Raw genomic sequence first — 288,358 nt, 5'->3', positions numbered from 1 at the left:
TGACCGTGATCATAGTCTTCTCCATGATCATGATTGTCCTCAGCAAATTTTTCTACAGAAGTGGTTTGCCATTTCCTTCTCCTGGGCAGTGTCTTTACAGGAGGCCTATTATCAATACTCCTCAGAGATTGTCTGCCTGGCATCAGTGGTCGCATAACCAGGATTTGAGATATGCACTGGCTGCTTGTACAACCTCCTCCCATGGCTCCATGTGATCCTGTTTGGAGGTGGGGGGGTGGTTAAGCAGGTGTTACACCTTACCCAAACACCTCCTTTTGTGGAGACGTATCTCCACCCTGCCACCCAAAAGATATGGTAGCACACCAATAAAAGAGCAGGAACAGAGATCTCAGAGTGCATGAACTCTAATCTCAGAAGGTAACAGTATAAGTAGATGAAGCAGTTTAGAGGATGTTACAAACAGTGGATGAAAATATAAAACACTGAAATCAGCTGTAGGCTGATTCTGCGACAGAATCCAAAGAGCTAAGTGATCGCCGGGCTTACAGAGTGGTGCAATGTTCATTCCACGTAAGGAATCACGCATTTGCTGAGGAAACCCTCAGTAATATTTCTTAGCTGTACTTTTTTGTGGAGGGTGTGTGTGTGTGCCTTTGTTCTCTTTGAAGAGACTCTTTGAATAGTGATTTCAAAGGGACACTACAGGTAGTGTGGACTGGATGTTGACAGGTTCTATGAGTAAAATGTATGCTGGGTACCAGTACAATTACGATCCCAAATTGGCAAGTTCTCTGAAGTACAAGAGTTACATTATGTTCCATAATGCATTTGATTATCAGAGTATGATTCTTCTTCAAAACCTGCAATTCTACTTGTTTTTCATCCAGTTTCTTATTAGAAATAAAAGGTTCAATCAACAATGAATTAATTATTTTTTTCAGAGAGAATGCTTCAACAGATCATTATTCCCAGGAATGAAAAATATTGAGTCTCATTTGAGGCTTTTTGTTTGTATTCATATCCTCCAGTTATGTGGTCAGAGTTCAAGAATAGTTTTACCAATTAAATCTGCCTTGTACCACCCACAAATTTAGAAATCGATATTGTATCTATTCATATAAATGAAAACTATTTACCCCTCTTCTGCTTTTTCCTGCTGTCGTCTCTGTAAAAAGCTATTTCTTTCAGATTTACTAAGTATTTAAAATATGAGCCATTTATTAAATCAAATAATTTAGAATTTGATATCAATATTTCAATATTTAATTAGTCTTTCTCTGAGTGGGTTTTGTTGTTGTTCCTCATCACGCCTTGCGGCACATCAGGTGACAACCTTGCCTTTTCTTTAGCATTTGTCTGTTTTTTTTTTAATGACGCCGAGTTGCTAGCTGAACGTTCAACCTAGCATGGATGGAAAGTGTGCAAGGAGCTGGTCAGACTCGAACCCGGGACCACTTGCCTCGAAGTCTGGTGCGAATGCCGCCACACTAAAGCTGGCGGCTGACTGAGTAGGTGAAGTGAAATTAGGCATTTATTTCCATTTGGCATGAACCTTTCGAATTGTTTAGGCCTATCAGACAGTGAGATTAGGTAGCCAAGGCTCATTTAAGTTTAGACTCTTTCAAGTAACACAACCTATCAACTCTGCTCTTAAATGCATCTCCCCCATTTCACATACATCTGCTCTCACTCCATCCTCCCGCCACCCCACTAGGAATAGGGTTTCCCTGGTCCTCACCTACCACCCCACCAGCCTCCAGGTCCAACATATTATTCTCCGTAACTTCCGCCACCTCCAACGGGATCCCACCACTAAGCACATCTTTCCCTCCCCTCCTCTCTCTGCTTTCCGCAGGGATCGCTCCCTACACAACTCCCTTGTCCATTTGTCCCCCCCATCCCTCCCCACTGATCTCCCTCCTGGCACTTATCCGTGTAAGTGGAACAAGTGCTAAACATGCCCTTACACTTCCTCCCTTATCACCATTCAGGGCCCCAGACAGTCCTTCCAGGTGAGGCGACACTTCACCTGTGAGACGGCTGGGGTGATATACTGCGTCCGGTGCTCCCGATGTCGCCTTTTATATATTGGCGAGACCCGACGCAGACTGGGAGACCGCTTTGCTGAACACCTACGCTCTGTCCGCCAGAAAAAGCAGGATCTCCCAGTGGCCACACATTTTAATTCCACATCCCATTCCCATTCTGATATGTCTATCCACGGCCTCCTCTACTGTAAAGATGAAGCCACACTCAGGTTGGAGGAACAACACCTTATATTCCGTCTGGGTAGCCTCCAACCTTATGGCATGAACATCGACTTCTCTAACTTCCGCTAATGTCCCACCTCCCCCTCGTACCCCATCTGTTACTTATTTTTATACACACATTCTTTCTCTCACTCTCCTTTTTCTCCCTCTGTCCCTCTGAATATACCCCTTGCCCATCCTCTGGGTTCCACCCCCCCTTGTCTTTCTTCCCGGACCTCCTGTCCCATGATCCTCTCACATCCGTTTTGCCAATCAACTGTCCAGCTCTTGGCTCCATCCCTCCCCCTCCTGTCTTCTCCTATCATTTTGGATCTCCCCCTTCCCCTCCAACTTTCAAATCTCTTACTCACTCTTCCTTCTGTTGGTCCTGACGAAGGGTCTCGGCCTGAAACGTCGACTGCACCTCTTCCTAGAGATGCTGCCTGGCCTGCTGCGTTCACCAGCAACTTTGATGTGTGTTGCTTGAATTTCCAGCATCTGCAGAATTCCTGTTGTATATGTTTTTTTCAGCCCGGCATTCTGTTGTGTATTTGAAACTGCAACCTCAATATTAGACTATTCACTTGTTCAGGTGGACGCCAAATCTCCATAAGATATTAAATTTAAATTAAAGGCACCCGTTAGTCTTGCGAGACCATGGATCTGCACCTGGAAAGTCTTCACTCTCCAGGGCGCAGGCCTGGGCAAGGTTGTATGGAAGACCAGCAGTTGCCCATGCTGCAAGTCTCCCCTCTCCACTACACTGATGTTGTCCAAGAGAAGGGCATTAGGACCCATACAGCTTGGCTCTGTCGTCGCAGAGCAATGTGTGATTAAGTGCCTTGCTCAAGGACACAACACATTGCCTCAGCTGGGGCTCAAACTCACAACCTTCAGGTTGCTAGTCCAATGCCTTAACCACTTGGCCGCGTGCCCACATAAGATATATTGCTGACAATACAGACTCATCCTCTCTTACACACATGAACTACGCCTTTCTACATTATGCACTAATCATTCTATATAACAAACAAGCATTATACAATCAAACAATTTCCTCTCCTAACAAGTACAGCAGAAATATGATACAAAACTTGTATATCACTAGCAAGTAACAGTACAAAGTAATGATCTGTTTTGACTCAAATAAACACAAATGAAATAATATCTTGACTAAAATTTAATCTAGCATCATTATTTTTTCAAGTACTTACATCGTTAACTTAAAATTTGAATCTTCTAAATACATATTGAAAAGCTGGTTGGCAAAAATGGACACTAGACCACTGGAAAATTACACTGAGGTAATAATGGGGGACAAGGAAATGGCCAACACACTGGATAAGAATTTTACATCAGTTTTCATTATGGAAGACACCAGCAGCATTCCAGGAACTGAAGTGTGTCAGAGGTCAGTAATGAATGTAGTCACTATTACTAAGGAGAAAGTGCTTGGGATGTTGAAAGGTCTGAAGGCAGATAAAGCATATGGACCAAACGGACTGCAACCCAGGATTCTGAAAGAGGTAGCTGAAGAGATCATAGAGGCACCATTTGTGACCTTTCAAGAGTCACTACATTCTGCAATGTTTCTGGAGGACTGGAAAATCGCAAATGTTACTCGACTCTTTAAGAAGGGAGCGAGGCAAAAGACAGGAAATTATAAGCCAGTTAGCCTGACTTTCGTGGTTCGCAAGCTATTAGAATTCATTAGTAAGGATGAGTTTTTGGAGGCACCTGAAAAAATGTATCAAAGTCAGCATGGTTTCATTAAGGGACAATCTTGCCTGGCAAATTTGTTGGAATTTTTGTGAGGAAATAACAGGCAGAATAAACAAAGTATAGTCAGTGGATGTTGATTTTCAGAAGGCCTTTGAAAAGGTGCCGCACATGAAGCTGCTAAACAAGCTAAGAGCTCATGGTACTACAGGAAAGATACCGGCATGAACAGAAGATTGGTTAACAGGCAGAAGACAACAGTGGGAATAAAGGGGACCTTTTCCATTCAGCTGCCAGTGACTAGTAGTGTTCCACAGAGTTTGGTGTTGGGTCTACTGCTTTTCACATTATATGTTAATGTTCTGAATGTTGAAATTGATGGCTTTGTGGCCAAGTTTATGAAAGATACAAAGGTAGGTAGAGGGGCAGGCCATGTTGAGGAGGCAGGGAGTTTGCAGAAGGACTTGGACAGATTAGGAAAATTAATAGTATAGGGAGGTGTATGATCATGCATTTTGGTAGAAGGAATAAAGGCATAGACTACTTTCTAAACAGGGAGAAAATTCCAAATTAAGAGGTGCAAAGGGACTTGAAAGTCCTAGTTGAGGACTCTCTCAAGGTTAACTTGCAGATTGAGTTGGTAGTAAGGAAGGCAAATACAATGTTAGGAATTATTTGAAGGGGACTAGCATATAGAAACTGAAGACAATGGTCAAATGACATTTGGAGTATTTTGAGTAGTTTTGGGCCCCATACCTAAGCAAGAATGTACTGACATTGGAGAAGGTCCAGAGGAGTTTTACGAGAATGATCCCAGGAATGAAAGGCTTAACGTATAATGAGCATTTGATGTTCTGGGCCAATACTCACTGGGGTTTTGAAGGTGAGGAGGAAGTCATTGAAACCAACCAAACATTGAAAGGCCTAGACAGAGTGGACTTCAAGAGGATGTTTCCGTTAATGGAAGAGCTTAGGATCAGAGAACTCAGCCACAGAATAGTAGGATGTTCCTTTAGAACAGGGATAAGGAGAAATCACTTTAGCCAGAGAGTGAAATTCTATGGAATTTATTACCACAGAAAGCTGTGGAGGCCAGGTCATTGGGTATGTTTAAAGCAGAGATTGCTAGGTGCTTGATTAGTAACAACTTCAAAGGATACAGGGAGAAGACAGAAAAGTGCGGTTGCGAAGGGAGATAAATCAGCCATGAATGCATGGTGGAGCAGGTTTGATGGGCTGAATGGCCTAATTTTGCTCCTATGTCTTATGGTCTTGGCTTACAAGATGCAATCAATGGGTGTCTAAAGAGCATAGAAGAATGATCAGCATCATTTTAGATTCAGTGGTCATTAAATTATAACAATGGGTAATTGCTGTCATTACAAGGATGGGACTTGTGATTTTCTCCATTCTGTCTATGTTAACATCACAGGATGTGAGAAATCTGGAAAGACAGTTTCAAATACTTTTGAATAGCTTTCATTCTAGAAGCGACTGAAGCATTAATATTTTAAAATGCTTTTGGGATGAATCTAAACACGGTAGATTCATCATTCAAGTGGCCAGCACACGACAGGGGTTCAGGAGAGGAAGCAGTTCATTTCCTTTAGCTCTCAGCCTGTTTTAGGATGTTCATTTAAAAGCCTGCTTGTCCCTTGCACTTTTTTTTCAGAATGTCAAGTTTGGCCAATTTTAATTACCATTGACTTCCCATGACTTAAGTGTGTTCTTCATGCAGCTATGGTTACAATTTGTCCCACTTCTTTATGAACAAGGCTCAAGGTCAAGTCCTTACATAGATTGGGGTAGATGCTCAAGTAGGTAACTCTGCTAGCCCAGCTAGGAATGCGGGTCTTCAGTTCCACAGATGGGATGTTGTCTGGTCTCATGGCATCTGTCATTATCTGTGCTTTCAGCCGTTTTCTCTAGTGTTGCGAGGAGTGGCCTGAATTCGCTTAGGTTTCTGATAGGAGAGTTGCAGAATCTGCTTAGCACTTGCAGCTAGACATGACAACAAATGTTTCAACTTTGTGTTGGCCACTCAAGTGTTTGAACTGCCCTCAAGAAAGATTGGGATATTCTTGAAGCCCTATTTTCTCATTAGCTCCCGGATTATCCACCACCATTGATGACCCAGTGCAATGAACTGCAGAACTTCACTTTGATCCATTGATGTCACGATCACTGTGCTTTCTCTCCTGGGTTTTTACTGCTCACAACAGCCAAATTTTACTAATGCCACAGCAATGAGATTGTGTCATTTAAAGGCTACAACTCAAACAGTAATGGGATCTGGGATCTCTTGCACCCTCAGCAACATCCTCACAAGTACATCTGGATTGTTTTCCAGTGGAAATCAGGGTCACACTGGGGTTCTTAAGCTCATTGTATTGTGATATGTATCTTTAAAATCTGGTTGCAGTGATCACAGCTTCCAACCTAAATCCTGGTAACCATGAGGAGCATGTAACAGAGTATAGCATATTGAAATTGACATAGTTGGATTTTACAAAGGGAAACCAGACAACACTGCTCAGCAGCCATTGCAATAGAAGATCCTAATCTTTATGGGACATTCACAAGCAGTATTAACATGAACCACAATGACATTATAATACCATTAAAAAGCTGTACAGCAATATCTATGCCAATAGTTCAAAGACCACAGCCAAATCTGAACATAACAGTTTTGAGCATTTGAATTCATTCAGTTGGAAATAAAGAATTAGTATCATTAAAAGGGACAGTTGTGAAGTTGTCAATGTGATTAAAGCTAAAATGGTTTACATATATCCTTTGTGAAGGGGGGCTGTTGATCTTACCTGATGTGTCTTATTTGTGACATCAATTCTCATCGGTGTGGTAGGCTCCAAACTAACTTTTGACACCATTCAGTCATATTACAGCGAAGAAGGGCAGTTATGGACAGGCAATTATATCCGACCTTCAGAAATGCATCCTGACAGAGAATTACAAAAAAAAAATCAAGCCAGCTATTAGAGCAGGTGCAGCAAGAGCATCAAGGCTGATTGCTTGACTTGTTGCCCCCAAGTTGTGAAGAAAAAATTGCAGAATGAAACTTGTTTTTATTGAAGAAAGAAAGATAAAGAATGAAAAGCTGAAAGGCATCAATAAATGAGATGTAAAGAAACTGTTTCCCTTCAAGTTTGATTAAAGAAAAACAACAGAGTAATATAAAATTAAGAGGCCTCGAGCAAAAGTAAAAATTTGAAAACAAGGCTTATATTAAAAAGCTTGATCCCTTCGAATTGCTATCTGTTTTAGAGGAAGATCTACAATATCCATAGTTTCCAAAAAATTCTCTAGAACGACTTCATGAAATAAAAGTCTCTGTTCCCCTGTGCGCATGTGACATTGACACTTCTTCGGTTGTCCATCGAAATCCGATGACGATGTCCACTCCTTTAACGGTGTGATCTTTGATTACTATACAGTCCTATCCCGGACCCACAAGCTCTACTGCAGGTGGGATATGTATATGTGGTAGTGGTGGTAGTGGTGGCAACCATGGCTGCATTTCTCCTGGCTCTTTTCTGCTGTCTTCTGGTTGTTCTTTCCAACTCCAGAATACAAAGCCCATCCTTACACAGCTGTCGCCAAGTGGTACGGTCAGCAGCAACATCCTCCAGGTCCTCGGGTCTGATCTTGCACTTCCTTAAAGCATTCTTCATCTGATCCTTATAGCGCTTCTTTGGCCCTCCAGCTGAGCGTCCACTATGATGTAGCTGGCCGTATAACACTCTGCAGGGTAGCCGACATGGGGGCATTGACACACACACACACACACACACACACACACACACCTGCCTAACCTCCAGTCCTCACTGTCCACTCCTTGTGCTTCAATCCACCATCAGTTGAAATATGAATCATACAAGACAATGGCTCTTAAACAGCTTCGTAAAACCCTGGGTGAAGAACTACTTTTGCCTCTCATGCAATTACATAAGCTGTTCAACTTTACGCCTGCTTTGATGTATTCCACCCAGGATCCAAGGTACAAGGGGTTGCTTCCTGTACATAAGCACAAAGCCCCCATGAAATTGGATTTGGCAGGACATGTGACATCTTATGTCATTTCAACAGGTTTCTTATCTTCTATAGCTTGTGAAATTAACAGTTTCTCAAATCCCTATCTTTTTTGATGCCTTGTCCACTGGAGTAATAGATCCCTAAACAGCTTTAAACACTGTTTTCCTATCTTCAAGACTTTCAAATCTTCCAAAGCACTTCTTGTCAACAGCTGGCAGGCTATCAAACTCCATCCCACCCATTTGCTGCAATGAGGTAATCCAGAATTTTCAGGTCTCAATGCAACAATATATTCAATCATGCTTCTGTAGGACATCAAGTGTATTTAGATTTACAGGGCTTTTCTATTAAACCTAGAAGTGTATGATATATTTGCTTCTAGGCCTATTACTTTCAAATATTTCATCCTTTTTACTTAAGAATATACTGGACGTGATTGAGTTGGCTACCATGATATACTCTGAAAGATTTCCCTTTCAATTGAATGTATTATATATGCAGGACTATATTTCTGGAGCAGGTAATAAAAACACAAAATGGTGAAAATATTCAGCGGGTCAGGCAGCATCTGAAGAAAGAGTTGATATATCAGGTGAAGAATTTTCATCGCAGCAGGGAAAGTGAGAAAAAGAATTAGTGTTAAGTTCCAGACAGGATTGGATGGGATGGGTGGAACAAAGTGAAAATCTCAAATTGGTTTTGGTTTATTATTGCCACGTGTACCGAGATACAGTGAAAAGCTTGTCTTGCATACTGTTCATGCAGATCAGATCATTACACAGTGCAATAAGCTAGAATAAGGTAAAACAATAACAATTCAGCATGAAGTGTAAAGGTGTAGTGCAGGTAAAGAATACCTGCTTTTCTGGGGCAGCAAGAAGTATAGACAGAATCCATAGAGAGGAGGCTTGTGGTGTTGACTGCTGATAGGTTATCAATCCTTACAGAATCATCCAGTTGATAGGTTAGTGGGATGCTACATCTCCTGAAGTTTCATGAAAGAGAGCCCTGAGAAGGGGAGTAGGAGCTGAAAGGGTCGCAAAAGGAATATAATGCAGAAAGGGGAAAATGTGTCTGCATTTGAAGATGGTCAAAATTGTGAAGGAAGATCGAAAGTTGAATGTGGAAGATGAGGAAAGGGGGAGCCCTATCTTTAATTTGTATCTGAGTGTAAAAGGAACAGAGCTGTAGAAATAAAAGTGACAAGGTCAAAGTCTCAGTCAGCTGTAGTAGTGAGGAAGCCATAGTTAAGGAAAAAGGATGACAATCCTGATGCATCTACGTGGAAAATCTCAATCAGAGCAGATAGAGGAACTGAAAAAATGGAATGGAGTCCTTATAGGAAACAGAGTGTAAGTATAGCTGAACAAGCTGGGGGATTCTGTAGGTTTGTTACAGGTAACATCTCCTGAGATAGAGCCAGAGAAATCCAGAAAGCTAAGGGAAATGTCAAAATGGACCTTGTGAAACTACGGGTAGAATGGGAGGGGGGGGAGAGATGATGGCGGCCACTTCGGTGAATGATATCCGTAATCTGTCAAGTAGGGGACCGTGCACAATTCTGATTTGATGGAGACAGACGTGAGAGTACGGAGGAACATCTGGAAAACTTCTGAAATGCCCGCTTCGCTGCCGCTGCTACTGTGTGGTAACCGGAATCTCCGGAGCTGAAGGCCCCTAAATCCTTGGCTTTGCGTGTTTCAGCAGCCGGGGAGAGGTCGAAGGTGCTCGGCAGAGGATGGCGCTCGGGAGGCTGTAACGGAGAAGCTGGTCGGAAGCTTGAAGTTTTTGGACAGATGGACTCAGGGTCGGCTGTGGTCGGCTGCTTCCAAAGGTATTGGCAAGTTGCCGGTGCCTGGAGGTTTATGGCAGGGAGTTTCTCGCTTTTGCCGCCTGCTATCGGGGACTCGGGAGTCGATCGATTTGGGACTTTTGAGACTTTTTTTTACTGTGCCCATGGTCTGTTCTTCATCAAATTATGGTATTGCTTTGCACTGCTGTAACTATATGTTATATTTATGTGGTTCTGTCAGTGTTAGTCTTTGGTCTGTCCTGTTTTCTGTGATATCACTCCGGAGAAACATTGTATCATTTCTTAATGCATGTATGCATTTCTAAATGACAATGAAAGTGGACTGAGTGTTCTTATAATCCAAAAAAAAATCAATAATAAAAGTGATGAAGATTTTGAGTTCTGTATGAATGCAATAAGAAGCACCAATATAGGCAGAGATATGTCAAAATAAGTGTTGGGGGAGGGTCCTGAGTTGGACTAAAGCAGGGTCTATTTCATGCATTCCACAAAAACATTGGTAAATCCCCATTGCTCGACATTCAATCTACAGGAAGTGAGTGGAAATAAAGGAGAAGCTGAGAAAAAGTTCAGCTAGTGGAATGAGTGTGTTGATGGAGTGGGACTAGTTCAAGGAAGAAGCAGCTGGTCTTAGACAATTCCTCATATGAGAGACAGGGAGATGCAGGGAAATGAATGCCTGTGGTGAAGAAGAACCTATTGTTGATAAAAATATTTAACTTTTATTTCCAAAGATAACTGTTATTTTTCCTGGAATCATGATTGAACATTGTGTGGCTCAGTAAAGGCATATATATTCAAGACATCTGCAGAAACTGGAATTGGAATTGGTTTATTATCACATTTACCGAAATACAATGAAAAGCTTGTCTTGCATACTGTTCATACAGATGAAATCATTACACAGTGCATCGAGGTAGAACAAAGCAGAACAATAACAGAATGTAGAATAAAGAGGAACAGCCCCAGAGAAAGTTCAGGGCAGGTAAATAATAAGGTGAAAGATCATAACGAGGTACACCGTGAGATTAAGATTTCATCTAAAATAAGAATATAAATTTTCATTTGCTTGCTCTGGCTGACTTTTTGAAGACAAAATGGATGAGGACACATGGGTCCTTTTTGCTCTTTTTTTCATTTCAATATTGTTTCTAGTGATTTCATAATGGCATTGGAATATCTGTAGTTGGTATGAAAATGGAATGAAAGACAGTGAAAGACACCATCTTGTGGGCTGCCCCAGCATATCCTTGGGTGCATTGGTTATTAATACAAATTATGCATTTCACTGTAACTCTTAGTCTTCTGTAAACCACCATCTTGCTATAGCCTGTCTCAAGGTTCGACGTATTATGCATTCAGAGATGCTCTTCTGCTCACCACTGTTATAACACGTAGATATTTGAACTGCTGTCACCTTCCTGTCAGCTTGACCATTCTCCTTTGACCTCTTCATTAATAAGGAATTTTTGTCCACAGAACTGATGTTCCTTTTGTTTGTTTTTTTTCACCATTCTCTGTAATTTCTAGAGACTGTTGTGCATGAAATTCAGAGAAGGTCAGCTATATCTAAAATACTCAAACAGCCCAGTCTTGCACCAAGAATCATTCCATTGTCAAAGTCACTTATATCATATTTCTTCACCATTCTGATGTTTAGTCTGAACAATAACTGAACCTCTTGACCATGTTTGCATGCTTTTATGCATTGAGTCACTGCCACGTGATTGGCTGATTAGATATTTGCATTAATGAGCAGGTGTGCAAGTGCACCTAATAAAGTGGCCACTAAGTGTACATGTGATAATAAATCTGAATCAGGCCATCTCTACTCATGTTTGGCCTTAGGTTTTTGGAAGCCTAACTGCAGTTATCCCTGGATTGAATGAACCTAAGATTCTATAACCAGCTCTCTGAGATTCAAGTGTTAATAGGAAGAAGGATGAAAATTGACTGGAAATTAAGATCTTGAATTGGGGAAGGCTAATTTCAATATAAGATATAGCCTGGCAAAAGTTACCCAGGAGAAGGTAACTACAGATAGAAAGTTTATAGGCGTCCAATACGGAGTAGTCAAAAATTAACTACTGTAACTTTCAGGTCAACATATTTCTGTAATGGTGAAGGGTAAGGTCAAAAAAGGCCAAGATCTCAAATGATAAATACAGAAAGAAAAATATATGGACTGCAAATGAGAAAGTTCATTGGTATAGAAAATATTCTTCTTCTTCTTAAGCCCTTCCCTCCTATTGGGGCATGGGCCACTGACAGCTGTTCATCGGCATCCCCTGTCCTGGGCCAGACTATCTAGTAGTCCCCAGGTGCAGGGCATTTTCTGTCTTCCAGGTGAGGATCTTTCCTCTCCCAGGGATGAGGTCTTTGCAGCTTCTGTTGGTGCTTCAGTAGCTCAGAGTTTTTACATGATGGGGTTTCTAGCCCCAAACCCAACCTTCCTCCTTTCACAGCTGTGCATTCATCACAGAGTTATAGAAAATATACAATCGGTATTCAAAAATACAACTAACTGGGAGGGAAAAGATACAAGATGGCACTGGTGGGCAAGATGAAGGAAAATTTCAAAGCAAAAAAAATGGAAAAAGGCATATTAGAGATCAAAGTAGCAATTTTTGGCAATGACTTAAATAGGTGATTCACATCTGCATTTGCGAATGAGAGGGACATTGTAATTTGAGAATATAGCATGGGGAGTGATGGAGGAAGTATTCAGTGTCTTAGCAGGAGTGAAAGTGGATAAATCCTCAGGGCTTAATTTTTACGTACTGCACTTTTCAAATCTCACAACATAAGACACGAAAGACCCAATTCTGATTCTGCAAAGAGGAAGATTCTTCTGGGGGGGACTCTCTAGAGTGGGGACATTTCTACAATACTGAAATCAAAGAAGTTCTTCTCCTAATGGAAGCTGTGTTGTTAATTGTATTCAGGCTATAATGGAAAGACTTTGGGAGATAGAAAGATAATGGAAGATGGAGTAAAATCGCAAAATGCTGAAAGTACTCATCAGGTCTGGTAACATCTATGAAAGAGAAGCAGATTTAACCCTTTAGGTCAAGGACTTATTGTCAGAACTGGAACACTGTTTGCCTTTCCACAGACTCTGAGTATTTCCAGCAATTATTAAATTTTATTTCCGGTTTCCAGCATTCATAAATTTTGATGCTCAGCACCTCCAAAGCATGTGAACTCTGTCACTTAAAAAAGTATAGGAGGTACCCAAAAATTTCCCACCACAGAACACGGAACAATATGGCAAAATACAGGCCCTTCGGCCCATGATGTTATGCCAAACTCCTCAAGGTTTAAGGTTCAAGGTTCAAGGTACATTTATTATCAAGTATGTATGCAGTATCCAACTCTGAGATTTGAATCTACTCTAAGATCAGTTTAACTCTTCCCTCCAACATAGCCCTTGATTTTTCTATCATACATTTTCTATCTAAGAGTTTCTTAAATATCCTTAATGTATCTGCTGCATACAATCAGGTCACGCATTATCCTGATTTAGAAACGTATTGGTATTCCTTCATTGTAACTAAGTCAGAATACTGGATCTCCCTATACAAGAGCAATGTGCATACATTGTTCTCCTCAAAGACTGTTCGCAATATCTTAAGGGCAATTGGATATGGGCAATAAATTCTCACTTTGCCTACAGCACTAACGTCCTATAAAAAGTCATTCAAGAAACAGAAGCAATAGGTTGTAGGGTCATTATCACTTTGCCCTTTGTTGGACATGCTGTGTGCAAATTGGCTATTCTATTTTCTGCAGTTTACTGATGACTTCTCTTCATAAAACACTTCAACACTTCATTGAGTGTGGAACACTTGGCAGCATCGTGTGTGTGTGTGTGTGTGTGTGTGTGTGTGTGTGTGTGTGTGTGTGTGTGTGTGCATTTCAAAAAAACATGTTCTGTATTTTCTTGTCCACTCAGTAATAATTTAAAAATGATGCACGTGCTGACCTTGAGGTCTTCTTTTTTTAACTCGCAGTTTCACATTACTGGCGAAGGTAGCATTTCCCAAACAATTAAAATGACAGCTCTTGGAGAAGTGTTTGAAATTACCGTGGTGCACTAGTGACCTGGGCAGTGGTGGTAGATGCAGGCACCTCAATGAGTAAGGATACAAAATGGCAGTGATCAAATGGGCTGCCCATGCTGAACCCCATCGACATCACAGACTTTGCAGCATTGTCCAAAGTTAAGACGACCAACCTCGATCCTAGCTTAATGACTTGATTCAGTTTCTGTTCTAGTTTTGCCTTGGAATGGGTAAGGGTATAATAAAAAGAAAAAGCCAGTGCATGGAAGAGAGCAAGCCATTCATGAACATCTCCCCGTGAGTTAGACACAGCAGTCTGTGAAAGGTGACTTCCATTTTCTAAGCTTGGTAGAGAAAGTTGCATACAAAATGGGAGCACATAACCAGTCTTAAAACAGGTGAAGAATTCTTGGAAAAAAACCTGTGAGGCTACTTTGTTATATGGTTCTGCTATACAGACACAAATAACCTTTCATATATTATTTATGCCAGGATAAAAATATCTTGAGCAAAGAACCAAAACTAATGCCTGTGTATACTTTTCTCTGAAGCAACTTAGCCAAAATCTTCAAAGTACATCTGGTTAGAGAAGCCTACTCTACAGCATTATTTCCCAAATCTGTGTTCTATTGAAATCCAAAGCACTATGATGCTGATCCCGATCGTTGTTATTTCTTTCAGCATAACTTCTTTTGACATCAGTGAAATAGATTACTCTAAGATTGTCACCACTGTAAAGACTGTCAATTGACTAACAGATCTCCAGATCATGACAATGATTTGCGGAATGATTCAGGGAGCATGCACTTAAGGTGAGATAGGGAAAAGTTAAAGGAGATGTGCAGGCAAGTTGATTTGCACAGTGAATTGTATCTGCTTAGAACAGGATGCCAAGGGTGATGGCAGAAGCAAATATGATGGTTAGTTAAGAGGCTTTTAGACTGGCACAAGAATAATGGGGGGATATGGATCATAAGCAGGAAGAAGAGTCTTAACTAGATCTGGCATTATGTTTGCATAAACACTGTGGACAGAGTGGTTTGTTTTTCCACTGTCCTAGCCGAGTGGTCCGTTCCTCTATTCTACTGTCTGAGCCAAGTGATCCGTTCCTCTACTCTACCGTCTGAGCCGAGCGGTCCGTTTCTCCACTCTACCGTCTGACCCAAGCGGTCCTTCTCTCCGTTCTACTGTCTGAGCCAAGTGGTCCGTTTCTCCACTCTACTGTCTGAGCCGAACGGTCCGTTTCTCTATTCTACTGTCTGAGCCGAGCGGTCCGTTTCTGTATTCTACCGTCTGAGCCGAGCGGTCTGTTTCTCTAATTCTATAGTCTGAGCCGAGCGGTCCGTCTGTCCGTTCTACCGTCTGACCCAAGTGGTCCGTCTCTCCATTCTACCGTCTGACCCGAGTGGTCCGTTTCTCTATTCTACCATCTGAGCCGAGTGGTCCGTTTCTCTATTCTACCATCTGAGCCGAGCGGTCCGTCTCTCCGTTCTACTGTCTGAGCCAAGTGGTCCGTTCCTCTACTCTACCGTCTGAGCCGAGTGGTCCGTTTCTCCACTCTACCGTCTGACCCGAGCGGTCCGTCTCTCCGTTCTACTGTCTGAGCCAAGTGGTCCGTTTCTCCACTCTACTGTCTGAGCCGAACGGTCCGTTTCTCCGTTCTACCGTCTGAGCCGAGCGGTCCCTTTCTCTATTCTACTGTCTGATCCGAGCAGTCCGTTTCTCTATTCCACTGTCTGAGCCGAGCGGTCCATTTCTCTATTCTACTGTCTGAGCCGAGCGGTCCATTTCTCTATTCTACTGTCTGATCCGAGCAGTCCGTTTCTCTATTCTGCTGTCTGAGCCGAGCGGTCCGTTTCTCTATTCTACTGTCTGAGCCGAGCAGTCCGTTTCTCTATTCTACTGTCTGAGTCGAGCGGTCCGTTTCTCCATTCTGCCGTCTGAGCCGAGCAGTTCGTTTCTCTAATCTACTGTCCGATCCGAGCGGTCCGTTTCTCTATTCTACTGTCCCAGCCGAGTGGTCAGTCCCTCTATTCTACTGTCTGAGCCGAGCGGTCCGTTTCTCTATTCTACCGTCCAAGTCGAGCCGTCCGTCTCTCCATTCTACCATCCGAGCCAAGGGGTTCGTTTCTCCGTTCTACCATCTGAGCCAAGCGGTCCATTTCTCTACTCTACCGTCTGAGCCGAGCGGTCTGTCTCTCTATTCTACCATCCGAGCCGAGCGGTCCGTTTCTCTATTCTGCCATCCGAGCCGAGCGGTCCGTTTCTCTATTCTGCCGTCTGAGCCGAGCGGTCCGTTCCTCTACTCTACTGTCTGAGCCGAGCGGTCCATTTCTCTATTCTACTGTCTGAGCCGAGCGGTCCGTTTCTCTATTCTACTGTCTGAGCCGAGCGGTCCGTTTCTCTATTCTACTGTCTGATCTGAGCGGTCCGTTTCTCTATTCTGCTGTCTGAGCTGAGCGGTCCGTTTCTCTATTCTACTGTCTGAGCCGAGCAGTCCGTTTCTCTATTCTACTGTCTGAGCCGAGCGGTCCGTTTCTCCATTCTGCCGTCTGAGCCGAGCGGTTCGTTTCTCTACTCTACTGTCCGATCCGAGCGGTCCGTTTCTCTATTCTACTGTCCGAGCCGAGCAGTCCGTCTCTCTATTCTACTGTCTGAGCCGAGCGGTCCGTTTCTCTATTCTACCGTCCAAGTCGAGCGGTCCGTCTCTCCATTCTACCATCCGAGCCAAGGGGTTCGTTTCTCCGTTCTACCATCTGAGCCAAACGGTCCATTTCTCTACTCTACCGTCTGAGCCGAGCGGTCTGTCTCTCTATTCTACCATCCGAGCCGAGCGGTCCGTTTCTCTATTCTGCCATCCGAGCCAAGCGGTCCGTTTCTCTATTCTGCCGTCTGAGCCGAGCGGTCCGTTTCTCTATTCTACTGTCTGAGCCGAGCGGTCCGTTTCTCTATTCTACTGTCTGAGCCGTGCGGTCCGTTTCTCTATTCTACTGTCTGAGCCGAGCGGTCCGTTTCTCTATTCTACTGTCTGAGCCGTGCGGTCCGTTTCTCTATTCTACTGTCTGAGCCGAGCGGTCCGTCTCTCCATTCTACCATCCGAGCCAAGGGGTTCGTTTCTCCGTTCTACCATCTGAGCCAAGCGGTCCATTTCTCTACTCTACCGTCTGAGCCAAGCGGTCTGTCTCTCTATTCTACCATCCGAGCCGAGCGGTCCGTTTCTCTATTCTGCCATCCGAGCCGAGCGGTCCGTTTCTCTATTCTGCCGTCTGAGCCGAGCGGTCCGTTCCTCTACTCTACTGTCTGAGCCGAGCGGTCCGTTTCTCTATTCTACTGTCTGAGCCGAGCGGTCCGTTTCTCTATTCTACTGTCTGAGCCGAGCGGTCCATTTCTCTATTCTACTGTCTGATCCGAGCAGTCCGTTTCTCTATTCTGCTGTCTGAGCCGAGCGGTCCGTTTCTCTATTCTACTGTCTGAGCCGAGCAGTCCGTTTCTCTATTCTACTGTCTGAGTCGAGCGGTCCGTTTCTCCATTCTGCCGTCTGAGCCGAGCAGTTCGTTTCTCTAATCTACTGTCCGATCCGAGCGGTCCGTTTCTCTATTCTACTGTCCCAGCCGAGTGGTCAGTCCCTCTATTCTACTGTCTGAGCCGAGCGGTCCGTTTCTCTATTCTACCGTCCAAGTCGAGCCGTCCGTCTCTCCATTCTACCATCCGAGCCAAGGGGTTCGTTTCTCCGTTCTACCATCTGAGCCAAGCGGTCCATTTCTCTACTCTACCGTCTGAGCCGAGCGGTCTGTCTCTCTATTCTACCATCCGAGCCGAGCGGTCCGTTTCTCTATTCTGCCATCCGAGCCGAGCGGTCCGTTTCTCTATTCTGCCGTCTGAGCCGAGCGGTCCGTTCCTCTACTCTACTGTCTGAGCCGAGCGGTCCATTTCTCTATTCTACTGTCTGAGCCGAGCGGTCCGTTTCTCTATTCTACTGTCTGAGCCGAGCGGTCCGTTTCTCTATTCTACTGTCTGATCTGAGCGGTCCGTTTCTCTATTCTGCTGTCTGAGCTGAGCGGTCCGTTTCTCTATTCTACTGTCTGAGCCGAGCAGTCCGTTTCTCTATTCTACTGTCTGAGCCGAGCGGTCCGTTTCTCCATTCTGCCGTCTGAGCCGAGCGGTTCGTTTCTCTACTCTACTGTCCGATCCGAGCGGTCCGTTTCTCTATTCTACTGTCCGAGCCGAGCAGTCCGTCTCTCTATTCTACTGTCTGAGCCGAGCGGTCCGTTTCTCTATTCTACCGTCCAAGTCGAGCGGTCCGTCTCTCCATTCTACCATCCGAGCCAAGGGGTTCGTTTCTCCGTTCTACCATCTGAGCCAAACGGTCCATTTCTCTACTCTACCGTCTGAGCCGAGCGGTCTGTCTCTCTATTCTACCATCCGAGCCGAGCGGTCCGTTTCTCTATTCTGCCATCCGAGCCAAGCGGTCCGTTTCTCTATTCTGCCGTCTGAGCCGAGCGGTCCGTTTCTCTATTCTACTGTCTGAGCCGAGCGGTCCGTTTCTCTATTCTACTGTCTGAGCCGTGCGGTCCGTTTCTCTATTCTACTGTCTGAGCCGAGCGGTCCGTTTCTCTATTCTACTGTCTGAGCCGTGCGGTCCGTTTCTCTATTCTACTGTCTGAGCCGAGCGGTCCGTCTCTCCATTCTACCATCCGAGCCAAGGGGTTCGTTTCTCCGTTCTACCATCTGAGCCAAGCGGTCCATTTCTCTACTCTACCGTCTGAGCCAAGCGGTCTGTCTCTCTATTCTACCATCCGAGCCGAGCGGTCCGTTTCTCTATTCTGCCATCCGAGCCGAGCGGTCCGTTTCTCTATTCTGCCGTCTGAGCCGAGCGGTCCGTTCCTCTACTCTACTGTCTGAGCCGAGCGGTCCGTTTCTCTATTCTACTGTCTGAGCCGAGCGGTCCGTTTCTCTATTCTACTGTCTGAGCCGTGCGGTCCGTTTCTCTATCTACTGTCTGATCCGAGTGGTCCGTTTCTCTATTCTGCTGTCTGAGCCGAGCGGTCCGTTTCTGTATTCTACCGTCTGAGCCGAGCGGTCTGTTTCTCTAATTCTACAGTCTGAGCCGAGCGGTCCGTCTGTCCGTTCTACCGTCTGACCCAAGTGGTCCGTCTCTCCATTCTACCGTCTGACCCGAGCGGTCCGTTTCTCTATTCTACCATCTGAGCCGAGCGGTCCGTTTCTCTATTCTACCATCTGAGCCGAGCGGTCCGTCTCTCCGTTCTACTGTCTGAGCCAAGTGGTCCGTTCCTCTACTCTACCGTCTGAGCCGAGCGGTCCGTTTCTCCACTCTACCGTCTGACCCGAGCGGTCCGTCTCTCCGTTCTACTGTCTGAGCCAAGTGGTCTGTTTCTCCACTCTACTGTCTGAGCCGAACGGTCCGTTTCTCCGTTCTACCATCTGAGCCGAGCGGTCCCTTTCTCTATTCTACCGTCTGAGCCGAGCGGTCCGTCTCTCTATTCTACTGTCTGATCCGAGTGGTCCGTTTCTCTATTCTACCGTCTGATCCGAGCGGTCCGTTTCTCTATTCCACCGTCTGAGCCGAGCGGTCCATTTCTCTATTCCACCGTCTGAGCCGAGCGGTCCGTTTCTCTATTCCACTGTCTGAGCCGAGCGGTCCGTTTCTCCATTCTGCCGTCTGAGCCGAGCGGTCCATTTCTCTATTCTACTGTCTGAGCCGAGCGGTCCGTTTCTCTATTCTACTGTCTGAGCCGAGCGGTCCGTTTCTCTATTCTACCGTCTGATCCGAGCGGTCCGTTTCTCTAATTCTACTGTCTGATCCGAGCGGTCCGTTTCTCTATTCTACCGTCTGAGCCGAGCGGTCCGTTTCTCTATTCCACTGTCTGAGCCGAGCAGTCCATTTCTCCATTCTGCCATCTGAGCCGAGCGGTCCGTTTCTCCATTCTACTGTCTGATCTGAGCGGTCCGTTTCTCTAATTCTACTGTCTGAGCCAAGCGGTCCGTTTCTCTATTCTACTGTCTGAGCCGAGCGGTCCATTTCTCTATTCTACCGTCTGATCCGAGCGGTCCGTTTTTCTATTCTACCGTCTGATCCGAGTAGTCCGTTTCTCTAATTCTACTGTCTGATCCGAGCGGTCCGTTTCTCTTTTCTACCGTCTGATCCGAGCGGTCCGTTTCTCTAATTCTACTGTCTGATCTGAGAGGTCCGTTTCTCTATTCTACTGTCTGAGCCGAGCGGTCCGTCTCTCTATTCTACTGTCTGAGCCGAGCGGTCCGTTTCTCTATTCCACTGTCTGAGCCAAGCGGTCCGTTTCTCTATTCTACTGTCTGAGCCGAGCGGTCCGTTTCTCTATTCTCCTGTCTGACCCGAGCAGTCCGTTTCTCTATTCTACTGTCTGATCCGAGCGGTCCGTTTTTCTACTCTACTGTCTGAGCCGAGCGGTCCGTTTCTCTATTCTACTGTCTGAGCCGAGCGGTCCGTTTCTCTATTCCACCGTCTGAGCCGAGCGGTCCGTTTCTCTATTCTACTGTCTGAGCCGAGCGGTCTGTTTCTCCATTCTGCCGTCTGAGCCGAGCGGTCCGTCTCTCTATTCCACCGTCTGAGCCGAGTGGTCCGTTTCTCTACTCTACTGTCTGAGCCAAGCGGTCCGTTTCTCTATTCTACTGTCTGACCCGAGCGGTCCGTCTCTCTATTCTACTGTCTGAGCTGAGCGGTCCGTTTCTCTATTCCACTGTCTGAGCCAAGCGGTCCGTTTCTCTATTCTACTGTCTGAGCCGAGCGGTCCGTTTCTCTATTCTCCTGTCTGACCCGAGCAGTCCGTTTCTCTATTCTACTGTCTGATCCGAGCGGTCCGTTTTTCTACTCTACTGTCTGAGCCGAGCGGTCCGTTTCTCTATTCTACTGTCTGAGCCGAGCGGTCCGTTTCTCTATTCCACCGTCTGAGCCGAGCGGTCCGTTTCTCTATTCTACTGTCTGAGCCGAGCGGTCTGTTTCTCCATTCTGCCGTCTGAGCCGAGCGGTCCGTCTCTCTATTCCACCGTCTGAGCCGAGTGGTCCGTTTCTCTACTCTACTGTCTGAGCCAAGCGGTCCGTTTCTCTATTCTACTGTCTGACCCGAGCGGTCCGTTTCTCTATTCTACTGTCTGAGCCGAGCGGTCCATTTCTCTATTCCACTGTCTGAGCCAAGCGGTCCGTTTCTCTATTCCACCGTCTGAGCCGAGCGGTCCATTTCTCTACTCTACTGTCTGAGCCAAGCGGTCCGTTTCTCTATTCTACTGTCTGAGCCGAGTGGTCCATTTCTCTATTCTGCTGTCTGAACCGAGCGGTCCGTTTCTCTATTCTATTGTCTGAGCCGAGCGGTCCATCTGTCCGTTCTACTGTCTGAGCCGAGCGGTCCGTTTCTCTATTCTACTGTCTGAGCTAAGTGATCCATTTCTCTACTATCCTGTCTCTGCTTAATGGCTGTTTCTCTATGCAACTGTGTGAACCAAGTGGTCTGTTTCTCTATTCTACTGTTGAGCTGAATGGTCTGTTTCTGTTCTACTGTTGTGAAGAGTTGTGAAGAGACCTTTAAGAAGCACACATTTTGAGCTTCTTCTGTCTTATGTATACTGTACAAGTTTGTACATTCTGCAATTGAATTTGCGAGAGCTCAAGAACACACTGGTTTTACATACTAAAAAACTGCCATTAATTTTGCATTGTTTATTTTAATTGAATTGAACTCTAACCCTGAAGCATTGGCTTTCAACAGCTCACAGAAGACCAGGTCTGCTGCTGACTTGTGAACAGAGCCAAGCACAATAGTTAATGGAGTGATGTTGATTTTAGAGCACGGAGCAGCATTGTTCCTGAGATTTACCAGGACCTCTCCAGTTTTTGAATCTTCAAAACTTTTGACACTTGAAAAAGGTGATGGTGGAGTCAGCCATCCAGGACTGGATGTAACATGAATCAAACTCTCTGAGCTTAATAATATCAAAATAATATTCAATTTCTAGGCTTTCTGAAACAAGAGTTTTTTTTTCTTTTTATTCTGCATTATTTAACTTTGCGCTCTAAAATTGAGAGATTGGAGCAGTTGCTGTGGTGATCCAATGCTTGGACATCTGAAGGTATTTTATTTGGGAAAAGCAGCTCAGGCTCATCGTAGCGGTGTCATGGAAAACACGATAAATAAAGCTGGGGATGCCCACTGCCATCTATTTCTTCAGACATCTGGCAGATGTTGCTTTTCCCAACGACCAGCGGGTACTGTTTTTTCTTTCTAACAACATCTCAAACAACTGTGCTTTCAGTTTGCACAGGTAAAACTCTTGCTAATTCCTTGGTGGAAGTAGATTCCTTTGAAGAGCTGATTTTTTGAATAAACTCTTCTTCTGAGGTTTGAGCAGAATGCCACTAAGCTTTGAGCCCCAGCTGCTCTCCCTGGTAACTGGCACACTGAGATTATTTTATACTTCCTGAGAAAGCCAGGAGATGACAACAATAAGAGCTAAAATTTGTGGAACACCTTTAGTGTTGCAAAGCATCCCATGGCACTCCGTAAAGTAACGCTGAGCCAAATGCGGATGTACTAGTGCAGATAGCTACAAACATACTTAAAGAACTACTTTTTAAAGAACAGCTGAGAAGAGGAAAGAATGTCAATGCAGTTCAGTGAAGGAACTTCAGAACTTCGAGCCTGGGTAACTGTAGTCACAGCTGTCTACGGTAGAATACTTCATTTTTGGACCGACCAAGGCCAGACAGATGAACAGAGATATAGACCCAACGTAAATTGGGACACTGCTTCACCGAGCACCTACGGTCCATCCACCAGAAAAGGTGGGATCTCCCAGCGACCACCCATTTTAATTCCACTTCCCATTCTGACATGTCAATCCTCTACTGTTGCAATGAGACCGCACTCAGATTGGAGGAGCAATACCTTATATTCCGTCTGGGTAGCTGATGGCATGAACATCATTTTATTGATGGTATGAACATCAACTTCTCAAACTTCCAGTAATGCCCCCCACCCCCTTCATGATTCCCCATTCTGTTTTCCCTCTCTCACCTTATCTCCTTACCCGCCCATCATCTCCCTCTGGTGCTCTTCCCCCTTTTCTTTCTTCCATGGTCTTCTGTCCTCTCCTATCAGATTTCCCCTTCTCCAGCCCTGTATCTCTTTCACCAATCAACATCCCAGCCCTTTATATCATCCCTCTTCTCCTCCCGGTTTCACCTATCACCTTATGTTTCTTCCTCTCCTCACCTCAGCTTCTAACTCTGACTCCTCATCTTTTTTTCTCCAGTCCTGTGAAGGTCTCAGCCCGAATTGTTGACTGTACTCTTTTCCTTAGATGCTGCCTGGCCTGCTGAGTTCCTGCAGCATTTTGTGTGTGTTACTTGGATTTCCACCATCTGCAGATTTTCTCTTGTTTGTGAACAGAGATGCCTTGGCAGGTTATAGGAGATGGAGGAAGCAGAGACCATGGAGAGATTGATAAATGGGTTAAGAATTGAATAGAAATTGAGGTATTGTTGGAATAGAAGCCAAAAATGGGTCAGCAGGCACAGCAGGAATCAGGACGCCAGTGGATGATTTTATAGCAATACACAAAAAATAATGGAGGAACTCAGCAGTTCAGTCAGTATTTACGGAAATAAATAAACAGTCCATGTTTCAGGCTGAGACACTTCATCAGCAATGGAAAGGAAAGGGTAAGAATCCAGAATAAGAAGGTGGAGAAGGAGGAAAAGTACAAGCTGGCAGGTGTTAGGTGAAGCCAGGTGAGGGGGAAGGTGGGTCGTTGGGGGAAGTGGGTGATGAAGTGAGAAGCTGGGAGGTGATAGGAGATAAAGGTAAAGGGCTGAAGATAGGAGAGAGAATGGACTGTGGAAGAAAGGGAAGGAGGAGGGGGGCACCAGAGTGAGGTGATAGGTTTATGAGGAGACAAAAAGGAGTAAGAGAGGAGCCAGACAGGGGAATGGAAAAAGAGAAAAAGGGGGGGGGATGTTTCTTTTATGTATGTGATTTGACATAACATCTAAAACTTTGACAAATTTATTTAGATGTGTGGTGGAGAGTATATTGACTGGTTGCATCACAGATTGATATGGAAACACCAATACCCTTGAATGGAAAATCGTACAAAAAGCAGCAGCCTCCTTGAGCACATTTACACAGAGTACTGTAGCAGGAAACAAGTATTTGTCATCAGGGGCACCCACCACCCAGGTCATTCTCTCTTTTCGCTGCTGCCATCAGGAAGAAGGTACAGGAGCCTCAATACTCACACCACCAAGTTCAGGAACAGTTATTACTCCTTAACCATCAGGCTCTTGAACCAGTGGAGGTAACTTCACTCAACTTCACTTGCTCCATCACTGAGCTATTTCTATAACTTATGAGCTCACTTTCAAGGACTCTTGACCTCATGTTCTCAATATTAATTTCTTATTATTATTTCTTTTTTTATTTTTGTACTTGCACAGTTTGTTGTCTTCTGCACATTGGTTGTTTGTCCATCCTGTAGGGTGTGGCCTCTTACTGATTCTATTATGGTTCTTGGATTTACTGAGTATGCCCACTATAAAACAAATCTCAGGATTGTGTATGGTGACATATATGTACTTTAATAATAAGTTTACTTTGAACTTTGAGCTATGAAGAGCAGAGCATGCAATCTGGCCAGGAAATGGTCAAGTCTCAAAGGAATAAAAACATGGGTGAATTATAGTAATGGATGCGGAGATGCGCAGGCGGGTACTGTTATGGCGGTGAAGATTAACAGGTCAAGAAAGAGTGCAGCAGAATGCAAGATGAGAAACAGTTTTGTTTTCCCTTTGTATAGTGGTTATGCATATTATATGGGTGCAAATCCAAGGAAAACAGATGGACAGACCCATTAACGGAGGTGCTTGCCACCTTAATGCTTCACTTGCACATTCAAGAAGCTCCCCAGGAACCTTTGCACTGGAACAGATAGAAACATTTAAATACAATGCTCATGAGACAGAGGTGACATCAACATGCCTTCATCTCATTTCTCTGGGCCTTGTCTTGGCAGGAGCCCAACCTCCCCAGCAAGTCAAGACATAGCAATCAATGTCAATCTAAACACACACCATTTACTCCAGAGCCTGCGCAGGGTTTGTACAATAAAGTGGGTTTTGAAATGAATGCCATACACAAAAAGACTTTAAAGGGGTAGAAACACTCCTATTTTTTCTAGTCACTTCACTATTATTGGTAGCTCATTCAGTTATGACATTCTCTGCTATTTATCCAGTATAAACTGAAAGCAATGTTAATGAGAATCAATTATTTCTACCCATTATTTACAGTTTAATTGTTTGAATACATAAGTAAGGATAAAATTAACCAATTGGGAAATAGGAGATAAACAAAGCATTGACAAATATTCAAGGAGTGTCTTGATGGGCCAAATGGCCAAATGCCATTCCTGTGTCTTGTGGTCAAGGGAAGAAAGGGAAAGAAAAAAAGGAACAGTCACAACAAATAGCTCTTAAACAATGATTGCTCTCATCCAAATACAGAGTGTTCTGCCAATTGGCAGTAGATTTTCTAATTGATGGTAAGGGTTTATTAATAAAGACAAAGATTAATTCTAAAAGTACTTGGTGCATGGTTCTGTGGCTAAAGTAGCGTAAAATGATGCAGGATGTCTCGAGGGATGTGCAGGCACCTAAGCCAGACTCCTGTAGCTCTGTCACCAGTGACATAAGCAGGGAATTTGCCCGAGAACAGCATGCTGTTGCCTTCATGAGAAAAGGGCACCCAAAGTCAATGAAATAGGCAGAGCAGTACTAATTGCAAACAATAATTGCCATTACCTTTAACTTGCATAAATTGTGCCTTTCCAGATTAACATAAGGATTAAATGCACCATTGACTCATTTTCTGATCAAACTGGAGACTTGCATATTGATTGGTGAGATCAGTAATTTTATTTTCTTTCCACATGACTAACTAAAACAATGAATGTGCATAGAAAACTAATCAGATCACAGCACTAAAATTTCCTAAAATAGTGCAACTGTTAAATTTATCCATAGGGGTAGTAGGTTCCAAGATCTCTTCATGTGCATGGTGACTCACCTAGTGTTTTAATAAGATGATGGAGCCAAGACTTTTACGTCTTAGCTGAAAGTTTGATAAGAGTCCTGAAGGATTATGCATGGTCAGCAATCAAAGGGAAGTAATTTCAAGGTTTTGCATTTTTTTGTGTCCAATATTCAATGCTTTGTGATGTATATTTGAAGCATTTACTTGTTAATGGACCAGCGGGTTGTATCACTTTTGGCAGACTCTTCGCAGCTGTCAGATTAACTCAGCAGACCAGCACACCTTGTCACCTTGGTGACATTGTTGTCCCCAGATGAGAATCAACACTAAGCGTCATAGGAAGTCATTCCTGCCTGTGGCCATCACACTTTACAACTCCTCCCTTGCAGGGTCAGACACCCTGAGCCAATAGGCTGGTCCTGGACTTACTTCCTGGTATAATTTACATGTTACTATTTAATTATTTATGGTTTTATATCGATATATTTATACCCTATTCATGGTTGGGGCAACAGTAACAAAAATCAATTTCCCTCAGGATCAATAAAGTATGTCTATGACTATGACTAAGATTCAAGTTTATTTGTCACATGCACATTGAAACATACAGTGAGATGCAACACTTGTGTTAGCACCCCAAAAAACCCAAGGGTGTGGTGGAGCAGCCCACAAGTTTTGATACCAAATGGTATCATGACCACAATGCTCAACAGAACAACACAGAAAACAACCAGCAACAAAACACCAACAGCAAAAGCAAACCCCATTCATCTCCCCACCCACACATATTAATTCCTTTAACTCAGCCTCGAGCAGCCTTAGGTCTGCAGACAATGTGCCTCGTCCTCCCAGCATTCTTGCAGAAATTCACAGACTCAGCTCTGCCCAACTGGTCTCAGTTTCCAAGCAGATTTCCGCCGACTTGCTCCCTCAGGCCATGATACTTGATTTTGATCCCAGGACATGACAATCACCGAACCCTGGCCTCGCCGATGACGGGAGCCCAAATACTAGGCTTCAAGATGAGGGTGCACTGAAGTACCAAAATAATCATTTTCCCCAGCCCATTTATCCACATTTCTCCAGCCATCAGGTGGGGATTTCAAGGTTATGCAGCTCCACTACTGAGTGTTTCTATCCTTTGTATTTATTTTATTGGTTGCTGCTTTTTTTTAGAAAACAACGTTACAATTTACAAAATTTACGTGTTTCCTAAACCAGCACCAACCCACTCATTCTACCAACTTTCTCCCTCTTAGTAACACAAATTTACGCAGCAGCTGCAGCCTTACAGTTGCATTCCTTATTGCAAGCAAGTGTAATGGCATTGGGTTTGTTGACCAGAAATTTCTAAACACAAACAAAGACTTTAAGTCCTATTGAATATAAATAGACACCAGTACTCTCACAAAAGGCAAATTATATTGTAACTACCCAGTCTTCAAAGACTTGTTTATTTCCTTGTTTATTCTCCATGGTGAGCTTAGCTGCCAATACCCACTATTCAAGTGGTGTGTCCTCTCTCCTTACCAAGGAGAATATACTAGCAGCTAACAAAGTAGTTTAAAACACAGCACATTTGCTTTCAGAAATACACAATTAAATCCACACAAAACTCTTGAAACATATTTAAAACTCACAGAGGATTTCTATCTTAAACATTTCCAAATTACAAACTATCCCTAAAACACAAAGCTTTTCCTAAGCATAAGGCATTTCTTAAAATGGGGATTTTTAAAACATAAGTACAATTCCTGTCAAGACATACCATGATGCAGAAGAATAAAATTGTCCATCACAGAAACTGAAGCTGGAGGAATGGATTCTAGTTCACCCCGTGTTTCTTCTTGATGGTCCTTTACCCCATCCCTAATAAGCCTCAATTGTTCTCTACATTTATGCCCTTTTTCCCCCACTTGGGTGACTTCATGAACATGACATTTCCTCAGATATCCTATTAACATAAGCGGTCTAAACACTTCTTTGGAGACATAAATCTCAACTCTTACAATCAATGCTATGAAGCTAACTTCCTTGAGTGCATAAACCTTCCAATTATAAACACATCAGTTATTGACATGCTAAATGATATTATCCATCTGTTCTGCAAGCTCCCTTGAACTAATCAACTAAAAAGTCAGCGTGTCTGTTTGAAACAACTCGTTGTCTTATACTCTATTCTTGAGCTGTCAGACATGAATCTGTGACCTAGCATCTGACTTCTGTACAGCACATCTGCAAAACTGCTGTGGAGACAATACTTTGTTTTAACTACACACTGATAACTGCTTGCCAATTACATTTCAAGAACTGAAGACTGACTTCCATTTATGACCCAAAGTATAACAAGCAATATTATTACTTACATCTGTTTCTGATCTTACAAGTAGCAGATGGAGTGCTTAGAAAGCCGAGATCAGCAAACAACCAAGCGGCCCACTGGTCAAGGAGCGAATACCCATTACTCAAGGAATAGGACTTCACCAAGATGATGCTCAGCTGTGGTCTCCATTGAGGTCATGGTTCAGAATAAGTTCATACCAATTGTTTTGGGGTTGGAGACGGGAGTAAGAGATTAGGTAGGGGTTTAGAGACAAGGGTGTGGGCACATGGCCAAATGGTTAAGGCATTGGACTAGCTACCTGGAGGTCGTGAGTTCGAGCCCCAGCCGAGGGAACGTGTTGTGTCCTTGAGCAAGGTACTTAATCACACATTGCTCTGCGACGACACTTGTGCCAGGCTGTATGGGTCCTAATGCCCTTCTCTTGGACAACACTGGTGTCGTGGAGAGGGGGAGACTTGCAGCATGGGCAACTGCTGGTCTTCCATACAACCTTGCCCAGGCCTGCGCCCTGGAGAGTGAAGACTTTCCAGGCGCAGATCCATGGTCTCGCAAGACTAACGGATGGCTTTATAGAGACAGGGATGAAGGAGAGTTTGAGATTATAGATTTTAGGTACAGGGAAGTGGAGGAGTTAGAGGTCCATAAGTTGAAGCCCAGTGTCCAAAGCTCTAGATCTATGAGACTGAGAATCCACTGGGGAAGTCCTAGTATGTCCCATTGACTGCGAGTTGATAAGTTCACTGGAGTCTGGAAGCCCGGAAGCCAACCCTAGAGTAGGAAGACTGCTTGGGTGGGAGGGAGGAAAGGAGCTTGTTTTGCAGTTGTTGTTTTGTTGCTTGTTGTGTTCTGTGTGTTCTGCTGAGCACTGTGGGTGTGCTAAGTTGGCAGCGGAATGTGAGGCATTACTTGCAGACTGTTTCTATCACATCCTTAGGTTAGAAACATAGAAAACCTACAGCATAATATAGGCCCTTCGGCCACAATGCTGTGCCAACATGTACTGACTTTAGAAATTACATAGGGGTACCCATAGCCCTCTATTTTCCTAACCTCCATGTACCTATCTAGGAGTCTCTTAAAAGATCCTATCGTATCCGCCTCCACCACCGACGCCGGCAGCCCATTCCACACACTCACCACGCTCTGCGTAAAAAAACTTTGGCCTGACATCTCCTCTGTACCTACTTCCAAGCACCTTAAAACTGTGCCCTCTCGTATTAGCCATTTCAGCTTTGGGGAAAAAGCCTGTAACTATCCACACAATCAATGCCTCTCATCATCTTATACACCTCTAACAGGTCACCACACATCCTCACCTCTCATCCAAAGGTTGTGTTGGATTTTAATTCAAATGATGCATTTCACTGTATGTTTCAATGCACATGTGACAAATAAATGAATCTGGATCTGAATCCAGCAAATTATGGAGATTGATGTGATTCTGAAATTAGTGTTTCGTTCATTGTGATTTGAGTCTCATTATTTAGTGTCAGCAATGAGAACGTTGCTATTATATCTTCAAAAATGGAATATAAATCTTCCATTTAATTCATTTGCAGAATGACTGGATTTAAATGATGTAAGACAAAGCATAACCAGTCCAAGTCCAGCCAAAACATATGATTATTCTGCCAGCTGTCAGCTATCACACTGGTCATCAAACTTTCTGTTAGTAGTATCTTTCAACAATGATGTATGTTTTTAAAAAGTTTTCTGCAACTCATTTAACTTTAGAGACAGCTAGCACATTAACATCTGGTGAATGTTATAAATGAGCTGAAACACTTAATGATAATTGGAATCTTTAACAGAAACAGCTTCACCAATCATTTTTTTTTCTCTGACCCTTTTCAGAATTTGCTCTTTAACATTTAATTCCTAATAAGGCAATTTCCACTTGTAATTATGAGATTTTCTCAGTGATAATGAAACATAGTAAGAATCTTGAAAGGATCTTTTTAATGATTTTTCTAAACCAAAAGTAAGTTCCATTCATGAAAGATGCAATGAGATTGGCCTGATCATTGTTTGTAAGCATTGATTTTCGTGTTCTTAAAAACATCTTTTTTGCACCTCAGCAGGTATGTTAACCTCTTTGTTCTAAATTATTTTTATTAAAGTGGCAGTTTTGTTATATGTTAACTGCTACAGTGAAAGTAGATTGCAATGCAGCATAAGTAATTTTTCTAACTAAGATTTTAAAATGGGGGAGCTTGGGCTCAAAATAACAAACCTCGTAAGTTCAGAAGAGTGAAAGATCTATTAAAATTTTAATGCCTTCAGTAAGAATGAGATATGTCAAAGGGAGTTCCAATGGGGACTAATTTTCTTCATGTGAAAGATTTGTTTTGAAGCTTGAAAACTGGTCCAATTATTGTTTTTCCTGCCAACTTTTCACCTTTTTGAAGGATTTTACTACTTAAACTAATTAGTTAATTCATAGATAAATATACAGTACAACATCAAAGTTTGAGGGTGAAGGCAGCAGGACAGTGCATGATCCTCTTGTAACCTTGAACCACTTTGACTTAGAAATATATCACTGTTGTTTCTGCATCACTCAGTCAAAATCTTGGATTTTTCCACCAGGCAGGACTGTAGGGGTTCCTTTCTCACACAGGCTGCAATGGTTCAGAAGGTAGCTTCCCTTTACTTTCTTGAGAAAGGGCAACAATTGCTGATCATCCACACATCCCAACAAAGAATCCTTTTAAAAACATATGCAAGTGAATATAACACCGTGAGCCTGATAATATAACAGGTAAATTTAAGGGCAGCACCATATAGAATAAATATTTGCTTTTAACTCTGTAATATTTTTGGTTGTTCTGAATGTATCATGTCATTGATGTGATAGTCTGGCAACTAGACATCTGGACTCTTCTTATTATGAATGAAGCAAAATGATGGCCAAAGTATCTGTATCGTGGATAATAGGATCAATTAGCCAAGGGGTCCCGACTACTATCTATTTCTTCAGACATCTGCCAGATGCTCCTTTCATCAACTACTGTTAGGTAGTGTCACGTTTCTTTTCATATTTTACTGTTTGTTCCCATTCCCTTAGGGTCAATCCGAATCTGAAACCTGAATTAATCCAAGTGCACAGCACTAAAGTGAGTGGATTACATTCAAAATGCTCTTTCTGGAAAAGGGCACAAACTAGGGATCAGGGGGTGGTTTGATGTACAGTAGTTTTTTCCCCCCACTATTTTCTGAGTTTCTGAAATCTTGAGGTGCAGGCCTATTAGAGGTCCCACACAGAGTTTGTTTTGTGAGACACATAGATCTATTTCTTGTAATTTTGATGATATGACTTTATTTGTACCTTAGAGTCAAATAGTTCAAGGATGGGGGAAATGAACACATTAGGCCCAGTGACATTTTCCCAACAGAGCTGAGAGAGAATTTCTCATGGGACTTAACAGGGCCAATCTTATGGGAAGTGGCATATTTGCAAATTACTAGTATCGATGGGGTGAATTCTATATTACGACTAATCGGTAAGTCCCCACAGAGATGCATGTTTGTCCCCAGTGTTAGATTTCAGGCTCAAGGCATCAGAGTCTGCTAAAAGTTGAAGTTCTTCAGAGAGCTGGCTAAAAAGAGTGAACCAGCCATGAGTCTTGATCTCTGAATTCTTCACTCATTTGAGAGAGAGATTAAGAGATTAGCTTTATTTGCGACATGCACATTGAAACATGCAGTGAAATACGTCATTTGCATCAATGATTAACACAGTCCAAGGATATGCTGCAGGCAGCCCACAAGTGTTGGCCTGCTTCCAGAGTCAGCACAGCAGGCCCTCAATTTACTGACCCTTATCCGTACACCTTCTTTTGAAATGTGGGAGGAAACCAAAGTGCCCAGAGAACATGGTGAAGGAAAAACTCCTTGCAGACAGCTACAGGAATGGAATCCAATCGCTGGGACTGTAAAGTGTTAAAGCTAAACGCTAGGCCCCTGTGCCACCAAATCTATTCATTGATGTGAACAGAAATGTAAACCAGGAGAGAAATTCAACTGGCAAGTTGGGTCAATACCATTTGTCAATTACAAGCATCCCAACAACTGCAAATTGTGTTAACTTAATGGTGAACTTCCTATTGTCTGTCTTTTTAATTCTCAAAATTGGATACAATGTCCAGTTCAACTTTGGGCATCATCAGTGATTCCAGTGCTAAATGTACCAATTTTCCCTCAAACTCATTTACACACAAATACAAAGTATGACCTAACCCTACGCACTCTGAGATCATTTTACAAAACAGAAGGTTAGCTATAAAAGATTTACTTCCAAATTAACTGGTGCAGTTTAACTACAATAGCTGGAAAACTGCTTTCACTAAGAAAATAATAATTTTAGTCATCAAATTGCCAACTGTGAGCAGATCAGTTTTCAATTGCTGAGATTCACTTTTATAGGTATACAAAATAGTTTTCCAATTGAAGGATACATTGGTTAATTTGTCTGTAAATTATAAAGCAAATTGATAACTTTATAAAAATCATTTGTTAAGGTCCTTCCTCCAAGATGAATGCATTTACTTTTTAAAGCCTCTCTGAAGAGATGTTTTTTTCCAAAGGAAGGGGAGCCAGAAGCTAAAGGGCGCAAATTTACGGTGAGGGAGAAAAGGTGAAAAGGGACCCAAGGGATGCCATCTTGTCACATATGGAATGAGTGGCCAGGGAAAGTGGTTAAGGCATGTGAAATAATGATAATTGAAAGGCATTTGGATAAATATATGGATTGGACAGGTTTAGTCAGGTGCTAGTCAAATGCAGGCACATTGGACGAGCTTAGACAGATACATTGGTTGGACTAAAGGGCCTATTTCCATTCTGTATTAGTTTTTGAGCAAACGTTTACAATGGTGATTAATTTACCCCCGGGGGTGGAGCCAGCTGTAGAGCTGGGACTTGCAGCAGGCCCACAGTTCAGCAAGGTTCCATAATCCTTTGCAACACACACAAAATGGTGGAGGAACTCTGCCAGTCAAGCAGTATCTACGGAAATGAATAAACAAGCGACCTTTCAGGCCAACGCTCTTCTTCAGAAGTCAAGTCCCGAAATATCAACTGTTTATTAATTTCCATAGATGCTGCCTTACCTGCTGAGTTCCTCCTGTATTTTGTGTGTACTGCTTAGGATATTCAGCATCTGCAGAATTTATGTGTCCATAATCCTTTGCTCTGTTTACACCAACCTTGGCTGAACTACCCCAGTGTATCAACAAGTAATATTTTCTGCAGTACACCATGATATCTATTCTGCTATCAGCTCCTCAAGTTGATGCCGCACCATATGCCTGGCTTAGACGCATAACTGGCCATGATAGTCTTGTGTTAATAGGTGCAAAATGGCAGGAGCAGTTACAAATATCTTTTCTATGCCAACAGTTTGCACTTAACATTGAGTTTGTGCCTGTTTATGTAAGTGGTATCAGCTCAGTCGAAGACCAATCAACACTGTCAAGATTGGGAAGTTTCAAACACAAATGACATACACTAAAACTTGTTCGCTTTAAAATGTTCCACAATCTCTCATCTCAGTTGAAGATTATTTTTGCATGGATCAAGCTCCACCAACAAAGCTGGCCATTTTACCCCACCCCATCTCCTGAATTTGGCTGTGAGAATTTCTACCTATCCAACTCGTCTTCTAAGGCTTCTCCCATCACAGTTGCTTCCTTCAATGCAGAGGCAGCAACTGGGACCTGCAAAAGATTTCTGATACCTGAATTGACAAGAAACTAGCTAATTTAGACCGGCTACACAAGTAAATATTTTAAAAAGTGATATTCTCATTTCCACGGCACTGCACTGTGGTGTCACTATCATATTTTGTGTTCACAGCTCGGGAGTGGAAATTGAACTTTCTGACTCAGACAGAAGAGTACTACCAGCTGAGCCACATCTGACATTACAGAACACTGGGTCTTATTAGGTATTATTGTATCAACCTACAATTAAAAACATTTCTCCCAGCAATTGCTTTCACTGTAACTGAAAAAAAAACATTAAAAGAAGCAAAAAGTAATAAACTTCTACTGGCATATAAGGTGTGGATTTAAATTAAACTGTGAAAGCTAAAGTGTCTTCAATTTTAGCAAAGGAGCATTCATTGTTCATTTGCACTATTGATTCTAGATGTGAAGTTTTGCACATTAGGAGCCAACGTGTCTAGGATTTGAGACAAAAAAAAATTGGTCATTGAGTGCAAGTTTACTGGAAGGAAGAGGAGGTTGTTGATTGTTGAAGAGAACAGGCACCTCACAAGTGGGACCGTAAATGGTGAGGTCTACATTACCACTGATATTGAAGCTTGGATCTTGGTATAATGGAGCCAATGTACTGTAATAGATGACCATAGAACATTGAACATTACACCATAGTACAGACATTTAGGCCCACAATTTAGTGCTGGCCTTTTAACCTACTCTAAAGTCAATCTAACCCTCCCTCCTACAGACTGTAGCTCTCCATTTTTCTATTATTCATGTGACTGTCTAAGGCTTTCTTAAATACCCCTAATGCATCTGTCTCTAACACTATATTTGACAAGGCATTGCACTCACACATCGTGCTTTGTAATAAGAACTTACCTCTGATATCTCCCTTAACTTTCCTTCAATCACGTTAAAATTATGCCCCCTTGTATTAGCCACTTCCACCCTGGGAAAACAAACTCTGGCTATCCGCTCTACCTATGGCTCCCTTTTTTATCTTGTACATCTCTGTCAAATCACTTCTCATCCTCCTTCACTCCAAAGAGAAAAATTTGCAGCAAAGACGAGAGAGAAGAGCAGAAGAATACTAGGTTGCTAGCCAAAAAAATTGGGTGCTTCAGGAGACTAAGTCCAGAAATGGGGAAGTTAGAGTCCACTGGACAGCAGGAAATTACAGTGTGGAGTGAGAATTACAGGAGAGGCCATGGAGTTTCAAGAATGAAAGTCAGGTCAGTGAGGGAGTTTGCAAATCCAGAAGTATGGTGATTATCTTCAAGAGAGAAGATAGAGTTGGGGAAATAAGTGATTCATTTTCAAATCAAAAGGAACATTCCTGCTCACGGTGTTAGATTCAGAACATTATCCATCATCTTTTCTGCAGAAAAGATATTTCAAGTCAAGATAAGATCGCATCGCACTTGCTATTTAGATTAGATTATGAGGACACGCAGTCCTCTTTTATTGTCATTCAATAATGCATGCATTAAAAATAATGCAATATGTTCCTCCAGAATGATATCACAGAAACACAAAACAAACCAAGACTTTAAAAAACTGACAAAAACCTCATAATTATAACTTTTAGTTACAACAGTGCAAAGCGATACCGTAATTTGATGAAGAACAAACCATGGCCACAGTAAAAAAAAGTCTCAAAGTCTCTTGAAAGTCCCATCATCTCACGCAGACGGTTGAAGGGAGAAACTCTCCCTGCCATGAGCTTCCAGCGCCGCAAACTTGCCGATGCAGCATCCTGGAAGCACCTGACCACAGTCCGACTCTGAGTCCGTCCGAAAACTTCAAGCCTCCAACCAGCCCTCTGACACCGAGCACCGAGCATCATCTCTACCGAACACTTCGACCCCGGCCCCGGCAACAGGCAATAGGCAAAGCCGAGGATTTGGGGCCTTCCCCTCCGGAGATTCTCGATCACACAATAGCAGCAGCAGCGAAACAGGCATTTCAGAAGTTTCTCCAGATGTTCCTCTGTGCTCCTCACATCCGTCTCCATCAAATCAGGATTGTGCACAGCCCCTATTTAACAAATACGATATCAATTCGGAGCAGCCATGCGCGCTGCATCACGCCACCATCTTCTCCTCCTCATCTTCTCCTCATTTAATTTCTAAATGAATGAAACTTCTGGGTAGTTTTTTTTGTGTGAAAGTGAAGGTTCTATGTTAACTCGTAAAGTCATTGCTGTTTGCATGGTTTGTATTCAGTGCTATGTTTGAGTTGCTAGTTTTCTGAAGGCTTTGTTAGCTCTTGTCAAGCTGTTGACCAGCTTTTTGCTAATTCTCTGGGTTGGCAAGTATGAATATTCAAATACTGGGGGAGACAAAATAGTAATTAAAAATGCATCTGTGTTTTTTTTTACAAACACACTAGGCTCATTGAAGCTGATGGCGAATGAGGAACAGATACTTTGCTTGTCACAGAACATCTGTTCCACTTGTTGCATGAAGATGTAGATGACTACAGAGAAGAAAGCAGTTTTTCATAAACTGGCACATTTCAGATGACAGAGAATGGAATTGCCATTTGAACTACACATATTCCAGGATAACACACAGAAAATGCTGGAGGAACTCAGCAGCTCAGGCAGCATCTATGGAAATGAATAAATAGTAAACATTTTGGGCCGAGAACCTTCTTCAGGACTAGAAAGGAAGGGGGAAGATGCCAGAATAAAAAGGTGGGGTGAAGGAAGGAGCTAGAAGATGATAGGTGAAACTAGTGTAGCCCTCTCACTGGGCTCGTATGCAAACTTGGCTCATTAACCTACTCTACTAACAGCCACATGACTCATCGGTGAAAAAGCCACCTTTCATAAACAGTAGGTGTCTATAAGACCACAAGACCATAAGACATAGGAGCAAAATTAGGACTTTTGGCTCATTAAGTCTGCTCCACCATTTAATCAGAATCAGAATCAGATTTATTATCACCAGCACATGACGTGAAATTTGTTAACTCAGCAGCAGCAGTTCAATGCAATACATAATCTAGAAGAGAAAAAAAAATAAAATAAAAGTGATAATAATATAAACAAGTAAATCAATTACAGTATATGTATGTTGAATAGATTTTTTTAAATGTGCAAAACAGAAATACTGTATATTAAAAAAAGTGAGGAAGTGTCCAAGGATTCAATGTCCATTTAGGAATTGGATCGCAGAGGGGAAGGAGCTGTTCCTGAATCGCTGAGTGTGTGCCTTCAGGCTTCTGTACCTCCTACCTGATGGTAACAGTGAGAAAAGGGCATTCCCTAGATGCTGGAGGTCCTTTATAATGGATGCTGCCTTTCTGAGACACCACTCCCTGAAGATGTCCTGGGCACTTTGTAGGCTAGTACCCTAGATGGAGCTGACTAGATTTACAACTCTCTGCAGCTTCTTTCAGTCCTGTGCAGTAGGCCCCCATCCCCCCTCCCCAATATCAGACAGTGATGCAGCCTGTCAGATTGCTCTCCGCAGTACAAATGTGGAAGTTTTTGAGTGTATTTGTTGACATGCCAAATCCCTTCAAACTCCTAATAAAGTATAGCCACTGTCTTGCCTTCTTTATAACTACATCAATATGTTGGGACCAGGTTAGACCCTCGGAGATCTTGACACCCAGTAACTTAAAACTGTTCACTGTCTCCACATCTGATCCCTCTATGAGGATCGGTATGTGTTCCCTCATCTTACCCTTCCTGAAGACCACAATCAGCTCTTTTGTCTTACTGACGTTGAGTGCCAGGTTGTTGCTGCAGCACCATTCCACTAGTTGGCATATCTCACTCCTGTACGCCCTCTCGTCACCATCTGATATTCTACCAACAATGATTGTATCATCAGCAAAATTATAGATGGTATTTGAGCTATCCCTAGCCATACAGTCATGTGTATATATGGAGTAGAGCAGTGGGCTAAGCACACACCCCTGAGGTGCGCCAGTGTTGATCGTCAGTGAGGAGGATATGTTGTCATCAATCCACACAGATTGTGGTCTTCCAGTTAGGAAGTTGAGTATCCAATTGCAGAGGGAGGTACAGAGGCCCAGGTTCTGCAACTTCTCAGTCAGGATTGTGGGAATGATAGTATTAAATGCTGAGCTCTCGTTGATGAACAGCATCCTGACATAGGTCTTTGTGTTGTCCAGGTGGTCTAAAGCCATGTGGAGAGCCATTGAGATTGCATCTGCCAGTGACCTACTGTGGTAATAGGTAAACTGCAATGTGTCCAGGTCCTTGTTGAGGCAGGAGTTCAGTCTAGTCACGACCAACCTCTCAAAGCATTTCATCACTGTCAATGTGAGCGCTACTGAGTGATAGTCATTAAGGCAACCCACATTATTCTTCTTAGGCACTGGTATAATTGTTGCCTATTTGAAGCAAGAGGGAACTTCTGCCCATAGCAGTGAGAGATTGAAAATGTCCTTGAATATTCCCGCTAGTTGGTTGGCACAGGTTTTCAGAACCTTACCAGGTACTCCATCGGGACCTTCCGCCTTGCGAGGGTTCACTCTCTTTAAAGACAGTCTAACATCAGCCTCTGAGACGGAGATCACAGGGTCATCAGGTGTAACAGGGATCTTCACAGCTGTAGTTGTTTTCTCCTTGTCAAAGCACACATAGAAGGCGTTGAGTTCATTTGGTAGTGAAGCATCGCTGCCATTCATGCTATTGGGTTTCACTTTGTAGGAAGTAATGTCTTGCAGACCCTGACAGAGTTGCCGTGCATCCAATATCGCCTCCAACCTCATTTGAAATTGTCTCTTCGCCCTTGAAATAGCTCTCCTCAAATCATCTCTGCTTTTCTGCTACAGGCCTGGGTCGCCAGACCTGAATGCCACAGATCTAGCCTTCAGCAGACAATGTATCTTCTGGTTCATCCACGGTTTTTGATTTGGGAATGTACAGTAATTTAATAATGGCTGATCCTTTTCTCTCCTCCACAGCCCCACTTACCAGCCTTCTCCCCATAACCTTTGGTGCCATGTCCAATCAAGAACCTATCAAGCTCTGCCTTAAATTCCCCCAAAGACCTGGCCTCCACAGCTGCCTGTGGTAATAAATTCCACAAATTCACCACCATCTGGCTAAAGAAATTTCTCTGCATCTCTGTTTTAAATGGATGCCCCTCTATCCTGAGGCTGTGCCCTCTTGTCCTCGACTCTCCCACCATGGGAAATATCCTTTCCACATCTACTCTGTCTAGGCCTTTCAACATTCTAAAGGACGCGATGACATCCCCTCTCATCCTTTTAAATTCCAGCAAGGACAGACTCAGAGCTATTAAACATTCCTTGTATGATAAACCTTCTGTATTCTCTCCAATGCCAGCACATTTTTTTCTTGGATGAGGAGCCCAAAACTGTTCATATTTCTCAAGGTGAGGCTTCACCAGTGCCTTATAAAGCATCAGCATCACATCCCTGCTCTTGTATTCTAGACCTCTTGAAATGAATGCTAACATTACATTTGCCTTCCTCGCCACCTGCATTAACCTTTAGGGTGTTCTGCACAAGGACTCACAAGTCCCTTTGTATCTCAGATTTTTGGATTTTCTCCCCACTTAGAAACTATTCTTCCACATTTATTTCTGCTGCCAAAATGCATGACCATGCATTTTCCAGCATCATATTTCATTTGCCACTTTCTTGCCCATTCGCCTAATCTGTCTAAGTCCTTCAGCATCTTACCTGTTTCCTCAACACTACCTGTCCCTCCACCAGTCTTCATTGCTCTGCAAACTTGGCAACAAAGCCATCTATTCCATCATCTAAATCACTGATATACAGCACAAAAAGCAGTCCCAACACCAACACCTGCAGAGCACCATTGGTCACTGGCAGCCAATCAGAAAAGAATCCTTTTATTCCTAATCGCTGCCTCCTACCAATCAGCCAATGCTCTAACCATGCTAGTAACTTTCCTGTAATAGCACAGGCTCTTAACTTGGTAAGAAGTCTCATGTGTGGCACCTTATCAAAGGCCTTCTGAAATTACAAATATACATCTACTACATCCTCTTTATCTATCCTACGTGTAATCTCCTCAAAGAATCCCAACAAGTTTGTCAGGCAAGATTTTCCCTTCAGGAAACCATAATGACTTTGTCATATCTTGTCCTGTGTCACCAAGTACTCCATAACCTCATTCTTAACAATAGACTCCAACATTTTCCCAACCACTGATGTCAGGTTAACTGATCTATAATTTCCTTCCTGCTGTCTCCCTCCTTTCTTAAAGAGTGGAGTGACATTTGTAATTTTCCAGTCCTCTGGCACTATGCCAGAGTCCAATGATTTTTGAAAGATCATTACTAATGGCTCCACAATATGTACCGTTACCTCCTTCAGAACCCTACAGCACAGTTCATCTGGTCTGGGTGACTTGTGTACCCTTAGGACTTTCAGATTGTTGAGCATCTTCTCCCTTGTAACAGTAACTGCACTCACTTCTCTTCCCTCACACCCTTCAACATCTGGCACACTGATTGTATCTTCCACAGTGAATACAGATGTAAAATACACATTTAGTTCATCTGCTATCTCTTCATCCCCCATTATTGTTTCTCTGGTCTCATTTTCTGATGGCCTTATATCAATTCTCATCTCTCTTTTATTTTTTACATATTTGAAAATGCTTTTACTGTTCATTTTGATATTGTTTCCAAGCTTGCTTTCATATTTCATCTTACACCTCATAATGATTCTTTTAGTTGTTTTGTGTGGGGTTTCAAACACCTCCCAATCCTCTGTCTTCCCACTAATTTTTGCTTTGTTGTAGGCCCTCCCTTTTGCTTTTACAGTAGCTTTGCCATCCATTATCACTATTTTGCCATTTGAGTATTTCTTTGTTTTTGGAATACATCTACCCTACGCCTTCCTCATTTTTCCCAGAAACACAGGCCGTTTCTACTCTACTGTCATCCCTGCCAGCATCTCCTTCCAATTTACTTTGGTCAACTCATTTCTCATACCACTGTAATTTCCTTTACTCCATTGAAATACTGCTACATCAGAGTTTATTTTCTCCCTATTCAATCATATTCTGATCACTGCCTCCTAAGAGTTCTTTTACCTTAAGCTCCCTAATTACTTCTGGTTCATTACATAACACCCAATCTAGTATAGCTGATCCCCAAGTAGGCTCAATGACAAACTGTTTTAAAAAGCTATCTCATAGGCATTGAACAAACTCACTCTCTTGGGATCCATTTCCAACCTGATTTTCCCAATCGACCTGCATGCTGAAGTGTCCTATGACTATCATAACATTGTCCATTTGACATACCTTTTCTATTTCCTGTTGAAATCTGTGGTCCACATTCCAGTTACTGTTCGGAGGCCTGTATATAACTGCCATCAGGGTCCTTTTACTCTCACAGTTTCTTTACTCAACCCATAAGGATTTCAATATCTTCCAATCCTATCTCACATCTTCCTGCTGATTTGATGCCATTCTTCATCAGCAGAGCCTCTTCTGCTGATCTTTCTATCCCTCCGATACAACGTGTAACCTTGGGCATTCAGTTCCCAACTACAACCCTCCTTCCGCCACGATTCAGTGATGGCCACAACATCTTACTCAACAAGATCATCAACGTTATTTCTTATATTCTGTACATTGAGATTTAACATTTTGAGTGCTGCATTTGCTGCCCTCTTTGATTCTGCATCCCTAACGTACTGATACTCACCCTGCTGGCTGCAATTATGTCCTATCATCTGCCTGCCCTTCCTGCAGTCTGACTGCATGCTATCTTTGCTTTTTCACCATCCGTCCTATCCTGAGTCCCTTCACTCCGGTTTCCACTCCCCTGCCAAATTAGTTTAAACCCTCCCCAACAACTCCAACAAACCTGCCCGTGAGAATATTGGTCCCCCTCGGGTTCAGGTGCAACTCATCACTTTTGAACAGGTCATACCTTCCCCAAAAGAGATCCAAGAACCTGAAGCCCTGCCCCTTGCACCAGCTTCTTAGCCATGCATTAATTTGCCAGATCATCCTGTTTCTACCCTCACTGGCTACAAGTGGCACAGGCAGCAACCCAGAAATTACTTCCCAAGAAGTCCTGCTTCTCAGCTTTCTACCTAGCTCTCTAAATTCTCTTTTCAGGACCTCTTTGCTTTTCCTTCTTCTGTCATTGGAGCCACTATGTACCAAGATGTCCAGCTGCTCCCCCTCCCTCTCCAAAATGCTGTGGATGCAATCCAAGACATCCGTGACACTGGCACCTGGGAGGAAATGTACCATCCGGGTGTCCCACTCACATATACAGAATCTCCTGTCTGTTCCCAGGGTCGGTATCATTTGAGGTTCGACCAAACAGGAACGTCATGATGTTCTGATTAAAGGAAACTCGATCTGAGCGAATACTGCCCATACACAATTGTCAGTCGGCAAGAAATAATGGACTGTACACTGCATAAAAATTTTAAGTTTCAGCTTAATTGAGCAGTTAGTAGGAAAGAGGAAAGAAAAAATAAAAGGACCCATTAGAATTAAACCAGAACAAATGTGCACATAACATTGAAGTTCATCCTGTCTTGGTACTCATGTGCTGGTCCCGTGGTCTGTGTGAAAGCACACGCCACATTCCAAACTTCGCTCGAAGTCCATCTCGAACAAGAAGTTCTTTCTCAGGAGTATTGGCCCTTCCTCCTTGAAGCCGTTCATCTGCACAAAGCACTTCGTGCAACAGGGATGCTCCTTCCCATGGCATTCTCGGCCACTTTCCCTCCTGTCTGCTCCACAGCTCCCGTCGAAAAGACCCTGAACCAGACTACTGTCCATCATAAATCTCTCTCCGCCCCACCCTCTTGAACTTTCTCCCCATTCCACCACCTCTATTGGATGACACAACATCCCTAAGTTGAGCAGCAAGGCTTCTTATCTCGAACCGAAACCAAAGGATTCTACCAGCAGGATATGCTGCTTTTTGCAGAAACTGTGAAAATGAAGTATCTATAGCATGGCAGCAGAAACAGGGTATTACACCAGGTAGGTGGGGAAGGTAAAGGGTCGGAGAAGAAAGAATCTGAGAGGGAAGGAGACGGGATCATGAGAGAAAGGAAAGTAATGGGGGACATCAAGGTATATGATAGGCAGGTGAGGAGAAGAGGTAAAAGGCCAGGCTGGGGAATATAAGAAGAGAAAAAGGGGAGGGAAAGATTATTTTTTCCCAGAAGGAGAAATCAATGTTCATGCCATCAAATTGGAGACAACCGAAGTGGAATATGAGGTGTTGCTCCTGCACCCTCAGCGTCCCCTCATCATGCCAAAAGAGGAAGCCATGGACCAACATATCAGATTTGGAATTGAAGTGGTTGGCCACCGGGAAATTTCACTTTTGGCAAATGGTGCAGAGGTGCTCAACAAAGCGGTCCCCCATTTTCTCAACCTTCCAGAATGCCCTTATGCCTTAATTATACACAAAGCTAAAAGTAGTCTTTGAAAGAGATAAAATGGAATAGTAAATAATGCGAAAGCTTTGTGTATGTTTTGCCATTTTTTAAAATCTGCTGAGCCTGGAAATGCATGCATCCAAGATCTTGCAGCTTTCCATGGGTAAGCATTGGCTTGCATTTTGCATTTGGAGTAGTGGTGTTCTAGATGATGGAATCAGATAACTGCCACCATCCGTCCAATTAATTGGGGAAACCCTGATGCTGCAGACCAGGTTAACTTGTTCCTTTATAAACTTACAAGATACCAATATCCTATCAGAGAAAAGCCTTGAATTCTATGGGTGTGAGTAACACCACAGTACTAATTCACCACTGACACATAACTGTTCCCTTCCACACCTTGTGGTGCATCTGGCAGCATCCTTGCTGATTGTCCAGCACTTTTTTGTCTGTTTTTTTTTTGTGAGGCCAAATTACTAGCTCTACGGTTAACCCAGCACGATTGGAAAGCATGCAAGGAGCCACCTGGAGTACTCGTATCAAAGTCCAGTGCAGATGCCACTATGCCACTGGCTGGCCACTGACACATAATTAGGACTGGAAAATTAATAATGAGAATAGTGTTTCTTTTTAATTATTTTGAAGTCCCAATGAATATCATGCACCCAACCTAACAGTGAAATTTCACTTTAGGTGTACAGAAACTCGTTTTCCCAGAGTAAGATCAATGTCAGAAATGATTTTATACATATATAAAAATGTTTATCTTCATTTATTCATTTATTTCCCCCTGATTCCCATTCCCTTTTTCTCTCACTTTATTTTGCTTTCTACATGTGATTAAAATCTAATTTATATTTCACATTGGACCTCGCAAGGCTCTGATGATTCTTCAGTGTAATTGGTTGAAGAGCAATGCTGTTTCTTGCTCTTCTCATATGTGGCACCAAAATCGATTAGATGACCAATAGCAGCAAACCTTGCTCGAAAGCCTGTGAAAACTTTATAAAATTACTCTATGTGTCAGTTCCTGCACAGTGTCTGCAAAATCTGTGATTTTGTGCGTGATTTGTAGCTAGGAAGAAATTTTACCCTTGGAAACAATACCCAAAACAATTCACAAATTAATTCAGCACTGGCACATCTAAACAAAATTGGACATTTCAAACAAATTGAGCATTTAAAACAATTTTTTAAGAACGTGGGATTGAAATAACTAAATTATTTCACAATGTCAGTTTGTCAGAGGTAGCAATCTGTGTTCGGCACAAAACTCCAGCTGGCTAACTTGCTTACCATTGATCATGTAAGTAATCATTTTGCTGTCTCGCCATGGCCTGCTCTATTGCTGTCCAGGGCCTAATATCTGTTTCCTATGTCAAGGCAGTCACATTTCATAACATGGTGACAAGGTTCAGCAAACAGCCACAGGTTAGTACATTTTGTATTTTAGCAGAATAAGCAGCACCACTAGATGAACTGTGCAGCTGATACATAACACTTGCCTTCCTTTGCCTACGCATTAAACAGATCTCGTGCCCTTATTGCCCCAAATCTTCATTAAGAATCTTTTATATTAAGGTTCCATTATGGCGAGTGTTGATCTGTGAAGACCCCTTGGCCAGTGGTCTTTTGTACAGAATTAATTAATTTGTTCTGAATTATATAAGACAACAAAGCATTTTTCAACCCTACAATGTGGTCTGCAGCATTACTGAGCTGACTGCATTATTTCAGAGTAAAATGCATGATGCATGACACTGAACCCTGTTGTATACTGAAATGACCAGAAAGAGTGAATACCAGAGATATCCTTATAACTACCTACTGCCAATTCAAAATACAGGCTTTATTAATTGATTGTTCAGTGCTGGTGTTTAATCATTTCACTGCCATGGATTGAACTTAAACAGCTATGAAAAAGACATCAGAATGATTTCAGAAGAAACCAGTGCTCCAAATTTGATCTCAAAAGGAGTTTGTGATATTTGTTTTCTGGTCATCTGAAAGCCTTTGTTTCTTGAACAAGATTCTTATTGCTGGGAAGGAAGCTGTCCAAGATTAGAGCTGGTAATCTGGGCCGAATTCCAGTGTATTATTGAGGGAGCAGTACATTTTTAGATGCATTGCTTATGGAGGAAATGTTAAACTCATTTGGAGTATAAAAGATCCCAGGGCAATTTCTTAATGGCAAACAAAGCAGTTCTCTTTGATTATCCTGGTTATTTTTAATCCCGATCCAACATTGCTAAAATTGAATCTTATTGATGCTCATGAGATCTTGCTGCTCACCCTTGGCCTGCCTTTGTCCTGTCTTTGTCCCTGCAAAAATTTCGGAGGTGTATCATCAGTTGCCATGTGATGTCATAAAAAGATCAAGAAGTCCTTCTTGCCATCTAGGGTGCTGTAAAAAAAAGAAGACAAGAGGTTCTATGTTTTGAAAAGTGTTGGATAATTTCATTGAAGAGCAGAGGAAAAACTACAAAAAAAAATGCAGAAAGTACTGGAAATACCCAATCAGTTGGGCAGTATCTGTGCAGAGGGAAACAAAGTTTGGCGTGTGACTTCGGGCAGTGGAGCACGGAAGATTTAAAAGGACAGAAATCCTGCTTCAGGTTTAATTCGGAGAAGGAAGTCTGAGAATCGGAGTGGGAGTGCGGAGGAGGCCATTTTTGAATTTTTCTTTTTTTTTCCCCATTGGTGTTCAGAGAGGCGGGACTGCACAGGCGTATGACGTCGGACAGTGAAGCGCGGAAGATTTAAAAGGAACAGAGCCTTACACGGTGGGCAGTGTAGTGTGTGGGCTGCGGAGTGAGCCGGGAGCAGAGTGAAGGCTTAAGGGCTTCGGCTCAATGGGCTTAGGCGGAAATGGACGAGGCGTAGAGGGTTTGGTATTCATTTTTTGTTGTTATTTGAGGAGAGCGGCGAGGGCAGCTTGTTGTTCTCTGTGTCGGATGTGGGAGGTCATGGAGTCTTCAAGCATCCTGGACGTCCACATCTGTGCCAGGTGCGCCGAGATGCAACTCCTAAGGGACCGCATTAGGGAAATGGAGCTGCAACTCGATGACCTTCATCTGGTCAGGGAGAGTGACGAGCTGATAGAGAGGAGTTACAGGCAGGTGGTCACACCGGGGCCACGATTAGGAAGGGGAAGAGGAAGGGTTAGGTACTAGAGAGTACCCCATTGGCTGTGCCCCTTGACAATAGGTACTCCTGTTTGAGTACTGTTGGGGGGGACAGCTTACCCGGGGGAAGCGACAGTGGCCGTGCCTCTGGCACAGAGTCCGTCCCTGTAGCTCAGAAGGGTAGGGCAAGGAAGAGGAGGGCAGTAGTAATAGGGGACTCAATAGTAAGGGGGTCAGATAGGCGATTCTGTGGTCGCAGTCCGGAGGCCCGGATGCTAGTTTGCCTCCCTGGTGCCAGGGTCCAGGATATTTCTGATCACGTCCAAGATATCCTGCAGTGAGAGGGTGAGGAGCCAGAGGTCGTGGTACATATAGGTACCAATGACATAGGTAGGAAAAGGGAAGAGGTCCTGAAGGGAGAATATAGGGAGTTAGGAAGGGAGTTGAGAAAAAGGACTGCAAAGGTAATAATCTCAGGATTACTGCCTGTGCCACGCAACAGTGAGAGTAGGAATGCAATGAGGTGGAGGATAAATGCATGGCTGAGGGATTGGAGCAGGGGGCAGGGATTCAAGTTTTTGGATCATTGGGACCTCTTTTGGCGCAGGCGTGACCTGTACAAAAAGGACGGGTTACACTTGAATCCTAGGGGGACCAATATCCTGGCAGGGACATTTGCGAGGGCTACTGAGGTGACTTTAAACTAGAACGGTTGGGGGGTGGGAATCAAATTAAAGAGACTAGGAGAGAGGAGGTTAGTTCACAACAGGGGGATGGGAACAAATGCAGAGAGACAGAGGGGTGTAAAATGAGGGTAGAAGCAAAAAGTAGTAAAGTGAAAAGTAAAAGTGGCAGGCCGGCAAATCCAGGGCAAAAATCAAAAAGGGCCACTTTTCAACATAATTGTATAAGGGCTAAGAGTGTTGTAAAAGCAAGCCTGAAGGCTTTGTGTGTCAATGCAAGGAGCATTCGTAACAAGGTGGATGAATTAAAAGTGCAGATTGTTATTAATGAATATGATATAGTTGGGATCACAGAGACATGGCTCCAGGGTGACAAAGGATGGGAGCTCAACATTCAGGGATAGTCAATATTCAGGTGGGATAGACATGAAAGAAAAGGAGGTGGGGTAGCATTGCTGGTTAGAGAGGAGATTAACACAATAGAAAGGAAGGACATTAGCTGGGAGGATGTGGAATCGATATGGGTAGAGCTGCATAACACTAAGGGGCAGAAGATGCTGGTGGGAGTTGTGTACAGGCCAGCTAACTGTAGTAGTGAGGTTGGGGATGCCATTAAACAGGAAAATAGAAATGCGTGCAATAAAGGAACAGCAGTTATAATGGGTGACTTCAATCTACATATGGATTGGGTGAACCAAATTGGTAAGGGTGCTGAGGAAGAGGATTTCTTGGAATGTATGCGGGATGGTTTTTTGAACCAACATGTCGAGGAACCAACTAGGGAGCAGGCCGTTCTAGACTGGGTATTGAGCAATGAGGAAGGGTTAATTAGCAATCTTGTCATGAGAGGCCCCTTGGGTAAGAGTGACCATAATATAGTGGAATTCTTCATTAAGATGGAGAGTGACATAGTTAATTCAAAACAAAGGTTCTGAACTTAAAGAAGGGTAACTTTGAAGGTATGAGACATGAATTAGCTAAGATAGACTGGCAAATGATACTTAAAAGGTTGACGGTGGATATGCAATGGCAAGCATTTAAAGATCGCATGGATGAACTATAACAATTGTTCATCCCAGTTTGGCAAAAGAATAAATCAGGGAAGGTAGCGCACCCATGGCTGACAAGGGAAATAAGGGATAGTATCAATTCCAAAGAAGAAGCATACAAATTAGCCAGAAAAAGCGGCTCACCTGAGGACTGGGAGAAATTCAGAGTCCAGCAGAGGAGGGCAAAGGGCTTAATTAGGAAAGGGAAAAAAGATTATGAGAGAAAACTGGCAGGGAACATAAAAACTGACTGTAAAAGCTTTTATAAATATGTGAAAAGAAAAAGATTGGTTAAGACAAATGTAGGTCCCCTACAGACAGAAACAGGTGAAATGATTATGGGGAACAAGGACATGGCAGACCAATTGAATAACTACTTTGGTTCTGTATTCACTAAGGAGGATGTAAATAATCTTCCAGAAATAGTAGGGAACTGAGGGTCTAGTGAGAAGGAGGAACTGAGGGAAATACTTGTTAGTAGGGAAGTGGTGTTAGGTAAATTGAAGGGATTAAAGGCAGATAAATCCCTTGGGCCAGATGGTCTGCATCCCAGAGTGCTTCAGGAAGTAGCCCAAGAAATAGTGGATGCATTAGTGATAATTTTTCAAAAATCTTTAGATTCTGGACTAGTTCCTGAGGATTGGAGGGTTGCTAATGTAAACCTGCTTTTTAAAAAAGGAGGGAGAGAGAAAATGGGGACTTATAGACCGCTTAGCCTAACGTCGGTGGTGGGGAAAATGCCAGAGTCAGTTATCAAAGATGTGATAACAGCACATTTGGAAAGCGGTGAAGTCATCGGACAAAGTCAGCATGGATTTATGAAAGGAAAATCTTGTCTGTCGAATCTCATAGAATTTTTTGAGGATGTAACTAGTAGAGTGGATAGGGGAGAACCAGTGGATCTGGTATATTTGGATTTCCAAAAGGCTTTTGACAAGGTCCTACACAGGAGATTAGTGTGCAAACTTAAAGCACACAGTATTGGGGGTAAGGTATTGAGGTGGATAGAGAATTGGTTGAAAAACAGGAAGCAAAGAGTGGGAATAAACGGGACCTTTTCAGAATGGCAGGCAGTGACTAGTGGGGTACCGCAAGGCTCAGTGCTGGGACCCCAGTTGTTTACAATATATATTAATGACTTAGATGAGGGAATTAAATGCAGCATTTCCAAGTTTGCAGATGACACGAAACTGGGCGGCAGTGTTAGCTGTGAGGAGGATGCTAAGAGGATGCAGGATGACTTGGATAGGTTAGGTGAGTGGGCAAATTCATGGCAGATGCAATTTAATGTGGATAAATGTGAGGTTATCCACTTTGGTGGCAAAAACAGGAAAACAGATTATTATCTGAATGGTGGCCGTTTAGGAAAAGGGGAGGTGCAACGAGACCTGGGTGTCATTATACACCAGTCATTGAAAGTGGGCATGCAGGTACAGCAGGCGGTGAAAAAGGCGAATGGTATGCTGGCATTCATAGCAAGAGGATTCGAGTACAGGAGCAGGGAGGTACTACTGCAGTTGTACAAGGCCTTGGTGAGACCACACCTGGAGTATTGTGTGCAGTTTTGGTCCCCTAATCAGAGGAAAGACATTCTTGCCATAGAGGGAGTACAAAGAAGGTTCACCAGATTGATTCCTGGGATGGCAGGACTTTCATATGATGAAAGATTGGATCAACTAAGCTTATAGTCTCTGGAATTTAGAAGATTGAGGAGGATCTTATTGAAACATATAAAATCCTAAAGGGATTGGACAGGCTAGATGCAGGAAGATTGTTCCCGATGTTGGGGAAGTCCAGAATGGGGGGTCACAGTTTGAGGATAAAGGGGAAGCCTTTTAGGACCAAGATTAGGAAAAACTTCTTCACACAGGGAGTGGTGAATCTGTGGAATTCTTTGCCACAGGAAACAGTTGAGGCCAGTTCATTGACTATATTTAAGAGGGAGTTAGATGTGGCCCCTGTGGCTAAAGGGATCAGGGGGTATGGCGGGAAGGCTGGTAGAGGGTTCTGAGTTGGATGATCAGCCATGATCATAATAAATGGCGGTGCAGGCTCAAAGGGCCGAATGGCCTACTCCTGCACCTATTTTCTATGTTTCTATGAAGTTAACTTTTCAGATCAAAGAAAAGGCAGAAAGCAAGGCGGTCTTAAGGTGAGTTTGAGTCAAGTCCAGAATACTATAAGAACCCAGGAGGAAGATGGAATGCTGTTTCTCAAGCTTACATTGGGCTTCCTAATCTATTTTAAAGAAGTCCAACTCAAGGCCCAGTATCCCATCTGACCAGCATGTTCCAGTCCGTGGAACTCATTGAATTCTACAATTTCAGATAACAAATCTTCCCAGTTTATGCTAAAACTGGCCAATTCTGACTGAGGATCACCATTCTGAAAGTTTAACACTCCATTTTAATTTATACACCTACATTGACTTAACTACTGGGTATATCAACCAAATCTTTTCCTTCATATTTCCAATTATTGCTGCATTCTGTACCTCCCAGTTTTAACTTTGTTCGTTTTTTTCTCTCCTGTATTCTTGGTCTAAATTTACTCCTGCTACATACAGATCAGCTGCATGTAACAACCCTTTCCTACTCTTTATCTGCCAACATCACTGTCCCTTTAGTTGTTCAGTTTCTCTCGGTCTCCACCCTACCACAGCCTTTTTGATCACCCAACTCTTCCACTCTCCTGAAACTTAAGACCTGTTTGATTTCTAAAGCTTCCATTTCTGAAAAAAAGTCATTGCTTTGAAGCATTCCTGGTATATCTCACCAGAGATGCTGCCACCCTGTTGGTATGTTCAGCATTTTCTGTTATTAGTGTAATCATTTGTTTCTCAGTCACCAAAGTACCTACTTTAAACCTTACTGAAGTCAATAGCAAAACTTAAGCTATAGATTAGATTTTACTGTTGACTTCAGTATAAGTTAATATTACTCATTAGTTTTCATGAAATTCTACATAGCACTGATACCGAAGATCTTTTATGCAAAGGTAAGATAACAAACCTAAATTAACCTCAGCCCACCTTGGCCTTCTCCTCCACAATTTCCATCAGCACAGGCACATCACAGGCTGGGTGCTTAGCCCCCTGCTCGACTCGCTTTACACTTACTACTGTGTGGCTACGCATAGCTCCAATGCCATTTTTCAAGCTTGCTGATGACACAACTGTCGTCGGCTGAATCAAAGGTGGTAACGAATCAGCAAATAGGAGGGAGATTGAAAATCTGGCTGAGAGGTGCCACAACAACAACCTCTTGCTCAATGTCAGCAAGACCAAGGAGCAGATTATTGACGTCAGGAGGAAGAAACCAGTCCATGAGCCAGTCCACATTGGAGGATCAGAGATGGAGAGGTTCAGCAACTTTAAATTCCTCAGTTTTATCTTTTCAGAGAATCTGTCCTGGGCCCAGCAAGTACATGCAATTATGAAGAAAGCAAGGCAGCACCTCTACTTCCTTTGGAGTTTGAAAAGATTCAGTGTGACTTCTAAAACTTTGACAAACTTCTATAGATGTGTAATGAAGAGTATATTGACTGCCTGCATCAGAACCTGGTATGGAAAAACCAATGCCCCTGAATAGAAAATCCTTCAAGAAGTGCTGGATACAACCCAGTGCATCACGAGTAAAGCCTTACTCACTATTGAGCACATCTACACAAAGCATTGTCGCAGGAAAGCAGCATCCATTATCAGGGACCCCCGCCATCCACTTCATGCTCCCTTCTTACAGCTGCCATCACAAAGAAGGAGCAGAAGCCTCACGACTCACACCACCAGGTTCAGGAGCAGTTATTACCCCTCAACCATCAGGTTCTTGAACCAAAGGATATACTACTACTACTACTACGTCAACTCAGGCCTAGGGGGCTGGCGTCGGGCATGATGACGGACTCTCCAGTTCTCCCTCTCCCTCATCAGTGTGTTCAGTTCATCTACATTAGCCGCGCTGCTGTCTTCTAGGAGCGTGTTGACCATTGTCTTGGGAGGGTGCCCAGGGTTCATCCTCCCGTGCTTGAGCTCCCATATGATGACTAGGCTGGCAGGTAGCTCAGGGTGGCATAGACAGTGCCCCGCTAGTTGCAGTCTTCTCGCCTCGATTTTAGTGGAGAGCATCGGTAGGTTGTTATAGAGCTCAACGTTCGTCATGTGCTATTGCCAACTCACGTCAAGAGCCATCCGGAGCATTCGTGTATAGCAATCATCTAGAGACTTCCGCATCGTCTTGGTGAGTGTCCACATCTCGCATCCGTATGTGAGAATGGACTCCATGACTGCTATGAAAATCCTCTTTTTAAGCCGTCTGGTCAGGTTTGACTTCCAGATTTCCTTCATGTCGTTAAGGATATAGCTTCATTCAACTTCACTTGCCCCATCATTGAAATGTTCCCACAACCTATGGAATCATTTTCAAGGATTCTATCTCATGGTCTCGATATTTATTGTTTATTTATTTATTATTATTATTTCTTTCTTTTTGTATTTGCACAGATTGTTGTCTTTTGCATGCTGGTTGAACATCTAGTTGGTGTGGTCTTTGTCTGGTTCTATTATGGTTATTATTCTATTATGGATTATTGAGTATGCACACAAGAAAATTAATTTCAGGGTTGTATTTAGTGCCATATATGTACTTTGATAATAAATTTGCTTTGAACTTTGAATTTTGAATGTATGTTTATACTAATAAAAATGTTGCACATCTGCAGCCTATTATCAGAAGCAAAACATTTCACAGAAATGTTTTGCCCTCTTTCACTCTTACATTGATCATTTTTTATTCTTTCACACTGGTTATTTAATTGTTCTTCACTATCCCAGGATGTTGTTTATCTACTTAGCCATTCTGATCGATAAAGAAATTCAGAAATGCATATTCAGAAATATATCACTGCTCAGAAGTAGAACTATAGTACTATATTCTTGTTATGTAAGATAGATCAGAGTTCTTAATTAACACCAGTGTGTGCAAGAGCTTGCCAAACAGGCACCTTTTGGGTCTGTTCTTACTGGTCAATTACAAGTTTCCTAATGACTACAGTCACGCATGACTGAATTATCCATGGTCCAAAGTTTTCAAAGGTAACGGTTGAGAGCAATCATAAACATAACTCAAAAATAATTTTATTCATTGTATCCAAGGGAACAGTCAGTGAAAACTAGCTTAATGATTATGTCAGTGGACTAGTAATCAGAAGGTCAGGGCTAGAGGAGACATAAGTTTAAATCCCATTATGGCAGCTGGGGAATTAAAATTTATTAAATAATCTGAGATACAAAGCTAGTATGAGCAATGAAAAACACTTGATTCTCATAGAATGTTACCTGCACTTTTATGTCCCTTAATTGAGGGAATTCTGTTGTCCCTGGTTCATCTTGCATATTATCCAATCCTGCAACATTGTGCTCAATTAAGATTCAAGATCATGGAACAGTACAGCACAGGAACATACTCTTTATCCCACCACGTCTGTAGCAACTATGATACCAATATAATTAATCCCATCTGCCTGCAAATGTTCTATATCTCTCTTCACTGCCTGTTCATACGTCTGTCCAAATGCCTCTTAAACATTGCCATTATATCTATTTCTACTACTCCAGTGGCAGCACATTCCCGTTACCCGTCACTCTCTGTGTCAAAAAAATTTGCCTCACACGTCTCCCTTAAACTGTCAAACACATAAAAGCTAGAGGAACCCAGCACCAGGCAGCATCTATGGAAAAGAATAAGCACTTGACGTTTCAGGTCGAGACCTTTCTTCAGGACTAAGATACCAGAATAAAAGGATGGGGTGAGTGGAAAGAGGCTAGTTGGAAGGTGATAGGTGAACTTGAAGAGCAGGAGAGGAGAATGAACCATAGAACGAGGGGACCCATAAAAATGTGCTAGGGTGGACAAATCCACCCTGGGAAAGGAGTGTGTCCTCCTAATCCATATCCCACATAATTGTATATACTTCTATCAGTTTGTCCCTTAGCCTTTCATGCTCTATTGAAAACAATCCAAATTTGTCCAACCTTACAGCCAATACTCTCCAATCCAGGCAGCATCCTGGTGAATCTCCTCGGCACGCTCTCCTCGTCCTACTGTAATGTGGTGACCAAAGCTGCATGCAATACTCCCAAACTGGCCTCAATAAAGTTTTATGTAGCTGCCACAGATCTTCCCAAATTTTATCATCTGTCCCAACTGACGGAGTCAAGTTCACCACAGGCCTTCTTTAGCACACCATCCACATATGTTGCTACTTTCAGGAAACTATGGGCTTGCATGTCAAGATCCACCGGTGCACCCACACTGCTGGGGGTCCTGCCGTATTCTCTTGGACTTGACCTCCCAAACTTGACACTTGCCTGATGAAACTTCATCTGCCATTTCTCCGCAAACAAGAGAAAATCTGCAGATGCTGGAAATCCAAGCAACACACACAAAACACTGGAGGAACTCAGCCGGCCAGGCAGCATTCATGGAAAAAAAGTACAGTCGGCATTTCAGGCCAAGACCATTTGGCAGGAATGGAGAAAAAGAGGCTGGGGAGTAGATTTAAAAGGCAGGGGGAAGGGAGAGAGAACCACCCAGGTGATAGGTGAAACCTGGAAGGATTTCTCCACCCATATTTCCAACTAATTTAAATTCCATTCTATCCTTTCACAACCTCCCACACTATGCACATCTTCACCAACTCTCTTGTCCTCTGTAAACTTACTAATCAGACCTCCTATATTTTCATAAAGATTATTTGTATAAAACAATCGAGGTCCCAGCACTGATCCTCGTGGAAAAATGTTGATCACTGACCCCCAGTCAGAGGAACACCATTCCACCACTACTCACTGTCTTCCAAAACCAAGCCGGTTTTGTATCCAATCTAAAATGTACCATGGATCCCACGTGACTAAATCTTATGGACCAGCAAGGGACCTTGTCCAGTGTTGATTTCTAAAGTCCACTTAGATAACATTCTATCTACACTCTTATCTACCCTTGCCTTTAAAGAGAAAGGAAAATAAAGAGATGCCTAGTGGGTAGCCATTTATCCTCATTCAGCTTCTGGGGGGAGTCCAGGACTAGAGGGCACAATCTCAGAAACAAAAGAATTCCCTTAAAAGCAGTGATGAGGAGGAATTTCTTAGCCAGAGGTTGGTGAATCTGTGGAATTCATTGCTACCGATGGCCGTGGAGCCCAAGTCATCGGGTACATTTAAAACATAGGTGATAGGTTCTTAAATAGTAAGGGTGTCAAAAGTAATGGGGAAAAGGCAAGAGAATGGGATTGAGGGAAATAATAAATCTAACATGATGGAATAGCAGAGTAGACTCAATGGGCCGAATAGCCTAATTCTGCTCCTATGGCTTATGATCATCAATCATCTTCATTTCCTGGAATAAAACCATGCAAGTTTCTGAGACAGGACACCCATCCCACTCTCCTCTCTCCTGTGCAAATACATATTGACTGAGACGCCCATATTTATCCAAATATGAGATCTGAAGCCACTTTAGATTAACCACATTCTACAAAAATGGTTCATCACCATCTACTCAAAGATAGACAGGGATGAATATGAAATTCTGACCTTGCAGGTGACATCTACATCTGAATAAAAAACAAATCAACCTCAGACAAGCTAACCTATAAGTGTTCAACTGTCTTCATTCCAGATGAGAAAGGAAGCTGCCACTCATATCCCTCATTGTTTGCTAACAAATTGGCTTGAGATCAACTGGCAGATGATATGATTCAAATCTGTAAAATCATATGCTCATGATTCAAGCAGCCTTGGATTTTAGAGAAGAGGACATGGTTCAATATGATTATTCCAAATTCTTCCAGCAATTTCAAAGACGTTGTACAAAATAAGAAGCCGTGGATATTCAAAAACTGAAACTCAAGTTGTTGGAAGTAACCTGTGGAGGGGGAAAACCAAGCTAATACTCCTGGTCAATCACCTTTCAGCAGATTATCAAAGAATTTGTTAGTAAATGGGATATAGTCACAGCTAGTTCCCTCTTCCAGATAATACTCTGCACTTGCATTTTCGCAGTTAGTTATCTTATCTGAAGAACATACTGCGTGCACCAATTTCTTTCACTTTTCATTGTATATTTGCAAGCTAATTGCAAATAACTACTTATTCAATGGGGTTTACATTGTGCAGCAAATACAGGGTGCCAAAGATAATGAGTCTGTATGCTACAGATTTATTACAATATACTTCGGGCAAAATCTAAAAAAGGGAATTCTAGCAATGTAAGAAAGGCTCATAGGATGGATTACTGGGATTTGAGGATTGTACTATGAAGAGTATGGGATAGTGTAGCATTTACTGTATATGGAGAAATGTTTTCATATAAAATATTAAATTTTGATAACTGGGAATAGATGCTGAGAAATTCTTTTTGTTGGCTGGAATATTTAAATCGAGGGGATCAGGTAACTGATTTATATCTAAAATACAGAGAAAATACTTTACTCAGATAGTTTTTTATCGTTAGAATTTCATAACCTAGAGAGGTCCAGAAATTCAGTTGTTCGGTGAACTTAAGGCTGAACCCAAAATATACTTTGTAGAAAGCAATGAAAGATGGAATGATGAGGCAAGAATGTGAACTAAGGATCTGTGATGTTATTCTTATCACAGAGAATGGTGCTTCTCCACTATTCTCCATCTTAGTGGGATATAGAAGCTAGAAAGTTGAAGGCACTTAAAGAGGGGGTCAAGGCGAAAGATCGAGAAACAAAGAAGTAGAGTGACCCGATGCAGATCAGCCCTGATCATGCTGAATGGCAGGGCAAGTTTGTAGGACCAGGTGACTTATTCCAGCTCCTATTTTGTTTTTGTTGTGTTCTTCTGTTGTATTTCTCATATTCATTATATTTCATACATTCTTCATAAAATAACAAAATAACATAGTCAGTGTATTATTGAATATCGTTACATGTTCTTGTATTCTCTGCTTTCACTGCAAAGCATCTTTGAAGGTACTTGAGAAAATGTAAATATTTAAAGATGACATACATTGGAAAGTGGCATAATTGTCTCAAGAGACAACTAGAAAGTGCTTCACAATGGTTAAGCTTAAATTTATATATCATTCAACAAAAGGGATTAAGGTTTCAAATCTTCCATCATACAGCTAGCTTAGGTTAATTATGCAGAAAAGAAGGTTTAGCCGGAGCTGCAGAGCTGTGTGGGAAATGATGAATGCCATTCTGTGCAGTACTATGTATGATATATATTTTAACATAGACACCTTTCCAGTACAAATTCTAACACCCTGCTTATTACATTCTATATACCAGATATGGCAGCATTGAACTGTAACTATTGCCAGTCTTTCTTGCAATCTTCAAAAGAAAAGGTTATCTCTCAGTGAAGCATTATGCAAGGGATTTGGGTATCCCTGTACACACATCACTGAAGTCTAATGCCCAGGGACAAGAAGTAATCTAAACAGAAAATAGAACATTGACCTTTATCTCAATTTTACTGGAATCTAGAGGGGAGGGCCTGATGGTTGAGTTGTTTAAAGCTTTAGTCCAATCTTCCCTGGGACATTATGTTCAGTTCTGGGTAATACGCTTTAGAAACAAGAGAAGCTGGGAAATTCACCTCCTACAAATATCACACATGGTAGAGGCAGCACATTGTTCTTTCTGTTTAGCTAGAGATGGAAGTCTAGGCAAGAATTGCTCTGGGAAGGTGAAAAGGGTGACATTACGATGTCATGTCCCATGGGTGAGGCTAGATTTTCCCTACCTATACAAGATGATTAGGTTTAAATTAAAGAAAATAATGCTTTGCATCTAGCCCAGGGGCTTCCAGCCATTTTTATGCCATGGACCAATACCATTAAGCAAGGGGCCGTGGACCGCAGGTTGGGAACCCCTGATCTCACCTATTTCCTCTTGCAGGAAGGATGAGAACAAAGGGGGATGTTCAACCTACTCAGCAGTGCTATTGGGAAATACTTTTTCCATAAACATATGGATGAGCATATGTGAATGAATACTGAGACCAATTATGGGTCTGACCAGCTTCAGTCTGATCTCATATCCTAGTCATAAGAAGATGTAGAGATTCAACATCATCTAAACAGGCTTGGAGGCCTAAAATATGAAAGCAGGTGGAATGAAGTTGACCTGCACTTCTTTGGGTTTACATAGCTGAAGGGGATCTAACTGAAATCCTTGTAACAATAAGGCTTTGGCTCAAAGGAGACCAGCTCAAAAGAGGCATTGGTTCTGGCTAAGATTCTGTTAAGGTTTCCTTTTTTTCTCTGACAATATCTAGTGCCATCAATAGCCATTGTGTGCTCTTCATGTCGGACATTGGAGTCCTGGGAGACCTTGGGTCTCCCAGGGAACTACATCAGCATGAAGTGCGTCCAGCTACAGCTCCTTGAAGAATATCCTTAGACATCTGGAGCAGCAGCAGATGACCTTCAGCTTGTACGGGACAGTGAGGAGATCATTGATCTGAGTTACAAGGAAGTAGTCACCCCTAAGTTGCGGAGGGGTGAGCAACTGGGTGACTGTCAGGAGAAATGGAAATGTGAATTTGCAGTTAGTGCAGAGCACCCCGTGTCCATTCCCCTTAATAATAAATATACAGTTTTGGACACTGTTGTGGGGGATGACCTCCCAGGGGAATGCCATGGAGACCTGGTTACTGGCACTGAACATGGGTCTGTGGTGCAGAAGGAAAAGAGGGAGAGGAGGGGAGCAGTAGTGACAGGGGACTCAGTAGTGAGGGGAACAGAGAGGAGATTCTGTGGATGAGAATGGGACACCCGGATGGTATGTTATCTCCCAGGTGCCAGGGTCAAGGACGTCTCAGATCACGTCCACAGCATTTGGAGGGGCAGGGAGAGCTGCCAGATGACTAGGTACATATTGGTACCAATGACACAGGAAGGAAAAGTAAAGAAGTCAGAGCTAGGCAGAAAGCTAAGAAATAGGACCTCCCAGGTAGAAATTTCTGGATTGCCTCCTGTGCCACATGCCACTGAAGGTAGAAACAGGATGGTTTATCAGATGTATACATGGCTGAGAAGCTGGTGCAGGAGGCGGGGTTTCATGTTCTTGGATCATTGGGATCTCTTCTGGGGGAGGTATGACCTGTGCAAAAGTGACCCTGAACCCAAGTAGACTAACATTCTCGCGGGTAGGTTTGTTAGAGCAGTTGGGAAGGGTTTAATCTAATTTGGCAGCGGGGTGGGAATCAGAGTGAAGGGACTCAGGATAGGACGAATGGTAAAAAAGGAAAGATAGTGTGCAGTCAGACTGTCAGGAAAGGCAGGCAGATGATAGGACAAAATTGCAGCCAGCAGGGTGAGTACCAGCACATTAGGGATGCAGAATCAAAAAGGGTAGCGAATACGGTATGTAATGTGTTATATCTTAGTACGGAGAGTATAAGAAATAAGGTGGATGATCTTGTTGCACTATTACAGATTGTCAGGTATGACGTCACTGAATCATGATTAAGGATAGCTCTGTCCACCAGAGAAAGCAGGATCTCCCAGTGGCCACACATTTTAATTCCACGTCCCATTCCCATTCTGACATGTCTATCCACGGCCTCCTCTACTGTTAAGTTGAAGCCACACTCAGGTTGGAGGATCAACACCTTATATTCTGCAAACAACAGGAATTCTGCAGATGCTGAAAATTCAAGCAACACACATAAAAGTTGCTGGTGAATGCAGCAGGCCAGGCAGCATCTTTAGGAAGAGGTGCTGCCTGGCCTGCTGCATTCACCAGCAACTTTTATGTGTGTTACCTTATATTCCGTCTGGGTAGCCTCCAACCTGATAGCATGAACATTGACTTCTCTAACTTCAGTTAATGGCCCCCCTCCCCTTCATACCCCATCCGTTATTTAATTATTTCTCTCTCCCTCCCCCCCCCCTTTCTCTCTCTCTCTTTGTCTCTCCCTCTGTCCCTCTCATTATACTCCTTGCCCAACCTCTGGGCTGCCCGCCTCCTCCTTTCTTTCTCCCTAGGCCTCCTGTCCCATGATCCTCTCATATCCCTTTTCTCAATCAACTTTCCAGCTCTTGGCTCCATCCCTCTCCCTCCTGTCTTCTCCTATCATTTCGGATCTCCGCCTCCCCTTCCCACTTTCAAATCTCTTACTAGCTCTTCTTTCAGTTAGCTCAACCCACAAGGATTCAACATCTTCCAGTCCTATGTCACATCTCTCTAATGATTTGATGACATTCTTTACCAGCAGAGCCATGTCACCCCCTCTACATATGTTCCTATCCCTCCAATAGAACATGTAAACTTGGATATTCAGCTCCCATCTACAACTATCCTTACGCAAACACGAGGAAATCTTCAGATGCTGGAATTTCAAGCAACACACATAAAAATTGCTAGTGAATGCAGCAGGCCAGGCAGCATCTATAGGAAGAGGTACAGTCGATGTTTCGGGCCAAGACCCTTGATGACATAGGACTGGAAGATGTTGAATCCTTGTGGGTTGAGCTAAGAAACTACAAGGGTAAGAGGACCCTGATGGCAGTTATATACAGGCCTCCTAACAGTAGTTGGGATGTCGACCACAGATTACAATGGTAATAGAAAAGGTGAGTCAAAAGGGGAATGTTATGATAGCCATGGGAAATTTTAACATGCAGGTCGATTGGAAAAATGAGGTTGGTAATGGATCTCAAGAGAGTGGGTTTATTGAAAGTCTCAGAGATGGGTTGCTAGAGAAGTTTGTCATTGAGCCTACTTGACTATACTGCTTTGGGTGTTTGTAATGAACTGGAGGTGATTAGGGAGCTTAAGGTAAAAGAACCCTTAAGGCTGATTTATACTTGTGCGTCAAATCGACGCTGTAGGTACAGCGTAGCCGCAAACCCTATGCAGTGCCTACGCGGATCCCTACGCCATAGCCTGATGTGCACCACTCCCAAAATGTAACTACGTGTTGCGGCAACGCAGACCGCAACAACTGTGATTGGTCCGCTTGGTAGCATCGCATTTCCTCCAACGCTGCAAAAGCTTCCCATTGGGTGACTGAAGGGCAGGGAAGGAATTCTGACTGCAATGCTTTCCATAAAGCTTTACAGACCTCCGTAATTATGGAGGACACATTTCGCTTTTACAAAAAAAGACGCTTGCTTTAAACTTGTTTACCCCTCAAAAGACTACCATGACCATAAAGCCTTGCACGGGCAGGTGTGTGCGCATGCGTGATGTGCGCGAATTGCAGAGGGATGCAGACACACCAATGCACACATATAAATGTTCACAACGGCGTAGCTGGTACGCACAAGTATAGATCAGCCTTTTGGAGGCAGGGATCACAATATGATTGAGTTCAACTTGAAATTTGATGGGGAGAAAGTAAAGCCGGATGTAGTAGTATTTCAGTCGAGTGAAGGAAATTACAGTGGTATGAGAGATGAGTTGGCTAAAATAAATTGAAAGGAGATGATGGCAGGGATGACAGCAGAGCAGCAATGCCATAGGTTTCTGGGAAAAATGAGGAAGGTGCATGATAGATATATTCCAAAAATAAAGAAATATTCAAATACAAAATGGTACAACCATGGCTGACAGGGGAAGTCAAAACTAATGTAAAAGCAAAAGAGAGGGTATACAACAAAGCAAAAATTAGTGGGAAGACAAAGGATTGGGAAGGTTTTAAAAAGCTGCAGAGTGCAACTAAAAGAATCATTAGGAGGGAAAAGATGAAATATGAAAGCAAGCTAGCAAACAATATCAAAGTGGATAGCGAAAGCATTTTCAAGTATGTAAAAAATAAAACAATGAAATGGATATAGGACCACTTGAAAATGAGTATTTTGTATCAGTTTTCACTGTGGAAGACACTAGCAGAATGTTGGAAATCTTTGAAGAGATTACAAGTGGGATAGATAGAGGGGTTGCAATGGATATTGCATATTTAGACTTTCAGAAGGCCTTCGACAAGGTGCCACACAATGTTGTTTACAATGTTAGGAGCCCGTGGTATTACAGGAAAGTTACTAGCATGATTAGAGCATTGGCTGATTGGTAGGAGGCAGTGACTGGGAATAAGAGGATCCTGTTCTGGTTGGCTGCCAGTGACAGGTGGTGTTTCACAGCGGCCAGTGTTAGTACCGCTTCTTTTTATGTTGTACTGTATATCAATGATTTGAGTAATGGAATAGATGGCCCTGTTGCCAGGTTTGGAGATGATACAAAGATTGATGGAGGGACAAGTAGTGTTGAGGAAACAGGAAGGCTGCAGAAGGACTTAAAACAGATTAGGAGAATGGGCAAGAAAGTGGCAAATGAAATACAATGTTGGAAAATTCATGGTCATGCTCTTTGGCAGAAGAAATGAATGTGCAGATTATTTTCTAAATGGGGAGAAAATCCAAAAATCTGAGATGTAAAAGGACTTGAGAGTTCTTGTGCAGAACAGCTTAAAGGTTAACTTGCAAGTTGAGTCAGTGGTGAGGAAGGCAAATGCAATGCTATCATTCATTTCAAGAGGTCTGGAATACGAGAGCAGGGATGTAATGCTGAGGCTTTATACGACACTGGTGAGGCCTCACCTTGAGTATTATGAACAGTTTTGGGCTCCTCATCTAAGAAAAGATGTGCTGGCATTTGGGAGAATACAGAGGAGGTTCACAAGGATGATTCCGGGAATGAAAAGGTCATCTTATGAGGAATGTTTGATGGCTCTGGGTCTGTATACACTGGAATTTAGAAGAATAAGGATAGTACCTCATTGAAATCTTTCGAATGTTGAAAGGCCTAGGCAGAGTAGATTTGGACAGAATGTTTCCCATGGTGGGAGAGCCTAGGACAAGAGGGCACAGCCTCAGGATAGAGGGGCATCCATTTAAAACAGGGATGCGGAGAAATTTCTTTAGCCAGCGGGTGGTGAATTTGTGGAATTTGTTGCTGCAGATGGCTGTGGAGGCCAGGTCATTAGGTGTATTTAAGACAGAGCTTGATAGGTTCTTGATTGGACACGGCATCAAAGGTTACAGAGAGAAGGCCGGGGAGTGGGGCTGAGGAGGGGAGAAAAAGATCACCCATAATTGAATGGTGGATCAGACTCGATGAGCCAAATGGGCTGATTCTGCTCCTGTGTCTTATGGTCTAATAACCTGGAAAAGATGTTTTCAAGTTTAATAGATCATTGAGTGAATGAAAGCATTGCACCTATAGAAACAATTTTCTAACCGGGGGTTTCAGACCTGGTCAATTGGGCAGCATAATTTTTATTTTCCTTGTAGTTCAACTTTCTTGTACTTGTTTGTATATTTATATAATCATCTATGTACAAGTGATTGTTCAGTGAGCTTTTTGGTGGTTACAGCTGCCTTGGTATATTTTTGGACACGTTTTGGTTTCAGTTGAGGAGTGCCATATTACCTGAATGGGGCTATCTTGTTGATTACTTTAAGCAATAGAATTTCAATGTGCTATCAGTGGTCCAGTATAAGAAGACCAGTACCTTTGTTCATTCTCTTTTTCTCTCTTCTCTGCTCGCTCTTTCTCTGCACTTTTCTTTATCCTTCTTCATCTCTCACCATGCTTCTCCCCTTGTTTCCTTTGTACTTGAAACACTTAGTGAACCGATTGTAAGCAACAAGTTTATGCCTCATTCTTAACTTCCAGAGAAACTTTGGATCACAAAAGCATAAGGATCCAACTTTGGCATGCTGCACCAATCAGGAAATAGAAGAAGCTCCGTGATCAAAACCTCTAGCCTTCAGCAGTGTATATTAAAAAAAAAATTCTCTCCGCACTCCTTGAACATTAACCAATTTGAGGTCCATTTGAAAACTGAGATGGAATCCTTAACACATGTCATCAGGAATGACTGAAGCATTTTGCCTGTTCTGATTAAACACATGAATTAGCACGTTTATTTTCTAAAATCCCATTCATTCTGCTTTTCTGGTATGGTGAAACAATTCTTGCGTGTCTGACCTTCTATTTTGGGATTGGTGCCTGCACTTGATAAACTAGTTATTCACTCGTGTAGTTACTTCAGTGCCAAACGTTTCAATTTATTTTTTAAGAGACAGTGCCCAGTTGTAATGCATGGAAGATGTTTGGATTGCTTCCTGCTCTCTGATGTAGCTGACCTCCACTTGACAGTCATGAATGGAGCTGTAGTGGGAGTTTGTCAGAGTTCCCACTCCTAATTGCCATCCACCTATCTCAAGTTGATAAGTGCGTGCATATAGATATGGTTGGGTACAAGTTCGAACTTGGATGCCTTTTGTGGTTGAGTAGTGTGACAACAGTTGCAAATTTTGTCGTGCCTGTTACTCAGAATTTCCAGCATCTTCAGAATATTTTGTGTTTATGATTATACTGTTGTGAATAACTACCTGACTGAATCTGGCCACCATGGTAGCATAGTGGTTAGCATGAGGCTATTACAGCTCGGGGCATTCCAGAGTTCAGAGTTCAATTCCGGCGCCATCTGAAAAGAGTTTGTATGTTCTCCCCTTGAACTGTGTCAGTTTCATTTGGGTGCTCTGATTTCCTTTCGCAGTCGGTTAGTAGGTTAATTGGTCATTGTAAATTGCCCTGTGATTAGGCTAATGTTAAATAGGTGGATTGCTGTTCTGTGCTGTATCACTCAATAAAATAAATGGAAGTCTCGGAAGCCGTTTCATCTCTATGGACGTAAACACGAGGAATTCTGCAGATGCTGGAAATACAAGCAGCACATATCAAAGTTGCTGGTGAATGCAGCAGGCCAGGCAGCATCTCTAGGAGGAGGTACAGTCGACGTTTCGGGCAGAGACCCATTTGAGTCCTGACGAAGGGTCTCGGCCCAAAACGTCGACTGTACCTCTTCCTAGAGATGCTGCCTGGCCTGCTGTCATCTCTATGGATGCATTTTCCCAAAGGAATCATTTCCAAAAAGGGTAAACGCATGGGGCCAAAGAATATGAACCCTGTTGAGTGTTAGCTTCCCATTCCAAACATATTGAGTACTATCTTTCTAATTCATATCACACACCAAGCAAAGCAATGAAATAGCCAACCGGAAGGAAATCAATCAGATTTTTATTTAAAAAATGTTCTTTTAGTCAAAAGTCCCATAAGTATTTCAGAAGAGCATCATTAAACAACTTTCACCATCAAGTCGCAGCAGGCTTGCTGACCAAAAGCTGGTCAAAGGGAGAGAGAAGCTGAAGCCAAGAAAGGAATTCCAGGCATGAAGGAAGAGGCAACCAAGACACCTTGCCTTAGGTGGAAGGACTAAAATTGGTGACATGGAACACAGTAAGTCACAGAGGGATATAAAGCTAAAGGTTAGTGGACATGGAAATTTGAATCATAATCAGAGAGCAAAAATGTTTTTTTTAAGAGTTTTAGTTTGAGATTATTCTGAATCACTTTACAAGGCTCATCAACTCTGTTAAGACCACGATATACAAGTTAGAAATGAAGCTTAAACATTGCTCATTCACTTTAAATGCATTGAACTCACAGTTGATTGTAGCACAGTTCTTAGCCATTCAAATTTTCTCCCTTGAGTATAGATAATTTTGTCATGTAAGCAGCCCATTATCCCAAATATACAGTCATTTAGGATTCCACATCACAGAGTAGCTAGTATTTTTTTAACAACTTTATTATGTAGCATGCAGAATAGAATGTAACTTCAGTTCTAATATACTGTTGGGTCATTTAAATTTAGTCAGAGGTATTCCAACATGTAAACTGTTTCATATTGTTATGCTCCAGTGCATTCTTCTAAGTAATAGGAGCATGTATGAAGAAATTATACTAAACATCTGTTGAACATATAACCAGTGCAGTAACATTGAATAAAGAGCAATGCTTGTGCTTTTAATGTTTATTGCTGATAGGAGCTGCACAATCAGAAGTCAATAAAAATCAATGAAATGGATGGACAGAAAAATACCAGCTGGCCTGTCACATCTTCTCACAGTATAATGGTCAAGCCAGATGATCATAATTAAAAGCTCTTCTACCTTATTGCTACTGCACTTCTCGCCTCTTACCTGTTCTTGCAGATTGAAATGCCACCGAAAGATACAGGAGTGAGAGAAATTAACCAGGAATAGCAAGGGAAAAAACCTAAAAATGCATCCTTAAGCCTGCTTCAGCAGATCGTATTTAACAAGAGCAACTAATAAAGGCACTTGCCTACTATACGTTCATTGAAATAGTGAATGTTGGCTAACAGTGTGGAGATGCCACATACCACCAAAGCAGTAATCTCATCTCCATTGGTACCATCAACACATGCACTTTATTAGATCCACCTGTATACCTGTTCATTAATGCAAATATCTAAATAGCCAATCATGTGGCAGCAAGTCAATTCATAAAAGCATGCAGACATGGTCCAGAGGTTCAGTTGTTGTTCAGACCAAACATCAGAATGCGGAAGAAATGTGCTCTAAGTGACTTTGACTATGGAATGACTGTTACTACCATATGGGTGGTTTGAGTATCTCAGAAACTGCTGATCTCCTGGGATTTTCATACATAGCAGTCTCTAGAGCTTACAGAGAACGGTCCAAAAAACAAAAATAAAAATGAGTGGCAGTTCTGTGGATGAAAATGCCTTGCTAATGAGAGAGGTCGGTGGAGAATGACCAGACTGGTTCAAGCTGCCAGGAAGGTGACACTAACTCAAATAACCACGCATTATGACAGTGGTGCGCAAAAGAGCAACTATGAACACACAACACATTGAACCTTGAAGTGGATGGTCTACAGCAGCAGACTACCACGATCTTACACTCAGTGGCTACTTTATTTAGTGCAGGAGGTAGCTAATAACGTGGCCACTGAGTGTGGATGGCTTGAGGTTGAAGTTAGCCATGGTGTGTGTTGGCATGTGAGTAAATGGATCCCTCATTCCCCAGCCCACCCACTGCATTATTCATTTCTATTTTGGTCCAGTCTCTCTTCAGGAGATATCAGTAAAGTACAGGCTCCATTCTAAAGTTACTTGCCTATTACACATTTTGAAAATCCAGGCAGATGCTGCGAAGTGGAATTGCCTTGCAGTGGATAGAAGTAGGCGGGCCGTTCCTAATGGAAGAATATCTCAGGGAGGGGGTCCGTCCAATGAAACTGCAGCTTAAAACGTAAGAGTTTAATAACAGAAGTGACTCCAATTAAATACTGCAGAATGGTTTTGGATTATCATCAGCCATTCAGCTAATAGGAATATTCTCTTAAGTGCTGTGAACTGTGCCAATCATCTAGCACCAGTATAATGCTGCATGTGCTATTAAGCAGAGTGACCTTTCAATTAGTTCCATTTTTTCATGCTAAAGTTAGCTCTTCCACTGAGAGCATTTGTGGAAGCATCGTAACAACTTCTGTATCAACCAACAGTCTGATTTTTCCCAAAAAAAAACATGTTCAGAACAAACTGGAGGAGCAAGACCTCATATACCATTAGGATAGCTTCAAACCTGATAGCATGAACATCGATTTCTCTTTCTGGTAAATTTTTTCTTTTCCCTTCCCCCTTCCCTCTGGCCTCCCATCTCTTCTCTACACCTGTCTATCACTTACCCCTCCTGTCCCTCTTTCTTCCTTTTCTCCCATGGCCCGCTCTCCTCTCCCATCAGATTCCTTCTTCTCCAGCCCTTTACTTTCCCACAACACCTGGCTTCACCTATCGCCTTCTAAATCGTCCTAATTCCCTTCCCCCACCTTTTTATTCCGGCATCTTCCTCCTTGCTTTCCAGTCCTGATGAGGGGCCTCAGCCTGAAATGTCGAGTGTTTATTCATTTTCATGGATGCTGCCTGACCTGCTGAATTCCTCCAGCAAGCATTTTGTGCGTGTTGTTCTGTTTTTCCCCTCTCTTTCACTGATGTTGGCTCTTGCCTATTCCTTTCTGTGAATTCTAGCCAGGAAAGTAAAATGTCATAGAACCGTACAGCACTGCAGCACAGATGCTCACCCTTCGGCCCATCTAGCCTATGACAAACTCTTAATCTGCCTAGTCCAATCGACATGCACCTGGACCATAGTCCTCGATACCCCTCCCATCCATGGACTTACCCAAATTACTCTTAAGCGTTGAAATTGCACTTGAATCCATCACTTCCACTGGCAGCTTATTCCACATACTCCCCAACCCTGAGTGAAAATGTTTCCCCTCATGTTCCCCTTAAACATTTTACCCTTCACCCTTAACCTTGGACCTCTAGTTCTAGTCTTACCCAACCTCAATTGAAAAAGACTGCTTGCATTTACCTTATCTACACCTCTAATAATTCTGTGTACCTCTGTCAAATCTCCCCTCATTCTCCAATCTCGAGCATTCAATGGCACAAACAAATATTGAGGCTTACAGAAAAATCATGAAAATATCCAGCAGCCTTTGAAAAGCAAGGCAGTTGTTCCAAGAAAGCATGCCCTTGGAGCATCAGTTAGATTTAGAGTCTCCTGACATGAAGTGTCCTGGGAATTAAAAGTGGAAATTCAGAAAACGCAGGGGATTCATTCAGATACAGAGAGAAAAAGGCATTTGGTTCCACAGAGGGTTAACCACTAGAAGCATGTTGCGCAGGATTACTTTACAGCTAAATATTTATATGCCAGGCAATTGAAATAAGTCATTTAGTGCAAAACTATTTTCTTGGTAAGATTCTATGAATATATTAGTTCTTTAGCCACAGATTTCTATGAATAAAGAAATAACATATTCCCAAAATAATTGAATGTTTTCCCATTTAAATGTTATTCCCTTATTCTGTGTGTTTTTGCATATTAGATTTGCCCCACATGAATAAAAAGAATACACATACTGCAAGTGCATGCTGCAAATTCCAGCTGTTGTTGGGTCCGTGCTTTGATCAACAGTCTGCCGGGTTCTGGTCGGATTCGGAGTAAGTGGGAGAAGCAAAGATCACTTCATCTGAGTGGGGCGAAGATGCCTGATCTGAAAATGATTTACAATTCGTGGGCAGCTTCGCCGTTTATTATCGGCAATTCATGAAAGAACGCTGATTAGAAAGTAGCGGGGGATGGGGCCAAGGAAGAATGCAATTGCTTCAGACTTCAAAAGGGGGGAGTTCAATCCATCACTGTGTATGCATGTGTGTGTGTATGTGTGTCTTGGAGGGGTGGGGGAGGACGCAGAGGGAGGCTCTTAGAACAGAGAGCTCTTCACTGTAACACTCCCACTGAATTCACTTGCAAATTCCTCAGCCCTGAAAGACACAGGATTCCCACTGCCCCCTCGTCCGTGCAGAGCGCAGACTGCACAGCAAGCATACAGCCTTGTCAGTCCTTCAGGCGGATGTTATTATTAATAATAATCAGAGAACCGAATGGTCACCAATCAGCAAGCTGACGGGCAGAGAGAATCTACCCCCCCCCCCCACTCCACCACCTCTCCCTCCCTCTCTCTCTCTCTCTCTATCTCTCTCGGCTGCGGGTCGCTGCTTCCAAGTGCCAAATAAAGGAGTGATGCTACGACCAGATGCCTGAACTAGACAGAACAAGAAGTCAGCCTTGCTATCTCAACATCCTAAAAGCAACCGCAGCGCTGAACAGCGGCGCCTTACTTTAGCGGTACTCTCGCCAGCCACATCAACCTACCTGATGGGCAATGCGCGTTAGAGGTAAGTGCTTTCACTCTGGCATCGAGGCAGCGCTTTCTGTTGAATGTTGTCTGCTGGTTAACAAAGATCACCCGGAGGGCATTTTGTTTTTGCCCCCTCTCCATCGTTTGTCGCCGTGTGAAAACAGCGCCCGTGTTTGCCGCGGCTGTTGCGCTATGTATCTTGAATGTGCCTTCACTCCAGCTGCCTCGGGCAGCTCTCAAATGCAGGGGAGGCTCGCATGGGAACACTTGTCGGCGGGGACAGGATTCAGGGGAGCGGGGCTAGAGTTAGCTGAGCAATTTTGTCTTGCTCCAAAGTGGCTCGATTGTGCGGCGCCAAGTGGAAGCGAGAAATGCGTGTGGTTTGTGCGTGTTCCGGCTCAACTTTAATACAGTAGTTTGTGTTAATTCTCTGCACCTTGTGGCGAGGGGCGTGGGCCGACAGCGTTGTAACATCTCTCAGTAAGCTCCGTGTTATTGAGGGGAGTGGGTGTTCGAGTCTGCTAAATTGCACCCCCTCCCTCCCCACTATACACACAGACTAGACACACCAAAATAAAAGGAATCGGCGGGATGCTGGTACTGAGGCAAAGCAGGGCGAAAGGCGCGGTGGGCTAGAGACAGAAGACTGGGTGGGGGGGGTGATGATGTTGTGGGAGGGGTGGCTGCCACTTCGGTGTCTATGTCTCTGCCCAAGGTCAACCCTGCAATTGGAGAACAGCATGCAATGAAGATGGAAGATAAAACGTAACCTGAGTTACCCCCGCTATAGACCCGACCCCGAAATGAGCAGAGTTTAGCATGGACCGGCTTTGTCGGAGCCAACTGCTGGCTTCATCACTTCCCACACCGCCTCTCAATATTTACCACTGAGCAGTTTTAACCCATTCGGTGTACAGGTGCACTCGCGTGCAACACATCATTGAGTGTACAGGTGCCCGTGTGTGTGCTGTGTGTACGCAGTGTATAATATATGCAGTGTTGTATTATACAGGATATCCAATATTTTGTGAGGGTGCGTGTCTGTCCACTTCCTCACTAACGGTTTACAGAAAGACTGGTTCTCGTGTATTATGCAGGCACGCCACCCCGCGCCCCCGACAAAACCGGTTTACTTTCTGTAATTGTTTTTTTTTCTGAACGCTAAAACCCTTTATATTTTCACCGAAGTTTGAGCTCGCCTGCTTCTGTCGCGCTAGAAACCACAGGCGGGTGTCGTCTTGCGATTTGGCTGGGCTGTCAGGTACTGTAAGTAACCCAAGTACTGGTCGGAAATCCCAGTGAATGTCAAGCCCCAGGGGAGAGAGTCACTAACAGGCTTGATTTAACTTGCCAGCGAGTTAACCCTCTGGAGACCGTATGCCCTTGGTTCGCCCTGCGACCGCAGAGTGGCCAAATTCCCCCGAGGTATTTGCAGAACGGTTGCTCAGGATAAGGCCATTCGGCCCATTTTACCCTTACCAGCTCTTTAAAAGAGAAGTCCATTGTACTGCATTTATTCATCCAATGGAAAAAGATAAATTCCTCAACAGGATTATGATACGGGAATAAACGGGGCGCACTAAGTAGAGGGCTTTAAGATTTGTACAAGGGATAAGTGTGTGTATTCAGTGCTACTCTCGTGCATCGGTTGTTGGTGAACCTGACATGATGTGTGTTTGTTAAGGGGCTGAGCGCTCTACGTTCCTCGGTGTAATAAATGCAACCTTATTTGGGGGAAAAAAGTGACAAATATCTACAGTCTCCGTGAGGAAAAGATTAGGATGTTTCAAGCGTCTAGGGCTTTCTAAATCAGCCGCGCTAATTTCAGTCGTTGGTTGGGAGTGGAACGATGTTTAGTTCTAAGGCGCAATTTGAATAATATAAAATGAGCCCACAGTGTAAACACACTGCAAGTGTTTTAACCCATTCTGCCGCTGCGTGATGAGCTCCGGTACCCCAACTACAGAAACATTCTCACAAACCTCCCGTGCTGCGCTCTGCTGTCGTTTCAGCTCGATTCCAAAAGTGTGACAAAAATCGCACCGCCCAACACACACACACACACACACACACACACATACATACACATACACATACACACACACACACTTCTTTGCTTCCTTGCATCCCTTCACAGACGCTTAACTATCAGGGTTCCTCGCCCAAAATTAACTTTTTAATATCTGAGGTTCGAGCTTTGACGGTTGAGATAGATTGAATCCATGTTTTATTTTTTTAACCATGGTTCTGTTGATCTATTTAGCCCCATTCCGTCCATCGACTTTGAGAGCACTGATTATCGATAAAGTAATTTCGAACTTTTTTTAAGGCTCTTGGTTGTTTAAATGAATCCTTCTGACTCTTTTGTGTCTGCGTTGTATGGACTCTGAAAAACAGACGCTTAATTATAGCTCAGACGAGACTTGATAGATTAAATAAATCAAGATTGATGTGTACGACAATAATGCAATTCCCATTATCTAAACAAGTCGCTCTTCCTCCTTCCCCGCTGAGACTGGGAGTGATTGAAGAAGGTTAGGCGCACAAGTCACAGACGCTAAACGGCAGGTGCTTAGATCCGGGTTGATACTACAGCCATGGGATTGCGAAGGCCAAGTCATGCTTCCAGTAATGCAATAATTCGCCTGCGAGATCTTTGTTCGACAGTAAATCTAGAAACGCATTGTCAAATATTTCATGTAAGCATGTTTAAATTTATAATTATCTAGTGAGGGTTTGTTTTAAAATTATGGTACACTTGGGAATCTTCCTGACAAATTAGGCCTCCAATATGCGTCTGGTGCTGATACTGCTCGGGAAGTCTGGCAGAGATTTTGACTTGTTGCCTTGAGTCTTCATGAAGTCTCAATCTGGGCAGCAGTGTATGAAACACTGGAAGGAATTGGCTGGCGATGTATATTTATTTTCTTCCGTATGATTTACTCCTTGTTGAACTAATGGTGCAATAATTTAATTTATATTAAATGATCAGCAAAACTAAATTTCATTTTGTGCAAGTATTGATATGCCTGAGATGCTTTACCCCTACACATTATATGGCATCGTGTTTTTAAAGTGTTTTGATTAAGATTTGTCTGTTATTATATTGGATGCATTTGATTTTATTGTATTGTATATGTGAGCACTTTTGAATGTAATTTCTGTGTTATATTGCAATGGATTTTAGATATATAGAGAGAAAGCAGCAACTTCATTACTACTGCCCCTGTAAACTCATTGGTTTCCATTCTGGGCAAACGGGGTGATTTACAGCTCACTGTTGACATGACATTGAAAAGGCTCCCTCATATGTCATGGAAAAAGGGGGAAAACGATTCTATGAGATTAACTATGCACTGCTAGACTCATAAGATACAAGAGTCAATTTTACACTCAGAACCATGAATTGAGAAGAGTTTATGTAATATATTCAAAGCAACTTTAAAAGTCATATAGACACCTTTAGCATTAGAAATACATCATGGTGACCATACCAATCACATTTATCCTTATGTTACTGCATTTTTATTTTAACACAGTGTGTAAAGGATTTTTGACAAAATGCATATGGACTTTACATAAGTATGTCTGTATAAAATCACATTAGGTGTGAAGGTGCCTTTTTGGCAAAAAATCAAAAACCTTTTTGGGGAATAACATTGTCTTCCTTTTACTCTTATCGGTTGGAAAGATTTAATATTTGCCTAAGTCTCTGGACTTTTGAAGGAAACATTCTGATCCCGGCACTAATGGAGACATGAAAGTATCATAACTTAAACTTGCTTCAACGAACAGAATTTTGGACTGCATACTATTCTGACAGCTCTAATGGAAGCAGCAATTCTAATCTGCAAGCCTTGCTATAGGTACAGTAATTGAAAGAGTCCTGACAAAATAATACTGATCTTACGAAGGTTGATATTAATGATTATTGAGCTGCTATTTATTGAAAATTGTGGATCAGTTGGGCATTTGCCTTTGCTTGCAGCAATCGACTGGAGAAATTACAATTTTAGGCAGACAGTTTTAAGTTCAGTTCAGAATCTTATAGTGGCTACCATGCAAGACACTTAGTTGAAGTTGGAAAGGAAACTTGTCTACTAACCAGGGAGGATGAAGAGAAAAAGTGATTTGCTGGGAAAGGGAGAAAAACAAAATTGAGCCAAGATCCATTTGAAGCTGGTGAGTAGTTCAGGCTAATTGTCCTCTCCGTTCAGAACTTCCTCCCCCATTTAGTACTGAAAGCTTTTTTTTCTGTTTTTGTTTCAGATCGCTAGCATCTGTAGTATTTAACTGTATACTTTCTTTTTGAGAAAGACATTTTCGTATTGTAATTAAAGCTGACTGACCTGACGTGTTTCTAATTAATATTATCTAAACACAAACTGAAATGAAGTACTTGCTACCTACTTCAGTTTTCAAATCGAAAAGGGCGTTTACAGTACTAAGAAGCTGCCTAATATCTTTGGTGTAATTTATGGAGGTTATTGAAGTTTAACATAGCAAACTGGAATCAAATGAAAAGTTTTATTTGAAATGTATGAACATGTGAATGGGGCTCTGTGTGATAATCACGTTCGCAGTATTCCTTTTTTTATGTGCGGCAAGGTAACATCAGATGGTGAATTAACTCCACAGGTCAGCTAGCATATATAGGAAAATACAAACGGTTCCCAACAGTTTCGGTGGTGGTAGTTGTTAGGGTCTACATTACCTTGCTGGTTGCATTAAAAATAGGATTGGCTGCAGGTCAATTGTCCCTTCTTGATTCCTTATCCCCTTAAACGGTAAGTGATTAAGTTAGCTTTTGTTGTGGAGTTCGTTGGTGTATTGCCTGGTGGCTGCAGCATTAGTGTATTAAGTATTCCAAGACATTAGGACCCCCATTTCTACTGAGAGCCATACAAGTCCTCAATTCCCAGCTATCCCGTTAGCTTTTCCCCATCAATCCTAATATTCCCAAATGCTTAGTCATTGAACATTCCCATTCCCATTCTTCAACAATTGAGGAATCGTCAGAGGGATTTATTTAGCCACTAGTGTCCAGCCTCACCCCAACTCAACCATAAAGGAAATTAATCACAAGGAAAATGACCAGATGGCATTCATCTTGCTCCATTTCATCTACCAATAAACATCCTTTGAAAAGGGTAAGCGTTCTCTGTGAAACTAGACGAATGGTATAAACGGCTGGGGACTTCTTTCAAGGTTCGATCAATGCGGAGCGACACAATATTAGCATGACAGCGCCGCAGTGCCATAATACAATTGCCCAGAGTTTCAATGAAAGGCAAAGGAAAGCAGGCGAGTTGGCAGTGCAGTTTTCGTCCGTTTGGATCTAGCCTGGCCAATTTAGGTAGGGGAGAGTGTTATTGAACTCCTGATCCTATCTGTTCCAAGCATTCGGCATGGATAGTGTCTTTTCGGTCCGTACCCTCATTAACCCCTTGCCTTCTCTATTACCATTCCCTTCCTCTAGCCTCCCTGCCAATACCAGGGCACAGCCCTCCCAGCTAGTGCGGCAGCGCGCAATGAACAGCAGGGAGTGGAATATAGATGAAAGGTATGGACTCCTCTGAGGCAGGTTATCCCATCGGTCCTCGCTACACTTCCCACTCTCCGCCGAGCGGCTCGGGGAGAGACAGGTCTATTATGAATTAACTCGCCAGCCCAGTATGTCTTCGCAATATGGGTTGCCTCCATTTCCAGGGGAATGCATGTGGACAGTTAGTCTCTCCGCATGGAAGTCTGCCCAGTTAAACCCTCAACTCCTGCGAAGTGCTATGCTGTAAAAGCAGGGAAGTGAGACAAACAAAGAGATGGCATTGACACGAATGTCCTGCGTCCGCCGTGTGAAATCATTAGGACGTCAGCCTTGTCCCGGTGAGAATTGGAAGTTTGGTGTGCGGGGGGTGGGGGCGGGGGCGGTGGGGTGAGGAAGTACTCCGCCCTGGAAGAGACCGAGAGCTGGATAAAACCCAACTGTTGCCAACCCGATAATATCCAGCTAATTTTATTTGCAAAATCAACTCAGGCTCCCAATTTAGTTTTGCATTGACTTCAAAGTGCACAGTACTAGTCTTTCCTGATCAAAACCATGGTCGTTGGGAGCGAGTCTTAAAAACACGCATCTTTTATTTTAATCTTAACCTAGACACTCTTGCCCCATCTCTCCTCCTTTCTGCCGTGCCTTTGTTCCTATTAATATGTGCGTGACTATAAACATTTTCTCCATCCGTTTCCAAATGCGACTTGTTTCAATTGCTCACTGACATCACCTTGGAGGCTTTGGTTCGGGATTGAAATTGACAGGATGCTAATCAGCCAGCTAAGCTTCTGTCTGGAAAGAGCGAAGCGGCAGTTTGCCTCTTGGAACACCCTTCACCCACACAGCCGGATTATGAAAGCAAATGACAACTACAACGGAGTGCAAACAAAAAAAAAACACTGCCCCCTCTCCGCACACACGTCACGGTGGTGCTGAGAAAATATAGAGATTTAAAAGTATCTTTATATCGTGGAGGGCAGAAGCAAGGCAACTGTAAACTGTGGCTCGCCTGACTCTGCTCCGGTGCGCCGGTATTCAACCCTCTCTCATTCTTAGCCAACGCGGGAAATCCGGAGATCCAACCGCTTCTAATTTGTCATAAACAAAACAATGCAAAGTCTTGTTCAGACGTTCATAAACCTTATCAGAACAAAAGTTCTTCACTTTATCAAGTATAGCTCTTATCCATTGCCTTCAAAGATATATATATTGCAGTGTTTGCCAGTCAGTTAACAGAAACCCTTTGGGTTGTTTATATCTTAGTACAGTGACGGCAGATTGGCCAGTAAAGCGCCATGATTCATGACCATATTGAGATTCATAGTTTTGGGTAGTCTTTATTCAGTGGTGTAACGTGACAAGGCGGGAAGGAGATGCGTGTGACAGCAAAGGCCCGTTTTAATGGAGCAAAAAAAAACTGTTCGAGGAAGTCAACGGGTCAGGCAGTATCTGCAGAGGGATGCTCGGGTCGAGATCCTTCATCAGCAATCTCTAGGAACGAGTATAAGAGGAGCGAATAAAAGAGAAGGAAACAATTTATTGGTATCCAGAGAGAGGTTTTGCCTGAGGTTCACAATGCCAGTGCGTGCCCTGATGTTTCAGGAACATCTGTTGCCACGGCTCAGCATTCAGTTCAGTGACGGGAACATATTTTCAGGAATAATTCGGGATATTCTCCGGCAATCTGAGCCGTGCAGCGTGAATTAAAATTTCAAGTGTGAAGTGAGAAAGCAACTCTACCAAAATAAATCTTCTGAAGTTTGTAACAAAATAAAAGCACTTGTAAGAGAAACCCCAAATTTTGATCTGGGTTGTACTCTAGCAAACCTGATTGGATTTAAAAGCCAATGCAGACGTGTGAGTCACACCTGACCCTATGCTCCATCACGTCCCCCACCCCAAGGTCAAATAATATAAACTGGGAAAGATCGGAGTTATTAGCAGTTTGGCATAAAGTGTTTAGCATTTTGCACAAACTTACACTTGAGAGACATCACGATTTCTGTTTCATTTCCACTTTTAGTTTAAACATTTGAAGCAAAAAGTGTTCATGCTCTCCTAAAGGCGAAACGATGTTGATGCTACATTGCATTGATAAAGGGTGTCTTTAAACGGAGTCTGGCTCCCCCCTGTGGTTGAATCAGCTAGTTCTTTCAATGCAAAATTAACAGTCAAATTTATTGCTTTAAGGTAATTTTTGAAAATTTTTTTTCAGTCACTAATACGTTCTCAGTGACGCGGAAGCGGTACAAAGAGGACTACATCAAAGAGTAACTTTTTTTTTTCTCCAGAAGGTCCATTGAATTATAGATTGGGAAGATTTGGAATTGGTTAATTATTGGTACATGTCCCGAGGTACAGTGACATGGCTGGTCTCTATACTGTCCATACAGTGCATTGTGGTAGTACAAAATCAAACTAACGGTTATGGAGTAACAGCTGCAGAGAAAGTGCACTGAAGTTTATGATAAGTTTCCAGATCATAATAAAGTAGACCATGAGGACAAGAGTCCATCTTGAGACAAGAGATAAATAGCACAAAGGCAACCTACTTGATCAAAATGCACAGTGAGGTCAGAAGCTAAATTTCGCTGTGTTTGTGGAGCTGAAACAGTTGAGGTTAGGAGCAAGGGCCAATCCCAAATACTCATCATTTGCCCATCCACCAATCCCTTTCATGAGATAGAATAACTTTCTGGGATGTGCACAATACATTGAGTACTGAGACCAGAAAGCCTTGCCCATGTGACTGGGCACATGGTGTTCTACTGTCAAGTGCTTAGTGCCCACAATGCAAGGCAGTGGAGCAGCTTTACCAATGGAGCTTGCGAGGAAGAACTCGTTCCTTCAGCTTTTGCTAACATTAGTTTTCTGACTGAAGATTTCACCGGAGCATTCAGCTGAAGCACTATACAAATGCAATCCAGTGATGTTGATTCTGATTATTCTGTGGTATTGTACATACATAAGGCACAGGAAGTGAGGAGATTCTATTGACTGCAGATTTTAAAGGAGATGCCTAAATTCTTTAATAAAATAAATAAGATCTCTAATAAAAAAGATGGTTAAATAAAAAAGAAATGGCTAAAAGATTTAGATAAATTAAACAATTACTGTAAACAAAAAGTAATGAAAGCAAAATTTGCAGGGCGTCAGTCAGCGTCTGTGGAGGGAGAAACAGAATTAATGGTCAATGCCAATGAATGCTTGGTGCAAAGGAAAAAGGAAAAACAAGTGTGTATTGCAGTTGCAGGAGGAGGGGAGGTGTTGGAAAGAACCAAGGAACACTTTTGTGATAAGGTGAAGGTCAAGGTTGTCCTGGTGACAGGATGTTTTTGTAGCCATCCGGTTAATAGATGAATGAGAGCATTTAGAGAGAAGGGGAGAGAAATAAACATTTGTGTTGGAACTGAAAAATATGGAAACAAGTTGTTGGAAATCTGAGGCAAAAGATAATGTAAAAATTATTCAACCGATCAGGCACCAACTGTGGAAAGGAAAATAACGTGCTTGGAGTCATTACATAGCTTTGGTTATTGATAATGTCTTCATAGTTCACTATATTTATGCCCCTGAGCTGGATGCTAGTTTATTATCCTTTCAAATACCACTGGGTATTCTCGACTTGTATTTGTTTCACCAGAAATTTATCATTTGACATGCTGAAAAATGTGATTTGGATGGAGGACTTGGCTGGGCTGGCAGAAATTCTGTCCCCACAATGTCATGCCAACATTTAATAAGGTCTCAATTTTGCTAAATATTTCATGAAGTACATGTAGGATCCTGCCTCAATCAATAGATCCTGCTTTGAATACCAGCCCCATCTTTTGTGATGGTGGCAAGGTTCATATTGATGAAGATAAGATTTGTCTTCAGATTCAGCTTGTTCTGTGTACACAGACATCATTCAGGTTGCAAGGTTATCAATCAGCCAGCTTTTGCAATGTGTGAGAAGTTAGAAAATTGCAGACCACTTAGTTATTAATTCCCAGGATAGGCTTATTAATAGTGACACTTGACTCTCTGTTATTGGAGTTGCCTAGGTATTGCTTTTGGGTTTGTTTCAACTTGCTGATTTCAAGATGCTTGTAATAAAGTTTGTTTAATGGTGCACTGTAAGTGTTTTATTAATCTTGCAATCTATTATTTTTTGGTTTCACAGTTTATTTAAACTGTTAATTAATGTTAACTTTAAGAGGTTTGTCATTCTGAAGAGTTGAGCTATAAGAAGAGCAAATTGTGAAACTTTATCAATGTTCTGTTTTGAATCTTAGCATCGCTGTTTTCTTTGGGTAATTCAGTTTCAGATAGTATATTCCTGATGTGATAATTGCTCACAAAGTAATATCTCCAGTAAACATTCGGTGACAAATGAAAGTGGGTTATAGTTACAAAACAAAGTTGGATAAGGTAAGGATAGATGCTAAAGCACTGTCTAAATTAAGAGCTGATTTGCCTAAGGATTTCTCTGCACTTCTCCGTTTAAGGATTTCTGACAGTGATTATCAGTTCTGTCCATTCTATGAGCTGCAAGAATGGGTAAATCAGAAGGTAAATTGCAAGCCTTAAATGGACTGCTGCAAGATACATAATCCCATATTTTATACATTATTTAAGTGCCATGTGATGTGAAGGCAGCAGATCAGATAGATTTGCCATTTCTAGTGATGACTGCCTAATTACAGACGTGGCAAATTAACTAAAACAGTAGTAGAAGTTGAATGCTATTCCTAAATTTTAACATTGCCTTCAATTCAAGTGAAGTTTAAGAAGAAACGTACCTTAATTGTCTGTTGAAAGCTGAGAATGTTCATAAATAAAACCACGTAATAATAAAATAACTGAGATCAGAAATGCCCACTGATGCATCTCAATATATGAGAATCAATGCTGCTACGATGGTGTTGCTGAGCTAGCTGCCCACTATCCATCAGTTATTCTGAAATCCTAACGATATCAAGTCAAACTGAACCTAGCTTTCTACAGGTTATAGCCTTTCATTAATGGTCTTATTAGAGCAATTTAATGTGAAAGGGACATGTGTTAGAATATACTGACCTCTTTTTGGAAGTTCCACAGCAGGGAATAAAGCAACCTGGCCATTTCAATGCTTTACCAAGTGCCCTGATTGCTCAGTACTGATAAATAAATGATAACTAATGTATTATTCTTTAGGAAGGTTAAATTGGTGCTGTCTTTTTTTCCTTTTGAATGGAAGTTTTCAATGTTATGGAAGATTTTGTTAAAGCAGACAAAAAGAGACAGCAGCATATTTGTGAAGCAAGCAGTCCTGGTCAAGGCAGAGAGATACAAACAGTCTGAAGCTTCGTCTCACACTGATATCTCAGCTCTTGTAGTTTGAGGACAGGGTTTGTGAAACCTTTGCTGCATTTGTTTTGAGGACGCTATGTCATTCCTGTTACCAAAAGAAATGATGTAAACAGCACGCTGCCTGCTTTTGGATGCATGGAAAATGAAGATATGAACTTGAAAGTAAAGCTAAGCCTTTCTTGCAAAAGATTTATTTCATGCATATCATATAAAAATCAAGGAAAATGCTTCAAAGGGCTATCTTTCTATTAGAATCACTCAACAGCTGATGGATTTGCCCAGAATAGCATAAGGTACCTCCATCTGATGGATGAACATAGGAGCATACTAATCACATAATATATAAGGCCACTACACTAATGGATTGAGCAGAGGCTTTCCTTTCAGGGAATTTAGACAAATGCCAGGAGAGTACAAATGAAATTCTAAATGGACCTTAGAAGGTAAAATTTTGAGGATGTTTCTCCCGTGGAGTCTGGAATGAAGGTTAAATGAAGGTTATATTGTCAGAATAGCAACACAACTATTTATAGGACTAAAAGATGGAGAATTATTTTTACCTTAATGGTTCTGAATCCTTTTGAAATTCTCTATCCCATGGTGTTGTGGAAGGTCAGTCATTGAATATGCTCCTGACTCATATCAATAAAATTTTGCGTACTGGTGAGATAAAGGGATATGGGATGGTGTGAGGTATATTTCTGAGAAATATCAAGATAATTGTATTGAATAATCAACTTCTGATCATATGATCTTGCTGGTACAGTGCCTGTGATAAAGCAGTTCTCTAAGAAGGAAGTATGGGCAGGAAGCATTGATTTTAATTGGAGTTGTATTTCAACTGCTTTTAAATATTGCCCTACCATGTATTCAAAGTATTGCTCACAGGGGAATACTAGCATGGTTAAAACTTAGCATTGGATGTCTTCATAAGGATAACTTTAAATGAATTGTAAACATGTGATTTGGCACCTGGACTTATTAAATTGAAATGGGGTGGTACAGCTGGTAGATTTGCAACATCACAGTTCTATTGACCTGGGTTCAGTTCTGACCTTGAGTGCTGTCTGCTCAGGGTCTTCACATTCTTCCTGTGAGCTTTCTTCTGTTGCTTGGATTTCTCCCCCATCCCAAAGATGTGCACATTGGTCGGTTAATTAACCACTGTAAATTGCCCCTGGTGTGGAGGTGAGTAGAAACTAGGGGAACATTGATCAAAATGTGTTGAGGATAAAGCAAGAGTGATGTAGATGAATGCTGGCTGTGTTGTGTAGACTTGATGAGTTTCTATGCTGTGTGACTCTGTGTAGTCAGAGAGCTGGCAAAGATCAAATCTTGGACATACCTGATGGTTTCTGTGACAATATTAATTTGCTTTGTGACACAAGTGTAGTTTTTCCCTATTACCATTTGGTGTGAAAGATAAAAGGAAAAGAAATGACAAAACAATGGCTAGGAAAGCATAGACACACACATTCTGTAAACTCTTACTACACTGTTCTGTTTTGCTTGCATGCAAGTACTTCATAAATCTCCAGGGTAAACTTGGACTGTCTTGTGGAAAAAATGTAAGGCCATCCACTTTGGCAGAAAAGTGGAGCATTTTATCATGCTGAGAGATTGAAAGTTGTTGATTTTCAAAGAGACCCATGTGTCCTCCTTCATGAATGACTGAAAGTTAATGTGTAGGTATGCAGTATTGAGCAATTATAATGAGAAGCAGTGTGCGGGCCTTTATTGCAAGTGGAAATAAGAACAAGAGTAAGGTCACCTTCCAGCAATTTTGCAGGACCCTGGTGAGACTACATTAGGAATGCTATGTATAGGTCTGATATACTGCTAAAGAAAACATACCCCTCAACCATCAGGCCCTTGAACAAATGGGGTAATGTCGCTTAATTTTATTTCCCCCATCAGTGAAATGTTCCCACAACCTATGGACTCACTTTCAAGGACTCTTTATGTCTGTTCTTGATAATTTTTGCTTATTTATTTATTTATTTATTTATTTGTTTATTTATTTATATTATTATTATTATTATTATTATTTCTCTTTGTATTTGCACAGTCTGTCGTCTTTTGTACGCTGGTAGAACACTGAAGTTGCGGTTTTTCATTGATTCTATTATGGTTATTATTCTATTATGGATTTATTGAGTATGCCTGCAAGAAAATGAATCTCAGGGTTGTATCTCGTGGAGGTGACACATATGTACTTTGAACATTTGTGACAGAGGAATACATGAAAGATTTTCTAGACATTTTCCTTGGACGTGGGGATTCTTCTCCAAGAAGAGTTTAAGTACACGGAGCTATGCATTATTGATTTAGAAGAAAGAGTTTGAGTAGATGTTTGAATCTATTCAAACATGCAAACTTTTACAGGGCAGGTAAAAAGGAATATCTCCAGCAATTGTGGCATTTAGAACTACGAATTGTTATCTTAAAATTAAGGATTAGCCATTCAGAACAGAACTGAGAGAAATTTCTTCATTTGGTGATATTGAATCTTTCAAAGTCTTAAGCAACTGACTCAGTTTCAAGACAGAGTTTGATACATTTTTGGATACTGAGAAAATCAAGCACTATGGCATTGGGGTAGAAGTTGCATAGAGGTTGATGTTCTGAAGATCTTATTAAATTTGATGTTTTTCAAAGGTTTCAAAGGTACTTTTAATGTCAGAGAAATGTATACAATATACATCCTAAAATTCTTTTTCTTTGCAACGATGCATGAAAACAGAAGAATGATTGGCAGTTAAACGTTAGAAACCCAAAGCCTGTCCCAGCTCCCCCCCGCCACGTGTAAGCAGCAGCAAAGCAACAATCACCCCCTCCCTCACCTGCAAAAAAAAGCATCTGCACTTTCCACCGAGCACTCAAGCGTGCAGCAAAGCATCAATAAAGACGCAGACTTGCAGTACCACAAAGACTACTCGTTCACCCAGTAATTCGACATACCACAGGCTCTCTCTCTCTCTCTCTAACAAGGGAAAAAGAAGTGTCCCAGTTTCGGAAGTATCATCTTTCTAGATGAAATTTTAAGTGTTACTTTTTGTATAGAATGACCCCTCAATCTATCTCAGATGTGACATCAGGAGAGTCCTACATATTGGAAGAATCAGAGGTAAAATCACTAAAGTGTTCAATACTTTTGAGGCTTGACAGGATGGATGGTGAGTTGATGCTTCCCTTGGTGTAGAACCAGATTCCATAGCCTTAAAAAAGAATAGGTTAGTCATTTAGAATGAAGAAGAAATGTTTTTATTCACAGGTTGGTGAATCTTTGAAGTCATCTTTCCAACAAGGCTGTGGTGACTTCGTTGTTGAGTGCATTCAGCAGGGACTGATAGAATTGTTGAGTACTAAAAAAAATCAAAGGATATAGGAGGAGTGTAAGAACATGGTGTGAGGTGAACTGCCGAGGGCTTATGGAATGCCACAGAAACACAAGGGCTGAAAGGCCAACTTTTCCTGTTTCTTATGTTCCGCATTTCGGTGGTAACCTGAAAAGATCTTTATTGGCTGCAAAGCGTTTAGGGATAACCTAGGATCCTGAACAGTGCACCGTAATTCTGTTTTTTTTTTCCTGGTACTTTTCATTTCATGCAAACAGATTCCAAGAATTAAAGAGCAAAGGGAGTATTAAAAAAAAAACAGAAAAGACTGGAAATATGTCATGCATTTGGATGCATCTATGGAGCGAAGAACTTTAATATTCAGAAGAATCATTCCAATGAAAACTCTGACATGACTAGAATTGTAAACTTTTTTTTCTTGCATCTGACCTGCTGAACATTTTAATCTTACACAGCCTGAGAACACATATTTTTGGATATTAGTTTTGGAAGACAATTTTTTTAAATTCTCAGGAATGAAATAAATCTAGGATAAGTGGAATCAAAGTAAATAATCTGTCAGGGATAGATGACATACAAAATGCATGGAATATACTGACAGTTTCATGCTATTTGGTTGGATCAGATATCAGCCATGTAGAGTAACATTTCTATGTCCTGACAGAGCAACTTAAGTGACAAAATATATGTAAAATAACTTTTTAAAAAATATTATACAATGTATAAAAGAAGGTGGTGATAAGCAATCTTCTTGAACTGTTGACCTAATAGTACAGTTAGGAAGAGGTACAAGAATTTATTGCCAGCAATAACAAAGAGATGGTGAGATATTTCGAAGTCACAATACAGTAATTCTCGGGAGAAATTTGCAGATTATTTTGTACCTGTCACCTTTGTTCAAATGCACTCAGTTTTCCAACAATGTACTTGGTGATTTAAAAAAAAAATAATGACAAGCACATCTCTTCACTCAGGATTAGAAGCTTTGACTTTTCAGGGAAAGAAATGGGAATGGAAAATTATACATATTTACAAAGCTTCAGTTGATTGTGTCCTGTTTGACTTCAAAATGATTGGTGTAGGTTATTCAGTCTGAAAGCTCAAGGGTAAAACTGATTTGGGCCAACTACAGAAACTATTCAAATCTTTATGTATATTGAGTCAAATCGTTCATTGCTTCTTCTGTTTGCCTTTAATGTCTGTTCACCGAGAATTTGTACATGCTCATCTCTTTCACTTCACCCCTTCCTCTTGAGAGTTAAAGCTGTTGAGAAAGCATTAATGATTGCACATTAATGTTTTAATATAATGCATTGCTCTGCATTTTCCAGAGGCTGACCACAAAGACCATTTAATGAACTTTCTTTTATAGTAGTTGATATCTTCAGCTAAGTACATGACAGCAAATAATGTAACATGCCCTTTACTTCTATTGCAGCCTTAAAATTGTTTCGCATGGAAATTAAAATTAAACTTCATTATCAAGTAGAAACAAATTAGTCCCATATATTCATATTAGTTAGAATTCTGCATCCTTTCTCCATTTTTCAGGGATAAAGAAAAGGCTTTGAAGTATTTAACATGTTTTACATGTGAACATATTTAATCATATGTACATATTAAGCACTACTTATTTCATTTAATTTTATACATATTTCTTATTGCAATTTATAGTATATTCATGTATTGCACTGTACTACTGTTGCAAATCAAATTTTGTGACAAATAAGCCTAATTCTGATTGTAGGAGGAGTAGGTTATTTGTTTGCTCCAGCTTCCTCAGCACTTAACAAGGTCTTGACCGATATGATTGTAACCACGTTCTGGTTTATCCTTGGTAACCACTTATTCTTTCACTTACCAAGTATCAATCTACCTCTGTCTTCAAGATATTCAAGGACTGGGGTATCTTAGCGGCAGAGCCAATAGAGTTGATGCCACACAGCTCCAGTTACCCTAGAGTATTTGTGGTGTCTGCACGGTCTTTGTGTGGGCTTGTTCTGGTGCTCTGGTTTCCTTCCTATTCCAAAGACATGTGTGATGGAGGTAAATTGATTTAGATCTGTAAACTGTCCCTATAGTGTAGATGAATGGAGAAATCCAGTAGTGGTGGTGGTGGGGTGGGGGGGGGGTGGTGGAATCGATGGGAATGTTGCATGAATAAAATGAGTTAAATTGGGATTAGTGTTAAACCAGGTGCTTGATGATTGGGGCAGAACCTGATGGGCCAAATGTCCTGTTTATGACACTGATTCATCTGCCTCTACCACCTAGCTCAACCACCTCACTGTTCCTAGATGAAGAGAGTTCTAAAGACTCACAATCCTCTGAGACAGAAAAAAACTGCCTGGTCTTTTTCTCAAATGTAAGCTCATTGATTTTAAACAATTCTAAATTCTCTTTTGTCCTTTTCCTTTTCATCTGTTTGCATCTAGCTACTTTACACAGAAAAGTCTGTGGCCTAGTGTTGCATTGAATTTCTTTGGACAAAAGAGGTGCCAAACATATAGAATAACTGCTGCTGTGTGAGTGTTAATAACGTTTCAGAGATGGGTTACTTGTTTTTTTTTACTGAAGGAGAGAAAGGGACATAAAGGGATAGTACCTGAAAATGGCATTTACTCATTTTGCAAATGAAAGTAAGGAGCAAGCACAGTTTAGTGTTGCGATCTCGCTACTTCCCAAACAGCAAAGCAGCTTTCATTACACGAACCCAGTATCCCAATATGACAGCAGTGTGAGTTGTTGCCTATGTGTCCCATTCTGGGAAAACCTCATAAAATGTGATAAGTGTGAAAAAATTACAACTATTTCACTTGACATTTAGTGTACTATAAGAACTTTTCACAGTCAGGTTTGAAGTGGTTCAGCGAAACGTTACCCAACCTGCACAGAGCCGTCAGTGTTTTGTTTATGTCGGCTGACCAGCATTTGGAGAAGCTAAATCATATCTGTTTAGCAGCACTTCCCAGAAGAGCAATATCTATCAGATGATGACAGCAGGTGCAAAGGAATTAGTCATTGTGAATGGGAAATATATTGACCTTTCTTATTGGTCACTGCATCTAATCTTGGAACTTTTCGACTAACCGTATTCTGAGAGTACTTTCAAAACCAGGGCTGGAGTAGTTCAAGACGTGCCTCACCTCCAATTTAGAGCAAAGAGCAATGGCCAGAAGATATTGGCTGCTGGCTCCAGCAGCAAAATTCATTTCTCAGAGACAACCCCCTATGGGCACTTGATGTAATGCTGTTTACATTGTAAATAACGCTGGTATTCATGTATTTTTAAACACTTTTAATCCATATCTGTACCTTTAACCTCTTAACTTTACTTTTATACAATTCTTTATTCTTATTGTTGTATGTTCCTGTTTTTATTACATGTCAAGCCAACGCACAACTGCAAATTCCTAATACATGTAAATGTACCGTATATAGTGAACAAAGTTGGTTCTTGACCCTTGGACAGTAGCTTTGCCATCACTGATGCACAAAGCACTGAAAAATGACCGCAAATTCAAAATTCACAATGAAGGTGATTTGAAATGGTGCATACTTTTTGTCGTTATCTGAGGACAGTGGCTTGGTGGGCAAATAGTGAGGCTTGGGGTTTTCAAACATGGGAAAAAAATTACGCTTCTATCTCACCTTTCTCATCCCTTTCAGGATTTACAATTACAGCATATGAAGCACTTTTAAAATGTGGTCACTATTGAGATGTTGGAAATGCAGCTACCCATGTGTAGGTGTCCAATTTCCACAAACCGAAATCATCTGTTTTAACAGTGCCAGGGAGGGACCAGTTAAGGACTTGGATTAGTACTGAAATGTCGGACATCAGTCAGTGGAAGCCCTCCTCTTCAGCCTAGCTTTTGATTATCTGTTGCTCTGTGGATTTAAAGTTACAACTTTCTGATTCAGCGATGGAGAATCATAGCTATACTAAAATACAATTATCAGTGAGAAGAGACGAACAATTTTAATAAAGTAACAGTGATTTATGCTGCATTTTATATTTGTAATTTTAAAAAATCCAAGAACTTGTTTGAAAGTCAATTCTATTTCTTTTCTTTCCCTTTAGAAATTGTCTGAAACTAAGCGTTTGAAAATTGATTGAGGATCTTGCCGTTTAGCAATGGAGCAAAAAGGTTAGTTGGAGGAACACCGCCTGGTGACAGATACCTGGAGCCCAGCCAACCCACCCAGTTAGATTCTGCAGTCTTCAACGCAGGGAGAAGAATGGCGACATCGAGCTGCTGCTGGCTGCTAATGTTGCTCTGGATCTGCCTTCCCGAGCCCAGCCAGCCGAGTCCTCTATCAGAAAGGACTACTGAAGTGATGCAGGATGGCATACCAGAGGAATCTTCGGGTAGCAAGTTCGCCATGCTGCACCGCTCTAAACGAGGCTGGATGTGGAATCAGTTCTTTTTACTGGAGGAATACACTGGGTCAGAGCCACAATACGTCGGCAAGGTAAGCAACACAAAGTCGACTTAGAAAGTTGTCTATGTATCTGTACTTTGCTTTGCCATGATGGTTTGCTCTTTTCTGTTTCAAAACAGGATAAGTCCCTTTGATTGAGTTAATTGGGTCTTCATAATCACTGACAGATATAACACGAATGGATTAAGTGGTTACTTGCCAATGTTGGCATAAGTAGTTTCAAAGCTAAGGCATTTAAAATCAGAATTTTTAATTCCAGTAGTTGTTGCAAAAATGACTAACTATCTATTTCTTTAGCCAAAGGGGAGTGAATCTGTGGAATTCATTACCACAAATGAATGTGAAGGCCAAGTTGTGGGTATATTTAAAGCAGAGTTTGGTAGGTTCTTCATTCGTAAGGGTGTCAAAGGTTATGGAGAGAAGGCAGGAGAACGGGGTTGAGAGGGATAATAACTCAACCATGATTTAGTGGCGGAGTAGACTCAATGGGTCGAATGGTGTAATTCAGCTCCTATGACTTATGGTCTTATGTCTAGATCAGAGTTATTTGAACATGACCTCTTATAACCTAAAGTTAGTCAGAACCAAACCACCTTTTATACCCGGATATGTAGTGGAAGTGAAATAAGTATCTGGTGACAGGAAAATTAATATAAGAAGGGTTACTTTCAAGCCTCTCTAATTCTGTTAAACATCATCAAAATTCCAATTCGTACTTAATCAGCAATCACCTCCTTTGGTAATCTCCAGACCCTGCAGCAATTTGCAAATGCAAACCTTACATTTAACTGTAAATCTATTTATCTAATCAGGATTACCATCGATGTGATAGTTGTCTCCATCTTTCTGCTATCTAGTCGCTTTGCTATGATTTCCACTTCACTGAGCACTCTCCCAGATTTCGAGCTTTTCAGTTGCGTGTATCATTTCATAGAAAGAATGGTTAGAACACAAACAACATTCCCCAAGACATAGATTTAAGAAATATTTTGAAATTTCATTCAACAAGGAAGATTTGCTTTGGTTTGTTTGGTAATCCTACATACTATTAATTCTTTTGATTTTCCACTGACATACTTGTCAGCAGTTATTGTGATAAAAAAGATTTAATCTGCAGCCATTCTAAGAAGTTATGTAATAAAATACACAAGGGAATGCGTTAAAATTAAATGTGACTGCTTCTCAAAGGACTCATTAAGTGCATGTTATACAAGAACGTAAGCAGGCACATCCCACACATGATGCATGATTATTGGATAGGAGGTGGGGAGAATGAAATTGCCATGATCCACACCTTCCTGACACCATTTAGCTCCTCTAGCCTATAGCTCCCACCAGTGACTTATGATTTAAATCTACACGCTTGCCTTTTGCTCCTATGCTTTGATATCTTTAGTCCAGAAAGTATTTTCAAAATGGATATGTCAGGCACAATTATCAGTTTTGGCAATGGAGTTTGAACAACAGTATGTGTCAGGGTACACCCCCCTCCCTTTTTTACCACTTCTGGCTCCCTTCTTTTCCTTTCCCCCATTCTGTTTACCATCTCACCCCTTCTCTTCTCTTCCCATCTTCATGACCTGCCCATCAGTTCCCTGTGGTTCCCCTCCTTCTGTCTTTTATTTCGTGGTACACCGCCCTCTCTTACTAGATTCCTCCTTATTCAGCACTTTACTTGTTCCGCCCGTTATTTCCTTGTTCAATGGTTCAATTTAATAACAGTGAATGTATACAGTATACAACTGAAATTCTTACTCTTCACAAACCTTCACGAAACAGATGAAAGCCCTAAAGAATGCATGACAAAAAAATGTTAGAACCCCCAAAGCCTCCAATGCAGCAAAGCATCAACCTTCCCTCTCCCCACACTTGTTCTAGCAAGAAGCATCAGCACCCAACACCCACCAACCAAGCAATAGCAAAGAAAGCCCCCCAAAAAACCCTGTTTCCTATAAAACATCCCTTCCCTCTCACCCAACTTTCCTCCGCACCTGGTCTCACCCATCACCTTCCAGCTTGTTCAGTTCCCTAATGCTCCGTGCCTCCCCCCCACCCCCAAAACCTTCTTATTCTGGCTCGGCCCCTTCTGTCCTACTCCTGATGAAGAATCTTGGCCTGAAATATCAACTGTTTATTCCCCTCCATGGATGCTGTATGACCTTCTGAGTTCATCCAGCACTTTGTGTGTGTTGCTCACGGTTTCCAGCATCTGCAGAGTCTCTTGTGAATATAGATTAGGTTGCTCATTATACTTCATCATGTGTTCTCTGATTATCTGTCCACTGGTTATGATGAGAAGGCTGGACATAAATCAGTCGGTATAATATTTCCCTTTTTCACGCCTCTGCAAAAATGGAGATGTGAGATATAACATTGAGCGACTTCCTTGCTGCACTTACATGGATTTGTTACAAACGTAGTGCAATCATCTATGACTGTTACGGAGGGATATCTTTGTGAAATTTCTGGTTTATTTCATTTAACCCTTCTTGCGGATGATACCCTTTGTTTAAAGAGGTCATCTAGGAGAAAAGGTCAGGGTGTCGCGACCGGAGGCGAGGCGACGGCCGGTTTTGCTCGCTGATCCGCAAAGTTTCCTCAGCTCTACGCTGAACTGCAATGCCGGCTGAAGTGATGCCGGGTTCACGTCTGCGCCTTGCAGCGTTTACTCGGCTTTGTAATGAACTGTAGCTGTTGCCTGCTCCGGCTGCGTTGTCTGTCTTTGCGTCTTTCATAAATCGCCAATTCTGAAGCTATTTGCTTACTTTTATTGCTTGCACAATTTTTTTTTCTCTCTCTTCACCTTGGTGTTGATAATCGTTTTTTTAATAGGTTCTTTTAGGGTTTCTTTGTTTTGTGGCTGCCTGTAAGGAGATGAATTTCAATGTATAATGTATACATACTTTGATAATAAATTTACTTTTATCTTTTGAACTTTGAACCCAATTTGTGGCATTAAGAACAGGTACTTCTTCCATGTCCTAGTTATAATGTGAGGGCAGTAAAGTTGACAGGGCTCGTAGGAAGATACTTGGAAATATACACTTTATCAAAAAGGGAGGGGGGAAATGGATAGTGTGTCAAATAGATCTCTCGGGCAGTATTATCCTTATTCCAGCTGATGTAAACTTGTGATCAACAAAAATCGGTTTTCTGTATCCTAATCATTCAAAGCCAAGTTACTCAGTTTACTGCCGCTGCTGGTATTCACTGGCTCCAGGTCATGCAACAGCTCAGTTGTAAAATTCTCAGTCCTGTAGTCAATATTTTCATGGTCTTAACCTTCAGCCCTATTTCTGTAATCAACTCATAAATACAAGAGACTCTGCAGATGCTGGAAATCCACAGCAACACACAAAATGCTGAAGGTCAGACTCTAGCATTTTGTCGATTGCTCTATAATAATTTTTTTCCCTCTAACCCTCTCAGATACCTACATTCCTCCATTCTATTCTCTTGATATTCCCAAGATAAAATCCTTTCAAAGCTAGTGGTTTTGCTTTCATCAGACAAACACCAAAACCCTATAGTTTTATTCCCTCAACATTTCTGCATCTCCCTTTCTCATTTCTTTAATCCTACCTCACTGACCAAACTTTTAGGTGATCCAATCAGATATATCTTTATATGTCTCAGCATTATCTATCATAGAGTTCCATGGGAATGATATCAGAAGCTGAGGAGGGTCACAGTAGGATTGGAATAGGGGGCTGGACTTAATGAGTGCAACAGTATGAGTTGTTTACTTTAAGGCTGATTTATACTTCTGTGTCAACTCGACGCCGTACCTACGGCGTCGCCGTGAACTTTACGCAGAGCCTACGTGGACCCCTATGCCGTAGCCTGATGTGCACCTCTCCCAAAATGTAACTACGCGTCACGGCAACGCAGACCACAACAACTGTGATTGTTCCGCTTGGTAGCATCGCATTTCCTCCTATGCTACAATAGCTTCCCACTGGGCGACTGAAGGGCAGGGAAGAAACTCTGGCTGCAATGCTTTCCATAAAGCTTTACAAACCTCCGAAATTATGGAGGGCACATTTCACTTTCACGAGAAAAGACGCTCGCTTTAAACTTGTTTACCCTGAGGAAGACTACCATGACCACGAAGCCTTTCATGGGCAGGTGTGTGCGCATGCGCGATGTGCCCGAATTGCAGAGTGACGCAGACACACCAACGCACAAGTATAAATGCTCACAACATGCGTAGGCCACTTGCGTAGGTTACAGCGTCCATTTGACACACAAGTATAATTCAGCCTTTAGTCTCTTTGGTGTCAAACTTACTTCTTGATTCATTCTTGAGGGGAAATCCAGTGTTATTAACATAACAATTAGAAAGAGGAGTAGACCAACTTTCCCTTTAAGCTAGCTTCACCATTCGAAAAGTTCATGGGTTACCTTCTACCTCAGCATCGTTTTCCAACAGTATCCTTGTATGAATGGGTCCCCTTCATATCCAGAATTTATTGATCTCTGTTTTCAATTAATGCAATGGCTGACTTCTACAGCCCAACGGGATAGAAAAACTATACATAAAACTCGATGTGGAGTTTCACCAAGGCCTTATGTAAGACTTCCTTTCTCTTAATAAAGTTGAACATGTCATTTACTTTCCTAACTGCTTGGTGTAGCCATGTGTCAGCTTGTAGTGACTTTTATAGAAGAGTATTAATATCAGAACTTATTCTGATGTTCAACCAATCCCTCACCATTAAAAAAAAACATACTCTGCTTTTCTTTTTGTACACCAACAATCTTGTACATGATATTCTATTCTACAATGTGCTTGCTCAATCATTCAGTTTGTCCCTCATTCAAATCATTGTTGCATTTTGGGAATAGGAGGGGCCCAATTAATGATGCCTGCAATACTGCACAGGTCATAGTCTGCCAACATTATGGAGATGTTTTTATTCCTGCTCTTTGTTTTCTGTCAATCGACCAATTCTCAATCCTTGTCAGTATATTGCCCATAATTCCAGCTCCTATAACCTTCAAATCCAAACTAATCAAATGCATTCTGAAAGTTTAGATACACCACATGCACTATTCCCCCCCCCCAATCTATTGTATCAGTTGCATCCACAGGGAATTCCATGGGTTAGTCAAACATTATCTCCTTCTGATAAATCCATTCTGATTCTGCTCAATTCTACTAGCTCCTTCTGTTATTATGTTCTTTATTACTAGTGCCAGTATTTCCCTGACATTTGTATTAAAACAGTAAATACTAGGAAAATTCAACAGGTTGGACAGCATCTATGAAAGTGCAACAGTTGACATTCATCGGAACAGATTAGTAGTTCTCTCTCTTATCTAACAACCCCACCCACACATCACCGCCTTTCTTAAATGGTAGGGTCATGTTTCCTGCCACCAATCATCTGGAACCAATCTACATGAAACATTGTCATAGAAGAGCAGCACCCATCATCAAAAATCCTCACCCCCCCAGGCTATGCTCTGTGCTCGCCGGTACCATCAGCTAGAAGGTATAAGAGCCTCAGGACTCGCACCACCAGATTCAAGAACAGTTACTACCCCTCAACCATCACGCCCATGAACAAAAGAGGGTAACTACATTTATTCTATTTCTGGTGTTCCCACAACCAATTATCTTACTTTAAGGACTCTTCATCTTGTTTTTTTTCATGTTTTCCTTATTTTTTGCTATTTATTTATATTTGCATGTCAACAGTTTATTGTTCATTGATCCGGTTTACAGTTACCGATCTATAGATTTGCCGAGTACATCCACAGGAAAAAGAATCTCAGGATTGTACGTGGGGACATAAGACCGTAAGACAAAGGAGCAGTACATTTATGTACACTGATAATAAATTTTACTTTGAACTTCAACATTTTACAAAATGATAACTTTTGCATCCTTTACCTCAAGATCAATCTCTGTGATTGCCGGGTCCCAAGTATTTACTGGCTTTCAAGCTCACAAACCACTTTTTCACTTTTTTAGTTATTATGTATCTCCTTTAGTTCCTGATTCTTGCCAGACATCAAGCTTTATGTAAGCTTTTTTTTTCTTCTTTCCTGAAGACAGACTCAAAATCTGTGCCATTTCATAAGTTTTCAATATAAATGTTCCAATCTCTCTCTGTAAGGAAGCTCTTCTCTCGTAATGATGCCGAAAATGTGTTTAGCATAAGAATTCAAGAGTTTTTCAACAGATACCTAGCCTGTGAGTAGCTTAATTTAAAAGGACACTGAATTATTTTTAGAAAATTTACACTGGGCCAATTATTACTTCCATTGGCATTAGTTTCATAGTAAAATACATATCCCATGAGATAAAAAAAATCTTTCCAAACCAGTGATAATCACATGCACTCCAAGGAAAATCAGCACACTTTCAAAAACCTGTGCAAGTCAAACTCGTCAACTTGGAATCCACACAGGATTAAAGGCCATTAAAACAAAGTACAGCAAAATTCAGACAAGAGAAAATCTGCAGATGCTGGAAATCTAAGCAACACACACAAAATGCTGGAGGAACTCAGCAGGCCTGGCAGCATCTATGGAAAAAAAGTCCAGTCGACGTCTTGGCCCGAAACGTCGACAGTACTTTTTTCCATAGATGCTGCCTGCCCTGCCGAGTTCCTCCAGCATTTTGTGTGTGTGCAGCAGAAGTGGTCATTCTTTATAGGAAAGGAGGGGACAAAGCATGGTAATAGGAATAAATAAACAGAACGTATAGGTTAGCGCCTTATATTGCTATGTCTGAGTTTCAGGGGAAATAATAACCCACATTTCCTGGGAGAGCAATCAGATGGGTGGCCTTTGAAAGAAAAAATCTGCTGGTCATTATTTTAACTATAAATTTAACTTGATAATAAATTCATAAATTAATAATAAATTTTGTAATTTGATAATAAATTTGCTTTCAACTTGAACTATCACTTCTGTGCTGGCTGAGGTGCCTACTAGAGATAAAGCTCCATTTCATTAACCATACATGGACAGGTTATGAACTTCGGCTCTTGTGGTAGGTGAAGACAAAGTTGATGCCCTTCATCCAGCCAAAGCCCAAGTCAACATTGTTTTGTTGAATAACAAATCATAGGGATATTCTTCCAGATCGAACATGGAAAGTCAAGTCTATTTGGCCTGAGATACACAGGTGACATCCGATCCCAATCTGATACAAGTTTTCAGGACCCACCTCCTGGTCGGGCAAACCTTTCTTTGCTAACAGCCAAACAAACTATTCAATACTGTGTCGCCAATGGTCAGTCAGCTACTGCTTTGCCTTGATTTGTACAAGTGTGAGCATACGTTTGAAGTTATGATTAAAAATCTGTTTGCTATTGATCCCACAACCAGCTGTCTAACCTTTATTGTGGACGCATCTTTTTGACTTTTGTTGAGAATTTTTAATCGGTCGTGATTACTCTTGAATTCCTCCATGATTCATTCTCCACAGGAGATCAAACCAAAATGTTGTTTAAAGGATATTTGATTCAGTGTTTTCTGCTTTACTTGTAACAAAAGACTATATTACCATTCATTTTGACACACTGGTATCTGAAATATGCCCAAGGAAGATTTTAGTGGCCAGTTAAAAGCCAGAGTTTGCATCTGACTAACTGATGGTTCTGATTTTCAGATCCAGATCTTCAAAAACCTTTCACTGAGCTGAATGATTTCATGGTGCTAGAAATCTTAGTAGTTTGGAGTTTCTCTAACACATACACACTCCCTCAGAAACTGACAGTAACCTATAATTTAAAATATGAAGTAAGATACTTTATTAATGAAGCAGCTCACGCTGCCAGCCAGCACAGTTATGCTGGCTTTTTTTTCCAAACAGACTGCCTTTGAAGCCTGCTTGACATCATACTGTAGCAGCACTAGAGAGCATTTTGTCACATCATGCAATCCTTAAAGGCACGACAGTAATGAAACACCAATGAATCAACAGTATAAATAATTGCACTTGTTATATCCCTCCTTTAAAATAAGAAAAACAATCAAAATATCTAAATCACTGTGCTTAACTAACATCTTTTACTCTGGCACAAAGTCTTCAAGATACGTAGATCAGCGTTAAATTGCTTGCAGTTCACCAGGTGACTGTTAATGAGTTGTATTGTCCTTATTTCAAAGGACTGGATGTGTATTCTCCAATATATCTGCTTCAGTTAATCAAGTTTCAGATCTTGTGCTTATACCTGCAGAATGAGATAAGCTTCTTTATCGTTAGCAGTATACGTGAGATGTGGTGTATGTCAAGTCATTACAGTTCGGGCTTTATCCTCAAATTTTTACTGGGTCTTAGGGGCAGATGGTTGACACTTCTGTATCAGAATTAAACCCATCATATTTTGACAGACTGCACTATTCACTTATACTTTTTTAATCCATCTGGCTCAAGCAACCAACCTGTTGATGGGAGTAGGTGTTCAAGCCTATGGGATATTATGGAAGACTCGTATTCTCAAGATAGGGTCTGACTGTGATGATATATCTTCCTTCATTAGCTCTTTGGCCAGCTTTGCAGTGTTTTCTCCCTTTCTATTACTTTGCAGAAGGGGAGGTGATGTTGTCTGCTGATCAAAATGCCAATCCTCAGAGAATCTCAAAACTGCCTGCTCTGAGGCTTTGCAAAGCATTGGCCAGACCACACAAAGTATTGTAAGCAGTTTTGGGCCCCTTATCTAAAAAAATAGATGTGCTGGCATTGGAGATGTTCCAGAGGATGAGCATGAGAACGATTCTGGGAAGGAAAGGGTTAACATGTCAGAAGATCTTGCGGGGAGGGTGGTTTGATGGCTCTGGGCCTGTACCCACTGGAGTTTGGAGGAATGTGAGCTGGGGTGATCTCACTGAAACCTGTTGAATATTGAAAGGCCTGGATAGTGTGGGTGTTGAGGGTGTGTTTCCTATAGTGGGGGAGTCTAGGACCAGATGACACAGCCTCAGAAAACATTGACATCCCTTCAGAACAGGGATGAAAAGGAATATCTTTGGTCGGATAGTGGTGAATCTGTAGAACTCATGACCAAGGATGACTGTGGAGGCCAGCTCATTCGGTATATTTAAAGCAGAGGTTGATAGGTTCTTGATTAGTAAGGGTGTCAAAGGTTATGGGACGAAGCCAGGAGATTGGGATTGAGAGGGATAATAACTCAGCAATAATTTAATGGTGGAGCAGTCTCAATGGATCAAATGGCCTAATTCTTCTCCTATCTCTTAAGGTTTTATGAACTGTAGCTCAATATCTGTGACTAGTACCTTAGTTGTGCCAAGTCTGGCTAAAAGGTCATTTGAGCTTGTGAATGATGATCAATGAGTGAGTTCAGAAGCGTGACTGCAGATACTTTAGATCTGGAGCAGCACACACAAAATGCTGGAGGAACACAGCAAATTAGGCAGCATCTATGGAACGCAATGAACAGTCAACGTTTTGGGCCAAGTCCCTTCATTAGAACTGAAAGAAAAGAGGTCGGAAGCCAAAATAAAGGGGCGGAAATGCCAACTGTTCATTTCCTTCCATACATGCTGCCTGACTTGTTGAATTCCTCCAGTATTTTGTGTATGTTGATCAATGAGTGAATGTCTTCTGGAAGGAGTACCCTCCAGAAGTTGAATTATAAATGTCAGACATCCCACCTCTCCCGGAAGTTCTGGGGGTCTCCCGCATATTAATAGTGGCTCCCTGATGCCCACAAATTATATACAATATCACGGAAATCAATTTTTTTGAGAGAGAATGCGCGAGAGAGAGCGCAAGAGCAAGAAAGCAAGCGCGAGAGCGAGCGCGAGTGAGAGAGAGAGGGTGAGAGCGAGAAAGCAAGCACGAGAGAGAGAGAGCGAGAGCAAGAGCGAGAAAGCAAGTGCGAGAGAGAGAGCGAGAGCAAGAGCGAGAAAGCAAGTGCGAGAGAGCGAGAGCAAGAGCGAGAAAGCAAGTGCGAGAGAGAGAGAGAGAGCGAGAGCAAGAGCGAGAAAGCAAGTGCGAGAGAGCGAGAGCAAGAGCGAGAAAGCAAGTGCGAGAGAGAGAGAGAGAGCGAGAGCAAGAGCGAGAAAGCAAGTGCGAGAGCGAGAGCAAGAGCGAGAAAGCAAGTGCGAGAGAGAGAGCGAGAGCAAGAGCGAGAAAGCAAGTGCGAGAGAGAGAGAGCGAGAGCAAGAGCGAGAAAGCAAGTGCGAGAGAGAGAGAGAGCGAGAGCAAGAGCGAGAAAGCAAGTGCGAGAGAGAGAGAGAGCGAGAGCAAGAGCGAGAAAGCAAGCACAAGAGAGAGAGAGAGCGAGAGCAAGAGCGAGAAAGCAAGTGCGAGAGAGAGAGAGCGAGAGCAAGAGCGAGAAAGCAAGCGCGAGAGCGAGCGCGAGTGAGAGAGAGAGGGTGAGAGCGAGAAAGCAAGCGCAAGAGAGAGAGCGAGAGCAAGAGCGAGAAAGCAAGCACGAGAGAGAGAGAGCGAGAGCAAGAGCGAGAAAGCAAGTGCGAGAGAGAGAGCGAGAGCAAGAGCGAGAAAGCAAGTGCGAGAGAGAGAGCGAGAGCAAGAGCGAGAAAGCAAGTGCGAGAGAGCGAGAGCAAGAGCGAGAAAGCAAGTGCGAGAGAGAGAGAGAGAGCGAGAGCAAGAGCGAGAAAGCAAGTGCGAGAGAGAGAGCGAGAGCAAGAGCGAGAAAGCAAGTGCGAGAGAGAGAGCGAGAGCAAGAGCGAGAAAGCAAGTGCGAGAGAGAGAGAGCGAGAGCAAGAGCGAGAAAGCAAGTGCGAGAGAGAGAGAGCGAGAGCAAGAGCGAGAAAGCAAGCACAAGAGAGAGAGAGAGCGAGAGCAAGAGCGAGAAAGCAAGCACAAGAGAGAGAGAGAGCGAGAGCAAGAGCGAGAAAGCAAGTGCGAGAGAGAGAGAGCGAGAGCAAGAGCGAGAAAGCAAGTGCGAGAGAGAGAGAGCGAGAGCAAGAGCGAGAAAGCAAGTGCGAGAGAGAGAGAGAGCGAGAGCAAGAGCGAGAAAGCAAGTGCGAGAGAGAGAGAGAGCGAGAGCAAGAGCGAGAAAGCAAGTGCGAGAGAGAGAGCAACCAGGAGCGAGAGAGAGCGAGAGTGAGAGAGTTCCAGAAAAAGTCAGAGTGGCAGAGTGTTCCAAAAAAAGAAAATATAAAACGTACTTCATCCCAGCCTACACTAAAGTGTACCCCTACCTAATAGGGGTCAAAAATAATGACAGTGTTGCTCGCTGCACTGTTTGCAACAGTGACTTTTCTGTTGTCCATGGTGGGTTAAGACTGTAAAAGACATGTTGAGGTGAGTTTAACAGGTGTCATTCGTTCATTAGCATAGCTAACATTATTTAAACTAGCTGGCTAGCTGCTAAGGAGCTACTCTATTGCAGACATCCCGCCTCTCCCGGAAGTTCCGGGAGTCTCCCACAAATTGATGGTGCTACCTCTCTGAAATGAGTTTTTGCAGGGTAGGATGTCTGAAATGTATATCATTCATCTGTGACAACTTTTGCCCTATTTCTGCTTGAGATTTGATGACAATTAAAATTTCCCTTTGTGGGTACTGGCAGTCTTGCATTTTCATAATCTATCCAGTCATTACTGGTTGGAAGATACCCTCTTCTCCTCTGTAGAGGCAACTATTTGGTCTCAGGGACTGATCTAATTTTATCATGTTCCAATGTAGCTTGGGAACAAGTGCCTTTGGCCTCTGACAATCAGATCGTCTCTCACATTAAAATAGGTCCAGCATTATGCTGAGCCTCTTTCCATCCTGTCCAAATTATTTGCTGATCATATCATCTTATCTGGCAGAATCCTCAGTCTCTTTCATTAACCACTGAGAGATTGGAATATGTGTCATCACGTTGACTGTCTCAGTCTCAAATCCTTGGCATCTCTTGTGTCCTTGAGATTGGCTCAGCTGAATATATCAGCCACATCCCTGACTTTGCTCATGCTTTGCAAATCTTTGCATTATATACCTTTACCTTCATATATATTCTTTACAATCTCTTTGGTGCCCTATGAGGGGCTTTGCAGGAATTATCTCGATGTTTTTCAAACACCATGCACGTGTATAATTCTGCACTATGTGTAATGGTGAAACTTTTCCTGTCCAATGATCACAAGTTACTCATTCTCAATTTGTGCTTCACCCATGTCAGCATCCACTAAAACTCCTTGTGTGTAGTTCTGAACCCCCAGCACCAACACCATGCTCCAAGGTTCTTTCCTTAGGCATATTCCTGAAGTATTAGCTCCTTCTTATCATCAAAGCATCACAACACTGGCTCAACTGTGACTGCCTCCTTGATTCATTTGACTGTTTGCTGCTGGATGTGCAACAAGATCCTGTTCCAACAGAACATCGTCTATCTTTTTCATAGAGTATTGACTCCTCTACGCACCTCTTTCTGTTAATGCCTCTTGGTTCTAGGCAAATTCTCAGCTACGCATTTTATTTTTCTATACACACCAACTTGGATATGCAGGAGTTGGTATGCCCACCAGGGTTGCAATCTTTGCATTATTAGTTTTTCCTCTATTACTTTATTTTTCTTCTTGAAAATCACTGGAAGATATTTTGGGGTCTGTGTATTAGCAGCTATTTCCTTTTATCCAAGGCTCATGTTAAGTCTTCTATTTCCTTGTTCCATGAAAAATGTCTCCATATTCACCCGAGTTACACAGTTGAAATGAATGCTTGCATTGTATCAATATTCCTACTCCTGTCAAGATCTATCTACCTTTTACCATCTCGTTTGCTATACTTCCAAGAATAGGTGTAATGTCCTTCTGATTTGCCATAATGAAATCCATCTCATCGCCATCTTGATTGTTTGGGTTCAGCACCTCCAGAGATCATCTCCCACCAAGCTTCAGTGTACCATTGCACATTGATTCATTGGTTTTGTCTGCAGTTCTTCAAGACTGGTGGATTGCTTTGGGAGGACACTGGGATTTGGTATGTCATCTAAAACCTTGACAAACTTCTGCAGATGTACAATGGAGACTATCCTGACTGGTTGCATCATGGCCTGGTATGGAGACACCAACACCCAAAACTGGAAAAAAAACATGCAGAAAGTGACAGATACAGCGTATTCCATCAAGGAAAAGCCCTCCCCACCATTAAGCATATCTACAAGAGGCACTGCAACAAGAAAACAGCATTCATCACCAAGAACCCCCACCCTCCCCTGGCTATTCTCCTTTTACTGCTGCTATCAGTTAAGAGGTACAGGAGCCTTAGATCCCATAGAACCATGTTGAGGAACAGTTATTACCCTTCAACCATTAGACTTCTAAATCAACGTGGATAAACTCACTCTTCTCAACACTGAACTGATTCCACAACCTATGGACTCACTTTCAAGGACTTGACAACTCATGTTTTTTTTTTTGTGTTTCTCTGTCTACTGTAAATGCCTGCAAGAAATTGTATCTCAAGGTAGTGTATGGTGGCATATATCTACGTTGATGATAAAATTTGTAGCCGTTGGATCAGTTTTGATGGAGATATGTCTTCTGAGTGTTTCTCTCACAATCTGGCTTCAGATATATTGTACTCCACTGGCTATCCCTGCATACAGCAGTTCTTCTGACCTGTGCTATTCCCTCTCATGCTATCAGCACTGTTCACTCCTTCACACTCTTCTCCATCTTACCGCCCATAACCAGCATCTTGGTTATTCACTTACTACCCATAACACTTAAACCACTTAAGCGATGTTGCCATAGCTCCTTTATCTTGCATTTCACTGCATGCATTTCCTTCCATTGGCCTTTCAGTATTCCTTTCCTTGGAACGAATAGTTCTGCACATTTTGTGTACACTTTTGTAAAACCAGCAGTGCCTCAGGAAGTCATCTGCCCAAATTCTACAAGCAATCCAATCTCCAATGAGCAAGGCTTTCACATCAGTGCTCCTAAAACTGTTAGCTCCTTTAAGAAAATAGCAATGGATTCTCCACATACCTGGTGTGTACAAAGAAGCAAAAGCAGTCAACTGCTTCATTTCTAGATGAGTCATTATGTGTGTGTATTATATAGAACACATTCTGTAAGATTACAGCCAATATTTTATGGTGTGGTCCATGGCCTCCTCTTGGTGCCAAGATGAGACCACCCTCAAGGTGGAGGAGCAATACCTTATATTCTGTCTGAGTAGCCTCCACCCTGATGGCATGAATATCAATTTATCCTTCCGGTAAAAGAAGTCCTCCACTTCCTCATTCCCCACTCTGACCTTTAACCTCGTCAGACCTGCCTATCACTTTTCCCTGGGTCCTCTCCTTCCCTTTGTTTTATGGCCCACTTTCCTCTCCTATCAGATTCCTTCTTCTCCTGTTCTTGACCTTTTCCATCCACCTGGCCTCATTTGTCATCTTCCAGCTCCTTCCCACCACCTTTTTATTCTGGCATCTTCCCGCTTCCTTCTCAGTCCTGGAAAAGGTCCTCAGCCCGAAATGCTGACTGTTTATTCAATGCTGCCTGACCTGCTAAGTTCCCCCGGCATTTTATGCGTGTTGGTGTGGTACAGTTTCCCTCTTTGTGACCAGTAAGGTAGAGGATTTGTGTGTTCTGCTTTGCCATCACAGAGGATTTATGCTTCTCTACATTAGTTCAAATATTCACTTGGAATTCCAGTGACCCAGGTGACTTTATTTCATTTAGAGTCACAACTGAACCAAACAGCTTGTTATCAATGCATATCCATGAACTATCTCAGTAGGGGGTATCACACCCAGTCTTCAAATTCCAATTCAGATGTGTCATCCAATTTTCATAATTTTATCAACCAGCCTCTCTGACACCAGGTCTCCCTTATTCACTCCCTTAAAAACTGTAAAAAAAATAAAAAATAAAAAAAAATCTGCATTTTTAAATAGAGAAATGGTACTTTGAAAGCACAGCTTACATTGCCAGCTGGCATGCTTACCCTGGCTTTCTTATAAGCAGGAAGGATCTGGAATTTTCTGCTGTAATCACTATAGCAACACAGAGAAAAGGTAATTAAATGGTGCAATCCTCTAAAGGGTTAACAGCATTAATTTGACAATTATTGTCCAGTGACGTATTAATGTAAACATCTATTACAAGCTCAACATCTGCACCATTGCTTCAGCACTGCATGGGAGCATCTGATTCAAATTCAGATTCATTTATTTATCACAGAGAAATGCACGAGCGCTGCCACACATTCCGGGGTCAATACAGCTTTCCCACAATGCTCAGCAGAGCAACAAGCAATAGAAATGCTGCAAAACAAGGCTTTTTCCTCCCTGCCACTCTCCCACACACTGGACAGTCCTTCAGCCCCAGGCCTCCAGGTCTCTAGGCTTCGGCCATTGGGTTTTGACTTCCAGACTTCTGATTGACCTTCAGCAATCAATCTTCAGCGTCGACCCCTAGACTAGCAGATGATGGCACCCCGAACTCCAGACCTGCTGATTTACTGGCCTTCATGTTTCCTGCTCGCACAGGACCCACTGACCTTGGACAGCTCAAAACCAACAGGGTATTCGTCATCAAGTGTTCATATCGCTCACTTTCATGCGTGAAATGGAGGCCTAGATTCCAGATGTCCTTCGTCAGGCTGGATTAATGTCTGAAATCTCAAAGCTCTCAAGTGTGACTCGAATCCACAATCCGCTGAGTCAGGGTGGCTGAAGGCCTACCAATTGAACGGGAGCTGATGTAGCACCAAAGCCGTGACTGGACTCCAAAGAAACCTTGCAGGCAATAGAGCAATTTGGGATGGTCCAAGACTGTCAAAGGCACATTATGTATTCATTTCATAGACTCCAGTCTTCTGCAGTTGAGAGCTTCATAATAGTATTCACAGATTAAGTCATAAGTGAAGTTTGATTGTTTATTTAGGGAGGTATCATACTTACTCAATATCGGATCTAGGCCACTGACTTAATGAGGAGATGGATGAACAGACCTTAACTAATTTACAGATTTTATTTGAATATTCTAAATGCCAAGGATGCTTAATGGTCTGGCTGCAGTGCAGAAATAGGTGCTTATGTTTCTGGTGCAGAGTATGGGTGCAACGCTGAGGATGACTTCAATGCCAAACTCGGTGGGATAATTAGGATAGCTCTGCATTTAGCTGTGATTCAGGGATATCGATTTAAACACGGTTTCTGCATTTCTTTATAAATGCAGATGCTGTTCAGGATGCCACTGAAATCAATGCCAGGGACCACAACATCCATATTTCATGATTACAGACACAGCAGCTTGAAATTACATCACAGACTTGAGCAGAATGACATGACTTTGTAATAATTTCTGTACCGCAAGTTGAAACGGATTATTTTCGAGTGCTTTATCTTACACAGTGAAACGTGATAGTGTTGATTTAGACCATGGAATTTATAGCAATGCTACTAAACTTTGAATGTGCTCAAGTCTTCAAATGTAGAAACAAAAAGCACGGAGGGTCAAACTGAGAGGACAAAACACTCCACTGGTGACAATGCTGCCTTCTCTCCTGATAGTAAATGTTACAAGGAAATTATATTTGGGACAGCACAGTGGCGTAGTAGTTAGTGTAAGCACCAGCGACTCGCATTCAATTTTGCCGCTGCCCGTAGGGACTTTTCCTATTCGACCTCCCCATGACTACGTGGACTTCCTGTGGGTGTTCTGGTTTCCTCCCACATTCTATAGTCTTACGGGTTTACAGATTAATTGGTCACATGGGTTTAATGGGGTGTCACGGGCTCGTTGAACTGGAAGGGCCTGTTATATCTCTAAATAAACTAAATCTGTAAATTGCAGATGGACATGGGGTTTTTGTTTGATACACTTCAGTAATTAACTAAATAGAAAATTAAATAGATTAGCCATGCAGTGTGTGGACATGCAGAGTGCAGATGACTGTGTTTGTGTAAAACTGGATGGCAGCAGAAGATGGAAGCCCAGTAAGAGGAGTGTTCGAACCTGCAGGTGACAAGGTCACATGCAAATTTAGCAATGATAAAAAATCTGAGGAAGGAGAAGAGCTGGCTGATGTTGCGAAGTTTCCAGATGGAGAGGAGATGGGTTCTTAAGCACAGGAAAGACTGAAGAGTTATCAAAGATGTGAACGCTCCCATTTACTTGAGAAATTGTCTCGGGTGAAGGATGGACTCGGTTGTCTGCGAGCAGAATTCACAATCAGGACAAAAGTTCAATTTCGGTCTCCTAATGGCACCTTCTGCTTTGCAGTAAACCAGAGTTACGACGGATCCTGAAGATACGATCAGTCACACCATAACTGCAGCTTTAAGCACGGTTAAAGAATGCTGCTTGTTGGTCTGGATTACATTTGCAATATTATTTTGGATAATTATAGCAATCTGTACGTCACCATATAAATTGGATTGTTGCCACAAGTTTATTATTGTTAATTGTAACACTCCACATTCTTCACTGTCAACTGGATTTCATCTACAATGATATTATAGTTAATTATGACACTGTACATCTTTCACTGTGATCATTATTTAGAATTTTTGCATCTAATTTTTGAAATCAAATTCAGACTTTTGCAAATCTGCAAGGAAATTCATTTTGCATTTAGCGAGGGAGCTATTGCAACAAGAGAAAACTCACAATTCCAATGGAACATTTTAAATTATTTGACGAAAGAGTCTCATGTCATGCGATTTATAAAGTAACACAATTTACAAAAAAAGGCATGTAATGAAATAGCTTAGAAATTAGTCCATTTCTTTTTTTAATACAGATGATACATAAATAACACTAATGTAGGAATTCAAGGAAAGCATCAAATTTAATAGAAATAACATTCATAATGAAATTGGACCCAGCATTTCATTTATTATATAGCTTTGTGCAGAAAATGATTTCAGCCATAATATATCCAGCTCATGGCATGACTCACTGCATGACTTTCTTTTCTGATTTAAAATTCTAAATCACTTGGATGTGACTTACCACTTGTGATATTGTTGAACCGTCACCCACACCAACATTTACCAGCAGTAGGAAGGATAAGGGCAATCCCTCATAAATAAACACTTCTCATAGCCAATCTGCATGGTCAGGTGTCCAGATCATCAAAGCTTCACTCAAAGCAATGACACTCCGTGGCCACTTTATTAGATATGTCTGTACATCCACCAGTTAATGCAAATATCTAATCAGCCAATGATGTGGCAGCAACTCAGTGCATTAAAGCATGCCGATAAGGTCAAGAGGTTCAGTTGTTTTTCCAGATTAGGAAAGAAATGTGACTTATGTGAATTTCACTGTGGGATGATTGTCGATGCCAAGTGGAGAGGGTTGAGTATTCTAGAAACTGCTGATCTTCACACACAACGATCTCTAGAGTTTGCAGAGAATTGTGTGCAAAATAGAAAACATCCAGTGAGCGGTTCTGTGGGCGAAAGAGCCTTGTTAATTAAAAGGTCAGAGGGGAATGGCTAGATTGCTTCAAGCTGACAGAAAGGCAGCAGTAGCCCAAATAACCACACATTACTACAGGACTGTGCAGGAGAGCATCTCTGAAAGCACAACATGTTAATTCTTGAAGTGGACGGGCTACAGCAGGAGAAGACTATGAACACACACTTGGTGGCCACTTTATTAGGTACAGGAGGTAGGTAATTCTCCATTACTTGTCTGGAAAATAATGAAGTATGAACATTCATCTCTCCCTTCCACCTTTGCTTGTTTTCAGTTTACTTCGAAGTAGTAATGTATCATACACCTACTGCGTTAGCTGACTGCCAGTTTTGTGTTACCTACAGACTGCTGCCTCCTAAACAGAACTGTATTCTGAAAGCAAAATCCCTTTCTCCTTGCAGGTGTAAGCACAGCTTCAGCATTTGATCCGTTTGAATTGCTAATCAGTATACATAGCTGGTAGAATAAGCGCAGAAGCTGGACCTGTACGTGACAGCAGTGTAGCTTGGCTACCTTTCATTTGTATGTCATGAGATAATGAGAGTGGTTAAAACATCAGGAATCAATGCAATCTTACGAGTCCCCGATTGAGGATCACCTAAATCCATTGGAGAAGTAAATCTTTTCATGGTGGGGGTGGGAATGAAAAGGGGGCACAAGTGTGCAACATCTGATTTTAATTAAAGGAAGCTCTTTGTTCGCATGGTACAATTACCTGATGAATCGGATACACAATCAGTCAGTTCTCATTGCATTTCTTTCAATTTAGTATGATGGTTTAATACCCTCCCGCCCACATCACCTCAAGACCGGGGTCCGCAACAGAAGGGGTTTGCAGAAGAAATTCAATCTCTGCGGGGAGGGGGGAGGGGGTTCTTGCACTCTATCACTTCCGTACAGATTTCTATCTCAGAAATGACCCCAAAATTCAAAGTGAGTGCAGAACCAGCTGGGGAGGAACATCATGAAGAGGGCCATAACATGTCATTGGGATCAGGTGCAATCAATAGCAGACCAGATTCAATAACCAATGACACTTGTAGACAACTCTCACAGTGAAGAGAGCTGCTACCATTCGGCTGCAAACATGAGGAATTCTGCGGATGCTGAAAATTCAAGTAACACACATCAAAGTTGCTGGTGAACGCAGCAGGCCAGGCAGCATCTCTAGGAAGAGGTACAGTCAACATTTCGGGCCGAGACCCTTCGTCAGGACTAACTGAAGGAAGAGCTAGTAAGAGATTTGAAAGTGGGAGGGGGAGGGGGAGATCCAAAATGATAGGAGAAGACAGGAGGGGGAGGGATGGAGCCAAGAGCTGGACAGGTGATTGGCAAAAGGGATAAGAGAGGATCATGGGACAGGAGGCCCAGGGAGAAGGAAAAGGGGGAGGGGTGGAAAAAAACCCAGAAGATGGGCAAGGGGTATAGTCAGAGGGACAGAGGCTGTAATCCTCAGTGGGAAGACATCACACAGATGAGGAATAGTCTGGTGCCATCACACCCAGTTCACAAACTTCCTAGCTTGAGTCACACCAGCTACCATGACTCTACCAACATGAACCCGAACAGCATCTGTTACACCCAGCTGGTAATGGGAGCACAAACAAAAAGATAACACGCACTAAGTGCTGGGGGGCTCAACAATTCAGGAAGCATCTATAGGGGTCCAGCATTCTGTGTGTATTGCTGAAGATTTCCAGCATCTGCAGAATCTCTTGTGTTCATTATGCACTCTTTGTACATGGTTGTGCTTTATGGAAATTTATACCAAAGACAATGAATTTAAACAGGAAAATAAATATTGTTTTAAGATGAACACCCCATTGCCCTTGTTCTGCTTCCATGCACCGGGTTTACATTTCCTTAGAATCTGTCACAGTGTCTGTTAGGCTTTGAAGGCTGCTCCTGTTAACCAGGAGTGTGAAGAGATGGCCTCTAAGGCAATTTGAGGGGCCGTCTTCAGATCAATCAAAGTCGCGTTTATCATCATGTGCAGAATACATATACACACACAGATGTAATAAAAAGCACAGCTAGTTGGTGGAACAGTGGAAAGGTGGTGAAGCTGGTATGTTAACCACTCTCAGGACCTCTATAACTTTTGAATATCAATCAGATTCTATTAGATTGATAAGTACAGTACCCTCAGCTTCTGCAGTTGTCTACTTCCTGTCAGCCTGCAATTCAAAGGGATCAAATGTTGCTCCACTATAACGTCACCCTCCGGGTGTATTCAATGATGCACCCAAACACCGATTAGAGCAGATGGCAGCAAATGCGGAAAATCTGAAATGCAAACAGGGAGGCCGGAAGTACTCGACATCTGAGCAAGATTGGGCGGGATGACTCTATACTGCACAGATGGGAGCTCCCTGTTGGGAAAATCAAGGGGAAGTGGAGTTTGGTGCATAGACTCTTTTGTAGTGGGCTGTCACTGTTCTGCTCTGTGACAATTGAACATCTTACAATTAAATGCCAGTCACATTATCTACTCAGGGAGTTTTACATCACCACAGTCTACAATACCCCCCCCCCCAAGAGCATGAACACAAAGGGAGAGCTTTAAAGTATCATCAGCTCTCTACAAAACAAGCATCTGAACAACTCTTCATAATTGCATGACTCCTTGATCATATTATTATGTTTTTTTTTGTTTTTGTTTTCCTTATGCTTTTTGGAGTTTTTTCTATGCTGCATCAGATCCAGAGTCAAAATAATTTTGTTCTTCTTTACACTCGCTCCTTGTTGACTTGCCGCTGTTCAGTTAGAGCATGAAAATGAACTCATGGGGCAGCGATCACTTGGCCAACTGGATCAGGTCAGGACTGCACGAATGTATTCAGACTTTGTCCATCTGCTGCAGCTGACACCTATTCCATTAAGCACTGCGTCGGCAAATGCTCGACAGGCATATTATGGCTTCCTCATATCATACCACCTAACTGGGCAGGAGAAAAGAGGTGGTTCCTGTTCTCCTTGTCATCTCTTACAACAGATCAGATAGGTCAGTCAGCGCAGTCACCAATGCTTGGGCGTTTTCATCAGGAAGACACCACATCTGTGGCTCTGAGCTGATTCCTGTGCTTGGCACACCTCTTAAGCTCCACACCTGATTCTCTCTCTCCTGCCTGACTGTACGCTGTTGCCTCTAAGTCCATCAAATGTTAGATATGGAGGTGCTGTGAGGTAATGTCACAGTATTTCACATGCAAAAGTGCAATATGCAAATCTTCCTTGTTCTTTTCATCTTTCCCCTTGCTTTCCAGTCTTGTCTTCTCAAGCTCCTCACTGCCCTTTACTTTCCTTTCACTCTCCCCCATCTAAAAGTGCTTCTCAGTCTCCATCACTCCCCTACAAGTCACCCGCACCCTGCCTGCACCCTTCAGGGTCCTTTCTGCTTCACTCTATCCAGTGTCCCTTTCATTTGCTCTCTTCCCTCAGTATTGTGCCCGCCTCTTCCTCTCACCCAAATACACTTCTTGTTCATGCCTCCCTATTTCATTCATACCTCGTTTTCCACCTCAGATCTCCAACGTGAAGACACAACAAAGATAATAGAAGCTAAAGGAAGAATAAGGAGTGATCTTATTCAAACATATAAGATCCTAAGGTGGCTTGACCATGTAGTTGATTAGATGCTTTCACAAATGGGAGAGTCACATATAATGAAACATATTTGCCAAATTAGGAGCTAGTGATTTACAATTGAGGAACGTAGTTTTTTTTTCCTCAAAAGGTATTCTCTGCCATAGAGGGTGATGAGAACAGATTACCGGATAAAGTTGAGGTGAAGGGGCGCCACAGTAGCATGGCAGTTAGCACGATGCTATTCCAGCTCTGAATGTCAGAGTTCAGAGTTGAATTCTGGTGTCTTCTGCAAGACGTTTGTACGTCCTTCCCATAAGTGCGTGGGTTTCCTCCCACAGTCCAAAGCCTTGCCGGTTAGTGGGTTAATTGATCATTGTAAATTGTCCCTTGATTAGGCTAGGGTTAAATAGATGGGTTGCTGGGTGATACAGCTCATTGTGTTGGAAGGACTGATACTACACTGAAGCTCTAAATAGAAAAAAAGTAACTAAGATTGATAACCACAAAAAAATTTGCAAAAATTGAAAATCCAGAGCAATGCACGAAAAATGATGGGGGAACTCAGCAGGTTAGGCAGCATCTATGAAAATGACTGAACAATTGAGATTTCAGGCCAAGACCCTTCTTCAGGACTGGAAAGGAAGGGGAAGGATCCCAGAAGAAAAAAGGTGTGGGAAGGAAAGGAGAATAGCTAGTGGGTGATAGGGAAGCCAGGTGGGTGGGAAAGGTAAACACCTGGAATAGAAGGAATCTGATAGAGGACAATGGACCATAGGAGAAAGGGAAGAAAGAGAGGCACTGGAGGGAGGTGACAGGCAGCTGAGGAGAAGAATTAAGAGGTAAGAAGGAAGAAGAGGGAAGTGGGGGAGAAAAGATTACTGGTGTAGAGTTAGTCACCACAGCCATGTACTATCCCAGCCTCATCTGCCTTATTTCAAATGGCAACCATGCTGGATCTCCAGGGTTCCTGTAGCTTAAGGACATCCTTTACTTGCAAGTTGCTCTGTGGCTCTAAAGTCGCCCTGGATGAGCCTCAGGCTCTGTCCTTCAGCCCTGCAGCCTCTGTCCTGCCGCCATTATGTAATTTGCTGGAATCAATGCTTAATGCAGGGAGACTTTGAGGGATACTGCATCTGGGCTGTGTGCTTCACAAACTCACACCGCTCTGGGGGAGTGGGGGGGAGCACATCAGTGTTCTTTCTGAAAAAGGCTTTCTGCCAATTGTGTGTGTTTATTTTTGTTCCTAGGAGAATACTCATGAGAAGTAGCAGTACATGCAGCACCTAGTTAGGGTACAAAAAAAAATCCCCAACGTCCAATTTCTAGACAAGGACAAAATCTCTAAATATTCACTTGAGATGATAATTCTGCTATTTTTTATATTCAGTTATACTGAAATCTGAAAGCATATTTTTTTTAAAAATCACTCTGGTTAACCCTGGCTCAGATCATCTTCCTTGCTCTAAAGTATGGTCTTGACATGCCATTATATTATGTATGTAGAAGAAATGCCAGAAGCAGTGGTACCCTGACATTTTATTCCTATGGCCTTCATACGCGCACAGTAATGAATCTGATCACCTTTTGCTCTCAGGTATAATTTCTCCTAGTCTCAAAACTTTACAAAGGTCTACAAAATGGTAATGAGCTTTACCCTTAGTGTCCGTACAGATGCAAAACATTCAACCCACATTCTCTCTTCTAAATGTAAGTTTACCAGTTTGGAAGAAAATAAATGTGCATTTTTAAATGAGCTTTCCTCCTTTCACCATTAACGCTGCCCTCAACTGCATCTTTTCCATTTCACACACATCTGCTCTCACCCCCATCCTCCCGCCACCCTACCAGGGATTGGGTTCCTCTTGTCCTCACCTACCATCCCACCAGCCTCCACATCCAGCACATGATTCTCTGCAACTTCTGCCATCTCCAATGGGAACCCACCACAAAGCACATCTTTCCCTCCCCACCTCAACTTCCTGCTTTCCACAGGGATAGCTTCCTGCGTGACTCCCTTGTCTATTCGTCCTTCTCCACTGATCTCCCTCCTGGCACTTACCCTTACTAGCGGAACAAGTACTACACCTGCCCCGAGACCACATCCCTCACTACTATTCAGGGCCTCAAACAATCATTCCAGATGAGGTGACACTTCATCTGTGAGTCTGTGGTGTCATGTATTCTGCCCAGTAATCCCGGTGTGGTCTCCTGTATATCTGACATAGACTGGGAGACTGCTTTGTTTAACAGCTACGCTCCATCTGCCAGGCAAAGTGGGATCTTCCAGTGGCCTGCCATTTTAATTCCACTTCCCATTCCCATTCCAATATGTCCATCCATGGCCTCCTCTATTGTTGCGATGAGGCTGCGATCAGGTTGGAGGAACAATACCTTATATTCCATCTGGTTAGCCTCCAATCTGATAGCATGAACTTAGATTTCTTGAATTTCCGGTAATGTCCCCCCTCACCATCCACCATCTTGTTTTCTCTCTCTCACCTTATCTCCTTGCCCGTCCATCTCTGATGCCCCTCCCCCCCTTTTCTTTCTTCCATGGCTTCTGTCCTCTCCTGCTAGATTCCCTCTTCTCCAGCCCTGTATCTCTTTCACCAATCAACTTCCAAGCTCGTTACTTCACCCCTCCCCCTCCCATTTTCACCTATCACCTTGTGTTTCTCCCTCCCCTCCCCTCACCTTTTAACTCTGCTCATCTTTCTCTCCTCCATTCTTGCTGAAGGGTCTCGGCCCGAAATGTCGACTGTACTCTTTTCCATAACTTGCTGTCTGGCCTGCTGAATTCCTCCAGCATTTTGTGTGTTGCGTGCATTTTTATACTGTTCTTCATGAACATAAGTAATCAAAAAAAAAGTTCTTGCTTTTAGAAGTTACACTTTTGATGTGTATTCATGGTGGCTACGTTAAAGGCCAATTACACCAGTGCAAGCTGTTGTAAACAGCACTGTGGCTATGACCAAACAACTTGTTTCTGATTATATTGTCTGAGGGGTGGACTTCAGCCAGACATAGGAAATAACTGCAGCTCTCTTCTTCATAATAATACCTACAATGCTACACATTGATGTGTCAGGGCTGGGGCCCTAGTATGGGGGATGACCCGGTGTCTGGACAATTTAAACACAAGGTCAGATGGACTGGAAAGGCAGGGTGTCAGGACCAGAGGCAAGGACTGAGCTGGTTCTGCTCACTACTCTGCAATGTTTACTCCAATCTCCTCGGTGCCGAGCCTGAGGCTGTGTCTTGCTCCACCTGTCCCAGACTTCGTGTCTGCGGGTTTTGCAACAATTTTTCCCGCTGAGGCTGAGGCCATGAGCTGGGTGCTCTGGGCTTCAGGTCTATGGACACACTTTCTTTCTGAATGCTGTTGCTTGTTTTTGTTGTTTGCATGATTTGTTGTTTTTTTGTCTCTCTGCACATTGGGAGTTGGTCCTTTTCTTAATTGAGTTTTTTTTTGGTTTCTTGTTTTGTGGCTGCCTGTAAGCAGACAAATCTCAAGTGTGTATTATTTATACATACATTGATAATAAATGTACTTTGAACTTGGGGGCAGAAGGATATCAATCTCATATTTCTGCAAAATGCAATATTTCTACAAAGGTGGGAGGAGAAGATGGCCGCGCGACGCAGCTCGCAGCGGCCACTCCTGTGGTGATGCCTGTTATCTGTGAAGTCGGGTGCCGTGCACAATCCTGATTTGATGGAGACAGACGTGAGAGCATGGAGGAACATCTGGAGAAACTTCTGAAATGCCTGCTTCGCTGCTGCTGCTACTGTGTGGTTCAGAATCTGTGGAAGGGAAGGCCCCGAGTCCTCTGCTTTGCTTGTCGCTCGGCGGCCGGGGCGGGGTCGAAGTGCTCGGCAGAGGATGGTGCTCGGTGTCGGAGGCCTGGTCAGAGGCTTGAAGTTTTCGGACGGACTCTGAGTCCACTGCGGTCGGGTGCTTCCAATGTGCTGCATTGGCAAATTTGCGGCGCTTGGAGGTTCATGGCAGGGAGAGTTTCTCCCTTCTACTGTCTGCGTGAGATGATGGGCTATTGGGACTTGAGACTTTTTTTTTACCATGCCCATGGTCTGCTCTTTATCAAATTACGGTACTGCTTTGCACTGTTGTAACTATATGTTATAATTATGCGGTTTTTGTCAGTTTTAGTCTTGGTCTGTCTTGTGTTTCTGTGATATCATTCTGGAGGAACGTTGTATCATTTTTAATGCATGCATTTCTAAATGGCAATAAATGAGAACTGAGTGTCCTCATAATCTAAAAATGTAACCCTTTCAAGAGGAAGACATTTTTTTCCACTGCACAGTCAGTGAGAGACCTGATTTTGGTGCTTCTCCTTTAGGAGAGAACTCAATCTACAACTTTTGGATTGAAATTGAGAGTGCTACTCACTGGACGGAAGCTGTACTGGGACTGTCTGTGCATGTCAGCTTTGATCACAGGCTCCACAGGCACCTCTTGCCCTCCTCACCCCTCTCCACTTTCTGCAGGAATCACTCTTCTTATTCACTCATTCCTACCCGCTTAGACTCCTCCCTCGCAGGCATTTGCCCTTGTAACCACACGAAGCATTACACCTGTCCCTGTACTTCCTCCCTCAAGACCATCCAGCGTCCTAAACAGTCCTTCCAGGTACAGTAGTCTTTCACATGCTATTTATTGCATCCAGTGCTCCTGTAAGGCTTCCTCTGTATTAATGAGACAGGATGCAAATTTGGTGACTGTTTCACTAAGCTCCTTCGCTCCATCCAGGATCTCCTGGTGGCCAAACATTTTAATTCCTCTTCTCATTCCCACACCAACATGTCTGTCCATGTTCTCTACTGCCAAGTCAAAGTCAAAACATAAATTAAAGGAATAGCACCTCGTGCACTGCCTTAGTTCCTAACCTGATAGCAGGAATATTGAGCTCATAAACTGTGGTAACTGCTCTCCCTCTATCATTTTTCTCTCCTCTTTATTTTACTGGGAGATAGAGTGTAGAATGTGCCCTTCCAGACCAACAAGCCACACCACCCAGAAACCCATTTATTTAACCCAAGCCTGATCACGGGGCAATTTATAATGACCAATTAACCTACTAACTGGTACGCCGTCGGACCATGAGAGGAAACAAAAGGACCCGGAGGAAACCCAGGCGCTCATGGGAAGGATGTACAAACATCTTACAGACGACGTCGGAACTGAACACCGAATTCCGATGCCCCGAGCTGTAATTGCATCTCACTAACAGCTATGCAACCGTGGCATCTTCATCCTTCTGACCCCCAAAACCCTATCTCTTCCCCCCCCACCCTTTCGATCTGCCCATTGCCTACTTGTTATCCTCCCCTCCTCCCTTCACTTATTTCTTGCTCGACCTTCCTCTCCTATCAAATTCCACCATCTTCAGCCCTTTTCCACTTTCACCTGTCACCTCCCAGCTTCTCCTACCATTGCCATTCTCCTCCATCCCTCATCTGCCATTCACCTCCTCCATCTGGATCCACCTATCCTCTGCCAGCACTTGCCCAACTCCCCCCATTCTTTATACTAGCTATCTGCTCCCCTTCTTTCAGCCCTGATAAAAGGTCTCGATCGGAAACTTTGACTGTCCTTTTCCTTCCATAGATGGCTACCTGACCTTCTGAGTTCCACTAGTGCTCTATATAGAGTCATACAGCACAGAAACATGCCCTTCAGCCCATCTAGACCATGTTGAACTATCATTCTGCCTTGTTCCATCAGCCTGCATTTGGGTCACAGTCCTCCATCCTCCTCACATCCATGTACTTATCCAAACTTCTCTTAAATGTTGCAATCGATTGCAAATATTGCTCCAGGTTCCAGCATCTGCAGTCATTGTACACACTTTGCATTAGCTGTGATAGTTAGGACGATGCTCACAGCCATGTGACTTCCCTGTCTTCCTTTCCAACCTAAATGCTTTGCAGGTCCAGAGTTCTTGATTTGATGAGAATCCCATGCCAAACCTAACCTTAAATATAACTGGGGTAATTACTAAGTTGGCGCGTCGCCAAGTGGTTAAGGCATCGGTCTGGTGATCTGAAGGTCGCTAGTTCGAGCCTCAGCTGAGGCAGCGTGTTGTGTCCTTGAGCAAGGCATTTAACCACATATTGCTCTGCAACGACACCGGTGCCAAGTTGTATCGGCCCTAGTGCCCTTCCCTTGGACAACAGGAGACTTGCAGCATGGGTAACTGCCGGTCTTCCATACAACCTTGCCCAGGCCTGCGCCCTGGAAACCTTCGGAGGCACAAATCCACGGTCTCATAGACTAACAGATGCCTATTACTATTATTAATTATTAAGTAGGTTTGCATTTTTACATCAAGCATAAACATCACCATGTTCAATTTTATTGTCATAGGCAAACATACGCAGAGTATAAATGCCATGAAAATTAGCTTTTTGCAGCAGTAGCACCAAATATTACAGACATGAAGAACTTAAACTATGCAGGCTGAAATTAACCTAAGTTGTACATAACTTGCACAATCAAATAAGCAAAAATAAACGTAACTACGTTAGTACAAGTTAAGGGAATGTAGTCCGATGTAGAATTAGTGTTTTTCAGGTCAGTTTAGGAAGCTGATGGCGGTAGGGAAGAAGCTGCTGGTGAACCTTGAAGTGTGGGTCTTCGGGTTCCTGTATATCCTATCTGATGCCAGTAATGAGAGGAGGGAATGGCTCAGATAGTTTGATCCTTAAGGGTGGATGTCCTACCTGAGACATTGTCTCTTATAGATGTCCTTGATAGTGGTAAGAACTGTACCTGTGATGGAACTGGCTGTCATGATGGAGCATTCCATTGTTGGAGAGCACCACAATCATTCAAAAATTGACTACCTTTCATGTTTTAAAACCAATTAACTGAAATGGAAGATCTCTATTCAGCACTAGAGTTTGACTTATGAATACCAGCTTTACTTAATGGAAGTACTTACACATACAGTGTATCTGCATATTACCACAGAATTTGCCCTTATGGAATTTGCAAAGAGTTTGAGGTATGGAATTAAGTTTAACTCTCACAAACTTCATGCGAGCAAAAAAAATGAACACAAAATTTGAAATGAAATGACACATCTTGTGAATTTTTGTCATGTTTTTTTTACGGAAAATCTCAATCTGGACAGTTTCTAGGAAGGCAGCTGTTCTGTAATGTAGGGGTGTACAGTATTCCAATAACATGGTGTTTTGGTACCTTACGATTTGATCTATGCTCACTTAAGTCCTTATGGATCATGACACATGAAGTCTACGATAGTGCTCGAGCCAGTCAATAAGTATGCTGAAACAGGGTGTGGCTTTCCTTGTGCCTACTTGGGTAATCTTATGGCAACATCCAATGTGGCTGTCAATACTGAATAAATCAACTAGGCAATACGATTGCAATTTTTGCTGAGATACATCTAGAAGAAGCCACAACAGTCATCAAGTGTGATTTTTTACCCTTATTCCTCAATGGAATATTGCCCCTTTTAAATGCAGAAGCATCACATTGCATTAATAGGATTCAAATAACCACTGGCACTGTAGTGTCGACTCTTATTAAGTCTAGGCTTGCTGAAATACCTGGTTGTATATTTTCAAAAAAGTTCCACTGATCTGATTCTAAAACCTTTCACCTGAAAATCTTGAACAGGAATGTAATTTCTCCAAGGAAAAGAAGCTGTTCCTTAAAAGCTAGTTATTTAAATTTTAAAACTCCGATGGGTGTACTTTTGACTTTGTGTGAAATGGGTGTTTGTGAAATGACAACCCATTCCATTAGTGACAACAGAGGTGGAGAGCAAGAGAGAAGGAATTTAGATTGATGATTGGAAATCCCAGTAACTGAATCACTCCCTATGGTTTTTAATTAACAACCCCATTTTCTTGAGAGTTCAGACATGCTAATTGACTTGGATTTAAATTGCGCCTTTCATACCATCCCAAAGTGTTCCACAAAAAAATTCTTTTGAAGTGTAATCATCATTAAATGTAGGATATATGGTGCAAAGCAAGCTTTCCTAACAGTGAAGTGGCAAAGACAAGATTACTGTTATGGTTTGTAACTCCAAGACATAAAACTAATTGAAAGAAAGGCATGGAGCCTGGAGATACTCATCTACTTTGTTTTCAGTTTAGTGAGGTACGGGCATATGACATGGTGGTGCAATGACGTATGCCATTCACATACTTTTACATATACACCCTATCCTCGTTATATGCGTCTTCAGACAATGAGGATTCACGGTTATGTGAGGAACCTATTTCTACCAACATCTCGTTATATGCGTCCAAAACTCACAGTTATGCGAGGAGCACAAACCTCCCACCAATACAAGTCCCGTGCGCCCGCCTCACGGTCTCACTGTTGGGACAAGAAGCACCACTTTCCCGCCAATACAAGTCGGGTGCGCGCCTCACAATATCACTTCCGCCACTCTCGCATTGGTTTTGGCAAGGTGTGGATGCGCAATCTTAAACTTCTGTTGGTTTTGCCTGCGGTGCAGTGATTTTGCACTTGAAATATTAACTATGTCTCCTAAGCGTTCGTTGTCATGTCTTGGGCCGTCAGCCGAGCGGCAGAGAACTGCTTTAACGCTTGAAAAAAAAGTTGGAAATTATAAACAGCACGGCATCAGCTGAAGGTAACACAGATCTGGGACGCTACTACCGGGAACAGAATCTTGCCTTTAGTCTTTGCCTCTTTTAATCTTTGCCTCGAGTCGTATCCCTTTTGCCTATCACCTGTCCAGCTCTTGGCTCCATCCCTCCCCCTCCTGTCTTCTCCTATCATTTTGGATCTCCCCCTCCCCCTCCAACTTTCAAATCCCTTACTCACTCTTCCTTCAGTTAGTCCTGACGAAGGGTCTCGACCTGAAACGTCGACTGCACCTCTTCATAGAGATGCTGCCAGGCCTGCTGCTTAACATAACATCGCTGATTCAACCACTCGACCGGTGTAATCCACATTCAAGGCGTACGTATTTTTTTTACCGCGAACTATCTCTCAGATGCCGCAAGCAACAAACAATCTTGAAAATCCTGGGAGTTTACCAACGGTGAGGGAATGGTGGAAGTCGGAACACTTGGCACAAATGACGATGGACATGGACCCACGTTTAGAACGGAGTCAGCATTTCAGTCGTTCCCTGCCGTCAACTCTTCTTCCCTACAAGCAAATTTAAAACAAAATGCTGCCAAGCAAACAACCCTCACCACTTTATTCAAATCGGTAACACCTTCTGCCGGCAGTTCTAAGAGTTCTGTGAGTCTTCCTTCACCCCTTGCTGTGCTTGATATGATCCTGATGACCACAACCATCCACCTTATCTATGTAAAGCTGCCCGACACCACAACAACCACTCACCTCTCGGAGCGAACACTCCTGCCACTGTTGGTGAGTACTGTACACCCTCGGATGTTAACTTCCTGTGATTTATTACATTGAATATTACCTTAAATTGATGAAATATAATAGAAACGTTGTCTTGTAGTACTGCTTTTGTGTCGTATTGGTATGAAAATGTGAATAAATTACAGATAAAAGATATTTAGGAAGTCCGCTTGAACACATCCCTATTTTCTCCATTTAAATAATTATTCACATTATGCAATTTCACATTATGCGTCAACTTTGAGGAACGTATCCCCCGCATGTAACGAGGATAGGGTGTAACTCAAAATGAATTATGTAAACAACAAAGAATGCTAAATCAAACAATATATTTACAATATTACTCAAGTATTACCGAAATATTAAATACACAACAATTATCTCTTTTGGTAATATTGGCAGAGGCATCAGAAAGAGCTCATCTTTTAAATGGTGTAATTGAATCTATTATGCACATTGGAAATGGAAGGCATAAATCATATATATCATCAATTGACATATTTTTTGTGATCCTGAACAATGTATTAAAAGCATTTTTTAACGTTTTTAACAAATAATATCTCAAGACATTTCACTGGAGTGTATGGAATAAAAATGGACACAGCAAATATTAGAGAAGACAAGTTTGGACAATAACAATAGGAGAGTGAGGTAGAGTGATTTGGGGAAAGATGTGGAGTTTACGGATTTGGCAACCACCGTTTAGCAATTAAGTTTGGGGGTGATTCAGTTGGCGACATTAGAGGAGAGCAGGTACTTGAAGGTCAGGACATGCCAGAAAGGGGTGGACAAGGTCATGGAGGGATTTAAATGTTCAGCAATAGGTTAATTGGGAGCCAGTATAGGTCAGCCAGAGGAAATCCCTGATCATTGTGCTTTACAAGTGTACACTGTTGTTCCTCATTCACTGAGTAGTGCAGGCCAGAAATTTACCAGTTTATTCGATTTGTTAAATAATATCGCATTAAGCTGGTAGGGAAATTTCAAACAACAGGATTAAAGTAGGAGGAGCTGAAGACAGAGAGTGCTTAAACCTTTTTACAGAAACCAAGGGCATCAACTGCTTACATTACTGCACTTTGCTTCTCTTAACCAAATTTATTGTCAAATCATGTCAGGCCTACTCTATCAGCTGTCATATTTAGTCATTTTAACTATGGTGCTGCTTCAGCAGTCAGGCCTAATGTGCTTTGGTGATAAAAGTGTTCACGCAGGGCAAGATAGACAGAAGATTGCTTTTAAAAGAACAACCTTTCGATTTATTTTTGTTGATAAAGTGTTGCTTGGAACTGGAAAGGTTTAATTTGGTTTGTATCCATTCCTGAGTGAATTATAATTTAATTTTGTTTTCATTAAGTCCATAGGTTTAATGTCTTGAAGTGAATAAATTGCTCGTAATGTCCTGATCCACATATATTTTTACAGTTCTAGTTCTGTCCTTTACGCAATTAGCATGCTTCAGAAGTGGTGTAATCTAGTTACATGCCAGTTGTGAATTGTGCATTTTTTTTTGTCTGGATGCCTTGCAAGTAAGGTTTGACTACAAGTAGTGTGACCTTTTCAGATACTGAATATTAATAGAGATATTAATAGATTTTAAATATTTTTGACATTGTCAGCAATGAGTTGAGCCATCACAAGTGATTGATGATTACAACATTTATGAAGATGTTTTTATTTTAAGTGTGCATAAGGAAAGCAGAGATGCATAGATTCTGTTAAATGCTTTAGTTTATGTCCAAACAATCAGCATGCTTAGGTGTCCAGAATCTTGTCCTCAGGCAAAATGAATGACTTTAACTTCCGTGGGATGAAGTTCAAAGGAAGAATACAGAATTATGACATAATTATATAACACATTGTTCTTTAGCAACTGGGATGAATTTTTCAGTCTTTCCAAAATTGTTCAACCGTGATATGATATTGAAGTTAAAATGGACGAAATAATGAGGTGTGGCTCCTGGATTGGTCTTATATTTTAGAGGACTCTGCAGTTTATGTTACGTGCACATCTGGTTACTCTTTTTTTTAATTGCTACTCTGTGTGATTTTGCTTGGGGCATTTTGACTTACACAGGCTCTGCGGCCTACAGTCAACAAACGTTACAGCACTAAGTTGAATTTAGCTGAAAATTCCTAGACCATTTCAAGGATTCTGTGGTTTGATATTTAATATTCTCTGTGTTATTTGTTCATTTTTTGCTGTTTGAACAATTTGTTCTTATTTTTTTTTGCGCTTTGGGTGTTTGATGTTTTCTTTGAACAGGTTCCATGGTGTTTCTTTGCTTTGTGGCTGCCTGCGCAAAGACGAATCTCAGAATTGTGTTCTCCCGACATACTTTGATAATAAATGTACTTTGAATCTTTGAATCCTGAAACATGGTCACATTTATTCCATGACAAGAAGAAGCAGTGAATCCATATCAGGCAAAATGGTCTAGAAAACAGAGAAGGAAAATATCACAGCATTATAGGGGGGAAAAATCTTTACAGCGTTAAAGTATGGAACTAATTGGCCAGTGCTTTAAAACAGTCAGCGTAAATAAAAGTTGAATGTTTTTCTTCCATTGAAAGATTCAATGGAATTTTCTCCTCCCTCAGCTTTGAGCCTCCGAAGCTGCACATCTGCAGCACAAATCTTAGTTTATTACCTTACCACGTTTTGCTATCAAAAAAGGTCGTCTCCACTCGTGTTTGAATCTTGCTAATAATATTGTCTTTTTAATGAAGTAGAAGAGCTGATTCTGCCCTCTGACCGACACATAGCTATCACAAAGGCTATTGATCTGTAATTTAGCAAATACATTGAGTGTTTCCACCCCACTTTGTCACATTGTGGGACACTTGAAGTCAGTTGTGCATCCCTCCCAAATCCCCCTGTCACCCAAGAGCAGGGAGGGAGGGAACATCGATTCAGACCATGAAAGGCCTGCGTCAGGCATTTTCATGCCTTACAAGGCGCAGATTGGAAGTCTGTGTGGGGTGTCACTCCTCGCACAGATACTAGAGCAATGTGTGATTAAGTGCGTTGCTCAAAGACATAAACGCGCTACCACAACTGAGGCTCGAACTAGCGACCTTCAGATCACTAGACGAATGCCTTAACCATTTGGCCACGTGCCCAACACCCAAGAACAATTGCTTGATTAATTAGCCAACCTAAGTGCTTAATTCTTAATGATTTATGCTTTCTTTTGCATAAAGATGAAGGATTCAGCATGGACTAGATAAGGCTGCTTCTATGCTGAAGACCTCTATGACTCCTAAAAGTTTCTTAGACTCTGTGTCAAGGAACATGCAGATGTTTGAAATTACAGTCTGCTCCTTTCAATTCAAAATCAAGTCAGTTCAAAAATGAAAACCAAATTAAATTTGGATGAAATCAGGTAACTTTTTTTTTCAGCTTTCCATGGTTTCTCTGCTGGTTCTTTTTCTGTCTTCCATTCCTAAAGGACTTTGGCCTTTGTGTGCTAAATTTCTATAAATACTAGGTGCTTTACCAGAGTGACATGTTTGAGCCTTGCTAATAATATTAAGAGGCTCTTTAATAAAGCTGAAGAGCTGATCCTGCCCTCTGACTGACACACAGCTATCACAGAGTTTGCTGATGTAACAAATACACTGAGTGCTTCCACAACCTCCCCCCACCCCTCCTTTGCCAGATTCCAGGACACTTGAAATCAGTTGAGCATCCCTCCCGAATCTCTCTGCCACCCAAGAACATTTGCTAGATTAATTAACCATTGATATTGGCACCTATCAACAACTATTCATTTATGCTGCACCTTTAACCTGGCAAAAAATTTCAAACCACCTTATAGGAATTTGAAACTTCAGGGCAACAGGAGGTATTAGGCTAGCTAGACATGGGTCTTAAGGCATGAAAAATGGGAGAAGGTTAGAGACGTTAAATTCCAGAACTTGGGACAGCTGGTGGTAGAGCCATTAGCTTCAAGTATGATCAAAATAACAGAATTGGAGGAGAACAGCTAGCTTGGAATGATCAAGAGCAATAGAACATTAGAGCACCGTACAGACCCTATGGCCCAGAATGTTGTTCCAACCTTTGAACTCACTCTAAGATCAATCTAACCTTCCATCTGCTGTAGCTCTCCATTTTTCTATCATCTATGTGCATTTCTGAGAGTTTCTTAAATGTCCTTAACATACCTGCCTCTATCACTCCTGGCAGCACATTCCATGCACCCACCACTCTACGTGTAAAAAAAAATTCTTCTCTCTGACATACTCCCTATATTTTCTCCAAACACTTTAAAATTGTGCCCCTTCTATTAGCCATTTCCATCCTGGGGGACAAAAAAAGTATCTGTCTGTCCACTCAATCTATGTCTCTTATTGTCTTGTGTATCTGTATCATGGCTCCTCTCATCCTCCTTCATTACAAAATGAAAAGCCCTAGCTTTGTCAACCTAGCTTCATAAAATGTGCTCTCTAATCTGGGCAGCATCCTGGTAAAGTTCCTCTGATTCCTCTCTAAAGCTCCCATATTCTTTTTATCATGAAGCACTCAGAACTGAAAGCCATATTCCAAGTGCAGTCTAACCAGGGTTTCATGGAGCTACAGCATTGCCTCATGACCATTCTTAATACCAAGAATTAGTTTGTAACTTGTCAACCATTATCCCATTTTTCTTTAATGGTCCCCAAAATTCTTAAGTAAAAACTATGTCATGGCACGGTATCTATTTTTGCTGATGATTTGTATTGCACTACACAAAATGTAATGTTACAGTTAGACTTAGCATTATTTGGCTGTGTATGGGTAATTTTCATCAAGTTCCTTCATTCCCTCTGTTATATTTTGACTTGAAAAAGTAACTCAAAGGTAAACACAAAGATTTTTGGTAACCAAAGTCATCAGGAGCTGAAGAGACCAAGGAAAGAAATTGGATGGAAATATTTTCAGATTGAGCAAGATTTTAAATGGTGGAGTGGATCTGGAGGACTATGGACCAATTTCTACTCCAGTTCTCTAACCTGTTTCATGCCTTTTTGATCATTTTTCTAATTAATAGAAGCTTCCTGCTTTAATATCCTCTTCTTGCACGCTGAATGTTATAATTCAGAGTAATCTTGGCAGTTTTTCTTTGAACCCTCTTTCATGTCCTTTGCAGGTAATATGACCAAAAGAGCCATTCACATTCTGGATTAACAAGTTTCAGAGGGTTAAAGTAATACATTCAAACTTTGAAAAAATGTGCATCCTAATGCTTGATTCAACTGGCTTTTGCTTAATGGATGATCAATAGATGCATCCATATCCATCTTCCTTTTCACCTTTGCTAATTGACACACAGTCCTTGTGTGCACATATTTTATCATTCCTGTATCAATATGCATTAGCTTGCATTGATCCACATTAGATTCCATTTGCCATTCCTCAGCTCATCCAATTAATTTCTCCCAATTCTTTAGAGTACTATCAATCTCTGTTATCACACAAAGATAGGGTTGACAATATGAAAATGGAAATGAGATTCAGGTAACAATCATTGTCTGGAAAGATTGCTTGCCACTTATTTTTATACTTAAATTGGCTATGTTATGGAAATATCTTTTTTTTTCCATTACTGAAGTCAATTTTTTGGAATAGTTGCTCTAAACTCACATGCTAAATCCTAGTGCTTAAGTTTCCTAGGAGAATTATGGCTCTTGGTTCATACTAGTCTATTGCAAAGCAAGCAAGGCAGTGAACAATGGGGGCTAAGTGGTTTCTTAGTGCACTGCTACTTTGTTCTTTGTTTATTCAAGAATACAAAGTTCAAGTCAGTATTGAAATATTAGAAGACAATGAGAATGTAACGCCCTCATAATTGACATGGGTATATGAGCAGTGACATAGCTTAAGAGTGGCTTGCAATTGGCTAACACCTTTCACACACCCAGTTTTCCCAGAAGCCATTGCACTAAATAATTTACTTTTGAAGTATAGCAACCAATGGGATTATGGATAGTCTGAAGCCAATTTGTGCCCTGGAAGCTCCATGTGACAATGACATTTCGGCTAGGGTAACCCTCTGACTGGTCTTCAAAGTAAATTCCATGAGATCTCTTGCATCCACTTGTTTTTTTTTACTTATCCAGAAGGCGACATCACAACAGTGAAGTATTCCTTCAAAGTCATACAGGTGTGCTAGATTTCATACTTGTCCTGAAGTCAATGAAGAGGTACCTGCTTCTGATTCTTAGTGGATATGAATGCTTGCAGCTGAGCTATGGCTGAAAGCACTCCTACAATAAGGTCATTATGACCAAGAGGCAAACATTTGCCTGCTTGGAGAATGACTAACATTATTGCAAATGATTATTAAGCTTTAATAATGTAACATTGCAAGATTCTTATTGGAAACGTAGTTTGTGGAAATGCTCAACTCTTGATAAATTAACTCGTGGATGAAATTATTCCTTGCAATAATGTAAATATATGGCACCTTAAATATAGCTGTGAGATTTCCATAAATTTGCAATTGCTGTTGTAAATGTAAATGCAATTTAATGAAACAAGTTTATAGGTTTGCTGGAAAATAGCATTGTATAATGTTAGTGTTCACCATGTCAGTAGCCTGAGGTAAATGCATGATTTAGTGGTGTCTGTGTGTTATGTTCTGCTTTTGAAAATCGGTTTTATTGGAGTCAACAGAACCAAATTTTGGAAGTTGTAATCAAAGCACATTGTGCATTAAATATATGCAACTAAGGACGAATGTGGATCCCAAGTGGCTAGAGGAAAGCTTGCACTTCATATTTAGACAGCTCCCAGACGTTTGTGCTAGTGTTAGTCAATATATGGTGCAGATATTTCCAAATGACTGCCTGAATAGTATAGTTTTGTGTTTTTTTTTGTTCCTATTTCCTTGCTTTATCATGTTTGGATTCTTCTGAGGGTAGCATTCCTCAGGCATACAATCACTTTCCAGTACTTAGTGCAAGTGGTCAGACTTCATGCTTGAGCTTAGATAATATGCAATGGCAAGACGTTCAGTCAGAGTGTCAGAACCTATCCTGATCATGTGTTTCACTGAGCCTCCATACTTTTGTACTTGCTCTCAGGGGACTATGGATAACAATCAGAAACAAAGAGGCTCGGCTGACTTTCTTTTTAATCTGCACGGTCCAGAAGCAGATAAATGGAGTTGTGCTCCAGCTCAATCATAATCTAACCCAGTGTCAGTACAGACACAGAGGGGTGAATTTTCATGTTCTGTTGTTGCTATGTACTTCAGTAAGTTATCATGGCAACTACTGGCCCCCTGTAGTCTGACTGGACAAGATGGACACTAGGATGCTTCGATCTTTTGAAGATAATTCTGTATCTGATTGTATATTCACATGAACACTTTATTTATTAGTGAGTAATCATAATTTACATCCATGAATATGCATTTTCCAAAAGATAATTCTGAGTTCCAGTATAGTAAAAAACATGGCATGGATATTGATTTTATTAATTTATCGTATGTGGGCATTTCTAGTAAAACCAGCACCTGTTACCTATCTCTAATTGCCATTGATCTGAATTGGTTGCCAGGTCATTACAGAGGCCATTAAGTATCAAATACAGTGTTATGGGTCTGAATTCTGCAGGCAGCTACTACAATACTGAGTGGTGCCTGCAGCATTCTGGTCTCTGCAGCTTTCACACCTCTCCGTGACTTTTGTCCAAGTTTCCAGATTAGATTCAGCTTTGTCCCTATTCTCAATCTCTCTATCTCCATCACTGGAGACAAACTGTCTGCCTATATCTTTCATAAACCCACAGCTATCTTGACTGTACCTCTTCCCACCGAGTCTCCAGTAAGAAGGCCAGTCCTCTTTCTCAGTTCCTTCATCACTGCCACATCATTCCCAGTATGTGGCTTTCCCATCCAGGACATAAGTGATGACTTCCTCCTTCAAAAAATGGGGTTTCCCATCCTCCACCTTTATATCTCTCCTTTTCCCGGACATCCGCACTCACCCTATCTTCCAAACACCTCAACGGGGATTGAGTTCCTCCGGTCTTCACCTACCACTCCATGAGCATTTGCATCCAACACACCATTCTCTGCAGCTTCTGCCATCTTCAGTGCGATCTTACCACCAAACACATCTTTACCTCCCACCCACTCTCCGCTTTCTGCAGGAATTGCTCCCTCCGTGATTCCCTTGTCCATTCATCCAACCCCACTAATCTCCCTCCCGACACTTATCCCTGCAAGCAGCAGAAGTCCTATGCCTGCCTATTCACCTCCTTCCTCTCATCCATTCAGAGCCTCAAACAGTCCTTCTAGGTGAGGCAACACTTCAGCTGCAAATCTGTTAGGGTCAGCTATGTATGCACTGCTCCAGATGTGGCCTCCTTTGCATTAGTGATACCCGATGTAGATTGTAGGACTGCCTTGTCAAGCGCCTCAGCTCCATCCACAAAAAACAGAATTCCACGGTGGCCAACCATTTCAATTGCTGTCCCCATTCCCATTCCAACAGGTCAGTCCATTTCCTCTGCTTCTGCCACTGAGGCCACTCAGAGGTTGGAGGAGCAACACCTCATATTTCATCTAGGTAAACTCCAACTTGATGGCATGAACTTCGATGACTCCACTTCTGGTAATTATGTTCCCCTCCCCCTTCCCTCAGCTTCATTTCACCACTCTGGCCTCTTACCTCTTCTCCTCATCACCTATCACCTCCCCATGGTGACCCTTCTCCTTCCCTTTCTCCCATGATCACTCTCCTCTCCTATCAGATTCCTTCACCTCCAGTCCTTTGCCTTTTCACTTATTACCACCCAACTTCTTACTTCATCCACTGCTTCTCCCACTCACCTGGCTTCACCTTCTAGCTTGTTCTCCATTCCCTCCCCCTTCTTATTCTGCCATCTTCCCCCTTCCTTTCCAGTCCAGATGAAAGGTCTTGGCCCAAAATGCCAACTGTATATTCATTTCCATAGGTGCTGCCTGACCTGCTGAGTTCCTTCAGCATTTTGTTTGTGTTGCTTTGGATTTCCAGAATCTGCAGGATCTCCTGTGTGTATGATTCACCCTGTTTTTACTTTTTTTGCTAGTTAAATTCATCGTGATTAATAAAGCAGAATTAGAGGAGCACAACATCTTGGATGAAATATGGTCAGAGAAGATTAATGATCCAGGAAAAGGAGAAATCATGGAATGACTTGAAAACACGCAATCCACTGTAAAGTTAATCTATCATAGAAAATATAAGCTATTGCAAAACTGATCAAGAATATAAACAGCTACTTATAACCAATTTGTTCTGAAGCTGCCACTTTTGTGGGGGTTTATTTTAATGTAACAAAGGATCACTTTCATAAATGCACCATATTTAGAGCAGCTGCTGTTGACAGTTGCAAGAAAGCACCACACACACGTTGACTCTATGCCTCATCTCACTTAATATTACGTGGTGAATACCAAGGCAAAGACCCTGGATTTCATAACAGCTCAGAATTCCTGAGGCCCTCAGCTTCTGTCAAAACTCATCAAAAAACATGCAGCTTAGTCTGACGACATGTTAGCAAAGCAGTTAGTGCAGTGCCTTCCAGCACCAGCTGCAAAATTCGGATTCAATTTCTGCCGCTGTCTGCAAGGAGTTTGGACAGTCTCCAAGTGACTGCATGGGTTTCCTCCAGGTGCTCCGCCTTCCTCCCACATTGTAAAGATGCACCATTAAGGTTAGTAAGTTGTGGGCCCAAAGCATGGTGACACTTGCAGGCTGCCCAGTACAATCCTCGCTGATTTAATTAAATTCGATGCCAGTGATACATTTCTCTGTGTTTCAATGTATGTGACAAATGAAGCTAATCTTCCTTTCTTTAATCTTTGTTTATCAGCTATTAGCAATTACAGTACACTTCTGGAATTTTGTCATAACTTGTAGCCAGCTTGATTTCTGAAAGGACTGTTTTACCAGGAGACCCAAGGCCTCATGACTTGCGTTGATCAGAATTACCTGGAGATCTGATGTCCTAATGACTTGGGTTGAATAATTCACACAGAAAGACTCAGCCCAATGATGAAACACAATTGAAGAAATAAGTTGTAATATTTTCTCATACTGAAGGTGTAAATGGAAGAAAAAATGTGTGAAATTAAATCGGAGTACAGTTTAATTTGAAATCTATTTTGGTCAAAAAGAAGAGTAACTGAGATCTTTATCTGAGGTCCTGTCTGGCAATTGTGGACTGTCCATGGACTTTCAGCAAAGAATTTAATTTCATTTGATTGTGCTGCATTTAATAGTTACATGAAATTTTGCTGCATGGTATTTTGGCCTTTGAAGCAAGAATGAAACATGTAGCCCAGGGGTCTGATGCACTGTGCATTACAACTACAACATAAAGATTGGCAGAAAAAGACCAAAATCAATTTTCTTCACCCTTTCTCATGCTGGTAATTATATGTTCTTACAATAATAGAGTTGCTGACTAATCCGACCCATCAATCTCCATCAATAAACTCATAGGAGCATATGGACTTTTGATTCCGTGTTTCTCAAGCACCCCAAACATCAAAGTCCAATGTTGTCTGTTGCTTCACGTGTTGGAGGAGAAATTCATTCTTGGCCACTCCTGCTGAGATACTGTAATAATAGGATCTATTGTCATCTGTGGGGCAGATTTTCAGAAGCACGTCCGCTTCTACAAGCACATATTTAGTGCAAATGACTGAAGAGAAATTTTGCCTCATCTCATTCCAAATTGATCACATAAAAACAAACCTTTGCCCTCTCTGAGGCAGCTAATGACTGTGTTAACCTGGAAAGGCATTTTTGCAGTGAGGTAGTGAAAGGAAAAATTTGATTTCATTGAAAAGTCCGAGCTGCGTGACAGGATGCTGAAGGAAGCTTGTGTTTTGCTGTAAACACTTCAATTTGTCTGTCTAATGTTCTTGTGCTGAACACTAAGTAGGTTTTGATGTTAGTGCAGAGGAATCCCATGCCAGTTTGCCTTTTCTAGGCAATTTGTAGTGTTTTTTTTCACTTCATTGCTGTAGCCCAGGGACTACAGCAGACAGCCCATAATAAATTGACTGGCAGTCAATTCATTAAACACTGTAGCTTGCTTCCTCACCCGAGCTGTAGTTAGGCTCCTCAACAGTGAAACTGAAAGGTGTACCACCTAATGATAACAGTCATATAAATCAAACTATACCAGGCTGCAAATATCTGTAAAGATTTATTGTGTCACATGATCCTGTATTGCCATGAATCCTCAGTAAAATTATTAGAAAATAACACCATTCATTTTCCAGAGAAATACCAGGTTTCTCATGTTATTTCCCTCCTTATCTGTATGCAAGCTTAAAATTTGTGCACACATATAGGTGAAAGTGTAGGTCCCTAACTTTCTTCTTATAAGCACTGGCAGTATCACAACTGCCCTCAGACATTGGACTCCTTATGCAGTCTGCCTGCAAGGAGACAAATTTCAAGGTTGTATAATGTATACATACTTTGATAATAAATGTACTTCGAACTTTGAACTTTGAAGTTTGACAATGGAGAACGTTTGAAATTCCTCCCTGATGCAAATAATTTTTTGACTCTGTTTATACATTAGTGAATGTTGGAAAAACATTAAACTCCAACCGATTAGAAAATCATGAACACCAGAGATTCTGCAGATGCTGGAAATCCATTGCAACACTCACAGAAAGTTAAGGGAACTCGACAGGTCAGGGAGCATCTGTGGGAAGGAGTGAAGAGTTAGTGTTTCAGGCTGAGATCCTTCATCAGAACTCCTGAAAGGCCTCACCTTGAAACGTTGATTGTTCATTCTTCTCCATAGATGCTGCTTGATCTGCTGAGTTCCTCCAGCATTTTGTGTGTGTTAACCAATTTGCAGGCCAGTTTAGGTCCATGGCATCAACTTTAGTTATGGATATGGTTTAAAATGCCAGTAAAATATTTCTTCCATAGGGCATGTTCTTGTTCTGACACATAAAGGGATTTCCAGAGAGAGGGCAGAATGCAATAGATGGCCACAACGATTAGCTGGTATCCAGATTTAGAGACCATGTTGACACCTGAATTCAATTTTGGAATTAATGATTATGGAAACAGTAAATATTGTTTTCTTGAGGCTTTCAGAAGTTTCCAAACTTTTGTGGAACCAATAACTGGCTATTGGCATATTTTAACTTATTATATTGTTGATATAATTTCCATCAGTGCAATGGATCAATACTACGGAGTTTCTGTGGCCCATACGAGCAAGAAAGACAAAGTGGCAGCCCCAGTAGATGGCAGATTAGCAATCCACTTCCCACTTCAAGCTAACTTGTAAGGGGACTGGGATGGGGTGCTCAAATGAGATGAAACTTAGAAAGTTCATGAGAAGGTTCAAGGTGATAGCGCAGAATATAAGTGAAAGAAGCAATATCCGGAGTATAATAAAAAGGGGGAGAACATAGAAGAAAGGGTGCACCTACGAATGGTGAGAGAGGGGTAGATGGTGAAATAAACCCAAAGTTAAATTTGTAAATCAGTTTATGAATAATTAGTTAAATATTGTTGTCTGAATCCACCCACCCTTTGTTACCAGGTGGAATGAGTGACCATAAGCAAATTTATTTATTTTTTATATGGATTATGAGGACAGGCAGTCCTCTTTTTTTATCATTTAGTAATGCATGCATTAAGAAATGATACAATGTTCCTCCAGAATGATATCACAGAAACACAAGACAAACCAAGACTAAAAAAAACTGACAAAACCCACATATTAGTGATTATGATCTCATGGACGTTACAGAGATCAGGGCTGGGATCTGCATATTCTGTCATGTTTGAGAGCTTAAAGGGAGAACAACAGGCAGAAAAGAAATGAAATTGGGGAAGCTTCACTTATAAAAGAGTGATATTGGAATAGTTGAGCAGAATAATCGTGACTCAATGGATCAAGATGTGGAATTGGTTTTCGATGGAACAAGAGCACTGTGGACCTCCCCAGAACCTCCTAATTGTAGCTACATTGTAGGGCAGGCTGTAAGCTAAGAAATAATGGAATTTTTTCAAAAGTACAGCAAATATATTGACTTAATCTTTATATGAAATAGTCAAATCAAATATGCACAAGTTGTCCAGAGGATAACTCCATGGAGTATCTTCAGGTCACTACCTTATGTGTAAATTGTGGAACTAAGCAGTGAACAGACTCTTTTGTTCTAACCAAGTATAAAAAGGCTAGATTAATTAATGATCTCATCATAAAGGAACCTGTGGGGAAGAGTAAACATAGCATGAAAAAATGTGCATTCAGTTAGCAAGTCTGAAATGTAGGAAATTGAAATAAAAGCAGAGATAGCTCATCTGGCCTGAGAAAATAGATTTCACACACGTCAAAGCATCTCTAGGAAGAGGTACAGTCGACGTTTCGGGCCGAGATCCTTCGTCCTGACTGTAACGTCGACTGTACCTCTTCCTAGAGATGCTGCCTGGCCTGCTGCGTTCATCAGCAACTTTGATGTGTGTGGCTTGAATTTCCAGCACCTGCAGATTTCCTCGTGTTTGAGAAAATAGATTAAAACTTTTAATACCTATTGTCTTAAGTTATGAAATGTTTCATAATTCTCAAGAATATTTCATAATTCTACTCTTTGTGATTTTCATAAATGACCTGGATGAGGAAGTGAAGGGATGACTTAGTAAATTTGTTGGTGACACAAAGGTTGAGGGTGTTGTGGATAGTGTGGTGGGCTGTCAGAGGTTACAACGGGACATTGATAGGATGCAAAACTGGGCTGAGAAGTGGCAGATGGAGTTCAACCCAGATAAGTGTGAGGTGGTTCATTTTGGTAGGTCAAATATGATGGCAGAATATAGTATTAATGGTAAGATGCTTGACCGTGTGGAGGATCAGAGGGATCTTGGGGTCCGAGTCCATAGGACACTCAAAGCTGCCATGCAGGTTGATTCTGTGGTTAAGAAGGCATACGGTGCATTGGCCTTCATCAATCGTGGGACTGAGTTTAAGAGCCGAGAGGTAATGTTGAAGCTATATAGGACCCTGGTCAGACCCCACTTGGGGTAATTGTGCTCAATTCTGGTCGCCTCACTACAGGAAGGACGTGGAAACCATAGAAAGAGTGCAGAGGAGATTTACAAGGATATTGCCTGGATTGGGGAACATGCCTTATGAGAGTAGATTGAGCGAACTCAGCCTTTTCTCCTTGAAGCGGTGGAGGATGAGAGGTGACCTGATAGAGGTGTACAAGATGATGACAGGCATCGATCGTGTGGATAGTCAGAGGCTTTTCCCCAGGGCTGAAATGGCTAGCTCAAGAGGGCATAGTTTTAAGGTGCTTGGAAGTAGGTACAGAGGAGATGTCAGGGGTAAGTTTTTTACACAGAGAGTGGTGAGTGCGTGGAATGGGCTGCCAGTGGTGGTGGTGGAGGGGGAAACCATAGGGTCTTCTAAGAGACTCCTGGATGGCTACATGGAGCTTAGAAAAATAAAGGGCTATGGGTAAAGCCTAGGTAGTTCTAAGGTAGGGACATGTTCAGCATAGCTTTGTGGGCTGAAGGGCCTGTATTGTTCTGCAGGTTTTCTATACTTCTAAAGATGAAGTCCACTCTGAAATACATCCAATGCTAATATGAAATCACAAATGATATCAAATTGAAAGAAAAGATGTACACTCAGGGCCCACTTTATTAGACACCTTCTGTATCTAATAGAATGGCCACTAAGTGCGTGCTCATGGTCTTCTGCTGCTGTAGCCCATCCACTTCAAGGTTTGGCGTGTTGTACTTTCAGAGATGCTTTTATCAAACAATTGTTGTGACATCTGGTTATTTGAGTTACTGTTGCCTTCCTGTCAGCTTAATCCAGTCTTGCCATTCTCCTCTGAACTATCTCATTAGCAAGGCACTTTCACCCACAGAACTACTGCTCACTGTTGCTTGCACCATTCTCTGTGAACTCCAGAGACTGTTGTGCGTGAAAATCCCAGGAGATCAGCAACTCAAATCACCCTGCCTGGCTACAGCGTCAAACTCACTTAGATCACATTTCATCCTTACTCTGACATTTGTTCTGAACAACAACTGAACCACTTGAGCACGTCTGCATATTTGAATGGATTGAGTTGCTGCCACATGATTGGGTGATTGGATATTTGTACTAACCAGCAGATGTGCAGGTGTACCTAATAAAGTGGTCACTGGGTGTATAATGTTACAATTTTCCTTTCTTATGTTGGATATTCTTTGCATTCAGATAAAGCCTTTCATGTAGTCTTTTCATTATTCTTCCACACTTTGATCCTAGGTACAGCTGCGTTCATACATTTGTCCATTCTATCACTCCTGCCATACTCTGATCAATGGTAGACTAGAAGACTGAGAACACTTCAGAAAAAAGCAAATGGTGATTAGGAAACAAGGAGAGAAAATCAAGTAAACAAGTAAGAATTTTGAGGCAAAAAAGCATTCAGTAAAAACTTATACAAGTGTCCCAGAAGGGAGAAACTACTTAAGCAAATGTCAATTCCATGGAGTATAATTAATAATGGGAAGATGTGGCAGAGGTAGAAATGTACCAGAAATTCCTTCTTAACTGGTAAATGTTGGGGACGAATTTAAAACAATGATTCTCAATAAGAGAAATCGCCAGGTCAATCTATGTGCCTAATGAGTTAGTGGCTTAAAACTTTGACTGTTTAAAAAATTGGCTGTGAAAATAGCTGATGTATTGGCCATAAGACATAGGAGCAGAATTAGGTCATTCAGTCCATCTAGTCTTCTCCAATAATCAATCATGGCCAATTTATTTTGAGTCCCAACTCCATTCTTCTGCCTCTCCCTACAACCTATGACCCCTTAAACTACTCAAGAACCTATCAACTTCTGTTTCGAGTATACCCTATGATTTGGTCTCCACAGCCATCCGTGACAATAAATTCCACAGTTTCGCCACCCTCTGGCTAAAGTAATTCCTCTTCATTTCTGTTAACAAATTTCACAACACATGCCGATGACAATAAACCTGATTCTGATTCTAAAGGGACGTACCTCTGTTCTAAGGCTCTGCCTTCTGGTCCTAGACTTTCCCAATAATGGAAGCATCCTCTCCACGTGCACTCTTTCTAGGCCTCTCAATATTCAGTGTGTTTCAGTGAGGTCCCCACTCATTCTTCTAAATATCAGCAAGCACAGGCCCAAAGCCATCAAATGGTCCTAATGCATTAACTCTTTCAATCCCAGAATCATTCTTGTAAACTTACTCTGTCAACCTCTCCAATGCCAACACATACTTTCTTAGCTATAAAGTCCATAATGTGTCTAAATAATGTCTTAAAATGCCTCATCTTTACCTCCTTGCTTTTATATTCTAGTCCTCCAAGGGGATGCTAATATTGCATTTGTATTATCACCACTGACTCAGCTTGCAAGGTAACCATTAGGGAATCCTACACAAGGCCTCCCAAGTCACTTTGTGCCTCCAATATCTAAATTTGTTCCATTTATAGAATAGTTTGTGCCTGTTTTTCCTTCTACCAAATCAGAATCAGAATCAGAATCGGGTTTATTAGGACCGGCATGTGACATGAAATTTGTTAACTTAACAGCAGCAGCAGTTCAATGTGATACATAATCTAGCAGAGAGAGAGAGAGAGAGAAAGAAAAATAATAATAAAAATAATAATAAATAAACAAGCAAATCAATTACATATATTGAATAGATTTTTTTAAATGTGCAAAAACAGAAATGCTGTATATTAAAAAAAAGTGAGGTAGTGTCCAAAGCTTCATTGTCCATTTAGGAATCAGATGGCAGAGGGGAAGAAGCTGTTCCTGAATCACTGAGTGTGTGCCTTCAGGCTGCTCTACCTCCTACCTGATGGTAACAGTGAGAAAAGAGCATTCCCTGGATGCTGGAGGTCCTTTATAATGGATGCTGCCTTTCTCAGACACGGCTCCCTAAAGATGTCCTGGGTACTTTGTAGGCTAGTGCCCAAGATGGAGCTGACTAGATTTACAACCTTCTGCAGCTTTTTTTGGTCCTGTGTAATACCCCTTCCATACCAGATAGTGGTGCAGCCTGTCAGGATGCTCTCCACGGTACAACTATAGAAGTTTTTGATTATATTTGTTGACATGCCAAATCTCTTCAAATCCCTAATAAAGTATAGCTGCTGTCTTGCCTTCTCTATGACTACATCTATATGTTGGGACTAGGTTAGATCCTCAGAGATCTTGACACCCAGGAACTTGAAGCTGCTCACTCTCTCCACTTCTGATCCCTCTATGACTATTGATATGTACTCCTTCATCTTACTTTTCCTAAAGTCCACAATCAACTCTTTCATCTTACTGATGTTGAGTGCCAGGTGGTTGCTGCAGCACCATTCCACTAGTTGGTGTATCTCACTCCTGTACGCCCTCTCCAAATAACCGTATAACAATTACAGCACAGAAACAGGCCATCTCAGCCTTTCTAGTCCATGCCTCTCATCACCACCTGAGATTCTACCAACAATGATTGTATCGTCAGCAAATTTGAAGATGATATTTGAGCTATGCCTAGCCACACAGTCATGTGTATACAGAGAGTAGAGCAATGTATGACTATACACTTCCATACATTGTATTCCACCTGCCACTTCTTTGCAGATTCTTCTAATCTGTCCAAGTCCTTCTGCAACTCACTGCTTCCTCAACACTACCTGCTCCTCCACCTATTTTAGTATCATCCACAAACTTGGCCACAAAACTATCAGTTTCATCATCCAGATCATTAACATATAACCCGAAAAGTAGTGGACCCAGCACCTTCCCTTGAGGAGCATTAAGAGTCATTAGCAAAGGCCACCTTTATTCCCTCTCATTGCCTTCAGCCAGTCAAACTTCTGTCTATGCTAGTATCATTCTTATCTTTAGCAGCCTCATGTGTGGCACACTGTCAAAGGCCTTCTGCAATTCCAAGTAAACAACATCCACTGACTTTCTTTGTCTATCCTGCCTGTTACTTCCTCAAAGATCTCATGTTCTTCCAAAAGGCCCAAAACCTCATCGTTAATAGTAAATTCTAACATCTTGCCAACCACTGAAATCAGGCTAACTGGCTATAATCTCCTACATTTTGCTTCCCTCCTTTCTTAAAGCGTTGAGTGACATTTGCAATTTTCCAGTTCTCATTTCAGAATCCAGTGATTCTTGAAAGATGCCTCCACAATCTCTTCAGCTTCCCTTTTTAGAAACCTGGTGTATAATCCATCTCCATCCCGGTGACTTACGTATCAACTTTCAGACCTTTCAGCTTCCCAAGCACCTTCTCTTTAGTAATAGCAACTACACTCCCTTCTGCCCGCCCCCCCCCCCGACACTCTAATTTCTGGCAAGCTGCTACTGTCTTCTGCAGTGAAGACTGATACAAGATGCTTAATTGGCTCATCTACTATTTCTTCATTCCTCATAACTACCTCTCCAGTGTTATTTTCCTGGGGTCTGATGTCCACTCTTATCCCTCTATTACTCTTTATATATCCAAAAAAAAACTTCTGGTATTCTCTTACATATTATTATTATTTTTTTAATTTATTAAGATGCAGCATAGAATAGACCCTCTTGGCCCTTGGAGCAGTACTGCCCAGTAATCCCCTGATTTAATCCTACCCTAATAACAGAACAATTTACAGTGACCAATTATCCTACCAACCCGTACGTCTTTGGGCTGTGGGTGGAAACTGGAACAACCAGAGGAAACCTATGTGGTCAAAGGAAGAACATATGAACTCTTTATAGGCAGTGCTGGGAATTGAACCTGGGTAACTGCTACAGTAAAACATTATGCTAACCACTACACTACAGTGCCACCCTTGGCTTCATATTTCACCTTTTCACTCCTTCTTTGGTTGCCTTCTGTTGATTTTTTAAAAGCTTCCCAATCTTCTCGTTTCTCACTAATACTTGCTATATTGGGTATTATTTTCCAAAATATCTAAATTCTGGAAAAAGACCTAGGAAATTATAAAACCAAAAATGAAACAGTTTTATTTGGGGGGGGAGGCAATCAGAAGTAGGATGCTTACATTAATTAGTTGACCATCTGGTTTTGTTAAAATGTCAGAAACTATTATCAAGGAAATCGAAACAGGACATTTAAAAAAATAATAATACAATCAAACAGTCAACATGGTTTAATGAAAGCAGTAGCATGCTTGCTGGATTTATTGCAGTTCATTGAGGATGCAATGAACAGGTTGGATAAAAGGAAATGTGTATTTGATTTCCAGAAGGCATTCAATAAGTTGTCATATAAAAGATTGCTGCAGAATGCCGGAGATAATATATTAGCATAAATAGAGATCTGGCTGTCAATCAATAACCCATAGAGATAAATGGGCTATTTCATCTTGGCATTTACTTAGGTGGCTTCTCCTTTCTTGCATTAGCTCTTACTGTCTGCTCTTTTCATATAGTCTCGCTTGTTTACCTGATTTGTCCCCCTTTGTTTCCCAGTCATCATTTGCTGGTTTCCAAAGTGTTCTGTCTTCTGACCTGCCGATGGCAGGAAGGGATAAAATGGATGAACATACTCACACAGTTGTAACTAGGATCAAAGTGAGAAAAATTAGTGAAGAGACAACATAAAAGGTTCTATCCGTATTGCATAAAATACTTATCTCAATGTTGGAGAATATTATACAATGGTATGACTTTTCTTTCAATTTGATACCATTCTTAATTTCATGATAGCCAAAGAACAATGCTATGGTCAAAATCTGTATTAATAAAGAATTGGGATATATTGCAGACAAATTTGCTAATAATACAGAAGAGTTACAAAAGCAAATTAGATGAAAGGTAAAGGAACATAGATTAAGTGAACAAAAATTGGATAGATAAAGGATAATGTGGAGATATGTTATTGCCTTTGGTAGGAAGAAGAGTAAGTTAATATCTGTACAATGCAGTGGTGCAGAGGGATTTGGCTATCTTCAAACATGAAACAAAAAAGGTCGGTGTGCAAGTAAAGCAGTTGGGAAGGCGAATTGAATTGGGACCACGATTGGAAGGACACTGGAGTTTTAAAGCAAGAAACTCTTCCTATATATGTACACAGGATTGATGGGATCACAACTGGAATACCTGCAGTTTTGATCTCCGTATCTATGGATGTACTTATATTGTAGGCAGCTTAGAGGAGGATTACTTGATTTTTTTGGCTGGAAGGGATTGTCTTACCGGGAAAGTCTGAGCAATTTACCTATGCTTATTGGAGTGCAATCCCCTTCAAATTTATTCAGCTTCTGATGGGGCTTAATGGAGCTGATGTTCCTGACTGGAACTGTTGCAGAGGATAAAATAGTGAGAGCTAATAACTGGTAAGTAGTGACGTGGATTGTGCTAATGTGGGAATAGCAGACAAAAGTAAAGACATGAAATGCAGCAACAACAACAGCAATGTTTCAATTGACCTATTTTTAAAAAAATTGAAACACAGCATGGAATTGACCTACTGGCCTTTCAAGCCATGCCACCCAGCAATCCCTCCAATTTAACCCTAGCCTAATCCAGGGACAATTAACAATCACCAATTAACCTACCAACTGGTATGTCTTTGGACTGTGGGAGGAAACCAGAGCACCCAGAGAAAACCACGCGATCACGAGGAAAATTTACAAGCTCCTTACAGGCAGTAGTGGGCGGTGAACCTGAGTTGCATGCACCCATTGTTGTAATAGAAAATTGAATTTACTGTTTGATCTGTGGATAATCATTATATTCTGTAATCAGGAACAATTCGGTTTTTCTATCGCTACCATTATGTTATCAGAATTTGCGGGTAATCGTGTCAATTGAGAATCTTTCCTTTTTAAATCTTTTTATTGAATAAGTATACAAAAAGGTAAACCATATAAACATTAATACAATGTTAAAATATAATAAAATTCCAGAAGGTATCCATACCAAAAAAAAATACTACAAACAATGTAATTTAAACATAAAAAACCAAGATAACATAATAGTATACTAAATTTTATATATATATATCAATGGAAAAAAAAAGAAAAAAAAAACCCCAAAAAAAAACCCACCGTGCAACTAACTAAAAGCAAAGCAAAGCAATGGGCTAACTTGAAACCAAACAGAGTTAAACTTAAAATCATGTCCTCAATCCCGACCTCCATTAAAAACAGTGAAAAAAAACAAGAAGGGTATATATTACATTAAATGAAAATATCGAATAAAAGGTCCCCAAATCTGTTCAAATTTAAATGAAGAATCATAAAGGTTACTTCTAATTTTCTCCAGATTCAAACATAAAATCGTCTGAGAGAACCAAAAAAAGGTAGTTGGAGCATTAAGCTCTTTCCAATGTTGTAAAATACATCAATTGAGAATCTAATAGATCTACTAAATTCATGCTCAGGAAGATCAGCTATGACTGGTCTCCTGGTGCGCACCGGTTTTTATTAAATCACCCATTATTTCCAACACCAACTCTGTTGGAACTTTCAGTTTGCCTCTGCAAAACAAACTTGGAAGTATAATTTTGAAACCAGAGGTCGCCACTTAATGTGGAGGTGAGAAGGAATTTATTGGAGGGTGGTGAATCTTTGAAGTTCTGTACTCTCCAAGAATCAGATTCATACCCAAGATGGAATGGTCCACTTCTGCTCTTACTGCTTGATTACTTGCATTCAGTTCCCAAGCAAGCATTAATCAGCATTTTTAAAATACAATTTGCTGCTTTAAAGAAGAGTCATAACTTGCATAAGCAGTGACATACCTGCTGAATCATGCTTGGAGAAAGTATTCAACCATGAGATGTGAAAGCACACGTTTCTGCTTTTGATGTGACAGAAGAAGGAGATAATAAATCAGCAGGGAAACTCCTTTCACATCTGCAAGTCTTTCAAGTTTGTGACTGTATGGTGCCAGAATTCTTCAACTCAAATGATCCAACTGTCCAAATCTCCAGAGCAAAGTCATTCTGTCAAATGGGAGCTTTTATTATTAAATATTTGCATCACCTTCAGCTCTGTCTTTATACAAATTAAGAGATTAGTCATAAGAATCTCGTATTGTGTAGAATTGCATTCAGTCTTACACTTTTTAAGTGTGTGTTACCAATGAGTGCAACATCATCTTAAATGCGCTGGAACAGCTTTTGGACGTCTCCGAACAAGAGTCTTTCATGATCGTGATGTCCGAACAGACACCAAAATGCCAGTGTACAAAGCAGTAGTCATCCCAATCTTCCTGTATGCATCAGAAACCTAGACAACATACCGACGACATCTGAGGGCACTTGAAAATTTCCATCAACGCTGTCTTCGAAACATCTTAAATATCAGCTGGGAAGATAGAAGAACCAACGTCATTGTGCTAAATGAAGCAAAAGCAACAAGCATTGAAGCCTACGTCATCAAGAACCAACTAGGATGGAGCAGTCATGTTCTTCGGATGAAAGACGAACGTCTGCCGAAACAAATCTTCTACTCCCAGCTTAAAGAAGGCAAACGTAAAAGAGGCAGACAACAGAAGAGATTCAAAGACGTCTTAAAAGCCAACATGAAGAAATGTAACATCGACATCAACAATTGGGAAACCAATGCCAAGGACAGGAAACTCTGGCAAGCCATCATCCGAGAAGGAACAGCAACTTTCGAAGCCAACAGATGTGCAGAATTAGAAGAAAAGAGAAGAAAATGGAAAGAGAGGCAGCAACAACCAAAGCCCGATCTGCCATCTGGAACTACCTGTCCTGAATGCGGAAGAACTATCAAAGCCAAGATTGGGTTCATAAGCCACTTGAGAGCCCATAAGTAGATTAACAGAATGAAGACCATCATCCTCGACCTCGAGGGATAGCCACAACGACGACCAATGAGTCAATTGGAGAAATGAGGTACAACATGTACAAAATGCTGGAGGAACTCAACGGGTCAGGCAGCATCTATGGAGGGAAATGAAAGTTCAACACTTCAGGCTAACACTCTCCATCAGGACTGGAAAAGAAGAGGATAGAAGGCAGAATAAAAGGGTGAGGAGCATAAGTTGTTAGGTGATAGGTGAATCCAGGTGAGAGGAAAGGTAGGAAGTGGTGAGAGGAGGGAAATTGGAATGATGTCAGAAGCTAAGAAGTGATAGGTGGAAGAAGCACGAGACTGACGATGAAGGAATCTGATTGGAGAGTGTAGTAGACCTCAGAACAAAAGGAACGAGATGGTGAACCAAAAGGAAGAAGGTATGGTGACAGGTAGATTGTGTGGGTGGGGGAGGTAAAAGAGAAGGAGTAAAGGAGCTACAGAAATAAGAGAAATCAGAAGGCAAGGAACAGAGAGGAGTGGATACTAGTGGTTAAAGAAAGCAATGTTGATACTGTCAGGTTTGAGATTACCAAGATAGAATATGAGGTGTTGCTCTTCCAATCTGTATCTGGCATCAATGTGTCAGTAGAGAAGGTTGTAGACAGTCATGTCAGTGTGGGAATGAGACGTGGAATTAAAATGGCTGACTACCAGGAGATCCGAGCTGCTGCACCAGATGAAGCAAAGGTACTCAATGAAGTAATCCCCCAATCTGCATCAAGCCTCAATGACATTGAGGAGGCCACACCAGGACCATCAGTTGTATCCCTCACCTGGATTCACCTATCATCTGCCAGATTGTGCTGACACCTTCCTATTTTCAAGCTTCTGCCCTCTTCTTGTCCAGTCCTGATGCCTCAGGCCAAAACATTGTCTGGTCATTTCCCTCCGTAGACGCTAGCTGACCTGCTGAGTTTCTCCGACATTTTGCATGTGTTGCTGCAGATTTCTAGCAGCTTCATTCTCTCTTTTGTCTCCAATTGGTGAAGTGAGTTCAGGGGCAAAGATTGATCTGACAGAATATGAAGGAACTGAAATAGCCAGAAGAGAACATCTTCTGGAAGGAGGGTAAGAAGGATCAAGAAGTGCCAAACCATAACTGTGTACCCTCATCCAGTTCCCAAATCTTAAGAACATACAAATGGTAGATTGGATCCCATACTGTTTAATTTTAATCACATCTGTAGGACTGACATTGTTACAGGTGCAGAGCACGGGTGGATCCAAATGCAGGACACAAACACATTTTGTAGCGTTAACAAAAATAAAGTTTATTAATAGTTACTAGGAAAGCAGGGAAGCAAGGATTGTACAGAGAGACATCAAGGAGTGAATGAAGTGGAAGCGGGAATATACGTGGCTAGAGTTGGGCTCGGACCCTGGACTTAGACTGGGACTCAGGGCCTGGCCTGGGACTTGGGACCTGGACTTGGACTTGGGCTTGGCCTGGGAACTCGGAACTCAGGACCCGGATTTGGTCTTGGGCTTGGCCTGGGAACTAGGGACCCAGACTTGGAATTGTATTGGAACTTGAATCTCGGAACATCAGAGCCTGGACTTGGAACTTGGAACATTGGAACACGGAGCTGGAACTCTTCTTGGATACAGGTCACAGAGCCGGGACTCTTTCTTGGATACAAGTCACAGAGCCAGGACTCTTCCCTGGATGCAGAACACAGGGCCAGGACTCTTTTCGGACACAGGACACAGAACACAGAACACGAAGAGACAGTTCCCCACTCAGGGTAGCGGATAACGGCCGGACCTACCCAGTGGAAACAAGGACACAAAGAGACAAAACCACACAACGATAGACAGTTCTTTTATCTTGGCACGAAGTGGCTCCAAGTAGCAGCGAGCTCTCGAATCGGCCCCAGAACTATGGACAGCAGCTCTTGACTCACTCCGGCAGGTTAACTTGATGGACCCACTCCGGCGAGGTAGTATAGCAGGCTCGCTCAGGCGCGGTAACTTAACGGGCTCGCTCCGGTGAGGAGAGGCGATTTACTGGCACTCGTTTTGGGGAGAAGACTTGGCTCGCTTTGGCAAGGTGACTTGCCCGCTCTTGCTTCGGTGACGTCAGGGGATGGTCTAGCGCTGAGCAGCTGTAAGCCGGACACTAGATACTGCTTGTTCAGCTGAGAATCAAGTGCCTTTAATTACAGAGCCCAAGAAACTCAGGGAAACAATGAATTAAAGGAAAACAAGGAGTCAACGGTCCCGATCGTGACACAAACGAAATTTAAAGGGAACCAAGGAAAAAACCGCTTAGGACCATGACAGACATTTCATTCAAATCTATGGTGGTATGGCAGGTGTAGAAATAAAAGGGTCCTTGACCTTTATTGACCTAACCTTAGACCTGTGCATGAAGAGCAGAGGATTGGTTGCTCATTAATGTTTGAGGTTAATTACTATATTCACTTGAAATCTTATGTGCCCCTAAATGTCTGATGTCTAAATGTCTGCAGCCACTTCTATTTATGTAGCATCTCGAATGTAGCATTTGCATTCCAAAGTGTTTCAAAAGAACATAAACAAAAATAGATGTCAGATAAGGAGATATTAGGCAAATTACCAGAGCTAGGTGTTGCAGACCCTTTTAAAGATTAGAAGCAAGAAGGAGGGATTCATGGACTTGTGATCTTGGCAACGAAAGGCACAGTGCAACATTAAAATCAGATCAAGGCTTGAATTGAAGGAGTGACATGATCTTGAAGGGTAATGGAACCAAATGGAATCACAGACAGGAAGGGGCCAAGACCACAGAGGGAATTGAAATCAAGGGAGTGAATTTTAAGTGGAAGTGAATGGAAGTGAACCCAGAGGGAATGGGACATGCGCTTAGGATTCAGGCAGCAGTTTTGGATGACCTCACATGTCTTGCAAGGACCAGGTGCACTAGAATTTAATTAGCTCCACATTACACTTCCGGGAAGATTAGTAGTTACTCTGGACTGGAGTTCAGAGTCAGCTTGAAGTAGGTTTCATATCAATACATAATAAAAGATCATTACAACATAATAAAGCTGGCTGGTGGTGTAATGGCATCTGAACCAGACTTCAAGGTGAGTGGTCCAGGGTTCACATCCAGCCAGCTCCTTCCCTGCTTTCCATACGTGTTGGATTGGGCATCGAGCTGGCAACTCGGCCTCATAAAAACAGACAAAAATGTTAAAGAAACGCCAAGCTTTCCAGCCAATGTGCCACAAGGCACGGTAAAAAAACAACAATCTGATAAAAGGCCCTTGAACCCATGTAGCAGAAGTCAGCATTTTAGATTCAAATTGAGTAAAACGGTCTTGAATTCAGTTACCAACACTGTTCCAATATCACTTTGAATCTGCTTCTTTCAACCACTTAAGTATTCTTATTTTTAACTTTGATAAACTTTCTATTTAAGCCATTAATCGTGGAAATGAATTTTACCACTTCACAACCCACTTCCATGATGACATTTCTAACTATCATTTGCTCTGAACCTTTTATCCCTTCAGCCCTCAAAAGAGACTTTTTCATACCATTCCATGCTTAATTTACTCTCCTATTTTTCTATCGTGTTGGTACTTAATCTGTCTTATTTTAAAAATAAAAATGAAAAATGTTGCAGATCTGTATTTCCCAATCAGGGCAGTGTATTATTGAATCTATATTGTCCCTGCTTCACTATTCTTCCTAGGAGATGCTGCCCAATGCAATACTCTTAGAGTCATAGAGTCATAGAACTAAAGAACATTATAAATACCCTTCAGTCCAACCACTCTATGCCACTATGTTGTCCATGCTAGTCCCAATATCCTTTTGGCCCCCAACCCTCCAGACCACAACATCACTGTATGATCCAAATGCTTCTTAAATAACACTATTGTACCTGCCTCAAACCCGTCCTCTGACAGTTCTTTCCATATACTCATCATTGTCTGCATGAAAAAGTTGCCCCTTGGCTCCCTTCCAAATATTTCTCCTTTCATCCTAAACCTCTTCCCCCTAGTTTTGTATTCCCCTACTCTGAGGGTTTGGGGGTGGGGAAGAATGTGTTACCATCCATCTTACCTGACTCTCATAATTTTAAGCACCTCTGTAACATCACGATTCCTTAAGGTTCCATTATTGCCCCACCTCCCCCTCGTACCCAATCCGTTATCGCCCATCCTCTGGGCTTCCCCCTTCCCCTTTCTTTCTCCCTAGGCCTCCTGTCCCATGATCCTCTCATATCCCTTTTGCCAATCAACTGTCCAGCTCTTGGCTCCATCCCTCCCCCTCCTGTCTTCTCCTATCATTTTGGATCTCCCGCTCCCACTTTCAAATCTCTTACTAGCTCTTCTTTCAGTTTGTCCTGACGAAGGATCTTGGCCCGAAACGTCGACTGTACCTCCTCCTATAGATGCTGCCTGGCTTGCTGTGTTCACTAGCAACTTTTATATGTGTTGCTTGAAATTCCAGCATCTGCAGATTTCCTCGTGTTTGCGTCCTTAAGGTTGTTATAGCCGGGGGAGTAAGTCCCAAGGAAAATTCCAGAGCTGGAGCCCCTAAGGCAGTCCTAGGTTGAATTCAACACTGACTGGCAGATCCTGTGATGCTGCTAGTATTGGCCTCAGCTGCTCCTTTGGACTCAACAGCTGTGTGGACAGGATGAGCCTGGTACATGAGGAACAGCTTGCTATCCATATCATACTACTCTGGTTTGGGTATCAAGTAGACAGCAGGCAGCAACATCCATGGTTGACCCTCGACCAATGAAGGGATTCATAATGTCACCCAACATTCTCTTACATTCCAAATCACAATGACCTGGCCTGGCCTGCCTCTCCCTTTAGCTCAGGCAACTGTAACTATACATCTCCTAGTGGCAACCCATTTTAATTCCAATTCCCATTCCCATTCCAATATGTCTATCCATGGCCTCCTCCACTGTCATGATAAGGCCATGCTCAGGTTGGAGAAACAAAACCTTATATTCCGTCTGGGTAGCCTCCAACCAGATGGCATGAACATTGATTTCTTGAACTTCTGGTATTACCAGCACCCCCTTCACAATTCCCCATTCCCTTTTCCCTCTCTCACCTTATCTCCTTGCCTGCCCATCACCTCCCTCTGGTGCCCCTCCCCCCTTTTCTTTCTTCCATGGCCTTCTGTCCTCTTCTATCGGACTCCCCATTCTCCAGCCCTGTATCCCTTCCACTAATCAACTTCCCAGTTCTTAACTTAATCCCTCCTCCTTTAAGTTTCATCTATTACCTTGTGTTTTTTCTCTGCCCTTCCCTCACCTTTTAAATCTACTCCTCAGCTTTTCCCCTCCAGTACTACGGAAGGATCTTGGCCTGAAACGTTAACTGTACTCTTTCCATGGATGCTGCCTGGCCTGCTGATTTCTCCAGCATTTTGTGTGCGTTGCATGAATAAAGATTTTATAACTCTTAACTTTTATAGCCAACATTTCTGCCTGACATGTGATCTGGAATACTGGTAGTATTTTTATAACGCTGTGCATTCCAATCAATTGAGACATATCGGGACAGTACATTTTGGCACAATTAAGTGATTAGCATAATTAGCCGAAGTTTCATGCAAATAGTTAAGTATAAGAAAGGCAAACTACCATTTAACTGAGTAACAAATTATGTATTTAATTGAAACTCAGAAAAATACAGCTAACAGTACTATAAAACTATCTATTAGTTCCTAATAGTTATCAACAGATGAATTCATTCAGTGCACACTGCTGCATTCCTTTGATTGACTGTCAGTGAACAAAATCAGTGCAGACACCTCGTGCAGATAATAGATGGCTTCATACAATGACTTTGGCAATTGCATCCTCCAAATTTTCATTTTCATTGTAACATTCAAAATGACTGTTGATACCTTAAAATTCTTCATAGCTTCTCACTTGTTGAAGTAGTGAAATAATTTCATTTTCAATCCTGAGCATTTCTGGCTTCTCCAAGCCTGAATGCTTGAAACTGTGGTGGGCAAAACAGTTCCAAATTGTTTCATTGCTTACTTCTCACCAACTATCAGTGACAAAAATAACCGTTTTCTGACCACAAGCACACACAGCTGATGCTATTTAAAATCTGTTTGCTCCAAGTATGGTGTCGTGTCTACTGGCCACCCAAGTGCACACGGCTGATGCTAGTTAGAAACTGTTAGACAATGGCCTCCTGCTCCAGTTAAGCCGTATCATGTCCCAATTAAATGAAGGAAATCGCAGCTACTTTCTCAGTTAGTTTTTGTTCTTGAAGTGTTGCCCAAGTGTTCCCCGATTAACCAATGGCCCAATTAATTGGAATCCACTGTATATTCCAACTGAGATGCAATCATTTGTATCATATGAACTTAAAACAAAACTTCTCTCTACTATCAATTGACAGCAACTTAGATTCAGAGCAGAATGAGGTTTCTATTTTAATTTACAAGGCATCACACCATGTCTATTAACTCTGCATTTCTTTTTCTTCTCATTCATTCACATTCAATCAATAACCCACTGCACCTTCATTTGTCTCACAAGGAATGAACTAAATTTTCTAATTTGATATTGTCAATATATTTGGGAACCACTTCTGTGGCTACAGCCAAATTATAAGTCTGCATAACAAAGAGTATTGGGCTCAGAATGAAACCTTTTGAAACATTTACTCATTCCCAATGGCTCTGAGAAAGCACATTAACTTGAATGCACTAAACTCTCCGTTATACCTCATGTCTAGTATCAGAAAGCATGCACTTAAGTTGAGACAGAGAAAGTTCAAAAGGGCCCTAAGATTTTTACACAGAGTGTTGGGTCCCTGAAATACACTGGCAGGGTTGGTGATAGAGGGAGATGTGATACAGCTGTTTAAGAGCCTCTTAGACAGGCACGTGAACAGTAAGACAAAAGAGGGGATTGTGGACTTCGGGAAGGGTAAGACGAAGGAACACATACCAAACTTCAGAGAGGGATCAGAAGTGGAGAGAATGAGCAGCTTCAAGTTCCTGGGTGTCAAAATCTCTGAGGATCTAACCTAGTCCCAACATATTGATGCAGTAATAAAGGAGGATGGATAATGTTTGTACTTCATTAGAAGTTTGAAGAGATTTGGTAGGTCAACAAATACACTCAAAAACTTCTATAGATGAACTGTGGAGAGCATTCTGACAGGCTGCATCTCTGTCTGGTATGGGGGTGGGGGGACTACTGCACAGGACTTAAAAAAAAAAGCTGCAGAGGGTTGTAAATTAGTCAGCTCCATCTTGGGTACTAGCCTACAAAGTACCCAGGACATCTTCAAGGAGTGATGTCTCAGAAAGGCAGCATCCATTATTTAGGACACCCAGCACCCAGGGCATGCCCTTTTCTCATTGTTACCATCAGGTAGGAGGTACAGAAGCCTGAAGGCACACACTCAGTGATTCAGGAACAACTTCTTCCCCTCTGTCATCTGATTCCTAAATGGACATTGAACCCGTGAACACTACCTCACTTTTTTAATATATATTATTTCTGCTTTTTGCACTATTTTTAATCTATTCAATATACACATACTGTAATTAATTTACTTATTATTTTTTCTTCTTCTATGATGTATTGCATTGAACTGCTGCTGCTAAGTTAACAAATTTCATGACACATGCCAGTCATAATAAACCTAATTCTGATTCTTATTCTGATTTTGAGCTTAATTAGTTCAGAAACACAAGAGATTGTGCAGATGCTAGAAATCAAGAGTAACTCACAAAAAAAATGCAGAAGGAACTCAGCAGGTTAGGCAGCATCGATGGAGAGAAATACAGAGCTAACATTCCAGACTAAAGATTCATCACCTGTGTGATGAAGTGGCTCGGTCCAAAATGTCGGATCTTTGTTCCTCACCATAGATGCTGCCTGACCTGCTGAGTTCTTTTAGCATTTTGTTCTATGTTCTCACTAATTCTTAATCCAAAACATTATCCTTCAGTTCTCATCCTCTTAAGATTCTCTAGTTATTCCCCATATGATGCTGTCTCGAAATCTTTCCTGAAGTCTTTATGTTCCGCAATTACTGTATCTCCCTCCTATTCAGTAAATATTAGTTCTTCAGAATTTTGCATGATTTGTCAAGCATGCAAGTACCTTTTGATATAGTGGCATACAAATATTTGGGCACCTCGGTCAAAGTTTCTGTTACTGTGAATAGCTAAGCGAGTAAAAGATGACCTGATTTCCAAAAGGCATAAAGTTAAAGATGACACATTTCTTTAATATTTTTAAGATTTTTTTTATTTCCATCTTTTTAGTTTAAAAATAAAAAAGGAAAAGGGCCTGAAGCAAAAGTTTGGGACCCTGCATGGTTAGTACTTAGTAACACCCCCTTTGGCAAGTATCACAGCTTGTAAACGCTTTCTGTAGCCAGCTAAGAGTCTTTCAATTCTTATTAGGGGGATTTTTTTTGCAAAAGCTTCTAGTTCTGTGAGATTCTTCGGCCATCTTGCATGCACTGCTCTTTTGAGGTTTATCCACAGATTCTCAATGATATTTAGGTTGGGGGACTGTGAGGGCCATGACAAAACCGTCAGCTTGCACCTCTTGAGGTAGTCCATTGTGGATTTTGAGGTGTGTTTAGGATAGTTACCTGTTGTAGAAGCCATCCTCTTTTCACCTTCGGCTTTTTTACAGATGGTGTGATGTTTGCTTCCAGAATTTGCTGCTATTTAATTGAACTCATTCTTTCCTCTACCAGTGAAATGTTCCCCGTGCCACTAGCTGCAACACAAGCCCAAAGCATGATTGATCCACCCCCGTGCTTAACAGTTGGAGAGGTGTTCTTTTCATGAAATTCTGCACCCTTTTTTCTCCAAACATACCTTTGCTCTTTGCAGCCAAAAAGTTCTATTATAACTTCATTTGTCCACAGGACTTGCTTCCAAAATGCATCAGCCTTGTTTAGATGTTCCTTTCCAAACTTCTGATGCTGAATTTTGTGGTGAAGACACAGGAAAGGTTTCCTTCTGATGACTCTTCCATGAAGATCATATTTGTGCAGGTGTCGCTGCAGAGTAGAACAGTGCACCACCACTCCAGAGTCTGCTAAATCTTCCTGAAGGTCTTTTGCAGTCAAACAAAGGTTCTGATTTGCCTTTCCAGCAATCCTACAAGCAGTTCTCTCGGAAACACAAAATACTCCGCAGATGGTGGGGTCAAAGCAACATGCACAACACGCTGGAGGAACTCAGTGGGTCGGCAGCATCTGTGGAAACAAACAGTCAATGTTTTAGGCTGAGGCCCTTCAACAGGATGGTCTCTCGGTAAGTTTTCTTATTGTTCCAGACCTCAACTTGACCTCCACCATTCCTGTTAATGGCCACTTATTAATTACATTACAAACTGAGGAAACAGCTACCTGAAAATGCATTGCTATCTTCTTATAGACTTCTCCTGCTTTGTGGGCATCATTTATTTTAATTTTCAGAGTGCTAGGCAGCTGCTTAGAGGACTCCATAGCTGCTGGTTGTTGGGATAAGGTTTGAGGAGTCGGTATTTATAAAGCTTTGAAATTTGCATCACCTGGCCTTTCCTAACTATGATTGTGAACAAACCATAGCCCTAACAAGCTAATTAAAGTCTGATACCTTGGTAAAAGTTATCTGAGAGCTCAAATCTCTTGGGGTGCCCAAACTTTTGCAGGGTGCTCCTTTCCTTTTTATTACTCTAAAATTGTACAAAATGAAAATAATACACTAATCTTGCTTAAAATGTTGAAAAGAATGTTTCATTTTTAACTTTATGACTTTTGGAGATCAGTTCATCTTCTACTCACTTAACTATTCACAGTAACAAAAATTTTGACCAGTGGTGCCCAAACTTTTGTATGCCACTGTATGTGCTGAATGGTCTGTACTACTTCAGTGTGCTTTCCTTTTTCCTTCTATACTTCACTTCAACTTGACAGCTTTGCTGATAACATGAAAGATGTATCACTTGCCCCCTGGACATTAGCAGAATCTTTATTCAGGTCAGGAGGTTTGAAAAGAGCTGTCCTTTGCTCCTTTGCCTTATTAGCAGATAAACATTGCATCAGAACAGCAAGATCTATTCATATCAGTAGTTTGAAATCTATAATAGGAAAAAGTATTTAAATCCCTCATGCATGCCCTGTGATGTGTACCAAAGTTACCCATGACATCCCTGAGTGTTTCTGTTTCAACACTCATTAACTTTAAATGAGACAGTAAAATTGCCAGTTGAATGTTAACAAGGGAAACAATGCCATTTCAACTCCTGTGTCTCTGTCTTGATATAATTATTTCCCTACTGCTTGAGCTTGACCTTGGAAGCTGAAAAGTTTTATGTGTGATTCCACTTCAAACTCAACTTCATATCTTTCCATGCCATAACTCTGCTGTTCCTCAATGAACTCCCCTCTTTCAGGTCATCTTCTTGAAGATCTGCCTTTTTGGTGTCAATAGTTACAGTACGTGTGCTTGCAACACTGTGTGTCCGACAGAGTGATCAGCAGCACTGGGGCTCCACAGGGGACTGTCTTGTCTCCCTTTCTCTTCACCATTTACACCTCGGACTTCAACTACTGCACAGAGTCTTGTCACCTTCAGAAGTTTTCGGATGACTCTGTCATAGTTGGATGCATCAACAAGGGAGATGAGGCTGAGTACAGGGCTACAGTAGGAAACTTTGTCACATGGTGTGAGCAGAATTATCTGCAGCTTAATGTGAAAAAGACTAAGGAGCTGGTGGTAGACCTGAGGAGAGCTAAGGTACCGGTGACCCCTGTTTCCATCCAGGGGGTCAGTGTGGACATGGTGGAGGATTACAAATACCTGGGGATACGAATTGACAATAAACTGGACTGGTCAAAGAACACTGAGGCTGTCTACAAGAAGGGTCAGAGCCGTCTCTATTTCCTGAGGAGACTGAGGTTCTCTAACAACTGCCGGACGATGCTGAGGATGTTCTACGAGTCTGTGGTGGCCAGTGCTATCATGTTTGCTGTTGTGTGCTGGGGCAGCAAGCTGAGGGTGGCAGACACCAACAGAATCAACAAACTCATTTGTAAGGCCAGTGATGTTGTGGGGATGGAACTGGACTCTCTGACGGTGGTGTCTGAAAAGAGGATGCTGTCTAAGTTGCATGCCATCTTGGTCAATGTCTCCCATCCACTACATAATGTACTGGTTGGGCACAGGAGAACATTCAGCCAGAGACTCATTCCACCGAGATACAGCACAGAGCATCATAGGAAGTCATTTCTGCCTGTGGCCATCAAACTTTACAACTCCTCCCTTGGAGGGTCAGACATCCTGAGCCAATAGGCTGGTCCTGGACTTACTTCATAATTTACTGGCATAATTTACATATTACTATTTAACTATTTATGGTTCTATTACTTTTTATTATTTATGGAGCAACTGTAACGAAAACCAATTTCCCCGGGATTAACAAAGCATGACTATGACTATGACTATGGCTAAATTTCCTTAAAACCTCTATCCAGAACCTATGCCCCATGTCAGCTACTTTTCAAATAGAGTTTTAAAGTTCTTCTTGTGAAGTGTGGATACAGTTTTCTGTCTCATCTTCACTAAGTCTCCTCGGTTTCTATTCTTTGTTAGACAGGACATCATAATATCTTATGCAAGTAGTTAGTGCTTTATAAATGCAAGATATTGTTAAAAAAAATATGCGAAAGAAATAGATTCAAATGCACCAAACCACTTGTATAAAAATAGAATGTAATTTTAATCTCTAGTTGTGAATTTAGCTCCCCTGCGCTCGTAATATCTTCTTTTAGTCATGTCCTGTGATGATCGTGACATTGTTCACTTAATAAAAATATTCTTACTGGGGAGGAAGAACAGAGTAAGAAACGAGTCAGAAAAACAGAGATGTAGCAATGGGAACAAAGAAATGGTGGACTAACTGAATAAGTATTTTATGCCATATTTCACTGTGTAAGTCATCAGCAGGATGCTAGAAATATGGGAGCATCGGGGACAAAAATGAGTATAGTCACTATTACTAAGGAGAAGGTGCTTGGGAAGCTAAAAGATCTGAAGGTAGGTAAGTCACCTGGATCAGATGGACTGCACCAAGTGTTCTGAAAGAGATAGCTGAGGAGATTGTGGAGGCATTGATAGTGATCTTTCAAGAATCTCTAGATTCTGGAATGGGTCTAGAAGACTGGAACATTGCAAATGCCACTCCAGTCTTCAGGAAGGGAAGGAGGTAAAAGATAGGAAATTCTAGGGCAGTTAGCCTGACTTCACTGTTTGGCAAGATGTTAGAGTCCATTATTAAGGACGAAGTTTAGGGATACTTGGAGGCACACAATAAAATAGACTGAAGACAGCATGATTTCCTGAATGGAAATCTTACCTGACAAACCTGTTGGAATTCTTTAAGAAGCAACAGGCTGTATAGAGAAAGGAGACTCAGCAGATGTTGTTTACTTGGATTTTCAGAAGGCCTTTGACGCGAGGATGCAGATAAGGTTGCTAAACAAGATCAGAGCTCATGGTATTACGGGAAAGATACGAGCATGGACAGAAAATTGGCTGATCGGCAGGAGTGGAAAAGTGGGAATAAAGCGAGCCATTTCTGGTTTGGGTGCCAGTGTTTCGTAGGGATCAGTGTTGTGACCACTACTTTTAAAATTATATGTTAATGATCAAAGTGACGGAATTACTGTAATGGCTTGTGGCAAGTTTGCAGATGATACAAAGAAAAGTGGAGGGGCAGATAGTGTTGAGGAGGCAGTGAGTCTGCAGAAGAGCTTAGACAGATTTGCAGAATGCACAAAAAGGAGCTGATGGAACACAGTGTAGGGAAGTACGCTTCAGTAGAAGGAATTATGGTGGAGGCTATTTTCCAAACATGGAGTGAACTCAGGATTCAGAGGTGTAGTGGGACTTGGGAGGCCGAGTGCAGGTTTCCTAAAGGTTAACTTGCAGGCTGAGTCGGCAGTATGAAAGGCAAATGCAAAGTTAGCATTCATTTTGAGAAGACAAGAATATATATGTAAGTATAAGCTGAGGCTTTATAAGGCATTTGTCAAATGATATTTGGAGTATTTTGAGCAGTTTTGGGCTCCATTATCTAAGGAAGAATATACTTGTGTAACGCTCAGCTATATTGGCTCGTATATATCTAGGGGAAATCCCGTCCGCTGCCCGCCTGGATGCTCCCGGTTGTGTCGATTGCTGTACCACTGCCACTGAAATCAGTTTCAAACGTCAATCATCAGCCAGCACACACAATACGTTTTACCAAGTACACTTTATAGATATTACTAAGTCTATGAAATTAATATAAGTCCAATACAGAAAAAAGGAATGGAAAAGGCGCCAGACTTATCAAAGTTCAATTTCTTCATGCACACGTTGGAGCTCAGGACCCTCTTCGGGACCACCCGGACCCCGTCGACTCACGGCTCAGGACCACCCAGAGTGATCAGCCTGAGCTTTCCCCACACGTCTGTCGTCCTCACGGTCTCTCCTCCAACTCCCCACCAAAAGCCCCTGGTTCCCAGCCATATGAGACAGCATATCACCCCAAGAAAGAATAACATGGACACCCAAGGGCTAACAGTACCTCTGCTATCTGTATTAACCAAAGCAAATTTCTAGCTGGAGACTTTCACAGCATTTAACATAACATAGAAGCCATTTTAATCCACATACACAGCATATTAAAAGATTAACATAACAAAGAAGCCATTTTAAATTTAACATACAAAGAAGAAACCCCATACACTTGCAATAGACAGTCCCAAGCAAGTTTATGAGAATAATACTAGCAATGAAAGGATTAGCATATGAGGAGCATTTGATGTCTTTGGGACTATAGTCACTGGAGTTTAGAAGAATGAGGTGTTGTGTGGGGGGGGGTGGTAATATCACTGAAGCCTACTGAAGATTGAAAGACCTAGATAGAGTGGACATGGAGAGGATGTTTCCTATAGTGGGAGAGTCTAGGGCCAGTGGGTACAGCCTCAAAGAACAGAACTAAGGAGGAAATTCTTTAGTCAAAGGGTAATGAATCTGTGGAATTTATTGTCACAGATGGCTGTGGAGGCCGTCATTGGCTATATTTAAAGTGGAGGTTGATAAGTTATTAATTAGTAAGGACATCAAAGGCTATGGGGAGAAACCAGGAGAATTGGGTTGAGGAGGATAATAAATTAATCATGGTCAAATGGCAGAGTAGATTTCATGGGCCAAATGGTCTAATTCTGCTCTTATGTGCTGCTCTGGTTAATATTTTTAATGCTAATATTATAGGGTAGTTGATTTAGTTGCTTCCTGTAAAACCAGGGTGTCTTGCTGATGGAATGCTTTGGTTTTGGCTAAAGATAAGGGGCTATGATGTTCAATTTAGCAATGTTGTGTCAGCCAATCAGGATGGTGAAATTGGGAGAAGGTTCTAGAGAGAGCTGTGCAGAAAGAGACTTGGAACAGACACTGGTGGAGTTCATGGTCTTTTTGGCAGGAGTTGTGGCGAGGACAGGTGTGAAGATGGATGAAAGTGCCATGGTAAGAAGTGTCTCCATTGCACAAGCTGCTTTGTGCAGATTATTGGCTCCAAGGAGGTAGGGCCAATACTCCAGAGAGAGGGCCCATTTGTTTAAGATGGATTTTGAGCGAAATTCAGAATGTATTGTGTGCTTTCACGCAGACCGTAGGTCCAGAGTGTGAGTCAAAAGGACAACTTCAAGATGAGCTCCAACTTTATGTGTACAGTTGGCTTGGGTTAATTGAAATGGGCCCTTTTATTTATTTTTTTCTTTTAGCTACTAACTGTTCCATAAAGCTGAAATTTGTAAGTATACTTTCTTCATGATTTTATGCAGTGTACAATCTGTTATTTCATCTAGATTGACAATTGTGTATGGGCAGTATTTACACAGCATTAGCTCAAATAGAGGTTTCTTTAATTGGTACATCATGACGTTCCTGTTTGGCTGAACCCCAAATCATACTCACCCTAGATGTCTACTGTTTATGAAAAGTGTTCTCACTGCTGAATCCAGTGGCTGTTAGCAGAGCTGGCTAATGAGCCAAATTTGCATATGAGCCCAGTGAAGGGGTTACACTTATAATTTACGGTTTTATAGAGACATCTAAGCAGATTTGCAACTGACTGTGGCATTGAGAAACACCTACCCAGAATCAATCAAAAATCCATTCCATGTGGCCATCTTGTAGGCAGTACACTCATCTTTGATCAGAAAGCTGCAGAGGTGTGCCTTGTCCTTAGAGAATGCTGCAATTTCAAAGATGTTTCTGACGAGTTGTTATGTTGGAATCAATTTTATAATCACTGACATATGTTGTGCAGTTTGATGTTTTACAGCAGCAGCAGTGCTGCCCAATTCATAAAATTTACTATGTTAGGATAAGAAATATAAAAATAAATATATTAGTGCAAGAAGAGAGCAAGGTAGTAAGTGGTGTCATGGGTTCATGGTTCGTGATGGCAAAGGGGAAGAAGCTGTTCCTAAAATGATGAATATGTGTCTTCAGGTTCTTGTACCTCCTGGTGGCAGTAATGAGAAGAGGGCATGTCCCAGATGGTGAGGATCCTTAATGCTGGATGCTGCCTTTTGGAGGCATCAACTTTCAAAGATGTCCTCAATGGTGGGGAGGCTAGTGCCCATGACGGAGCTAACTGAGTTTACAACCTTCTGCAGCTTTTTCTGATTCGGCGCACTGGCCCCTCCATACCAGACGGCGACGCATCCCGTCAGAATGCTCTCCATGGTACGTCTGTAGAAATTTGTCGGAATCTTTGGCAACATACCAAATCTCCTCAACCTCCTGATGAAATGTAGCCGCTAGTGTGCCTTCTTCATAATTGCACCAATAGGCTGTGCGCAAGATGGATCCTCAGAGATGTTGGTGCCCAGGAACTCAAAGCTGCTCACCCTTTTCACTGCTGACTCCTGGTGTACGTTCTCCCGATTTCCCCTTCCTAAAGTCCACAATCAATTCTTGGTCTTGCAAGATTATTGCAACACCACGCAGCCAACTGATCTATCATACTTGTGCACACCTCCTCGTCACCATCGGAGATTCTGCCAATAACAATTTGTGTCATTAACAAATCTATAGATGAGTTTGAGCTGTGCCTAGCCACATAGTCATGAGTGTAGTGAGAGTAGAACAATGGGTTAAGCACGCATCCTTAAGGTGCACCTATGCTGGTGCCCCAGGATGCTCCAGTCACCAATCTAATGTAGGATGTGGATCTACAAATCTCCAGGAATTTGGATGTAAGGACTCAGTTTAGTTCAGAAAGCTGTTGTTGCTCATTTCTATTGTTTGCATGATGTGTCTGTGTCTGTGTCTGTGTCTGTGTCTCTCTCTCTGTCTGTCTGTCTGTCTCTCTCTCTCTCTCTCTCTCTCTCTCTCTCTCGCTCTCTCTCTCTCTCTCTCTCTCTCTCTCTCTCTACGTATTGGGAGTTGGTCTTTATTTTTTTTTAATTGCGTTCTTTGTTTTGTGACTGCCTGTAAGCAAACAAATCTCAAGGCTCTATAATTTATACATTCTTGATAATAAATGTACTTTGAATGCATTGAATAGTTTTAATCCTTTGTCATCACTTTGCAAGCAGCAAGATGCCGTAAAGAGCAGCCTGATAATAATCAAAAGCTAATTTTCAGTCACATTCAAATTGCCGTGAGCCTGGATGGTTAGGCCTCAGGCTGCACAGCCTCACAGTGAGCAGCAGTAATCCGGACAAACTATCCGCCAGGGCATAGCAGGGGCACTGAAGGAGGTGGCAGTGATAGGATCACAAATGCTGTCATCCAGGAGATGTTTGATGATTTGATCTGCACGGATGAAAATCCGTTCTCCCACTGCAGAGTATCAGTATTTTGCTGACGTGCTTGCGGTGAAATGTTGTAAATAGGGCCATACAGTGTGGAGCAGACCCTCCTGTCCAACTCATCCATGCTGGCCAGGGTACCTACCTGAGATGTCCCCAGTTGCCTCTGTTAGTCTCATCTCACATTAACCCTATCCTTCCCATGTAGCTCTCCAAATGCCTTTTAGATGCTGTAATTGTACCTGCCTCTGTCACTTCCTCTGGAAACCCATTCCTTATACAAACCATCTTCTGGGTGAACATCGAACATTACAGTACAGTGTAGACCCTTTTAACCTCCTCTAAGATCAATCTAACTCTTCTCTCCTACATAACCTTCCATTTTACTATCATCCATGTGCCTATCTAAGCATTTCTTAAATGTCCCTTGTTTAACTGCCACCACCACCCTGGCAGAGCATTCCACACATGCACCATTCTCCGTGTAAAGAAAATTATCTCTGACATGCCTCCCCCCACACTTTTCTTCAATCAACTTAATGTTATGCTTTTTAATCTTTCCCTTTTCATCTTTTCCCTTTTCACCTCTGTTGTCTACCTTTGAACTTCCCTACCCTGGGAAGCAGACTATGACTATCCATCTTATCTAACCCCTCATGCTTTCATAATGCTCTTTAAGGTCACCAACTCAGCCTCCTTTATTCCAGAGAAAACAGTCGCAGCCTATTCAGTCTCTCCTTCTAGCTCAACCTCTTCACTTATGGCAACACCCTGGTGAATCTTTTTTTTTGCAACTCTCTTATGTAATCATATAGCATAGCGACTGTGTAACTAGACTATACACAGTGCCGCAAGTGCAGTTTTACCAATGTCTCGTACAGCTGTAACATAACATCCTCAGACTCGTGCTCAGTGCCCCAACCAATGAAGGCAAGCATGCTATGAATCATTTTCATCACACAATTTCAGGGAATTATATATATGGATTCTGAGGTCTCTGTTCTACAACACTCCTCAGGGATGTATTCTTCACTGTGAACGTTCATCTGGATTAACTTCCCAAAATAGATCACTTCATAAATTAATTAAGTTAAATTCCAACTGCCGTGTGTCCACTTTCCAAGTTCAGCCACTCCAGCAACTGGGTGCCGTGCGCAGACTTACGAATCGTTGGCATCTCATTCTCATCCAAATCATTAATATGTAATTAACAAAATCTGGAGATCCAGTACAGATTTCTAGAGCAGCCGGTGACTTGAGAGCAGGTCAGGCTTTAGGTCAGTTCTATGTATCAAGTGGATAAACAAGACAGTCATCCATCTGAAAAGCTGAGCAGCACCAATACAGTTGATTTATGCTGTCCTTTAACTCTTCAGTCACCCACTGGTAAGTAAAACACTTAAAGCATCGTTTTTTGGAGTGACCATTTAGTAGACTTGCTCTTGTGGATGGTCTCAGGTTTGTACAAGTTCAAAGATGAACTTTTACCATGTTCAGGGCCAATCTGCTCTACTCCTCTGATTCCTCATGCACTATAATACTCAGATTTGCTCATTACACCAGCACAATTGGTTTATAGTACATACTTGGATAGAACTTTCAGCTCGTGTAAGTATTGTTAGTTTTGAATTAAGATAGCCGGAATTCCTACAGATTAATTTTCCATGTATTTCATGAAACAAAGATTATAAATTGGTAAACAAATATAATTTTCAATACAGAGCTTAATATTCATTTAGAAACTACTATTGTCCTGACATCTGATGGATTTTAAGCGGAGACAGAAACAATTCATGGTAATTTCGCTCTTTTGATGAAAAAATCTCCAGTAGAGTTTTAAAAGCTTGATCCATCATGAAATCTGACATTTTGCAGAAGCAGATTTGTCAGATAACTGCATGCTTCTTTATTAGATTTAATATAGTTAAATGGGCAGAGTGATTCACAGTATTCCTTTTTAAGTAGTGTTCTCAGAGCTATCAGATTTGAATATTAATCAATTCTATAGGGGGCAAGTAACTGTTCTTTAATTTGTACCCAGCAGCTGAAACCTCTGAGCTGAAATAAAAGAAAGGCTTGCATTTCCATAGCACTTTTAATGACTTCAGAACATCTCAAAACACATTGCAGCCAGTGAAATATGTTAATATAGCAAGGCAGCTGTACGTGGAAGTACAGCATTTAATTTGCACAGCAAATTCCCACAGACAACAACACAATAATGAGCAGATAATGTGTTTTGTTTTGGTAATGTTGATTGAGAGGTAAATATGACTCCAAAGGGATTTCTTTTCATAGTTGTTTCTGATTTGATTGTATGTATCATAGGATGGCTGGCCTGAGACTGATTTTTGACAATGAATTGTTTCCTGAATTATATGAATATTGTTAAGTGGCCCCAGTATTTTCATCTTATGCCCTAGGAATAGAAGTGCTATGCACATACAGTATTATAATGTTTTTATATTTGAACTGTGCTTGTGGAATTTGATGAGAGACAATAGAAACTATTTTGATGGTCAACAGAGACAAATTTTGGAAGCAGAGTACAATGTACAGATACTACAATATCAAATCTTTCCTGCATTTCTCCTAAAGTTATTCTAAAAGAAAGGGCTGTAGTTATTTCAAAGCAACACACACAAAATGCTGGAGGAGCATCTATAGTAAAGAATAAACAGTTGACATTTCAGGCCAAGACCCTTCATCAGGTCTGAGAGGGAAGGGGTGAGATGCCTGAATTAAAAGGTGGGGGGAGGGGAAGAAGACTAGCTGGAAGATGATAGGTGAAGACAGATGGGTGGGAAAGGTCAAGGGCTGGAGAAGAAAGAAACTGATAGGAGAGGAGAGTGAGCAATAGGAGAAAGGGAAGAAGGATGGGACCCAGAGGGAAGTAATAGGTAGCTGAGAAGTAAAAGGTCAGAGTGGGGAAAAGAGGAGGATGGAGAGGTGAAGTTACTGTTCACTGGAGGGAGAAATAGATATTCATTTATCTTATTTCGGCTTTACTTGCTTTTTTTTTCTTTTAAACATATTTGTGCTAGGAATAAACGTGAACATCAGCTTCACATTGTGATCCGTAGGGATCAGGACACTCTGCTATGTATATTCAATAGGAATTGACCTGAAGATTAGTGTTGTCACTAAGAAGTGACTTTAGAGATGACATGTGTAAAAGAAATTGATTTGGCTGGGAGAAGGCCATTCAGCTTCCCAAAAGTGTTCTTCTATGCAGAGACATTCATTGCTGATCTATGACTGAACTCCATCTGAAGAAACTGCAGTCTTCCACCAGTACTGCCTGGATTTCAATTCAGCATAGATTCAAAGTCAGCTTTCAGTTTCTTAGAATTTCCCCCGTGAAATTGAGCAAACTTGGGGACAATTCCCAATCAGTGTACATCAAATGCACTGTCATGCAAATTAGGCCAAGTAGTCGATTTTATTCAGAAATACATCATGCAGAAGTTATCAGTCCATCTTTGTTTCCCATCATGGCATGCAAAAATATTGGCTGCTCATTCCATTCACCTCTCATGAACTTCAATGGAACCAAGCATGCAGGAGGTGATTAAAATCGGCAGCTTGCTCTTACACATCCTTGTAGTATGCTTATAACTTATAAACATGGGCTAATTTTTCCCCATTGAGTTTCAACCAGTACGGCAGAAGTCTCTGCTTTGTGCTGTATGTAAGGATAAAGGTTAACCGGAATCTTAGTCATCTTTTTAGCCATATCATATCTTTCCTGAGAATTGTTACATGCTGCCGCTAAGGTTCAATAGCGCACAAATTCTATTCCCTAACTGTGTCGGTGGCTGTGAAAACTCTCCATTCAGAGAACAGCTGAAGCAAATATTTCCACCTATTGAATTTTGAAATGGCAGCTCTTACTCGTTCTTTTCAGCCAATAGTCCTCCCATCGAACTATAGTCAAACGGATTCATTCAGACCCATCCTACATGAATAAAGCAACTGCAATCTGAAACCCAACCACACTTACTCCTTTCAAGTTAATGATCAGCTACAATGTTGACAACCATTATATTTATCCTGACCTTTATCCAAGCGCCACTCTGTAGCAGTTTTCACTTTATCAGATGCTTGATGGAAAATGTTTTCAAGGGTGTTCAGTCATCTTCTTAAAGATCTGGCATTTTGCTATAAGACGCTACTGTGAGCACTTCACCCTTGGCAAGAATATAAATATTTCAACCTGTCAATTGTCTCCAGGTTCCTGCAACATTGATTACCTCTGAGGGAATCCTAGAATTACTCAAATGTGCTTGTTTGCTGTTTTACTATTGATTCTTTGATCGGTGTTTAACTAAATTACTGACTTTCCCACTATAGCCCAGCCAAAGAAATCTTCATGTTTTAAACTTGTTACTCAGCTAAATTAATTCACAGGTCAATACATTCTATGGAAGTAATAGAACGTAGAATTTAGTAGAACAGTATGATACAGAACAGGCCCTTCGGTCCACAATGTTGTATTGACCTTTTAACCTATGCTAAGATCAAACTAGTGATTTCCTCCCACATAGCTCTCCACTTTACTTTCATCCGTGTGCCTATGAAAGAGTCTCTTAAATGTCTGCAATGTACATGCCTCTACCAGCACCCTGATAGCGCATTCTGTGCATTCACTACCCTGCAATTTCTGCACTGGCCTCTCACTGGGTCCGAGGGAACACCTTGTCCGATCCCGGGGATTTATCCACCCTAATTTGCTTCAAGACAGCAAATACCTCCTCCTCTGTAATCTGTATATGGTCCATGGTCCTGCTGATGCATTTCCTCCCAGCACTCTGTGTCCATCTCCCAAACGAACACAGATGCAAAAATTCCATTTAGCTCTCCCCCATCTCTATTGGCTCCACACAGTGACACCACTCTGCTCTTCCAGAGGACTAATTTCGTCCCTTGCTATCCTTTTGCTTTTAATATATCTGCAGAAGCCCTTCAGATTCTCCTTCACCTTGTCTGTTCGAGCAAACTCATTTGTTTTTTTAACACGTATTCTGACCAGAACATGCAGACTCTGTAGTCTGAAGATATCACTTTCGAAGGCCTCCCATTTACCAAGTACACCCTTGCAGAAAACAACCTATCCCAAACCACACTTGCCAGTCCCTTTCTTATACCATCAAAATTGGCCTTTCTCCAATTTAGTGTCTCAATCCGAGGGCCAGACCCATCCTTTTCCATAATTACCTTGAAACCTTGAAATGGTAATCATAATTACCATTATGAACATAAGCTGCTAAGTGGCCCTCTACACAAACTTCCGTCGCCTGCCCTGTCTCATTCTCTAATAGGAGAGATAGTATCACACTCTCATTAATTGGGATTTCTATGTACTGATTAAGGAAACTTTCCTGAACACACTTGACAAATTCTTTCTCTTCCAGCTCTTTTACAGTATGAGAGTTCCAGTTAATACGTGGAAAGTTAAAATCACCTACTATCACAACCTTATGTTTCTTGCAACAGTCTGCAATCTCTCTACAAATTTGCTCCTCTAAATTCCGTGAACTATTGGATGGTCTATAATATATGTAATCCCATTAACATGGTCATACCTTTCTTATTCCTCAGTTCTACCCATAAAGCCACACTAGATGAGCTCTTCAGTCTGTTGTCCTGACTGAGCCCTGCATTGACAGTTTCCCTGACTAGTAATGCCACCCCCACAATCCCTCCCACTCTGTCAAATCTAAAACAATGGAATCCCGAAACACTGTGCTGCCAGTCCTGCCCCTCCTGCATCCAAGACTCACTAATTGCTACAATGTCATAATTTCACCTGTTGATCCATGCCCTAAGCTCATCTGCCCTTTCTATAATATTCCTTGTATTGAAATATATGCAGTGCAGAACATTAGTCATACCAAGCTTAACCTTTTAATTCCTGACCTTGCAATTAGGTTTCACAATATCTTTCTCAACAACCATTCCACTATTTGTTCTGGTGCTCTGGTTCCCATCCCCCTGAAAATCAAGTTTAAACAGTGGGAAGAGAGCGAGCAGTGCTCCGCGCATGCGCAGCCCTCCGGTGAAAAATGATATCGTATCCGTTAAATAGGGGCCGTGGACAATTCTGATTTGATGGAGACGGACGTGGAAGCACAGAGGAACAGCTGGAAAAATTTCTGAAACGCTCGTTCGCTGCTGTCGTTACTACGCGGTCGGGAATCTTTCGGAGGGAAGGCCTCAAAATCCCCGGCTTTGCCTGCTGTTGGCGACCGGGATGGAGGTCGAATCGTTCGGATAGAGATGGCGCTCAGTACTCGGTGTCAGAGAGCTGATCAGAGCTCGAAGTTTTCGGATGACTCAGAGTCAGACCGTGGTTGGGTATGGCAGGGAGAGTTTTTCTTCCTTCTCTCGTCTGCGTGAAATGTGGGACATTTGAGAGACTTTGAACTTTTACTGTGCTCATGGACTTCTTCATCAAGTTATGGTATTGTTGCACTGTTGTAACTATATGTTATAATTATGTGGTTTTGTTAGTTTTTTCAGTCTTGGTCTGTCCTGTATTTTGTGATATCACACTGGAGGAAATATTGTATCATTTCTTAATGCATGCATTACTAAATGACAATAAAAGAGGACTGCGTGTCTTCATAATCTAAAGCCTCACCCTGCCCGTGCAACTCTAACAAACCTTCTCACTAGGATATTAGTCCCTCTCCAGTTGGTGCAAACTGTCCCTTCTGTACATGTCCACCTTTCCTGGAAGAGAGCCCAATGATCCAAAAATCTGAAGCCCTCCCACCTGCACCAACTCCTTAAACACTAAACTGTATGGCCTTCCTATATCTGGCCTCACTAGCATGTGGCACACGTAGAAATCCTGAGATCACAACCCTGGCATTCCCATCCTTTAACTTAGCATCTAATTCCTTGAAATCACTTTGCAGGATCTTGTCACCCATTCTACCCATGTCATTGGTACCAATATGGACCATGACCTTTGGCTGCTCACCCTCCCATTTAAGAATGCTACGGATTTGATCCAAGATGTCCCTGACCCTGGCACCCTGAAGGCAACAAGCCACCCGGAAATCTTGTTCTTGTCCACAAAACCTCCTTTCTCTTCTGCTACAGCTCGTCTCCTCTCTTCTGAGCCACAGATCCAGACTGTGGCTTCACCGTAGTAGGTCATTTTCCCCAAACGGTATCCAAAACATTATACTTATTATTGAGAGGAACAGCCACGGGGTACTCTGCATTGGATGCCTATTCCCTGTCCCTATCCTGACAGTCACCCAGGTACCTGCTTCCTACAACTTAAGGGTGATTACCTCCCTGTTGCTCCTATCTGTTGCCTCCTCATTCTCCCGTACGAGTCGAAGGTCATCGAGCTGCAGCTCCAGTTCCTTAACACAGTTTCTAAGAAGCTGCAGCTCAGTGCATTTCATGCAGACATATTTGTCAGGGAGACTGGCAGTCTCCCAAAGTTCTTAAAATTCACAGAATGAAACTACCACTAAATCTGGACCCATTCTCAGCACAAAAAAAACTTACTTAGAGCCTGCATCTGTGTTTGTCCAAGCCTGTTGAGCCAAAGCTGAACCACTAACACTGTCCACTCACACAAATTGTAGAAGCTCTATTCCTTTCTCTTTTTATCCGCATCTCATGTATTTGAAATCCCCCAAGATATTTTTACTCTTTTTACTAATTTCTCTGGCCCCCTTTCCATGGTTTGTAGTCTTCCTCTAGTATTGAAACTAATCCACTTTCAACCACATAGTCATGACTTCTACTTCTGATTGCTATCCTACCACATTTCTTTGTTCTGTTGCAATATCGAGAGACCGTGACTAAAACTTTTTCTTTTCCCTGTCTGCCTTTTCTATTCCAAAAGAAGTTATTGGCAGGGGCATGGAAAAATGGTAACGAAATTAAACTGACCTTGCAAAGAACTATCACAAGTGCAGAGTGCTGAACGGCCTGCCATGTGACATGTGATTGAATAGGGTTGGAATTTATCCTTGGTTGTATTCATTAAATGCAAATCACAGTATGGTCTGCAGTGAATGGACTGAATTTTGGAAGTCCAAATGTTACTATTTTGAGCATTTAATACGAGTACCATTCTGGTCTCATCACCTGCCTACCTGTGTTTACATTGGGCCAATAATTGGATAGCCACTGGCTGTGATTTAACAAATGACAAGAGACTATAAATACAAGTTTTGTGGTGATATATTTGTGGTTGAGAGATTGCAGTAACCTTAATGTGACAGCTGACAGTAAACTATGCTCAGCTACTTCCCATTGTCCCAGCAATCAATTCAGAGACACTCCACTGAGGCACAAAGATAGGTTGTTGTCCAGGTCAATCAGCAGGCTCTTCCTCCAGTGCAGAGCTCTCATAGTTGAGACATCTTTCTTTTAAGTTAAAGCCATTAACAACTATAATCTCTGCTACTATTTTGACTTAACACAGGGTTTATAGTGCTAGCGCTTGGTGTTCAGTTCCTGCCACTGTCTGTAAAGGATTAATATGTTCACCCTGTGACCATGTGGGTTTCCTACAGGTGATCTGGTCTCCTCCCACAATCCAAAGACGTATGGGTTAGTAAGTCGTGGGCATTCTATGTTGGCGCTGGAAGCATAGTGACACCTGTGTGCTGTCCCCAGCACATCGTTGGACTGTGTTGGTCACTAACACATTTGAACCATTTCACTATATGTATCCATGTACGTCTGACAAATAAAGGTAACTGTTAAATCTTTACAATTTTCTCCTCCACACCCAGCAAACAGAACCAAATCACTCTCCAGATGGTATCTTAATTTGTAAAATCTAGTTTTGATACATTTAACATTAATAAACAGAAGTTTATTACAATGGGGTTGCACACTAAATGGGAATTTATTTCAAGTGGGTGGTAAAAAATGCTTTCAATAAAGTTACATATGGTGTTAATACAAAGTTCAGTGTGTGGTAAACATAACCCACTTCCTAACAGACAGTCTATCTTCCAGGTGCATTGCACCTGGGAAACCTGACAGTATCAAGGATGCCCGCCACCCTGGGCACTCCCTGTTCTTTCCTCTACCTTCTAAAAGACACAGGAGCTCAGACAACCGGACTTGAGAACAGCTTTTTTCCCCACTGAATGCCAGACCAATTTCATCTTTTGCATCCCCTCCCAGTGGTGCTGACTCATTCTCGACCCCTTAATTCTACCTCTTCCATTATTGTCACTTCAACATTTCTTTTGTACTATTTCAGTTTGCACGACTATTCCCGGCACCATTGTGAGTTTATTGCTGTACTGTTTGTATTTATTATTAACATGCATACTGTTTACTCTTTGAGCTTCATGCCAGCAAGGAATTCCATTTCACCCTTGTGTATATGACAGTACAACAAATCAGAATCTCTAAGACTTCCCCACCCACATCTCTTTTGTTGAAACCAGTGACAGCATATTGATGTAAAATGCCACAGGTAAACAAGCAAGTCCTTCAAACAATGAGCAGTGTTCATCCACAGTACTCCTTTGTTTGTTTGCATAGCTGAAGTACTTTTTTCATGATGGATATTTTTCCAGCTCAAGAGCTTTTGACTACTATCATTTCCAGGGACTGTGGGTGCAGCATTTCGGCATTGCAACCTGCTTCTGGCTTCATTGTGAAAATTGTGGACTTGTAGATAAACATCACGGGTCAGAGGGAAAAAAGACACGTGAGAGGGAAAAGGACAAATATTCTGTGTGTCTCTCTCCCATGTTCTCAAACTTGGACTTCAGGGAGCCCTTGGTCTTAGTGTGTGCTGGCACATTAAATTTTTGGCTATTTTCTTGATGTGCGGACCATAGGCCCACTCAATTATACAGCCAACTGGCCATGTTAATGTAGATACAGTGAGCCAATCTTACTGAAATATTTGAGTGGGATGACTTGCGATTAGACACATTGAGGAAAGAGATATGGCAGAAGCGAGCTTCAATCAGCGCCTGGCTGAAAACTAGAAGAGAAAACAAGGAAGATCTCAAAAGGGAAACATAGAAATTCTGCCAGGGAGCAGGGCAGAACTTCTTCAAGGCTGGAAGGCTGGCATTCCTGGAAGGCAAGTGGCTGTGAAATCAACGGCAAATGAAACATTAGGAAATCTGAAATAAATGCCGTTAATTCCATCTCAGACTTCTGGACAGCTCAAGAACACTACATCATTATACATCTTTTGCACTATTTATTTATTTTGTAACTTACAGTAATTTTTATGTCTGCTACAAAACAACAAATGTCAAGATGTACATCAGTGATAATAAACCTGAAGCTGATTCAGGTGAAAACGTTCATCAGATCAGGTAGCTCTGATGAAGGGACCTGGACCTGACTGTCTTTGCACAGACATTGCCTCATCTGCTGTGTGTGCTTCCAGCATCTTATAATTTTTTTTTATTTTAGATTTCCAGCATCTTCAATATTTATTCTTTATTTATTTTTGTCCTGAAACATGAGTAACCAAATCAATAAAAGAGTTCTAATCTTATTGTATTATGAAAGACTGGAAAATTGTACAGCTTCTGCTCACAACTTAATAAAATGAAATCCTCTTTTATTTGATTACATACAATTTTATTTAGGAAAACAGAGAGCAAAGCTACATATGAGGAATCTAGATAAGCACCCAAGAGGTAAAGAAATAGAAGGTAACACACACAAAATGCTGGAGGAAAGACCAGCTCAGGTAGCATCTTTGGAGAGGAATAAAGAGTCGATGCTTCAGGCCAAAACCGTTAATCAGAAATAGAAGGTGAAGCCAAGGTGAGATGGAGAGAGGCTGATTTAAAAAATTAATGCTGACATGGTTCTCTATATATCATGACCATTTTCCATGTTGGGAGATATGCTTTATTATGCTGTAGTCCTCCACTATATAATGTTGCTCTTGCCTATCTGTTACAAGACAGCGATCTCTGTTTACCTTCAGAATTTGTAAATCCTGTTTTCTCTTTTACTTCCACAGCTGCACTCTGACGTAGACAAGGGAGATGGCACACTGAAATATATTTTGTCTGGAGACGGGGCTGGTACAGTTTTCAGTATTGACGAGAACACTGGGGATATTCACGCCTTAAAGAAAATGGACCGCGAGGAAAAATCTTTTTATACATTACGAGCCCAAGCCATTGAACGACGGACTGGCAGACCTGTGGAACCAGAATCTGAGTTTATCATTAAAATCCATGATATCAATGATAATGAACCAAAGTTTTCAAAGGAAACGTACATGGCTACTATTCCAGAAATGTCTGATGTCGGTAAGTTTTTGGAGATCTTGGTACAGAGATAACCTGATTAGCACAGAAATTTATTGAATGGAATATATCAGCTTTTCTATTTACTATTACTTGCCTTTTCTTTTTGGCTTGTGAACAGCAAGTTAGACCATAAGACATAAGCTGTGAGAGCGGAATCATGCCATTCAGCCCATCGAGTCTACTCCACCATTCCATCATGGCTGATTTATTATCCCTCTGAACCCCATTCTTCTACCTTCTTCTTGTAACCTTTGATGTTCTGACTACTCATGAACCTATCAACCTCTGCTTTAAATACACCCATTGACCTGGTGTCCACAACCGTCTAAGGCAATAAACTCCACAGGTTCACTACCCTCTGGCTAAAGAAATCCTTCCTCATCTCTTTTCTAAAGGGATGTCCTTTTCTGAGGCTGTGCCCTCTGGTCCTAGGCTGTCCTACTACTGGAAACAGTTGGAGTTATATTCCTCGATGGCTTTAGAGACAAGGATGTTTTCTCATTTCTGTTCTGTTGTTGGTAGCCGCATCTTCCCTTGCCCATTCTTAAATGGTTCAGGAAGGGCTAGATCTCTAAGGAAGTGTAAATTCTCCCACTTTCAATCAATGCTTGTTCAAGGGAGATATCGTAGAGAGTGTTAGTTTCCAATGGTAAAAATGCTTCTGTGAGAAATACTAGCACTGACAAATGGAGGAAGTTCTGACATCAATGATTAATATTGGCCATTTCCAGGTCAAATCAAGTAAAGATGCATAAAGTTTTTTTATATCCTGCCCTGAAGTTACTTTACTGCAACTCCCAGACAGGACTGTAAAATTTGTTTCGTCACTCTAGTTTGTTTTTAAATACATGGCAATCGATGAACATTATTCAGTTACACCCACAATTAGGCAAATTAGAACATTCTATGTACATCTTGAGAACAAAGAAAAAGAGGATAGACTTGTAAATATGTAGAGCCTTTCACAGTCTCAGCCTGTCCCAAAATAATTAATCAGTGAAGTACAGTACATCTGAGTTGTGGTCACTGTTGTAATATTAGGATGTGACTACAAGTCAGCAGCACACATTGGAATAGGCTTGAGGAATACAGTGGGACCAGGAATACAATACCTCATTTGTGTTGATTGTGGTTGATTTAATCTTGGCCTCAATTTCATTTCCCTGCCCAGTCCCTACAATGCCTGACTCCCCTATTGTTCAGCTGTGAATATTCAATTAGTTCACCCCACAGCTTTCTAAGATACAGAATTTCTGTGATTTGCTACTCTTTGTCCTCCACCAAGGCTTGCTCTCGAAGCAAACCTCTCCATTCTAGAAATCAACCAACCCCTGCACATGCTCCAATACAAGGAAATCACTCCTTAATAATGGAGATCGCAAAACTGTACATGCTCCTTCGAGTGTGTCCTAACCAAGGTCCCGTGCAAAGCAAGCTCCAGTGTTCAAGATGACAGTCATGTGGCATTCTGGCATAGCAATGTTGATCTGATTGATGACTATTGGTCAGGACTTTGGCATTATTACTAGTTTCTCTTCAAATTACTGGCATGGGGTTTTATACTTTCTCCAAAGAAAAAGCAGAACCTGATGTTAATCTCTCACTTGAAATGCAGCTCCTCTCACAGTGCAGCATTTCAACTGTCCCTTCTATCCCACTGTTATAAGAGTATTGGATAGACCTCCTGTATGATAAGAATGTACTGATTTGATGAATGGCATGCAGAACAAAGTTTTTCACTGTACCTTGGTACATGTGACAGTAGCAAACCAGTTTACAGTTTTCCTCAGCAATCCCCAGAAGTATTGTGATTTTTGGGCTCATGCTCTTGGGCTCTAACTCAGAGCCAAGAGTCTTCGAGGTAAGGGTTCATTGGGATTGTAGGGTTCCTGGAGTCACCTGGATTGAAAGGCCAGAGGAGGCTACTCCACAGGGTATCGCTAAATAAAAATAATGATTAAAAATAAAATCTCAGCTCCAGAACTTTGAATCATGAGGAGACTTCCTTCACATCATTTTGAGGGAGGGGAACATCGACTCAGACCATGAAAGGCCTGCGTCGGGCATTTTCATGACTTACGAGGCGCAGACTGGAAGTCTGTGTGGGGCACCACTCCTTGCACAGACACTAGAGCAATGCCTGGTTAAATGCCTTGCTCAAGGACACAAACACGCTGCCACAGCTGAGGCTCGAACTAGCGACCTTCAGATCACTAGATGAACACCTTAACCACTTGGCCACATGCCCAATCATTTTGAGATGAACTGTAAACAATTGTGCAAAGATGGAAGAAGTTTACTGAATATTGGATAGTCTCCACCTATCAATCTAAGACAATTCTGCATAATACCTAGCTCTTATGGATTATGCTCAGTTAAAAGAAATGTGTTCTAGAGAAGGGTATCATAGAATTATACAACATGGAAAAAGGCCTGTCAGCTCAACTGATCCATGTTAGGTAGCGTTTTCTGACTTTTATAAAGAATTGTGAGTCCTTCATAGCCAAATATTTCCCCCCGGCAGAGTGCAAAGCTAAAACAGAGGGACAATTCATCTACGCTCACTGGAGCTGAATGCTCGTAGGAGCATCGGCCATCTGATTCAATCATCTCCTGTATATTTGGTGCTGTTGATTTCAAACGTCAGATGACCAATGTATGCTGAGCTATTGCAGTTCAGAGCATTTCGGAGATTGGAGTTAAATTCCGGTCCCATTCTGTAAGAAGTCTCTGTACGTTCCCTCCATAGAATCTGTGGGTTTCCCCCAAGAGCTCCAGTTTCCTCCCACAGTCCAAAGACCTACCGGGTAGGTTAATCGGTCATTGTAAATTGTCCTGTGATTAGGTTGGGGTTAAACGGGGGTTATGGGGATGCTGGATCAGTGTGGCTTGAAGGGCCAGATGTGGCTACTCTGCGCTGTATTGCTAACTAAAAAGAAAAAGAAAAAGAAAAAAAGAAAAACTCACCAACAGAACGTTGGTGTATGGACTTAAGTCAACTATGAGATCAGGAGAGATTCAAATAGTAACATTAACCATTTACAGACAGACTGCCACTAGTGGACACAAACACACTACACCAATGTGCCAAAATAAAGGGAAGTCCTGTCATGATAAATTTCATGCCTGTGAACACTTTGCTTTGTTGATTTGCAGCCTTATGTCTGAGAATGTTAGTGTTAAAAATCAAACTTTATTTATAATTGATGTGTCTCTTCATCAGCTTTGGCTCTGAGTGAGCTCAGTGTTGGCAGAAGAAAATATTTGCCATTGTTGCTTTGGAAGAGGATGAAACCTCTGCCACTCTCATAAGGGACCACCCTCCAGTGGTTCAAAGTTTTGCCTCAGTCCATTATAAGTTTACTATTCACCACTTATTATCATCAGTCTAGACAGATAAATCATGCAGGCTGAAATAGAAATTACTACAGCAGAAATTACATGTCAGTGCTGTAGCTCGTGTTTCTTTTGAGGTAATAAAATCTTCTCACATTTCTTAAATTAGCAAAGTGAATTTGGCAAAACTCTGGTTCTGAGTTTCACTGCTTCAGTAATAAATGGTATATTTTCAGTATTTAGAAGATTATAGCATTAATACCAATTATTACCCTGAGGAACTTAATGATTTGGCTGGCTCTGCTATTGCACATGCATGGCCTGTGAAGTTACTGAAGATGGAGGGCATTGCATCCAAATAGTGGTATACTCATCAACTTTGGTGGACAAAGCAGTAGGAAGGTGCCACAGACTCTTAACACTGGAGGTGAGACATAGGACTGGAAATGGGACAGAAAGAATGATCAGAACATGGGAAGGCACCTTTCCACATCTTTAGGGAGTCCAAAAGATCTCTACAGTAAATTTCATCGGAAGTATGTGTACTGTAGTAATGTTTGTACTGTTTTCAAACCACAATGTAATAACAACAAAATAGCACCGTAGAAATGTACTTTTAGTAGTCCAAGTTATTTGGGAGCTCTACTCCGAAAATTGCTGTAACATCTGCACTCTGATTGGTTTAAAGTTTCATCAGATAGACATGTACAGCAGAGCAGAGCACTTTCAGTACTGATCTGGGGCTGTCAGCCCAGAATTTTATACTCAAACAGCTGGTGTGGAGCTTAAACCCACAATTCCCTGAATGGAAACACAAGGAAACACAATTCCCTGAATGGAAACACGAGGAAAGTGTTTCGGGGGAGTGGGACTAAATGGGAGAATGGATCAGCTCATGATAAAATGGCGAAGTAGACTCGATGGGCCAAATGGCCGACTTCTGCTCCTTTGTCTTATGGTCTTATGGAAACCATAACCTGAACGGACTGCTCTGGGGCGGAATGGTAATGTAGTGGATAGCGTAAGGCTTTACAGTGCCAGCGATCACACATACTTCCCATAACAGCGTGGGTTTCCTCTGGGTGTTTCGGTTTCCTCCCACATTCCAAAAAGATGTAGAGGTTGGGATTGGTAATCTGTGGGATTGCTATATTGGCACCTGAAAAATGGCGACATTTGCTGGCTGTGTGTAATACATCACAAACGATGATGCCCAATGCATTTCACTGTATATTTCAATATTTCAGTGTTTATGTAACAAAGCAAGCTCATCTCTCTTGATAATATATCTCCCTGCTGAGCCACAATTGATAACTACAGGGACATCAATAGGGAGACTTAAATGCAAGGCAAGAATTCTAATTTTATATTATAAGGGAAATAAGAGCCAATGAGGTTCAACAAAGAGAGGGATAATGAACTAATATAACTGTTAGGTTATCCAAGAAGCTGCAAAAAGTTCAAAGTACATTTATTATACTATATACAGTGCTGACATTTGTCTTCTTACATGCAGCCACAAAACAAAGAAACCCAATAGAACCCCTTAATAAAAGACCATCAAACACCCAATGTGCAGAAAGCTGAAAAAAGAATTGTGCCAACAATAAAAGTAAGCAGGTAACATTCAGAACCAAAGTTCACGAAAATGATTCCACAGCCACAAAGCCAGTCATCATTGTAGCTGGTCTAGAAGCCAATTAGTTGCAGTTTCAATTAGAAGCCTCAGTTCATCACAGAGATGAGTAAACCCCGCTGAGCAGTGAGCTGAATACTGACCTGTCCCTCGTCTCTGGCCCCGACACCCTAACCTTATCTATCTGGCCCGGCACTAAAATCGACCACTCCAGGATCCAAGCCCTTCTGCCACAACTCTGCCTTGCCTCAGATCTGCTGCTTCAAACTGGCCCCAAGCCTGCTCCAGCAAAGACCAAATATTGGCTCATTCTCCACTCTCTGGCCCGGGACCTGGCATCTTACTTTGGCCCATACACACCACACCGCACCCATCCTGCACCTTCGAAACTTCAGTTCACGCTGCAAAAATGCCAAGTTGTGTACAGGCGGTTCAAAAGCTCCACTCCAAAAGGGAGGTTACAGGCTATTGATTGCAGTGACCATTTTTGAGAAAACTTGTGATTAATAAAGTAGTTAGTAGATTTGTTTGCTTCCTGCAAGTCATCGCTGTGCTTCACCAGTGCTATCCTAAAACGGAAGTTAAAGCAGCCTAATAATGAGGTTACGTATCGGAACACAGGTCTTGAGGTCTTTGGAATAATTCACTCTAGAGCTGATTAAATATTTTGGGAGAGTGGTGGAATGACATGCTGTACTATTGAATGAAGTTGCAGAGTGGCATTTTAGTCGTTTTGCAGTACCAGAATGTTTGTAAATTCATTTTAGGGTTGAGCATGGCAGCAGGTTACAAACAGTCCCAGTTAGCTTGAGAGTATGAAAGGAACAACATTGATATGAACAATGAGCCTATGGAGGTCTGAGTGTGGGGACCTGGTGGGGGGGGGGCGGCGGTGGCTAACAGCTAAGAGTAGGATTACAATGGTCAAGTGTATGAAGTACCATACCATGCATGGGATACAAAGATGATGTCCAGGAATAAGCAGAGCAACATCATATTCTCTGCTGTTTTCACACTGATTACGTTGCCATTTTGACAATATTGTTTGTGAAAACTTGTTATGCTTTACTATGCCAAATCTGGACTAACCACCACATCTTTCAGAATATTATCTCTATTAACCTGGCCTGTAAATGGTGATGAGGGCACAGACACAGCAAATCAATATTGAAGAGCTCTTCAAGGAAAGCTCTATTCACTCAGAGCACCACATGCACTATTACAATTCCTAGTCAATAGGAACCAAGAGAGTCTGCTGCCCAGATAGTCATCACAATTAACACTTGCTGTGCGACCAATGGATAATCACCCAGAAAACACAAGAAACTGGTTTGGTGAGAACAACCAGATCCAGAAACTAGGTCATTGGAAATTCAAGGCAATCTTGATGTGAAAATATCATCATGTCTCAAGAACTAAAAGAATTTACTGGCATCTGAAAGCCAACAAAGAAAAATGTGTGACATAAAAACAGATGGTAAGACCAAGAATGCAAGAGATCTGTAAATCAGCCAATGGTTTTGACATGCATCATTTCCTCGGACCAATCTCCAAAGAACCCATCCCACTGATAGCCAGGAACAGAAGAGAGATTATCAAGCACAAAGAAATGGTCAGGGTTAGCTGGAAAAAGATCTGATCAATTAAAGCAAGATCTTTGGTCAGACTGTCCCTGAACTCATCTGCAACAAATAACCTGCTATGAATTTAGTGTCATTACAGTCTGGCAAGAAGTTGAAAATAATGACATCTCTGGAGCAATTAAAATACTGCCAAAGATGTTAAAATATGATGCAGAAATACTTCTGGAATAAAAGGCATGCCAGGCGATCTCAGATGCATTAAATCCCTGACCATCTTCAAAGAGGGTGACAAGTCCAGTTGGAGGGAGTGCAGAGATGTTTCCCTACAGTCTGCCACAAGGAAAGTTATCGTCACATTCCTCCTCCCAGTGTGTGAAGAGCTGATCCAAGATTGCCTGTACTCTCTGGAGTTCAGAAGAATGAGGGGGGATCACATTGAAACCTATTGAATATCCACCTAGATAGAGATTGAATGTTTTCTATAGCAGGGGTGGTCTAAGAGTAGAAAGCCCATCCTCTGAAAAGACTAGGACCATTTTACATTTAATATTTCAGTAATATTTGAGTAATATTGTAACTATATTGTTGATTAAGCATTCTTGTTCGTTAAAATAATTCATTATGGGTTATATATAAAAGTACGTGAAGGGCATACGTCATCATGCTACCACATCATATGCATGTGCCTCACTTGAAGCAAAAATTAGAAAAATTAAAAAAAGTTAGATGCATTATTACTGTGTTTTTATTTTGGATAGTTATTTTGTTTTGGAGTTACAAAACATAACAATGGTGATATGATATTTTTAAAATGAACCCAGGAAGACTACCTACCTGTTGAAGCACAGCAAGATGTTCAAGATTTTAAAAAAGCAGTGTAGCACGTGTCTCTTCAGAAGAGAGAGAGAAAAAGGCAAGCAAACAGACGAATTCATGGGTTCATAAACAGAGAGTACCGATTGATAATAATCATAAATTTAAAAAAATAGAAATGGCTGGCCATATTGAAAAAATAAATGCATTTATTTGGTCAAAAGTTAACTAGATGTTGTATACTGAGTAACTTAAGAACTATATTAAAGCAAGTGAAATAACCAATGAGAAATGATTGCCAGTTTTGCTGAATGCATTGGGTTTAAAGGCATACAGTTTGCTTAGAAGTTTGACTGCTCCAGCAAAACCAGCCAAAATGAGCTTTGCTGATATCATGAACATAATGCAGGAACATTTAGAAGCAAAACCATTGTTGAATGCAAAATGCTTTAGGTTTCATAAGTGGAATCAAAAGGAAGGGGAGACTATTTCATTGTGCATGGCTGAATTGAAGAGGTTGTCTGAGCATTGTCCATACATTAATGAACTTAATGATGCACTGAGACATTGTTTTGATTGAGGAATCTTACAAGTAAGCATTCAAACACACCTCCTACCTGAAACACACCTTACATTTCAAAGTACAGTTGCAATTGAAAAAGTGCAGTTGTATCAATGGGAAAAGCAGACAGTGATGCAGTTGAGTTGTAGCCAGGAATGAAAATGAGTGTGAATAAAATTGCAATGTGTAAACAGAAACCAGCCTGCCAAAATAAATTGTGTTACCATTGTGGCATGTTGGGCAGACAAAAATAACTGGACTGCACAGGGAAGAGAATAAAAATAAATGTCAAGCTGTAGTTTCAAAAAGATGTTGTTGAAAAATCTGATAATGATGAGAGTGAGGCAGGAATTGTGTAGCCTTAAGATTTACAAAGTGAAAACTAACAATGGACAAGCAATGCGGCTTACACCAGAAATGAATGGCAGATTGACTCAGCTGTTTCATTCATTCCACAAAAAGAGTTTGTACAACATTTCAGAGAAATTGAACTGAAGCCTGCAAATATCCACCTAAGAACTTATACTGGAGAAAAGATAGGACCTGTGGGAGTGCAACAACCCTCACATAAAAGTGAAATGCAACAACCAACAAGCCACATTGTATGTGGTAAAAACAAGAGGGCCAGCATTGTGGGGGTCGTGATTGGCTGAGACAACGTAGTGTCCTGCAGGCACTGCAGGAGAAGGACATGATGGACACAGTGGGGTGGTTCCCTGAGCAGACTGTCCAGTTCATCTGGCAAAATGCCTCATCGCCAGATCTAACCAACAGGCAGCAAGACCTCGCCTGGCTGGCGGTGAGAGGGGCCCTCCCAGTCAGAGCCCTCCTGTACGCCCGGAACGTCATCTCCGCACCCCACTGCCCACGGGAGGACTGCAGTGAGGAGGAGTCTATGACCCACCTCTTTGCACACTGCCAGTTCGCAAAGAGGGTGTGGAGGAGGATGGACGGGCTAGTGTCACGGTTTATCCCCAGCAGCTGCGTAACAGAGGACTCTCTGATCTACGGGCTGTTCCCGGGGACACACACGGAGACCAACGCCCGGTGCTGCTGGCAGATCATCAACTCGGTGAAAGACGCTCTTTGGTCGGCCCGAAACTTGATGATCTACCAGCACATGGAGATGTCCGTGGGAGAATGCTGCCGACTGGCACATTCTCGGTTGCAGGAGTACGTGCTGAGGGATGCACTGAAACTCGGTGCAGCCACCGCAAGGGCCCGGTGGGGAAGGACCACAGTATAGGTTTCTCCACCCGTGGGAGTGGGAGGGGTCGGTGGGCGGGGAGTATACCCCTCAACAATGATATGGTAAGCTGAACTACTGGAGTGCCACGTGGGTGGCTATAAATACGGATATGTACTGTGTATAATGCAAACGTATGTAAAGGACGAAAAGTTATTGAATGGTTTATTGTATATATTTATTTTTGAATAAAGTATATTTTGAAATTTAAAAAAACTACAACTTAATTGGAGATCGATCCACCATTTGCATACCACATCCACTGCAATAGAGTCAACTGAGAACGAATTAAGAAAGGTACTGGATGATACCGCAGCAGTGTTCAAGGATGGCACTGGAAAAGCTCAAGCATATCAAAGGTAAAATAGTGTTAATTGAAAATGCAAACCCCATCCAGATACTTATACAATGCATGGCAAAGTAGCCATTGAGCCAGATTGCACGGAGGCTGATGAATTCTTTCCAAAGTTGAGTGGAGCCCATGGGCAATGCAAGTGGTCCCAGTAACCAAGAAGAATAGGTCTGTCAGGCTCTGTAGTGATTTTAAGATCACCGTCAACCCAGTACTGAAAGTAGATCAATACCCTTTGCCCGGGATAGAGGATATCTTTGCAAACCTTTCTGGAGGAAGACACTTCAGCAAAGTAGACTCAGCTGAGGCCTATCTACAGATGGAAGATAGAGGAAAAGTCACCATCAACACTTAAGTAAGGCGTTTGTTCTTTAGTAGGTTTATTTTTGGAGTAGTATCCACACTTGCACTCTGGCCAAAAGCTATGGACCAGGCACTGCAAGCTTACCCAGGCACTCAGAGTAACCTGGATGACTTCATTGTTACTGACAAGGAGTACCTCCAAAATATGAAGACAGTGTAAAAAGATTAGAAGATTATGGACACAGAGCATGACCTAACAAGTGTGAATTCTTTAAACAAAGCATCACTTACGATGGTCACGCTACTGACGCACAAGAATTACAGAAGTGTGCTGAGAATATTCCAGCAAAGGACATGATACTGTTGGAGTCCTTTTTTAGGATTTGTCAATTACTTTAACAGTTTCCTGCTAAACTTGTCTACTGTGTTCCACCCCTTGAACTCATTACTGCAGATCCGGAAGAAATGGCAATGGACAAAGCAGTGTGACATCGCTTTCCCAAAGGTAAAGGAAATGGTGACATCCAGTACTGTGCTCACACATTATGATCCACACCATCTAGTGAAGCTTGCCTGGAACACCTCACCTTATGGTGTAGGTGCAGTCAAGTCACAGGTTATGAGTGATGGAAGTGAACACCCCACAGGTTTTGCATCACATTCCCTTACGGCTGTAGAGAAAAAGTACACACAGCTTGACAGAGAGTCTGGTTTGGGGTGTAAAACTTTTCAACCAGTACTTGTGTGGGAGAGAGTTTACCCTTGTTACCGATCATCAATCACTAGTGTCTATTTTCAAACTACAGAAGGGTGTTCCACTAACAGCAGCAACACAAATGCAGAGATGGGCTCTGTTTCTTGCAGGACATAGTTACAAGATTGATTACAACCAATCATGGAAATTACAATGGAATGTGCCATTTACTCTTGGGAAAGGAAATATTTGAAAAATTTATGAAAGAGGACAGTCCTCTTGACATGGTCTCACTAATGCAAATCAAAAGTCTCCATATTATGGCAGAGATGATCCAAAGGGAAACCAGAAAAGAACCCACACTCTAACAGATCTGCATTACAACACAAAATGGCTGTAATATGCAGCAGAATTCCCAGTTCCCCCATTTTTACCATCGCCAGGATGAACTTGCCCTTGACGGAAGTTGCCTTATGTGGGTATTGAGAGATTTTTCCATGTTCTGATTCCTTTATGGCCACAAGAACAATGTAGATATTAGCACTAATATGGTATTTATGATTTCACTACAAAATTCAACTTTTTCACCTGTAAGCAATTATGGAGAATTTTTCTTAAATTTAGTTCTCTTTAGAAATTAATAGCCATTTGACTTCTGCAGCAACATGACATGAAGATAGTGATCCTAGCCGGTAAGTGCATCATTGACCCAACCAGAGACTGGAGTGAAATGAAACTTTATCATCATACCAATCCCCTTGGCCTTCTATGCCATCATGTTGCGGCTCAACACCAGAAGCTTCTCATCAGTGACTGCAAGGGAATTGTTCAGCCTTTATCCATTTCCACTCAAGAACCAAGATTCCTCAATCTCAGACACTAGTTTATAGTATGCAGGTGAAGTCTGTGTTGAAGAAGTCAGAAGCTGTGTTTTAGGTCACTGTTGACATTCTGATTCATTTATCTACCACATGCACATTGAAACATATGGTGTCATTTGTGTTAACAATCAACACAACTTAAGGATGTGTTGGAGATAGCTTGTAAGTGTTGCCACACACTCTGGTGCTGATACAGCATGCCCACAATGTTCAGCAGAACAATGCAACAAAATCACAGCAGTAAAACAAGCCCTTTTCCTCCCTCCCATTCACCCACCCACTCACTCTGACACACATGGAGTCCTCCAACACCAGGACTCGCTGCCTCCGGGCTTCCTTCCTCCATTGCACTCACAGACATTGGACTTCCCATTTCTCACCAGGCCTTGACTTCCAGTTTTTCAGTTGGCCTTTGGGCTTGATTGAAACTTATAGGAGGATGAGATGTGCACTCAGCATCTGGAAGACAAAGGCCTTCAGCCCTCTCCACGTCCCACAATATTGTCCCCTAATAATTGATCGGTGATCACTTTCCATAACTTGAGCACCATTACCCAGCAAAGGTGGGACCTTCATGAGAAAAGCTTACCATCACCACCAGTGCACCGGTACCAACCGGTCAGGGAAATGGTTCTCAAACCCTGCAACAAGATCACAGTCACCAGTGCTCCCGCCCTCCAGTATCCTTCATAACCATGGAGAGGCTGCCGTGGGCATTTCAAAGCCCTGTAGACACACTACCAACACTGTTTCAGCAACACCCTCTAAACTGACTGGGAGGGAAGAAAGATAGATAAACCAATATTGGCATCCTATCCTGGGCTAACGTCCCCATCACTGAGGTGCTGGCCGTGCACAGGTACACTGGACCGGTTAGGTCAGCCAAGTGTTTGACATCAGATCTCCACCCCCTACCCCTGAAACAGCACTCAGTACTCTCATCAGTCACATCAAAAGATTATTAAGAGAAAGGAGAGATTCAAGACTCTTAGAGCATTGCTTAGAGGAAAGAGGGAATCTTTGGCAATTAAATGAAGAGAGTGCATTCGTAAGGCACAGCATAAATCAGTCTTTACAACAGAGATGCTTGGAGGACAAATGCAGAAGAAGAAACCCAGAGAATTAGAGAAGAACTAAACATCTTCCTCAAGCATGAGAGAAGGGAAGGAGATGTGCACAAGTTTGCTATTGTGTATCCCTACTTTACAACAGGGGTGAACTTGAAAAATTCTTCATTTTCTGTAAGGAGTGTTGGTGTAATCTGATGTCAGCAAAGTCACAAAAGAATCAACGTTTCTTACTTTCTCCAGCTGTGCACTCCTGGGGACACTTTTCCTGTTCATTGAAGTCGATGGGTAGTAAAACAGTGCAGGGTGCATAATAGGTTTTCAATTCACTACCACTCCTTTTCTGCTTGTTGATGTATTCCTGTCTGAAGACCTCATTCAGTTGAACTCTCCGCTGCCACTGAATCAATTTCAGCTGTATGGACGATGATGATATTTATCTAGAATAAAGCCAAAATGAAGAGGAAGAAAAGTTTTTCACTAAAAAAGGATCATTTATTTATAAGCAGCAGTTTGTGGTTTTCTGTCTTTTTATTGCTCTAAGATAAAATTTAAGCGGAACATACATCATTGCAGAGAAGTGAAGATCTTTCTGCGTAAAAATATTCAAAAGTCTAGGTTATGTGTGGTTTCGAATCCTTTGGAAGAAATAGATTGGAATTTATTTTTCACACAGTTATAACTTTGTTGGAGTTAGTAATGACTTATTTATTTCAAGATGTCCCTACAATTTAAAGAATGGATGTGCTGGAATAGAATATGCATATTGTTAGCAAATACAGAATTTGTACCGTATTTGATAAACTTTTGAATTTACTTAGAAGTTTATCGAATTTCTATTTCGAAGTAGAACTGTAGATAAAATAATTAATAGTTTCATCAGAGAGACACATTTGATTCATACACCTGGTTAGTTGTCCATTATTCACAAAGGTAATGATTAGCTTTATTTGTCAAATGTAAATCGGAACATAGAGTGAAATGCGTTGCTGGTATCAACAACCTACGCAGTCCGAGATGTGCTGGAGGCAGCCCGCACATGTCGCCGCTCTTCCATCATCAGCATAGCGTGCCCACAATTTGCTAACTCTGACCTGTACATTGTTGGAACGTGAGAGGAAACTGAAGCACCCAGAAGAATCCCAGATGGTGATGGGGAGAACAGACAAACTCTTTAAAGACAGTGGCAGGAATTGAACCTTGTTGCTGATGTATAAAACATTATGCTAACCCCTCTGCTACTGTACGCATTAAAAGCAAAACAAGCTTTTGCAGCAATAGAGAAGGAAGCATAATCTTCTGGAGATAATTACCTGTTAAAGCTGAGGTGGATCTAATGTGACCACTCAATTCTGGTATTTTTGGGGTGTCTTTTATTACCTGCTTCCAACAGTGTCAATGCATTAACTGAGCTGGATAAACTTCATCAAGAAATTATACAGTGTCCATCTGCAGATCATTCAGACAAAAAAGGGATCATTAAGAGAAAAGATAGAACTATTAATATGCATTCCAGGCAAATCAAAAGCAAATGGGACATGCATAAGCTCTGACCTTAGACGCAGAGAGAGATGTGAATCATCACAAGAAGCGTGGGAATGAGGGTGGTTCTGAGCCAAATTGAATTGAAAGCAATCACTGAACCATGTTGTACTGTTGTTAAAGAGCCTCTCCATACTGGCTACTAGTGGAGTAGATTACAAATTGATAAGTTATTAGCTGTCATTGCACATGAGTTTGTGCTGTTCAATGTGTCCTCCTTGTTTGATTTCTGCTCATGAATCTAGATAGCTCATTTTGAAACTGAGTGTATATTCAATAACCAGACTGATTTGCTTTCAGTAAAAAGTCAGTGGGAAATAAAGCTGGCTATCAATTCTCGGCTGCCCACTTTGCATCTTTGCTAAAGAGCTGTCACTCCCTGTACAAGCAAACATTCTAAGGCTATCATAGTATACCCATATAACCCTGACAACAGCCACATCATTTCCTGCTGGTACGATTCCTATATGAGGCATTGATCGGACTGCACTTGGAGTATTGTGAGCAGTTTTGCGCCCCTTATCTAAGAAAGGTTATGCTGGCACTGGAGAGAGTCCAGAAGGGGTTCACAGGAATGTTCCTGGGGATGAAAGGGTTAATGTATGAGGAGTATTTGGCTCTGGGTCTGTACTTGCTGGAATTCAGATGAATGGGGGCAGGGGGAATCTCATTGAAACTTATTCAATATTGAAAGACCTAGATAGAGTGGATGTGCAGAGGATGTTTCCTTTCGTGAGGATATCTACGACCTGAGGACACAGCCTCAGAGTAGAAGAATGTAACTTTAGAACAAAGGCGAGGAAGAATTTCTTTAGTTAGTGGGGTGGTAAATCTGTGGAACAAGTGACTTAGGAGGCCAAATCATTGGGTGTATTTAATACAGAGGCCGGCAGAGTCTTGATTAGTGAGGTTCTCAAAGGTTATGAGGAGAAGATAGGAGACGTAGTGTAGCAGTTAGCGCAAAGCTGTTACAGCTCGCGGCATCGGATTTTGGAGTTCAAAGACGTACCGGTTAGTGAGTTAATAAGTCAGTGTGAGTTGACCTGTGAATGAGCTGGTGTAAAACAGGTCGGTTGTTGGGAGGTGTGTCCCTTTGGGCTGGAAAGGCCTATTCTGTACTGTATCTCAATAGATAATGGGGTTGAGATTGATAATAATGGAATGGTGGAGGAGACTCAATGGGCCGAATGGCCTAATTCTGCTTCTATGCCTTATGGACAATTCTATCCACATTGAAATTGTCTGCATCTCACCACAGCAACAGCAAGATTAACTGAAAGGTAAAGCATGTAATGGTTGATTGTGTTCTCAATCTGCAAGAATCCGCTTCTGCAGTTGCAGCTGAAACCCAGCAGAGTCTGGTCAAGATAGAGTGATGTAGGAGCTTTATAGAGGGTGTGGAGGAGATTTACCAGGATGCTGCCTGGATGAGAGAGGGTGTCTTATGAGGGAATTGTAATTGGACGAGGGCTTTTCTGTTTGGAGCAAAGAAGGATGAGAGGTGACTTGAAACAGGTGGATAAGATGACAAGAGACATGGATAAGGGGACATTTAAGAGACTCTTAGATGGGCACATAGATGAAAGAAACATGCATGGCTCTGTAGGAGCGAAGATTAGATTAATCTTGGAGTAGGTTAAAAGGTCAGTTTAACACCATGGGCCGAAGGGCCAGTACTGTGCTGTATTGTTTTATCAACACACACAAAACACTAGAGGAACTCAGCAGGCCAGGCAGCATCCATGGAAGAGTTAAGAGTCAATATTTCAGGCCGCGACCCTTCATCAGGACCTGTTGTTTACTGTTTACACTTTTCCATCGATGCTGCCTGCCCTGCCGAGTTCCTCCAGCATTTTGTGTGTCTTATTTGGATTTCCAGCATCTGCAGACTTTTTCAAGTTTGTGTACTGTTTTATGAACTACGTCCTAAGAAGAACTTGTTCACAAGCCATGATTAGTGAACCGCATGAAGCATTTCCAGGAACAGTGTACCTTGATGCGGATACCTTGCTTGTGGTTGCTTGTGGTGGCTGATTTAAAGATTTGCATGGTGTTGCTCTTCACATTGTGTGGAGGGCACTGTTACAGGTTTCTACAAAAGCTTAGCAGGCTGGTGAAGGTGCCTGAGCTGCAGGTATGAGGAGCCAAGGCACTCTCCATGGGCCCTCTGATGGTCAGATACATTTAGTAAAGTTTAGAAAGGAAGTTCATTATTATGAAAATAATTTAAAATATGAAAGACTAAAATTGATAATTCAGTTTACAAACCATTGTAACTATTATGATTTGACTTTTAAAAAATCATTTATATAAGAATTTTTAAGAAGCTTTTTAAATTTCAGCTATCAGACAGGAGACTCCGATGCATAAAAACAAGAACAGTCAGGATGGGAAACAGTTTCTTCCCTCAGGCCATTAGGTTTCTGAACTCCCTGCCTCATCACATTCAAACTGTCACTGGTTAATCTGTTCTGTACCTTACAGTATTTAATTTATGCACTTTAGTTTGTATATTTATGTGTAGCCCATCTGTAGATTTCATCCTTGCTTTCATAAGTTAATGTGTGTTACGTGTGTTATGTGTACGACAGTGCTTTGCACCCTGGTTCAGAGAAACGTCTCGTTTGATCGTGTGCATGTATGTAGCTAAGTGACAATAAACTTGACTTGAGTTGACTTATTGCAGATGCTGGAAATGTTCAACAATTCAGGCAGCATCTAAGGAGAAAGTATCAGAGTTAACATTTTAGGTCAATAAAAGTTCATCAGAACTTCGAATGCAAGAAAAACAGCATGGAGAACTTCAAACATTGCATTTGTTGGGGTTTGCAGACAGATGTACGTTTAGTTGCCCGAATGAGTTCTGCATGTTGAAAATCATTCCAATCCTTAAATTCTTCTGCATGTTCCAGAGAGAACTATGCAAATATTTCATCATATATAGGTACTATTGGTTTGAGATATCAGAGTGTAAATCAGTTCTGAAATATGAATAATGAACCTATTGAAAAAAAGATCTAGTGCTTTCCGGGTGTATATGACGTATGTGCTATTGAAGTCAATCCTATGGCCATTGTGGATGCAATGTTCTGCTACTACCAATTTCTCCAGGTAACCCAAATGGATACACCTCCTGTGCTCTTTGATGCAGGTTTCCACTCTGGCCGATAAACATTGCTCTGCATTCACAGGGAATCCTGTACATGCCAGCCGTCTTGAGTCTCAGGACATCCACATAAGCTGTGACTGAGCTTCCTTACGGGTTTGTGAATGGTAATCATCTGGTATTTCTTCAGGATACTGATGATCCTTCGAGAAACCTTGAAAATATTGGGTGGTAGTGACGTTCCTCCTTGTTGTTAACTTTCCTGGTTTTTCTGTCAGCCCTTTTAATTGATTGCTTTCCTTCAACTTGTAACCATTTTGTAGGAAAGTCATGCGTCATTGTCTTATCTCCTCATGGAGAATCTCTGGGTTCAAAATGGTTTTCGCCTGGTTAATCAAAGTAGAGAGAACTGCTTTATGTTGAGAAGCATGATGGTGGCTGTTATTGTTGAGATATAAGTCCATGTGAGTGGGTTTCTGATAGACATTATGTCCAAGGCTACCGTTCAGTTTCTATCATATTAGAATATAGATAGATAGATATACTTTATTGATCCCGAGGGAAATTGGGTTTCATTACAGCCACACCAACCAAGAATAGAGCATAAATATAGCAATACAAAATCCACAAACAATCAAACAACAAAATGCAAACTATGCCAGATGGAAAATAAGTCCAGGACCAGCCTATTGGCTCAGGGTGTCTGACCCTCCACAGGAGGAGCTGCAAAGTTCGATGGCCACTGGCAGGAGCAACCTCCCGTGCCGCCCAGTGTTGTATCTCAGTGGAATATGGCCGAAGTCCAACAGCAAAAAGTTCAATATCCGGTCTACAAACACGTTCCTCGATTGTAATATGACCCGGATTGCACCATCTGTTGTTAACCAGAACAGTAAGCACCCAACTCCTTTACGCTTACCGCTCTCAGTGCACTTCTGGTCAGCCCGAATGGTCTGGAAGCCATCCATGGAAAAGTTTTGATCGGGTATGTCCTCGTGCAGCCCCGTTCCAGTGAAACACATAACACTACACTCCCGGGAACAGGAGGCAAGTACTCACATGGACTTACTCGGTTTCTGGAAGGATCACCAGGATCCTGAAGAAATACTGGATTAATACCATCCACAAACCCATAAGGGAGTTCAAATCATAGCTTATGTGTGTCAGCAATGCGACTCAGGATGGCTGGCATTCACAGCTTTCCCTGTGAATGCAGAACAGTGTGTATTGGCCAGACGGGACGCATGGCGGAAACCTGCATCAGGGAGCACAGGAGGTGTATTAGTCTGGGATTACCTGAAGAGATTGGCGGTAGCAGAACATTGCATTCGCAATGGCCATAGGATTGACTTCGACGGAACAAAATTACTGTGCCACACCGATGGATTTTGGGACCACCTAGTGAAGGAAGCCATTGAAAGAAAACTAGAGGAAAAGAATTTTAACAAAGACAAAGATCTCGTTCTAAGTAAGAACTGGAATTCAATTGTAAGTAAGGAGGGACGGTGGAAATCTGATTAGATAAGGGCTATAATCGGGAGGGATGAGCTACGGGGGCATAAATACCACCGGACTAGACATGCCGAGGCATCATCCCTGATGAAGTTGGTAGAGTTTGTCATCAAAACGTCAGTTAAAATTGATACCTGTACCTGGCTGGAAGCCCAAGAAGAGTTTGTTCATAATTACCTATATTCTTTTATCCTTTTAATCTGTAAAATAACAAAAATCACTTATCAAAGGTACCAAAGTGGTAAAAAAAAGGTCACATTACCAGAAATGGTCAGATTAAAGAAAGGAAAAATATTGTCTTTAGTCAAGTGTACTAAATATATGCAGTATAGTACAATTAATGTACTATAGTACACTCAGTGTACTAAATATACAAGGAGACATAATTTTAAGGTGACTGGAAGAAAGTATAGTGAGCATGTTAGAGGGAGGTTCTTTACACAGAGAGTAGAATGGAATGCCCTGCCAGGGGTGTGCTAGAGGCAAATCCATTAGAAGCATTTAAGAAATTCTCAGATAGGCACATTAATAATAGAAAAATAGATGGATGGTTAGATTCATCTTGGAGTAGGTTAAAAGGTTGGCACAACATCGTGGGCCGAAGTGTCTGTACTGTGCTGTAATATTCTATGTTTTGTATGTCAGAGTCACCCATTACACCCACCTTCACTCATGTTTTCATTGAAGAAGTGCAGTGTGAGTTCAGCAGGCAGCTGGCCCTCTCATGTATATTTAATAACATTTAACAGAGATGAATCTCCTGCAGTCTCCTCGTCCACTTTCCCTAGATCTTTCCATTTCCATAATGCTTGATAAAGAAAGCTAACTTAAAATGTTTACAGTTTCCAACATTGTCCACACTATCCATTAAATTATACAAATGCTTATAATTATCAACAACACTCAGAAAGCAAGTATTTGAATGTAAATGCAGAGTTTAGATGAATACTTATGGAATTTATTGGAATAAGACTTGCTGAAATGTTTTGTGATTTGATTTGTTTTTTTTACAGGTACATCTGTAATTCAAGTCATAGCTACAGATGCTGATGACCCCACTTACGGATACAGTGCCAGGGTGGTCTACAGTATTTTACAAGGCCAGCCCTATTTTTCCGTTGAGTCAGACACAGGTCAGAGACTTTTCCTTCTTGAGTTATTTTCTTAATAATTTAGCTGAGGTCACAACATATGCAGGGCTTATAACTTCATTTCCATACAGCTAAGGAGAGAGTTTCCATTGATGTGAAAAAGATTTTTATTCCCTTAGGAGGAGGAAATTTTGCAGTTACGATGGAAATGATAGCTTCTGAAAAAAAAGGACAAGCTATTTTGATGATGAAAGAAGCTGTTAGGAATTTCAGCTGGATATATAAGCCCTGTGAATGTCAAATGCTTCTGCACAAATGGCCCTGCCTTCTTGGTGGATATATCACCTCTAATACCACCACCTACGCTACATATTTGAAAAGTTGGAGCTCACAAGGTGTGCATGATCTTTGTAACTAGCAATACCTTTCAAGTATTAAGAGTGATACATGGCTGAGAATATAATATATGTGAATCTCTGTAATACAAAGCTGCAATGCCCCTTTTCGCTGTTCTAATCTTTCATTAATTCCGTGGCTTGAACTGTTCCAATACTAATGGGATTTTATGCAAAAAAAAATTACATTGGATTAGTCTAAAATGGGCAGAGAAATGGTACATTTATAGAGCTATAATGTGATTGCTTGAGGTGATTTGGGTTGTATTTAGATGAGCTGCTTTACAGCTTCATACACCATTCGCTTCAGCAAGTGTTAGTCACAAAGAGATGTATTTTCCACAGTGCTGAAGACTGCATTTTCCATATAAGCACTAATAACAGTGCAAGGCTTTATTAATTGTTATATACCAAAAATTGAAACCTAAAATGATAACTCAGTACTAACACTATATAGATAACTGGGCTTAAGATTAAAGTACCCAATCCAATCAACTGCATTTGACCGTTAGTTTACAAGTATTTGAGACCAAGGTAGCCTGATTGTCTCCTTGTGCTTGTTCTAACATTCAGTAAGATTTACCTTTACACAAAACACCGGGGGAACTCAGCAGGCCAAGCAACATCTATGGAAAAGAGTAAACAGTTGATATTTCAGGCTGAGACCCTTCATCGGGACTGAAGAGCCGAGACCCTTCATCAGGACTGATTTGAGTGCTGATTTTGTGTGTGTTTTGTGTGTGCTGCTTGTGAAAACCCTGGTTTCCCTGGGCTACGTAAGTCTAGGGAATACACACTTTGATCCCATCAAATCCGTGACATTGGGACAGCTCTCCCAACCTGAACCGTGGTTTGTGTGGATGCTATGCTACCTTGTTATAACTCAGTGCCGGGAAATACCAGACAGCACACTGCATGTGATTAAAGGGATATATTTGTGAATTTTAACTTAACTAAAGGGTTAGTAAAGAAAAGAAAGAATAAAACAAAATGAGCCCATTATAATTAAACAGTCAAATTTTCACAAGTTGGAGCTCAACTCTTCCGAAAGTCATATTCGCCACTTCTCAGTAGACCTCTGCACCTTGCTCCATCGGATCACGGTCCCCCACCAGGTCGAATATTATGACCGGTTCTCTCCAGCATCTTCTCTCTTCATGTCCCGCCGAACAAAAACCCCAGTTCACACTGGTGTCAGACACACACAAAAAAAATCACCCCTTGATTGGATGGCTCCCATACCGAAGCATCTATCATCTCTCACCATAACCCAAACACTGCTTCTACAGAAAGACCATTACGTTAGCAATGAAACTTTTCTCAGGGTGATACACGTGGATTTCCAGCATCTGCAGATTTTCTTGTGTTTGAGATTTACCTCTATGTCACTTTCCACCACTCCTGATTCCATTAATAACCAGAAGTTATCTATCTCCCTTTTGGTTGTGCTCAGAGACCAAGCCTCCACAGACCATCTAGATAGAGAATCTCAAAATGTTGGAGCCATCTGAGTGAAGTAATTTCTCTTAATTTCTGTCCAGAATGACTTACTTTTTAATTTGAGACTATCAACCCAGGTTGAGACTCACCAGAAGGAGACAACTTCAAATCCATACTATTCCTGCTAAGCCTCTTCAAAGAGATGTATGCTTCAAAGAAATCAGCTTTCTTTCTTCTGAACTCTTGCAAATGTAGACCCAGTGTGTTTACTCTCCCCTCATACAACAAGTCTGCCATTCTAGGAAACAATCCAGTGAACCTTCTCTTTACCCTCTCTTTTTCAAGTAGATCCTTTCCTAGGTAGAGAAATCAGAGCTGTGCATAGTATTCCAAATAAGGTATCACCATGGTCCTCTAGAGAAAATGTGCGCACAAAGAGTAGCTGAGATTTGCAAACAGCTGCCAGAGGAGGTGGTAACAGCAGTTAAGGGGCAGCTGGACATGTATTTGATAAAAAAATACAAGGCACTGAGGACGTGGAATTAATGCAAGCAAATGGGATGGGAATCAGAGTCAGGTTTATTGTCACTGACATATCTCGTGAAATTTGTGCTTTCGTATTGAAAAGAGATCATGTCCCAGATGGTATTGCTGGGCATGATGATTAGCACAGAGACAGTGGGACGAAAGGCTTGTTTCTCTGCTGTACATTTCTATCACTCTATACAGTTAAATCAATACATCTCTACTCTTGTACTGATTTCCTCTTGCAATAAAGGCCAATATACTTTCCTAAATTGTTGCTATGTTTGCAGATTAACTTGATGATTCCTGTACAAAGGCACCCAGATCCTCTGAACACCAATACATTTAAGTCTCTGACAGTTTGAAAAACATATAATCTTTCTATTTGTTTCTTTCAAAGTAGATGACCTCATTTTCTTCACCATATACTCTACCTGCCATTACCTTACCCATCCTCTTAATCCATCTATATTGACCTCAAGCCCTGCTGCACTCTCCTCTCAGCCCACAATTATTTTATAGCTGTGGTATATTGGATAGCAAATTTGATTTGTGTTAAAATTCACCAGTATGCAAAATTAAAATGCAATTTCCTAACTTGATAAAATCAAAATATTTTCATGCTTTGTTTAAATGTATTCTATGTGAAGTGAAAACCATGCATCCATATGTTCATTTGATTTCATGAAGCATTATTAGCTATAAAGTTGATTTTAGTAACAACATTTTGCAACTTTGCAACACTTTAGGTTAATTTAAAATGCGTTGACACATAACATTTGTCATGCACTGTCGCAATAGCACAAGTTACATTTAAAATGCACCTTTAATGCAGTAAACCAAAGCAATCCACTTCAAGTCAAGTTGAATTTATTGTCGTGTGTACAAGGAAGATGAAGTACAGGTACAATGAAAAATTTAACTTACAGTAGTATTAAAGGCATATAGGTGCAGACAACACACAAAATATAAATACATACTTCCAGTATTAGTAATAACATACACAATAATTATATTAGACAGCGAAGAGAGAAAGAAAAAAGGGACGGTATCAGAGCCCAGTCCATAGTAGTGCATGAGATGATCTATAATTTTCCCTTGCTGAGGTAGGTTTAGAGTTCTGCAAATCTGTACAAGAACTCCACCATGGATGGTCCCACACCCAGCTGCAAGAGGAGGAGGTTTGGGCATAGGACTAGCAACCCTATCTCATAAAAACCCAGAGCTGCAGGAACGCCAACTGAAGCTCCAGAGGCCTCATCCGTGGGAGAGGAAGGATACACCAAGAAGATGGGCCGCACCCCTGGAAACAACATGAAAGAATGGCCCCACAGCTAAGGGCTCTGGTGAGCTACTGTCAGCAGCCTCTGCCCCAGTAGGAGTGATGGGCTTAAGAAGAAGAAGATCTGTACAAGAATCAGATGTGTGCAGGGGAGAAGCTGTTCCTGAAGCTGTTGGTATGGGACTTCAGGCTTTAGTAACTCATGCCTGAAGGTAGCAGCAAGAAGGGGGTATAACCTAGACAGTGGAGATCTTTGACGATAGATACAGCTGTCTTGTGGCAGTGCCCCCTGTGGATTCTGTTGGTGGTGGAGAGGGCTGCTGTTTGTCTGTGGTGGACTGGGCTGTGTTCACTACTCTCCGCAGCCTCTCGTGTTCCTGTACAATGAAATTGCCGTATCAGGCCATGATACAATCAACCAGGATACTGTAGAAGTTTGTGAGCGTGTTTGAAGACATGCCAAATCTCTTTGGGTTTCGAAGAAAGTAGAAGCAGTGGTTCATCTGCTTCATGATTGCATTTATCTGCTGGGCCCAGCACAGGTCATCTGAGACGCTAACGCCCAGGAACTTGTAGTTGTTTCTGTATCCATCTCTGATCCACCAATGAAAAGGAGCACATGTTCTCCTGACTTCCCCTTCAACAATGACCTCCTTGGATTTGTTGACATTAAGTACAAGGTTGTAACTGTGGCACCAATCGACCAGATAATCTATATAACTCCTGTGTTCTGATTCATCACCGCCCATGACTCAGCCAGCAACTATAGTGTCATAAACACAGGAGATTCCGCAGATGCTGGAAATGTTGAACAATACACACAAAGTGCTGGAAGAAATCAGCAGGTCAGGTGGCATTAATGGAGAGGAATGAGCAGCTGACGTTTCAGGACCCAGTATCACCTGCAATGTGCCAGTCACACAGGTTGCGTCACCTGCAAATTTATAATGGTATTATAGCCGCACAGTAGTGGGTGTCAAGAGAATAGAGCAGTGAGCTAAGCACACATCTTTTGTGTACACCTGTATTAATGATCAGAAAGGAGGAGATGTTGTCACTTTACACTAGCATCATTGAAGACTGACACCAAACCATGAAAATTGTATTAAAGAGGTGACCACATGATTCATCTGTCAAAAAGGTTTTAAGAAGCATCTTAAGGAAGGTGAGAAAACTTAAAAACAAAGCGAAGTTGGGAGGGAGTTTCAGAACTTGGCCAAATGAATTGAAGGTACTGATAATGCACTGCTTTGAACTGATGGTAGACAAGAGCCCAGAATTGGAGGAGCTCTAGTATCTCACCAGGGCCTTATACAACTAGAGTACCTGAAATAGGTACAGACATAGCGAGAAGCAACATTTTTCCCGAGAAGATGCCCAACCATCTGCATAAGTTGGTTATATAATTGTCTACCCAATATAAACTAGTCTAATCCACATTTGTTCATAAAGCAAAGCTATTTCTTGATGTTTGACCTGTACTGTTATGGTGCAACCCAATGTTTCAATCATGTAGCAAACCTGCCATGTAAATGCATGAAAAGGTGAGCACTGAAGGAGTCGTGCAATCATAAAACTGAGAACATATTAAAAATGACAGTTGCTCTTAGTCAAATTGCCTTATTAATGCAAGCAGGGATAGAGAAATCGAATCATCACTTCATTAAAAATGATGAGAAATATTCTAAACTCTGATAATTTTTCATATAAAAATACACCCATCTATAAGGCTTGTCAGAGTTTTTATATGATGCTTGTTATGCTGAAAGAAGTATTCCGAAGGGGGAAAAACAGAAGTCATCATTGTTAGAAATGAATAATTTTTCTATTTGTGTATGTCTTTAGGGTGATCATGAGCCAGTGGAAAACCGTCAAAGCAAGATGTTGTTTTAAATTCGAGCCTGTGACCTCTTTGCACAGAAAGATGCCACAATTCCTAGAATATTCCAGTCATCTCCATGGAGATTCTAAGTAATCTTTACAAGCCAAGTAGCCTTCCCTGTGAGGTAGATCTATTTGTTGAGGTAGCCAAATCAAAACTACTTCCTAAGGTCTTGTCAAATGGAAGGAAGAAGCCTAACTTACATACGGTCTCATGGTTCCTGTGCATCATCAGATAGATCAAGAGTTTCCTTGTAAACAGGTAGCCTTTGACACCGAGTCACATCTAAGGAGTGGAGCAGTGAGGAGGGAACAATTAAAAAAGATGAGAGGGGGTGGACAACTGTAGAAAAATAGAAATGTTTTGTAGGCAAAGGGGAAAGTATGAGAAGAAGGTTTGAAGAGTGCAGTTGAAAGATTGAGGGATGGAACAATTTATAATTGGTGAGGCCGAAGGAGACAAAATCAGCGAAAGATGCTATTCCATGTAGCCTCAAAATCCAGGAAGTGAGTGACCATTAATAACAATACCAGTAATGGCTATGTTCTATTAATTATAAATTCTTTAAAAATGTAGAACAGTCTCTTTGGCTAGTTTTGTTTCCCTCTTCCCCACCTAAAATCAATCACTATATCCTGAGCAAGATCAACTAGTATGCCTATTATTGTCAAACCTGACATCCCTCCATCCAGTTTCATACCAGGTTGATTTCATGGCTAGATCACGGGAGTATTTAAAGAGATTGGAGGGCAGGTGAGCATAGTGGTTAGCAGGATGCTTTACAGTACCAGCAACCCGGGTTCATTTCCTGCCGCTGCCTGTAAGGAGTTTGTACTTTCTTTCTGTGACCGCTTGGGTTTCCTCCAAGTTCTCCAGTTTTCTCGAACTGTCCAAAGATGTACCGGTTAGTAAGTTTATTGGTCATTGTAAATTGTCCCGTGTTTAGGCTAAATCAGGGGACTGCTGGGCAGCACGGCTCGAAGGGCCAGAAGTGCTTATTCCACATTGTATGCAAACAAATAAATAAATTGATAGTTAGATAGATAGATAAATAAATAAATTTATTTTTGAAAACTCAAGGAAACGGCTCAGGGGACCAAGTGGCCTACGCCTGATCCTCTTTTCTTATGCTCTTATACTATCATGTGTATTTACCAACTAAACTTCTGACATTTAATTTCTTCCTAGCGATGTCTTTTCCTGCTGTGGGTAATTAAGAATTCTTAGCAGTTTTAAAGGCAAAGTGAGATTCTGACAGACTTCATTGATCGACCGAGCTGGGAATTGACCGTGAATATGGTGCATGCTTGCTGCTCTACTAATACCCTGATGCTCAGACTGATTTGTTTTTGTCTTTATGGATTTATCTAGGTATTATTCGAACAGCTTTACCAAACATGGACAGAGAGGCAAAGGAACAGTATCAAGTGATCATCCAGGCAAAGGATATGGGAGGCCAGATGGGGGGATTATCAGGGACAACATCTGTGAACATCACACTCACTGATGTAAATGACAATCCTCCAAGATTTCCACAAAGTAAGCAAAATTTAATGCTATATATATATGTACCTATCACATTTATGATCTGATTTGGTATTTTCAAGAGTTCACAATATGAAATAAAATAATATGTGGATATCATGTTCTCGATTAGTAGCCAGTTATGCTAACTTGAACAAAGGTAATTGCCCTTTTCAGTGCTATTTCTTTCTACAAGTGATTGACTCTTCCAATTATTTGTGTTTCACACTATAAATAACAAATAAATGGAAGACAGAAAAATAACCAAATAACTGGAATTAATTGACATCATAAAATGAAGTACATAATTTTATAATTGCATCTCTGCTCAGACCTACTTTTTTACTGAGATCTGTAAGCAGAGTCAGACAAAATAATCAAAAACCTTTCTAGGAAGAGCAATGATGCGTAAATGTGACAGTGATGTCAACCAGAGGATAATTTAGCCTCTTCAGATAAAGTTCAGCTTGAGCTTGGCACGAACCAGACTTGGTCTGCACATCCTTTCCTTCAGATCTGCTGGAGTAAGAAAATCTTTGTTCCAAGACATATTTTCTTATTGGGTTAGAGAAGTTGACCATCTGAAGAGTTTTTAGATTCTTAGTTAAAAGGGTCAGTTGTTTTCTACTGTCAAACTTCCATTGTATTCTCAAGTTGCTTTTATATTTGATTAGATTGTTTTTTTTCTCTATTAAATTAGTTATTTCATGTCAAGCCCTTGCTGATAAAAGGAGTTCTGAAGTCTTATTACACACGAATAGTCCGACACCAGCTGAGGACTTCTCTTATCTCTACAGGTGTATACCAAATGAGTGTGCAAGAGTCTTCCCAAGAAGGTGCTGCTGTTGGCAGAATCAAAGCATTTGATGCAGATATTGGGGAGAATGCGGAGGTTAATTATCGCATCATTGATGGTGACGGGATGAACATGTTTGACATCATCACAGATGAGGCTTCACAAGAGGGGGTCATTCTTGTGCGAAAGGTGGATATGAGTTCAGTGGCTTAACCTCATGCAGTGTTTCTCCATTTATTTTATTTATTTTCCATCCCGTTAATCAAGGCTTTGTTCCTCTCAATTCAGATGTTGGACTATGAGAGCAAGAAAAGCTACACCTTGAAAGTAGAAGCACAGAACAGTCACCTTGATGCTCGATTTCTCTACCTGGGTGCATACAAAGACACGGCCACAGTAAGAATTACAGTTGAGGATGTGAATGAGCCACCAGTGTTCAGCAGATCCTTTTACATGCTGGAGGTGTATGAAGACGTTGAAGTGGGGACTATCATTGGCACAGTAAATGCCCAGGATCCTGACGCGTCTCGTAACCTCATCAGGTGAGCTTTACTGCCTTGGCAGAGTGTAATAAGTCTTCGAGGTAGCGTATTATCACACCTACCAACACTTGTGTCTAATTTGTTAGCACAGAGATTACTTAAAATCCCTGTCTTATTCTGATTCTTTATCCAGAAAGTTATCAAGTATAACTTATGGTCATAGCCTCTTTATTGTGATTAGCAGTTATATCTCTTGATTCCAACTGTTAAACCACATAAATGCATGTGCAAAACAGATTCTAAAACATATCCTCTAACGCTCATAGCTTTAATATATTATGGCTCCATGCATATTATACTGTTTCATATAGATCATTCTGTTGAACGTAATGTTGCGGTTTGTGCTGGACCCAACCTACCATCCCATTTGCTGCCTGTTGTCTTTTGGCTGTCTGTAAAAATGTGAACAAGCTAAGAGGCTTCTCCAAAGTGAAGCAGGCTGTGAGTTGTTCTTGTCGCTCTACTGTCAAAGTCTTTTCAACTGTCTTTACAGGGTATTTTTTTAAACTGTTTTTATCAGGGTAATTTTAAAAACTATTTAAATAGATTTATATGATAACATCAAAAATACCTAAACTATTTTTTAAATTAATTAATTAGAACAGAGTTGCCTTCCAAACACCAACTAGTCTTTGCAGAAAGTTGGTGGGCTAGAATGGTCCAGCCTCACTCACCTGTCCATTAGTGTTGAGTCCACTCACTGAGAGGTCAACAGGTATTTAGCCTCTGGCTCACCTTAGGCTTTTGCTTTTGGCCAAGCAAGCACCGAAGATCAAAGCAAGCCAAGCCTTGAATGGCTGAGAGCCTGCAATTTGCTACAGAGCTGTTGGCAGTCTGTCAGCTTGATCTGGCACAATGAATCAAAACTTGGGAACTCGGTTAAAATGCACAGCCACTATGATACTGCGTGTTTAGCACTAATGATGGGGGACTGATTTTTCTTCAACTAGGCACTGTCTGTGTGTCGTGAAAACCAAACAGTTTTTCTGTGGTGCACAGATGTGAGATCGGGAAAGACCAGTGTTAGGGACCATGCTGCTGTGATGCTATAATCTGGTGTGGAAATGTAGATCCAGGATAGTGTTTGGCTGGTACTGTGTATTGTACATGCAATTACACAACTTCCACTGAGCCATGTCAGTTAAACCTGTCACTCATGGAGCTTTGTACATCTTCAGAGCATGTCATCTAACATAAAAATATAAATGCCTAACCCAATAAAGGTTAAAATAAGGTAAAAGGCATTAAAATAAATTATATTAGCACATATTTTCTACACAAGTAACAAGACTCTTGGAGTAACTGGAATTTGTAGGTCTTTAGGTTGTGAAATTACATAAATTCAGATTTCCAAGCCAAACTAAAGCTGGATCACCTGAAATCTGAGTTGGATCAGTAGGAACAGTGCCAAATTAAATCCTGCATTTTAAGATAGTTTCCACATCATCAGTTTTTTTTTTAGTCCCACGTTATTAAAATCCTTCTGAAAACATTATGCTATAATTGCTCAGCAATCTGAATAACTTGATGTCTGTATTCCGTGGTTCACTAATCTGCTTAAATCAACATTTCACAGCGTAGCCTGGCACATCAAATCTAGACCTACTTTATGAGCAGAAGTGCTGATGCAACCAGGAACATAAGAACATAAGATCAGCATTCCCAATGGATGGTGCAATTAGTAAAGTTAATCAGTGATTATCATCAGTTTAACTGGCAGGTCAAGTTTTGTGTGAATGCTGGAAAGTCGTTTTATATGTAATAGACTTGCAAGAATTAGAAAAGACTTCAAACTTTTAGATTCATTGAATGAATGCACACGCACACACACACACACACACACACACACACACACACACACACACAATCAAATGCAAGTTCCATTTCCACTTCCTTGTTGTTTTTCCCATTCTGGTTTCCCATTGCATTTAGATATCCTCTCCTTATTTAAGAAAGGATGAGCTGACGTTGAAGAGGGTACAGAGAAGATTCACTAGAATGATTCCGGAAATGAGAGGGTTAACATATGAGGAACGTTTGTCCACTTTTGGACTGTATTCCTTGGAGTTTAGAAGAATGAGGGGAGAACTCATAGAAACATTTCGAATGTTGAAAGGCATGGACAGAGTGGCTGTGGCAAAGTTGTTTCCCATGATGGGGGAGTCTAGTACGAGAGGGCATGACTTAGGGATTGAAGGGCACCCATTCAGAACAGAGATGCGAAGAAATTTTTTTAGCCAGTGAGTGGTGAATCTATGGAACTTGTTGCCACGGGCAGCAGTGGAGGTCATGTCATTGGGTGTATTTAAGGCAGAGATTGATAGGTATCTGAGTAGCCAGGGCATCAAAGGTTATGGTGAGAAGAGGGAGGAATGGGACTAAATGGGAGAATGGATCAGCTCATGATAAAATGGTGGAGCAGACTCGATGGGCTGAATGGCCGACTTCTGCTCCTTTGTCTTATGGTCTTTAGAAATTTTTCTTCCAGACTCTCTGTGTGGAAGGTTTTAGTTAGAGAGAACTCTTGTTAAGATTGATGACACTGTAAAAGACAATGAGAATGAGAAAGATAGTTAAAGCTGACTGAAAGTTATGCCCTGTATATTTTCCTCCTTTATCCTATATATTTCCAATTTGTTTCCTGAATTATGCTATATATTTCCATTTCTGTTTTTAATCCTAGCTTTGCTTAAAATTTTATAAATTGTTTCTTGGTTGGAAAATGCCTTGGTCACATGCCTAAATAATGATTGGGACAAAACTGAAATGAAATCCATTTTATAGAGAAGCACCTAACCCACAAACGATGCATTTCCCTTCATAAACATGCCAAGTATGAGAGTCAGGCCACAAATAATTCTAATTGTTGATCTTCAACATGCCCACAGCATTGAATATCCAGATGTAATATCTTTTCAAAATGCAGCCTCATGCCTTCCAGTTAATGTCAGACTATAAGGTGTCCCAGTTCAATAATGGAATTCAAAAATGCAGGTTACTCCTATTGATCCCCACCAGTTCACAGGAGAAAAGTGCAGGAACCCCAGAAAAAGAAGTAATTCCTCAATTAGGTGAAATGGTACTTGTGCTGGAAGAAAATCAATAGAGCGTTGGAAAACAGAATTCCCCTTATGAACCTGACTGAACTCTGTGAAAGGCCCTGAATGATGAATGTTAATTATTCAGAAACCAGGATGTGTGTTGAATTCTTATTGGGGACCACCCAGTAAACATTGCTAGGAGAACAGAGAGATTAGTGTTTTAGGGAAATATTCTTTTGTATCAAACTGTCCTGTAATGAATTTTAAACCTTTGATTGGTCAATAATGAAATCGAGTAAAATAATATAAAAACTTGGTTATGAATATTCAAACTTGTAGTCAATTACTTGGCGTGGTTTTGAATGAGAGGGAAAAAAGGGGCTAAAAATTCACCCTTAGGCACAAGAATTAGATACACAATATTCATTAGCAGTTGTGCTTTGTCTCCTTTTTCCAGAGATGATTTCTATTCAGTTCAGTGGATCTCCAAGCTGAAATGTTGTAGTCCAACAACTAAGTTGCAAATTTAGCACATGTGACTAAAAGCTTACCTTTGTATGGTGCCTTTCACAACTGCAGGATGTCCCAAAGTGTTTTACAACAAAAAAAGCTATTTTAACGCATAGTTCATATTGCAGTGCCGAAAATGTGGTCGGTCTGTACAAAGCAACATCTTCAAAGGAGCGATATCATAAGAGCAAATTTGAGCCGTCTGTTGTATTTTACTTCACATGGGGTAGCCCAATGCCATCTAGGAATCTGTTTTCTTCCAGAGTGGTAAAGGATTTAAAGTTACTGGAGTTGCTTTATGATGCCATGGTACCACAGGAACTGGAGAAGTTATTGCAAACGTTGCTTTGTTGCTTGCTTTATTAAGGCAAGCAGGAAGATGATCAATTTGGAGAACAGAGGACTAGGAGTCGGAGATTGAGTTTAAAGATATGGTGGAAAGGAGGGAGAAGACTGAGATTATAGAGAAAATGAGTAGTTGTGAAGAGATGCCAAAGGAAGAATAAAGCAAGGGGATGGTCCTACAGGCTGAGGCTTCATTGTGTGATTTAGTGAAGCGAGGGGGGGGGTTGTGTGCCACCGTTGGGTGAGACAGATGACGGTTGTGTGATGCAGCAGCATGGTTGCCACCTATTGGTCAGGTTCAAGACCCAGCCAAGATGTCAGTAGAATCATCTAAACCCATGACCTCTACCACTGAGAAGGACAGAGTAGCATTATCAAACAATAATGACCAAGCCTGAAGAGCCCTGTTGCTTAAAGGAGTCCTGATAAAGGGTCTCAGGCCAAAACATCAACTGTTTACTCTTTTCTATAGATGCTGTCTGGCCTGTTGAGTTTCTTTGGCATTTTGTGTGTGTTGCTTGGATTTGCAGCACCAGCAGATTTTCTCTTGTTTGATGTTGCTTAAAGAGATGCATTTTAAGGATCAGATTAAAGGTGGAATTAAAGCCCAAGGACTGAAGAGGATATGGGGGAAAATTGCACAGCCTCAAGGCTTGACAGCCTAGAGCATGGCCACCAGTGGTGGAGTTTTCCTATTCAGAACTTTCTCAAAGCCGCAGGCAGAAAAATGAAGACTCTGGAGAATTTCAGAGCTGGGAGAGATGGAACAAAGCAATATTAAAGAAGAATATGAAAATAACATGATTCAGTCACATACAGACACTCTGTATCTTGTTCTCTCTCCTTCTTTTCTCTCTCTCCCTCCCTCTTTCCCTCTCTCTCCCGTTCTCTCTCCCCTCAAATGTTATGTAAGGTATTGACAGTTATAGTTTACATTTTAAGCACATATTCCTTCTTCCACTTTTATAGACAACACCCAAGAGCCACAGAATGTTAGCACAAGCCCACAGAGCAATGCGTCATATGTACCATCTGTTGCAAGCACTGCCTTAGCTATAATAGTCCCAAGGAATCAGAAAGTAGGCTTAAGGAATCAGCATTGAGAGAGGGCTTCAATGGTGTTTATAAATCAGGTCCCACACAGATCCATAAATGATTCACCCTGTGGGAGATTCCAGCATCAGTCCTGATCCAATGTGGGACACTGAAAGCCTTTCCATCTCTCAATGGCACATCCACTCCTTCCCAGGGAAAACAACGGTAGAAGTAGCAGGAAATAAAGAGGACTCGCCAGCTGCCACAGGAGAGGGTGGAAACTGTTTAATATTAAATTGTTATGTATACTAATTATACGATTCAGTAATAATTTGGACAAAACAAAAACTGCAAAACTTCATTGCAGAGCAGAAAATAGGCAATGAGAAGTGAAAATGCTGTGAGGATACTCAGCAGGTCGAGCAGCATATGTGGAGGAAAACAGTTAACATTTCAGGTCAGTGAGATTTGAACAGAAAATGGGCAAATGTGTCAGTTTTGATTTACCTGATCTTTGACCAGTGAAGTTTTATATGTTGATGTTGATTTACGGTGCTCCAAAGTGCGCTATATGAGGTCGTTCTTATCCTCGCCCATTAAGGTCTATAATGAGTCAACCTATAGGCAGGGAAGTGACAACACCCCCTTCCTCCCCATTAGACTGTTTGATGTAACTTATTTTTTATTCTATCTACTTCTCTTCTAATTTTTATATCTGTGCACTTGTAATGCAACTGTGACACTATAATTTCCTTTGAGATCAATAAAGTATCTATCTAGAATATTTCAAATATTCAAAGATTCGAAGTACATTTATTATCAAAGTATGTATGCAATATGCAACCCCGAGATTCACCCTCCTCACAGACAGTCATGAAACAAAGAAAACCAGGGAACCCGTTCAAAGAAAAATGTCAACCCCTCCCCCCCACCCGCATAAAACACAAATCACACAAACAGCAACAAAAAAGAACGAGCAAAAAACACAAAATCGAAAGAGTCCATACTCACTTCAGCTCAGTGCTCATTATCTGACCCAATTCAAAGGTGCCCAAAATAGCAACAGAAAAGGGAGCAAACAGGAACCAGAAAAAACACATCATAACGTGAACTACAGTGCAATCCACAACCTGCAGACCCAGAACTTTGGCACCATCCTCTGACAGCATCGAGGGATAATACTTACCAGTATTCAAAGGAAATCAAAAGCTGGAGCTGAAATCACAACAAAAACAAATGTTGGAAGATACTCAGCTGGTCAGGAAGCACCTGCGAAAGGAGAACCAGAGATATTGTTTGAAGTCTAAAGATACTTCACTTGATGAGAGTTTGCACTGTTTTAATTTGTCATTATTATTGTTCAAAGGACCCTGAAGTACAGCAGAGGGCATTGATTTGTATGCCTTGGAATTAGAATAGATCATTGAACACCCTTTTGGATATTTCTTGGAATCTAGAACTCCAGATTCCAGTATCTGCAGACACTTGTGTAGCTATTGAATATTTCTTGTTTGTCATCTTCTTGGCTGTGTGGATATTTCTGCAGTAAAAATTCACACGACCGCAGCCTATACCATTCTGCGGTTGTGGATGGGATCACATCCTCCTCCTTTTCAGTGGGTAGCCCATATCCTGTAAGGTAGTAAGTGCTGCAGAACATTGAGGATCTCAGAGACAAAAATGGAACAATCCTCAAGTTATCTGGAGCAAAAGCAGAAAATGCTGGTGACAGTCAGGAGATCGAGAGGCGTAAATAGGAAGAGAAGCAAATAAAATTTCAGGTTGAAGGTCCTATGTTGGAAGTGAGAAAGAGAGAAAGGTATTAGTCTGGATGATGGAGAGTTGGGAGTGCGATGGCTGGAACAACGTGAAGTATTCGGGAGGTCTATTTCAAGTTGCTGCAGTGACCCCAGCAACAGGATGTCCTTTGTATCATCTTCTGTCAGGTGCTGTCTTTGCCTGGTGTTGCAATGCAATTCTTTTGAATCTTGGCAATAGGAGGAGCATCCATGCAAGTGGCTTGAGTAACGCACTCAAATTGCAGGAAGAACTCAGCAAGTCAGGCAGCATCTGTGGAGTGGAATAAACAGTTGACATTTCCGGCCAAAACCCTGCACCAGGACTGGGTTTCAGCTGTAAAACCACTTTCCTTTCAACTGAAGTCCAGGGGTCCATGTAAATGGCATGCGTTATTTTCCCAAACTTTTCACATCTTGCCATGGAAAACATTTGACAGCTAAGGCCCGTTGGTATTAATATTTTATGGGGAAAGTAACGGTAAAAACAGACGTGGCAGTGCATTCTGTTTCTTACTCGTTTGCAGATCGCTGGGCAGAAAATGGTTCCAGGTGAAAGGAGGTGTTGTTGGGGGAAGCGGCGGTTTTTAAGAGATATGAGTTCAAGATGAAAAGAGACAAGATGGCAGGAAGCTTAGTGTAATATGAGTGTTGGCATGAACCAGAAGGTGTGTACATTTGCTATGTATGTGCAATAATTTGCACTTCTATAATTCCAATGCATGAAATAGACTTTTGACACTAAACCACAGAAAGAGCAATTGAGACAGAAGGCTGCTCAGGTAACTAGGTTTTTAAGGAGTGCCATAAAGAAGAAGGAACATAGAAAGATTGAGTGGATTTGGGTTTACAACCCAGGCACTGAAAGCTTGGTATCAAATGGTGGAGTGATTAGATTCTGAGATGACCAAGGAATTAAAGTAAGTTGTATTGCAGATGCTGAGGAGACCAGTTATGCACAAGTCGGAGACTGGTTCCAGGTTTGAAGTCTATACGAGCGGCGAGTCCTGGGTGCAGATGGGGTTCACAAGGCTGGTGAGCTCCCCCAACACTACCAGGTTCAGGGGTCGTCCATCTGAGCCTGGAAGTCAAGGACAATGCAAATTTGGAAGTAGAGGCCAAAGGTCAAACCCACAAAGTCTGGAGGACCGAAGACGTCACAAGGGCCTGGGTCCATGCGGGTCCAGAAGACGAGGCTAGAAGGTCAAAGCCATGATCGGCCATCCTGCTGCTGTGGTCTTGCTTTGTGTTGTTGTTGGTGCTGCTTGTGCTGTTTGGTGGAGCATTTTGGGCATGCGATGTTGGTGCCAGACTGTGAGGCGACACTTGTGGGCAGCTCCCAGCACATGTTGATGGTGCTAGTTGTTAACACAAATGTCACATTTCACTGTACGTCCGAATGCACATGCGATAAATAAATCTGAATACAAAATTCTCAGAGCGTTGTCAAATCCAGAGGAGCTGCAAAGATCAGGAGGACTGAGGGCGTGAAGAGTTTTGAAAATAAAGATGAGAATTTTAAAATTCAGATGCTGTGGAGACATTGTAGATGAATGGTAAGGATTTAATATGAGTTTGAATATACCTGCCAATGCCCTGGATGAGAACAGATTTATGTACCTGTTATATGTCGTGTATACTTGTTTCCCTCAGAGCAGATGGCAGAAATCTCTAAGCTGCCACTAGCCCACAGAGTCTGTTACCCTCGCTAATTGCTTTGCAGGTCACAGTCACCTGCAAATGCAGTTTTTAACCATATGGCAAGTGCAGACAGTTCATTTATGATGCCAACTGATCTCTCTGGCATTTCTGATTTAATCCCCTTCGCACTCAACCATTAAGATCTGCATAGGGCTGCTGTAAAAACAAATGTCATACCCTTCTTGTAAAATTGCTGTTGGAAGATAATGAAATTAAAGCAGACAATACTAGAAGCAGTCAGCAGACCATACTGAGTCTTCAGAGAGCAAAACAGAGTTAACATTTCATATTGGTGAACTTTCATCAGAACATTCCCTGAGTTGTGTTGTGAACAACTTTTTACTGTTCTGATTACTCAGTTTTGAATAACAGGGGTGGACTTTCATTCTTAACCTGCAATGCAACAGCAACCACATGCTGATCCACTTCCAAATTTTTAATGCCCTGACCACAGTTGCATTTTGGGTTAGCAATTGAAACCTGGGACAATCTCTACTCATTATTTTCCATTTGTCTTAAATTCCAATCTGTTCCTTGAAGAATGATGTCCTTCAGTTGCCGCTGGACGTTGTTTCAATGGTTATCCTTTGACAGCTTTATAAACTGCTTCGATGATTGAGACTTGACTCAATTGTTGTCTTTAACATGATAATATGAGGCAATAGGTGAGTTACTGAGCTGCTGTTCTCATCAGTAGGAGATACCAGAAAATGAAGTCTGGAATCTCCATATACAGCATGGTCATGAAACTGTGTCATAAGGAAGTATTTTGGACAGGAAAAGCAAACTATTCAAGAATCAATATAGAATAATCCCAAAGAGAAGAATGGCCTACTCATGCTGACTCATCAGCAAATCTGACAAATCGGCGGTAGAAAACATGGTGGGAGCATTCATGCGCTTCCTGACAAACCTGCACATTCTTTGATGGGAATCAGACAGTAGAAGCCTCCCAAGAGGACCACAATCTTGTCGTGCTTTGAAGGCTTGCGTGCGTCAATGACCCAGAGAGCTAATTTGGCTGGAGTCGGGGTTTTATGCTTTATGCATGGGTAGCGTCACACATGCCAAACAGGTCAAAGAGTAGAGGACAAGCTAAGAGTTGTCCACTGGTCCTAAAGGTTCAGAGGTTCAGCTCAGGGCTAACAACCCTGACTGGTAAAACAAAATTGTTACAGAAACAGCAATGAAGAATCCTTGTACATCTGAGTGCGATGGTATTCCTGAGTCTCAACTCAGAACTTGCATGATTGACAGTAGTGAAAACAGAGAGGAAGCTGCTGACATGATGAAGGAAGCCTTGAACATCACCAGAGATAGAGGATCTTTGTTGCTGCCGTAAACGCCAGCGGTGTAACAGGCTGTAAGTAAGCAAGACAGTAGAAGGCACTACGGCATGTAACTAGAGTGAGGGTAGATCCAGGATCTTTTAGGGAGGAGTGAATAGGGAATAGTTTTCTTGTCATCCATCCAACACCCCAAGATTCAGTCTGCTCGGTTACAATCAAAACTAGGTGACCAGCATCGACAAAACAACAGGGATGAATGCTCATTTTCAAACCAGTCTTTTTTTTCCCTGAAAATGTGAAGTTAATGGGAGAACTAAATTAGCCAGAATTAAATCATAATGGTAAAGGGCACTTGACCAGTGTACTAACAGCAAAAGTGGAGTATAAGCACTTGAAATAGATCATGTCACCAAATCCTTCAGATTGAGCCTTTTAGCCTATTAACAGGGAAAAAAAACCAAGGTCACCAGATATTGCAACTCAGTGCAAGTATTACTCAAACCTCATAGCTGCAACCACCCAAGATCATCTATACCTCAATCACGGTGCAATTTTGCAGTACCTTGAGAAAAAGTGGGGAGAAGGTCCTTCTTCTGATGATTATTACCTTTGTACGCAGCTGAATCAGGCTACTGTATGCATAGATTGAAATAAAGTGAACACCAAGGATCACAGCATGTCGAGATTTTGTGAAGGGTAGCTCTGGCCATTTTGCCTCAGGGTGTTATTTTCTGTTGGTGTACATCAACTCTCCTGTGTGAACTCTTGTTCCAAATGCGTACACCTGATCACAATCCATTAAGCAGTGGTCCGTTTGAGATGTTCTCAGACCCCTGCAAGAAAAGGAGATGATAGATCTGTGAGGAAAGTTCCTTAGGTTTCGGGTGAAAGGTGAAATATTTAAGGGAAACCTGAGAGGGAACCCTTCACTCAGAGGTTGATGCGATTATGGAACGAGCTACCAGTAGAAGTGTTGGATATGGTTTAATTGTAACACTTAAGAGAAGTTTGGATAAGTCCAGGGAGGGGCTTGGAGGGATATGGTTTCAGTGAAGGTAGATGGGACTTAGGCAGAAGGTCAGGTTGTCATAGACAAGATGGGCCAAAAAGCCTGTTTCAATGTTGTAGTGCTCTATGACCAATTGTCAAGGCCAGTTGGCAGAATATCTCTTCATCAAAACTTTCAAACTACCAACAAGACTTTGCATAGTTGGAGTTGTAAAAGACCCTTGCCATCATATGTTTCATATCTGATCTGCATCATGTCCATGCAGAGTGCAGCCCTAATGAGGGTGGTGGAAATAAAATCATTTGGCATCTACGTGTTAAATGTGCCTTTACCACCAGGGTGAAGGAAAGGAGACTGGAAGTAGGAGATGAGGGTCATTCCAAACAACCATATGAAACAGAATTCTCTGCTGTATGAATTGTTGTCAGAGGTACACAGTGAAACAAATGGCAATCTCCACTGGAAAAAAATGTTTCTGATCAAGTGCTTCAAACTGGCTTGGTCTAAGGTGCAAGACCGTTTGCTGAGGGCCATGTTGGAGGTGGATTAGATTAGCCTAGATTATGAGGACACGCAGTCCTCTTTTATTGTCATTTAGTAATGCATGCATTAAGAAATGATACAATATTCCTCCAGTGTGATATCACAGAAACACAGGACAGACCAAGTGAAAAACTAACAAAAACCACATAATTATAACATATAGTTACAACAGTGCAACAATACCATAACTTGATGAAGAACAGGCCATGGGCACAGTAAAAAAGTTCAAAGTCTCTTGAAAGTCCCACATCTCACGCAGACGGGAGAAGGAAGAAAACTCTCCCTGCCATGCCCGACCATAGTCCGACTCCGAGTCGTCCGAAAACTTCGAGCTCCGATCAGCCCTCTGACACCGAGTACCGAGCACCATCTCTGCCGAACGCTCCGACCCCAGCCTCGGTCGCCAGCAGCAGGCAAAGTGGGGGATTTTGGGGCCTTCCCTCCGGAGATTCTCGATCGCACAGTAGCAGCGGCAGCGAACCGGACATTTCAGAAATTTCTCCAGATGTTCTTCTGTGCTTCTCACGTCTGTCTCCATCAAATCAGAATTGTGCATGGCCCCTTATTTAACAAATACGATATCATTTCACCAGAGAGCTGTGTGCGCTGCATCGCGCCGCCATCTTCTCCTCCCGCCTTTGGATGAAGTTATTGCTAAGACTTTACAAAGACAGACCACAGTTCCAGCACTTTTCCCTCTGCACATAAATTAATTGCAATGTCTATTAAAACCCCATGAACCATTGCTTTAAGGTTGTAAAAGGATGAAAATTGATAATGTGCTAATGTCAAGCAAATGGAATAACATGACATTAGACCATAAGCCATAGGACAGAATTAGACTATTTGGCCCATTGAGTCTGCTTCATCTTTCCATCATGGCTGATTTGTTATCCTTTTCAAAACCATTTTATGAGATCATAAAATGTAGCATGAAAATGTTGATTTAAATTTTCTGTGTTACATACTTTACAATTTTTATGAATAATTATTAAGGACAACTCTTAAAGAACAAAAAGTAATGTAGAAAGTTGCTGGGATTTTCTTCATTTATTTGGGACTCTGTGCCACCTAATTGGGACAGGAGACCGTTGCTGAACAGTTTCCAAATAACGTCAGTTGCCTGCACTTGTGTGACTGTTAGACCCTACACTATGCTTAGAGCAAGCACTTTATCAAAAGTATCAGTTGCATGTGTTTATGTTCAAAAAGCTGTGAATTTTGTCACTGATAGTTGGTGAAAACTAAGCAGTAAGGCAATTCAGAACTGCTTTGCTTGCAGTGGTTTCAAGCATTCAGGCTTGGAGATGCTAGAAGTGACTGTGAGTGAAAATGAAATGATTTCACTACTTCAACATGTTAGAAACTACAAAGAATTTGAAGTTATTGACAATGATCTTGAATGTTACAATGAAAATGAAGATTTGCAATCACCAAAAGCATTGTATTAAGGCAGTCCATTATCTGCACTAGGTCTCTGGCTGGATTTGTTCACTTACAGTCAATCAGAACAACATGGTGGTGTACACGGGATGAATTTCTCTATCGATAACTATTAGAAGCATACACAGCCTTATGGTGCTGTAGTAGAATTAGTAATATTCTAATTTGTTCTGTATTTCACTTCAGTATGTAATTTGTTACTCAGTTAAATGGTAGTTTTTCCTTGTTATACATTTTTAACAAATTCCATTAAACTTTAGATAATTGGCCCATCCACTTAATTGGGCCAAATATACTAGGCCCAATGTGTCCCAATAAACCAGAATCCACTGTGTTGAGAAATGCTATTTTAAAATATCAAGTGTTTCTGAATATTAGCCTTCAATGATACAGTCCAGGTAGGTGATGAGAAGTTAAGAACTAAAAGGTTCCTTTTATTTTTTTTTAGTGGGCATGAAATATGAGAGCAGGGAGATAATGCTAGAATGCATAAAAATAGACAAACCTGTGGGAAGGTAGTTATCGTCATAGGACAGATATGTTTTATCTCAACACTTGAGATAAAACCAGGATTTACAAGGGTGTTGCCAGATTTGGAGAGCATAGCAAGAGGAAAATATAAAATAGGCTGGAGCTGATTTATTTGAAACAGTGAAAGCTCATGGACATTTATGGTGTTTACAAATAATGAGGGCTCCAGAAAGAGACAATAGGAAGGATCTATTTACATTTCTTTCATTAATAACCATGGGGATTGTTTCTATGCTCTCTCACTTTTACCACCAGCAACGTGGATTTAAAGTAATTGGTCAAAGAATTAGTGGGAATTGAGAATTTCAGTTGCAAAAGAGACAAGTAAACGGGAGAATCGAAAGCATAAACCTTGAGAACATAAACAAGTGGTTGAATACGCATTTAACAAGCCTTTACCTACATCGGCATGGCATTAAGAACGTTGACAAGCTTCTATAGATGTGTAGTGGAAAGTGTAATGACTGGCTGCATTATGGCCTGGTATGGGAACACCAAAATTCTACAAAACATACAGGTAGGGCCCTCCCAAACATTAAGCACATCTACATGTGGTGCTATCATGGGAAAGCAGCAACCATCATCAAAGGTCTTCACCACCCAGGCCATGCTCTTTTCTCGTTCTGCCATCAGGTAGGAGGTACAGGTGCCGCCGAACTTGCACCACCAGGTTCAGGAACAGTTACTACCCCTCAACCATCAGGCTCTTGAACAGAAGTGGATAACCACACTCGTCTATTAAGATGTTCCCACAAAAAATGATCTCACTTTCAGGGCTTTTTATCTCTTTGTTTCATGCCCTGGTTACTTAATACTATTTATTTATATTTGCATTTGCAATTTGTTGTCTTCTATGCTGTTGATCTTTCATTGATCCTGCTTACAGTTACAATTCTATAGATTTGCTGAGTATGCCTGCAGGAAAAAGAATTTCAAGGTTTATGTGGCGACATGTATATACTCTGATAATAAATTTTATTTTGAACTTTGAACCCAGAAATAGAAATTAGTATAGGTATCTTCTGTTTGGTTCTGGGCCAAATCAGTTTTTATGATTCCAAATGCAAAATTCCACAATCAATGTGGACATGGAAATTCGCTTATTTTAAATCTGTCAATACCTCCTTAGTAGCAGGCAGAGAAGCTTGACTCAGTGAAAACCAAAAGATAACCTAAAGAAAGTGAGGAGCTGAGCATCTTATTTGTTTTTAATTAAACAGCTGTACATCTTTGCATCTCTTCAGTTCTTCTCTACTTGCTGATCTTTGTAAATAATGTTTAAACATTGAGTGCTGATGACATCAGTGGAAAGCACTGCCCAAGAAGAGGCTTTGAGCTTGATCTTGTGAGACAGCTGAATTGGCAGATGTAAAGATGAAGCCAAAACTTTCTTGTCTTTGTGATTATATCTCTACTGACATTAATTCTGCCTCAGTGCACACTCAGCAAGCACTTTGAGCCAGGATGAGCATTTGTCTTCACTGCTTAAAGGAATGTTTGCTACAAATAATTAATCATAATTTAGAAGAGTAAAGTGTTGCTAAATTTAAGGTTAATTAGTTTAACTATTTCATTCTAACAAAGCGATTCACAAAGCAAGCTTTGCACAATGTTATTTCTATGTTACCTTTAGCAATAGATTTAGATAAGCAGTCATAATTCTGCAATATTTTAAAGTGAGATATTAAACTGATGCACCAACGTTCAGTGGCAGGAAGACACTGGCTGCAGATTCCTGCAGATGAAACCCTTGCATGTCTGTTTCATACAATTCTCAAGCAAATCAAAGATCAACTTCGTATAAGACTGCCAGGCTCATAATTGAAAATCACTTCAGGAACAGTTTGACGTTTGAAGTAGCTTTGGCACGTACAGTCAAACCTTCCTTACCAGAGTCTCACACAGTCACCAAGGCCACCTTTGAAATGGTGAGCTAATTGATAAACTGAAATTTTCAGTTGAAGTTTGACATTACATTTGAACTCTGCGGTACACTACTGATGAAAGTTTATTGACCCAAAGTTTTAAACTTGTTTGTTTGTTTATTCTAGTTGATATGCTGGATATCTCAAGCAACAGCTTTTCAGTCCACAGAATAGTCATTTTATACTCAGTAGCCACTTTATTAGATATCTCCTGTACCTAATGAAGTTGCCACTGGGTGTATACTTGTGGTCTTCTGCTGCTGTAGCCCATCTACTTCGAGTTTTGGCATGTTGTGGATTTGGAGACTCTTCTACACACGACCGTTGTACCACATAGTTATCTGAGTTATTATCAAGCTTCCTGGAAGCTTAAACCAGTATAGACTTCTCCTATGACCTCTCCCATCAACAGGACATTTTCACCAACAGAACTGCTACTCATTGGATGTTTTGTTGTTCTTTTACACCATGCTCTATAAACTCTAGAGACTGTTGTACATGAAAATCCAAGAGATCAGCTATTTCTGAGCTACTCGATGCACTGAGCAATCTGACACCAACAACCATCCCACAGTCAAAGTCACTTAGATCACGTTTCTTCCCCATTCTGCTGTTTGGTCTGAAGAACAGCTGAACCTCTTGACCATGTCTGCATGCTTTTATGCATTGAGTTGCTGCCACATAATTGACTGATTAGATAATTGCATTACTGAGCGGGCATACAGGTACAGTATACCTAAAAAAAAAGTGGCCACTGTGTATATATCTACAGGTCTGGAATATGGAAGGGTAGAAGCCTCATTCTAGCTAAACCACTTTGTGTGTTCTGTGAATAATTCAAAATGAGTACATTGGCTAGGGATGTAGTACAGTGTAGTCTTGCCAGATTGATGCATAGGCTTTGTGGATAAAATAGGAAGAGAGACTTCACAAGTGAGGTTTTTATTGCATATAACGCAGGAGAATGAAGGCTGATTTGTTTGCAATGTTCAAGACTTTAAGGGAGTGCTCGTATACAAATAAAGAGAAACTATTTCTTCTGGTTGAAATGTCTATCTTCTATTTAGAAATTAAAGTCAGGCCTTTCAGGTAAAATATGCTCCAACCAGAGAGTGATCGGGATTTAGAACTCTCTTCTACAAGCTGTGTTTGATGCTGGGTCATTTTGTTAAAATTGAGTCTGGGTGAGTTTCTTATTTACAAAAGTGTAAAGAGCATTATTAAAAGATGGATGCACAGTCACCGATTAGCCATGATTTCACTGAACTGCAGACAGATGGGCTAAGTTACCTCTCTTGCTCCTACATTTCCTTGTTCCTGTGGATTCATAGTAGATAAACACATCCCAAGAAGTTCGTAGGAAAGAAAAGTAATCATCAATAAACTCACGTGGTAATGTTCAGCACTTGTGTTGGATCACACAAAGGATTAGACCATTATAGTTTAAAGTAAACTCTTTTTGAAGAAGCAAAGACAAAGTGCAAGGGGAATGCAGTAATCGGAGTGATCTAATCAATGTATAGATATTATCACGAACACGAGGAATTCTGTAGATGCTGGAAATTCAAGCAACACACATAAAAGTTGCTGCTGAACGCAGTAGGCCAGGCAGCATCTCTGGGAAGAGGTATAGTCGACGTTTCAGGCCAAGAGCCTGACGAAGGGTATCGGCCCGAAACTTTGAACGTACCTCTTCCTAGAGATGCTGCCTGGCCTGCTGCGCTCACCAGCAACTTTTATGTGTGTTGCTTGTATAGATATTATCATTTGAGAGGGTTGTAGTCTTAAGGGAGAGGTGCCATGTTATGGTATGGAGTTAACCCAGGAGCTGAAATTAGCAGCAATGGCACTATCACGGCTGGACAACTACTTCAATGCTCTCCTAACTTGTACCCTCTGTAACCCTGTGTTTATCAAAACTTTCAGTAACTCTATCTTAACTCAGACCAAACCCGATGCTTTTGTTTCTTTTGCTTGCTAACCTGCAGTTATTTCCAGTTTGGCTTAGGCCTACTACAAAAAGGTTCATCCTTTCTATTCAAATTTCGCCCTGGCCACATTTCTTCCTTTTGATCACCCCTAAATTGGCTGCCTTCTAAGATCTCTGTGCTCTACCATTAGTGGTCCATAATTTTCCACATTAAACCCTCCTCCCTTTCTCTCTTCTTCTTCTCTTTTAAGATTAAAGTTGATCTCTTTTGAAATCTAAACATTCTTCTGGCCTGTAAATGTGCCTTGCTGCAGTTTACAGTGTTTGAAGTTGCAATGCTAATTGTTTGGTGCGGAGTGAGCCCAGTGCTGGAGAAGATTAGGGAAGGGGTCGTTGCTGAGGATCAGTGGGAACAATAGTGAGATGACAGTGCGTTAGAAAGACATAGAGGCTTTTGTTGTCGATGAATGATTTGAGTGAAAATGAAAATGGATGGTTAGGGGAATGGTGAGTGTAATTTGACTGGAATATTGGAAGGTTCATCGTGCAGAGTACAGTAGCTGCTCATAAACTGCTGAGCAAACAGCCTGACATTTATCATTACTGCTTCTGATCGCTACGCAGTAAAATATTGAACTAAGCGAACTTTCATCTTCAGAGAACTGGTGGAGAACTCAACACTAGTGGAGCATGAGCAGCATTAGCAATTCCACACAAGGTGTTTCGAACCCGTTGCAAAATTGAAACATACACCTTTCATGTGGCTTCTGCACTAGACTTCCTCCTGTGGTGGGTCCTGTAGTGTTGACAAGATTGCTGTGAAACACTCGTGCTATATTTGAAAATGGTGCCTCAATATTTGCTGTGAAATCAGAACAGCCTTTTAAATGCAAGTCAGCTATTGCTATTTAACTGTACCTTTGGAATAGCTGTGACGAACATAAATGTAAAAGGTATAAGCACTAAATGAGCTTCCCCTTTGTCTCCCGTACACCCGGTCAGATTTTCAGTTCAAAGGAGATAAACAAAACTGCATATTTGGGAATGGTGTGGGTGCGTGATAATGTAGCGAGCCACTAGTGTTCCCTAACAAAGAGAATATTTAGCCCACACAGTTCAATTGTTAATTTATTTTATCACTTTTCAAACTTCCAAAGAGCTTAAAGAGTGGATCTACTTTTTAATAAATATTTTTTGTTGTTTTGTTGTGTTCTGTGCTGTTCTGTTTCCTCCCCACCACCATCAGATTCGTGAATGAACAATGAACCAATGTACATTACTTGTTTTTTCCCTCTTTTTTGTCTTTTTGTACTACTTATTTAGTTAAAAAAAATATATATAGTACATTGCAATAAATATTAAAAAAACTTTAAATTACAAGAAGAAATATAAACATATATATATATATCTTAATGTAATTTAAAGGTTTTTATTATTTATTGCATCGTACTGCACCTCAAAACAACCTATTTCATGACATATGCCAGTGATATTAAACCAAATTCTGATTCTGTTGCTGAAAACACTGCAGCATGCTATGCTGTTGCCAGAGTGTGTGGTGACAGTTGCAGGCTGCCTCCATCAGATTAGATTAGATTATGAGGACACACAGTCCTCTTTTATTGTTATTTTGTAATGCATGCATTAAGAAATGATACAATGTTTTTCCAGAATGATATCACAGAAACGCATGACAAACCGACTTAAAAACTAACAAAAACCACATGATTATAACATATAGTTACAACAGAGCAAAGCAATACTGTAATTTGATAAGAACAGACCATGGCACGGTAAAAGTCTCAAAGTCTCTCGAAAGTCCCAACTGGCCGATGCAGGATACCGCAAGCATCCGACCACAGTCCGACTCCGAGTCCGTCCGAAAGCTCCGAGCCTTCGACCAGCTCTCCGACACCGAGCACCGAGCACCATCTCTGCCAAGTGCTTTGACCCCGGTCCCGGCAATAGGCAAAGCCGAGGATTTGGGGCCTTCTCCTCCGGAGATTCTCGATCACACAGTAGCAGAGGCAGCGAAGCGGGCATTTCAGAAGTTACTCCAGGTGTTCCTCCGTGCTTCTCACGGCTGCCTCCATCAAATCCGGATTGTGCACGGCCCCCTAGTTAACACATACGATACTCATTCGGAACGGCCGCGTGCGCTGCGTCACGCCGCCATCTTCTCCTCCCTCCAGATCATTAAGTTATCGCAAATGACACATTTTACTGTATGTTTCAATGTACGTGTGATGAGGAATGTAACCCTCTCACCGTGGGCTCGTAACGAGTTAGCTATTACCGCAAATACAAGCTAACAGCAACGTAACTCTACTATGCATGGGGAATAATGATGAAAAGGCCATTTCCAATAAATAAACACGTCCAGGGTAAATTTGACTTGGGTAAACACAAACGTAAAAGTTTGAATGTTGCTTCTCATGGAAGACAGAGGGAATTGCTTGTATGAAATCAGACACACACATACAAATTTACCTTTGGCCAAGAAGCAATAATTTAACTCGCACCAGTATAAACTTAGATTGAAATTGTATTGATAAAATATTTTAAACTATAACAAACACAATAATATATAATACAAAATAAAGAGAAATTCATTATATAAATATATGAATTAATATAAATGCACATAATTATTGAGCTCATAGAATCCAGTTTGCTTCACTTTGTTTATTCACAGTACTGAAAATGTTTTGCACTGAAGAACCTGTCCCAGGAAACAAATACTCACACAATGTCCAGGAAAGAGGCATCAAACTTTCTTCAATGTCATGTGCTAAGTAACTGACTAAAAGTTATCTGCACATTCTCCGTGAGACCATTATCTGCATGAGGATCTTTCCACCTCAGTACCTGTCCTTCCAAGTGGGTTCTGTGAGCATTTCACCATGTTCCTCTGCTATGTTCATTGTCTGTTTCCGTTCTGCTTCTTTCCCCTTCTTCAATCCCGCGCTCTCTCTCAAAAATGGCTCCCCGTTCTTTTCCCACACTTTCTCCAAAAAATACATTAACAAGGCAAATCCTCTTAGCTAATTCAACAAACCCAACTGAACAATCAACTGAATTTTTATTTTAAACAGCAAAAATGAAATACTCAAGGAACACTTATTGCATTTTAAGAAAATCTGCAGAAAATAAAATACCCACAGCATAACTGTGTTAATAAAATAAAGCATGGTCTTAAACCAGGGCGTTACAAAAATGAATCTGAATCTGAATTATGAAATACATCAAGTCATGTTTATATCCAATGCAGAAGGAAAGTATGTACAGGTGGAATGAAAAAGTACTTGCAAGAGCATCACAGGCACATAACATTGGAGAAAAATAAAGAAAAATTGAAATAAATTATACGAAGTAGAATGTAATTGGAAGAAAAATATACCCATTGTAGTGCTAAGTGTCAATGTAGTGATAATGTTACTATATCAGGGTCATGATTATGTTTGTGTGGGTTGGTTCAAGAGGTGAATGGTCGAAGAAAAGTAGCTGTTCTTAATCCTGGTGCATGACTTCAGGTGTCTCTCCGACCTACCTGATGGTAACCGTGGCTCGGATGGTAGGGGGTCTTTGATGATAATTACTGCTAATTGGCATGGGAACTAATTTGCACATAACAAATGACCACAAATAGTTAACGTGACTTTTCTGTGGTCAGTGACAGTGGGTGAGGAATTAATGTTGGACTGGGAACTCGGGATAATTCTTCTACTTTAATGACTGTGGTTTAACACTCATACAGAGTGCAGCATTCCCTCACTGTGGCAACGGAGCAGTAGGCAATATTTTTAAGCTCAAGCCTTTGAAGTGGGACTTGAACCCACAATTTACTGAGTCAGAGACAAATGTGTTGCCACTGAGCCATGATTGACAACTGCCATTAGTAATCTACTTCAGCTTCGCGTTTACTTTAAAATGCCACTGCAGCATGCTCAGTTTTCTTCCTACCTTGCACAGGTATCAATCATTCTCAAATTTATTTCGAGACGTGACGTGAATCAGTAGTCAGGATACAGAAGCACCGCACTTGCCCGGCATGGAGAGGAAATCAAAGTGCGACTGCACTCTCAGGCAAAATCCGACAGACTTTTAAATATTTTTAATATATTGTGTCTCCTGCAATCTGATCAAGAACTGCATGTCACCTGATAAATTCTGCAGGTAAAGCACTTGTCAGCTCCTTTCGGCTGCCATAGACCTCAGTGTGTTCTACTATAAAACCATTTAGTATTGCGCACGCGTCCTTTTCAGTCGTGTGGCTGAAGACAGTGCAGAACATTGACAGCATCCAGATCCCTTTTCTGAAGCACAAGTCAGGCCACATGACATGCAATTGCTTTTAACTTAAGCTTGAAGTGTTGCAAGTGTGAAACCATTGAACTATTTAAGTGATAACACAACTTAGAGCCTGTAAGGATGAAGTGCAGACTTGAGAGCTAATGTTTCAGACATAAGGTAAATGAAAAGAGCCACAGATGGTCCAGTCACACACATTCAGTGTTATTTTTCTCATCCTACCATGTTACTGATACCTCGCTAGAGTAAACCTGGAGGTGGTCTGCAGACCTGTTAGGTTCTATTTATAATAATCTCCAGGAGACACCAGAGCTTGAGTGTACACTCTCTTATTGACTAATAAATAAAAACTAATACCTGTGTTAATGGTGACATTACATCATCTACATGCGTGATTTACTACATACTAAACAAAAATTTTTGATATCTGGACAGCTCCAATTGCTTTTGGGCAGCTGATTTTATCTTTCCTGCTCTCCATCTGTTCCATGTTCCCAATATCTCCCTTTCTGTCTCTCCTGGTCTGTCAGGTTCCTGATCTCCCTTTAATTCTCTTCTATGCCCATGACCCTAATCTCTCTCTGATCTCTTTGATCTCTCCTCTTCCCATGACCCTGATCTCCCCTATTCCCATGACCATGACCTCTCTCTGATTTTCCTTTGAGCCCATGATTTTTCTCTCTGTCTCTCCCTCTCTTCTATTTCCATGATCTTTCTGTTGTTCTGCTCATGTTTTGTGTTGCTGATTTCTGTCTCTGTTTCCCTCAGGCTGTTTCCCTGATCTCGCTCTGGCTGTTCCCCTCCACCCCCTGCCCCTGATCTGTCTCTCACTCCCTCCGACCTGTTCTCTCACCATGTTTCACAGAACTATTTCACCAATATTTATGGGATTTTTCTCTTTACTTGGAATAGCAAATATTGGTCAGTTTTGAACCATTAACTTGGCAACAAGAGAATGTGTTGAGAAGTGGTTAGCACATCGCTTTAGGCCTGGGTTCAATTCCCACCACTGTCTGTAAGGGATTTATAAATTCTCTCTGTAACCATATGGGTTTCCACCCACATTCCGAAGATGTACGGGTTAGTAGGTTAATTGCTCACGTGTATAATTGGGTGGCACAAGCACATTGGGCCAGAGCGGCCTGTTGTCATGTTGTCGCTTAAAAAATAATCCAAACTCCTTAATGATCAGGCCTTCATGATTTGAATTTGGAGTCAATATTTATGCAATCTCAGGAAATGCTAGAAATACCCAGCAGGTCGGACAGTGTCTATGAAGAGAGAAAGCATTATCTTGTAGTCACAGGAATTTTTAGTTTACAAAAATCAATTCCATTTTATTATCAAAAATTGGAGATCAGCGATGTCCGGCAAAATTAAACAGCCTGAGCAACCAACCATAATGTGAAATAGTCACAGATAACCACACATGAATTTTAACTAAGTTACAAATTATTTACAAAGGTTGCAATATAAATGTGGGGTTAGAATAGTGGATGACTTATAGTAAACTTTGAAAAGATAAAAAGAAAATTTTCAATTACTGTGAGAACAGTAAAGGCATCCGTTAGTCTTGCGAGACCATGGATTTGCGCCTGGAAAGTCTTCACGCTCCAGGGCACAGGCCCGGGAAAGGTTGTATGAAAGACCAGCAGTTGCCAATGCTGCAAGTCTCCCTTCTCCACGACACCAATGTTGTCCAAGGGAAGGACATTAGGACCCATACAGCTTGGCACCAGTGTCGTCGCAGAGCAATGTGTGATTAAGTGCCTTGCTCAAGGACACAACACGTTCCCTCGGCTGCGGCTCGAACTCACGACCTTCAGGTAGCTAGTCCGATGCCTTAACCACTTGGCCACGTGCCCACACTGTGAGAACAGTTTCTTATAAAAATATTGATAACCCCATTTGTTCCTTGATGGCTATTTCCGGTTATAAAGATTGCAACAACACAGCCTTTGAAGGAGTAGGTTAGCAGTGGTGACATCATTTGAAGTAGTGCTTTTAAATGCAATTATTCAGTCTTCGGAAGTTGCTCCCTGTTTCTTTTATTACAAGGTGAGTAGTGACAGAGTCACCATTGTTCCCTACCCTCCATGAAATTCCCTTCTATTACACCTGAAAGTAGATTTGACAGCACCTCTTCTCTCCAGGCATTTCTGCTTTCTCTAACTTCAGTGGGTTACACTGAAGTTCTGAATAGAGAACATTACTGTATTGTTCTTTTGTTTGCTAATGTGAAGAAGTATGTTTCTCAGAAAAAAAGCAGCTTATAATGCATCAGATGAACTTACATTGGTATAATATTGGAAATTTATTTATTCACTGCTTGACCTTAAATGCATTTGAAGCTGATAGCAGGCAGTATAAATAGGGAAGTTCTCAATAAGTCAAAATCAATCCTTCTAAACCGGTAGCTGAAAATGTTACTCAGAATGAACAAATTGATTTATTCTGTTCCAGCTCTGTGTCACATGAATCCAATCTGCAAAGGGATCTGGAGAATCCAGGTAAAATTATCCCCAGCTGCTAAAATAAAAAAAAATCTGGCAATACTCAGCAGTTTGGATCATATCTGTGGAGAAAGAAACAGTTTATGTTTTGGATTGAGAAACAGGAATGGGCAATTTATAGAAAAACTGGAGTGTCTGTAAATGTAGAGAATAAAAGGAATGGATGGTGATAGAATAGAGTTTCTCAGGATTGATCAGCGGGGTTACTGGTCTGAAGAATGGCAAATGGAGTTTAATTTAGACCAGTGTTAAATGTTGTATTTTGAGAAAACTAATGAGGGTAGGACCCCCACGGTAGAGTGTGGTCCAGCAGAGGGACTTAGGAGAACAAATACATGATTCCCTGAAAGTGCTTTGCAGGTCGACAGGGTAGTGAAGAAGAATTTTGGTTCTCACCTGACAAGAGAACTGAATTCAGAAGTTGGGATGTTATGTTGTCATTGCACAAGATGTTAGTGAGGCTGCATTTGGAACACTGTAATTGCTGGTGAATGCAGCAGGCCAGGCAGCATCTATAGGAAGAGGTACAGTCGATATTTCGGGCTGAGAAATGTTGACTGTACCTCTTCCTATAGATGCTGCCTGGCCTGCTGTGTTCACCAGCAATTTTTATGTGTGTTGCTTGAAATTCCAGCATCTGCAGATTTCCTCGTGTTTGCGTTTGGAACATTGTGTTTAGTTTTGGTCAACCTGTTATAGGAAAGATGCTGTTAAGGTGGAAAGAGTGCAGAGGAGATTTATGAGAATGTTGATAGGACTTGAGGGATTAAGTTATGAAAAGAGACTAAGCAGGTTGAGACTTATTTCATTGGAGTTTAGGAGAATGAGGTATGGTCATATAGAGGTGTATAAAATTATGAGGGACATAAATAGTGTGAAAGCACTCAATCTTTTTACCCGAGGTTGGAGAATCAAGAACTAGAGAGTATATATTTAAGGTGAGAGGGAAGACGTTTAATAAGGAAACTGATGGGCAACTTTTTCACCTAGAGAGTAGTCAGTATATGGAATAGTTGAGGCAAGTACATTAACAATATTTAACAGATACTTCAATAGGAACATGGATCGGAAAGGTTTAGAGCCAAATACAGGTGAATGGGACTAGCAAAAATTGCAATCTTGGAAAGACCAGATGGGCTGAAGGGCCTATTTTGGTGCAGGATGACTTTATGAAGACCAAACACATGGAATGTTAATGAGCAGAAGAGGGTGGCGGAGGCTTACTGATAGCAACTAATCTGTGTGGAGAACGTGAAGGAGAGGGAGGATGGGGCAGAGAATAAAATCTGTTGGACATTGAGGTACAGAGTAAAGCAACTGCTGGAGATCTGAAGGAACAGAGACTGCTGGAAAGGTTCAGCTGATCAGCTAGCATCCGTGGAGAGAATAAAACCAGGTTATGTCAGAACTGGTTAGAGTAACCTGGTCATCTGTGTTCCTCAAATCCACTGCTGAGTCGCGTGAACTACAGCATACTGAGATGGAAAATGAGTTATTGTTCCACCAGCTTACCGTGGGCTTTGGCTGGACCAAGAGTGCAAAGTGAGGTGGGGAATTAAAGTGACAGGCAGATGCAGGAAGTTCACAGTCACCTTATAGATGGCACTGCTCATCCCAGACACTAATAGCCAAAGCTGTGTAAGCATCCTCTGAATCAGTTAGACCAGAGGGATGGCAGTAAGATTAGATAATTGGCTCAGGATACTTGCTGGCTTCTGATCTGTTATGTTCTGTCAGTTAGAGCGTGGATTTGGTCTGTACTAAAGAGCAGAGAAACTGCAAAGATGTTTAAATGAGGAATCTCTGAGGAACGTGCTACAGTCTTTATTTGAATGGCTTCTTTCCATAGGTGTGAGATGGGAAAACTATATTAGCTCTGTGAGGGTTTTGTCTTGACCCAGTCTGTGGTTAATTACTAAGCCAGCAGAAATCAGTTTGGTCTTTGAGAGCCATCTAGTGGTCAAACCTGTCCAGAGCACCCAGAAGTACCAAATCCATTTGAGCTTCCATAAAACACTGCTGCTTACCTATGACAAACATTTTGAAATGTGTCATTGAAGATATTTTGGCAGATGCAACACAAATGTTTACAAAGCTAAACCCAAATTTTAATTTGATGAAGAAATGGAAAATCCTCTCCATTCAAACCAGCCCAGTGTACTAGAAATGATAGACTTCCATTTCACTGTTAATGACATTCTAAAACAACTTGCAGCCGGTTAAGTACATTTTAAGGCTTAGTCACTGTTGTGATATAGAAGTACAGAGGCCAGCTTGTGCACATAAAGCTTCCACAATGGCAATGAAGTAAATGACTTGGTAATTTTTTTTATTGTTTGAGCAATAACGGTTGGCTAGAACATTTGGAAATACTCCATAGGTTCTGATTGAAGTATTATCCTGGGCTCTTATATAACCTTCTAGAAAAGATGACTTGATGAAATGATGGTACCTCCCCCACTTCTACACAGGGTGCTCCAACTTAGATTTTAAACCTCAGATCTCTGGAGTGGGAACGAAACCCATAATCTTCTGTTCCAGAGGTGAGTCTTGTCTTATTATGTTGTGGCTGACTCTAAGCTGAAAGTGTCTTTAAATTACATCACGTACTTACAGCACATTACCTCAAACATGAATGTAATAACTGAATTGAGTCCAATTCACATTGACTGGAGCCACACCAGCTCTACTAAAATTCTTCATCATGAAGACATTTTTCTTCAACAGATTTTGTATGGATCATTTTTATTGGGTAAAGCTCCCCTGGTGTGTTATTTCACCACGTTTCACACATTATATTAAATTCCTTCTGCGGTGTTTCTCTGCAATGGAGAATTCACACCAGAGTCTTAAACCAATGTGTTAATAATGTATTGAAATTAAAACACAACTTTTGTATCTTGTCACAGGGTAATTTAAAAATGTTATTTACAATTCACTAAAACATTATTTCACATTAAATGGCATGTTAATCAATGCTACAGATTTTCTGAATACATTGTGCTTTAGTCTTACATTGAGTCAAGCACTCAAAAAGTACTTTGGTGGAAATTTATCAAGCTGCCAGCTCCTTACTTGTCAATGAACGTTTCTTTCCTCAGGGGACAGCTTTGCTTAATTTGAAATCTTGTAATAATAATAGAACTCAATATTGTTTCTTGAATTTTTAATTTAAAGGGATAAGAAGTCCACATACTTAGTGGGGCAGAAATGTGCATGTCAAATTCTGTTTTCAAAATTTCAAAAGCAGAGTACAGAATACAGGCAAAATATTTGACTAAATTCATTATTTGTTGGGATACATACAAAACCAGCATTTATTGTCCATCCCATATTATGTTAGATGAGCTGCTTTCTTTCTTGTGAAGGTAAACCCACAGTAACACACCGTAGAAATAGCTACAGTTGTAGTCTTTGTATTGCCAACAGGGCATTGAAACTTTGGATACGTACAACAAATTTTTAGGAATGGCTTTGGAAATGGTAAGGTATTGGTCAAACAAACAGGGACCCTTTCTTCTACAAATGAGAAGTCAGGAGGATGTTTGGTTTGATATTTTTTACAATGATGTAAGGGGTAGACAGGGTAGATCTAAGGAAGGAATTTCCACCTGATGGTGGAGACCATAATTACATGATAGCTATTAATAAATCAAGTATAAATTCAGGAGCATGGTCCTGACATGTGAATTATGATGTATTAGTCACATAATTTGAGGACTGATAGTCTAGCCTGATCACATCAGGGATGACACCCATCATCTAGGCCATGCTCTCTTCTCAACACAAAATAATCTGTAGATGCTGGGATCAAAACAACACTCACAACACGCTGGAGGAACTCAGCAGGTCGGGCAGCATCCATGGAAATGGTGAGTCGACATTTCGGGCCGGAACCCTTCGTCAGGACTTCGTTCGTGTCCTGACGAAGGGTTCCGGCCCGAAACGTCGACTCATCGTTTCCATGGATGCTGTCCGACCTGCTGAGTTCCTCCAGCGTGTTATGAGTCATGCTCTCGTCTCACTACTGTACTACCACTGGGCAGGAGGCAAAGGGGCTTAGGTCCCTCAGCACCAGGTTCAATTACCCTGCAACCACCAGGCTCCTGAACCACCATGGATAACTTCACTCACCTCAATGCTGAACTGACCTCAGAACCTATAGACTCACTCTCAAGGACGCTACAGCTCGGTCTCAGTACTATTTATTTATTTTTTAAAATTTATTATTTGCACAATTAGCCCTCTTTTGCACATTGGATGTTTGTCAGTCTTTGTTATTAGAATCAGGTTTAATATCACTGGCATATGTTGAGAAATTTGTTGTCTTTGTGGCAGCAGTAAATGCAATACATAATGATATCAAAAACCTGTGGATTACTGTAAGTATATAATATATATATGTAAAATAGTTAAATTAAATAAATGGTGCAAAAATATAAATAAAAAAGTTGTGAGGTAGTCTTTATGATTCAATGTCCTTTCAGAAATCAGATGACAGAGGGGAAGAAGCTGTTCGTGAATTATTGAGTGTGTGCCTTCTGACTTCTGTACCTCCTTCCTAATGGTAGCAATGAGAAGAAGGCATGACTTGGGTGATGGGGGTCCGTAATGATGGACACTGCCATTTTGAGGCATCGCTCCTTGAAGATGTCCTGGATACTATGGAAGCTAGTGCCCATGATGGAGATGACAAAATTTACAACTCTCTGCAGATTATTTCGATCTTGTGCAATAGCCCTTCCTCATACCAGATGGTGATGCAGCCAGTTAGAATGCTCTTCACAGCACATCTGTGGAAATTTACAAGTGTCTTTGGTGATATACCAAATCTCCTCAAACTCCTAATAGGATATAGCCAGGGTCATGCCTTCTCTGTAGCTGCATCGATATATCAGGTCCAGGTTAGTTGCTCGGAGATATTTTCACCCAGTAACTTGAAATTGCTCACTCTTTCCAATTCTGAACCCTCTCAGAGGATTGGTGTGCATTCCCTCTTCTTAGCCTTTCTATGTATAGTTATTCACAAATTCTATTGTACATCTTAATTTTCTTTTAAATGACCAGAAGAAAATGAATCTGAAGGAAGGACATAATGTCATAAATGTCCTATGAAAATAATTTTACGTTGAACTTTGAGAATCAGTGTTAATGCAGCTTAATCATTACTTGAACTGAGCCGAATGTTGTATCCTGGTCTTGGCATACCTTTCTTAGAGGCTTATTGCATGGAAGCTGAGTAGTTTACCTGAAAGTAGAATTCAGGGTGGAACACTGGCAGACAAGCCCAGATGTTGGTGAACAGAGTTAGACTTATATTTGTTGCCCCCAGCTCCCGTCACATGTGAACTGCTCCAGCAAATTTCTGCTGCCAAAACAAATTTACATCAGTAACCTGCTGCATCATCACTTTCATTGTTTTTCTCCTTGTTTATTTCCCTCCCTGTAACTACGTCAGCCTTGTATGTTTAAGAGATCTCTGTCCCACATTACTGATCTTCTTCATCATCAGCAGACTGAAGTGATCCACTTCAGCTAAGATCCTGAGCTCTGGAGTTCTCTCCCAAAACTTGTTCTTTAAAACCTGCCTCTTTGGCCTAAAGCTTTACTATCAGTACTAATATCTGTTTATGTGACTATGACAGATTTTTGTTGATAATCTCCTGCAAAGAGCTTTTGACTGATCTGCCTATATTTTGAATTTGATGGAAGTGCTATATAAAGGTAAGCTGTCGTTGTCCTGCTTCGCTCAGCCTAAAGCACAATGTGAAACAGGTCTATCTACTCTGCTGGCACCTGGCTCTGGATGAACATAGAAACATAGAAAACCTACAGCACAATACAGACCCTTCGGCCCACAAAACTGTGCTGAAGATGTCCTTACCTTAGTGTCACGTACCCCATGACGGGGATTAAGAAACCAGCAGAGATGGAAAACACTTTGGAGTCTTGTATTGGTATAAACTACTGATATTTTTTAGTAACTACGCAATACAGTAATATAAATGTAAATAAATCAAACAGGTTAGCAATGATTATACATAAAAGTAAGTGTGGAATATATATATATGTATGAAAAAACCAAGCTTCTTTAAGTCTAGGGGTAAAAAGATACAGTCTTACGATGTTGAGTAAAGTTCAGTTCAGTTCAGTTCATGGTATTTAGTTGAATAGTGATGGAGAGAGAGAGAGAGAGTGAGTTGAGTCTTCAGGTGAGCTGATGCCGTCAATCTTCTCGTCGTCCTCCGAAATCCTTTACAAGTCACCGACTGTGACTTTAACCAGGGAGACCGGTCTTCTGTGGTGGAGCTATCACCCAGGTGAGGGTGGACACATAGACAACTCCCCACCAGTCAACCCCTTCTTCACCAATGGAATAGCAATTTGGATCGATCCGCCTGATCGATCCTCCGAAACCCACTTTTTCTGCGGGCACAACTATGCTCATTCAGTGTCCAGATCATGTGTCCTGAGGTCTGTGTCATCTGACCTCCCATTTATTTCACCAGGCTGAGCATCACCTGTCATTCAAAGAGTCCCTCCTTCCTTTGTCTGTAAAGGAGTGCACAAGCAGGCAACCTGTCCTTGGAAGTAACATCAACAACCTGCTGAAAATCATAACATCGAGTGTCCATTAATTAACACCGCCTTCGGTCACCATAGCAACCTTCGAGCTGCTCGGTGCTGTCTCCAACTCCAAACTCAGTAAAAATCCAAAGTTACTTCCGATACCTTAAAGTGACAGTCCAACTGTTAATCTTCGTCTCTCTCTCTCTCTTTTCAAAAGCAACATATCGGTGGTAAATAACTCTGTCTCTCTCTCCTTTCCAAACAAAGCATCAATGATAAATGTCTCTCTCCAAACAGTTAATAGGGGCACTCCTGGATCCCCTCACACTTAGAAATTCCCTAGGGTTGCCTATAGCCCTCTATTTTTCTAAGCTCCATGTACCTATCCAGGAGTCTCTTAGAAGAACCTATCGTATCCACCTCCACCACTGTCACTGGCAGCCCATTCCATGCATTCACCACTCTCTGCATAAAAAAACTTACCCCTGACGTCTCCTCTGTACCTCCTTCCAAGCACCTTAAAACCGTGCCCTCTTGTGTTAGCCGTTTCAGCCCTAGGAAAAAGCCTCTGACTATCCACATGATCAATCATCTTATATGCTTCTATCAGTTCACCTCTCATCCTCCGTCACTCCAAAGAGAAAAGGCCAAGTTCACTCAATCTATTCTCATGAGGCGTGCTTCCCAATCCAAGCAACATCCTTGTAAACCTCCTCTGCACCCTTTTTATGGTTTCCACACCCTAGCAATCCAATTCTACATATTCATCTAACCACCTCGAAGAAATATCTGTTCAAAACCATTCTGATCCATCAATCTGGCAGTATGGGTGAATCAGAAATGAAAAGCAACTATAGGGTGACACTATTAATGCAGGCAACTGCGAGGTAACAGGAGTTGGCTGAATCGTGATGGACGTTTAGTCATACAACACCAGTAGTGTGGTAGCAAAAAACACCTACATTATAACACAAGCTCCAAGGAGCTACATGTCATAACTGTGCAATTTCCACAGCATACCTTGATCAAGATAAAACAGGAATCAAGTTCGGAATAATAATAGAAAATTGCTTTGCAACATGAAGTGCTACAATCAGGGCCAGATGCAACTTTTATTTTGTGCTTACTGAAAGCATGAGAGGGGAGGACCTTTTTCAGCTGACTTTTAAAATACCACCTTGTACTTTAACAATCTTGCTCCCTGTTCTGAAATCTGCGGCAGCAACTCCCAACAGGCTGGCCAGATTGTGGTCACTGAAGTTTATGTTAGTAACTTGCCACGATTGCAAACGTCACTCTTTCTGTGGGAATTATACATGTTGACAAGTATGATTCACACATTGCGGCTGGTACAATCACTGGAAGCAATTAGTTGGAGGATGCTCAGGCAAGATTCCGCAGGTGCTGGGAACTCGCAAGAAAACCAAGAAATTTCAGTCAGGGAGCATAGGGAGAGAGAAGACAAGGCAAATCGATGATCTGTAGTCGGAGGTGGAAAGAAAGTGACTTGCAGGCAGCGTAGTGGATAGCACAATGCTTTACAGAACCAGCGACCCAGGTTCAATTCCCACTGCTGCCCGTAAGGAGTTTGTATGTTCTCCCCGTGGCCGTGTGGGACAGCACAAAACTGAGTGCTCCGAGTTCCTCCCACAGTCCACAGTCGTTGGATGTATCAGTTGGTAGATTAATTGTTCATTGTAAATTGTGCCGTGATTAGGCTAGGGATTGCTGGCCAGCATGTCTCGAAGGGCCAATTCCACGCTGCATCTCAATAAGTAAATAAATATTAGGTAATAACAGTGGTCAGATACATGCAGCAACAAATACAGAAAATATTTAAGGTCAAAGCACGACATCAGGACTGCGGAACTTTACAAAGAGTTTAAAGCAGAAAGAAAATACTGAAGAAAGTGTTTATATAAACACATGCTTTTCTCTGGACTCTCGCCATGTGGCAATGTCACCAAAGATTTATAAGTTAGCTCATAAATAATGAAGGTGGTGCCAGATTGGTGAGTCCTGTCCTCAAAACAATTTTGAAAGTGGTAAACATCACGATAAAATCTATCATCCAGATTTTCAGGATGATTAGAAACGATCCTTTTCCCATGAAAGATTTTTTTTTGTTGAGTTAATGATAGGACACTAAACTTCCCTTTCTGGGACATTTCATGGTCTTGTAGCAGGCAAACAGGATGAAGGTAGTACAATGAAAGATGGAAACGGGAGGGTTAGAGGAGAGAAGAGGGCTGGTGGGTGGGGGTTGCATCAGCCAACCCAAATATTTGTGTATGGAATTTTTGGATAGTTCAATGAACAATGATTAGAGAATGGTTTAGGAGCTTGCAGAGAGTTGTGTGTAGAACATTTCAGCTTCAGTGATGGATGGTGCAAATTGAATCCAAACTTATCCAGAGTTAATTACTACGGAAAATTTAAATTTGAAGTGGTAATTTGCAAGGGAAGGATGCACAAAATTGAATGCCTGGATAGAGTTACAGAAAAATATACATGAGAATGTTATAGGTATGGCTGAGGGTTAGGACCATGTAGGCTACAAAGCATTTGTGTACGCTAGCTTGCTGTATTTAGTCTTCAGTAATTTCATTTAACTCCTTGTGTAATATTATTTATAGTAATCACATCTATATTATTGTTACGTCTATATCACATTATTATCTATATACATATCTATATTATTTCACTTAATTTATCTCCTCTGTTATAATACACTCTGGGTTTACTCCTCTTGTGAGTCTTGTCTAGTTTTACCCTGTCTGGACAGATTTAGGCTTATCTCAGAGGATAGGTGTAAGGGACAACAGCTGACAACCTTTCATGTTATCTCAAAGTACTTTTTAGCCAGAAAATTTCTTCAGCTATATAGTTACTCTTGTTCAGAAAGAAACAGATCATACTATATAGAGTCATATATACCATGCGACCATAAGAGCAGAATTAGGGGATTCGGACCAAAGATCCTACTCCGCCATTCCATCATGGCTGATTTATTCTCCCTCTCAACCTCACTCTCCTGCCTTCTCCACAAAACCGTTGATGCCCTGACTACTCAAGAACCTACCAACCTCCACTTTAAATGTACAAACGGCTTGGCCTCCACAGCTGTTGGCGGCAATTAATTCCACAGATTCATCACCCTATGGCTAAAGAAACTCTTCCTCATTTCTGCTTTAAAGGGATGTCCCTCTATTTTGAGGCTGTCCCTCTGGTTCTGGACTCCCCCACTATAGGAAACATCCCCTCCACATCCACTCTATTTAGGCCTTTCAATATTCGATGGGGAGGCATAGACAGGTATCAGTCCACACTGGCATAAACTGGAACTCAAAGCTCCAAATCCTGACCACCGTGAGACTGGGAGCACACTCTGCTTGTATGTTTATTTTTGCTGAATACGTGGCTGACACCAGGACAAGGGTGGCACAGTTGTGTAGAGGTTAGCAGAAAGCTCTTACAGTGCAAGCAACACCGGTCTTGCATCCAAAAACAAGAATTTAATCATTGCTGCTAACCTGCTTTTGATAGCAAGGAACAAGTATTGACACCAGAGATAACAAAAGGTTCCTCTGGTTCAAAATTATGGCATTTACTGTTTATATCAGAACCAGGTTTATTATCACTTGACATTAGGTTGCAAGATTTGATGTTTTGCAGCAGCAGTACAGAGCAATACATTAAAAAAACTATAAGTTACATTATATAGGCATCCGTTCATCTCATGAGATTTGCGCCTTGGAAGGTTTCCGGGGCTCAGGCCTGGGCAAGGTCGTATGGAAGACCGGCAGTTGCCCATGCTGCAAGTCTCCCCTCTCCATGCCATGATGTTGTCCAAGGGAAGGGCACTAGGGCCGATACAGCTTGGCACCGGTGTCGTCGCAGAGCAATGTGTGGTTAAGTGCCTTGCTCAAGGACACAACACGCTGCCTCAGCTGAGGCTCGAACTAGTGACCTTCAGATCACTAGACTGTCACCTTAACCACGTGGCCACGTTCTTATTGTCACTTAAAGAAATATATTTAAAAGCTAGTGCAAAAAGAGAGCAAAACGATAGGTAGTGTTCAAGGTTTAGTGGTCCCTTCAGAAATCTGATGGCGGAGGGGAAGAAGTTGTTTCAGAAATGTTGTGTGTGTGTGTGTGTGTACCTCCTCCCTGATGGTAGTAATGAGAAGAGGGCACGTCCTAGATGATGAAGGTTCTTAACAATGGATGCCACCTTTCTGAGGTGTTGCCTTCTGAAGATGTCCTTGATGGTGGAGAGGATAGTGTCCATGATGGAGCAGCCTACCGAAGACAGTATGAGGGGGTCTTAGTTTTAAAGATAGCGGCTTGGACTGTATAACATCGTTCTGGCATAGAACTGAGGTTTCATCCTCAGATCACAAATGAGAACAAGTGCACCGCACGGTGAACCATCAAAGGTTAAAAATGTAAGGTCTTAAGCCCAGAAAGAGGAAACGTTAAAACAAAAGGGATAGGTAGCTGGCAGATGAGATTAAATGACAAATGGCTTTTCATGCAATCTATTTTCTGCATTTATCTGTGCAGAATAACGTCCATAATGCATTCAAATTGGTCACTTATTTCATTGTACAATCCTCTGCTGGCTTTCAAGTAGAGATTCTAATTTCGAAATACCCATTGTCTTAATGATACGTTACATGCGACATCATTTGGTGGCATATAAATCAGATTTCCCAAGTTAATCTGATCACAGACCAGCTATGTTCCTAATGTTTGCCTTGAGATTCTGACGTAAAATTGAACTTCCTTTCACTGTGCTACATTAATACCTGTCGATCCTTTCTAATGCTCGCTCAGTCCCTTGTTCCTTGAGCTTTTTGGTCAATCTTCCACCATTCTCCTTGTTATTCATGTCTTCCTTCTGTTCCTCAACATGTCCTATCCTACCATGAAGGCAATTATTTAATAACCACCAGTCTGCATGAGCTGGTGGAACTGAAGCCTCCTCATGTTTGGCCTGTGCTGGTTTTCCTGAAATCGGCTGCAAAGCAAGACTTATTTCTCAAGAAGTTTTGTTTTGTTTCAATATTTTTATGGGGAGAACATAACATGAAAAATTGTGGGATTTCAGTGTAATTTATTTTACCAGATCAACTACCCATCAGATATTTGGAAAAGTTCGGATAACTACTATTCGTCATAAAGGCAGAAAATGCTTGAAATATTTGGCAAGTTGAGCAGCACTTGCGGATAGAAATTTTCTGATGCAATCCATTGATATGAGGCTTAAGCCTGTATCTCTCTCCACAGATGCCGAGTGACCTGCTGTCTAATTAGAAATAGAGAAGTATACAACATGGAAGCAAGGAAGTTAACCCATCATGCCTCACTGGCCATCAACCCTACACTAATCCCACTTAGTTTTACACCCCACATAACCATAACGTTCAGTCAGATTCTCCCATTCACCTACACACTGGGGACAACTTACAGCAGCTAATTAACCTTCTAACACATATCTTTAGCATTTGAGATGGCACCCGGAGTAAACCACATGGCCACAGAGAGAATTTGCTAGCTCCACACAGAGCTGGATTTGGGGTCAGGATTGAATTTGGATTGCTGGAGCATTTGTAGTAGTTTGCCTTTGACTTCTGAAAATGTCTTTGCCGAAGACATTTAAGACAGTGCATGGGAATGGTGTGACCAGAACACCCATCCCTTAATTTTTCCCTCATTGTTTCTGAAAATAATCTATCCCACGCTTAACGCTTCATTATTTATAGATATCCAGAGCACAGCTCACTCTCGGTACTTGCTGCATCCCCCTCTTTGTCACCACACGCTGGACTGCAGCTGGTCATAAATGTATGTTTCAACACCTATTATTTTATGATGAGAAATATATCATTTCTGTTACTGGTTTTCTCCCCTTCCTTCATGCCTTGCACTTGAAGTGATGATTCCTTGCTGTGCTGCAGTTCCTGGGGAGCTTCCTAACTCAAGTACTCATTTATTTAAGTGAGCCTTGAAATCCCTTCAAGGTTTATTATAACACAGGCAGAAAATCCACACATGGTCTTTTCTTGACTCAATTTCCACACACATATGCATCTGAATAGTGACTGGGAGCAGAACTTGTTTGATGTAACATTAACTAATGCATTGGTGTGAATGCTGATGAGTACCCAAACCTACATCCCAGCTGAGACAGGCGAACTCAGTATGGATTAGTATATTGGAAATTCTTGGTGATGCAAAAATCTGATGAAATTTTTGCATTACAAAGAATTTCAGGGGAAATACCTTGTTCAGTAGAGCAGGGTACTGCATTTTTAATCCATTTTATTACGTGTACGCACGTACTGAGGGCACTGTGTTGAGACAGTTGCAGGACCATAATTATTTACGTGATAAGTCCACAGTCTTGATTTAAATCCATAGACGTAGGAGCAGAATTAGGCCATATGATGGTGGCCAATTTACTTTCCCTCTACCGGGTGCCATGGTGACCATGACACCATTACAGCTTGAGGCGGCGGAGTTCAGAGATCAATTCTGTTGTGATCGATCAGGAGTCTCTACTCCCTCCCCATGGAATGCGAGGCGTTTCCTCAGGTGTTCCGGTTTCCTCCCACAGTCCAAAGAGGTGGGATCATTACTCATTGTAAATTATCCCATGATCGGGTTAGCGTTAAAATGGGGTTGCTGGGGCGTCTCCGGTAGGAAAGGCCTACTCCATGCTGTATCACTAAATAAAGAAATAAACCTATTCTGTTGCCTTCTCCCTCTAACCTTTGACATCCTTATTAATCTAGAACCTATCAACCTCCACTTTAAATATACCAAATAACCTGGCCTCCATTTCATGCTGTGTCAATGAATTCCTCTGGCTAAATTACTTCCTCCTCATCTCTTTTCTAAGGGAACATCCTTCTATTCAGTGTATGTGCCCTCTGGTCCTCTACTCTCCCACTATTGGAAACATCCTCTTCACGTTCACTTTATCTAGGCATTTCAATATTCAAAGGTTTCAATGAGATTCCTGCATCACTCTTCTAAACTCCAGCGAGTAGAGACCCAGAGCCATCAAATACTCCTCCTACGTAATCCTTTTCATTCTCAGGATCATTCTCATTAACCTTCTCTCTACCCTCTCCAATTCGAGCACATCCTTTCTGAGATATGGGCTACAATACTACAAATGCATCAATACTACACGTACTACCAGGACATCTGACCAATACCCACATCACTGCAGAAGCATCTAACATATTGGGAAGCAGAATCATGAAAACAGAAAGAAAGTTCATCCCAGAGATCGTCTGTGCTCAGAAACACCTTAGGGGCCATTTAAAGACCATGCTTAAGTTTCAGTGCCAGGGGCAGCTAAAAAGGCATGAAAAATAAATTCAGGATACCCAAGTGCTTTACATCGTAAAGTACTTTACATCAGTAAGGTAATTATGAAGTGTAATTGTTGGTGTAATATGGGAAATGGAGCAGCCAGTTTTCATAGGGCAAGCTCTAATAAGCAGTATTGTAATAATTATCACATGATCTGTTTTAGTGTTGCTGTATGAGGGATAAAGATTGGCCAAGACACTGGCATAACTCCACTGCTGTTCTTCAGAATAATGCAATGGCACTTTGGCTGGCCACAGTCTGATGTCTCATCTGAAATGTGGTACTTCCCAGAGCACTCCCTTAGCTCTGCACTTAAAGTTTTGGCAATAGTTGGAGAGTTATCCTGAGTAGGAAACAAGAAAAACACATGAAGTGGTGATGGAACAATTCAATCTGCAACAGTAGTCAAATATGTCCATTTTTAGAATTTGAAAAGTTTTAAGAAGTTGTAAGGATTTTTTACCACCTTTGATTTTTTTCAGTTATTCAATCGATCGCCACACTGATTTGGACAGGTACTTCAACATATACTCTATGAACGGATCAATTGTTACATTAAAACCACTTGACCGGGAAGAAACATCATGGCATAACATCACAATAATAGCAACTGAGACAAGTAAGTGTGTGCCTTACTCTCACTTATCAAAGGTAGTTTTACACAGTTATTTTAGTTATTTTCTTGTCCAAACTGTTTCCTCTTTATTATGGGTGGGAGTTCCATGTTTTATGCAGAAAATTATAAAGTCTCCCAAAATTAATGTTTCTATGCTTAAATGTACAGCTGTGAGGCCTGGCTAATTAGTTGGTTTATACCCTTTGCAGAAGAAACTATAATATTATGCAAGTGAGGTCATTTTGAGGACTACAAGGTGAAAAATCACAAATTTTGAATTGATATGTTTGTGGTTACAATTAGATTGAATATTGTTGTTTGCTGACGATTTTGGAAGTCTTGATGACAGTGAACTAGATTACACTAAATTGCAAAAAGACCTTGGTCAATTAGGGAGATGGACAGAGGAATGGCAATGGCAAGGTTATGCATTTGGACATTCAAATCAGGATAATCGGTGAATGGCAGGGTACTAACAAGTATTCTGGAATAAAGGGAGCTGGGACTACAAGTACACTGTTTACTGAAATGGCCACACAAGTGGACAAGGTGCTGAAGAAGACAGCATGCTGTCCTTCAGTCAGGGCCTCAAGGAGTAGGGACATTATGTTGTTATACAAGTCAATGTCTCTCCTTTGAGGCAGCATTTGGCATATTGTGTACAGTTTAGTCACCCTGTTATAGAAAAGACATTGCCAAGCTGGAGAGAGTACAGAAGAAAGTAACAAAGATGCTACCTGGACTAAGTTATGGGCAGAGGATGTTGAGTCTTTATTTCTTGGAGCATAGGAGAATGAGGGGTGATCCCATAGAAATTTATGAAATCACAAGGTGTATAGATAAGGTGGATGATCATAGTCTTCTCCCCAGGGTTGGGAGCCCAAAACGAGAGGGTGCAAATACAAGATTAAGGGGAAGAGATTTAAAAGAGACCTGAGAGGTAACTTTGTTACCAAGAGAGTAGTGAGTACCTGGAATGAGCTGCCAGAGGAAATGTTTGAGGTAGAAGAAATTGCAACATTTAAGAGACATTTGGGCAGTATATGGAGGGGAGGGGCTTGGAGGGATACGGACCAAACATGGGCAATTGGGACTAGCATGGAGAACGCTATGGCTGCACAGATCAGTTAGACCAAAGGACCCGTTTCTCTTCTGTGTTACTGAATGACTCTCGGTTGGCATCACTGCAGGGTACTTAATAACAAAAAAAGATCCATTTTACCCACTGGGCTGGGTGTTCAGCTTTGGTGACTGGCAGTGAATGCATGCACATGTATTGGCTGCCACCCGGAACGAAAGTGGAGGGGAGAATAACTGGTGGCCATCTGTTACAGCTGCTATTTTAGGTGAATTTAAACTGAAATACAATATAGTGACATTTTCTCATCCAGACTTACTACTGAAGAATCTGTCTTGCCACTTGACTAGAGAGATACTTGGAGAAAGATAGTTGTTGCGTCCAGCAATATGATCATTTGAAAGGAAGAATTAAGAATGTCATGAAACCTAATGCTCAGTGCGCTGAGGATCCCTACAGTCCTCTAAGCTTCATTCCCCAAGAAGGAAGGGGATTTTTGCCTCTGATTGTACACTTCAACAGGGAATGTCATTCCATTAACAGCAGTCTCAGATGACGGAGGCAAATGCCGTTGGTTTAAGCTTTTGCCTCCACTGAAATCACCAGCAGACACAGTTAGAGGGTACAGCTTGCAAACACGGCTGGAAATCACAGTGGGAGCACATACAGTACGTCTGGACCAAGTCTCCTTTGCCCGGAGCTAGACTGAACTCCTAATTTGAACCATAGTCCCTAAACAGATAACATTTATATATTTATTTAGGGATACAGCACAGTAACTGGCCCTTCCAACCCTACAAGACTGCAGCATCCAATTACACTCCTGTGACTAATTAACCTAGTAACCCTTTAGCGAGTGGGAAGAAACCCACAGGGTCACAAAGGAAAACCTACAATCTCCTTGGAGACAGTGACGGAACTGAACCTGGTCACTGCCTCTGTAAATAGCGTTACACTAACTGCCACGCTTCCATACCACCCCAACATTTGGTCTCATTTTCAGTGTAAAAAATGGCTTAACTAAAGAACGTTTCATCACTGTGAGCATTTTCTGAATATCCACTTGATTCTTTTTTCACTCGGAAAAAGTGGAGTAGGAAGTGATTTGCTTGCATGTAGTACTGTTAAAAATTAAAAACTTTGGCGTTTACACATGACTTACTGTTATTCTCCAAGCAGTGCTGAATTTCATTAACCAGAGAAGGCACAAAGCTTTTTTATGTTCTGGGTTAGACGTTGGTTTTACTGGGAATTGTTCTTTTAAATGCAAATATTGGGATCTGTGCTATCCTTCAGCTCGCCACCCCCCCCCCACCCCCCAAACTCGGAGCACGGTTTCTGAGATAGTTCCTGAGTCTTCAGGTTATTATAAACCAAGCATCCTTCATAGATCTCAACAGTCTCCTTGTAAGTGCTGGTATGAGCAACTGGGGCAGGGAAAATTATTCAATGGAGTGGGGCTGAAGACGTTGCTTTAGTTTGAATATAAGTTGGACTTTTTGGTCTCATGATGGAGCACCTTTGGGCTGTTTTGCTCTCCAGTAGTCTGATCTGGATGGATGTTATCTGCAGGTGTATGGAACACAAGCTGAGAGGTGGTTTTGGTCTGGTCAAACTGTCTTTAATCAACGTGGAAACAATGAGCCTCGAATGTTGCTTCTCAAGACATGCCTCCAATGTAGTTTTGCTTCAATGGTTACACAATACAAGCATTAATAAGGATTTAAACTTGCCCTGCCAATTTCAACTGAACTGCAAGGTGAATTATATTTATTTATTGTATCTTTTTACCTGTTTACAGTTACAGAAGAATCTAAACAAAGTAGCCGTGTACCTGTTCAAATCAAGGTTTTGGACGTCAATGACAATGCACCAGAATTTCCAAAGGTTTATGAAACGTTTGTATGTGAAAATGCAAAGGCTGGCCAGGTAAGCTGTTTTAATTACTTACATTTTATTTTATTTGCACAATTTGACAACTGGTGAACAGGAATACAATATAATAGGAGCAGGAGAAGGTCACTTAGCCTTGCCAAGTCTGCTGCACCTTTCAAGTCTTCATGGGGAATCTGCCCAATCCTTAACTTCTTCATTGCGTTGACTTTCCCTGAGACCTCAGTTCCTTGATTTGAGAATAACTATTGTAACACTCAGGGCTATCGGCTCATGTTTGTCTAGGGGAAACCCCATCCGCCCACCAGACCGTGTCTCACGTTTTGCGTAGTTGCTGTGTAATGCACCCAGGTTCAAACTCACACCTCAAATATCAGACAGCACACAATGTATGACTTACAGATTACACTTTATAGATCTTACTGGAACTATGTAATTAATAAAGGTACAATTCAAAAGGAAAGTACAAGGCGCCAAACTTATCAAAGTTCAACCCCTCGTGTACAACCGTTGGAGCTCAATGAACGGGGTCTTCTTTCCACCACGCGATCTGCTCCGACCCCCTCAACCCAACACCTGGGACCAATTACGGTGGTCGACCAGAACGCGTCCAGCACATCCTTCCTCTTCGGTTCACCTCCCGAAAAGCCCGCCAAACCACTCGGTTCCCAGCCATATGAGACAGAATATCAACCACAAGAAGAATAACATGGACACTCATTGGTTTGTTCCTTCCCTTAACAATAATATAACCCAAACAAGCAGGGAGAGAGAGAACTCCTTACATCGCAGTTATTATTACAGAAAAGCCATTTTATATAACATACAAAGAAGCCATTTTAGACACCTCAGCAGCCAGTGTAACCAAGACCCAGTTACACTATTTACAAAGTGTAATGGACATAGTAAAAATGGCCTTCACAAGAAAGTAGTCAGATATCTTGACACCCCCAAGTCACAGGTATTTGGATAGATAACTAAAAGAATGGCCAGAGAGGTGAATTTCAAAGAGCATACTAGAAGAAGAAAGGGAGATTTAAGGAAGTAACTTTGGATTGAGGATTTTGGCCACGAATTTTTGAGTGATCAAGTCCACAGGAGTGTGCCAATATTACCTGTTTGGACCTGCTCTGCTATCCAGTGTGATCGTGGCTAATTCTGTGCCACATCCCTGTATTCTCTGTTACTTCTCATGACCAAGATTCCATCAGCCTCAGCTTTGAATGTACCCACTGACTAACCAGCCAAAGAGTTCCAACCATCTACAAGCACAAATTTCTACTCACCTTGGTCCATTATTCCAAGATCTGAGTTCTCTAGTTTGAGGGGAGAACATCTCAATCCACACCTCTTGAAAACTTGCAACTGACCAGGACTGCTTTGGTGGTGTCAAATCCCGGGGGTTACACCAGCATACACAATTGTTTCAGCAGCTGATAAGCTAAAGCAGAAGTGAAGAAGTGGGTGTCCTAGATTTCTTGCCAATCCATCAAGCTGCCTGTTCTCAGAAGTATTCACTACACTTCAATCTAGCTGTCCTGTCAACACACACACAATGCTGGAGGAACTCAACAGGCCAGGCAGCATCTATGGGAAAGAGTAAACAGTTGAGGTTTCAGGCTGAGACCTTTCTTCAGGACTGGAAATAAAAGATGAGAAGTTAGTAGAAGGTGGGGTGAAGGGAGGAAGAAATCCATGGTGGCAGGTGATTGGTGAAACTGGGAGGGGGGAAAGATGAAGTAAAGAACTGAAAAGTTGGTGAAAGGGATAAAGGGCTGGAGAAGGGGGGATCTGATAGGAGAGGACAGAAGACGATGGAAGAAAGGGAAGGAGGAGGTGATGGACAGATAAAGAGACAAGGTGAGAGAGGGAAACAGGAATGGGGAATGGTGAAGAGGGGGCAATTACTAGAAGTTTGAGAAATCACCCCCTGGTGCTCCTTATACTTCCCTTTCTTCCACGGTCCATATTTTTCTATCAGGTTTCCCCTTTGCTAGCTCTTTATCCTTTGCACCAATCAACTTCTCAGCACTTTACTTCACCCCCACCCCCTCTCCCAGTTTCACCTATCTCCTGCCACCTTGTACTTCTTGTTCCCCTCCCCCCGCCCCCAACCTTCTTACTCTGACTTCTCCTCTTTCTTTCCAGTCTTGATGAAGGACCTCGGCCTGAAACACCAGCTATTTACTCTTTTCCATAGAAGTCACCTGACCTGCTGAGTTCCTCCATCATTTTGTGTGTGTTGCTTTGGATTTCCAACATCTGCAGATTTTTTCCTAGCTGTACTATCATATCATTCAGTCTACACTCCTAATTTCACATCCTTTTTAAATCTGCCCTATAGTGTAGGGAACTCCTTCCTGAAGCTGAAGATGGGTCTCAGTTAGATATCTCAGTGTAATCTTACCACATCATTAAAAGAAGTTCATTTGTTTTTAAGTAGATTTAAGTGGAACTATAATCCAACCAGATTTGTGTGTGAACACTGAGATAATAACAGTTTTATCTCTGTAATATAAAAGCAGATGGTCAGGATGATTGGCTGTATAGATACATTTTCCTTCACCTGTACAAAATGGTTGAAATTCTGCATATAACTACATGTTAGTGCCAAGTCTACTATAACCCAGCGTGTAATGCCCTCAAATTGAATTTCATAAAATCAGCTAAGTTAGCAGAAATTCAACATTTTCCCAAATTTTCCATTGTGGGATAGTTACAAGCAACATTGCAAAATTTTAAAAATCTATTTGTTGTATATAATCCACTGATATGGCCAATCTGTATTGAAAATCTTAAACTGACCCCGCATTAAATCTGCATCTACCATTTTCTGCTGGCTCATTTCACACTCACACCACCCTCAGAGTGAAGTATTTCCTCCTCAGATTCCCCTTAAATATTTCATCTTTCATCCTAAATTTATGATTAGATTAGATTAGATTCAACTTTATTGTCATTGTGCCAAGTACAGTTACAAAGCCAATGAAATGCAGTTAGCATCTAACCAGAAATGCAAGGAATAGTGTTATTTATACAAAATAACTGCGAATAAAAATTAAGTGCTACAGCACACAAATAAAGTACTGAGACAGTACAATATGGGTGCAATACTGCTTAACGCTGTGATGTGAGGTTCTGCAGGGTCACAGCCTCAGGGAAGAAGCTCTTCCTGTGCCTGCTGGTGCGGGAGCGGAGGCTCCTGTAGCACCTACCGGATGGGAGGAGAGTAAAAAGTCCATGGTTAGGGTGAGATGTATCCTTGATAATGCTTTTCACCCTGCCCAGGCAGCGTTTATGATGTTTAGTTTTAGTCTCACCTAACCTGATAGGTAAAAGCCTGTATGCATTCACCCTGTCTATACCTCTCATAATTTTGTGTAATTGGATAGTACTCCTGGTGTATTGATCCCAGGTTGATAAACAATGACAATCTCTTCATGTCAAGACAGAGTTTGACTTTGAAATGTTGGTGGCATACCTGTGTGCTTGATTCACATATCTCCCTGGGGCACCAATATTGACTGACAAGTTACAGCTATTCTATGCGACTACCCCAAAGATGTGTACACCACATTATCACTCTCTAAAGTTGTCCTAAAATTCCATGAAATCTGTCATGCTGTTGACAAATACGTGCGTGTAAGATCCTACTCCACCAGCAAATGATTGCTAAACGTGTTACTGGGAAACTCAGCAGCTATTGGAAGAATACCAAGGGATATTTCCTCTCTACCTGCATCGCTGTACCAAACAGACTAGCTCCTGGGAAAAATCTGAACGGAAGTTTCCTGACAATGCAACAGTGCTGCCTAAAGTGTTACCCAAGACCATGAGTTCAAACTCCAGTATTCACCAGTATTTCTGGGTACACACTCAGTAATAGTATCTATTTTTATCTGAGGCTATGGGTTTATGATAGTTCAACAAATCTCATTTTTTTATTATAGGGGATTATAGGATTGTTATTGATGTTTTAGGGATCCATTATTGTGTGATTTTCATCCACGCTGTGTGTAAACCACTATTCAGAAACTCTACTCCTTATATTACCATAAACTGGAACTGACTTCAGGACACTTAGAAGAATGGGCCAAGATCCAATTCAATACCTTAAATACACAGGCGAGAAATTCATCTTTGTTTATACACACAATGACCACTTTTATATCCAGTAATAAGCCAATCAATGTGGCAGCAACTCAATGCATAAAAAATATGCCGAAATGGTCAAGAGGTTCAGTTGTGCAGACCAAACTTCAGAATGGGGAAGAAATGTGATCTAAGTGACTTTGACCATGAAATGATTGTTGGTGCCAGATGGGGTGGCTTGAGTATCGCAGAAACTGCTGATCTCCAGGGATTCACGCACAATGGTCTCTAGAATTTATAGAGAATAGTATGAAAAACAAAAAAAAAGACATCCAGTGTGTGGCATGCCTTAAGGTCGGTGAAAATGCCTTATTAATGAGAGAAGTCAGAGGGGAATGGTCTGACTGGTTCAAGCTGACAGGAAGGTGACAGTAACTTAAATAACCAGATGTTACAACAGTGATGTGCAGAAGAACATCTCTGAACGCACAACACATTGAACCTTAAAGTGGATGGGCTACAGCAGCACAAGATCACAAACATACACTCAGTAGGTACCTTATTAGATAGATAGATAGACACCTTATTGATCCTAAAGGAAATTACTGTGTCACCATAGCATTACAAGTGAACAGACATACAAATATTAGAGAATAATATTATTAAAAAGAATAAAAAGAGTCACCTTAAAAATAAGATGCACAAGATTTCCAAGTCAAAGATTATTAGATTTCCAAGTTCACACTGATAAGGTGGAATGCAAGAATTACCGTAAAATTATACAGTAATGGGTACACAATCACACCATCCAGGTAAGAAGTGATGGTAGTGTTGCTCCGTATTGCACAGGCTGTCCGCGCTGGCAGGGTATGGTAAACAGAGCTAAACAGAGTTCTGGTAAACAGAGGTTAATAACTGTCTAATGGGAGGGGTCACCACTTCCCCAGCTATGGGTTGACTCATGAGATATCTAATAACAGGAGGACCTAATAAAGTAGCCACTGAGTGGATGTACTATATTTGTAATGAGATAGCAGTAGCAAGTTGAGCTCTACTTCTGAAATGTGGCTCCACTGAAGGCAGTTGACAGAGGATGAATTTATATCAGATATATCATTACTGAGCCTCTTAAGATTTGAACAACCCAAAAATGAATATTTTTAATATGCCATGCTAATATACGAGCCTTGTGAATTATTTATAAAACCATTCTATTCCACTGATTTTATTATTTCTGTCTATCTTGCTATCACTCCAGTCCACTCCAGGCAGTCTAACTTCTTCCCCCACAATTCTAATTCTAATCTGATACGAGGATACTATAGCCAGGCCACTAAAATGTATCAGACTCTGCACCCACACTCTTATGGAAGAGAATAACAAGACTTTCTAGCTTAAAAACAGCACAGTAATCCACTAAATTCTTCTATCTTATTTAAAATATCTTTGGGTATAGTCATTGCTAATAATTATATCAGCTTACTAGGTGACTGACACCTGGTCCAGCAAATCCTTCATTGTAAACTCCTCACCTTTGTTCCAAATGCTTTCTTGGTCATGCCCGTTCTATCCCTGTATTCTCATCGGAACCTACAACACTCTGCCCTCTTGTACATTTCGGGATTCTATAACTGGCAGTCATGCCTCTAGCCTCCTGGCTCAAAAATTACTGAAGCTCCTCCTTATACCTCATCGGTTTTCTGCATCTCATTCCTCATTTAATAAAACCTTGGGTTTATTTATAGTGGCGGTGGATAGGTTCCTGATTAGCAAGGGCGTCAAGAAGTTATGGGGAAGCGGCAGGAGAAAGGGGTTGAGAATAAATCAGCCATGAATGAATGGCAGATCAGACTCGATGGACTGAATGGCCTAACCCTACTCCTATGTCTTTTGGTCTCCTGGTCTTAAAACCTATCAATTTAATCAAGTCTCCATTCTAATATATACCTATTTGTTAACTTTTCTTATCAATCACACAAAGACCTTTGGGCTATTTTACGATGCTATGAATATGAATAGATCTACATATATGGAAGAAATTGTTACAACCTGGAGCACAAAAGTTCAAAGTTCAAAGTGCTCTTATTATCAAAATATCTATACATTATTCAACCTTGAGATTAGTCACATTACAGGCAGCGACAAAATAAAACCCAAAAGAACCCATAAAAAAGATTGACAAATACCCACTGTGCAGAAAAAGAGAAAAAAAAACACAAATTGTGCAAACAATAAAAGTAAGCAAACAGCATTTAGAACAAAAGTGAGTCCTCAGACACGAAGCCCAGAACATTCGATGCAGGCCACAGCCTTAGTCTCAGTTCAGTGCTTAGTGGAGTAAATATTGCGAAGCAGCAACCAGGACACGGTAAAACTGTTAATCCTGCATGTTCAGTTTGTTATTGGTGCTGGAACAGAAGATCTACTCGACTGGCAGACGTTACTAATAAGCCAACAAACTTTTAATTCACTTTTCCAAAGATGTCACACACTAGAATAATTCACTTACCGATAAACCTGGTTAGTTTAGAAGGAATGACTGGAGGAAAGGCCCCAGAAGCACGGCAAACAGAACCAAGTTTCCTGGTGAGTGTACGGGAGAATGGGAACTGCTGAATGAATGGGGAAGGTAGAAATGGGGGCACCAATAAATAGGCACCAGAGCTGTGATGAACAAATGGGAGACATTGGAATTGGGATCCCAGGAAGTGGACAGGGATCGCAGCAATCATCACTTAGAATTTCTGATAGGCAGATCGCAAAATATTGGCATTTACTTTATTTACATGATTACTGTTCTGGTTTTGTTTGTACATAATCAATATTGTACATATATACCACCTGAATGCTGGTTACATTGAGTTTTATATTTATTTAACACACAGCTGATCCAAACTATCAGTGCTGTGGATCAAGACTCCCCATCAAGTGGGTCCAGATTCTTCTTCAGCTTGACTCCAGAAGCTGCTAATAACCCTAATTTCACAGTCCAGGATAATGAAGGTATGGATTTAGCTCAGTTGAAACCTGTCAGAGTGGGACTATCATTGATATTTCTTGCAAACTGTCTGAAAACAGCCAGAAAGGTTTAAAGCTTAGAAACAAAACACTTAGTGGGAATTCCAACTAATTATGTTCAATTTAATGTATCACAACTGGAATTAAGAATGATGAAATGTTGGAGTAAGATGGTGGATCGTAACCTGTTTTTTTTGTATCACTGCAAATCACAATGGCCATTTTCATATTTGCTAACTTCAGTAGTGACTACTATTTACAAACTGAGTTCTTTTTAAAGCAAGCCCACCTGCGACTATTGTGAAACCTTGGAATAAGAGAAATTTTTTGCTCAGGAGCTTGGTGCATTTGAGTGGGCCGGTTAAAGGATTGTAAGCTCCAGGTTATTCAAACTTCTTCACCTGGGTCTGTCAGCTTTCTGCATAATCAGAAAGGATGCGGTGCAGAGATGCTTGCAAGTGTTTAAGCCAGACTTTTAAACACACACCACAGCTGAGGCCGCTGCACTTCAATGTATTTTACTGTTCTGCCAATGGCAAAGCTTCACACACCACTGCTCTAATTGGGGTCTCCAAGCAGAAGGGCAAATGTAGATAAGAGTTAGCCACCATCCAAAGTAGCAGGTTTTTGCAAAGCATTCAACAGGCAACCATCAATCTGCCGCTTGGCTGTCAGTACCCCAAGTACAACCTGCTGCAGGCTTTTGACCAGTTTCATTAAATTCCCAAGATTAAAGTCACAAGACCACTGACCTGGTTTTGGTTGATTCTCATCCACTATTCATCCAATGTAGAAAATAGGAAAGGAAGGGAATTCTTTACTGATGCAACTGGTTCATGTTGTTCATTTTCTGAAACCCCAAACGGGGCCAACTCTGTTGAAAGCCACATCCAAAATAATTACTCAAACCTATAGAAACATATGTCTGAGGAACTGCTACCCCTTCATCTGCAAAGCTATCCACCACTGACATGATAACGTTAAGACCTTAGTACAAATTGCATGCAGCAGAACAAGTTTGTTTTCCTTTTGTGATGAATAATGTTTTACTTTCTATTATTTTTTAATTAATGGAAGCAAAGTGTTAAGAACTCACCATAAATTATCCTCATTAAGATTCGTATTTCCTAAAAGGAAAATTCTTCTTACTAATTTGGCATGCTTCGTATCTTTGAGTACACCAAGCTATTGCTGTATATTTGGAGAGTAGTACCTGTTGTAATGTAAAAAAAACTCAGCAGCCAATATACACACAGCAGGATTCCACAAAATGACAAAATAATTACTGAAAATTTGTTTTTATTTGAACAATTCCATGCCAAAATTATCTCCCTTCCTCCTCTTCATGGTAGTTCCTTTGGATCTTTTACTTCCAACAGAAAGCAGATGCATCTTCAGTTTGACATCTATTTTGAAAGTCGTTGTGGCCCTCCCTCACTCATGCATATAAATATTAAGTGTTCCTATCTCAAGAGTCAGAATTGAAGCTAAAATCTCATCTGGACCTGTGGGTGAGAGACAGAATATAAAATCCTGCAAAAGTACAAGGAATGTGAAGAATCAATTTCATTTAATTGTCAGTATCTGTAATAAATCATTAAATAATATCGAAGCACATCACCAGAGGTGAGATATCACCTTTAGTTTCTCAATGATAAATTATTCTATTCCATGATACTCAAGTTAGTTGTGAAACAAATAGACAAAAGATAAAGAAATTAGGATGGCAAGATAACTGGGTGAAGATACTCACTGACTTCATAAACTTCCAAGCTTTAAGAACATAATATTCAGTTAACTACTCTTAGCTCATCCCATAGTAATATATACTAAACACAAGGGATTCTGCAGATGCTGAAAATCCAGAGCAATACACACACAATGCGGAAGGGATGAACGCAGAAGGTCGGGCAGCATCTATGGAAATGAATAAATAGTTGATGTTTCAGGCCGAGACCCTTCTTCAGGTCTAGAAAGGAAGGGGGAAGAAGTCAGAAAAAGATGGTGAGGGTAGGGGAAGTAGTACAAGCTAAAATGTGATAGCTGAAGCTAGGTGGGTGGTGGGGGAGAGATAAAGTAAGAAGCTGGGAGGTGATGTGGAAAAGGTAAAGGGCAGAAGAAAGAACCTGATAGGAGAGGAGTGTGGACCATGGGAGAAGGGAATGAGGAAGGGCACCGGGAGGGGAGGGGATGTGATAGACAGGTAAGGAAAAGAGAAGAGGTAGGAAGGGAGCTAGAGTGGGGAATTGAAGATGACAGAAGGGGGATGGGGAAAATTAATTGGATTTGGAGAAATTCATGTTCATATCATCAGGTTGGAGGCTACCCAGATGGACTATGAGGTGTTCCTCCTCCAACCTGAGAGTGGCCTCATAGTAGATTGATTCCTGGGATGGCAGGACTTTCATATGAAGAAAGACTGGATGAACTGGGCTTGTACTCGTTGGAATTTAGAAGATTGAGGGGGGATCTGATTGAAACGTATAAGATCCTAAAGGGATTGGACAGGCTAGATGCAGGAAGATTGTTCCCGATGTTGGGGAAGTCCAGAACGAGGGGTCACAGTTTGAGGATAGAGGGGAAGCCTTTTAGGACCGAGATTAGGAAAAACTTCTTCACACAGAGAGTGGTGAATCTGTGGAATTCTCTGCCACAGGAAACAGTTGAGGCCAGTTCATTGGCTATGTTTAAGAGGGAGTTAGATATGGCCCTTGTGGCTACGGGGATCAGGGGGTATGGAGGGAAGGCTGGGGCGGGGTTCTGAGTTGGATGATCAGCCATGATCATAATAAATGGCGGTGCAGGCTCGAAGGGCCGAATGGCCTACTCCTGCACCTATTTTCTATGTTTCTATGTAGCAGCATAGGAGACCATGGATCGACAAGTCGGAATTGGAATGGGGATTGGAATTAAAATGACTGGCCGCCAGGAAATCCTGTTTTGTGAGAACGCAGTGAAGATATTCAACAAAGCAGTCCCTCAATCCATGTCGGGTCTCACCTGTGTAGGGGAGGCCACATCGGGAGCACCAGATACAGTAGACAACCCCAACAGATTTGCAGGTGAAGTGTTGCTTCATCTGGAAGGACTGTTCGGGGCCCTGAATGGAGAAGAGGGAGGAGGTGAATGGACAGGTGTAGCACTCCTTCCCCTTGCAGGGCTAAGTGTTAATATGCAGTACACTTTGTTGGATTAGATATACATAAATCTCAGTTTACCTATTTGTATGTAGAACATTCTTGGCTTTCCTATTATAAAATACACTATGTCAGTGAGTTTTAAATTACAGTGTTTTGCTATAACAGCAGGCTCATTGATCAGGAAAATATAACAGGTTTAAACATTCTAGGTAAATATTGGGCTATTTATTATCGGGACATGTATGATAAAATATAATTCATATGGAAATGAGGCAGAGTTTATTCTTAGCATCAGAATAATTAATTTCAGCCTTTAAGAAACTTCCAGTTGTGCCCTTTATTAATTCCCAGACCAGTATTATGCCAGCTTTCACACAAAGAGCAACAGCTGGTCTGATGTGAACTCTCACCACTGTGACTCCTTTTAAAATATAAATCTGACTCCGTTGGCATATGCAAAGTGCAGTTCATAAACAGCATGCCAATAGAGAACTTGGGAATTCAACTGAGAACGTCAAGCACGTTTCAGCAGTTCTCTGCAGAGAGCGAAGCCGCGGTAGAGATCCATCCTGTTTTTCAGTATGTCCAGATATAATATATAAAATTAGGACAACGTTAATCATTCTGACAAAATCCTGGGTTACCCACCTTGTTCATTATTGGAAGAGTTCTGTACAAATTCACCTTTCAGCAATTTTGGACATGAAATCTCCAAAAATGGTTGGACGGTTAATTTGTACAAGAAATATCTAATGAATTATGTTCGTAGATTCAGAGGAATTCTACAAACCACGTCATTCTATTAAGAATGGAAGACAACAATTTTGCAGTTTTCCCACTCTCCAGAACTCCATGGGAAACAGTATATATGTATTTTCTTTGATAATTCCAACGATTTTCATTGGGAGGTTGGGAAAACTACTCTGGAATTTGAAGGACTAAATCTCCAAATCTACAGAACAGACATGGGTGATACACTTTGTATTTCAGGTGATAAATTTGATTTTAACACTTATCCAGTTGTCAGTAAATGGAGTGAGCGTCAGAGGAGATGCTGGAGGCGAGACCAGTCACAATATTTAAGAGGCATCTGGACAGGTACCTGAGTGAGCTGAACACAAGTAACTAATGCAGACAAGTGGAATTCATATAGATAGGCAAGATGACTAGCATTGATGCAATGAGACAAAGCTACTTTTTCTGTCCTCTATGACTCTGTGATTTTATGATTCTTAACTGGCCCTCTTGAGAGACATATGCCAGACTGTCCATGTAATTTCCTGGAAGGAGAGAGCAGCCTGACCATTCCATTGTGTGAAAGTATATACTTGCCAGGCCAAATTGCCTGTATTGAGAAGTATATCACCATTATGATTCTGCACAAAGAAAATGCTTCTGTTCACCAGTTAACGTGTCCTTATACATTCAGATTCAATGTTTGTAGTCTTTTTTTCTTCATTTTACAAACAGAATACTAGGGAACATCATTGTGATTCTAATAGTTTATTGTCATGTCTATTCTAACAGAAATGTAATTTTTTGAACAGGATCAAATTTATTGAGTTCTGCACACTATAAAGCTGTTATCCTTACCTCAGACCATTTATCTTGCATTAACTGGATGGAAGGTTGAAAGATGGCAGATAAGACAGCATTCCTATGATCCCTGAGGCACAAAGGCATACCAAACAATAAATATAAGTTTCATGAGGATAGCTTGTTAATCATTTGTCTTTTCAGTGTTTGTTTTGCCTTCTTGTGAAAGGGGCTGGGAGAAAGGGACAACAATAACTGCTTGATTCTTTCCTATTCAATATTATTTTTCAGATAACACAGCAGGGATTCTCACCAGGAGAGGAGGATTTAGCCGTCAAGAAATGAACACCTACCTTCTGCCAGTTTTCATTTCTGACAAGGAACATCCTATTCAGAGCAGCACCAATACCCTTCTGATTCGAGTGTGTGCCTGTGATAGCGACGGCACCATGCAGTCCTGCAATACTGAAGCTATAATCCTTCCTCCTGGGCTCAGTACTGGAGCCCTCATTGCCATTCTGCTGTGCATCATTATTCTGCTCGGTGAGTTATTTTTTAATCAGTCACAATTTCATTTCAATTTATTGTCTGCTGCTGCCCATCATCATGAACTAGTAGGGTACATTTGCAAGAGAATACTGAAGAACAGTGCTGAATGTCTGAACTGACAAAGGGCAGTCGACTTAGCAGAATTTATTTGGCCACCTGAGGTATACAGAGTACTGCTAAAAATGTCAGGAAAAGATTAAAGGAAGGCTGACGTGTGACAAACCATGTCTAGGCATTTTTCCATTCAACATCACCTAACTAACTGGAAGCAAGAAGTTTATGGGAGGGCAATGGTTGGCTATTAATTTTACAAACAGTATTGTAAATGTAGTTACAAGCTTTCTTCTAATCAGGAACTGAAGTGAAAATAAATGTAGGAAATCTCCCTCAAATGCTGCTGTTGCATAGCAACAAGAAGGTACTTTGAGTTTTTAATTTAACATTTTCCCGTCATGAGGAAAAATTAGATTATACTTACTACCCAATGCCACATCACATTTCACCATGGAGTACACAACTGAATGGCTTGTTACCAGAATCATCCTTTGTAATAATGATCAGGGAGGCACAGAGAGAACCTGTAATTACCGATAAGTACCTTTGGCTCAACGGAGGAACACATAAACTTATATACCAAATACCTGTGTGTACATCTACTAAGTTTTCCTGACATTCCATGAACAGTCAAACAATAGAAAATATAATACCAGTTAAAAAGAAGTTTTTGGCTGCTGGCTGCGTGTTCCTCATGGTCCCATTTTGAACCTCCATATGTTCGTGGGCCGCCTTACATCCACGGTGGTGAACGTCCTACCGAGTCATTGTTGTCTTGTATGTGAAAACCTGTGCTTTTATACTCAGTACTTACTAATTCAAATATTGCATTCCAGTGTCACTGGCTGTAGGCCATGTGCCTGACCTTTGAAACCTTTTTATTGGCTCTGCTCGAGGCCAGCATCCGCTTGTTGCCCTCTTCCCAGCAAATGACAATCGGTAATTTATGGCTCTTAGTTCTCAGTCAGCTACCAGCTTGAATCACGCAGAACAGACACTGACCCCAGCAGTCAAAACCCTGCATGTTATATCCAACCAAAGAACACCTCACAAATAAGTTATTTGCAAATGATCTTTAATCTGGCAGATTACCTGAGGCATCATTGTGTGTAATTTAAAACACTGATCAAGCCAAGTGACTTTAACTCACAAAATGGAGAACACAGTCTCTTCATAAAATGGCAGTCCCTATCTCCTGCCTTATGGCAAAGACAAAGGCAATTGATCTGTCTGCTTCCACTGTCCTTGATTCATTCAAATTCACTGATTTATAGACTTGTAGTTCTTTCTGGTCAACAGCATATACACCATACAACATGCTCCACTGGAGTTTGCCCTCATCTTTCCCTAATCTTCCTGGGTATCTGTTCCTCAATGTCCTGGAAGCCGTTGGTGGGTGGTGGGGGGAGGGGCTGTGGTATAATCCCATCAGAATGCTTACACCTTTTTATTAAGTTCTACCATTAGACAGTGTGTGAGCCCTTCACTTTATCCCCTCTGAGTGCAGCTGTGATATTGTCCTTCCACCTCCCCCACTCTCACCTCCTTCTCAGTCTTTTCTAAATCATTGAAATCTTGGAACATTAAGCTTCCTTTCCTGTCCCTCTATCAACCAGGTCTGTTATGGCCACATGTAGGGAACAATATCCTTGTGCGCAGTTTTGCTGGAACTGTTGTGGGGGGGAGGGGGTGGTTTAAACTAATCTGGCAGGGTGATGAGAAACTGAGTGATAGGGCCAGTTGGTATACATGTATGTAGTGATACTGTCAGGACAGACAGGCAGGTGATGTGGGAAAATTGCTGTCAGTGGGATGACTTGCAGTGTAACAGGGGACAAAATCGAAAAGGTTGACGAATACAGAACTGGAGGTGTTATATTTGAATGCACGAAGTATACAGAATAAGGTGGGTGATCTTGTAGCACAATTAGAGATTGGCAGGTATGACACGTGGCCAAGTGGTTAAGGCATTGGAAGGTCGTGAGTTCGAGCCCCAGCCGAGGCAGCGTGTTGTGTCGTTGAGCAAGGCATTTAACTACACAGTGCTCTGCGACGACACTGGTGTCAAACTGTATCGGCCCTTGCCCTTCCCTTGGACAAAATCACTGTCGTGGAGATGGGAGACTTGCAGCCTGGGCAACTGCCGGTCTTCCATACAACCTTGTCCAGGCCTGCGCCCCGGAGAGTGAAGCCTTTCTAGGCGCAGATCCAGGTACTCGCAAGACTAATGGATGCCTTGAAAAAGGTATGACATTGTGGGCATCACTGAGTTGTGGCTGAAAGAGAGGTCTAGTTGGGAGCTTAACACACAATGATGTGGATCGTATCAAAAGGACAGACAGGAAGTCAGAGGGGGAGGTGAGGCTCTGTTGGTAAAAACTGAAATCAAATCATTAGAAGGAGGTGACATAGGATCGGCAATTGTAGAGGTAGTAATGGGGGACATGGAAATGGGGGACAAACTGAATAAGTATTTTGCATCAGTCTTCACTAGCAGTATGCTGGAAGTTTGAGGGTATCAGGGGGCAGAAGTGAGTGCAGTTGGGGAAGGTGCTTGGGAAGTTGAAAAGTCTGAAGATAGATAAGTCACCTGGACCAGAAGGACTACACCACTGCATTCTAAAGGAGGTGGTTGAAGAGATTGTGGGGATGTTAGTAATGACTTTTCAAGAATCACTAGATTCTGGAATAGTGCTGGAGGACTGCAAAATTGCGAATGTCACTCTTCAAGAATGGAGGGAGGCAGAAGAAAGGTAGTTATAGGTCAGTTAAACTGACCTCAGTGGTTATAAAGATGTTGGAGTCAATTGTTAAGGATGAAGTGTTGGGGTACTTGGAAGACCAGGGCAAAATCAGCGTGGTTTCTTAAGGGAAAATCTTGTCTGACAAATCTGTTGGAATTCTTTGAGGAAATAACAAATAGGATAGATAAAGGAGAGTTGGTGGGTGTTGTGTAGTTGGATTTTCAGAAGGCCTTTAACAAGGTGTCACACATGTGACTGCTTAACAAGATTAGAGTCCATGGTATTACAGGAAAGATACTAACGTGGATAGAGCTTTGGCTGATTGGCAGGGGGCAAAGAGTGGGAATAGAGGGAGCCTTTTTCGATTAGCTGCTGGTGATTAGTGGTGTTGGAACCGATTCTTATTACGTTGTATGTCAATGATTTGGACGACGGATTGATGGCTTTGTGGCCAAGTTTGCAGACAATACGAAGATAGGTGAAGGGTCAAGTAGTGTTGAGGAAGTAGTGAGGCTGCAGCAGGATTTACACAGATTAGGAGAATGGGCAAAGACATAGCAGATGGAATAGAGTGTCGGAAGGTGTATGGTCATGCACTTCGGTAGAAGGAAAAGAAGTATAAATTATTTTCTAAATGGGGAGAAAATTCAAAAAATCTGAGATGTAAAGGAACTTGGAATCCATTTGCAGGATATCTTAAAAGTCATCTTTCAGGTTGAGTCAGTGGTGTGCAAGGCAAATGCGATGTTAGCATTCATTTCAGGAGGATTAGAATATAAAAGCAAGAATGTCACACTGGTGCTTTATAAGGTACTGGTGAGGAATTTTGTGCCCCTTATCTAAGAAAGGCTGTGCTGACAATGGAGAGGATTCAAAGTAAGTTCACGAAAATGATTTCAGGAATGAAAAGCTTATCATACGAGAGCATTTTAATGGTTCTGAGTCTGCACTCACTGGATTTTAGAAGACTGAGAGGGATCTCATTGAAACCTATCAAATGTTGAAAGGCCTAGATAGAGTGGATATGGATAGAATGTTTCCTATAGTTGGGGAGCCTGGGACCAGCAGGTATAACCTCAGAGTAGAGAGACATCTATTTAAAAAGGAGATGAACAGGGATTTCTTCCACCAGAGGGTGGTATATCTGTGGAATTCATTGCCACAGCAGGTTGTGGAGGCCAGATCATTGGCTGTATTTAAGGAGGAGGTTGCTAAGGTCTGGAAATGAAGGCAGGAGAATGGGGTTGAGAGGGAAATTGATCCATAAGACAAAGGAGCAGGTCGGCTATTTGGCCCAACGAGTCTGCTCCGCCATTTTATCATGAGCTGGTCCATTCTCCCATTTAGTCCCACTCCCCCGCCTTCTCACCATAACCTTTGATGCCCTGGCTACTCAGATACCTATCAATCTCTGCCTTAAGAACACTCAATAACTTGACCTCCACTGCCACCTGTGGCAACAGATTCCACAGATTCACCGCCCTCTGGCTAAAAAACATTTCTTCGCATCTCTCTTCTGAATGGGCGCCCTTCAATCCTTAAGTCATGCCCTCTCGTACTAGACTCCCCCATCATGGCAAACAACTTTGCCACATCCACTCTGTCCATGCCTTTCAACATTCGAAATGTTTCTATGAGGTCCCCCCTCATTCTTCTAAGCTCCAAGGAATACAGTCCAAGAGGGATCAAACGTTCCTCATATGTTAAACCTCTCATTCCCAGAATCATTCTAGTGAATCTTCTCTGAACCCTCTCCAACATCAGCACATCCTTTCTTAAATAAGGAACCCAAAACTACAAAGTTTGTACACACAGTACTCCAAGTGAGGTCTTACCAGTGCCTTATAGAGCCTCAACATCACATCCCTGCTCCTATACTCTATTCCTCTAGAAATGAATGCCAACATTGCATTCGCCTTCCTCACCACCAACTCAACCTGGAGGTTAACCTTAAGGATATCCTGCACGAGGACTCCCAAGTCTAATAGCCTGCCCGTTTATTTCTTCTACCAAAGTGCATAACCATTCACTTTCCAACATTGTATTTCATTTGCCACTTCTTTGCCCATTCTCCCAATCTATCCAAGTCTCTCTGCAGACTCTCTGTTTCCTCAGCACTACCGGCCCCTCCACCTATCTATGTATCATCAGCAAACTTAGCCACAAAGCCATCTATTCCATAATCCAAATTGTTGATGTACAGCGTAAAAAGAAGCGGCCCCAACACGGACCCCTGTGGAAAACCACTGGTAACCGGCAGCCAACCAGAATAGGATCCCTTTATTCCCACTCTCTGTTTCCTGCCAATCAGCCAACGCTCTATCCAAGTACGTAACTTTCCCGTAATTCCATGGGATCTTCTCTTTTTAAGTAGCCTCATGTGTGGCACCTTGTCAAAGGCCTTCTGAAAATCCAAATACACAACATCCATTGCATCTCCCTTGTCTAGCCTACTTGTAATTTCCTCAAAAATATTGCCATAGGTTTGTCAGGCAGGATTTTCCTTTAAGGAAACCATGCTGAGTTCTGCCTATCTTGTCATATGCCTCCAGGTACTCTGTAACCTCATCCTTGACAATCGACTCCAACAACTTCCCAACCACCAATGTCAAGCTAACAGGTCTATAATTTCCTTTTTGCTTCCTTGACCCCTTCTTAAATAGAGGAGTGACATTTGCAATCTTCCAGTCCTCCGGAACCACGCCAGAATCTATTGACTTCTGAAAGATCATTGCTAATGCCTCTGCAATCTCCACAGCTACTTCCTTCAGAACACGAGGGTGCATTCCATCTGGTCCAGGAGATTTATCTACCCTTAGACTATTCAGCTTCCTAAGTACTTTCTCTGTCATAATTGTGACTGCGCACACTTCTCTTCCCTGACACCCTTGAGTGTCCGGTACACTACTGAGGTCTTCCTCAGTGAAGACTGATGCAAAATACTTGTTCAGTTTCTCCGCCATCACCTTATCTCCCATTACAATTTCTCCAGCATCATTTAATATCGGTCCTATAGCTACTATCACCTGTCTTTTACTCTTTATATACTTGAAAAAGCTTTTGGTATCCTCTTTGATATTATTTGCTAGCTTCCTTTCATAGTTCATCTTTTCCCTCTTAATGACCTTCTTAGTTTCCTTTTGTAAGCTTTTAAAAACTTCCCAATCCCCTGTCTTCCCACTGATTTTTGTTTCCTTGTATGCCCTCTCCTTTGCTTTAACTTTGACTTTGACTTCTTTTGTCAGCCACTGTTGCATCCTTTTTCCATTCGAAAATTTCTTCTTTTTTGGAATCTATCTGTCTTTTATCTTCCTCACTTCTCGCATAAACTCCAGCCACTGTTGTTCTGCCATCCTTTCTGCTAGTGTCCCTTTCCAGTCAACTTTGGCCAGTTCCTCTCTCATGCCAGTGTAATTTCCTTTACTCCACTGAAATACCGACACATCGGATTTCAGCTTCTCTTTCTCAAATTTCACAGTGAACTCAATCATGTTATGATCACTGCCTCCTAAGGGTTCCTTCACCTCAATCTCTTTAATCACCTCTGGTTCATTACACAATACTCAAACCAGTACAGCCGATCCCCTAGTGGGCTCAACAATAAGCTGTTCTAAAAAGCCATCTCGCAGACATTCTACAAATTCCCTCTCGAGATCTAGTGCTGACCTGATTTTCCCATGTTAAAATCCCCCACAATTATCATAACACTGCCCTTCTGACAAGCCTTTTCTATTTCCTGTTGTAATTTGTAGTCCACATCCCTGCAGCTGTTAGGAGGCCTGTATATAACTTCCATCAGGGTCCTTTTACCCCTGCAATTTCCTAGCTCAACCCATAAAGATTCTGCACCTTCCGATCCTATGTCACCTCTTTCTAATGATTTAATATCATTTCTTACCAATAAAGCCGCACCACCCCCTCTGCCTACCTTCCTATCCTTCCGATACACAGTGTATCCTTGGATGTCTCAGTGATGGCCAGAATATCATACCTGCCAATCTGCAGCTGTACAACAAGATCATCCACCTTATTCCTTATGCTTTGTGCATTTAAGTATAACACCTTAAATCCAGTATTTGGTACATTTTGCTTTGATTGCACTGCAACTTTATTGCACTGCAACTCATCCCAATGGCTGCAAATTTGCCCCATCACCTGCCTGTCCTTCCTGACATCTTTACTGCTCACTATCTTAGATTTATTTCTGTTTTCCCCCTCCTCTGCTCTATCATTCTGGTTGCATCCCCCTGCAAAATTAGTTTAAACCCTCCCTAACAGCTCTATTGAACCTTCCCACCAGGATATTGGTCCCCTTCAGTTCAGGTGTAACCTGTCCATTTTGAACAGGTCATACTTCCCCCAGAAGAGATCCCAATGATCCAAGAATCTGAAGCCCTGCCCCCTGCACCAGTCTCTCAGCCACGCATTCATCTGCCTGATCCTACTATTCTTGCCCTCGCTAGCATGTGGCACAGGTAGTAATCCCGAAATTACTACCCTGGAGGTCCTGCCTCTCAGCTTCCCTCCTAACTCCTGGAAATCTCTATTCAGGACCTCCTCCCTTTTCCTATCTATGTCATTGGTACCAACATGTACCAAGACAACTGGCTGCTCGCCCTCTCCCTTCAGAATATTCTGGACCCGATCCGAGATATCCCGTACCCTGGCACCTGGGAGGCAACACACCATGCGGGTATCTCTATCAGGCTCACAGAATCTCCTGTTTGTTCCCCTGACTATGGAATCCCCTATGACTACCGCATTCCTCTTCTCCCTCCTTTCCTCCTGCACAACAGCACCAGGCTCAGTGCCAGAAACCCGGTCACAATGGCCATCCCCTGTCAGGTCATCCCCCTCAACAGCACCCAGAGCAAGTTATTTGTTGCTGAGGGGGGCAGCCACAGGGGTGCTCTCGACTATCTGGGCATTTTCCTTCCCTCTCCTGACAGTCACCCAGTTTTCTGACCCCTGTAGCCTAGGGATGACTACCTCCCTGCAGCTCCCGTGTATCACCTCTTCACTTTCCCTAATAAACAGTAGGTCATCAAGCTGCAGCTCCAGATCCCTAACACAGTCTCTGAGGAGCTGCATCTCGGTGCACCTGGCGCAGATGTAGCCATCAGGGAGGCTGGAGGTTTCCCAGCATTCCCACATCTGACACCCTGAACAAAGCACTAACCCTGCAGACATGCTACCTAATTCTACAGGAATGAAACAAGGAAAAGTAAGTTTACTCACCCACTTACCTCGCCAAACACACAAACTTTTTAAACCGTTAGCTCATACTGTTAGCTGGGTGAGCCCTGCAGTTCCTCTGTCTGTCCGGGCCGATTCACCAAGGGGTAAAAACAAGAGTTGGTGCCTTGCTCTCGCCTCTTCCCATTACTGCCTAAGCCTGTTGAGCCAAAGCCCTACACTCTGCTACCACTCACTCTGCTGCCCGCTGTATAGGGTGGTCTCCTTTTTAAACTCTCCGTGCTGTCCTGTCTATGTCACGTGCCTGCGCAGTTTCGTCCTTCTTGTACTCGAAGAAGTTTTTAAAAAAACTGCCTTCCTTCAGAATTTAGCTCTTCCACCGCTCTTCTTGTCCCAATCCAAAAAACACCCGTCCAAAGTCTCCTTCCTTTTTAAACTCTCCGCACTGTCCTGTCTATGTCACGCGCCTGCGCAGTCTCATCTTTCTTGTACTCGAACCATGATCAAATAACAGAGCAGACTAGATGGGCTGAATGGCCTAATTCATCTATATCTAAAAAACATCATAGTACCATGTACTATGTTCTAGGTTCACAACCTTTTCCATAATACTCCTAACTTTAAATTACACACATGCTTCAACCTGTCTATCCCATTATCTTACTCCTACTTGTTCTTACTGGTCACGACCTCTATTTTCCTTCAATCCCTCCACCTTCTGACCTGGTGCACTGGTTGCCATCCCCTCTCAAACTACTTTAAACCCTCTTGAGTAGAACTAGTGAGCTTCCTGGTCAAGAAATTGATGTCACTCCCATACAAGTCATCCCTACCCCAGAAGAAGTTCCAGTGATCTAAGAACCTGAAACTCTGCACCCAACCAAGTTGCTCAGCCACTCATTCACCTGTTCTGTCTTTCTGTCCCTGCGCCAACTAGCATGTGACACCAGAAGTACTCCAGAAAGGTCTACCTTTCAGGTCCTGCTCTTTGGTTTCTTTCCTAACTCCTTATACTCACTGCACAGGACGTCTTTTCACTTTCTACCTACGTCATTGGTTTTAATATTCCTCTTCCTTCCCCTCTCCCACACTCCCCTCCCCATCATCCTCCTCCTCTCGCCATCCTCCTTCCCCTCTTCCTCACTCCCCTCCTCCTTCCCTCTCTCTCCTCCCCCTCTCCCTCATATTATCCCTATTCCACAGCCTTTTTCAACGTGCAGGTTTTATAAACGGAACTAATCCTATTTTCTGATTTTCAGTTATTGTGGTGCTCTTTGCCGCCATGCGAAAACAGAGGAAAAAAGAACCTCTTATCATTTCCAAAGAGGATATCCGAGACAACATTGTCAGCTACAATGACGAGGGTGGTGGTGAGGAGGACACCCAAGCTTTCGACATTAGCACACTGCGGAATCCTGAGGTTATCGAAGATACACAGTTACGGAGGGATATCAAACCCGAGAACTTCCTTCTACCTCGGCCAAACCCCCCAATACCAGACAACACTGATGTCAGAGATTTCATCAATCAGAGGCTAAAGGAGAATGATACAGATCCCAGTGCCCCTCCTTATGATTCTCTAGCAACGTATGCCTATGAAGGAAATGGTTCCATAGCAGAGTCGCTCAGCTCCTTGGAATCAGTTACCACAGAGACAGACCAAGATTATGATTACTTGAGTGACTGGGGACCTAGGTTCAAAAAACTGTCAGACATGTATGGCGGAGATGACAGTGACAGGGACTCTTAGCAACAAAAATCATTCCCTTCAGTTCAGCTTTCGACAGAACAGAGTATTGCTGTGTAAACATGCGGGCCAGTACTTTCTCCAAAATCTATCTCACTAAAACGTTTATTGTGTACTGTTGGACTTTTATTCCATATATTCATGGCTTCAGAATGGTTCCAGTGTGAAAAGTGTGTAACTTTTGCTTCATTTAATGAGCATCCCCAAGAAGGCAACTCTATGAGAATTTATACTTTAACTATATGCCTACACGACCCACTGTTGCACTAGTGGAGACACATGTTATATTGATCATTTTGTTTCTAAAATAGAAATACTTCACAGGTATTATTGTCTACACAGAAGAATAGAAAATGTAATAAAATAGGGATGTGCACAGAACAAGATCTTAAAAAAACAGCCAGAGGTAGATTTGGATGGTTTGGAGGATTCAGGTTGGAGGCAGGCATTAGACATGATCATTGATTCTTGTTTTCTGGGTTCAAAACTGACTTTTGCCTCTCACCTCTGGTCCCAAATTACATGGAAACCATTTACAGGAGTGGCAGGCAAGCAAAAAATATCAACTCCATTGGGAAACCCAATAAAATGTGCAACAAACCAACAAGCACTTTGCTAAGAAATGAAAGATTATGTGTGTACCACTGAACAACAAGACTTGGTCTAATAAAAGGGCTGGGATCTATCCAAGGTTCACAGTCTTAGACCTGCAAGCCTGCTGGCCAGCACATCCCTTTGGTGAATTTAGTGAATTAGATGTTTGAGCTGAACGTGTGGTCAAGTCAACTGTTTTCTTTCACAATGTACTGTACTGTAATTTAGATTCAATATACACTGATGTATACATATTGTATGCAGAGCTGTATTATGTAGTGTGGATGTAAATCACTACAGGTGCATCTTAAAACTAAGTTAATTGGCTGGATGTAGTTGACATTTGAAGTGCAGCAGATTTAAGCTGCAAAGTTAACCTAATGACATAAGGTTCCCATTTAGTTTACTACCTAAAACGTTCACCTCCTGTTGCAAAACTAAGAATTGGGTCAGAATTGCAGATTCCCAAGAAAGCACCAACGATTCGACTTGAGCACTCTTACCTGTAGACTGGAGGAGACGTCTTTCATTGAATGCTCCACTCCTAATGGCCAATGTAATGTTAGTCTGAACGGGCCCTTTAGTTGGCCTTGTCACCATAAATTGTCACAGCGGCATCTTCTCAAAGGCCAATAAAATTATCCAATAAATTCACTCCATCTTTGTTATTGCAAAACCTAAGCAGCGCTCTGGTGTTTACAAAGCATCGTTAATGGAGTTCTGTCAAAAGGGGATTCAATAAATATAATTTAAATTCTTTAAAACCATTTATCCTGTTTGCAACATCCATCAGATAAGTGGATAATGATGTAAATCACATCTTTGATACAAGGAGAGCAGAAGCCCAAGGGACCCTTTGCTGAACTTTAGATATTTTTGCAATCAGAGATTGCAGTGATGGACAGACCATGGAATACATTTCAGACCGCTTGCTGTCTCAGAATGGACCACTCACAGTTCAGAAATTTGCCGAGCCTTTGCCAAACTTGCAGCTTTGCATTGGCCCTGCCTTTGCACTGTGAAAGATTGACATTTGGTTGAGGGATATAAAGAGGGAAGAACTGCGATTACCTTTAAGGGCAGGTCCACAGGAGCGCTGACTCCCAATCTAACCAAACGTTTAGGGATGCAATATAAATTTATAAAATCTCTTTTTCACTTTGAATTAGCCTGATGCCTAAATTGGGAAATGTTGATCAAGGAACCAAACCAACGTCTCCTGGCTGATTTGCACTTAACAAAACTGAAATGTCACCAGGTTTTCATTAAGGTGCACAAGTGCTCACATTCTGTGAACATGTTCTGGAGGTTTTCCTTGCCAGCGCAAATGATAAGATGGTTCTGTCGGAACCACTTGGAAATGTAAGTGATGATTTTCTGGAAGTGAACATTCAAAAAAGTGATTTATTATTCTGCATTCAAAACATAATAGAATTACAGGGGATTACTGCAGAAAAAAAATGATGATTTTTTTCCAATGGAGACAAAATATAACTGTGGAAATTGAACTTGCTGGGATTATTAATGGGATGTGGAAATGTTAGGCATATTTCAAATATCATTTCAATGTGGACCCAAAGATCCATTGTTTCTTTTCACATTGTTTCAATTTAATGTTCCAGATTTCTAGTAACTAGAATTTAAAGGTACACACCTTGTTAATGTACTGCACTTTTGTGAAAGGATTCCTACAATATTATCATTTTACTTCATCTATGTAAATCTGAAAGATAAGGCTTCTCTTCTGCAATATCACTGCCAGCTTCTTTGACTCAGTCTTAGGTTGAACATTTCGGGCTTTTGTGCAAGATAAACCCAATGGACAAGAATCCAGAGTCTACTTTGACAGAAATGATACACAAAAAAAGCAGCTTCAAGAAATCCCATAATTGAAATCAGAGTTGAACAATGGGAACCCAATACTTCTGGTGTCCAGTTAGAGAATTATATCAGCTCTACTGAAGAAGCCCAGATCCTCAACCTCCAACCAAGAGAAGGAGACTCAAACATGACTCAGAAGCACTCAACAGAATCTCTATCAGCAAGTTCCCAAGGCAAAATGTTTCATGTCTACCAAAGGAAAATTACCCAGGGGATCGAGAGATATAATTAGGGGTTAGCCATTAAGAAACCATGCTTACACAAGGTGGGGGATTGTAGTGGATGGAATAAAAAAACAGGAAAAAAAATCTACCAACTTTCCAGTACATATTTTATGCTAAAATATTTCATAAATATTCAAATTGGATTCATTGACCAATTACATTCTATGAACATTTTGATCAACTAACTGAGCTAATTGAGATTAAGTACATTCTGGATCCATTTGTTCTATTTCAATCATACATAAAGAAACATTTCTTAAGTTGAGTATTACTTTAAAATCCATAACTGTACTCATTGTCCAGTTTGGATCGGCTTAGACAATCTTACCAATTAATTAACATTTTGGCTCACGGAATTTTGAGAGACTTTTTTGTTTCACTTGGGCACTGAATATTTTAAGTCTGTTCAGTCAAAGAGAGAACAAACACTCCAATAATAACAGTATTTTAAATCCTCTTCTGGCACTTGAAAAAAATCAAATTTCTTCCATCATTTTAGCATCCATTTGGATGGCTATGGAAAGATTATGCGAAGAGAAGTTGATGTCCAGCTGTGGAAGTTATTAGACCACAAGAATATAAAAGGGAAGGAGCAGAACTAGGCTATTTGACCAATCGAGTCTGCTCCACTATTTTATCATGGCTGATCCATTATTTCTCTCAGCCCCAATCTGCTGCCGTTCCCCCATATCCCTTCATGCCTGACCAATCAATTTGTTATTCTAACAAATAAGTAGTAATGATATGATTTCACTCACTTTAGATGCCATAAAACTCAATGTTTTAACCTATGTAAAGACTTATCTATATAATCTAACTTGTTTAAGAAACAACACAGGCGTAAGATCCAAATCACCAACTGGTTTGAGGCTAAATGGGCCAGTGAGTAATAGAAATGAGGAAGGTTCTTTTGAAAAGTTATCGAACTGTAACATTAACTCTACTCCTCCCTCTAAAGATGCTACCCGTGCTGCTGAATATTTGCAGCATTTTCTATTTGTATCACTCAACTTAAGGTTAAAGTGAAATACCAAAGGACATCTGTATAGCAAAGTATGTCAGATGGGCAGAGAAAAAAAAAAATCCTTGGCCTTTTGCCTCAAACATACAAAATAGAGGTGGTCCCTTTCTTATTCTGTCTCCAAGATTTGGTTCCATTGATTTCTATTCAAAACCAGGTTACCCACATGGATCATAACATCATGTGCATTTAGAGCAAGTGATGGATGAACAGTCTCTACCCCAGTGTCCCAGGATGGGAGATAAATGAGGGGGGAGGGGGGAAAATGACAGTAACTTCTCATATGCTACATCTTCATCTTCTATATATTCATTTTTGCATGATTAACTCCTATCTGTTTTAAATCTTAAAGTCAAGTTTTTTTTTATCACTAACCCAGTCAGATGTCGTTTGACAGTATTGACCTGCCAATTTAAATAACGTTGTGGCTATTAACACTTATGTTAATGTGAAATATTTCAATGTGGCTGGGCCAGTTTGTACAACTGAAAATAGCTAATGCCAATGAAGGATCCTTGCTTACGTTTCTGATTGATACCTGCTTTTTTTATGATTTCAAGATCTGCAAAAATAGTCACTGTTAGCAGCATCTGTATGTTTAGCAAATGGAAGAAAATCTCAGTCATTTTCTTTTGCTAAGTAACATTTTGTACCAGGATTATTTATATGATACTATTCAATAAAATGTTTTTATGTATGGATTCAGCCTTGGCAAATCTTTGATTAATTTACTGTAAATGTGGTTTTAATCTTATCTCCATACTAGAAGACTGCACGTTACCTAGGGTGAGGTTTAACTTTCACGCTACACTGTTGTAATTAGCCGTTTTTGTTATCTCACAAATGGAGGCTAATTAGAAAGGTGGCTAAAAGGTGTAGCAGATGGATTCTAAACATCTACAGTCTTCGGATGAGGTTTTAGTAGTACAGAGAGATTGAAAGGAATAACAGTAGCTTAGAAGTGTGCGGAAGTGACAGTCAATCCTTCTTCAATGCGTGTACATTTCTATTGCTCACCGCTGGGATTACGTCAAAGATAGAGTTCATGGGAGATCTTTCCTCCGGCTGTTTGACAGTTAAATAAAATGCTTTTTGAGCACATTTTTTCAAATAAATAGATAACGAGCTAAAAAATACACACAGAGATCATATACAGGGCTGCCCATTGAATCGAAATGGGATGGCAATGACTGACTTCAGCTGCCTTGTCCTTCAGCCCTTCAGCTACAAACTTCTAAACACTTTAAACTTTGTTCCCTTCATCGTAACTCCTAATTCCGACACTCCATCCTGATACTTCTAAACAGGACTCAGCATTGTTTTCTCTGACAATTACCTTAGAGATATTTTGCAAAGGAAACACAACCTGTTGATATTCCCTGTATATACTACATATAATAGAATGTTCAAAGCATAAACACATTTCAGTTTTGTTCGACTGTAATGCCATGCGAATTCTCCTCCAGCTAGAATAGATGGAACATTAATCTGCATAAAAACAGTTTTCAGTTCAGATAAATTGTTCCATTTCTATTTCTTCCAATAAGAATCCTTCAAACTAAACTCTGCCTAAGCTCTTCATAATACTCTGCAACTCAATTAAATCTCCACAATCTTGTCATGGTTTGGAGGCTTGCAGGCCTCAATGACACAAAGAGCTACAGCATGCTGGCTGGAGTTGGGGCCATACGCTTTGGCTCTTGGTAGGGTCACCCATGCCGAACAGGTCAAAGGGTAGAAGTCAGACTAAGAGTAGTCCACCAGTCCTCCAGATTTGGGGGTTCAGTTGAGGACTAACAATCCTGACTGGTCAAACAAATCTGTTATGGAAAAAGCAATGAAGAATCCTCCTACATCTGTGTGCAATGGACCAAGGACAGACAGAGATCAAGAACCTGCATTGCTGCCCTGAACGCCAGCTGTGTCATGGGTAGTAAAATTTCCCTTCAGATTGCCAGTGAGGGCCAGCATACTAAACACCTTCCTCACCACCCTTTCTACTTGAGGTGCCACATTCAGTGAACCATGCATTTGCACTCCAAGATCCCTCTGAACTATGCACACTCCCCAGGGCCCTACCAATCACTGTACATGTCATTCACTGGTTAGATCTCCCAAAATGCAATATCTCACAATTGCTAATCCTTAGGCCACATACCTAGTGAATCAAGATGCCCCAGTAATTTTTTTGTAACCTTCTACACTGTTTACCATACCAATTATTTTATCATAGTGCAGTCAAATCGATCATAGTTCTCTGTTTTTTTATTATCTGCTAAGGTAATCGATCCTTCCTTTTTTCTCAACATTGGCACATCATATTCTTCAATTAGCTCTTCTTTTAGCCTATTCTGTTTCAATGAAAACAACAAAATACCTGCTCCCAGTCCACATCTATTAAATAATTTATTATACAGAGAGCACAGATTTATGGATAGATTAGAGAGGAGTTGAGGAAATATATTTTCACCCCATGGTTGGTGACGTCTGAAATTCGCTGTTCAAAAGGTTTTCAACATCATTATACTTCAAAGGAATTTAGATATGTACTTGTAAAGATATGAACTGAAAGAGTAGGACTGAATGCTGGGAAGTGTGATTTGGCTGAATTGCTCTTTTGCAATCAGCATGGACTCAAAATGTAAAATAACCTCCTTCTGAGTTGTTTTCTATGATTCTATAATAAATCCACTCTGCACTATCTTCAATCCAATCGCAACTTTCATGCAATATGGCCACTAGAAATATATCCTATACAGAAGCTGTGGCCAAATTTATGTTGTATAATGTATAACCTCCACCTAACTCTCCCACACCTTATAAATCTATACCTCTGCCAATACAGGCAATCATCCTGATGTCTCTTTATGTAACTAATTGACTGTCCTCGTACCCTGAAGAATACACTCCAAGGTCACCTTGTTCGCCATATCCTCTCATTTATTCCCTTGCTTTCCAAATGCTTTAGCTCACATGTAAAGGCTACTCAAACAAACCAAACTCCGCTGTTAGAGACCAAGCATGGGGAGTTATCCTGTATGAGGCACCTTCAGATCCAATCCAATAATAATATTCAAAGTTGAAGAAATGTATTTGATCCTTTATTAAGCCACTAGCAAAGCAAACAATTTTAGACCGATAAAACTAATGAAACTAAAACTAGCAATACTAAATGCAATTAAGCAAAATTAAGTGTACTTAAGTGGAATTAAGTGAACTTAAGCACATTTAAATCCGTTAACAAAAAGGGTATCACCTCAACTCACTCCCTAGCTCTAGAATGGCTCCAAAAAGAAAAAGCATGAACATTTAACTAAACTCTTAAATTCTACCATGCCCCAACGCACGTGACTAACTCCCATAGTAAACACAATAAACATGTAACACGTAATACAATGCAGACAGAAAATAGATACATAGCTCCTACACTCGAATTTCAAGATGCCACTTTTCAGCCCAGCTGATCGGACCATCCGAATCTGCCTCCAATTTTAGGCTTTCTGCCCCACTGCCATCACACAGCTGATCTTTGCGCCACCTGCAAAGTTCTTCAATATGCATTCTGCCACAACATGAGACCTCATATGAACCAACCTTCCAGAGAGAAAACATGATTAAATCAAAAACTACACATACCTTAATTTTACACGGATTAATATTCACTTAGATAATAATCTAGCAGTTATGATCTAATGCATTTGCTCTGTACATGTCTTAGTACTGTGACCTGGTGAGTAGTATTTATTTGGATATGCAAGCACCTATCTTTGTGTCTTTGAGGGCAAAATACTGTCAGAGTTTAAGACTCAAATAGCCGAAGGGATCTTGAATTGCATAGAAGAGTCAGGGTGAAAAGTCTGGGCCACATGTGACAAAAGGCTAAAGGTCAATTGCACTCAATAGATCAGTCCATCAGCAAGAGCCTTACTTACCTCAGTGTACTGAAGGGAATAATAATATAGCAAGCTCTCAAGGATGATATGGCTGTGACTGTTCGGCATAAAAGCAGATAAGAAATCTATATAAAATGAAGGCCTTCCAACATCCTGCAGACAAAAGGAGATGCAACAATATCAGTCAGCACTACTTGGCAGTCTTGTCGGGAAAGAGTTACAGGTTGACTCAGCAATACGTTTGGAGATTAGAGGGCATTTGGGTCCTGGCTGACCTGCTGGGTCCTTATTCTAGGCCCTCTGTTGGCTCTTTTTGATGACTGCGAGATCTTGCTTCTCTTTTAGCAACAGTTTTGATCAAGGTCTCTCAGTTGTCAGAGGGAATTCCAAATTTCACTATTTCTGAAGTCCACAACTAAAGCAAAGAATGCGTTTGAAGGAAAAACATGCTGGTGTTTAAAAGCCATTGATTTTGGAGTTATTTCTTTCAAAAAGATGCATCATACTGAAAACCAGTATATTAGTCCCAATAGCTTTAATGTGAATATACTAGTACCTTGCTTTGTGCTCAGGACAGATTACCGGAATGTACTTTTGAGGATTTGGACAGGAGGTCCAAGAACACCGCAATGGATTAGTGCAGAGAGTAAAGATGGGCATGGAGGGCCTTAAGGGAGATGATCTGATCACAAGTTGTTACCTCAGATCACACTACTTACCCACAAAATATTCAACATAAGCATACCAGTCATAGTTAAGTAGTCACAATTGCCACTTCCAGAACTGAAGAAAATCCCAGCTCTTGCTGGAATGACATGAAAGAGAAACCCACCCTCTGCATGATATTTTATAATTTATATATATAAAATAGTTAAATTAAGTAAGAAGTGCAAAAATAGAAATTTAAAAAGTAGTGAGGTAGTGTTCATGGGTACAATGTCCATTCAGAAATCAGATGGTAGAAGGGAAGAAGCTGTTCGTCAATCATTGAGTGTGTGTCTTCAGATGTCTGTACCTCCTTCCTGATGGTAGCAATGAGAATAAGGCATGACATCGGTGATGGGGGTCCTTAATGATAGATGTCACATTTTTGAGGTATCGCTCCTTGAAGATGTCCTGGATACTACAAAAGTTAGTGCCCAGGATGGAGCAGACTGAGTTTACAACTCGCAAAGTAATACAGTTACTTTACATATCTTTAAAACTCTCCTCTTTAGTTACCCATCAGACGATTAATTGCTCATCTGTTCATGTGCAGAAGAGGAATATAAACAAAAGATTTCACCCCATGCTAATGCAGAACAACAGTTTCACAATTCTTTCCCACAAACAGGCTGGTATATTGATTGCTTTTAAAACAATGTTATTTCTCTTCACCACTCCTTGAATTCCAATTCTTATCACCCTTCAGATATGGAAATTTCCCCTGAATTCCCTATTGGTTTTATTAGCAACTATACATATAATACTTAAAGGCTCCAATTTTCACCTCCACAATCAGAAACATTTTTTTTCTGTGTAAACTGATCAGAACCTCTAAAACCTACTCTCTGGTTACCTCTCAGCCTTTCACTCAGTGTCATAGAACACAACAGTATAGGAAAAGGCCATTCATCCCACTTAGTCTATGCCTAACTATAATTCTGCTTAGTTCCCATGACCTGTTTCCAAACTACAGCCCTCCATACACATCCAAATTTCTCTTAAATGTTGAAATCGAACCCGAATCCAAGACTTCCACTGGTAGTTTGTTCCATGCTCACACCATCCTCTGAGTGAAGTTCCCGCTGACGCTCCCTTGAAACATTTCACCTTTCACCATTAACCCATAACCTCTCGTTCTAGTCTCACCCAACCTCAGTGGAAAAACCCTGCTTGTCTTATCTGTACACCTTGTAATTTTGTATACGTCTATCAAATCACCCTCCATTCTCCTACATTGTAGGGAATGAAGGCCTAACCTCTTCAACCTTTCGCTATAACTCAGATCCTCAAATCTTGGCAACATCCTTGTAAATTTTCTCTACACTCCATCAATATTACTGACATCTTTCCTGTAGTCAGTTCAGACTTGCTCTAAAGTTAAATCACCTTTCATGCATTATTCTTGTACCTTTACCAATGCTTCCAGATGCTTTTCATTCAGGTGACTGGAACTCTGCACAATTGCCTTCATTCCATTAACCTTGAATCACTTGGGACAACAAATCTGACAAGCCATTGTAGGCTTTATCTGTAGCAAATCTTCCCAGTTTTACAATCTATACTGATTCAGAATTAGCTTTATCAGATTTATTGTCATGACATTTGTTGTTTGGCGGCAGCAGTACAATATAAAGACATTATTACTATAAATTATAAAATATCAAATAGTGCAACTAAAAGGAATAATGAGTTACTATTCATCGGTTCATTGACCATTCAGAAATCTGATGACAGAAGAGAAGAAGCTGTTCTTTAACTGTTGAGTGTGTGCCTTTAGTCTCCTGTATGTCCTCCGTGATGGTAATAACAAGAAAAGAGCATGTCCCAAATGAGTTAAGGTCCTTTGTGCTGGACGCCACACTCTTAAGGCACAACCTCTTGAAGATATCCTCGATAGGGACATGGGGTCTCCTATACCTTCAGGAAGGATGAGTTCAAAAAGGCTTGTTGTTTAGTCCATGCTTTTCTTCCCCATAGAATTAGAATCAGGTTTGTTTTCATTGATACATGCCACTTAATGTGTTGCTTTGTTGCAACATTACAATGGAAGACATAAAATATTACCATAAGTAACAATAAAAATAAAATAAATATACAGTCCCAAAGAGGGGAATAGTAATGTAGTATTCATAGGTTCATGAAATCTGATGGTGGACGGAAAGACTCCTTATTCCTTTTCCCTGATGGTAGTGATAAGAAGAGGGCTTGTACTGGATGGTGAAGGTCCTTAATGATGGAACTCTCACCTTCTTGAGGCACTGCCTTTTGAAGATGTCTTCAATGAGGGGAGGCTTGTTCCTGTGATGGGTCTGTAGCCCTTCAATGGGGCTTTCATTCGGACAAGCTGCTTAACATTCTTTTCTGCATTCGGTGTGATCTTTGCTTATTCCGGCTTCAGCCTGAGTTCAATGGTCAATTTTCTGCTATTGGAAACAAAGTTACTGCCTAGCTGAAGGTCAAGTCAGTCCACACTGTTCATGCTATAAAATTATTTAGGTAATTCCATTTACCAGTTTTGGATTATGCTAGAGCTTTTTAAATAAAAATGCAGTCTCTGTCTCCTCACCTAATGATTCAGAGTTCAAAGCTCAAATTCAGCGTGTTATTTGAGTTTGTTAATAATCTGAAATTTAAAAAGGAGCTAGTTATTAGTAATGATGATCATGAAATTACTGGGTTGTCATTAAAGATCATCCAGTTCACTGACATCCTTCAGGGAAAGAAATTTGGCAAAATTAGCTCATTTAGCCTTGCATGATTTTGGACCCTCTAATGTGAGCAACCTTAAATGCTTTCTGAAATGGAAATAGCATGCTAAATGGGGTTCAAGGCAATTATGAATGATAATAATGATTCTGGCATGTTATAAATGCTCTTTCTGTGGAATGCAGATAACAATAGAATGTGTAATTAGATTTATGTATTCTAACAATTCCATACCTTCTCTTCAATGGAGAAATGTAACAGGTTCATGGCAACATTTTACCTGTAGATTTCCCCTCATTCACCATCCAGATTTGGAAATGTATCTTTGCTTCTTCATTGTCACTCGGTCTAAATCCTGGCACCTTCTACCTTAGAGAACTTTGAGAGTAACTTCACCAGAAAAATTGTAGCAGGTCAAGGTGGTTCCACATCACCACTTTCTCAACACCAGCAGCTTGGATTTACAATGTCACATCTCATATGCTAATAAACAAAACACGGTGAATTTCCATTGGTACATATTTGAATTCTATACTAAATGCTTCCTGCTAATTCTTATTTTCACTTCATATACATTACACTCATATATTAAGTGAAGTTTGTGTTCAAACCAGCTGTTCCCTTTAGAATGAATTCCTTTAAGAACTTATTACTCCTCCTTGGAATTTTCTGCACTGTTGACAGGAAGCAACAGTCTGCGGAGTGGAGCATCACGGAGTGAGTTGTGGACAGTTCCCTGTGGACTTTAAGCGCCAGTTTTAAAAAGTGAGCAGGGCCTGTTGGGACTTGTCTGTGGGGCAGGAGGTTGATTGGGTTAGTAGTAACTAGGGTTAATCAGCACAAACCAATTTTAAAAAATGGGGTCTGAGCAGAGTGGCTACTGTGTGAGTGGACAGTTATAAAGTGGTCAGGCTTTGGCTCAACAAGCCTGGGCAAGAACGGGCAAAGACCAGTGCTAAAGCTTGAAACGTTAGAGGTATAACATGTGTAGGCAGGATGCTAGTTCAGGCAGTGGAATGCTCCTCCTGCGAGATGTGGGATTTCAGGGTACTTAATGGTCTCCCTGATGACTAAATCTACAGGAAGTGCACCCAACTTCAGCTCCTGATTGAGAAGGTCAAGGAACTCGAGCTGGAACTGGATGCACTCAGGACCATGTAAGAGGCTTTAAACTTCACAGTTGAGTCTGTTACTGAGGTGATCACACCCAGAGTGCAGGCTTCAGATGGGAGATGGGTGACCACTACATGTAAGGGGAGTAAGCAATAAGAGCAGGATTCTCCTGTGGCCATCCCCCTCGGCAGCAAGTATACCCTTTTAGACACTGCTGGTGTGTATGACCTATCAGGGCACAGCAGCGGCAGCCAGGCCAATGGCACTGTGGCCGGCTCTGAGGCTCAGCAGGGAAGTGGAAAGTCAGGCAGAGCAGCAGTGATTGAAGTCTCAATAGTCAGGGGGAAAGACAGGAGATTCTATGGCTCGAAAAAGAATACAGGATGGTGTGTTTCCTCTCAGGTGCTAGGGACCAGTATGTGTCTGAGGGTCTGCAGAAGATTCCCAAGAGGGAGGGTGAGCAGCCAGAGATTGTGGCGCGCAATGACACTAATTACATAGGTAGACAGGGAGAAAAGTGAGTATAGGGACTTAGGGAAATGGCCACAGAACAGTAACTTGAAGGTAGTAATCTCTGGATTACTCCCCGTGTCACGTGCTAGTCAGGGCAGGAACTGGATGATGGTATAGATGAATGAGTGGTTTAGGAAGTAGTACAGGGGACATGTTTTCAGATTTCTGGATCATTGGGATCTCTTCTGGGATAGGTACTATGACCTATACAAAAAGGACGAGTTACACCTAAACCTGAGGAAGCCCAATATCCTTGTGGGTAGGTTTGCTAGAGCTGTTGGGGAGGGTTTAAACTAAGTTGGCAGGGGATGGGGACTGGAGTGATAGGGCTGAGGATGGAGCAGTTTGTAATCAAGACGATGCAGTGGGTAATGAGACTGTGAGGATGGAGAGGCAGATGATGAGGCAAAATTGCAGTCAATGGGATGAGCTAAGTGCAACATGGAGGCAAAATCGAAAAGGGTGATGAATTGATGAATACAGGACTGAAGATGTTATATTTGAATGCATGCAGTATACAGAATAAAGTAAGTGATTTTGTATTGCAGTCAGAGATTGGCAGGTATGACGTTGTGGGCTTAAGAGATGTGGCTAAAAGAAGATCACAGTTGGGAACTTAACATCCAAGGATACACCTTGGGGTGGCCCTTTTAGTAAAAAATGAAATCAAATCATTGGAAAGAGGTAACATAGGATTGGAAAATGCAGAATCCTTGTACGTAAAGTTAAGAAACTGCAAGGGTGAAAATACCCTGATGGGAGCAATATACAGACCCCCCCCCCCCCAAAACGGTAGACAGGATGTGGGATATAAATTTCAACAGGAAGTAGAAAAGGCATGTAATAAGGGCAATGTTACAATAGTCATTGAGGATTTCCGTATGTAGATCTGTGGGGAAAATCAGGCTGGTGCTGTATTCCAAGAGAGGGAATTTGTAGAATGCCTACGAGATGTTTTTTCAGAGCAGCTTGTGGTTGAATCCACTAGGGAAAAGGCTATTTTGCAATGGGTGTAGTCTAATGAACCAGATTGGATTAGGGAGCTTGAGGTAAAGGAACCCTTGTGAGGCAGTGAATATAATAAGATAGAATTCTCCCTGCAGTTTGAGAGGGAGAAGATAAAGCCAGATGTATCAGTAATACAGCAGATTAAAGGGAATTGCAGAGGCATGAGAAAGGAGATGGCCAAAGTTGATTGTAAGGGGACTCTAGGAGAGATGACAGTAGAATAGTTTCAGGGGCAATTTGGAAGGCACAAGATAGATACATCCCAAAGATAAAGAAGTATTCTAAAGGCAGGACAACACAACCTTGGCTGACAAGGGAAGTCAAAGCCAACATAAATGCAAAAGAGAGGGCACATAATATAGCAAAAATTAATAGGAAGTTAGAGGATTGGGAAGCTTTAAAATAAGGCAACTAAAAAAAACACAAGGAAAGTAAAGATGAAATATGAAGGTAAGCTAGCCAATAATATCAAAGAGGATACCAAAAGTTTTCTCAGACATTTAATGTGTAAGAGAATGACAGTGGATATTTGACAGCTGTAAAATGACACTGAAATGGTAGTAATGAGAGACAAAGAAATGGTGGACAAACTTATTAAGTATTTTGCATCAGTCTTCATTGTTGAAGACACTACCAGTTTGTCAGAAATTCAAGAGTATCAGCGGGTGGAAATGAATGTGTTGCTATCACTAAGGATAAGGTGCTTTGGAAACTGAAAAACCTGAGGGTAGGTAAGTCACCTGGATCAGATGGACTACACTCTATGTTCTGAAAAAGGTCACTGAAGAAATTGTGGAGGCATTAATAATGATCTTTCAAGAATCACTAGCTTTTGGAATGATTCTAGAGGACTGGAAAATTGTAATTGACACACTCTCTTTAAGAAGGGAGGGAGGCAGAAGAAAGGAAATTATAGGCCAGTTAGCCTGACCCCTGTGGTTGGGAAGGTGTTGGAGTTCGTTATTAAAGATGAGGTTTCGGGGACCTTGGAGGTGCATGATAAAGGAGGCCAAAGTCAACATGGTTTCCTTAAGGGGAAATCTTGCCTAACAGATCAGTTGGACTTCTTTGAGGAATGAACAGGCAACATAGACAAGGGAGATTCAGTGGATGGTGTTAAATTGAATTTGCAGAGGCCTTTGACAAGTTGCCACATGAGTCTGCTTAACAAGGTAAGAGCCCATAGTATTAGAGGAAAGATACCAGTGTAGGTAGAAGACAGACTGGCAGGAGGCAAAGAGTTGGAATACAGAAGGCCTATTCTGGATGGCTGCTGGTGACAAGTGGTGCCCTGCAGGGGTTGGTATTAGGAACACTTCTTTTCAAGTTATATGCCAATGATTCGGATGACAGAATTGATAGCTTCGTGGTGAAGTTTGCAGATGATACAAAGATAGGTGGAGGAAACAGGGAGACTTCAGAAGTTGACAGATTGGGAGAATGGGCAAAGAAGTTGCAGGTATAATATAGTGTAGGGAAGTGTATGGTCATGCACTTTGGTGGAAGGAATAAAGGCTTTCTAAATGGGGAGAAAATTTAAAAAATCAGAGGTGCCGAGGGAGTGGGTAGATCTTTTGTGGGATTTCCAAAGGTTAACTTGCAGGTTGAGTTCACAGTAAGGACGGCCGGAATATCCTCATTTCAAGAGGACTAGAATATAAGAGCAAATATGTGATGCCAAGACTTTATAAGGAACTGGTCAGACCACACTTGGAGTATCATAAGCAGTTTTGAGCCCCTTATCTGGAAAGGATGTGCTGGTATTAGGAAGGTTCCAATGGAGGTTGACAAGACTGATTCCGGAAATAAAAGGGTGAATGTACGAGGAGCATTTGAAGGCTCGGGGCCTGTACTCACTAGAATTTAGTCGAATAACGGGGATCTCACTGAACTTATCAAATATTGAAAGGCCTGGAGAGAGAGGATGTGGAGAGCATGTTTCCCAGAGTGGGAAGACCAAAGGACTCTGCCTCAGAAGCAAGGGATGTCCATTTAGAGCAGAGATGAGGAGAATTTCTTCAGCCAGAGGGTGATAAATCTCTAGATAGCTGTGGAGGACAAGCTATTGAATAAATTCAAAGCAGTGGTTGATAGGTTCATGGTTAGTCAGAGAATTAAAGATTACAGGGAGAGGCAGGGAAATGGGGTTGAGAGGGATAATAAATCAGCTATGATGGGATGGTGGAGCAGGGTTGATAGGCCGAGTGACCTAATTCTGCTCCTGTGTCTAAATGCCTTTTTAAATCAGTTCCATAAAATCCTGAAAAATAACAGCTTTAGTTTTCAGTGAAGTTAAGAAGTTTTTATAAGAGAAATTTGATACATCCATTGATACATTAAGCTACAAGCTCTTTCCCTTGTGCAATGTGACCCAAGTCTGTAATCAGACAGATTGTACTCAGGCAATAATAAAAAAACAAAATGAATACTACTGTGCAAAAGGAAAATGTGCAAATGAACTAAAACAAAATCTAAAAATTCAACATAATTGGTTACTTGATTATTACTTCAGAGTTATGCTTTTAAAGCTAAAACAACTGATATTGATCTTGGTTGCTGGTACAAAAGTAAACTGTGAATGGGGTGCCTCAGAACGATTTAGTAACGATAACGATTTTGAAAGGCCATCAAGAAAAAAAATGCAAATATTTTAAAAATCCAGATCTTAGGAGTCAAGATAATTTAGTCACCAATAAATCCAGTAGGGAATTCAGGAGAAAACTCCTTTCCCAGAGGTGTCAGAATGCAGAACTTGCTAGCACATGAATAAATAGCATAGATGGCTTCAAGGGAAAGCCAGCCAAGCACACTAGGGAGAAAAAGATGAAACGGTGTGCTGATCGGGTTGGATAAAAAGTAGTTTGTAATCGTTAGGTTCAACCATTGGCAAACATGCTGAACAAAGTCAAGGCCTCAAGGAACTGGCCAAGTATAAGTCTGGAGAGGAAAACTAAGGGATCATGACTCAATGCACTCTTATAGACATCTAGGTTTTCCTTGGAGGATGTATTTGCCTCCTTAACTCAGCAAAAATATTGTAAAAGGTTTTACTGCTGGATTGCAGTACTGGTCCATCACACAAAAAAAAGTAATAACAAAGATTTTTCTAAAGAATAAGGCATGACACAGGACATTCCAAAGTGATTTGCAGTAACTGATATAATTGGCAACAGAGCAGAAATGAGCAAAGGGAAAGGTTGCCAGATGGAAGTGAAGAGCCAGTCAGATTGGTGAAGCCAGCCTGAGTCAAAGGAGCAGTGGTGTCAGGGCGGGGTCAGATCCGTAACCAGAGGGTCAGGCCAGATATCACTACTGGACTAGAAACAGTGATTTGTGGTCATCATCAACCCTAGAGAGGACAGGCAATGAATTTCAGGTCTCCAGAGGTTTGGTACCTAGGGTTCAAGAAGTTTATTTATTTTATTTAGTGATACAGCACGCAGCAGATCTTTCCAGCCCTTTTAGCCACGCCATCCTAGCAATCCTCGACAAACCTGATTAACCTTAACCTAATCACTGGACAATACACAATCACCAATTAATTTACCCGATACGTCTGTGGGCGGAAACTGGAGCACCCGGGGAAAACACACACATTTCACGGAGAGGTCATACAGACACCTAAAAGATGGCGCCAGAATTGAACTCTGAACTCCAGAAAGCCCAAAGCTGTAATAGTGTTGCACTAAGCGCTACGCTACCATAGGGAAAGATAAGCTGGGTGTGCATGGTGGTTTGAAGCTTCAGACAGATCAAAGAAGAGAAAGTAAACATGGGCTTAACGTAATAGACTGTTAACTTTGGTACTGCCCAAAGCTAATATTGTGCAACTCCAAGGTCAGACAATTAATGCTGGAAGTGTCCAGTCAAATTTCTCTAGTGATGTGAAAGGAAAATATTAATATCAGGTTTTGCTCTACAGATCGTTTTTAAGAAGAAGGCATCCAAAAACTACAGTGAAACTCATTGAACTTCCAGCTCTGCAAGTTATTTTTGCCCCTTTGGGAAGGGAGTGAATCAGATGGATTCCTAAAATATTGCAATGGCCGCCATTACTAACAGTAGCTTATTTTTATTTCAGATAAAAAAATACTTGCTTACCTGAATATAAATTGCCCAGCTGACATACTGGCATGGGAGTTCAAAGCTACACGACCCACCGCTGGTTCTCCCGATACATGCTCAGTAATTTAATTGCTACATTACCACATAACCCAAGAGAGGAGATGTCACCATGATCTAAATAAGGGCTTAACCCACAGTGCAGCTTTCCTTCAGCACTGGTGTCCCAGGTGTGGTTTTTGTGCTCCAGTCTCTGGGTTGAGACCTAGACCCATAACCTTTGGCTTGGTTACAATGCAAATCATCAGCTGACACAGTACCGCACTGACATATTCCAAATAGATAGAAAAAAAACAGCAAAAGGCCTTAAATCCTCCCAAGCAAGAAATTACCTTCCATACTTCAATTATTAATATTATCACTGATAACCTATTCAAAACATGGTTTCTCTCTCAATATTTTGCAACACAGAGGTCAAGGATATGCTAAAAGGAACATTGACATGGTAGAAATCACACCATCAGTGAAAGGCACTATGATGAAAAACTCCAAATATGTTACACAAGTATATTACATTTGGTCTTTAACAAATATTTCACAGTGGAATATCTCTAACGAAGATATACAAATGCGGTGTGACAAAAAATGCCTGACATACAAAGATACACACCGCAGAATATATTCAACCCAATGTGAAAATGCTTTGATCAGACTTAATTGAGCAGCCGTGGAGTGATATGGAGGTTCATATTAGCAAGTTTCAACAGACTAAGGTTATCAGTGTAACACTGCAAAATATAATCACGGTTGGGCTGAGTTTTGGTAGCTGATTTGTTGACAGAATAACCATAAGATATAGCGCAGGAGCAAAATTATGCCACTTGGTCCATCGAGTCTGCTCAGCCATTCCGTCATGGCTGATTTATTATCCCTCTCAACCCATTCTCCTACCTTCTCCCCGTAACCTTTGACACCTTGACTATCCAAGAACTTTTCAACCTCTGCTTCAAATATAGACTTGGTCTCTACAGCCATCCGTGGCAATGAATTCCACAGATTCACCACTCTCTGGCTTAAGAAATTCCTTCTCACCTTTGATCGAAATGGACATCCCTCTATCCTGAGGCTGTGCACTCTGGTCCCACAATAGGAAACATTCTTTCCATATCCTCTCTGTCTAGGCCTTTCAATATCTGATAGGTTTCAATGGGGACCCCTAATTTTTTCTGAATTTCAGCGAGTACAGACCCAGAACCATTCATGACTCCTCATACATTAATCCTTCCATTCCTGGAATTATTCTCACTGACTCCTTTGAATCCTCTCCAATGCCAGCACATCCTTTCTTCGATAAGGGACCCAAAACTGCTCATAATACTCCAAGGGTGGTCTGACCAATGCCCTATAATGCCCCAGTATCACACCCTTGCTCTTACATTCTAATCCTCTTGTAATAAATGCTAACATTGCATTTGCCTTCCTTACCACTGACTCAGCCTGCAGGTTAATCTTTAGGGAATCCTGCACAAGGACTCCAAAGTCACTCTGCACCTCTAAGTTTTGAGTTTTCTCCCCATTTAGAAAATAATCTATGCCTTTATTCCTTCTAACAGAGTGCATTTCCTTACACTTGCCTGCACTATATTCCATCTGCAATTTCTTTGCTCATTCTCCCAATCTGTCCAAGTCCTTCTATAGGCTCCGTACTTCAACAATACCAGCCCCTCCACCTCTCTTTGTATCTTTTGCAAATGCGGCCACAAAGCCATCGATCCTGTCATTCAAATCGTTGACATACAGTACTGTGCACAAGTCTTAGGCACATATACATAGCTTGTGTGCCTAATCCTTTTGCACAGTACTGTAGTAATTTTATGTACTGCACTTGTACTGCCACCACACAAGAAAAATATATTTGTGACATATGTGAGTGATGATAAACATGATTCTGCTATGAGTCTCTATTGTGGACTGAGAGTGGGAAGGGGTCAAGGACTGTGGAATCATGGTTGGGAAGCTGAGAAGTGAAAGGGGAGAACCATTGGGACATTCTGTAATGATCAAGAAACTAATTGTTTGGAATCTAATAACCTTGCATGGTGTCTCAGGGTAGGGTGTCTGTGCACCCGTGTCAACGCATGCCCGGCACTCCTTCTCAGCCACCTGTCCCACAATGCTCCACCCACACCATTTCCAACATCTTTTGCTTCTGCCAGTCTTACAAACTCACTCTCCACTCTATATTGACAAATACAGTACTGTGCAAAAGTGTTAGGCACCCTAGCTACATATATGTGCCTACGACTTTTGCTCAGTACTGTACAATTTGAAGAGGCCCCAATAATAACCCCTGCAGAACACAACTTGTCAACGGCAGCCAATTAGAATAGGCCCCCTTTATTCTGATTCTTTGCCTTCTGCCAATCAGCCAATCGGCAATCTATGCTAATATCCTTCCTATAATACTGTGGACTTTTATCTTATGGGGTACCTTGTCAAAGGCCTTCTGAAAATCCAAGTAAACAACATGCACTGAGTCTCCTTTGTCTATCCTACCTGTTATTTCCTCAAAGAATTCCAGAAGATTTGTGAGGCAAAATTTCTTCTTAAGAAAACCATGCTAACTTTGGCCTAATTTATCTGCCTACAAGTACTCCGCAACTTTATCCTTAATAATTGACTCCACCATTTCCCATCCACTGAAGTCAGGCTAATTGGCCTAAAATTTCCTTTTTTTCTGCCACACTCTCTTTTTAAAGTGATTCCTGAAAAATCATTTTACTAATGCCTCCACAATCTCTTCAGATACCTCTTTCAGAACCTTGGGATGTAGTCCATTTGGTCCAGGTGACATTGATTACCTTCAGACCTTTCAGCTTCCCAAGCAACTTTTCCTTAGTAATAGTAACTACACTAACTTTTGACCAACACACACAAAATGCTGGAGGAACTCAGAAAGCCAGGCAGCATCTGTGGAAAAAGGTACAGTCGATGTTTCAGGCCGAAACCCTTCAGCAGGTCTGGAGGGAAAAGGCTGAGGAGTAGATTTAAAAGGCGGGTGGGGAGGGGTGAGAGAAACACCAGGTGATAAGTGAAACCTGGAGGGGAAGGGATGAAGTGAAGAGCTGGGAAGTTGATTGGTGAAAGAGACAGAAGGCCATGGAAGAAAGAAAAAAAGGGGAGGTGTACCAGAGGGAGGCAATGGGCGGCCAAGGAGATAAGGTGACAGAGAGAAAAGGGGATGGGAAATGGTGCAGGAGGGGGGTATTACCAGAAGTTTGAGAAATCAATGTTCATGCCATCAGGTTGGAGGCTACCCAAACGGAATATAAGGTGTTGTTCCTCCAATCTAAGTGTGGCCTTATCACAATGGTGGAGGAGGCCATGGATGGGCATACTGGAATGGAAATGGAAAGTGGAATTAAAATGGGTGGCCACTGGGAGATCTCGATTGCTCTGGTGGACAGAGCATAAGTGATCGTCGAAGCAGTCTACCAATCTACATTGGGTCTCACCGATATACAGGAGGCCACACCAGGAGCAGCGAACACAGTAAATTGTGTTTGTAAAATTGTAAATTGTGCAGACTCACAGGTGAAGTATCGCCTCACTTGCAAGGACTGTTTAGGGCCCTGAATATTAGTGAGGGAGGAGGTGAAGGTCAAATGTAGCATTTGTGCCGTGCGTCAGGAGAGAGAGATCACTGGTGATGGATGAATGGGCAAGGGAGTCGTGTAGAGAGCGATCCCCCCAGAAAGCAGAAACTGTGGGGGGGGGGGGGGAGGGAAAAATTTGTGGTAGGATCCCGGGATCCCATTGGAGTTGGCGAAGTTTCAGAGAATTATGTTCTAGATCCGGAGGGCATGGTGGGATGGTAGGTGAGAACAAGAGGAACCCTAATCCTGCTAGGGTGATGGGAAGATGGGCTAAGAGCAGACGTGCGTGAAATGGAAGAGATGCGGTCCAGGCATAAAAATCGACACCCCACTTGTCCAGGTAGACCCACTGTTTCAGCTTATTCCAGCCCCACTGAACTCAGATAGACATACCTCTACTCTGTTTTATTCCCCTCTAGTTTAGTCCCTTCCCACCTACGTCTGTGACACCTCACATGCTCTTGATCTTTTCAAGGATTTCAAGTTCCCTGGCCCACATCATCTATTTTTACTATGGATGTCCAGTCCCTATAAACCCCCACCCTGCCACCTGGAAGGCCTCAAAGCTCTCCGTTGTTTTTCTGAACACCAGATCCCCTCCACCACCACTCTCGTCCGTCCAGCGGAACTTGTCCTCACTCAAAATAATATTTCCTTTTGCTTTTCCCACTTCCTTCAAACAAAAGGTGTAGCCATGGGCACTCGCATGGGTCCCACCTATGCCTGTCTGTTTGTCTGCTACGTATAACAGTCTTCCAAGCCTAAACTGGTGACCATCCTGCACTTTTCCCACGCTACAAAGATGAGTGCATTGATGCTGCTTCCTGCACCTGTGCAGAACTCGACGACTTCATCCACTTTGCCTCCAACTTTCACCCTGCCCTAAAATTCACCTGGTCCATTTCCGACACCTCCCTTCCCTTTCTCGATCTCCTGAGACAGCTTATCCACCTATGTCTCCCCACGGACTCTCACAGCTACCTGGACTACACCTCATCCCACGCTGTTAATTGTAAAAACGTCAAACCCTTCTCTCAATTCCTCCGTCTCCACCACATCCGCTCTCAGGATGAGTTTTTTCATTCTAGAAGGAAGGAAAGGTCCTCCTTTTTCAAAGAAAGGGGTTACTCTCCCTCCACCATCAACGCTGCCCTCAACCATATCTCTTCTATTTCATGCACATCTGCTCTTACCCCATCTTTCCGCCAAGGTTCCTCTTGTCCTCCTCACCTACCACCCCAACCTCCGTGTCCAGCACATAATTCTCTGAAACTTCCGCCGATTCCAACGGGATCCCACCACCAAGTACATCTTTCCCTCCCACCCAGTTTCTGCTTTCCGCGGGGATCGCTTCCTTGTCCATTCGTCCCTCCCCACTGACCTCCCTCCTGGCACTTACCCTTGCAAGCGGAACAAATGCTACACCTGCTACCTCAACACCATTCAGGGCCCTAAACAGCTCTTCCAGGTGAGGCGACACTTCATCTGTGAGTGTGTTGGGGTCATTTACTGTGTTGGGTGCTCCCGGTGAGTCCTCTTGTATATCGGTGAGACCTGAAGTAGATTGGGAAACCCCTTCGTCGATCACCTACGATCCGTCCGCCGGAACAAGCGTGATCTCCCAGTGGCCACCTATTTTAATTCAACTTCCCATTTCGATATGTCCATCTACGGCTTCCTCCACATCGTGATGAGACTACACTTAGGTTAGAGGAACATCACCTTATATTCCGTTTGGGTAGTCTCCAACCTGATGGCATGAACATCACTTTCTCAAACTTCCGGTAATGTCTCCCCCTCACCATTTCCCACCCCCTTTACCCTCTCTCACCTTATCTCCTTGCCCCCCCCCCCCCACCATCGCCTCTCTCTGGTGCTCCTCCCCCCTCCCCTTTTCTTTTTCCCATGGCCTTCTGTCTCTTTCACCTACTCCCCAATTCTTTACTTCATCCTCCCCCCTCCAGGTTTCACCTATCACCTGGTGTTTCTCTCACCCCTCCTCACCTTTTAAATCTACTCCTCAGCTTTTTTTATTCTCCAGTCCTGTCAAAGGGTTTTGGCCCGAAACGTCGACTGTACTTTTTTCTGTAGATGCTGCCTGGCCTGCTAAGTTCCTCTGGCATTTTGTGTATGTTGCTTGGATTAGCAGCATCTGCAGATTTTCTCGTTTGTGGTTTTACACTCACCTCTGCACTGAAACTCTTGATTTTTGGCATGCAGTGAAGACTGACATAAAACACCTATTAAGTTTGTCCACCATTTCTTTATCCCCTTTTACTACCTCTCTGGCGTCATTTTCCAGTGGTCCAATATCCACTCTCACCCCTCTTTTACTCTTTATATATTTGAAAAAAAAACGGTATCCTCTTTAATACTATTGGCTAGCTTATATTCATATGTCATCTTTTCTCCCCATGGGTTCTTTAGTAGCCTTCTGTTGGTTTTTAAAACCTTCCCAATCCGCCAACTTTCCACTATTTTTTCTGCTCTATTATATGCCCGTTTTGCTTTTATGCTGCCTTTGACTTCCCTTATCAACCATGTTTGCCTCATCCTCTGTTAAGAATACTTTTTCATCTTTGGGACATATCTATCTTGCGCTTTTCGAGTTGCTCCTAGAAACTCCAGCTATTGCTCTTCTGCCATCAACCTTGCTAGTGTCCCCTTGCAATCAACTTTGGCCAGCTCCTCTCTCATGCCTCTGCAATTCTCAATAACATATTGAATGCCAATACCATTTGTTATATCTTTTTAAAATTTATGATTATATGAGTTTTAATGGCACAATCTTGAATAATCTTTTATCAAGAACATTAAATGCAATTACATAAAACAGCGCAACACTGGAAAACTTTGAGAAATAGGCAACACCTATGGACAGAAGCTGAGTTAATGTTTCAGCTCCATGATCTTTTATCAGAACTGAATAAAAGATTAAATCATAGATAGAGAATGGGAAGAATATTTTATGAACTAAGTAAAATATAAATGTAATTCTTTTGGGCAAGCTGACACAGTAGCAGAGAAATTAGTAAAGAAATCTCTTTAATAAGGCATGAATTACACCAATGCATACTCACCACCTTAGTCTGACAAAGGAGCATGCATCATAAACTGCACTGCAGCCTACACATAACAAGTCATTAAAATAGAACTCAAACACTTCTTCTGACAGCTTGTGCCATATACTCAGTACCCTCTGCATGACAATGTTAACCCTTAAGTCCCTTTTAAGTATTTCCCATGTTAGCCTAAATCTATGCCCCCTACCTTTGTAATCCCCTAAACTAGGCAAATGGCTGTTGCCATCCACCTGATATATAGGTACACTTATCTAAATTTTAAACATTTCTAAACATTCCTTCCTCATTCGAAGGAATAAAGGCCTTGCTAAACTCTCCCGATGACTTAGGCCCTCAAATCCTGGAAACATCTGTGTACATCTTTCCAGTATAACCACATATTTCCTATAACAGCATGGCCGACAGTATTTACTCCGTGTGGCCTCACCAATGATTTATATAAGTGCAACAATGTCTTAGCTCCTACACTCAGTCCCCAATTAATAAATGGCAGCATGCTAAATGCCTTTTTCTTACCACTCTGTTTATCTGTGGCGTGGCTTCCAATGAATTATGCCCTTTTATTCCTTAGCCCCTCTGTTCCATTACATTCTCTAGTGCCCTGAAATTCATAGTATAAGTCCTATGCTGGTTTGACTTTCTAAAATGTATCACTCCACTTGCATCAAAGTACATTTGCCACTAGTCAGCCAACTTGCCTTGTAATCTACAACAATGTTCTTCACCATCAACTCCACATTCTTATTGCATGACATCTGCAAATTTAATGATCAAACATTGTGGATTTGCATCTGAATCGTTCATATAAATAATGAGTAACAAACATCCCATCACCGATCTGTGCGACACACTGGTCACGAACCTGAACCACTACATTCTGCTTCCCACCTCTGAGCCAATTCTGAATCCGTCTATCTGTTCTGAATTGCACAGGAGCTAACCTTCCAAACCAGCCAACAATGTGGGATCTTGTCAAATGCCTTCCTAAAATACAAACACTCAACATCCACTGCCCTAACCTCTCATCATCTTTCTTCTTCAAAAATATTCAGGCATATATTTTCATGCACAAAACCATGCCGACTCTTGTTAATCAGACACTGTCTATCCAAATGCTGGTAGATCCTATCCTTCAGAATTCTCTCCAGTAACTTTCCCACCACTGATAAACCTGAGACTTAAACGCTGTGGGAGTGCAACATTTTTGGAGGTGCTGACTTAAATCTTGATCTGGCTTGTCAGATATAACAGATCCTCTGGCATTATTTTGAAGTGGAACAGGGAAGCTCTTCCCAAGGCCTTGTCTTATATCTACTCCGCAGAAGAGAAACAGCCCCTTCAGCCCATCTAGTCCATGCCGGACTGTTATTCTGCCTGGTCCCATCAACCTGCACCT

General features: G+C 41.5%; 1 protein-coding gene and 1 long non-coding RNA gene across 7 annotated transcripts; one reads left to right on the top strand and one right to left on the bottom strand.

Moving 5' to 3' along the window:
* The first annotated feature begins 69,476 nt into the window (after nt 1-69,476).
* On the top strand, nt 69,477-266,918 carry LOC134357899 (cadherin-6-like). 6 transcript variants are annotated; one of them, XM_063069659.1, is made up of 12 exons: nt 69,477-69,890; nt 88,179-88,570; nt 170,555-170,849; nt 190,496-190,615; nt 197,469-197,636; nt 198,419-198,606; nt 198,706-198,959; nt 237,323-237,459; nt 240,336-240,463; nt 247,405-247,522; nt 252,505-252,756; nt 262,016-266,918. In XM_063069659.1, the coding sequence occupies exons 2-12, from the start codon at nt 88,337-88,339 to the stop codon at nt 262,504-262,506; spliced, it is 2,385 nt and encodes a 794-aa protein (XP_062925729.1). In that variant the 5' UTR covers nt 69,477-69,890; nt 88,179-88,336; the 3' UTR covers nt 262,507-266,918. The 6 variants fall into 6 exon arrangements, with proteins under 6 accessions (XP_062925729.1, XP_062925732.1, XP_062925730.1 ...); XM_063069662.1 differs by lacking the exon at nt 69,477-69,890 and adding an exon at nt 71,077-71,114; XM_063069660.1 differs by lacking the exon at nt 69,477-69,890 and adding an exon at nt 72,472-72,552.
* On the bottom strand, nt 247,941-253,602 carry LOC134357901 (uncharacterized). Its single transcript, XR_010020750.1, has 4 exons — nt 253,470-253,602; nt 252,271-252,343; nt 250,538-250,637; nt 247,941-249,042 (listed from the first exon to the last, which is right to left on the bottom strand). It is a non-coding gene; the product is annotated as an uncharacterized LOC134357901 (long non-coding RNA).
* Nucleotides 266,919-288,358: the final 21,440 nt, after the last annotated feature.

The sequence above is a fragment of the Mobula hypostoma genome, chromosome 17, assembly GCF_963921235.1.
Source record: "Mobula hypostoma chromosome 17, sMobHyp1.1, whole genome shotgun sequence".
Lineage (NCBI taxonomy): Eukaryota > Metazoa > Chordata > Chondrichthyes > Myliobatiformes > Myliobatidae > Mobula > Mobula hypostoma.
This window is presented reverse-complemented; position numbering and strand designations above follow the sequence as displayed.

What these genes read in the sequence shown, in the direction of transcription:
- LOC134357899 (XM_063069659.1), top strand. Translation starts at nt 88,337, where the DNA reads ATGGCGACATCGAGCTGCTGCTGGCTGCTAATGTTGCTCTGGATCTGC. An exon ending in TCCAGAAATGTCTGATGTCG is followed by an intron (nt 170,850 to 190,495) that starts GTAAGTTTTTGG and finishes TTTTTTTTACAG; the next exon opens with GTACATCTGTAATTCAAGTC. An exon ending in TTCCGTTGAGTCAGACACAG is followed by an intron (nt 190,616 to 197,468) that starts GTCAGAGACTTT and finishes GGATTTATCTAG; the next exon opens with GTATTATTCGAACAGCTTTA.